Source organism: Pagrus pagrus, assembly GCF_965226575.1.
Source record: "Pagrus pagrus genome assembly, chromosome: 4".
Classification (NCBI taxonomy): domain Eukaryota; kingdom Metazoa; phylum Chordata; class Actinopteri; order Spariformes; family Sparidae; genus Pagrus; species Pagrus pagrus.
The window spans coordinates 28,385,390-28,652,384 of NC_140188.1; the positions used below are offsets into that span (position 1 = coordinate 28,385,390).

Sequence of the window (266,995 nt, forward strand, 5' to 3'; positions counted from 1 at the left end):
GAAAATCTGGAGGAAAAGGTCGGCTGTGTAAATATGGTGTATTGGTCAGAGGGCACACATGAGCCACAGACTGGAAGAGTCCTGGTGTTCAAAACCAAATTCAGCCAGAGAGCTGGGTTATGTATGTGATCACACCCCACAGTCCAACACTCCACTTGTTTGTTTCAAACATCTAGAACATTACTACAAAGTAAGTCTGCACATTCAAGCTCACAGTGAGTTTCTCCTCAAGAATAAATGGGTGAATGTTAGCAGCAGTGGCTCTGACAACAGCCAAACACTTGCCCCGAGCTGCTGATCAAGATCAAGATAATTGGACTGACGTGAGGCTTTACTCTGAGGCAAAATGAGATCTCACGCCTGTCACCACTCATCTCCTCTACCTCTGTCTGCACACACGCGTAGTTGAATTACTAAGCCTATGGAGGCCCATTATCCCCAAGCTCTCACTCAGATTTATTGACTCAAGACGGTGGTGGCATGGTATAGCTGGAGTACAAACAACATATGCATCAGTAGGCTAAAACTAACCTGTGTTACAACGCCTGTCTTCACAATGATTGGAAAAACCAACACAGAAGAATCAACCCAACTGGTCGAGGCTAGGGACTTAAAACTCCTGGTACGACAATATCACGATAAATAGTCCATGATATGATATTTATCACTATATTAAAACAACAAGGAAAAAGATGACTTGAACAATGTCCTTTGATGAAACTGTAAATCTGATGTGTGCAGCACTTAGTGTTTGTATACAATTTGTTTTTTCTTTTTACTCGAGGTACGTCAGCTTTCCTTCTATTGTAAAATAAAATAAGTATTGAATTCAGTCTTGACCCACTAACACGGCTCTAGGTTGACAATGATTAACCAAGACAGATTTTAACTTTACACCAATGTTGGAACAAAGTTGGTCCACTAGATACAGCTTCAGTTATTATATACAGATAAACTGAAGGACTGTATTGACCTAACAATAGTATTTTATAGGAACATAATTGTTAAGTTATGCACACTAAAGGCTAGTTCTGCTTAGAATAATTCATTGTATGTACTGAATAGTTAATCCATACGACTTAAACCCCAGAGAAGAAGTTATTTATGTGAACTAAATATTTGAAATATTCTGAGTAAAGCCAACTAATATATATTTAATACATGTCTACTATATCCAGCTATGTTTCTAGGTTTATACAACGAGACATGTTTAGTTTCAGCTTGTGTAAAAACTGAAGTGGTTTAAGACGACAGGTTTCCACACAATTTTCTAGTAAAGTTGATTGAATGTTGAAATTGATCGATTGAGTGGTCAACAATTTATATGTTGAGTAAGATGTTGTCTTAGCCAATAGCAATGAATGACAAACCGACAAAAAACAAGGCAATTTTCCTTTAATCCAAAACTTGCTTTGCTTTCCTAATATTATTCTCACTGGATTTTTAAACCCTTAAAACCAAGCCACCACTCCTAACTGATGCTTAGTGATAGGTCTCCTCATTTATTCTTAATCCTTAACATTATCACACTGTACTCATAGATCAAATATTAATCTATTGAAGATGCAATGTGAAAGATAGATGATTGTTGAGTCTCATTCACAGGTTATCAAATACCAACAAACTGTAACAAACAATCAATTGTCTGTCTCCAGACTCACTTAACGCAGCTTTAGATCTACATTCAGACTGATAGCAAAATCTACTCAGTATATTTTTTTGACATTTTTCCATTCTTGTTAAGAGATATGGCATTGATGAAGACACATGCACCCATACAGACAGAGAATAGACTGCGGCTGTCTCTGACAGAGCCCTGTCTGCACCTCTTACCAGCCATTACATCAATCAGTCTCCAAGTGCGACAAGCACTTCCTACACTGTAGCAGTTACTGGGAGGCAGGGAGACTTTTTCTAGTGACACCTTTATTTAATATTCATCAGAAACGAGGGCGGTGTCAGCAAGGACAGATGGCGCTCTGCTCAACAAGGCTAAACGCTGCTCAAGTGTTTCTAACCTCATTCATCGCAAAACAGATGAGCGACCGCAGCCGTGCTTGTTACAACTTAATCTCGTCTTCGGTGTCTCAGTCTATGAGAATTTGCTCACATTCAGATAGGCACATGGTCATTCACACACATGTTCATAGCCTTGTTGTATAAAGGATATCAAAGTGTCACATTATTACCTGGCACTTAGAGTGGATTATAGATTGTATGGGAGGTACGAACCACAATAGACACTTAAAAATAGTGCTTAATGATCTCTGCAACACACACGTAGGCACACATGCCCACAAACAGAAGGAGGCACAACTCATTCTGTCTCTCTAGAGAAAGTCTCGTGCCCCCACCTGACACTCACTGAGTGACAGAGCTGCAGCCTACTTAACGAAAGAACTCATTTAGATCATTAAGCTTTTACCATTGCAGTCTCAGCCCATTACAGCCCAGATGCTCTCCTCACAGTCACACACAGCAAAACAACAGAATGGAGTGTGTGTGTGTGTTGTGAACAGGGACATACCATAAGGAGGGGACAGAAAAACACTGACAGAAACAACTGCATAGTCACAAAGTGTGGTGGTTGCAGTTCATTACAGTGCCAACTGTTGCGGTTAACACTCCCAGTGGGAAAGCAGTTGAGTTGAATACAGTACTCTGTTACTGGAGCTGACTGGACAGACTTCCGCAGCTTCCACTACTTAATCAACTTTATCAAGTTTACAACATTCTGGATGACTCAAATGAGACCAGACCCTTCAGCTGGAAGTGCTAATTAATGGGTGGATCCTCTTAAAGATATAATATGTAAGATTTCTGCCCTTTGTTACATAGTTTGTTGAACTAAGTGAGGAAGGAAGTCAAGTTTGACTGCCGGATCATTTGTGTCTATTAGCGTCATTTGCTTTAGTGTTTATTTGCACCAAACAGCCACATCACGTTACTGTACATTAGCTGTACGCTAGCGAGCAATGGCATGTACCAAGGGCGTGTGTGTGTGTGTGTGTGTGTGTGTGTGTGTGTTTGAATTCAATCACTGAACTCAGCACTCAGCAGAGACTCTGGTTCTCTCTCTTCTTCTCCCCTCTCCTCTCTGTAACATTACATTCATGCGGTAAAGTACATTTCTCCTTTAATCAGCAGTCAACATTACAGAACACAAACACCCGACAATGGAGGTCCCCTCCGCGGATTGCTGCTGCAGTCAGGTTGATAAATGGGAGGGATCCATTTTTTAATCCCAAAAGTTTAAAAGTAATCCCTGAGCTCTCCTCTCATTGGTAGGTGGCTCCGGATCAGAGCAGACTCTAATGTGACTGTTTATTCCTCCAGAAGCTCAGCAGCGCCCCCCTTCCTGAACAACTCTTATCAGACACAATATCACTTCCAATCGCGTTTTATCATTGACCTTGTGTATAATCTAGTCATACAAATAATTTGTGTGCGTTTGGTCTGAACACAGCATAAGGCCTGTGCAGGCACTGTGTTTCATCATCAGCTCTGCTGGTGTTTCTGCAAACATTGCCATGCTGTGGCCTTGGCTGTGGGTGGTGACTGTATAGTTATAGTCATCACAAATTTATGGAAGTCCTGGTGGCTCGTTTGAAGGCAGTTTCTAAATTTAGACTGTGCATTTCTCTGTGGATTGAGTCTATTGATACTTTTAGTATTAATGCAACCTTCTTTATAATCAAAGAGGTATGGAAGTCTCACCTTATACAACATTTAAAAACAATTTTTCTCACAATAAATACAAATATTTCTTTGTGCACGCATTACTATAGCTACAACTGCAACTCATTGTGAAGCTTGAACCTACTGTACCTCTTGTCACATGTAATACAAAGTGACACGTACAGTACCCAAATCAACAATTTCTAAAGAAATGTCAAGATACTCTCATCTGTTGAACAACAATTTGCTTGGGTCTCGATTAAAAGCTGTTTTGTGTATTTTCCCTTCAAAAATCTTGACTGGTGCAAAGAAATACATTTTGACAATAAATGAGTTCTTGGGTAGTATAAACTACACAATTAAAAGCCTAATTCTGTGTTCAGTGAGTTGGATCTAAGGCAGAATTAATTATAGGGCATAAAAAATAAATGTTGCAGGAGTGACTTTAGTCACTTTTAAATGCAAGTCTACATTTTTCTAATGCTATTTTAACTTATATTTAACTTATCTGTTTATGAATATAAACATGTATTTCTAACAACAAATGCCCATTTTTTCTGGTTAAGTATCTTTTTGTTGTTTTTATTTCACACTTGCTTTAGCAAAGCAAATGTGTTCCCCGTGCCAGTAAAGCCTGATTGAATTTGAAAAACTTTGAACATTTAAAGAGGATTTCTCATCCATTTAAAATGCAAGGGTAGGAGCAAATATTGTAAAATGCCTTTGACTCACTGTGCTACAAAAAGATTTGGGACATAATGAACTAATTGGAACATTATTATGGCATTAATGTGTTTGCTTCTCCACTGGGAGTGTCAGCGGATGACAAAAACAACACCTCAGGTGTTTAACAGCTGTTACTGAAGGGAAAGAAGAGGAAACACAGGAAAGGATCACAGCTGCAGAATAACACACGTCCAAGGAGATAAAAAACAGTCATGTTCAACAGAAGACCTGTTTGTTAAAATCTCATTTATTCATCCCTGATATACAAAACAATGTTTCATTTTTCTGTGTGAAAAATAGCTCTGGATTTTGTTCAGCTCCATCTGGTTTGGCCTGGGTTAGTGGAGGCCTCCAGTATGTACAATGTACAGTCCCTAAGAGCCCTAAGGAGTGGATAAAAGATAACCCTCAACAGCTGATGCAAGGATCTGGTCTTATCAAAGCCCCTCAGACTGAAGGAGAGGATAGAGAGGGGTATGATAAAACTGACTTAGCGTCAGTGCTTAAGGGGGGTTTGTATGAGAGTGCCAGCTACAGTCCATGCAGCAGGTTTCACCGCAGAGCCTTTTATGACCAGACGGGGAAGGTTTCCCAAAGCCAAAATTGAGGAGTGTAAGCTATTCCTCTTGAACAAAGGCTAGACAACACCTAAAAAGGTACAAACAGTGTCCTTAAATACGTTAATGCTGATTCTAGTGCCATTCTGATAGCTTTCATTAAAGCTTTTGGGAAACCTTCCCCCTTAAGCCGTCATCACATCACTTTATCACACATAAGCTCCCGTGTGAGCGTCAGTTCCTCGTATACATACATCTTTTTACACTTTTCAGGTTTCTTTACAAAAATAAGGTTATCTTGCATTCATGTCATTAATCAAAACTGGGTTACAAAGTGAGATGAACAACTGTTATTGCACAAATTGATTACCTACAAGTTGATCATTCATAAAAAGAATCAGAAACAAAAAAACATATATATATATTTTTTTTTACAACTTCTACTTTGATTAATACAGACTAATAAATATGCATCTACCTCAGTCTATATCTGTCTGGTAGCAAATGAGATGAAAAATTCTGAAATGTGTGCTGAGGGGAAGGCTCTGGCAGAAGGCAGAATAATGAAAATCGATGAAAAGCACAAAGAAATGAACAGAACCAAATCAGAGTGGATCTCAGTCAGTCCCCGGGGCGAGCAGATGGGAGGGTTGCGACGATGACGACAGGTTACCATGGTGATAACAGCACACTGTTATATATAAATGACACATCATCCACCCCACTTACATATTTGTGTACGCGTGTGTGAAAAGTGCCTCGTCTACATGCATATGACCAGTAAACCAGATTCAAACACTTCGGTGTCGATTGCTTATTGATAAAGGAGAGGAGTCGATGCAGGCACTTGTGGAATGAACATGTCACCAACAGACCTCATGCTGGTCCCTTCAACATTAACTTTACTTAGCTTCACAATTACATTTCTCTTTTGCTTTCCTATCAAGCGAACCTTCACGAGCCTTCACCCCGTTAGTGTTATTTGCACTTTACAAATACACGTCTTAGTTGAAATATATCAGACATGTCAAAAGATTTTTTTAAAAACATAAAGGACAGCATAAAACGGTAAAATCATCAAATGTGAAACAAATACAACAAATATCATAAAACAAGCCCCCAAACTTTCAAAAAGAGAATAGTCATCAATTTAAGATGGGTTAAGACATTAAATTATGATTTTACATTACAGGAATGATGTTAAATATATTAATCTGTACGCCCCCCCATCCCCAGCTCAAAATCAGGCAGTGAATAAAGCTCATTGGATGAAATGAAGATGCCAATCAAAGTGAAATAATCGAACACTAGAAATATAAAATAATAAAAAGTAAAGACACATAACATACAGGCACAGGATGGCGAACACACTAAAGACACAAACTCAGTCACTCGCACCATATTAATATCCATCAAGTTTTTGTTTTTGGTACATTTTCATTATATAAAACAAATATTACGTGCACTCGGTCATGCAAAGCCATGCTGTTTAGCTTTTACTTTTAGTGGTGTGCAGCAAGACAAGACACCACCAAAAATAAAATCCATGCGATGCATCAAATGCAGAAAAACACAATGGAGTTAGGTATGAGTGCATACTTAAGGCATCCAAACAGTAGAGCTAATTCTGTAGGTAGTAGTGGACATCTGTTCCCCCCCAAAAAAGTAAAAAATAAAACTCAAACAAGAAACAAACTTAAAGGATAGAAACAAAATAAAGGAGAGTGTTTTAAATGACGTGTTTGGGATCAGCAGCCCATTATAGTGGAAGTGGAAGGACTGGAGAGGGTAAAACAAATCAATGTTCTTCTGGCAATGAGCAGAGAGCGCACTGACGAGCCTCAAGCATTATGGCAGACATTAATTATTAAATACACAGTACATATACATTATCTTTCACATCACTCTGCTTGCTGAGTCAGAAACTATTCTGTCAGTAAAGGTCCAGTGTGCTGGATTTCGGGGGATCTATTGGCAGGAATGGAATATAATATTTATAATTATTTTGTCATTATTGTAAAACCACCTGAAACTAACAACTGTTGTGTTTTTGTTCCCTTAGAATTGATAATTCAGTTGATTTTTATATGTGGAATGAGCCTTTTTTATATCTACAGAGGGAGTGGGTCCTCCTCCAGCCCAGTAGCCACAATAAAATGGCAGTTCACGTTTCTGCACAGCATGGATACGTTCAAATGTGTCCGTGTAATATGCAACAAAACCAGGTATTTTAAGCCAAAACATGATCTTTTCCTTACCAAGTGGATTTTGTTCCTAAATCTGACCATATCATGAGCATAGCGCTGTCACAACATGAAATTACAAATTTAACCTTAAAGAATATAAATTTGCAGAAACGTACACAGCCAACATTTACTCTGACAATTGGGCTGCCTCTTCCACGGAGTCCGCCATGTTGCTCTGCCACGTTTCCACAGTAGCAGAGGTCTTTTGTGTTTCTCATGTTTTTAGCGGCTACTGTAGGTGAGGGTGAGACGAGTTCAGCTGGTTGCAATCTGCCATGCCACCACTAGACGGCACCAAATCCTACACACTGAACCTTTAAACTTTAATGCCAAAAGTTTGAGGTTTAATCGGTCAACTACGTTGGAAGAGTAGCTGCAGTAATAATTTAGTGATGACTTGGACTTTTATTGGTAAATGAAGTAAATCAGAAATGGTTGGGCTACAGCTTGGACCACTCGTTATTGTTATGGATTTCCTTTAGTGTTTTTAGATCAAATTTTACTTCAGTTCAGTCTGCTGTTCACATGTTGTCATATGATAACATATATACCGTATGTTGACAACATGTTTGCCTCAGCCCTGGACCATTGCATCATATAGCTGGTGGGGGGGCTAGTGTGTCTCTGATAGTAATGGAGGTAAGCTAACATGGAAATCAAAGGCAGATTGATGAGAGGGCCCAGAGCAGCTGGTTAGGTAATGATGTCTTCATTCTTTCAGCCATCCATTTGCTCCCTGTTCTTCATCTCTCCCTCGCTTCCTGCCCTGTCCATCCGCCCCCAACCTTCTCTGGAACGGTTATTAAGGGCTATATTTAGATAAGTAGAAAACCGTGACTCTCGGAGTGCATCGCTGCCGTCTTATTTGTGTGTATTTCTACGTGTCTTTGTCATGTAAGACTATAGTATGAAAGGAGTGTACATTATGAAAAGGGCTACAGGTGCTTCCACCACTGCCGACAGGCATGTCTGCTTGCATAGATGGTACTCTCGACCTGACCATTAAGACTGAAGAGATGAGAAGACCAAGGAAGAGAGGAAAAATGGAAGCAAGAAAAACATAGAAAAACTAAGGCATCTGTCCCCGTAGTCCAGTGCTCGTCAAGGGGACAAACTGCAGAGAAATGGTGCTATGGCACATTCCAGTTAAACACAGACAACCTGATCAGTCAGAAATAAAATTATTCAAGCAGGAAAACAAAGACTGAAATGTGTTCTAAAGGCAATAAAAAAACAAAATCCTATAAGACATAGTCGTTTTGCTACCTCCATCTTCACGCACACTCACATTTTCTCATTAGATACACTCACTCTTACAAACATACGTTATTCTTCCTCGACATCATCAAGTGGAAGACTTGTTCAAAAAGGTCCGAACTTTGATCCCAACTCTAAAGATACACAAGCTAAACATAGTCTGCAAAAAAAAATATCCCTTTTTTTAAGATTGCAACCAATTCCCAGACCCTTGTTGGATTCAACCAACATGAGTCCTTTTTTTTTTTCTTTCCCCATAATCCACATTCACTCTGCTGTGGGTTCCCGAGGGTAAATGGAGAGCAGGGCACAGGTTGAGTTGTGTTCCACTCTTCTGTGGAGTGTCTGGCTTGGTCAGTGTAAGACCCCTGGGGAAAGCACTGGTGGGTCCATGAAGAAAAAGTGGAGGATGGAGGAGAAAAAGAGGAGTAGATGAGGAGAGAAATGAGGAGTGACGAAGAGGCTGGCGGAGCACTAGAACTCTTTTCAGAATTAAATATTGATCCTAAGCCCTGAGGATTTTTGCATTTCTTTTGTGGCTTTGGGGGATTAAAGATCTCAATGCCTCCTCCTCCTCCTCCTCTCCCTTCACCTGTTCTTCTTCTTCCCCCTCCTCTATTTTCTCTCACTGGGATTTCTCGTCGGACTCAGAGGGGGTGTGTTCGCGGGGCAGCGACATGCTCTTGTGGCGATCCCACAGCTTGTGGAGCTCGGTGGCTTCATTCTCACTGCTGCTGGTACCGCTGTCCCTGAAGCTGGCCAGAGGAGGACGCACCTTCACACCTTTTACCGTCACAGAACCCTCAATGGCCTTACGAAGCTGGATGGAGAAAGACAAGTTAGAGATGACACCACAAAGAGTGTCTAAACACGCATGCAGGAAACAATGAAGCTACATTGATTTTTATGGTTCAATGGGTAACTCCAATTGTGTGTCCACAGGTCTTGGGGAGTACTACTGCACTTGTAAAATATATATAACCTGATGAATTTCCTCCAGTGATGCCGCTCAGTGGTTAAGTTGCATTGTGGGTAATGTGGGCGCTAGGTTTTAAACAGGAAGAAGAATGCGTGGAATAAAAGGTGATTTCTCTGGTTCTGTTTTATCGATTTTGATCATTTGTTTTTAAACTGTCCATAATGAGTCCAACAGTGTTAGGAGTGCAATGCTAGACCACTGGACGGCTTATTTGGGGGGGATGGTAAAAAAAGAAAATGTAACTATCAAGGACCCTACCTGCCAAAAACAATATATGATATATGGTCACCATGGATATCAGCTATGTCAAAAACAAAGAGATAGAGCCTAAATTGTGCTATTTCATACTGGGTTTTATTCACAGTCCCTTATTATGCTGTGCTGCATACAGTTTTGGCCCCAGTGGAAATAGAACTGCTAACCCTGATGCTGTACTGGCCTTGCTCTACAGTACGAGATCATGTCCGTAGTTTACAATCCGATACACAGGCACACAAGCCATTTTCTATTTTCAACTGGAACCCCCTTTCAAAATGCAATGGAGGGAGAGCTCATGGTCAGAGGGCAGCGTGCATTGAAAGTGAGGTCAGAGTGACTTTAGCTGCTGTTTGCTGAATCCTTTCACAGTATAAGAGAAGAGGAGAAAGGAGAGGTGGAAAAGACTACACGTTTATTAATCTCTGTGGCTCTCCTTGCCACCTACACACAGCAGAATTGGAAGTAGATCAAAAAAAGTGCACTCACAGGGTCAGACCTGCCTCTGCCACAATACATACTGCAGTCTGCCTTCAAGAAATGTTTATAAAAACAATAGAACAATATAAAAATTCAAAGTGGCAGAGACAATGATTCTTGGTGAAGAATTAGGCTTGGTCTTGCCGGACAAAATGACACCATATATTGCTTGATAGCACATTTGTCATACACTGTACACAACCAATGTACACCAGTATATACTGTATATCAGCAACATGTGTATTATGTCAGCAAAGACTTAACTGGGATCAAAAACATTTAAGATTTTTCCTCAGATGTTAACAGAATCAAAAGATTCAGAAAATGACAGCTTGTGTTGAAGAAGTGTCTTTTGGGCCTTGTCTACAAAAACTTCTTGAAAGACCTTTGTAATTTGGTATCAACTTTGGGGAAAAGAAGGACTGAAACTAGCTATGTTAGCTGTCTATTTCAACTGTTTATCCATAAATTCTAGTCATTTATTTCAACCTTTTTTATCTTAGTTTAAGCCAACCTGAACTGTTTATTAATGACACTCAGCAGTCTATTTCAATCATTACCCTAAAGGTCCTGTGTGTAGGATTTAGGGGGGACATGGGATTATATTCATAATTATGTTTTGATTAGTGCAGAATCACCTGACAACTAAGAACTGTTGTGTTTTAGTTCTCTTCGAATTAGCGTTTTATATCAAAGCTGCATGTTGCACCCTCATGTTTCTACAGTAGCTCAGAATGGACAAACTGAACACTACTCCTCCAGTATTTTATATAGGTTTTTGTGCATGTAAAAAGGTCTTAAAGCCCAAAGTCCCCACCGACAGAGGCTGTTCTCTCCCACAGAAAACACTGCACCTGAACTACCTGGAACGCCTCATCACTTGTCCCTCCCTTTAATTCTGTGACTTTGTGACATCACACTATGTTACCATGTCAAACATTTGCATTTATGCCTAGCGGCTAGTTTGCCACGTAAGCATTAATTTAGGACAGCTGTCCTGTTGTTGTTAGCGGTGCTGGCTCAGGCGTGTGTGAGCTGACCAATCAGAGCAGACCGAGTATTTGGGAGGGAGGGCCTTAAAGAGTCATCTTCCTCACTGCCAACAAACTGTTGCACAAGAGGCACAACATTTTGTATTATAGTACATATCAAAAACAAAAGATTCACGTGCTCCCTGTTTTAGCCCACAGAGCAAAACATGTGATTTCTCAAATGTATTTACATTGACCATCTTGTGCTTTAATTAATCACAACACATTGGGTTTATATGTTTTCCATGCATTCGAAAGAAACACATTGGAGCTGTGTGAAAGTTTGTTGTGATTCTCTAAGGTCTCTTTCATCCCATCTCTCTCTGCTCTCAGTGTGAGAAAGTATTATTGAATTTTCTGTTTGGCCGGCCAAAGTTTGTCATTTGGCTGATAAGGTGAAGGATTTTGGGGGCAACAGATCCAGTGGCAGCCCTGAAAAGAATAGTGTCTGCACGCTGTAGGGTGGAAATAATGCACTATAATCACGCACACAAACATCCCTGTGAATCTCCTCTTTCATACGGACCAATGAGGCTGTGATATAACAGCATGTCTGTGTGACAGACAGGCAGACTGGGAGAGGCTGGGCTTTATCTGCCTTGGCTGGGTTTTTGTCTGCTGGTGGAACGCAGAACAAAAAAGCCTAAATGTCAGGGACAGGCAAGCAGAACTGCACTTAGCAACAATCCTCTCACCACTTCCTGGCCAATTCACAAAGAGCAAGAGGTTTTCAGTTGTTTGTGAGGCAGGCGAGATGAAAAGAAAGGGAGGGTGCAGAGAACAGACACAGAGACAATAGATAGAGACAGCAATATTAAGCAGCCTTTTGTCTGTCACAGTACATAACAGGCGAGGGGAGGAGGAATCATTAATGCTGACTGAAATGTCTTTGAGTGAGTGAGTGAGTGAGTGAGTGTGTGTGTGTGTGTGTGTGTGTGTGTGTGTGTGTGTGTGTGCGTACAGCAGGGTGACAGCACTCCTGATGGTATTGACAGTGATTATACAGTTATGAAAGCAGTGAATATGCTCCTGTATAAATGATGACAGTCATGTCTTTTTACATTAGTGTAGGTGTCGAACAAATTGCCAAATTGAATTGTGAGATTAAAGCGGTATGAAACTATTCAAATACGCACAATAACCATATGAATATGCTAGAGAATACACTCCCCCCCAAAAAGACTCTTACCTCTTTCAGGGAAACCACCCCAATGAGGCGTCCTATACTGGTAACGTAGGCGTGGTCAAGGCCCAGCAGCGAGAAGATGGTGTGGGTCTGCAAAAACACAAGCAGAGGTGGTTGAAATACAATCAGTGAAACACTAACAGTATAAACAGAGATAATACCCTGCTGGGTTCCTACTTTAATTAGAAAATGAGGTTCAGTTAGGGAAATGCACCACTGACTTCAATTATCCTACACGGACAACTTCATTCACAATGGATTCATTCAACTAGTCGAATGTTCCTTTTAAAAGGGATACGATCGCTTTGGGAAATACCACAGAGACATTCAGACTGGTCTTACTGCTAATTTTAAAACAGGAACAGTGAGAAGGGAATCAGACAAATCAATATCATTTCCCCTTACTGATTGATCAGCAACTGAAAATATGGAGCGACAAAAGGCCATTTTCAAGATACAATAAAATATTCGATAACCAATTAGCTTCTGTTAGCATTCAACCACTTCCTAGTTAACAGTTAACAGAATGATAACATCTAGTTCGTTTCACTTTATGGCTTGAAAAATGAAGTAATTTCTACCTTCTATCATGTAATACTATCAACGGTAATGTTAGCTGGAAGTGGTTGAATGCTAATGTTACCTGTTGACTCATGGAAGCTAATGGCTTATGAAATATGTTGTTTTCCCTTGATATTTGGCCAATGTCCCTCCACATTTTCACTCACCCATTAGCTTCTGTTAGACAACAGCTAATGTTAGCATTCAACCACGTCCTAGCTAACATGATTGTTTGGTAGTGTTACACAATACAAGGTTTAAATTATTTCTAAAATATCAGCACACCTCTTGGACACATTCATTGAAGCTAGGAAGTGAAACGCACTGGATGTAATCAAACTGTAATGTTAGCTAGGAGTGGTTGAATGCGGAAACTAATTGGCTATCAAATCTGTTGTTTTATTTTGAAAATGGCTCGATGTCCCTCTACATTGTCACTATAAATCAATCGGGAAATGGTAAACTGATAGCAGGTTGGCAGATTCCCTAAGTTTATACAACTTCTAGCATGGATCATAGCAGAATAACATTATCCCAGCATTTGAACTTCCCACCCTTAGCATGATGTCAGAAGAAAATGACCACCATGTGTCTATGAAGAGCCATGTTTCAAGCACAAGTTGTTCAACAGGCCAAGAAATGAGTTGACAAAGACTACACACTATCTGGAGATTTAACAGCCAGTCAGATACTGGGACATCACATCAGGGTCAACATTTGGAGATAGTGTAATAGTGTATCAGTTAGGTGACCTGTGTCGGTGGGGAAACACCAAATAATCAAGACAAAATTCAGACACATTCAAACACAGGCTTAAAGGGGAATGCTGGTATTCTTAAACTTAGGTCCAATATTACTCCATATTATATTATCATAAAACGCAATACGCTGGAGTTTGCTTGCAGTCATTATCTGGTGCCGTCATATTGACATCAGCTGTTCACATCAGCCTGTCACATCTGTCCAAAAGCACAGTGACACAACCACAATCTGAGTCTATCATCTTGCTGCATCTTTTTAAATGTGATTTTCTCTCTCCCTTTACTTCAGTCATGCTGCCGTTTTGTTTGCCCTCTCCACCTCCCCATCAACGCCCACTCTTCACATATTCACCAGCTTAATTTCATCATTCTCAGCGGAGTCATCAGCCACCTCCACCAGTGCTCAGGGACACCCCTCAATCGCAAAAATCTCCCTGTAGAGTCTAAGCACCAGACTTTCTGACAAGACTCAATTATCAGATATCATCTGCTGCAGTAAACATCTTATTTACTTCATATACTGTCTCCTGATTGAAATAACGGTTAGATGCAGCCCTATCTTCAATAGAGTGGCCATATCAGGGCCAGTGAAGTAATATAGCTTTACTGTGGTTATAACTTATTATGCTAACATTGGCTAGTAGACCTACATATTTTCTGTTTATTCTTTTATTTTGCAATATTCAGTTCACTGTTTAGTGTTAGGTTTAATAAAATCTAAAACAAGCATGGTGAAGTAATTTTGCTACTATCTGAACTCTACTACTACTACTATGAAAGAAGTATTTAAAAGAGACATTATTTTACTTTGGGGTTACTACAAGAATATGTTTATATGCTTTAATGCTCAAAAAGCACATCAGTTTTCTCAAACTGTCCAGTGCTGCAGCTCTGTATTCCCCCTCTGTCTGAAACACTCTGTTTTAGCTACAGTCTCCTTAAGAAGGCCCCTCCTGAATACCCAGTCTCCTTTGATTGGTCGGCTCACACACACCTGAGCCAGCACTGCTAAGTCAAATTTTAAATGCTGAACTAGCCACTAGGCTTAAGTTATGTAAATGTGTGACTCTGTGAGGTAGTGTGATGTCACAAAGTCAGAGAAATAAAGGTGAGACTTCTGACGAGTGTTTCAGGAGCAGTGTTTTCTGTGGGAGAGAGGAGCCTCTGTTGGTCTGGCCTCTGATCCTTTTAACTTTTAAGATATTTTACATGTACAAGAACCTATATAACACCCTGAAGGAAAAGAAAACAATGAAAAAAAAACACAACAAGTGTCCTTTAAGGAATGTTTGCTGAATGTTACGCAGGATATTTTTGTTCACAATAAACTCATGTTTAAACCGTTTTAACATTTTACTGACTACCTGGCTGATTAACTGCTGCATGTCTTTATTTGGAACTAATTTGTAATTATATGTTATCATAAGGTTTAGCAGTGATGTGTGTGGAACTCTGCCTGCAGACTTGAGACTCTACTAATGGTGATGACCACACATTAACCTGGGACAGCTGTCTCATGATCGCAGTCAAATGCAGGGTGAAGATGTTAAAGCGTGCCGAGTCTTGTGTATAAAAGGGTAAAAATGTCAAGACCAATTTCTAATAATAGTGTTGAAGTTAATTTCATCATTTACATTAGTTACCTGAAAGGCCTTGACTGGCAAAGTCAGAGATTTTCCCTGTTAAATAACCTTTTGAGCCAGTCCATATTTATATATTTATTTGCCTTTTAAAAAACAGTATGACTCATTTCTATGCAGTCCAAATAACAAAAGGAACACTGCTAAAATGTTCTGTGAATACTGAAGTTGTCATTATGTGCCATTAGTGTCATACATGTCTTTATTTCAACTTTTATAATGTTAGGTTTTGCATGTTTCTATGACCCTGTTTTTGCTCTATTTATACTCTCTGCCCTATTAGTCCTGTATTTGCTGATGACTCAGTTTCCCCATGGGGATCATTAAACTTTCATTTAATCTCATTTCCACTGTTAAGAGTTACCATGGAGGAGTGTGGCTGTGTGGAGCTAAAAGCAAAAAAAGCAGTGAGAGGTCAAAAACTTCAGTGGCGGATCAGAAAGGTTGCAGGACTCATGCCAGCTGGACTTTTTGTTCTAGACCATTTTAGTGTTTAATGGGACTTCCTACTTAGCCAGAATGGGCATTTGGGACATCTGAAATTGATCCCACTGTGCCAAGCAAACGCAAGCTGTGCCAAGAAAAAGATTGTTAAGTGTTTTTAGGCCAGGGCCAGTCGTAATGTAATCTGTCGAAGAGTTTCCCCACTGGAGGATATAGTAGCTTCGCTGGGGTTAGTCAGCTCACCTCAGATTCAGCCCATTCACATCTATTTAAACTGCAATTCACTGATTAGAGGTGCTGCTAATATCATCGTAGGAACAATTGATCATCAGCACAGTGAGGGGAGACATTAGAGGCTCTAAACAAACTCTAGTTGGACCAGCACACCAAAGCTTCTACATTCTGTTTTGCACTGAATTATTGGGTCATATTTGGTGTTTGCCCTCTTCAATCTTCCTGTAAAGTCAAAAACAATGTTTTTATCACATCTGTCTTGCTCTATATCTCACTTACGCTAGTAAGTAGCCAGTATCAGACCCAACAATGGCAAAACAGTTGTTTTATAGATATAGATATTTATAGATCCACCATGGAGGCATAAAAAGGGCACCACCAGAGCGGAGTGGTTCTGGGTACCAGGCCTCGCAGATAAGTGTACATAAACTCAATTTTATACCTTTATTCACTGATTTGGTTGACACTGGATGATATTTTATTGGGCAAGTATTTTCTGATGTTCTCCGACTCTGACACAACTCTGAACAGATAGCTTTCCTTGTTCACTAAGTAACTACTAACTACTGCTAACCAGCAACCTTTCAATGAACACCTCCTGACCGGGGCCGTACGCCGCCGTTAAGAACAATGTGACCGAGTAGAATAATGGCGTTTCCTGATGGACAGATAACCAATAGTTCTATTGCAAGAGTAATCGATAACTCTAATGCAGCTGCTGTTCATTAGTTAGCTCATAGTCGTGCAGTTAGCGATTTTAATTTCTGACTCATCCCTGGGGTGATTTAGCCATTTCTTGTCGTTAAACTGGTCTCCGTCTTCCTAGAGGCTGTGTTGTTCCGTCCAATTCTGGCTGTGCTTATTGGGATCTGCCAATCCGGGCAACATCAGCCGATAGCTCCATGGGGGGTGTAACACATATTCAGCCTATTGGCTCCTCTAAACGTCAATCAATATTCGTAACAAGTCTACTAACTGTATGCAGAAGCAAATAACACTCCACTAGCTGCTGCATGGGAACTTTAAAATGAAAACCTTGTTGAGAAGCACTGCCACTATCAGAGGCTACAAATAACCTCCAATGTGGTATGTTTGTGGTGCTTATATTGAGGTATTACATTTGATGTGGCAAAGTATATACTGAAATTTAAAAATAATACTGTCCCACCTTTAAAAGTCGGTTTACCAAAATAAATTTAAAACATATTTTCTCACTTTCTCTTTCTTGCCTAGGTTTTGAGATATCCCTCTCCAAATAAGGATATTGCCCAAAATGTCAAGCTATTCCTTAAAAAATAAATAAATCAATAAACCACTTCAAAATCCAGAAATTTAAAGGAACTACCCAAATAAAGAAAAGTGCTGATGGCGAGTTTTAAGGATTATACAGAGTATCTGGGAAACAGTTTGTGAAAAGACAAGTTGTTGAAACTTTGAATAAATAATATATATATATATAAAATAAAATATAAATCTACATGGAATATCTCTGAAAATGTGTGCACATAATCTCAATACTACCTGTGTGGCTGGCTAGGTACTGATGGGTAAGAAACGAACATCCTGAGTAAAAGCTGGGCACAAGGGCTCACTGAATGTTTTGCTGACTATAAAAATGATTAGAACATATGCTGTGGACATTACAGTCACCAGATCAACCTCACTGAACACATACAGGAGATTTTAGATTTCACCACCATCATCCAAACACCAAATGAGTGATCTTGGACAATCTATGACAGGGAGCACTGAAGCTATCCTGAAGGTGTGTAGTACACCAACACCTTACATGTGGTTTTACTTAAATTTGTCACCTACTGTATGCTTTCTTGTTATTTGGGAGGTCTTTTCATGATGTTATTTGGTACATATCATTTTGCAATGTATTTCTTTGATGAAAATCTACACAGTGACATGAGTGAAGTTTGGGTTGCTTTTAATACTTAGTCACTATCCTAAATGAACTGAGAGTGGCTCTGGAACAAAACCCAGAACACAGTGACTGTAGAAACATATTGTCATGTAAATATTCTAATAAACAGAGTAGTCCATTACAAAAGGGCCAACAGACAAACACAGAAAAACAACAGCAGTAAACTGTATGGGATATATGGTAGCAAAATCCAGAGAGGCCGAGCAGGGCAAGAGTGATGTAGAGTGAATAACTTCACAGACACAAACACACACACACGCCTGAATACAGCAGCGGCAGTGGCGGCGGGCGGTGTTTAATATGCTGAGGGAGATTGCGCGTGGTATTGGCTTTTGGCAGGGTGCAGTGGAGGGAGGGGAGCGAGATGGATTGGTGCAGGATCCCTCTCTTAAATGTTTAAAGAATATTCACACAGAGCCCAGAGGATGGACGAGAGAGAGAGAGAGAGAGGAGAGAGAGACAAAGAGAGAGCAAGAGGAGAGAGAGAAAGAGAGAGAGAGCGAGAGAGAGAAGGTAGAGCATTATGAATGGTGAACATTAGGTGCTGCCACAGCCGCTGGCAAGTCAGTGTGTGTGTTTGTGTGTGAGTGCTTGGTTGGAAGTGAGGGTTTCAACAGTGAAATGTATGTGTGTTTGTGTGTGTGTGTGTGTGTGTATGTGTGTGTGTGCTGGAGACAGCTTCTTTCACGATGTACAACTGTGCTGCAGTAAGAAAACCAAATCAACATGAGCTCCAAAGAGCAAAAGCTCCTTTCTTTGCCCTGCACTTTCGCTTTCTCTTACTAACAGTGGGGGATAATTTGTCTCGAGTGCCTCTGTGTGTTCTTTTGGTTTGTTTGCATGCTCCTTTAATGCCACTACACACCACAGGAGCACAAGGACTATCCAGAGTATTGGAACTGGTGGAAGTTCACTTTCCAAGTGCTTCCGTTCCTGTTGCGAAGTCAAGATGGCCTCACTCCAAGACTTACTTCTGAGATGAAAATGCTTAAGATGTTCATGATAAATTATGATTATAATAAGAAGAAATTACCCAATCATAGTATCTTCTCACCCACTCTTCCAAACACAGGATGCTACTTTCATAGACTATTATTAGTATGGAAAGTTTACACTCAAACCTTAAAAAATAGTGTGTCCCCTTTATAAGAAGTCCAAGAGAACATCAAGTATATCAATAATCTATTCTACTGTATAAAAAACTGCAAAAAAAGGCGTCTACTTGTGTTGATCAGTAATTACATGTTAAAGTAAAAAATGACCTGGAGTTCCCCAAGGCTCAAGTCTCGGACCACTTCTGTTCAAAATTCACATGCTCAGAATATGGAAAATAACTAAATATCTTACCATAATTTTGCAGATGATACACCAGTTAGCATAACAATATCACCAAATGACTACAGCCCCATACATTCACTGAGTAAGTACACTGAACCAATCAGGGCATGTTTCCATGTTCTTATTAAAAACAGAATAGACGGTTCTCCAAGAACTCCAAGAGAGTGGAACACATCACTCCAGTTCTCAGATCTTTACATTGGCTCCCTGTGCATCAAAAAGGAAAAACACCAAACTCCGTTTGAAACTGGAGATTTAAAAGAACTATCAGTTCACCGCTGACTTTTACTTACTGAAATGTAGGAGTAAAATACATGTCTTGCACTGCACTGCTGTTTAATTAGTATTTTTTCAGTTTTAGTTTATTAATTATCTCCATTTGTTTTACCATTTTCCTATACGTTTCATTTTATATCAGCTTGTTTTACGTTTAAATCTTTACTGAATGCCTTTTTATATCTCATGCGAAGCTCTTTTAATTGCCTTGTTGTTGAGAAGTGTGATGCAAACAGTTTTTGATCAGTGTAGATAAACTAAAAAAACAGTACTGAAGACACATTCTTACTGACAAGGATACACATTTGTGCTCCAGTATGACAGACACACACAGAGGTTGAAAAACAGCTGTATTTTCAATCAGACCTTGTGCAGCGACGTGCGCTCCACCAGCTGGAACGGGGCGGGGTCGATCTTGCAGTTGTTGAAGTTGACCTGCTCATCAAGCTGCATCTCCTCCCACTCTGAAATCTGCAAAACACACAGAGGAGGAGGAGGGAGTTTGGGGATGAGAGATAAACATGACACAACATGAATTCAACAACAGAAGGAACAAAAGAACAGTCCCTTGTAGACAGCATTGATCAATTAATAAACAGGTAATCAGATAAACTATATTATATCCAATCCTAGGTTGACTTACAGTGTTACGGCCTGGCATTGTTGGCCAAACATTTTTTTTTTACCTTCTGATGATAAAACTAGGACTGACAGTGTGCTTAATATATGCTGTTAAAAGATGATATCTTTATGCCTGGTGTCAGTCACTAATCAGAAAAGAAAGGCATCAAATCTTTCCATACCACCAGCTGAAAAATCACCTCCCTCTGATAGACAATCAATGGACCAGGCGCCGCACTGAATGACTCTATAAATCATACAAGAGCCAAGACGATGGACGGTGAGGAGGGTGAATTGCAAACAAGGAAGGGAGACGTGGTGGGAAGCAATGACATAGCAGACGTATGGGAGGTGAACGATGAGTGATTCCGAGAGAAAAAAAAGAGGGCATGTAGGGAGAAAGTGTGAGGAATGTGCGGCTGACAGAGAGGAAATGAGAGGTGCTGTTGATGGATGAATTATGAATGATGTCATATCCAAAAATATAAGACTCCAGGGTAATCGGTCCGTCTGGGAATACTGAGGAATCTAAAAAGCCTGGTCTGTCATGGTGTGATGTCATCAAGTGGAAGCTGAGAAGTTGGACAAATATATATTTTTGAAAACTGATCAAGAATCCATGTATTTGATACATTACACTAACAAGTATGGTGTGAGTATCTGAAATGCATGCTTGAGTACCAAATGTGGTCTCCTGCTTGGATAACATTTCTTAAAAACTACAGTTCCCAGTTGTTTGAGCATATAGGAGACTTTAAAACAATGGAACTACATTTTTTGTGACCTGCTTTATGTTTTTAGTAGGAAATTATGGATTGAGCGCAACAGACATCGTAGGAAAGGGCACAGTGACATGAACTGACTAACTGTTGGTATTGGTGTTATCATAGATTAATGTCAGTCTTATCCTTTAAATGCTGAATAATGTGGCCATTTTCAAAGATCCAGTGTTGGCACCAGAATTTTGTTGTTAGGTAGAAACTGCATTGAGACTTTATTGGGTATATAAAGTCTTCATGGTTGAACTCCATTGGCATGCAGCTCTTACAAGTTTAAAAACCACATTTTGGGATTAAAAATGCTTTTAGATAAAATTAAAAAAATAATAAAGGGGCATTACCTAAATAAATGGTCAAAATTGAAGCAGCAAAGACCAAGATGTACTAACGTTTTGTCCCTTGGGTGGATCAAGCTCAATTTAAACACTGGATCTTACATTTCCCAGAATGCAACTCAACAGTTGCAACAGTTGAGTCCTCTGTTCAACTCTCTGCTGTTTAACACCCACATCTGTGAAATTCAATGCACCCAGTTTGTAACAAAGGCTTTCTGTTACATATGTTTATTCTCAGTCCCCAAGCTGAGATAACCTGGATGAAATCACTATGACATAATTTTTCAGGCTCCTCCAGAGACATTTAACAACTGTTTCCGAAGGCTGAGTAATGCTAGTGAAAGTATTGGCTCTTAAAGTAATGCGGGATAATCTAAGCTACTGTATATGTATCAGTATATGATTTGCACTATGTATGTTGTATATTTGTATGTTTTTAATGGTGTGCTGTGCTATGTGTAGTGTATGTACTTGAAGCCAAAAACATATAATAATAATAAGTAACTTAATAATAAAAACTTCCACTGAGGTGGAGGTGGAGTTAATCTTACCTCATCTCTAAAAAAATAAACACATAGTCAAACAAATACGTAAATTACAATGTCAACATTTTGGGTGCAACAGTTCAGACCAACACTGAGCCGTTTTCTTTTATCAGGGCTGTCTCTTCTTCCGTCACAGATCTTTGACAGACTGTGAGGTTTACCTTTTCTGTAGGAGCTGTTTTCTGATTGGCTGAAAGTGTCTTTTACAGCATGTGTGGCCCCATTCTGACAGAATCACGCTGGTCCTCCCATCATTTAAATGAGGGTACAGTGTTTATTTCACTTGTATTTATGGATTTTGGTCTTGTGCCCCAGTTTAAAACCCACTGTTATGTTATGCCATCTGTTGATGTGGACCAACAACCACTAGGATGAGCATGCTAGTAGCAGAGAAACATGGCAGCTTCTCCTCTGTTGCTTGTCGGTTGGCAAACTGCTTTTAGGTGCATTACCACCACCTTCTGGGAGGGTTAAAGTTCACAACATGATGTCACAACACTCCCACACCAGGCACAACCCAGCAGCTCATCATCACAATGCCTGATTCTGTCTGAATGAGGCAGAAGGTGTGTGGTTTTTTATTTTGTTTGACTGGCTGTTTGTCTTACCTCTCTAATAGTCATGTCGTCCTCCACATCTCCATCATCCTGTGGACAAGAAGCGACAGGAGAGGAGTCAGAACACAAGACCAAGATATTCTGTGTGCAAACTAAACACAGTAAAATGAAGTACAAGTCAAATATGTGATGGAAGAGTAAACAAATGGAAGAAAAACAATGGTGACCAGTTGGTTTTCATCTCACTAAACATTTATATGTACTGTTCGACTTCGCCTCCATCACTACAACTGTGCACAGAAGGTAAAATGACATACAGAAAACACATAATCATCCATGCACCACATCAGTGTTATACAGCGCCGCTGTCTCGAGACAGATGGACAGAAATGGAATGAGTGACTAAAGGAGCGACTACAGTACATTTAATGAGTGCGGGGGATGTGATGTATGAGATGTCAGAGCAGATGATCATTATAATGATGGATCTGCGGCGCACTCAGAGCTCACGGCCCATAACTGACAGGCTAACACTGCCAACAGTGTGTGACAAGCTGGAGTCAAACTAGCAACCCTGAGCTTTCGCAGAAGAAGCACTGAGAATACTTGATGGAAATATACAGCTGATTGTGTGAGAGCGTTATTCCACGTGTGTTTGCAGCTCTGTGTGTGTGTGTGATGGGCTGTGAAATACGTTTTCAAAGTGTTTAGTCATGTGCTTGTGTGCAGGTATTTACTTTCTCAGGACTGAAGACAGGAGAACATGTGTGTGTGTGTGTGCGTGTGTGTGTGTGTGTGTGTATGTGTGTGTGTGTGTGTGTGTGAGAGAGAAAAAGGTAGAGTGAGTGTGACCCAGGGGCTGATGGGAGCCCTGAGCTCATTTATCCTCATCGCTGCGGTGGCCGACCTGTCGGTAACCCTAGCAACTGTTGCCGCGGGGTAGAAAGAGGCGCCCTACTGTAGCTCTATGCAAGCAGAGGTCTGATGTGCCTGGAGTTGATGAGACTAAACAAACACACACACTCACTCAGATACACACACCTACAGCACTTTATCTCTGCTGTCTCACTGATCATTCTGCTTGTCACAAGGGCACTCTGAATGTCGCCAAGATACACTGTTGTTCCAGGGGTAAAATGTAAACTAAAGCAGGAGATCTAATCATTTGGTGTGTGTGTGTGTGTGTGTGTGTGTGTGTGTCTGCAGAAAAAGGTGTTTTCGAGAGTGAGAGAGAGAGAGAGAGAGAGAGAGAGAGAGACAGGGAGAGAGAGCTTGGATTGTGCATATAAATGGGTGCTTTCAGAAAGATTAGCTGCTCTATTAAGAGAGCAAATCTCTGCTTCTGGATACATGAGTTAGGCAGAAGTCTGTGTGTGTGTGTGTGTGTGTGTGTGTGTGTGTGCGTGCGTATGCTTGTATGTGTATGGGCAGTGGGAGAGTAAACTTTCTCAGGATGCATGCGACCGACAGTGAAATCAGAGGAACTGTGTGGGCATATTCAAATGAGATTTGAATGAGCATGTGAGCGTGTGTGTGTGTGCGTGTGTGTGTGCGTGCAGAGGCATGTGAAAGGCAGAGCGATTCCAGAGTGCTGACAATAGGCCGATGAAGCCGTACTGCTTGCTTCGCTGTTTCTGTGACCAGACATAGATTAGAAACGTCCGTTGCTCTCCCTTTCCCTCCCTCCTGCTGCGATCCATCTTTGCTTCCATCCAGTGACCCGATAACCCAATCAGTGGCAAGCATCCAAGACTAGGTCAGCAGTGGACACACACAATCTAGCACCAAAGACTGCTGTATCACACACACACACACACACATACACACACACACACACACACACACACACACACACACACACACAAGGCAAGGTAAGGCATTCTTTTTTTATTTTTACTGAAGGTAAGGTTTATGAAGCATCTTTGTCTTCTAATCTAAATTCAAAACAAATAAAATTGGACCTGAAAGACAGGTCAGGGGCACATGGTTTTAATAATTTACGCTCTGGGGATCATGAATGTGTGTTTTGAAGACATGGAAAGGCCAGGTCAAACATTGTTTGGGGCTCATAAATCCTTCCTTCTGTCTTACCGTCGTTTACCACTTTTATTTGTTGTCTTTAATCTATTTATTTATTTATTTATTATTCCTTTTACTGCTCTTAATTCCTCTGATGTGATGTCGTCTTCATATTGTCCCTTGTTTTTGCTCTTTTATTCTATTTTTGCATTTATTTTCAAATGTATTCATTCATTTCTATTTATTGTTTTCTTCTCTCTCTTGCTTCCCTGTGATTTTGCCTGTTTCATCACTTTTTTTCCTTTTACTTGTCATGACTCATTTTGACTTTTTGTGTTTTTACATTTTCTGCCCTCTTGTTTTAACTCACCTTAGACTAGACTTCCTTGTGTTTAGCTTGACTGTTGACTGTTCATTCTGTAATATTGTCTTCCTGAGTTTCCTGCTTTTGCTTGATTGTGAAAGCACTTTGTAAACTCTGTTTTTAAAGGTACTACATAAATAAAGGTTTCTTTGTATTTATTCATAAAAGTCTGCACAAATTGTAGCGCCGATCACTCAATCAGTAAAATTCATGGCAATATGATAGTTACAGGAAACAACAGGGGACCATAAAAGCCGCTTGAATTCATTCACTGGGGCCCTTGAACGTCTTGACCTATTGTTAGCAGTGAAGACATTTTTCTAAAAAGAAAAATTACTTTCCAGTTTTTAACACTTTGAGAGGCATAAACTAAGTTCCATTACTCTAATAAGATGGCGGCGGAAATCTGAGTTCCTTGGGAGTTCTCTGCATGACATATATTACTCTTTGACCATGTTTATACTTGAGACCAACTGATATATTGGGTGGCAAACATAATTGGATTATCACTGCCATACCATCTTATAGAAAAAAACATGTGAATTCACCTAAATATGCACATGCGCATACGTTATTTCTGTTATCAAAATGTGCTCAGTCAACACTGATGATCTCAACACAAACAGAATAACAAACTATTATTGATGAGACTCGGATGCTCTGAAGTGCCTGTTAGAAGCAGTCTGTCTCGATGTGGGTGTCCTCCCTCATCATTATCATTAGGACCTTCCACTCTGCCCTCTGAAGAGCTGTTTCAATTGGTACAGTGATGACAAAAGGCGCTATCAAGCTTGTCTCTCATTTTTAAGCTCCATATAGTCATGTCTGTTGTGTCTTTATCTTCTGCCTGTGCCACACGGTGCAATAGTGCAATAGGGAAATGTTGCGACAATGGTTATTTATCACTAATGTACAGGAAATTAGGTGCTAATTTCCTTGCTGCTGATGCTCACTTTGCTCATTGCTTTAAAATGTTATTACAACCTTATCTGTGAATCTGATTAGATTGCAGAGGCTGTAACACAATTTTGAAAGTCATCATTAATGACTTTGTTCAAACTACAGTGGTGTGAACAATAACAGGAGCTGTGAAGTAGTTGCAAAAGCTGTGAAAAGGTGGGTAGTTAATTTTTAGTTCATGATCCACTATGTCCAGCCTTATTTTTTGGTATAAAACATGAGAATATCTGAATGAAAACCACCAATAGTTTCATTTTGTAAGTCCTGCTATTGATGCTCTCAAACCTGTGACAAATGATTCACCCTGAAAGTATCTGAAATTGAAATTGTCAGTATGCCACACTCATCTTTCTAGATAAGTTCACCCTCTCCCTTGTGTCTCCATCGCTCTGTTGTCTGAAATTATTCAGGAAATGAAAACTTCATCCCGTCCCCGGAATATTTTCCTATCAGATACCTGAAGGACAATTTTAATGGATTCAGTGTCTTTGTTCTACAACTTATAACTTGCTTTCATTGAGCCTATTATGAAAGTGCCAACACTTGACCCTAATGATTTTAATAATGAACAGCCTATTTCAAAATTCCCTTTTCTTGCCGTATGGTTCTCAAAAGAAGTGCCCTCTACTGGATTCTCTTCCAGATCATCATAACACTGAGACCTTTAGACTTCTGTTTCTTTATTAGCCACTTGTTGAAACCCATCATTACTCACTAAGTATTTAATATGTTAAGCATTCTTTCCTTTTTGACTGTAAAAGGCGGGCCTGGAGTCCAATCTCTAGCTATGGATCTTTTGTGTTGGCTTAAAAGACTACAGATTTACTCATTTGGATCAAGTAGCACCAACTATTTGTCAAACTTTCACATCACCACACACACATCAGGTTTGTGTCAGTTTAAATAAACCTGGTTGCACTGTTAAAACTTCAAGACAGTGTTTGCTGGTAAAGACTCATAATCATTTTGATATTACAGAACTTGTAATAGGGTGAATGGTGTCTCTGTGTCAGCCACTCTGCCCCCCTATCACTTGTTTCTGCACTATGTAACTTCAGTGAGAGGATAGGATCACAGCGTTACATACATGTTTACTTCAACATATCTGTTTTCAAGACATAACATTGTTACAGACCTGGGATTTGTATTTACGACAGTGGTGTCACACTTAGAAACTGTGGGGGATGCCAAATTGCATAAAATGCCAATTTTCTAGATAACATTGCTTTTAATGGTGGGCCACAGCCAAAAGCACCAACCGTATTGCTTTTGCAAAATGGTACTCAGATCCAATTTTCTGTTAAATGACGTATAATACATGTTTAATGTTTTTGCACGAAAACATCTGGCAGGTTGAATTTAACTGCCAATTTGTCCTTGTTCCCAGGAATATTCTATTAATATTATTAATTATATTACAATATACTATTATAATATTATAATTTTATATGTAATACAAATCTGAAATATCCAATTATGCTGACCTACTTTGGTAATTTATTCAAGTTGCTGGCATTATGTTTTGTTGTACCAGTATTTCCCACCATTATTAAACAGCATTTTGATCAATTGTCAGGTCACATGTTTTATCTGTTGGATTAGTTAGCTACATAACATTTACACCTGTCGAATATTCGGTGTGAATACACAGTAACAACTTATGGAAGGGACTAGTTTGTGTGGTGAAATCTGCTTTGATTCAGTTATGTGTAAATCATTGTAAACACTTATGCAGCGTGTATTATGCTACAACTAGGCTAAGTTTAAATTTGTGAACGGCTCAAGTCCAAAACATCATCTTTCGTTTTTATGCTGATGACTATGATGTTCAGTATCTGTGTTATGTCCTGAACAATAGAGAAAAGGACACTGCCTTTCCTTCTTTATTGTGCATCAGCCATTTATAACAGAATGTCCCTAAATTCTGTGCAGCTGGATGTCAGAAACACTGTTGTGTTTTTGTGTGTAATTGGCTTCGGCAGTTGGAGGCTTCAGATGTCACAACAACTTAGCTTATTGTCTCCACCATCACGGATAATTGTGAAAATCTGCAATAATTATTTATAATACCGTTGGATAAACACAACAAACAGGTTGTGCAATTCTGCTTTTTTCAGGCTGGGAAAACTGCAAATATCAAATCTTTCCTCTTGAGTCATTTATCCCCTCCTTTAACATTTACATTAACATTCTTTACAAAAATGCAGCCACCAGAGTGATCTTCTTTGATAGCTGTCAAAGATGGACAGTTGAAAATATGCATACTTACAAAGAAAATAGAAGAAAAAAGATTTCAAGCAGCTTCTCCACTTGATTTTGTCCATTGGTCTTGTTCTCTCTCACTCTCTACAATAAGTGATTCTAATGCAGTGAAGTGCGAACGGCAAAACAAGCTACTCAGAATCTAATTTAGGTAGGGAAGCTGAGAAAGAGGGCTCATAACATACAACACAGTCCTCTACCAACAACTTGTCGTTTTTCTTGCTACGTCCATCAAGAAAGAAAGAATGACACATATTCACCGACAATCTAAAGAAACAAAAGAACCTCAAAGAAATAAAGGGAGAGAGGAGTGATGCAAAAAAACAATAAAAAGGCCCACAAGCCATCATAAATAAAGCATGGAGGCATTACGAAGACGCAAGAGTGGGGGAAAAATAATGAGAAAAACAGCCAGGAGAGACTGGGAGGCTGGGCGGCATCATTTCTTTGAAACAGACTACTGATGTCATTTACCCTCCATCAATATTTCACAGCCTTAGATGGACCTAGAAAAAGGGATTGGGGGGTAGGGGAACCACAGATGACAGAGATACTAAAAGGGGGGTAAAAGTGGTAAAAATGGACGAAGAACATGAAGCAGAGCTGCAGAGATTAAACCGGATACAGAAACAAAGAAGAACTGTGTGAGTGGAGCTGAAAGAAAGGGAGGGCAGAAGTAATAACTTGATTTCTCTTCTGCTGCGGGGGTGTAACTCTGAAGTCTTTGGAGAAAAATTGCTAAATTTGTTTGTCCATATTCCTGCTCGGGGGCCCACAGAGCCTCGACTGAATCATAACAACGCTGTAATCAGCACCGCACTCTGCCACGTGCACTTATACACTGTTGAATGTTAATAATAACTCCTGATGACAGGGGAAACAAGCCCACAGGCTTAGTGTACTGTAAATGCGCACACACACACCGAGTGCTACAGGGGTTCGTTACTAATTAGCTCACTGCAAGGCAATAATGACTAACATGCTTCCAGGCCCACTTAACACATCTGAAATTTCATGGCGCTAATAACGCACCATCTGTCTCAGCACTGACCATACAATATGCTGCTTATGGGTGCACTTAACAAATCACTGTTGTTAAATTACAGCCAGCAGTGGCAGCAAAGGGCCACTGGAAACTTGACTGGTTTCCACCAGTTTATGCTAACCACTATAAAAATGTATAGGCAAGGCATAAAGTCAAACACATCCATAAAAAGGGGGTGTAATAAAACGCTGTTATCAAATTTGTTGTAGTAATGGCTAAATTAGGGCTATGACTTTTGTTGCATGTACAGAAGCCCACAGTTACAAACAGCACACATTTATCCTAGGAAATCATTTCTACTGAGGCCGATCTTGATTGTGCAACTGTTTACTTAACGATGAAAAGTAGTGCCAATATATAAAGGGGAGATTTATATCTCCTAATTCAAGAGATAAATTTGTCCCCAGCGTGCTCAGTCTAAAATATGTCATGTGCACGTTGTCTCTTTCTTATCAAAAACAGGTTCGATTACAGACCACTAACTGCTGTTCAATATACTCTTATGTATCTATTTTTGGCTATAGTGACTTGTTGCCATTAGCATGTAGCTCAGCTAGCTGTGGAGTTAAGTGGCCCTATTAGCTGCTGGAGTAAGCAGCTTCACAGTGAACACAGCTGGACACCACACCGAGACTGAACACAGAGACTGAGGCCAACGATGTATCGAGTCAGAGTATTTTCGCCTCTTCCTCCGTGAATTGAGGATTTATTTCAACCAAACCAGAGGTGATTGTGGAGAGACACACCAGGACTGTTTTGGTGAGTTTTATTTTGTTTCTGTTGAGACTGTTGAAACTGTCTCTGGGCTAGAAAAAGCAGTCTGGCTGGGTGTCCGAAGGGTGGGCTGCACCTCCGCCGGCAGCCAGGTCGCAAAACCCACCTTGCCAAAACATAGTAACGTAGTTTCCTGCATTTCAATTATTAGCCTGATAGTAGACAACTACATAGATGAAAAGCACAGCAGTACATGAAAAGTCAGCCCCAGGTACAGGTGAGTGAAACAAAGCACAGTATACATCTCCCTACATTATGGTTTGGCTCCAGCTAATTCAGAGCCAGTCTTTTGGCTTAAAATGGTCCATGATTCAATTCAGGTCTGCACCTTTAGTGCTCGTCACATCCCATTTCCTCTCTTCTCGTGTTTCCAGTCTGCATGTCTACCGTCACAAAATGGCAAAATGCCAAAATAAGCTGTCAGTATTCCAGTAAATTATATTTCAATTACACAGAGCTGTTCATAGCCACACACCTTAGTTGAATAAAAGAAAACTATTAGGAAAACCCCATTCCAATGTTTTATGTGCGATATTCAAACTCAATAAATGTCTGTTTTTCCTCAGATTTACTGACAAAATCTCCTAGTATCTCAGAAGACTACTTAAAGGTTACATTAACATAGATCAGCAGTAAGTAGTGCTGTTGTCCCAGGAAGTTTGGATTGAGCCTGTTCAAAGACAGAAATGCCATGGATGGGACCGCATCTCTCTATCGTCTCAGAATCTTTCTCTGGATTTCATTTCACTTCCTGACTACATTTGCTCTCATACAGTAGCTCTCATTTATTATGTCCACTGCAGCTGAAATAGTCAACCTACAGTATATGAGGAAGGAAAAGTTGCAGAGAACAAAAAAACAAGTAATCCCTCAGATGGATACTTTTAGATGAACTCTCTGTTTGTTGGAACATCTGAAGCAGCACATGGGACTGGTGGATTTCAGGGTTCAGAGCTCAAACGATCACTACAATTGCTACACATGAGCTCCCCATGTAATATTAGTCCTGTGTTAATAGGGCTTTATTTTGCTGGAGGTATCAAGACACCCCACAACGCAACTTTTCAGTGTCCTTGAAGCCCCACTGTAGGGTACCTAGTGATTAATAGGCCTAATAATACATGTTATATTGCAGGAATGGTGCCTCATGCTGTGGGGAATCAATCGATAATGAGATATTATCCATTTTGAATTTCATTCAAATGGAAACTATGGTGTAACAGTTACGGATTTTGAAAGTTTTTAATATTCTGACCTTTAATGCGGCACCCCGTCAGGACAATCAATGAGATTCTGAACTGACAAGTGCAAACATGCTGCGTTATTGCTCAGACACCACCTCAAAAACAGACGGACCATGTAATAAGCAGTACTCCTGCTGTAAATGTGTGAAACTAGTACCATTTTTGATTAATCTTTTTCATTACCACAGCTGAAGAAATGTGTTTCGTCAATCACCTCAAAGTAAAGTTCCTCCGGTTTAACTCAGTCTCCGCGGTCTTTTGCTGCCACACAACTCAACATGAGCGCTGTGTTGTCATGGTGTGAAATACACTCCTGAGGGTTCACATTTTACGCCACCAAATGATAAAACACTCCCAGCGCGCCTCCTCTGTTCCTAATTTTGTACTTTTCATTGAGTCGCTCAAGGCAAGTCTGACTTCTGCTGGGTAACTGCGCAGCATGGATTGTATTATGGAACCAAAGTGCTGAAGTTTGGGAGCATTTTTTAACATTTTTTATGGCATTTCATAGCCGAGACTGGTCAGTTCAATAAATAAAATAATAATGCTGGATGTGGCGCTGGGGTTTAGAGCCCTTTGAGATCCACTGGACACATTTGACGGGAGCAGTGTGTGATTTCAGAACAATCTCATCAGTCTTTTTCTTTATTAATCAATAAAATGTAGACTTCATAGTGTAATTTATCAGCTGTATACCAGGAGTTTACAGACAGGCCTTGGAGCATAATTGAAGAATGATCTAGCACTACTAGCAAAATGTGTACAGACTAAAATTATTGTCATTGACATGTGAAACTAATGGAGCTGCGTAAGTATAAGTCATCAATAGTGCTATTAGAGTTACACTGACACAATAATGACTGAGCATTAAAAGGGAGTATGTGTTCTTGTATTATATTTACATTCAAGTGATATTGGGGGCAAATTGTACGTTTCCATTAAGTTCTGTGGTTCACATGAGGACCGAGCAGTTTAGCTTTGGTATATAGATCAGTGAAGGTCATCTCACTGGCCACTAACTCGTTTAGATCACCATCATTGAATTACCTGACTTCTCAACCTCGTCTGTTTCTGTTCTTCTGGAAACCAATATGAGGATTTCGACTGTCAGCTGATTAAATCTGGTAAATGCACCATTTGTATGAAAAATACATTTAATTTGCTGAAGCCTTTCCTTTATAAAGAGTGCCCTGTCTGAGACTATACACTTAACAAAGATTCCCGTACCATGCTGAGGACCAAGATGTTAGCCAGAAGTGGATCAAGAATATTATAATTATAATCCATAACTTAAAGCTGCTGTAAGTGTAATAATAACTGTGCTAGCTAGCTCGGTGCAGTAACGTTAGTATATCACACAGTACTTTATCACCTAAATTGTGGCGGATGGTTCAATTCTTTCCTTATTTCTCCTTTATTAATTCATGCTATTGTCATAACACTTATTCAAAATGTGAAATCTGAATAATGTTAGGATTATCATCCATATAAGGTACCTAAATCAGTAACTCGGGGTCACTGTCACATCAGAACATCTTTAATCCAACCACCTATGCTGCTCCCACTGTCAGCAGACGGCAGCAGACACTGAGTTGCGATGCTACATGGCGGAACACATAAATCGGTCGCATGATTTGTCTAAAGGGTCGTTCCATGCCAACTCACTTAGGCTCCCTCCTAGGTCATGTCATGATTTTCTCGAAAAAAAAATCATGTTGAAACTTGTATTCAATTCATGGCACTTTGAAAAATCCTATAGCTGTACTACAGATGATTAAAACAAAAGTTCCACTGTGTGTGTTAGTAAGCACGTTATAAATCGTATCTGTCCTTGAGTCTTCGTACTGGATCGAAATAAAGGTGAATGTTAAGAAGAAATGTGGATAACATGCTCACCGCAAAGTAGCTCTTTAAGATGGGTGGTGGCTCCTAGTGAATGGAATGACATTATATGTGATGAGAGAAAAAAATCTCATGATGATTTGACTTAATAGATTAGGAATGAATCACTGATGCTGATAAATGGACAAAGATCAAATGTGTGAATGTACTTTGTCTGAAGGCATGATTATGTTATACTTAATAGTGTTTGATTTTCAGAAATCAATGTCTGATAATTTGTCATGCAACGCTGGATGTTCTTGTATCGTGGAATCATTTTTCTCAATTTACAATCAGACACTTGTTTCATTGATTGACATGCATCGCTGCTGGAGCGTGTGTGCTCACTGGTAATTGGACAGCAGGCTACATCCCAGTTTGTGGTGATATTTTCCAATACCTCCCGGGACTTCTCATGCATCATCATTTCATCCGAGCTGTTGCTGGAATGCTGTCATTCAAATACCAGCCTGCGCCTAATGAAGAGATATGATGCTCCTATCTGGATATTTAACGCTGCATGCACGGAGGAGCTCGCCCCAACACGCCCCCCCCCCCCCCCCCCCCCGCCCAACCCTCCTGCACATTAAACACATGGAACACCACAGTTTCTTTCATCGATTACGACAAATGCGATGGGATTCTGGTCACTCCAGGAACAAGCTGAGGCCTGCCCTGGGAGGCTGTCACTGATTGGACGTCTCGGGTGATACAGCTGATGATGGACAGCACAGCATGCTTGGTTGAACAGCCTCTTCCTTGTATTCCACTTGACCACAACTCAACCACATCTTCTTTTTAACATGAGAGTAATTTGACCATAGTTTACCAGAAGACAGAAAAAAAACTGTATTTTACAGGGCATCCTGATGTTTGAGAGAAGCTTTAATAGGACTCCATAACCCAATTTGAAATTCATGAACAATCAAATTGAGAGTACGATGGCTCGGAAATAACAGCTTCAAAAAGTTAAACTATTAAAAGGGCTATATTGAAAAAAAAAAAGAATATCAACTTTTAGGTTAAACTTAAACCTGTTAAGTAATTTCACAATGGTGCTCAACCACTTTATGAAGTCTACTTTAAGTAGAATGAACATTTCAGTTCAGTAATACACTTTAAGTTGAGTTTAACAGTTTATACAATTACCATTTACAAGTGCTGTTGTGACATTAATATAGACTATAACAGACTGAAAAAAGGACATTGGAGATACAAAATGTTAGAAATTATATAATCGTAATTTTTGTTTTTTTTATTCATTATAAAAATGAACGGGATGATATAAATAACCATATAAATTTAATAACCAATAAAAATTAGCTGTGTTTTAGAAAATAAAACATACAAATTTAACAATGAAGCGGTTACATTGTATATTTTTATGTCCATAAGAATAGGTATTTCATGATTTACTACTGATTTATTAACGAATGAATTAAAGGTGCTCGATGTAACAATTTGTACTTATATCATCCCATGTATTAATCACTTTTTTATTGGCCATATGTGAGTGGACTGTAACGTAACGTTAAAATGAGACCTGGAATACATTTACAAGGTGAAAAATTGATACACTAAGGGCCAACAAAAATATGATTTTTATGGGGTGCTACATTACTCTTTAAATTCTGAACACTTTGTTTTACTCCATAAATAGTTACCAATTAGGTCACGTATAAGTTTGAGGTTTTATCATTTGCATAAATGTTTTAATTCTGCCTCTTCTAATTGTAAGAGGTTGCACATACTGTCAAGTAGATGTTGGCACACTAATAAAATAGACTTAAATATAATTTAAACACTACACAAAAAAAAAAAAGTCCTCTAGCAAGAGTTAAGAGTTAGAGTATGTTTGAGACAATTTCTTTGTAGGAAATTGAGAAAATCCCATTGAAGATGTGATCGTCTGGTAGTGCTGTGCTTTACTTTCTCCTACAGCGTCTCTATATATCACTAAGAGAAGCAGGATTAAGGAATCTTTCATTTCAACCCATCTATAAAAGCATATGATGCACCTTTGGCATTGCCAATTGGCAGTAGTGGTATTTTAGTTGTCAAGTGTTCTTATAACCCCGACTGACCATCGGACCTATGAGAACAGGTTAAACTGAATGGATCCTAGCTTTAGCTGATCACATAAGCAACTACAGGAGTGACAGGTCAGAAGGCGGGGTTATAGGTTGTACAAGAAGGAGGGTGTTCAACACTTTTTAGCACGATGACACAGACGGGCTTTAGGCTGAGCCTGACCCAGATCACAGTCCATCGGCAGTTCGGGATTAGCCCTGGAATGGAATGACGGGGTGACAATCAGTTGATTGGCTGATGAACCTGTTGCCGGGCGGATTCCACGCATTTGGGTAGCCCAAATCGGTGGCTCTTACCACAACGGATATCCGGACTCGTTTGGACGGCCTCCTGAGCTCAGGAGACGTGGGGCTCTCCACGTTGTTGTTTTTCTTCCAGGTAACCAGAGACAAGCAAACAACGTTATCAACAACCTCAACCTCAGCCTGACTTTGCGAAAAAACTTGCAACGCCACTTTGTTATGACTTCACTGCAATGCTGAAAAGAAAATTATAATTGGAAACTTATTTATGCGAAACAAACCATTTGCAGGAGTGAAGATTTTTTTTTTAGAACTTTGCAGGATGCAAAGCCGAGACAGAGCGAAAAATGTTTTATGTTGAGGCTGAGATGCTGTGTGTGTGTGTGCGTGTGTTCTGTATGTGTGTATCTGTATATGTCTATTTGTGTGGGAGGTACTGTACTGGAGAGCGTGAAGGACTGTATGTGAGAGATAGCATAAGACTTTGTGGGTGTACAGAACGTGTGAACAACAGGATGTGAAGGTGTGTGTGTGTGTGTGTGTGTGTGTGTGTGAGATAGTGGTGTAATTATTGGGTGTATACGAGGACACGGCTGTCTCACCTCCAGGCCTTCTGTTTCTGGACTGGCGCAGAACAGGTTCTTTAAAGCAATGCCCGAATTGTCTTGTGGGCCTGAAAGAGAGAGAGAGAGAGAGAGATTCAAAAACAATAAAACGAGCAGATATCTTTGGTCTCCGTCTGTTAGATACTCTAATTATGTGCCTTCTGTTTGCAGACCTTATCCTACTGGTTGCATCTAAAGAAACATTGCAACAACTGCTGCACCATCTGCAAAAAATCTGTCACACATGGGCCTTGTGGATGAATCTAGAGAAAACCAAGATAGGATTTGATAGGGACCGACCAAGTAAGAGGTAATGAACATATTTCTTAACCAAGGGACATCTGTACCCTTTAATCAAGGCTGAACAGACAGATTATCTGGATACTGAGTAACCATAAACTGAAAAATACAAAAATAAAAGGCAGATCAAGTGACGACCTGGCCTTTGAGGCTAATGGACACAAACATAACAAACCAGTGAAAACAGACAGTATCTGCTCTGCCAACAAGCAGAGGCAGGTCAACATGTCCTGTTGTACAGTGCAGCCAGAGGAAGGACACAAGAATCTTCACCAAAAGAAAACTCACATACCAAGTGTTTGACACAGACCAAATAAAATTCAATACTTACTTGGAGAAGAAACTGTCATTGCTACACAGCAAAACCTCAGTCACAGCCCAGAAAACAACACAAGGAACTCTACTAACCGTCCCGGTGTTATGTGGGTTGCAGTGACATTTTGTGCAGACATTCATGGTCCCCAGAGGATGAAATCCTTTGATTTTGGTGGCTTTTTAACTGGATACAACTATTCACAACTATTGGATGGATTGTCATAAAATCTGCTTAAGACATCCATAGTGGTCCATGAATGTCGTCATCAGGTCAAAATACTAATTTCACCAGTATTTTGATTTATGAATAACCACTTATAAAACCAATGATATTCCCGTGTGTTCAGTGCTAATTAGCACTTGTTAGCATAATAACAAGCTAAACTAAGATGGTGAACATGCTTGGATCAGCATGTTAGCAATTTTATTGTGAGCGTGTTAGTATAGTGACATTGTCAGTTAGATCAAGGCAGCCCTGTGCCTAAAGCAATTATTTTGCACATCAAGATTTCATACAAATTCAGTGCAAAGATGTGAATAGATGATAGACTAGACAAATGACGCAAATATGTGAAAGTCACCTAATTTGTGTGAGATGAAAATGCAATGCCGGCCAGCTCTAAACACACGTGCAGGTGACGCAAATAAACACAAATAATCCCGCGATTAAACTCACATGATTAACATGAGGTGAAAATTTGCTTCACACTCATTGCAAACAAATTGTAAGTGCAGCGTCACTGAGCTGACAGCGTAGAATTATGATGAATGACTAATCATTAATGCACTAAATGATTAATTATAGTGTAGTTATTAGTGAATTACACAAAATGACACAAATTTAAATTTAAGTGTAAGGTGTACACTGTGTTGAGAAGAAGCAGAGCGAGGTAAAATTATTTCTTGGGTTTTGTTTCAATTAAGACAGTCGTCAGTGAGGCATAAATAGTTCTTTCTTCATTTAAGAGACAAATAGAGAGATAGGAGAGAGAGAGAGAGAGAGAGAGAGTGAGAGAGAGAGAGCAGGTGAGAGAGAGAGAGAGAGAGAGAGAGAGGGAGAGAGGGGCTATTAGTGTTCTGCAAGTTGTTTGGAGACAGAGAGGTCATTATAGACACTCCTTCCGGATCTATTAAATCTCCTATTCTTTTCCTTTTTGATTGCCTCATCTGTCTAGTTGCTCACTTGTGTGAGTGTGTGTGTGTGTGTGTGTGTGTGTGTGTGTGAGTATGCTGCTGTAATGGTGTGTTTCTTACTGGTAGGGATCTCGGTGGGTCGCTCTACCACAGAGGGTCTCTTCAGTGCTGGTTTGAGGGGCTTGGGAGCAACTGGACGAACTGGACTGAAGGTCGACTCCTCAGTCGAGATCTGCACACACACACACACACACACACACACACACACACACACACACACACACACACACACACACACACACACACACACACACACACACACACACACACACACACACACACACACACACACGGATAAGAAACAGTGTTCAAAAACTGCAGAGCCCCAATCCTGCTTAACAGCTCATCCCCTCTCTCTCTCTTCTGTAGACTCATTAGACAAATGGATGTAGTTCTTCGGAGTGATGAGATGGAGGCAAATCAATAGGGGGAAACAGCAGAAGAGAAAACCCTCAGAAAGAGAAGAAACCAGCGGGAGCCTTGATGTAAAATGACTTGGATTCAATGACTTTCCATGCTGGTATTTCTATGACCTAAAAAATATTTTTGCCGGGTTATGCTAATGTCTGTCTGAAGTGGGAGAACACTTTGGTTTTAGTCATAAAAGGTTTCACAGATCTAATGCTTGTGTGAAACTAGTTTCATATGTTCAGCTGTAATTCAGTGAAGCTGTTGTTCATTAATATTTCTAAAGTACTGGGCTGATACAGTCTTTTAATTTAATATTGGAGTTTCTTTCCCCACGTTAAATTCAGTCAGTCTTTGGTTTTGTCTTTTATATACAGCATTATAACATCCACTCCACACACACACACTCCTTCATCCAATTCACACATCCATGCCTAAAGGCTTTTTACTCAGCCACTCACTGCAAACTGATGAAAGAGTAATGAAGACAAAGAAATAATAGATTTTTTTAAATAATGCTAGATTTTGAGCACTTTAGTGCAGGACCTGGAACCAGTTTAGACATATACCTTAAACTGCAACTGTCTTTGTCTCATACACACAGAAAACTCATACAATCTCCATATTACTGTTACAGTATATATGGCTTAATAACATGTTAATAATGCTTTAAGTCATCCATCTGTCACACAGACACACTAACAAACTCAATGAATGCCACACTGTCACCATCCTTCTCTTTGAGCACAACAGGTAAACGACTCAGAAACAAAAACCCTGAAATGTCCCTCTCACTGACACATTTGTCTCATATGTCCTTGTTTTCCTAAAAGATGTTTCTCAGTATTCACTGTCAAAGTGAACTGTTCACTGTTCAAGTTCAGGTAAACTAATACTGGATTTGTTTCTCTATTGAGACTCTTAGTCTTGCTTAAGTACAGTACATGCATATTTTCTGGAGAGTGCTTTTTATTCTGTCTCATTTGTCAATTAATGGTTTGTGTTTATGGAGGCGGTACTCCTTTCCTTTGAGTCATAGTGACCTTACTGCTCAAGGTAACAATGCAGCTCTGAAACTAAAACATCCAAATTTTAATCATAATATTAATAATGTAGAAAATATACAAAATGGGAACTGGAAAGCTCTGAATGGCTGGAAACGTCTTTGTCAGCTAATGTCAGCCCAGTTTTTTTATTTTCACTTGCCCAGCCAATCTTTCATTTTGCTTTGTAGGCAACTTGTAACAGATAATTAAGTGTTTCCATTCCACCACATTTCCTCTCTCCACCTAGTGACCTCTGACCTGGAAGCGGACCTCCTGACTGACCCGCTGGCTGCCATCATCGCTACCCGGGTTTGACAAGACCGACATGCGTTTCTTCTCTGCGACGGCTCGTTCCCTGATGTACTCCAGCCGCCTGGGGCGACCGAGCTGTTGGGAGAGCAGCGACTGGAGCTGGGCACGCTCGATGGAGCCCAACAGGATCATTGACTCTGGGAGAGGAGAAACAGATAAAGAAAAGAGATGAGAAGAGGAGGAGTAGAAAGGGTGGAGAGCAGTAAACAGGAGAAAGAAGATGAGGAAAGTGAGATAAATGGAACAAGAGAAGGAAACAGAGAAGGAAATGGAGGATGAGAAGAAAAAGCAAAACTTGTTTGGGGAGGGAAGAGTGAGCAGACTGCAGGAGATTCCAAACACATGTTGCAGCACTGCGGAGAGCTCAGCTGAGTTACATAACAAGAGCCCAGAATGCAGTGAATGTAATAACTAGCGGAAGTGTGTGTGTGTGTGTGTGTGTGTGTGTGTGTGTTTGTGTGTGTGTGTGCAGGCGGGTGGGTGGGTGGCAGCTTGCTTGCTTTAAGTAATTGCCTTTGTGACAGTACGTGCTGATTATGTATTTGGTTAAATGCCGCAGCTAATTGTTCCTGCACGATTGCATAATTGAGACAATGCTGGAATACCAAATTTGCACTTCAGTGAGAAGGCAAGTGCAGCACCAGCAGCAAGCTGTACCCTGACAAGTTTGTCAATCAATCAATCACTCTAATGAGCACGCCACCAAGGTCGCTGGAATTTGTTTTTGGTACTGACAGAAAGGGACGCTCAGTCGAACAGCATCAGCACCATCGAACACTGACATCAATATCACATCAAACACACTGATCAAACAACACACTGTATTCACATGTGTGATATACTAGCTTGAAAAACAGATTTTTTTAATTGATTATTGACATTTTGTTGTTTTATCACTGTTTTGGAAGGACTACTGCTGCTGCTAGGAACTGTTAAAGTTTTCGGTCGAGGAATAAGTACTGCCCTTCAAATATCTGATGAGAGTTGATGACTGCTATATAAATGATTAGCTTGATTAGTCTGTTTAAGTATACTCAATACTTTGATTTAATCAAGCAAGGTGACACGAGTCAGCACTATTTGGTTTCCTCCAAATCATTTACATTTACAGTCCATGCAGTGCCAATGATGCTTGAAGGTAAGCACTGGCACAAGTTTAAGAGGTCTGACACAAAGTACCTGCGACCTGTTTTTTTTAACTTTATTTTAGGTTAAAGCTACATTACGTAGAAATTGGCATTTTGTGTGATGCCCCCCACAGTTTCTGAGTGCAGCACAACTGTCATAAATACAAATCCCATGTCTGCTAGAATTTATCAGATGTAATGTAGGTGCGAACTACAAACAACCCCATTAGGTCATAGCAACGTAATGTCTTTAAAACTTGTATCCTGAAGTAAACATGCATATAACGCTGTGATCCTACTCTCTCACTGAAGTTACATAGTGCAGAAACAAGTGATGAGGGGATGTCATTAACATAACTTTGGAGTCATGTTTCTGACCTCCTGGCACAAGTAAGTCCAATATTCAATATTGTTTAGCTGCTTAATGCTCCACTGTGGTCAACAGGTAATCTGCCATTTGGTGCTGGGCAGGCAGTAAACAGTCAGTTAATCAGAGCTCTTTTCAATGGAAACAGCTCTGTGTTGTTGCTGGGGACAATGTCATTGAGAACTAAGTTGTCTGATGGAAAATACAAGGCATCAGTATTAAATTAGGAATTTTTAATAAGCAGTTAAACATTTCTTCAAGTCAATTTAATCCAATTTTTAAAGAATCCATAAAACTGACAAATGATTTGTTGATTCCAATAGTGTTAAAATGTGGAAATACATATTGGGAAGTTTAAAATTATATTACACTCTAAACCTGATTAAACACTTGATACTTGATGATGTAAAGAAAGAAAGAAAGTGTACATAACACATTTTTAACATTTAGAAACACTGGAAAATCAGCTGAAGAACTTATTTTAATCTAGATATAAGTGCATTTATTCTTCCTGCAGGAATACAGACAAATTGCACATCTGAAAAAAAATGGTGATAAGCATCCGTGATGAGTAACATTGTGCATTAGTCAAGATGGAAGTGATGGATGTGTGTATTTACTGTACTGCATATTGTCTATCAGATAACATACTGTGAATAAAATTATATAGTATATAGTATATATAATACAACAAGGAAAAGTTCATGAGTTACTCTGTGTATAAAAAGCTTTCATTGTTAAAGTTATTAGAATTAATTAGTAATGCTTCTCCCTCTGTACAGTATGTGTGTTTGTGTTTGTCTCACCAGCTGATTCCACTAGTGCCAGAGTCTTGAGGTGGCCCGTCAGCAGGACGTTATGCAGATCTCTGTAGCAGCAGTTGAGTGTGATGTACCGCACGTCTCGCACCATGATGTCCTCCACACGAATGTTATACTTCCTGAGAAGAGAAAAGGGGAAAATAATGTATTTTTACATTTTTGGGGGGGGCCTGTTTTTTGGCAGGACATTTCTCTCTCAAAGCTGAGAGAGAAATGGGATGAGAGAGAGGGGGGTGACACGCAAAAAAAGGGCCACAGGTTGGACTTAAACCCTGGGCTGCTGCGGCAAGGGAACGGCCTCTGTACATGGGACGCACACTCTACCAACTGAGCTACTGGGGCAACCCAGAAAGGGGGAAAATAAATGTGACCACGACGAGGAAGACGAGAGGAATTTATCAAGTGCTTACAGAAATAAGGAATAGGGATAAGCTGAAAAAATGGATCCATTACAGAATCAAATAACATTTACCCTTAATAATCTAAACATACATGCTGCTAATGTTTTAATATAATATCATCGATAATTTTTGTAATGAATTATAATGCCACTAAAGTTACTGAACTGTTATTTCAGCTTGTTCAGTGTACGTTTTCATAAAAATGTTGCTCTGCACAGATCTATAACCACTCTCCTTCATATTCCATGCTGACGGCACATCCTTCCTCCAGCTGACCGGTCAATCCAATAACACGGTACACTGTTGACACGTCACGCGGATGTTGGCGGCAGTGACGCTATGGCCATGTGTACAGTAGGGGGAAGTGGGTGACATTGTGTGAGCAGATCTTGCCTCAGCAGAATTGTACGCCCCGGTACACTAGTCATAAACACTCAGCTCTCTCTTCCTGCCCAAGCTTGCCAAAACCTGCAAACATGACAGCAGCCGCTCGATGGTTTCCGCTGCCAAGCCCCATAGCTGTGCCAGGACGCAGAGACCGGCCAAGCCACCGCTCCTTGTTGTGGTGACAAGTCAATACACTGACCTCTCTTGAAATACAAAGTTAATTTGATGACCATCCTCCCCCTTCTCCACTTGAATTAAACAGAGCGCAAAGATCCTCTATAAAAAAATTAAAAAAGGCCTGTATATCGCACCAGGGAATGGTACCAACAGAATACTGCGCTACAACACAGACTGCTGAAAGTCAACTCGCTACACAGCCCTCCACCACCCCAAAGGCTGGGGTACGCTTAGAACAACTAGCTCCAAAGACAAACCACCAGATCGCCTCAATATGCAAAAGTGTTTAGAGTTGTTTTAAATGGCCACACTCGAAGAAGGGTTGAGTGGGACATTAAAATCATCACATATGGGGATAAGGGCACACAATTCAGCATTCATGATGTGTACTTGTTTGTACATGAGAAAAGGAAAAGAGCTGCAAAAAGAAGTTCAGATCACTACATGAAGTGAGCCTTCTTGTCAGTTTGTTGCTATTCGTTACAAAAGTTTTCGGATGCAGCCCCCCCTGATATTAATGTTACAAAGTTGTGTGGTCGGGGGGTTATGCTCTTTACTGATCCGAAAAACTTTTCTTTCCGGCATGATACATAAAGGACAAACTACTTTCTGCATTGGCTCTGCGCTGGACGCAAGTCGAAAAGTGCTGAATTCTACTGCAGCAGGATAATGAAGACCAAAGAAGACCAAGGAGTCCTGAATGTCATGGACTTTCCTCCACAGTCACCTGACCGCAACCCCACTGAACATTTATCCTCAGACTTCTGGACCCTACTATACCTGTGATGACTGTGTTGGGTATCAAGCCATGCAAACAGTTTTTATCTACCTAGGTTTTGACATATTTGCTTCCAACCCAATGCAGTGGAGTTGATTAGAAATGTGTTTGTGGCCCTTGGGGCAGTGGAAATGATCTTGCAGTCAACAGCTTTTATTTTTTCCACTTTTGACAGAAGAAATAGTCCCAGTTAAAAGTCTTCAGTGAGATCTGTGGGTTTTCCAGAGTAATGGGGACACGGTTTCAGGACAAATATCTTGCAGCTGTGAACACCATTAATTAAATTCCATTTACCTTGAATGTAAAGGGAATGTAAGAAATCTCAGAGGATATGGCAAACAAAACCAAAGCTATCTACATAGCTAGTCACAACTACAGGTAAGAGGGTAAACCAAACCCTTAATGTGGTAACGTGCAAAGACCCATTTTGAATTTGGTCAAAAAGGTTCACTGCTGCTCTACTTAACATAGATGGATATCGGCTGTCAGTCAAACAGTGCAGGCCAAACTCTTTTTTATTGGATTTTTGATGATCAAGATTGAACTTTGTCTTTGTAGCCATGGTGACTATCATTTTATCTAAATAAGCCCCTAATGGAAAATATATTACTTCCTGGGCATCAGAAGGTATTTTCCTCTGTGATAGATCGACTGGACACCTACTGTTATCAAATGGAGCTGAAATGGATAAAGATTGAATATCTCCTTTTTATATATCAGTCTGTGATAAAAAGTACAGAAAAATACCCTTTAAAAAAAACATCACCCTTGAAGAAAGCTCCCTTACTCTGATGCATTGGCAGCCGTGTTTAATTTGCTAGTGGATCTGAAAGAATAAAGTAATGCCTGCCTCTGAACTGGCCACAACCGCTGCCAAGACTAATTTCCCTCGGGATATCAAAGCCAGTTGATGAAATCTGATTGGTTTCCTGCTTAATTGAACCTTCCTCCCAGCAAGGCTCTGCAATACATCTGATCAGTTTGAGCTATCTTGCTTTAAGCCCGAGCTTATAGATTTGAGCCAAGATAAACAGACTTATAGAGTTATAATTCCAGGCTTAAAGATCATCCATATTGTCCAGAGAAGAGCGGAGAGGCTCGGGGTGTTGATATGTGTGTGTGTGTGTGTGTGTGTGTGAGGGGAAGGTGTGGAAGCCAATAAAAGGACACTTGTAATGATCCGGAGGAAATATGATCATCTCCTGCAGCTCTCTGTCAGACAAGTACCGACAACAGTGGACCGAGGACGATCAGCAAACAACAATTGGCCATTATGAAATGCTACAAAACGCAAGAGTGACAGAGAGAAAACACATAGCACACACACACACATTCACACAGTGATGTTATGTAATTGTCCCCACACTTTTTTTAAACACCACTCCACTGCTGAAGATAGATCCGTCAAGAAAGAAGACAAGAGACTGATCTGAAAAGGGAGAGAAGAGGTGGAAAAGGCTTCATGGGTGTTACTGGGTACGTTTAGAGAGAAGGAGGGGGTAACGGCACGCCTGCAGTGGAAATATATATGTAATCAGTGTGTGTGTGCATATACACAGAAGCTATACGCGAATATAAGATAAGAAATCCAATTCTCTCCATGTCCATGTGGGTGTGTGAGCACATGTACATGCCATCATGTGTGTGCATTGCGGCAGGCGTTACACAAGTGTTCCTGTGTGTGTGTGTGTGTGTGTGTGTGTGTGTGTGTAGGTGGACTGTTGCGTGGGTGTGAGATGGATAATTTCCAGTTTGAGTGAAAAACACATTCAGCTTGGAGGGGGCCACGCTACCTACAGCCTCTCATTCCCCCATCTCCGCTCTCGTATGCTGCAGTAACACACACACGTACACACAAAGACTTGAAAAAAAATAAGTGAATGAATGAGTGAGGGAAGTAGAGGCTGTCTTCACAGCGACTGAAGTTCATAGTGTGTGTGTTATTAAATATAGATGATTCGAGGAGAGGAGATTACATTTTTGTGTGGGTGCTCCTGACAGTTTCTCAATCATCTTTACGCCTCGGCAACTTTTAACATTTCGAAACGTATGTCATTATGTCTCCATAATTTGATATTTTTTGATGATAGATGGTGGTGTCATGATTTATTTGCACTTTGCATGCATGCACACACATTCACACACACACTCACACGCTGACGGAAGGCTTCCTGACAGTTTCTCAATCATATTTATGCCCGGGCAACTTTGAACATTTGTAGATTTTGTGTTTATCATTAAGTCCAAATGATCTGATTGTGCGTTTGATGATTGATGATGTCTGATGATGTAATGACGCACTTACACAGACCAACAACACTGAAGATTTTCCACGTTTCCTGACTACTTTTCTAATTCAGTTCACTTGCGTTTTTTAAGGCTTAATTCTTCAATATTTTACAAAGTTTAAGATCATTTTCAACAGTTATATTCACATTGAACTGTCAACAGCCTGACGATCTGAACGACTCTCTTGGAAGGTAAACCAAAAGTGAATACACCTACTTTGTCCCTAATTATTCCTAATTACACAAGACAACTGTATTCTACAGTAAGTATGGTACTGCTGGGCCAGTGTTACCTTACGGGTCCCGAGCTAAAACAAAGCACCAGCTACACATTACAAGTAGCACCACACTGCACAAGTATTCATCCTTTATGCGGGGAAAAATAATAAAGACTCAGGAAAACATTTCATGACAAGTTTCACTCCACGGTGCCTATACTGCCCATAATACAACTTGATTGCCAACAGTATGGACTGAGATATGGATACATTATGCTGGTAGCAGCTAAGGCCAGAGATATACTTGCTTTTACCAATGTGTTTATGTACACATGAAGGCTGCCTCGTGTATCCAGCATCTGTTTGGACCATCACTTGTGCACATCCTTAGAAACTAATGCTACTTGTCCATAAGATGCAATACACACATGAATAGTAGGGTCAGTGTAGGACTAGTACAGGGGTGTGAGGGGTCAGGTGTCAGTAAGTATGTCAGCAGTGGCAGGGACAATAATGATTAGTTTCAAAGGAGAAGTAAAGGTAGGTATGCTATTCAGTGGTAACCTCCAGAAACACATGTAGTATAGAGGCAAATGTGTGAACAACTACTTTCATGACAGAGCCCCTTAAACTTGTTCTTTCTAACTCTGATTGTTTATTTTAAAACTAGTAGTCTTAAACCCATGAGTGACTTTACTTTAAATAATGTATTTGTGTAGCTTCCCCTGGAGACACCAGAGAATTTAAAGCACTAGTAGCACTCCTCAACACCTGTAAATGCACTTTTTATTCTCCTGACCTGACATTTTGCCAATTCATACCTGCCCTGAACAGCTCAGTGTCAGAAAGCAGTCTGCTAATCTAATTATCTCTAAATCAATTCCAGACCTCACCTGAACTGAGACCTGTGACCACACCCACATTCAAATATACTCAGAGCTGGCTGTTGAGCAGTACAGGGGCAAACAAGAGCCGGGGAAATAAATAAATACAAACACAGCAATGTGCGGATTTGCTCAGGAAAGGCATGTTTTTCAGTTCAGTTCACTGTCACTATCTGTTTCTGTCTGCCCAGACAAACTTGTTGGCAGAGGCGCACACCCAGACCTATCCAAAAATGTGTATGTACACACCAGAGATATCTTCATTAATTCAGTAAATATGAAGACATGGATCCAAGATGTGACAGTCATTCTGCTTGTGTGCTTTTCTGGTGGAGTATACAGTAGCAGCTGACTGGCAGATATACATTAGTTGCTTGATCACTGTCAGTCTCAATATGTCTGCTGCTGTTCAACAGTTGGCATTTAAACATGCAAATAAACTTCACTATAAATGTTGCTGATGGATTTTGAGCTTTTGCAGGTGGTCCTAGGTGTTAATCTGTTCAACCTGAGACCACCATATTTTGCACACTGCATACAGAGGTGGTCCTGTCTGCTCGTGAACACACAGACAGCAAGATCCTCCTGTTTGATACTGTGTCCAGCGATTACCGCTGCGCTTTCACGTGGTGACATAGAGAGGAGGGAGGGGATTGCTAACTGCTAAACGGACAGGAAGTTAGCTAAGAGGACGAGACAGTTAACAGAAGCTTTAACTTAGGACTACTAACTAGCTAAATTCCCATCCTAAGATTCCTAAATGTGGATAAGAAAGTTCTGTGATATTAAAAATCCTAAATGTCAACCTAAACTGACTTCCTGTTATGACACCATGTAATACATAAATATTCTACGGTACAGTGTGACAAACAAGAGTTTGTTGCATTATAATATCAGTAAGAAGAGAAAGAACTGTGAAAACATAGCTCGCGTTTCACACAGCTTTCTGTCTTCTCTTCATTCTTTCAGACACAGATGGGACATGAGAGTGAGGAGGGGGTGGAGAGGCCAAAAGGTTGCAGCTGATAATAAGAAGAGACAGAGGAAAAGAGAGCAGCAGAGATAGAGTGACAGAGGAATAGATAACGAAGAGATGGATAGTGCGGTTCAACTGAGGTGCTGATGCAGAAAGTGAAGGACTCAGGAAACAGACAGAGACAAAAGTCTTCAGGGGATGGCCACAGAAAATGATGAACAGATGGAGGATGCAATAACATTTTTCCTCATTACTCCCAACTTGTGGATGATGCATCCAAACTATTATCTCCACCGAATGATTGGCAAACATCCATAACAATAATCATCTCCAAATAAATAACAACATAATATGAAATAAATGGAATAAATGTGTGGACAACAAGCAGCTATTGTGCAGGTATTGGCAATTAAAAGCCACGTATCACTGAACCATTGAGCCAGGCACCTCCACCCTTGTGTGTCTTTTTGTAAAGCAGATTCCTCTCTGTGATGCAAAGTGTACCCTGAAGGTGTGTAGGTGTGCTATTTGGAGCTCAAACCACTAAATTAAAAGCGTTTTTTAAAACCATTAAGAATCACTGTGGAACTTTACCTATTAATGCATTAGATTAAGACTGGCAACATTTACACAGTATCTAAGCCATTATGTGACTAATTAAAACTTCCTCCACGAGAGAAAAACCCCTGCAGAACAAAAAGACTTCCGACAACAAAATTGGCAGAGCTTTAGTCAGCCATTATACTGTAGTTAAGATGTTAGCATGCTTAAGTTTGGTGACAGGTGACCAATTTTGTTTTACATGTTATTGTTCTAACAGCATCATGCTAATAGGCCAAGTTAAATGTTAAAAGCTTGCTAACATTTGAAACTGTGGTACTTATTAAAAAAGTGTACAGAAAGACAGACAGGCACACAATGTCTTACAGTGGAGCAAGTGAAGAAATTGCAAGTGAAGAAATTGTCATCATACATTTTCTTAAATCACTTGTCAATGGTTGACAGATATTTTGCAGTTTCTCATTACTTTGTGCTGAAACAACCTATGTAATGTAATGCAATGTAACATTGTGTGTGATGGTGATGGTTTGCAAGAGTTCCACTTTACGTACTCGTGGTGTCCCCAGCCCAGCTCCGGGAGGTAGGGCAGCTTCTTGATCCTGATGATAGAGTCGTAGAGGGAGGGCTGCAGGGACTGGGCCACAGCGTTCGCAAGGATCACCGCTATCATCACTGGCAGGATGTGGGAGATCTGGCCAGTCAGCTCGAAAACGATGACCGCGGTGGAAACTGTGTGGGTGACCGCTCCGGACAAGGCCGCTGCACCTTTGGGTGGGAGAGAGGACAGTTGTATGAGCAAGCTCTGTAGACAAGCAATTGTTCAGTTCAATGGTTTTCAAGGCGTGGTCTGGTGCTAAGTAAAGGGGGTCCTTGGGGGTTTTCGGAGGCATCATCCATCGAAATGATAAAATTGTTTAATATTACTATGATTTCAAAAGGCAATGTGTTATAGTTTTACTATCCCATAGCAGATAAAAGAGAGGATGTGGAGAATACCAATAACTCAAGATACCACTGCTTATATTTCTCACTTTCAAACCTCATTTTCCACCAGGCCTGCTCATATCTGAAAACAAATAGTCTCAGAAAGGGACAACAACGCCAAGAATGACTATAATCCAAACACATTTTGTTGTCAAGTTCGAAAAAAATTGCATTTTGATATACTGTAAAGAGATTGTGGTATACCACAATCTCTTTACAGTAAAATTAATCTACTGTACTACTCTACTAAATAAATCTACTGTAAAATATTTTAAAATTTTACAGTAAAATAAATCTACTGGGTACATTTACCGAGTACATTTACCTACACTACCTGGATCATTAAAATCAGTAGCCTACTCATAATAATCAAATGTTAAAATGCTGAAAAGGGGCATTCTAATGGGTTTACGTTAGCCAGTATATGCCAGCTTTAAGCCGGTATCGCATTTAATTGTCAAGCATATGAAAACATCAATGGCAAAAATGTCCGGTGGGAATATGCAAAATAAACTGAATAATTAAAGGAATGCAATATAAACTAATATTGTGTGACCTATATGATATTTTGCAAAGAAAACAACTGTGAAGAGATTGAGTGATTGAGTGTTAAATCATGTGCAACATCATTTTTTCTCTCAGTGCACAAGCAGATTTCAGCCTGAAAAAATATAGCCAATATGGACACAGACTCGGCGCGTCACATTTTTCTAGCAGTGTTCCTTCTAGAATTAAAATATTCTCAACTCTTCATCGCAAGTCATGGAGCTGCACTGCTCTGCATTTGCCCCAGCAACTTCAGCACTGACCCCCCACTCTACTCTTTTCTAATCATACATAGAGCTGATCTTCAAAATAACCTCATGAATTTCTAACATATATCAGTGTTTTGTTTTGTTTTTCGTGCAGAGACTTTTGCATTTGTGTTGTCGCATTTGCATTGGATTCAACGCTTCTGGGCCACCATAGGGACGTTGCTTCTTTTGCAATAATGAGGTTAAAAGGATCATAGACTTGTGTGATGATCTGTGGGGAGGGGTTTCTCTGCTGCCTGCAGCCTGTATGTCTGCTCAGCTCTGAGGAATAAATAGCCCAAGTAAAAAACCCAATTACCAACAAGCAGCGGATCATTGTGTTTGTGTGTTTTGTGTTTTATAGCCGGAACCTTGAAACACTACTCTGATTTCAACTAACTTTTCTCTAATTTCAAGCTTATATTGTTTTTGTAACCTTTAGCATTTACAACAATTAATGCAATTACTTACCTATCAATGTAAACTGTCCCTGCTAAATAAAACATCAAATGATTAAATAAAAACATATTTTGGTCAGAATTCTTTTGAAGATTTCTGTACTATAAACTTGGAACAAGGGACTTTACATTATGCTATTGCTATTTTGAGATAAACAAGCAATAGAGAACTTTTTTTACTTCAACTTATTCTGAAGTGAATACTGATTGAACAGTGTAATGGCTGTAGATTGGCCCTGTTTTCCCCTGTTAGTATCCCTAGGTAACAATAAACAACTGGAATAACTGTGGAAACTACATTGCTAATGAAAAAGAACCCCACTAATGGAGAATGTGAAGATGGAGTGAAAGAAACAGAGGCAAACAAGAGTGAACGGATGGGCAGTCACTTGATGAAATGCGCTGGTGTTGTGTCAAAGTCTGTTCTCTCGCTGATATGTGTTTCCTCTCACCACTGGGACATGACATGTTTCAAAACAGACACTCTTTCTACCAGATCAGTAAGTAACACAACCTGCCGCCTTATTAATACAACCAAGTGTTTTACTCTGCCAACGCTGTGTTTGCCACGGCGGCTGCAACAGCAATACACAGGGGAATTGTAGCAGGGGGGAAAAGTATTTTTCCACTGGAAAAAAAACAACTGCCTCTTCACAACACTAATCTCTCAGTGTACTTCTCACTGTGGTGAGTAAGTGACTTTATGGCTTTTGTTTCTTAGAGGCGACTGTGAGATGTACGACGACGAGTGGTCGCTAATAGGCCATTACATGTCACATATATTTAACATACCTATGCTGTTCAAGAAACATACACAGATCAGGCATAACATTATGACCACCTGCCTAATGTTGTGAAGGTTCCCCTTGTGCAGCCAAAACAGCTCTGACCTGTCAAGACATGGACTTCAGACCTCTGAGGGTGTACTGTGGCGTCTGGCACCAGGGCGTTTATAGTGGACCCTCTGGGTCCTATATGTTGGGGGGTAGGGCCTCCATGGATCAGACCTGCTCCAGCACGTCTTACAGATGCTCGATCAGATTGGGATCTGGGGAATTTGGAGGCCCGGTCAACACCTTGGGCCCTTTATTGTGTTCCTCGAGCTGTTCCTGAGCAGTGTTTGTGGTGTGTCAGGGCACATGGTCCTGCTGGGGGGCCACTGCCATTGGGTAGTGTTGTTGGGATGAGGGGGTGTACTTGGTCCACAACAGTGTTTGGATGGGTGGTGCGTGTCAAGTGGCATTCACATGAATGCCAGCACCCACGGTTTCCCAGCAGAACATCGCAGTGTGATGAGATGATCAATGTTATTCACATCACCTGTCAGTGGTTTTAATGTTGTGGCTGATCGGTGTATAAAAACATAAATGAATGGATTAGGTTAGAAGGCCCAACCTAATCATATGTTATGCTTTCATCATTAGGTGGTTATATGGTTCAGTTCAACGGTTCCCAACATAAAATGGTAAAATATCAATATTTCATTCACACTCCTGATTCAATTATATAGACACAATATTGTAAATTCAGCATTATTGATCCACAAAACCTACTTAAACTTCTGAAAATTGATTTACTCTGACTCAGTGACTCAAAAGTCATCATCCTGTTATCAATCAGTGGAGCAATTCCTCTCACTAACAAAACAAATTCATATTTCTCTCCACACAATCTCCTTTCATGTGCCCCTAAGGCAGAAATCGACTTATTCAGCTAATTCAATACAAGAGGGAACCTCAATATTTCCAAATCTTTTTTTCCCCAATAAAGTGTTGTGAAAGCAATATGAAAGCTGCATCAAAGCCGACAGAGCAGCATGGGGCAAAGTGAGCCTTCAGTGCTTGGAAAATGGATGAGTCCAGTCCAAAGAATGAGATGAACACTGGGGGAAAAACAGTATGAAGAATGAAAGCATAAAAAAAAAAGTGAAAAGGAAAGAAACAGATGGTGGGGGAGAGAGACTACAAAGGAAGGTTTCATTGTTCTTTCTTGTAACTTAATTAAGGCCATGTATGTCCGTCTATCCCTTTCAGATAAATGCTACTGCTCCCTCTGTGCGTCCTAACATTTAGTCCTTAAAGCGAGCTTGGCTGCGAGATGAAAGAGGCTCATCAGAGTGTCAGGCCAGTAAAAGGCTGAGTCATCAGCTACAGTGCACCACAACAACAACATCAGCGGCAGCTCAGAAAAACAGCCGCCGTTAACCTGCAACAATGGCATAATCAGCACGGCTGTCAACAAGTAGCACAGTGGAGGGAATCACAACACTGCATCTCATTAGACACGCAACTTCAGAAGGGATGGAAGTGATGTGGCGACGAAGGGACAGCTGGTGTTTGCAAGACATGAAGCACATTAAGGATATTTTCTGTAATAGTTCAAAGTTTTTATCGTTCTTACAAAATGAAGAAGAGGAATAACAACTGCTGATTGTTTGCATTTTCCACTCATTACATAGAACAACAATTTCATCTGAACTACTTTAATGGCATTTTTTTTAAATAAAAGGTATATGTGTAATATTTACGTTAACACTCAATATTAATTCCAATGTGTATCACTCACTTCACCACTGGTGCAGATCCTTCTCTAGAGTGAGTTAATAAGGAAAAGTCTGATAACCAGCTGACAGTAGCTTATTGCGAATATACTGGTATCAGCATATGTATGTTGATTACATACCGATAGACTCAAATGTTCACCTCGTGCTGTGTTGCGGCACATTGTCACAATAATAAGGCAAAAAGCATCTGTCATCCTTCATTATAATTCAAATTATTTTTTCATGATTTTGTTTTTGAACTTGTTTTTCTAATTGCTTTAGTCTTCAGAGAAACACATTCTCTTTGTCAGTCATTTGATTATTAAAAGGACATGTTTACACTGCCTGAGGGTGAAGATTGTTTAAAACCTCTATTGTTTTGCTTGATTTTCATATACATGTAAATTAAACTGGCAATAGTAAATAGTAGATAAAGTGTTTTATTTTAACATATAATTGTGAAGACTGAATTCTTCGAGACTGAATTTATAAATATATTTTTATGATCCGTCAAGTATCCAAGAAGGGCCCTCCTCATTATTTCAATACAGACAAAGAAAAAATCAAATGTTGAGTGTGGACAAAAGAAATACATGAATGCATAACCACACTAAGACTGAGAAAAAAGAAACAACGAGAAGTTTGAAAGTTGTTGGGATCCACAGATGAAGTTGTATCGTTGTGGATTTCAAAATGGACTCTGAACTGAACTCAGTTCCCAAGAATTCCCCAAGGCTCCTTCCTTTGTTGTCTCTGTTCTCCACCTCTTCCCCCACAGGGCTGCCTGCCCTCTTTGCTCTCCAGAGCTCTTCTCCAGCTCTACTCCCACTGGGCCTTGCCCCCAGCTCTTCTCCTGAGAGCTGCCAGCTGCAGTTCCAGCTGGCCCAAAGAACTGCGACGCAAGTTCCTGCTAATACCCCAGCTCAGTTAGCACCAGCAGCTGTGGCACAAAGCTCGCTAACTCCACAATCCGAGGAACACGAAGCAAGTTAGCGCCGAGCTGCTATCCCTGCATAGGAAAGGAGCGACCAGTTTCATCCATCCACCTTCTTTCATCAGACATTGCACAGCAAGGACAGCACTGTTCAATTGGGATTACAATGTTCTCCTACTGGGCTTGTCAGCTAAGGACCCACCAGCACCTTTTCTACAAAGACTGGTAACATTGAACTGGGCCTAAATAGCTCACAGCATAGCATAGCACGGCTAAGCACAGGACTGTTTAACTCTGGTTGATGTAGCGAACGTGTTCAATCTATGTGTTTGTTCACTGCTTTGGTGTTATTGTGATCTCTGTGTAGTCAGGTTATTGGTAGTTTGCTTTGCTACACTGCTAATTTGATGTTGGTTGAATTATGCTTCACACAGACTCAGGCTCTTTGCATACAACTAACCATCTTCTCTAACCTGGCACCATGTCACACACACACTCCCTCAGCCTGCACCATATCACACCTACGTATGGTATCAGTGAGCACATGAGCCCTTTTCACACAGATACTCTGCATTACTGCCTTTACGCCGCCTTTCTTTGTTCACACTGAACCAAGCAGGGTGTCATTTCATACAGCACAGCTGTGCTGCAGAACCAAAAGAGGCGTGATGGTACACATCATGACGTTGACATCCATGTGTTTTTTTCCAAAGTGTTTCCCCCGGTGTCCACCTGTTGATCTAAACATGTATCTGCCGGCTGTTTAGAATCATATGGATGCAGTTATAATGTGTTGTGATTGAGATCCTGACCCACCATGCATCGTGGAAAGTGACAAAGTTATATTTTCTGCTCTAAATTACATCATTACATAATCGCCATCAGTGAAAAGAGGACTCTGTCTGACTCGCGGGGAGGGGTGCTGTTTTCTGGGCGAAAGTTCACTGAAGTCTCGGTCAGGAGGTCTGACCGTCGCTGTGAATTTTTTATATACAAGTTGCCAGAGACAGTAACTACAACAACCCAATTGTAGAAGGTGACAAAAACGTGCGAGTTAAAGAGTTCTTGGTCTGAATCACATCCCATAATCACTGCTATTCATACTGCAGGAGCCACCTGGCTCTGCTGCCGGGGAGAGACGCTGTTTTTCGGGCAGAAATGTGACAAAGAGTCGGTAGGACAGACAGGATGACAGACACTTTTCCACGTATGGATGTGGCATTTCTTTTCTCATATAAGCTGCCAGAGACACTACCAGTTACTACATTACTGTTGTTTGGTCCTGTAACGTTGCTTTGTGGGTTGAAGTGTGTGACATTTCTCTTTTATTTGATGAGTGAAGGATCTATTTAGTCTGTTCCGCCCTGCTGGCTTTTCCATTCATGGAGTTATTGAGTTAATTTTTAATCAGAGTAACAAACCGACAGTTTAGTACCTTTTTATGAGACTGAATTATTGAATTGGCTATCTTTTCCCTTCTTTAAGACTGGTGCTCCCGAGGCGATCTAATGTAAATTGGATCTTATTATTATTGATAGACAAATTTAACCCAAATTCCCTAGTAATGTTGCATAAAAGCACTCCAAAGTGAAAGAAGGAGTCAATCACTGAATTTGACTAATGTATTATATAACATTGACTTTTTGGAGATAAAGGAAATGATCCAGACTTTTATGGCTCTGTGCCACTTGATTTTATTCCCTGAAGCAAGAGCCAACAAAAACTACTTTGGCACAATGTCTGTCTACTCTGAAGTTTTGAATTACACAAGTTGCATTTTCAACTTCCAAACTTTTAGGATATGAGCTGTTGACAGCAGCACTAAAGTTGTTGTTTGTTGTTTTGTCAGATGGTGTCTGTGCTGTTTTGTAGCCAATATTTTTTTATTAGGACTCGTCCGCTGATCTTGTAAATGTAATTCGATTCTGTCTCGGGTGTTTGAGTCTGATCATATCGCACGTCTCCTTTGATCTGGGTCCATTTACAGTTTTAAATTGAAGCTGCGGGAAATATTCATCTTGACTCATTTTCTATGAGTGCTGGCATGAGGAGTAAAATATTTTACTCAAGTGGAAGCACTGATGCCTCCCAGAAACCTAATGAGAAGCAGAAAAAGTGTGCGTGCACAGTTACCATCTTTAAGAGACTGAATCACTTAAAAGCAGTCGAGCTGGATAAGAAAGAAATATTTTTGTGAAGATCTGCTACGACCCCCATAACTAATGATTTGAATCTGAGAAAATGTTTTGGATAACAGAGAAAAAAATATAAATGGCTTTTAAGAAAACAGCAAACGAACAACAAAACAAAAAACACATTAGAAAGTACTTATAGTAAAAGTGAGAATATAGAGTGTGATGAATCACAGCATTATGATTGTGTCTTACACTTACCCACGACAGCATAGCCTCCTGGCACTATGGGGTAGATGGTGCCATCCGTGTGAATGCCATCTGGGAACCAGGCTGCCATGCTCTCTCCAACCAGACGACCAAAGGCTGCCCCTGAAATATATACACACACACACGCACAAAAAGAAGAAGAAACACATACTACAATCAATACTGAGGAGCAGTATTTATTAATTGTACTGCGTTACTGCTAAAAAGTGGCAGCTGTATAAAAAACCAAAACCAAATTGTATTAGTCTAATGTTTAGAATGACTTTTGCTGAGGTGTGCATAGTTTTTGACTCAGGTAAGTCAAAATCATTTGATCCTCACCCAATTGCTTGATGCCTGATCATGATAAATATTCTATAAATATTTTTCTTGCATTACTTGTGAGGACCCTTATTGATGTGATGCATTCCCTCAAACCTTGCCCAAACCTAACCCAATTCTAGCGTTAAACTACAACCAAGCCAACCAACCCTCTAATAGCCCCATGCCAAAATGTCCTCACAAAGCAGAAATGTCCTCATAACGATGGTTTAAAGAAAAATACAAAAAGAATTGCACACAAACACAGAAATAGTACACACACAAGGAGACACACAGACGCATAGACACACACACACACACAGGGCCAGTCACTTCTTACCAATGACAAAAACTGGCATGAAGGCTCCGCAGGGCACTGGTATGGTGGTGGCCAGGGCAGACATCCAGAACTAAGAGAGGAAACAGAGGGAGATGAAAAAAGAGAAGACATCAAAAGAAAGAACAGGGTGGCATTTCAATTAGCCTCAGAGTACCATCCTGTGTGCCCCTAGATGATAGCCAAGCTGAATCCTCTACCAGCAGTGAGGAGGCGACCATGCGGAGCCTATTGCTGAGGTTAGATTGAGCTGTCACTTTCACTCCTCATTTGACAAAGACCCTGAAATGAACCCTTGGTAATGAGCGGGCTCCGCCGATTGGCCGACACTGTGCCTGGCAAGTGGAAGAGACTGCTAATTAGGAAAGACAAACAAAAAGGGAAATGTCACCACTGACAATGTGTGAGCATGAACGTCAGGTGTGTGTTCCTTTGTGTGTGTGCGTGTGTGAACCTCAGTTGAAGCAGAAAATTATTTTTTGGAAAGAAAAAGCTGAACTGACTTTTAACAGTATTACAGCTGTGATGATCAAAAATAACATCCATGCATACTAGTGCCGACTCAAACTGAATTGTGATAAGATAGTTAGTCTAAGTACAATGTAGCCAGCGTAATATTTATCAGTTCTACAGTAAATATATGATCAATCATCAATCCTCTAACAGTGGAGGTGGACAACACAGACTAAGCCAATTTTTAGTACATGATCAGTGTCTCACGGTGTGTTCAGACAAAACCTAATTTAAAAGGCAGCTCAACTGCATATAAGTACAACACAGTAACACTAGTGACTGACAACTCAATCTCCTCATTTTCTTGTCCTGCCCCATGATGCAACCAGCAGAGACTCCAGGTTTGCTGTTTTCCCCTGCTTCCGCCCTTTATGCCAAGCCAAGCTAACCTAACCAGCTCTTCTCATCTAAGGCTGCATCCAAGTCTCCACCCTCTGGACCTGTGGACTGAGCCCTGGTGGACTTCGGTAGTACGTACCGTGACGTGCTCACTGTCATATTTTTTTTCCCCCTCTGTTAAAAGTTTTTTTTTTCTCAATATGGCACGTTTTTCCTCACTCAAATCGAGGGTCTAAGGACAGAGGATGTTGTTCAGTGTACAGATTGTAAAGCCCACTGAGGCAATGTGGTTGTGATTTTGGGCTATACAAATAAAATTGATTTTGTTTGATCAAGTCAAGTCTGCAAGTGCGTGAGACCTTGAAATTGAAAACAGGACATTTTGATGCAGTCTAACTCTCTGCAAGAAAGAAAGTCAATAAGCATGATCCCAAAAGGTTTTTGTAAAACTATTCCTCCAACACACAGATATGTGCACATACAGAACACACACCCTAACAAACGCAAAAAAATGAAAATGAGTTAAGAATGTGTGATCAATGTTGGCATGTATAAAACAAGAAGTATGAATTAGAGTATTGTACAAGCAATTACACAAACTTCATCGCTGTAATAATCTCATGGTTTCAAATAGAGTTTTTAATTACACTCATTGCTCCGTCTTTCTCCATCCCTCCATCCCTCCATCTCTCTCTTTCTTCCGCTCCCTCTGCTCTGTCTATAGTTAGCTGTAATTAAGGCTGGCTGCCATGGTGAAGTAATGGATCTCCTCCTGTAACCCTGCACTGCCGCCGCTTTCACACCCTGCGCTACACACATACGTGCGTAGGTGTTCACACACGCCCACGCACACACCATGACACAGACTCAGTGACGAGAATCAAGGCTGAATGCGGCCAGGAGCCAGAGAGTAACAGACACACAACGAGTTGAATAGAAGAGGCCTCGTGGGAGAATGAGACAGTCATGGGAACAATTCTTTAGACTCCTCTCGGACTGACTTCCTTTTCCTTCTCTCCTTCTTTTCTTCCAGCCAGTAAAACCTTAATAAGAGCTGAAAGGTTTAAAGGATCTGGGAACTCATAACATAGGCTTTACCTGATTACAGAGGCCATGAACTGTGAGGAGTGTGCGAGTGTACTTGTGTGTGAGTCAGTCACATGTTTTTAAAAACCATATTGAGGGAGAACAATGCAATTTAAACCAGGTATAAATGTACAGTTATTGAAAGCAGCGGTCATCTAAACCGTTCACTAAAGCCGCTATAGCTCAACAGTGTGAAGTACAACAGGTCTGAACAGGTAATAAAAATGTGTACAAAAATAATTATAGTTGTTGAAACGCTATGTGACAACTGATGAATTATATAACAAATACAAACAAATACAGTGGATTTGTTTAAATTGTTGCTAATATCTAAACTAGACAACAGTCCTCTTTAATTCAGTCGAGCCTAATGCAATATCAAACTCGATAGCCTTCTGTCGCTCTAAATTTTAAATCGTGCATAACTGCTAAAGCATCATTTAATGACCTGGGATCTGCATCAAATCATACCCTCTCATAGATACCATAGATTTCAACAAGATTCATGCATTATTACCTGAGAAAAAAGAAATGTTGAAAAACGCCTCATGCCACAATGTTATAAAAGGTGAAAAAAAAAAATCCTGGATCGGTCCCTTTTTCCGAATCTGCACCATAAAAAAATCAATAAGGTCTGCTCTGGGCCGCGACCCATCCTCCATCCAAGTTTCATGGATACCTGTTCGGTAGTTTTTGTGTAATCCTGCTGTAAAAACCAACCAATCAACCAAGGGTGAAAACATAACCTCTTCGGTGGAGGTAACAAGAACAACCTTCACAAGGAAAGATAAGATGTTGCGACATCCATTTTGTCTCATTTAAAATGACAAAAAGACATTTTGTTAAATTGTGTGTCACTGTCCAGCAGTTATTACTCTAATATCTGAGGCTGTTAAAATTCAATAAATACAAAAGACCTACAGGCACCAAATATAGAAAATTAGTCACAAAACAAACTGCCAAGTAATTCAGAACAAAAGAAGCTTCTCGAATGAGAGATGCAACATCGGAAACACGTCCAGTTGCCTACGATACAGCACTTAGAATAAACCTTTAAACATTTCCTCATCTGTGAACATTATGCCTGAGTCATGTTGATAGATTTTGATCATCAGTGGTTGTTGTTTACCATTGAAGACTCCCATGATCCCACACTACTTATGTGTTTTGTTTTGACTGAGAGAACCCTCGCAGCAGACTGTGCTTTTAAGAGTTATGTTTTATATTGTTTAAGTGTAATGCCACCAACATTTCACATCAAAGTGAATGACAGTTCTGAAGTTTTTATGTTCTTGTAGATCTCTTGTGTTAGTGTGGAGCATAAGGAAAATAATAAGGAATAATTTTCTTGAAAAAAAAGGTAGTATTGTAGCTGTTATAATGTACAAGCTGGCATACAGCATACACTGCACAACCATGCTGTGCATCATATCACATTTCTGTGCAGTCTCTCCTTTGAATGCTGATGCTCTGCCCCGGGAGCCTTGGTGGCCCTCGTTGTGAAGTCACATTGACCTCATGCTTTTACTCTGCAGAAACACGCGTTTCCATTAGCAATATATTAGTACCATCATTATCGACAAAAAGCCTTTGCACCACACAAATGTGCAGTTCGATCCACTTTTATACATTATGCTGTAGTGAGTAATTGTATCTTGATTCTGCTCCTTCCTGCATCCTCATAAAACCTGTTTTACATACTATGTAAGTAACAGTACATAACAACTATGTTTTTGTGTGTCAGACTTGAGCCCAAAGAGAAAACTCAGAAGAAATTGCAACCGCCTCACTTCATCTAAACCTGCCTAACACAATCAGCATGATCTGGTATCTAACTCAATGGGTGTGAGTGTTAACAAGGTTATAACCCTGTCCTGCTGAAAGCCCTCCAGGAGTTTACAGGGCCTTTGGGTCGGAGCCTGCATCACATTTACCATAAAGGGATAAAATTGACTGGATATCTTTCATGGTTGACTCCTTGAGCACTTTTCAAACTGGCATAGTGTGACAGCATAATTGAGAGTTGACCGTTTTCGACGAGAGACATTAGCATTTCCTGACATATTTCTATATGCCCTTTATTTGCTCTATTACTATTTATGTCCTCCTAGCTATTGCTACATCCAATTCTTTGCAGCAGCAATGACTCACTTTCCCCCAGAGGAATCATTAATGTTTCATCTAACCTGATCTAATGTAATCTACTAAGTGTACATTTCACTGAGGTAGTGCACGACCATCAAAATTTATGAGGATCTCCGAACTCAAACTGGCTTCAATAAACCGTCAGAGGAAGCAGATAGGGGGAGAAGAGCAAGCCACGACTACTGTATACAGGGTTGTTGGTTTCAATCCCTGGAAGTGCTAAAAAAACAAGTAAAAGAAATGAAGAAGAAAACCTCATACCTCAACCTTCTACATTAAAATCCAATTAAAAATTACTTAATGAACCACATGAATTGTGACGGTGGCTTTAATGGGAACTATAATTTATAGCACTGCTTCAGGGCTAAACTATTTTCGAAGAAAAATGTATTAAACTCAGTCAATATATGGGAGTCAGACGTAAGTAGTCATTATCAGTAATTTGTTTTCTTGACAAATACACAGCTGCCTTTTTATAATTCTACTTGGATTTAAATGTGACTTGAGCCTACGTTCTGTTGAGGTGGAAACTGATGTACACAAAATCATTTTCTCTCACACCTGCATATTTGAGAAGTTTGTGGCTCACAGTACTTATTACAAGTTAATGATAATGTGCTATTTAGCATTTCATAAGGCTGTAATTTCCTTTAAGTGAGATTATGAAACAAATCAGATGCCTAATGTTCAGTGTAATGAGTTCAGATCCTCACATATAGAAATAATCTAACCATGTGATTATATACAATTTTTCTTTTTAGTGGATTCTAATGTTTTGTATCTTTGCTGAAATGAGCAGCCATTACAAATATACAAATGTTTTCTCCATTTGAGGACAAGTTACATTCACAAAAATGTCACCGAAGAGTAAAAGTAAAGAAAAAAACAACTGCATGAAACAGAGCTTTATGCACTGCTGTCAGAAAACCATCAGACAGACACATCATACATTCAACAGTGTTATTGGTTGTATTAGAACCCAAAAATGGGGAACTATTACTACAGCTATCAACTCTGTCACATCGCAGAAATGTATTCTGACAGGAAACAAAGAGTTATTAGCGAGGAGAAATTAGCATTTTGTGCAATTTGGCACACATCAGTTTCAGAGTGAAACACCACTGTTGTAAAAACAAATCCCAGGTCTGCCACAATTTGTCAGATGTAATGTAGGTGCTACTCACAAACAAAACTCAATATGTCATACAAATGTTATTATATGTCTTGAAAATGTGTATCATGAAGTAAACGTGTATGTAATGCTATGATCCTACCCTCTCACTGAAGTTACATAGTGTGGAAATGAGTGACAGGGGGGCAGAATGGCTGAGACAGACACCGTTCACCCTATTACAAGACACTGTACCATCAAAATGACTTTGAAGCTGTTAATTTAAGGTAAATAACGTTACATAATGTTGTTTCAATAAAGCAAAGCAATCCACAACTTCAATGGTAGATGGTCAAGTCAAGGTGAAAATCACAGAGAGAGTACATTCCATTATAAATGTTGTAACAGAGGATGTTCCCCTGGGTGCCAACTTATGGAAAGACCTTCAGGCAGCTGCTGGAGCAAGTTCTCACGCAAATGAAATTACAATAAGAAAAATATCATTGTTGTTCCAATATTCACATCACACTGATTGGGTGAACAGAATATTAATATTGTTAGTTTTATTCTGGGTCAATTATATTTTGTTAAATGGAAACTCCAAATGTATTCAGTATAAGGCATTATAATTCTGTCAGATGGTCAGTAAATGACTCATGCAACAGACTTGACCTCTCATGGATTTCATTTGGGGAAAATTGTGAATGCGAGAATATTGTTGAAAGAGACTACTACTCTTAAATCAAGTCACGTGTATGAACCACAATCTGCTTTTTCTAAGAGATTTTTGCATGAGGCTCATTGTCTCCAATGGGGGCAAATTATTGCTAATGTTAAGTGGTCCAGGATGGAAAAGAAGATTTATAACTTATTTCCTTACAAATTAGTCAGGACTTTTGTACAACCTTAAACACCTGGATATTATGACTTAAATCCGTAAAAGTCTTGATTTTCATTTCCCCACAGCTAGTGGCAGACCAGGGATCACCAATCAAGGCTGAGTTTGTGAGCTGGGAAAATCATTCATGTTCGCTTGGTTGCTTTATAAGAATGTAAGACTGCAGTGTCGAGGCTCAGGTACACTGTGATCCCATCAAAATAGCATAGTTCATCTTCAACAGTCTGGTCAATCTGGCAGTTTGTCTTCAATGAATAATGTTCAAGGTTTTCTGCTGAGCAACAATTTGGAGTCAAATTTTGGAGTAAAAAGTAGCATGATGTGAAGGTCATAGGGAAACATGGTTCATTTCTGTCTCAAACTTCTTTTTACCAATGAACCATGACCATAACCCTCATCCAAAATAAGATAAGATGACAAATCACAAAATCCTTGCATGACCCAAGTCATTGGAATCTTTTTGACACGCCAAGATAGATGACTGACAATTAAAACTGCTTCTCTGAGTTTCAAACCATCCACTCATGGAACCAAATACAAAAACATGAAATCATCATATACAAAGACAAGTATACCTCTGCTACTTCTCAGATGTTAAGAATGTGCTTCTGCTGACTCTTGAGCAGAGTGCTTCGATCTCAAAGAACAGAGTCATAAACTGATTAAACCTCCATGAAGGACCGGATGATACTATTAAACATAACCCTGGCATTTTCATATTCTGTATAATTTGTTCTGAATAAATGTCAATCTGTCAAAGCATTTTTTGCAAAGCTGTACACTCGAGGTTATAATTTTAATATGTAAAGACATGAGCTACTGAACTACTTAACCAGAGCACCTGGTCCAGCTCTAACACTTGAGGACCAAACATAGCGGCAGACCTGGAGCTGCAGGTTTAGTTCAGGTGCACATTTCATTAAAGCAAACAGATAGCTAATAGATATGGTGCAGTTAGATTAATTGCAAATTTATCATATAATTGATCAATACTACACTGATTACCTATGGGAAATCCTTAACTTGAATTTCATCAGATTTTACTGAAGAATGCATGAACATTTTAACATCTGCTCAGTTCTTTTCTAATCATGTCTCTGAGTAGAGAATATCAGGCCAGAGGCTTGAAGACAAAGAATAACATTTTGAATAGTAATATATTTCTTTAATTTTCCATTTCCTAAGCCCCACTTGCTTTATGACTGCTGCTACACCTTTCTGTTGTCGCATGGCACACATGCAGTTTACACTAATAATGGTGGCAGATTCACCATCATAATTGATAGCAATCTTTGAACAGTAGGTCCTTGATTTCAGATAAAGGCAGCCAAAACTGAATATTGGAAAGGCCACCTTAACTCTTCAAATACTGTGTCAACACTCTAAATACAGCCCCATGGTTTAATGGTTTAGAAATCTATTAGTGATTTCCAAACAAATATACACATGAACATTAGACTTCCTTAGCTTACTTGGGCTACTCTTCAGCCAGTGCAGCGCAGACATTATAACACATCTTGCCCCTTGGGCCTCAATTCCATCTTGATTTATTGTTGTTTATATTGTTGTTCAGAAATAGCCTTAAAATTGTGGTGCTAAGGTGAACGTGAGGAGAAAGAGAGCTAACAGAGAGAAAACAAAAACAGGAGAACATAAGTGAGGTAACAGGGAGACGTGAAGGATACTCAGGTCAAGGGTATCAGTTATGACGCAGTATCCAGGACATTTATACTCTATTTAATTTGTCAGTCATCTGGGAGCACCTCTATGCTTGTGTGTGTGTCACATTCAGAGGACAGTCTATCGCCTGGGGGCCTCAGGGGACCCCTCAGGGGCCCTTCTTCTATTCCCACTCCAATTACAGTCCCGCCAGCTCTCTGTCACTTTGATGCGCGCACACACACACACACACACACACACACACACACACACACACACACACACACACACACACACACACACTCTGACAGTTAACAGAGGACTCATCTAGGCTGTAGGACACACACAGAAACACACCTGTATTAATAAACGCATTTCTCACTGAGAGCTGTTGATGTGCATAATTGCACACCACTAAAAATAGCATTTAACCACAAATCATGCCAAATTAGTTTGCAGGTGTGTGTGTGTGTGTGTGTGTGTGTGTGTGTGTGTGTGTGTGTGTGTGTGTGTGTGTGTTTTCAGGTGTGCAAAAAAACTTTCTCAGCCAACATTCATCTTATTCAGAACAGGTGCAGTGAACTTTGCACAGAGCAACATTTCAGCCTTCTCAGTAAGGTTCCGGTTTCATACTGTTTCAAAAAAACACATAATTAAAGCATTTACAGCACCTTCATTTGTTGACCTGCCGACAAGGACTTCCTGACACGAGACACTTTCCACGCACCTTTTCTTTCAAAAGTTTAGCAGCTGGAATGAGAACCTTGCCGAAGTTTCAGCATGAAAAGGAGCAACAAGACAAGATGGCTGCCAAGTCGAATAAAAGAACCATTCATTACCAAGAAGGAGAAGGAGAGAGCAATCTCCTCTTTGAAAATCACCAGGCTGAATCCAGGAAAAACCAAACGCTGTAATTAGACAGAGCCATTACAGCCGCACTTTGAATGCTGTGTGCGTGTCTATATGTGTGTGTGTAAGTGAGAGAGCGGACGTGAGTCAGTGCATGCCCACAGATACATGTTGAGAGCAGCTTGATGAGATTTGTGCAGGTGGGTGATTAAAGTTAGAAAAGTGTGTAAATGTGTGTGTTTTTATCCTTTTAGTGTACACGTCTTGCCTCTATCTCACATATGGGAAAAACTGCATTTGTCTTTGGTAACCCGATACATGCATAAAAACACGCACGCACGCACACAGGTTAGACGTCACACTGAAAGGAATGACGCTGAAAGCCATCACAGCATTTGGCTAAAGGACGGCAGGAGGACGGGACTGAGACACACACGTACAGAGGAATGAACTGATAGACTGCTAGCTATCAACAATAAAAATGTAATCAGAGAAAATGGCTTCATCAAGTAATCAAAATTGTTTACTAGTCTAGTTTTTTTAATATGGAGGGACAATAAGGCTGAGACAAAGGTTCTCTGTTGTACTGTTCAGAAACAATGACAAAGAGACAGTGAGTCAGTTTCTGCTGTTACTGCAGTACAGACTGTCACACCATCAGTTCTGTGCTTACATAACTTTGACACAGGAGCTTCTGGCTGGTGGTGGATACTCGTTTCACTGTGTGTTTTTTTTTTTTAAACCACATTTTGCAGGGAAGGTTGCTCTGCTGCTTGAGCTGACTTTGTAGTCAATCAATCAATCTTCATTTGTATAGCGCCAGTTAACAACAAAAGTCATCTCATGACACTTTCCAAATTGAACAGGTCTAGGCCATACTCCTCGATTGTTCATTTACAGAGAGAGAGAGAGAGAGGGAGAGAGAGGGGGAGGGAGAGAGAGGGGGAGGGAGAGAGAGAGGGGGAGGGAGAGAGAGAGAGGGAGAGAGAGAAAGAGAAAGAGAGAAAGAGAAGGACAGAGAGGGGAGGAGAGGGAGGGGGGAGAAGCTGTAGCTGCTGAAGCTGCAGTAATAACAGCTTTACTGATTGAGATATGAATATGAATAATACTAAAAGTGTAATAATAATAATAATAATAATAATAATAATAATAATAGTAGTTAACAACGTATCTAACAAATCTACTTTCTAGATCTACTTTCTACTGCATGTCTGTATTAACTGAGTGTATTTGGTTTGAGTTTAAAGGACTAATAGGTTGGATTTGACATGTCTGGCACAAGCAATGTCTAGAAGTAGACACGCAGAAGTAGGCACATGCACAAGTTTTCACTGGGGTTATCTAATTTTTCTTTAAACAAAAACTTACCCCGTTAGAATAAAAAAGCTATAATCATATAATCTATGTAAGCAGCTTTAAAGTGTGAAAGTATAACTTTGGCTTTGCAGCTAAAACACATAAATGTAAAAGCAGATATGGTATGGCTCAATCCCATTTGCAATTTTTACCCCTACCCCTTGTTTTCGTTGCCCCTCAGAACGGAGTTACAAGGGGTTGTAGTTGAAATCTCCCCATATGAAATGTAACAACACCTCAAGGCCCTCGTACATCACCAGTAGTCGCTGATGGAATTTACGTAAACAGACTCAACAGGATGTTTTCAATATTCAGCTGCGGTGATTTCTTGTTATCGTGGTGATCCTGGTATTATCACAATGCCATTTGCCATTTATCTGATGAAGCTAGAAAAGCATGGACACTCGCAATACATTTACAATCTTATGCTATCAATTAAGTCGTCAAATAAAAAGAAGAGTGCTTCACTACCCAGCAGTGCTTTATAGACTTACATTAGCAACCCGTGCTCCTCCCCTGCCAGTCTGCACTGATATTAGAGGTGCGGTACTAAGTGCAGCAACTTCACTGATGGACTTAAATTTTAAGCATAATATTTTCATGACAAAAAAGGCCAAATTTAAGTCCTAAAAATTATGGCAAAGATTACAAAGTATATGCCATGTTGGCCAAATATTCCCCTTTACTTTAGAACCACAAGCTGTCACTGTCAGTGTCTGTTAAGATGCAGAATAAAGTGAACGTGGGAGTTGTGGATGGCGGCATATGACAAGCTCTCAGCAGAGATAAAGTTCTCTCCATGGTCACAGCAGATTGTGCAGGCTGTAGCAGCAGACAGGGTAATATTTTATTCCTTATGAATGTGACTTTTCATTTGTAAGAGGAAGAAAGTTCGTGTCGGATCTAAAGTTACATACTAATAAAGGAAATACTCTTTGAACTGAGAGGGGGGATGTCTGATTCTTTCCTTAACACGTTTTGTGTTTCTTTCATTGATTTACTGTACAGGAGTTTGAACACACTGAATTATTTATTTTTGCCTAAATTGTTTAATGCAAAACTAATCCTGCAGATGATCTATAACTGCATCTATTAATTGGAAAACACAATGGGTCCACATAATATAATCTTCTATGATCCAAGTTCAATTATAATAACAAAATCACTGAAAAAATGCCATTTTATGACCTTTATGAATGCCTTAAAATGTATGTAAACTTGCATAATTTCCAATCTTAGGGCATAAACCCCATTTAAATTATATATTCATGGATTGGCTACATGAAGCATCAGTCATCCAGAGACTGGCAGTAAGTGACTCTGGGGATCTCCCATCTATGACATCGCTTGTTGGTTGTTGTAGGCCACATGGTGGGCATAGAAGCTCCTAACTGGTCAAATGAGGTGCTAATCAATAGGTCAGTGGTTGGCAGCCATCTTAGGTATTGCAGTTTAATGGCATTTTGCTTGACAATAGTCAAGTTTTTTGACAGAAAAAAGGAATAACAAAGGATCCACAATTGCAGTTTATCACTACTTGATTGCCATTCATACACATCATCGCTGAGGTGTTAGTTTGTCAATTGTACCTGGTCTTGAAATGGTTTGCATAAACTGAATCACAAGAATCTTAGCTTTCTAACCATGTATGGCATGACTAAACACTTTTGCTTAGCTGTGTTTATATTGTTTGGCCAACTAGCCAAAAGGTAATAGTTATTTTTTTTGCCTTTATTGAATAGCAACAGGTGGAGAGACAGACAGGAAACATGGAGTGAGAGAGTGAGGGGTAAGACTTTCAGCACAGGCTGTAACCATACGGCTACCATGTCACCCCTTTAAACGTATTTTAATGTTAAGTACAGTAACAGCTATAGGTTAGAAAACCACACACACAATCACATAACCCAGTTCCACTCTATTCTGCACCTACTCACACTTCTCTGCAGGGCTCTCTTTGTGTGCTTAACTTGCCTTGCTGTATGAAGTTCCCAGCACAGCACAGAAAACAGAACACACTCTCACACACACACAAGCTCTTGACGCAGTGAGTGGAGATTTATAACCTCCTGTTTTTTTGTATTCGTAAAGGACATTTCGTTTCAGCTGAACAGAGTAACCCAAATAAATAAAGGTGACATAAAAAAGCCAATGTAATCAGAACACAGGCAGCGCTCTCCTCCAGCAGCCCTTAACTGCAGCACTCAAGCTGGCAGGGCAAAGAGTTCATCTTGGCACCCAAACTTCTGTTCAGCCTCTTCTTGTTATTGAGACCAAAAGAGTAACAGAAGGATGGGTTACGAGACTTTCCCTTTCACACAATCATGGCTGGCAACAGCCAGTGAGTAGACAACACTGATGTGAACATTAGTGACAGTGCAACCAATCATTACTCTCATTGCTGCCCTCAGTGTGGTTTCAAAATGGCATTTATCTGCCATTAAAGGGATTCTCTGGTCTTACATCAAGTATATCAGATTTAATTCATAAAAGACCAGGGAACTCCTGCCACTTTTAAAGAAAAAGCTTACTTTAATTTATAATGGAAAATAAATGACCACACAAAACAAATGTTAAGAACTATATTAGATTGTAAAGTACCTCATCGAAGTGCACTGAATTGCAGTGAATCATACAGAATCATCCTGTATTAAAAATGTATTTTCTCTGAGCCCCTGTATCTAGAGCATATTTTTGCCTTATAAGGGAGAGGTGCACACGCCTAGTTTACATGCATTAATGCTGAAAAAACGCACCAGTTTTCTCATACTGTCCTGTGCAGCAGCACCGTATTCCCCCTCTGTCTGAGATGCTGTGTTTTAGCTTCTGTCTCTTTAAGGCCCCCTAATGAATACCCAGTCTGCTCTGATTGGTCAGCTCACACATGCCTGAGCCAGCACCACTCGCTGTGTCACCGATCAGCGCTGTCGTGTTTTCAGCTTCCAGCTAGCTTCAATTTTACTGTGAATATAAGTATAAATCATGCAAATGTGTGACACAGACATAGTGTGATGTCAAGAATTCACAGATGTTAAGATGGGGCTACTGACCAGGCAAAAGGGTTTTAAACTTAAAAGACCTGATCCAGAGGAGTACTGACTATCGCAAGCCAAACTCAGCCTTACTAAGGACACATAGGTGAGTTTCAGTACTTACTGTAAATCACATCATAGTGTCCTCATAAACGCATACTGTCTGGGAGCCTTTTATTGAACACCTTTCATTTCATCTGACCTTTATTATCAAACAGGACAAGCTGAGCCCCAATCATTCACAATGGTCTAGGCAGCATAAAGTGTACCACAGGGGTATGTAGATGTGCTCTGCTCCTGTATTTTTTTGTACATGGATCCCATCAGCTCTTTCATTCAGCGATATAACATCAAAGTGGAGCGAAACTTTAAATGGCCTCCCGGGAACATAACTTTGTAACGTAGTGAGAGGGAGATAGGCCACTTTCCAACACTTTTTTTTAACATGCTCTCTCTTTGTTCTTTACCGGTGACAAGAGGAGATGGGCCCGATTCCAATAGTTTCCCATTAGCCAAGGTCCAGTATTGAATAGAAAGGGCAGGACCCTCCCATTTATTATACCTTCATGTTCAATTCACTCTCTCCTCATGACCTTGCTTAATCCTCAATGCCACTACAGCCACCACTAGCATACTGTATGTGCGGATTTAACATACTGAAAGGAGGTGAGGGAAATACCAAATAATATACATGTATATGATGTATGTATAGAACCAGAGAGAAGACAGTTGATGAGAAAGATGATGATTAAAATGACTGCAGGCCAAGGTGATATATTGATTTTCACAGTGAGAGCTACAGTATCAAAATGATTTGTATGCATTTATTGACATGAGTTAACATGTTTTCTCCTACCTTCATGACAATGAACAGGACCAGGGTGACAAAAACGTTGACCTGTGGGTGTTTCCAGGCTTGAGAGTGTCCGATGTAGTCAAACTCCTCAGCTATGCCCTGTTTGGCCCACGTCCGGTTGTCCAGTAAGGTCACCAGAGACTCCTTCTGGGTAAGCTAAAGGTCACAGGAAGCAACATCATCAACAAGTGCAAACACAGGTGTGCTCGAGTTGTAGCATTTTTCTTTCTTTTTCTTGCTTTACTTGAATTAACATGACTGAAAAAAATGTATTTACTCAAAGCAACATTACATAGAAATTGGCATTCAGTGCAATTTGGCGCCGCACACAGTCTCTGGCTGCAACACCACTGTAGTAAATACAAATCCCAGGTCTGTAACAATTTGTCAGATTTAATCGAGGTGCTGACTACAAACAAAACTCATTACATCAGAACAATGTTATGTCTTGAAAATTTGTATCTTGAAGTAAACGTGTATGTGATGCTGTGATCCTACCCTCTCACTGAAGTCACACCGGGCAGAAAAGAGCAATTACAAACAAGCTATTACAAGACACTGTACCATCAAGATGATGGTAAAAAAACAACAACAAAAAAACATAAAGTTGCTTTAATGTAATTATTTCAGGATAATTTACCTACTGAAATCTCTCTGAATATTGTCTTCTGACTGTCCAGTCACCATGGGCCATATGATAGAGGACAGAAACTGACAAATATTCATCAGACATCCGAGTCACCTTCAATTATTACTATTTGTTTACTGTAAAACTGTTGCTATTTATTGAATGTCTGTTATAGGAGTGTATGTTTAATGACTGTAGCCATCTGTTTTTTAGGTGATCAATATATAATCAAAATCACAGTATGGCCGAGTGAATATCAGAATGACAAGAAGCTGCAATTTTTTTTAATGGAATGTGAAAAAAAAAAGTGAAATGTCTGACACAACAGCATTATAATGTACTGTAGTGGAGTGCTGCAGAGATGTCCCAGCCCTCCAAATGTCACATCATCATGATTTTAATGGTTTTTTGTTCAGTGAAGATGAAAATTGTGATGCAAAAAAGATTATTCCCACTTATCGAGAATCATGTCACACTCTATCTGTCAAAATAATTGTAACATGAATTTTTTTGGTTTTTTTGTTTGCAGCCCTATGTGTGATTGTAACACAGTGCAGTGTGAGGTTTGGCGTCTGGCATGACAATCAACTTTGTTGTCAATGCAGAGCTGAAAAAGTAAACTGATGCAGTCCCAATCCCAACGTAGGATCTACTGCAGTCTAAAGTCAGACTCATTATCTATACTTATACTGTAATAACACAGTTTATATTCAAAAAATAAAATGGAAGTTTTCCAAAGTGATTCACATTTTACATTATTACAGATGTTTTCACTATATATGGCATTTTGTTTTAAGAGTTTTCTGAACTTCTGTTGTGAAAACTGATGCAAACCTATTGTAAAATATCATCATAAAACAGACATTAGAGCCGCCTATTTGCCCACTATTCCAAATTCACATGCAAATACTACATAAAATGCATAAAAGAGACCCTCTACTCCTCTCTATCAAAACCTTCTGTGCCTCCAGCTCCAGGCGTAAATGTAAACACTACTGGTTAGACATAAAAATACCTCAAAGTGAATACAGCATGACACAACAGGTAGATGATGTGCTGAAAGAGTCTTGAAAGATGTCACTAAAGATTTAAGATACCTGACGGGGCGAGTAAGGTGACAAATTCATCTGTCGCTGTTTTAAAGCCAGGATAACTGGAGACATTGGTGGTGATAATGTCAAAGAAATGATGAGTGAGGATTAGGAGAGCAAGATAGAAGGATTTAAGATACAGAACTCTGAGTGAGCTCTCCAGAGCTGGGCTTTAAAAGGAGGGGGTCAGTGTAGGCAGCTTCAGAGCCCTGACTCACCCTCTCATTAGGTACCAAGACTGAGACAGAGTGTGTGTGTGTGTGTGTGTGTGTGTGTGTGTAACGCTTGAGGATGCACAGAATATTCCATTTCTAATTCTGATAATTAGAGAGATGAAGGGGGTGAAATTGGAGGGAAGAGACACACACACACACACACACACACACACTTATGAGTCATCCCAGGAGCGAAAGGACAGTATGCTCCTCTGGTCTCCAGTGTACACAGATGATACACAAACACAAAAACACTTTTTAACCAGTGCTGTGTGTATTAAAAAACAATCACACACACACATGAATGGTAATCAGGCTGTTATGAAACAATATAATGATCTAAAATGGTTCATTAGACAGCTGCTCTGTTTGGTTGCATAAAACCACAACAAAAACAACATACTGTATCATGCAGGAAATATAAATTATGTTTAGAGGTGCTGAGAGAGTTTTGATAACAAGCGAGAAAAACGTTCACTCGATGTCTTAAACTCAGAGTCTGAGACATTTTGTGTTGCTGCAGACTGAATACATAACAGATATATTTTGTTGACAGGTAAAAGGCCAGAATGCCACAGGCTTTCTCCCACATTTTTGATTTACAGTAATGGCTGCAGTGCAGTGTGTACAGAAACTAAAAGCATGTGTTGAGTGGGTATGCAGAACCTACCTTGCCAGCCATGAACTGTCCAAAGCCAGGGGGAAATGTGAGTGTGGAAACAAGTAAAGTGACCAGTGCAGGATACAGCAGACGCCTTAAAGAGAGAGAGAAAGAATAAAAAATAGGGAGAGTGTAGACTGAGAATCAATTAAAAATTAGAAAAGCAAAACAAAAGATCAATATCGGACACAACTAATTGACTTATTGGCAAACACATGTTGTCCTTCATCAGTACACCACGGTGTGAAATACTGCAGATTTAGCTCAAATCGATAAATTAAATCAACAACGTGTTCACATTAACACTGTTCAGAGTGTGTAAGTGAGCAAGTTAACACACCAGTTGTGAATGCTTTCATTATCAATGTCACTGCAGTAAGGTTCAAGACTACTGGAAAAACACTGGTGTTATATTCACACTTTAAGTTACGCAGTACTGTATGTTAGAGTCTGTGCATCAATCACCTCAAAATGTACCATGTTAATGTATGTGTCATGACTTGCTATAAGTGCTCTTTTATAGCAATGCCCTCATGGACACACTTATTGAACTGTAAGTGTGTGTGATCATCTTCGCACCAACAAATGCAAATAGAAATGAAAGAAGGAATAAATCACATTGTTTTACACACAGATCAGAAGAAAAGAGAGAATGCCATCATGAATGTAAACAACAAATGTATGAACTTGGACTCCATGTGGCTTAAAGATAGACATAAAAACACTTCAAGGGTCAAGTTTCTTCTGAGAAGCTGGAAACAGAGAAAGTTTGACATTGTTTCACTATTTTTGCCTGAAAAATGCCTCAAACGATTACTTGATGATCAAAATAGTTGTTGATCATTTTTCTGTCAATTTTATAATGTATCCATCATTTCTGTTCTAGTTTTTTAGAGCTCAACACCTAGTGTGGACAGCTATATAACAGACCATTGAAGCAACCATGAACATCCTGATATACAGTATGACTCCCTGTCACATTCCTTTCAAAGGAAGGGGAAGTGGTCCAAATGTGCCTTAGTGCGTTGATCTCTGAAATCCTGTATTTTCTTAAAATATGCTGGAAAAGTAAAGCTGCAGCTGTCTTAAACTGAGTGGTGGTAAATGTATTTAGATGTTTTGAAGTAAAAGTACCAATACTTTAACTTGTAACAGGGTTGAGGGGGGCTGGAACTGATCCCAGCTAACATTGGGTGAGTGGTGGCGTAAACCATGGACGAGTTGCCAGGTCATCACAGGGCCAAGTCTCATTCCCAAATCATCAAATATCAACGCTGAGGATCATGGCTTGGGTCTGAAACCCACAGCATCAGTATTGGACAACTTGAGATTGAGATTCAACTATCATCAACTACCTTTTTCTTCAGAATCCATTTAAAAGTTACATAGTGTTATTTTAAGTAAAAAAGGGGAAAACGATAATGTACTTAAAAATGTAAAAGTAAGAGTATTCTTAAGAAAGGAATACAGCCCTCTCTGTGTATTATTATATTTTTCTGAATGAACGTTATTCATGCTTAACTGTGTAGCAGTTTTACATTTTTACTCTGGTCATGCTTTGAGCTAATTATAACTTCATCTAGTAAAGTTTGGTAGTTAAATTTATAACAATGCCTCATATTTTATATCTTCATTTGAAAAGGTCCTATAGCATTCAATTCCCAAAGAAATGGACCTTAATTACCTCAAAGGTGCATGTAAGTATAGTACCTGAGTAAATATACAGTACTTAGTTATTTTCCATAACAGGCTACTGTAGCTTACTTCTTCATGAGGAATCTGTTGATGGCCTTCTGTTTCCTGATGAACTGGACAATCAGTCGGTTCAGGTAGACAAACAGAGCCCCACCAAAACCACTGGCAATACTGCAGAGACACAAATCAAGAGGTTAAAATGCATTCTGGGTAATCAAAATGAAAGTGGATGGAATAGATGAGTCTAGGCTTGTTCAAACCAAAGCATCAATCATTACAGTTTCTCTCTCAAACCACCTCCATACGTTGTCTCCAGTGCACTCGGCCACAATAAAAACAATGTAAATGTAATGAATCTCCACTAAACTGAAGGCGGATGTCAGATGCAAATGAAATGCAGTTAAATCATATTTACAGTAAATACAATCCACACACTGTATGAGGTGTGTGTAAAAATCTGAAGAGAGGGGAGACAAAGGGAAAGTCAATGAAACACGTAGGAGGGATATACTCTAGATACGGACGAGGATAAAAGAGAAACAGAAAAACAAAAAGGACCTGGATTTAAAAGAGAAACATACTAGAAAAGAAAACTGAACAGGGAGTTACAGCTATGAGACAGAGGAGGAGGTTGAGCGGGAGCACACAGTCAAATGGAGATGTGTGGGGGAGTCAAAGCAGAAAAAGAGGTTTACATAAGCGTGCATTTGAAAGCTCAGTGGGAGTCCTCTTTATGACAGTGAGAGGGAAGGATGGGAGAGAGAGAAAGAATAGACTCCGATGGCTCTGCAGACATCCTAATGCTTATAAATTTATCTTGATGCATTATTAATTCTGTCAAATATCTCTGAATAAATAATGAACAGGATGATGAGGGCGTCTTTGCCCCCGTTGTGCAGCCGAGGAAAACACTGCATGTGTGCTGCTATGTGTTCTTTGTAGTTGTACACATAAAAGGAGCAAATGTCGTCTTTGTTTGGGGTGGTTCAGGGTCAGGGTTTGGCTTCAGGGTTTAGAGATTAAAGATTGGGGGTGAGAGTACTATTACAGGTAACAGGGTCAGGGTATAGTCATGTCTCAGCCACACTGGACACTGCAGAACTGCGTGGTGTGATACAACAAATTATCTAAAAATAAATATAAGAGCTGTAACTGATGCTTATTTTTTGTATACATTTTTCCATCTATAAAATGTCGGAAATTGGGGGGAAAAAAACAACTAAAAAATCACTATTTCCCAGAGCCCTTTGTGGCGTCATTAAATTGTTTGTTTTGTCCGACCACCAGTCCAACCCCAAAAATTTTCCGTTTCTATTAAATCAAACAGCAAAAAGCAGCAAATAAATGCAATTGCGAGGCTTGAAATAGAGTGTGTTTGACATTTTTGAAAAAGGAATGACTATAAATGAAATAATAAATTAATATCTACAATAATCATTTATCCAATTTGTTGTTAATAACATATCTGTTGGTTGACACAACAATTAACTGACTTATTGTTTCATGAATCATCTGAACGGATAAATGAAAGACATAAAAACAGATCCGACATAATCTGCTGTTGAGTGCAGCTCAATAATCAACACTCACTATCGCACTGATCATTCATCTGTTCCTCTTGTACTAACTGTGTTCCTGAATCGTTCCACATGGCTTTATTAGTCACTTTTTAATCCTGTATGAGTAACGATGGCCAAAAAACAACAATGATCAGCTATTGTAAGAAATTTCACCTTATTGTCACCCAGGGGATATTTGTCTCACAGTCACATAAACCATGAAGACAAATGATAAAAACCCCCCACTAAGTCTCATAAAACAATGTCCATTAGTGACAGCATAACATAAAACCTGGAGGACATCCAGCCATTATCATAACACCCAATCAGCCATGATTAAAACAAGATCACCATCATCAGCCAACAATGTCACATTGACAACGGATCATCCACTGAGTCATCTTGAGCATTTAACACTTTGACTGCGTGAGAGACCGAATCATTTTTTTAAGATTTATCTCTTCAGTGGGCTCAGGACTGAGAGCCACAGACAGGGCAGGAAAGGAGGAGGGTATTGGGAGATGCACTAACACACTTGGTTTTGGTTTTTATGACTAACAAAACCGACTATTGTCAGCATTATTCTTTAAATTGTGATGTTTCTGACAAATAGTGGCACTACAGCATATTCTCTCATGAGTAGGTTCCCATTTCGTTTCTTACTACTACTCTTAATACTCTACTACCATGTGCACAAGGACAAATGTATACACATAAAAAGCACAAAAAGTGCCAAGATACATATTCCTGCTAATGGTTTCACACGATTCCTCTGATCGACAGCTGGTGTTTTAGCATTGTGCCAGCAGAAGAAGGCTGTTAGCTGATGGAAACATAGATGGAAAAAATGCAGGCTTTGAAATATTTAAAAGAAATGTTTTTTTGAAGTAGGAAGTGTCTTCTACATGTGTGTTAGACCTTGAGGACATACTCAATTAATAACACTCCATGGAGCACCTTCAAGTTCAGTGCTCTCCAGACAAAAAAATGCATCTGTTTCAACCACGACACAAAAGACAACACAGTACAATAAAACTATTGCAACAAAGCCCTATTGGGTGTGAGGTGAAGGCTTTTTACATACACTCCCACTACTTAAGCTTCCTTGTGTCCCCACGATCGTCACACCTACAGCCTGAACCAGGGGTGCACAATAATTATCAATAATAATCATGCCGCTAAAAGGTTGGTTTGCTATCCGCCACTAACTAGGAAAAGACGAAGAAGAGAGAGAGGGGACTGGACTTGCGCTAATCAAATATTCTCTGGCTGTGTCTCTGTTGTTGTGGCGGCTGGTTCGTATTGCCATCAGCCAGCGGTGGTGGTGATGCAGCAGATTGCCAACTGTACTTTCCCCAGAAAACCCACCGTCCACTTTGGCTAGCCAATTGAACTCAGAGCTGTGTCTCTGGGCTAGGCAGAGCGGAGAAGCCAGGTGTACGCATGGCAGACTACCCCTCACACGCAACGAGCTTGGATGCAGGAAATGTTACTTGGTGTCAGGCAGGCTTTGACTGCTCGTGCAGGGGCAGCCCGGATTTCGGACACCCAGCCCGTTTGCTCACTCTAGCCTAGAGACACTCTGGTAATGAAGAGCAGCTCCAGAGGAGGAGTGTAACCCAAGAAGAGCAACAGGCCAGTCAGGAGGAACCACGACAGCAGTAGCAGCTAGCTTTTCCACACTAAAAAAGATGAGCGCTCCACTGGCTACACTAGTTGTAGAAATAGTAGTTAATGTTTGATAGACTTATGTTCTATGAAAGCTAAAGTTTTATAAAAACCTACCTCATCTTCATGCACTTAAAAGTAGTATAACTGTTCCCTAACCCTTTTCCATGTATTATTGTTTTATCTGCAGACTAAGCAGCCATGGGCTTCCTGTTCTACAAAAGTCTCTATTTTTGTATTGAATATTTGATACAGTAAACTACACGCTTGGAACTTTTCAAATTACAAAAATGTAAACATAAAAATCCCAATTTTTATAGGTTATCGGTTGCAAGAGGCATTGATTATCAGTTATCAGTACAGTTTGAAAAAAATCTATATCGTGCATCTCTAGTGTAAATGGTAAGTTGAATAGTGTGCGACTCTTTAAACATGAGTCCTTCGTAGCATGTAGCACAGGACAAACTCTTTCTGGCCTAGTTAACTGAGACACTGACCGACTTTCCCCGCTTGAGAGCTATTGGCAGGGGAAGATGGAAACTACACGGATGCACACAAACACAGACATGTCAGTGCACATGTACTCACTGTAGCACAGTGTAAACTGGGGCCAAGTGCTGTCTCTCTCTTGAGTTACAGTAAATGTACTGTATGTGCAAGTCACAGATACAGCAGTGAGTGTTCACATCTCTGGACAATTAAACCAAAAAATAGCCAAAGGATGAAGAACCAAAGACGAGAGACAAAAGAGGAGAGGGGTTTTCTTCTCTTGGGGAGTCTACACAGAGTTGCGCACAGGCATGTACTTTCATCTGAGAGAAGGGGGGGGGGAGAGCACCTCTCCCATCTCATCACCAACTTCCTTCCAGGAGCCCGTGGTCTCATTCACAGCCATGCAGAAGCCCTCAGGCGAAGGCAGGATAAAATAAGAAATGCCTCAGTGCGCTAGCAACTGTTGCGGGCTGAATTATCCATGCTAGGTGACTCACGCAGGCTACCCTGAAGTAACACCTTCACAAGCTACAGTGAGCTCAGCTCCTGAATAATGTCTGAATTTGTGCTGCAGTCACAGCAAAATGGGAATACCTGTCAGAACAACCAGATGGACAAAAACAATGAGTCACTGTTTGAATTCACTGGGACTTTTTTTGGACTTTTGTGGAAAATCAGCCTACGTTCATCTTTGTGCCAGTACTTTATCACTTTCTCATAATTATTTATAAAGTGCATGGAAGTTGTTAGAACAAAGTTATCTGCATTTACTGTCGATGTGAACTGAGTTACCACCAGAGTACGTCCAGTCTCAAATACCACTTGCTGGCCAAGCACACAGCTGATGCAGAGAGCCCTCCTCCCCCCTCGCCAACGGGTGGCTACAGCTTGCAGGCCAATTAACAGTGTACATTGTGTTAGTATTAATAAGGAATGTTACATTCAGGTCAGTGTGTCCATCTGTTGTTGCTTGTTGGACTTGAGTTTGCCATGTTATGCTTTCAGTATATGTTTTGAGCGTGCAGTACCTCTGAGGTTATTGTGGAGAATATTCTGGACAGTCTTTGTCATTGTGTTGGATTGTTGCATAATAATTAACATACATTTGCACAAAGTAAGCATATGTGTCCACTGCCATGTTGATAAGAGTATTAAAAACTTAAAAAATATCCCTTTAAGGTTCATGTGGAACAGATAAAAAATGTGCGATTAATCGCGATTAAATATTTTAATATATATAATATATTATATAACATATTCCCAAGCCCTGCTCATATGTATTTGTGAAATTAGAAATCGACCAATTAAGACTTACCCAATGACGGCAAAGGCAGGAAGCTCCTGGAGATCAAAGGGAAAGTCTAGCCGGAAACGGGTTTTAAAAAGGGCTGTGATGGTCTCTGGAGAAAAACAATGCACGACGAGAGTGAGAAACAAGAACAAGCCTTGAAATCCTAACCTAACACAGCCAGAGCACGGTTTGAAAACACAACAAAACTTTGAAACACACACACACATCTTTTCTTTCCAGGTGGTGAGTTAAAAAATATATGCCTCTGTTCTTAATATATCTGCACTTGCAATCAACATTCATTTTTCCGAACAGAAGTCGGCCTCACCTTCGTCTCTGTTCCAGACAGCCAGCACTCTGAAGATGAAGGCACTGAAGGTAGCAGCAAAGAAACCTCTCCAATAGTTCCTCACCGCAAAGAAGGTCGATGTTACTTCAATACTGAACAACACACCTGGAAAACACACATACACACATAGTGTATACCATTTAATTGTTAAAATTAATTGGTCACATTTTTACCATTATGTACTACACAAGACAAAATACTCACAAAAGCCTGAGTCACACATGATTTTAAGCACAGCACAAAAAGACTCTTGTTATGTAGTGATGATGGTGTTCTCACCCAGGAAATGCCAGGTATACACAAATGACATTCAAAATATGAATACATGCAGGTCGTTCAAGAAGTTAAGAAGGCCTGGCTACACAACTGTGTTTGCCAACATCAGCACTCAGACATGTTCTCGTGTGTTTTTGCTTCAACAGCCATGATTAATTAAATTAACTACAGTATACTGTCTTGAGTGCCTCAGACTTTTGTAGTGAACTAAATGATGTCACTAACACAAACTCATATTATGAGACCTGTACTAGCATGTACTAAGCCCCTAAATTTCAGATGATATTAGGTGTACAGAAAGAGATATTGCCCTCACTATACACTACCCTACAGAGTGAGATAAAGCTCACTATTTGTTATTGTACAATGTTCAGTTGATACTACATATGAAAATCACACACCTCCAGACTTACAGTATGCTACTACAGATTTGTCTCTGAAGACTCACCTCCTATGGGGGCAGCAAAACAGCAGCCCACTCCCACAGCACAGGCTGCAGCCAGCATCTCGATGTTTCTTGACTCATTCTGAAACAAACACACACACACACACACACACACACACACACACACACACACACGGTTAGATTTAAGTCAGCAGAACACTAAAAGATCTAACATGTGGAGCATGCAATAACTTCACTGACAAATCTGACTGTCACACCATGACAGTTCAGAACGGAGCTACTTAATCACATTAAAAAAGTCAGTGAAGCTACAGAAAGAAAGACAGAGAAAGACAGAGAGAGAGAAAAAGAGAGAGAGAGAAAGAAAGAAAGAAAGAGTTGGACTGTAAGACGGACAGAAGAATACATTAAAAGTTTGAGTTGCATTGTACACTTGCACATTTTTCTGACATGCCTGATCTTCCCTACCTTCATTCCTATGAGACTGATTTCCTTCAAGCAGCATGGCAGTGATAAAGAGAAGTTAGTGTGTGTGTGTGTGTGTGTGTGTGTGTGTGTGTGTGTGTGTGTGTGTGTGTGTGTGTGTGTCTGTGTGTGTGTGTGTGTGTGTGTGTGTGTGTGTGTGTGTGTGTGTGTGTGTGTGTGTGTGTCTGTGCGCTTCTCCTTTTGACACCCAGTGGCTTATCCTGGACTTACAAACTTACAGTGTGGAACTCTGATTAGCATGCTGCACTTCTGCTTACACACACTTAGACATACACACACACACACACACACACACACACACACACACACAGAAAGATGGTCACAGTGTAATATAAAGTGGTGGTCTAGAAAGATATTGCAAGTACAGCTTACGCTGCAAAACATATTAATCTTGAATGAATATTTCAAAAAATGCCTGTAGGCTGGAATATTTCCACTTCTTCACTTGTGTTGAACATTTTATGAGTGAACAAGGACGGCGTATATTCCGGCCCTGTTCAGACCTGGTATTAACATCTGCCCTCAGTGTTCACAGGTTTGAATGCCCCCAAGATGCATCGAGCACACGTTTCAGATCTGAACGTTCAGACCACATAAATGACTGACTTGAGAATGCTTTCATGCTTGTTCTTGCTTAAGGCCCAAAGATTCCAAAGATATGAACTATATCAGGCTGATGTGTCTGAAATGATGCACAACACATGTAGAACATCTGCACTTCATGCTGGGAAGTGTGGAATTGAATTACCTGAGTCCCCGGCTCCTTCAGGAAGTATGGGAATAAGAGACAGAGTTAAGGTACTCAGGAACCATGAACAACACTTACTACGCTCTTATAAAATGAACTCTGTGAGAATTATAGTAAAAATAACCAAATATAGATTTTTGATTTCCATACAATTTTTTCCAATTTAATTGACAAAGTCTCCTGTGTTTTAGCACCAACATTTACACTCAACCGACTGACACTCAACTGACAAGAAATGTTTTTCAATTATATCTGATGCGTGTCAGCCTTTTCAAACAGTGGTATTCTCCACGTGTGTATGAAGTACACACGTGGAGTTTTTAGAGTGCAGCAGGCTTTCTAAAAGCACGCTGAAACAAAAAGCTGCTTTTTACAGCCCACAGGCCACATTAGCATACAGTACTTCAAACTCTGAAGAGGATGAGATACTGCTGCAGAAGGACACTATACACACACATACACTCACGCACACACACTCGCACACAGCATTAATATGCAATAAAATGCAGCACAACACTCAAGAGGGAGTGGAGAGCGGGAAAAAGAGTAAAATGGGGGCGGAACCCCCTGGAGGGGTGTAGCGCCACTGCGGGGGGTGTGTGAATGACCGAGGCGGGAAGATATGGAGTGAAAATAATTTGCTTAAATATGATTTATGTAGCTAAAATCAACAGGAGTTAGTTACTTCCCCATCATTATTATAAATACAAATTACAGGGTGAGGGGGCATAACGTTTTTTCAGCTTCTGAAGGGGGATAGTAGTAGTCCGACGACGCTACAATTGCAAACTGGTGTCTACTCCGTGCAGTGGCAGGGCCAGCAGCGCAGTAACAGGAGTCTAATTTCAGTTTTGGCAGTGAGAGGGTTAGGAGAGCCGACTGACAAGATGATGATGGAGGATTTGCTGTCGAAGGGAAAAGCAAAAGCGCCTATTCAGCAATACGTTGGATCTTAACTTGGGAACCGGACAACATTAATGAGGGAAAAGGAGTTTTTCCTCACTGAGAAGTTGGAGGTGTGCAGCCTTTAGCCTGCAGCTCTACATCTAATGGCCCCTTGTTGTTTAATACTCCCACAGACTGAATGAAACTACTCCCTGATAAATTCAAAATTGATCCGCTGTCAACAAATGCCGAAAATGGCTGCTGCTTTGCTCTGTAGACTAATTTGTTGATCAACGACAGCGGTGCTAACTGAACACATTGCTTTTCCGCTGACAAGTCTACTTCAAAATTAAAGTCAACTCACTTTTTTTAAATTGCATGTAAAGGTTTAGTTTAAATTGGGGTGAAACAACCAGAACATGCTGGATTATATTGTATTTTTGGTCTGTGGGCCAGAGGGAGGGGGCCTGGTTTGGACTGTTTACCCTATTCACTTTCACTGTTCTATTTACTCTGTTCCCTCTCTGAACATGGATCGCCAATCCAGCTGGTCCTCCAAATCACCTCTGACTCGAGATATCAGTTTTACCAATGCAGTTACAGTTTGTTCTGTTAGTTTAAGGCCATACTGTGGATGCAGTGTGGGGACTTGGCACCATCCAGCCTGTCTGTCTCAGTGGCCTCTGTACACTCTTGAAACCCCCCCATCTTCCCACCATTTCATCCCCCAAGAGAGCTGCTCAAATCTTCACAAAGATGAGAGTCAAGATTTTCTCTGCCTTCCTGAACAAGCTCCTGGACTCCTGTACCAATGGGCAGAGACGACGGGAACTCTTTCCCCTACTCAATCTGAATCTTTTCTATCTTTCTCTTCCTTTCCCTCCACTTCATGTCGCTGAAAATCTCTCTGGGCAGAGTTGGTTTTGAAGATGAAAAAGATCCAATTTGCTGACAAATAACAGACTGATTAAACATTTATAAAATGGGTTATTGCCGGTTGTTGACTTTACATGGGATGAACGAAATGGATTCCTGAGGAAAAAAACAAACATATTTTGTCTCTATGTGTATAGCTATAACTTCTGTTTTTTTGTTTTTTTTTTTTCCAGAACAGACAATAGGGAAATAAAAGGGGGATTAACTAAAAAATGTCTGCCCTTAGACATCAACAGACCAGATCTAAACAGAAATGTACAGTTTAAACTTCAATAAAGAATCATCAGGCTGCAGCCCTCAACTTTCCCAAGAAAATAAACATGAGACCATGAAGAGACATGAACGTGTGCTTTAGCAACATATACAGTACGCAAGTAAAGCGTATTGAATTGAATCGAAAAAAGATCATTGTTGGAAATCTTTTCTTCTATATCTTACATTTGTTCAGGCCTTTTCCTCTCTCAATCTCCCTCAAACACATGGACATTTTTCCCCCATTTCTCATTTCCTTCTCTCCTCCTTGGTGAGCACTGCCTGAAGACAAAATTTGCTTCTGTTCTGATCCATTTCTTATGATCAAGAAACTGATCCAAAATCACTTGAGCTGCTCTGAATTAAAGCTTCAACTGACTCGTTCACAATCTGCTAATTCCGTTGTAAAGCAGGAAGCCATTTTCAGCTACATAGCACTTAAGCTGGTCCTATTTGTGGACGCTGCCAGGACTAGAAGCTCACAACTGGTGAGTGTTGGTGTTGTTAGTACAGCAGGAACTTGAGGGTGCCAGGAGGAGGAGGTTTTCAAGGCTGGGACAGGGGAACCCAGCGAGGCATGCTGGGGGGAAACGGCACCAGAGTAGGCACCCCAACCAGAACTGGGCAAACGAACTCGGCTTGGCAAGAAACAAAATTCTTAAATATTGTACCTTTAAGTTTTAGCGGACAGCTAGCACTATCAGCCTGGTAATGTCTTTTTACTTTCTTGCAAGAGGTGGCACCAAACTGGCAATCATACTAGATTTTATTATTCACCATTTTCTATGGAAACTTTACTACAAAGAGTAATGTGATTTACAACCATGTCTGTTTAGGACAGCATTAACAGTCCATGAAAATATTAAATGAACTACAAACTAGTCTGTGTCTTTTTCATCCCTGAGTAGTGTCTGCAGGTATGCCCTTCAGGTGTCATATAGCCCCAACAACCTTCAGCAAGACAGGGCACTCTTATACAGCTTGTGAGGCTGTGTGTAGAGGAGTAGGTGGTTGAACTGGACAGTAACTTGAGTTGGAGGCTGAAATTGTTTCTCATATTGTGCATGAAGATGTAAGATGTATATGTAAACTAAGGGAAATAAAAAAGAATTAAAAAAAAGCATAGAAGCCGGTTTTGCAAGTAAAACCAGCAAAACGCAGTTACATTAATTGAGCAGATGGGGTAAATGTAGAAAGAGTGTTGAGGAGAGGAAGGGCTGTGACATAAAAAAAAAGATTAAGACTGACCTCATAGATTCCTCCAAACAGAGACATGAACTTGCTGAGGAGAGCAGCACACAGACTGGCGATGTGTACGAACGGACCCTGACAGGAAGAAGAGAAAACGTCATAAAACAGGCGCAAAGTTAAAAACGCACTCCAGCCTACTGCTTGTTGTGCGTCACACGCGATAGTGCATACATACTCTCTGAAAACACATCAATAACAACAAACTCTGCAGTGAATATTAAAATTCTGGGGATGAAGTTCAGAGTGGAACCAACAGGATTAAAAGTGAGGGAATCACATCAGAAAAGTGATGCGCAAGTTAAAGAAAATCAGAGGCCTGCGCTGAATCCAAACTGGATGTTGCTGCAGTGGGACGCAAAAAAAAAAAAAAAGAGCCTGAGGCTTCTGTGTGTGTGTGTGTGTTTGTGTGTGTGCGAGAGAGAGAAGAAAATCTATTTTCCTGCAAGTTATGTCTTCAGGCTAGGCAGTCTTTTGGGGGATGCCATTCTTACCTGAAACCGTTTTTGTGCATCACTGTGTACTGTATAATGTAGTTTAGATAGGGATCTCTCAACACATACACACAAATGATTCCAGAGGACGTAAACAACATCTGCATGGGTAGGTTGGGGATCCTAAAATATCCAGAAAAACATCCTTCTCCCTCCCTGTGGGTTTGGTCTCAGGTCAACCCGACTCTTTCCTTCCTTATTTCCTTCCATATGTCTTTCCATTTTTTTTTTCCTTTTCCAGATTTCACACACATTGCTCTCGACCTGGACCTGAGCACATCGGCCCATCATGTGCCATTTATGAATCATTTTGTAATTCATGCTGCAGGGATGTAGGGAGCTGTAATATAAATGAGCTGGAGAGGGTTGTGTTTCCCTGGGATGTTCATATATCGTAACATGTTTAACATGAGTTTAACAACCTGCTCTACTGCCAGTCAGTGTCCCTGCACTTCACTTTGACCTACATGGGCTTTTCATGACTGATAATGATTTGAATTGCAGACAGCTGGTATTATGTGCCAATACTGACGGTATATTTTTTGGATGTTGTGTAAGCTGGCATTCAAAGCTGATGGCAGCTTGGTGCCAGACTGGATTCTGTATTTTATCACAGATAAAGACTGAATGCTGTGAATCACTCAAACTGTGTCACAACGTAACTGCTGAATGTGGGTCAGCATTTGAGTTTTGAAACAAACTCAAATTTGTCAGCCATTACGTGATGGCCCTGCGATATGTGTCGGTAGCAGGGTCAAGCACAGCACTTTCAGTCAGGAGAACCAGAACGGTGAGTTCTTTTAACTCACTCATGTAGTTAAGTAATGTCACATACCTAACTGAAGTTACTTAGGCCATGTAGGTACGTTTCTAACTGAAGTCACAACATGAATGTAATTATTTTATGCTAAACCATAATGTTCTAACCAAGTAGTTTGGTGGTCTAAACCTAACCAAACTGCAACCATACAACAAAGGTCCGGTTCACCTGCTGCTGTTATGCTACAACGGTCATGTTGTTTCGGGAACAATCATGTATGTTGTTTTGGGAGTCGCTGGCAATCAATCATTCAGTCATTTAGGTCATAAACTACATGCACACACATGGAAGCATACAGTAGATACAGGCTTGTGTGTGTGTGCGTGTGTGTTACCTCCTTGCCAAGTGGCATGCCACTGCCAAGAGCGCATGTAAGGCCGATGACTTTGGCCACAAACGTTTTAAAGGTGAGGTATTCTTTCAGCACAACTCCTCTGAGGATGGTCTTCATCTCTGGAATACCAGAACCTGCAGGGGAGCACATCAGGCGCTTAGGGCACACAGTACAACACACTGAGCACCTGACCAGTCGACACATGCCGACTTCACCAACAAAACAAGTACTCATCAATCTTAAAGCTACACTTACTTGCTTAGAATTACACGAGAAGATCGATATCACCCCCGTATATGTATAGTAAATATAAAGCTACCACCAGCAGCTGTTAGCTTAGCCTGGCATAAAGAGTGGAAAAAGCCAGGCTTTCTTTGTCTAAAGCTAACAAAATCTGTCTACCGGCACCTCTAAGAATCAATAATTAACACAATATCTTAATTTTTCGACTGTAAGATAGTGTGAGAAATGTTGAGGTTTGATGGGTTAGTGTGCAGGACTATGTCTTGGCCAGGAGCGGTAACTTCCTGGAGTCACTGCTGGTTGCCTTCCTCTTTCACACCCAGTCCTAACTGCATGTGAGCGTCAGCAACAAAATCAGCCTGATGTCATTGTTTCCAATTGCGATGTCCTAACTGGCTGCAAGTGATGGAGCGCTATTTCATTCCTCTCGCTCTCGAGTTGAAAAGGGCGACATGGAAAGGTTGATTCATATAAATGAAATGAGGACTTATCTATACAACTTATCTATACAATACTGTCTTCCTTTGTAATTAAAACGTAAACCAGCTGGTATCGCCAGGGAGCTGAAAGTTTCTGATAAGAAAACACACCATCTCTACCTGCTCTGTGTGTGTGTGTGTGTGTGTGTGTGTGTGCGTCTGCTTGTGTGTGTTCTGATGTGTGTGTGCTGGTCATACCAACAGCCTGAGGTGCGAGAATCTGGGTGAATCCGGCAGAGAAGGTGATGAGGACTACAGGGTAGGTGACCCAGGCCAGATACTGCAGAAACACGTTACTGTCCAGACCACCATACATCCACTTCTGTGCTGTGGACACACACAAACGAAAACAGAAACAGGGAAGACATGTAAACTACAGCTGCAACACAGATACACACAGAATACTCACAGTAAGAACATGTGTGTATGTATGTCAAGTGTAGATATTAAGTATACTGTACAAAAAACAGCTTTACACATCTAGCAAGAGGTACACTTACAGTAACGTTGAAGCCACACACACACACACACACACACACACACACACACACACACTCACACTCACACTCACACTCACACTCACACTCACACTCACACTCACACTCAGAGGGACAAATGTACATCCCCCTACATACATTAGTCATGTTCTGGATCCAATTAAAAGAACACAGCCTGAGAAATCCATTTGAATTTGAGCTGGTCCCTGAAGGTTTCAGATCAGCTCTCACAACTTCCTTCAATCGTTTTCAGATGTCTGCTTTCCTCTTCCTGGAACTTAGACTTACTGATGAATGTCTTGTTCATATCATCTCCCCCTTCCAGTTTCCTGCATCCACCTGCAGGTACATGATTGATGCCATCCACCTTAAGATCCACCTCGATTCCTTCTTTCTGTCTTCAATATCAAATCTATTGCGAAGGTATCATGCAAATTATGCAATGGTTTGTTTTTGTTTGGCCTGCCTCTCATTGTGATGTGTTTCATGTTGTAATGTATTTTTTCTTTGCACTTAGTAAGTTTTAAAAAGTGCTATATACATAAAGCTTTACTTGCTTGCTTTCTGCTTCCTGTTCCTCCCTCTCTTACCCCAGTCCTCCATCCTTTAATCTCCATTTTCTCTTGCAAACACACACTTCTGTCTGCTCTTTGTGCCAACTTTCCCTTCTTGAAATTACCCCTTTAAGAACCCTTTTCAGTCCCAACACAGTCCAGTCTTTCTCTATTCATAGGCTCCTGTTGGACCAGATCATTTGTAAAAATCCCATTTAATTTAATGTAAATAATGTTATGCAGATGTCTTGATAAAGCCCAGTTAACAGAGTTAAACTATCTTCAGGAACTCATTGCAAATAAAAGATGTTGGATATCAACGTATTCCTCAGGTAAACTAAATAAATAAGAGAAAGCTGCAGCCCCTTAATTCTACTCACATCAGAAGTCAAGAACTGTCACTAACCCAGTTAGGCAGACCTATTCAACTGATGGACCGAGGCTCAAATGTGGCCCTTAAAGAACCCAAACTCAAACCCGCCCCAACATAATTCTCAACATAGTATTTTGTGCCCATTCATAAGTGATGAAGTGATGAAGTGTCTCTTAAAATACTTATTATTACTTAATTATTAAGGGTGGAGGTCAAAAACCTTTTTTCATTGTTCAGACTACATACACTTTAGGAGCATTTGGAAGAACACATCTCATGTGTAATACATAATCAACCGGTTGAAGACACGATGCCTTTGCTGGGTATACTGCATGTTCCCACCATTCACCATTGGGGCCAAACATAATACCACCCTTTATACTTTTCCACATATTTTGGATAAGCTGTATCATGTACATGTGACTAAAATGGTTAAATATTAAGTATATCTAAGCCTTAATTGTTTTTCTTTTCTGAATTCTCCTTTCCTGGTTTTACTACATTATCTGTAAAGCATTTTTAAAAGAAACCCATTTCCTCTTAAAGCATAAGATGTCCCTTATATTTTTTTCTCCCGTCCTATTCTCCAACCTTTAATCCCTTCCTCCCTATCTGGATCCATCCCACCTGTGCATCATATCTTAAAACACACCTCCTCTCTTGTTTGCTAACAATTTATCCTTTACCTCTGACATAACCTCTCTTTGTCTCCTCCATGTTTGTTGACACTGTTCATGCCCCAACCTGTAGGTATGAAACTAATCCAATACTCCCCTCCCTCCCTCACCTTGTAGACAGATGGCGATGCAGAAGTCCACCACCCAGCTGACCAGGGCCATGAGGAGTCCCAGCAGGATGAGGAAGATCCAGTCCTCCCCGACCCGCGAGATCAGGAACTTCTGACAGCGAACCGTGCAGACTACAGAGATGGCAGGAACACAAACATGACATGTTAGGGACTACAAAAACACAATAAAACTACATCCCCTAGTAAGTGGCAGTGAGGCTTGGAATATGCATTTAATGCATTAACCAATCTTGGCAACATCGGCCAATAGCAGCTGCTCTGTCCCCATCCAACAGCTTTTTGAAATACTGAGCAACAGTAAACATGTTGTCTGCCCAATAAACCACTCAATCAAATACTGTTGACTTTGTTTGGGTGAGTAGAAGCAGTAACTCTCCACAGGTAAGTCAAGGCAATTTGGAAAATGGTTAAATCTATAATTTCTCCAAAAATATAATCAGCAGTGTCTGATACGTGATGTATGAATAAACAGAGAGATCGATCTGAAGAGCATACACAAAGACACTGACAACAAATTTGTCAGTCTGGGTATGTTTTATTTTATGGATAATCATTTTCTAATAATTTCGTGGAAGGTTCCTTGAAAGAACTTCATTTGATACCAATTACAAGGAAAAAAGAGAAAAACCTCTGACGTTGTTATTTGACTGTTATTTTTCAGAGGAATTTCCTTTAATGTAATAATTGCCAACAGACACGTGGGACATTTTTTATGTTCAGCTGACCAGAAGTGTCAGCTGAACATAAAAAATACGAAAGACCAGGTAAAAGTGACAATTAATTGAAAGTGTACCAATTAAAGCCCACGTCCATTGGGCCTTTAATTTGTACCACAGTACTGTCGTTTCTCAGAAAGGTACTATGCATACAAGTTCCTTTCAAAGAAATTGTAGCAAATAATGAGACCTGTAAGCTTTGAAGATTATGGTTTCATAACTTTAGTTAACAGGTTAATTGACTAAAATCCTACAACAAAGATGACAAAAAAACATATTCTTCACTTACCTCTAGTTATATGTATCAATGCAACATGTTTTTGTTGTTTTATGCAGCTAGGTGGCACACAGTCGATGGATTTCATTAATATTTATTAAATTTTTTAAAATCATATCTCAATAGAATGTACAGTAAGCTGTGGCTTATTCAGAGTAATTCGAACACTGTTACTAAGGACGTATGATGCTCTAGTTGCATTCTTTATTGACATTTTAAGGGCTGTAAGGGTTTAACACAAGGCTCTTGTGTTAAACTGAAACTCTAGCCATATCTTACAACTTGCCCCTTTAAGGAAATGAATATTTATCAAAATATAAGCTTACATTAACAAAAAGTCCAGAAGATGTTCATATTGTTGTAGCATGAACAAAATCTCTAGTTTTGATGAAAGCCAGGATGGAAAGCAGCTACCTTAGATGAAGACTGTTATATGACCTACTGTAGGACCAGCTATGACCAACTACTGTATGTCCAGAGGCGATGACAAAACACTTTTGTTATGACAGACACTGACAGACTGCTGTCACCTTGTGTTAAGAATATATTACCTATGATGTAGTGGGGCAAAAGGCAGCGGACAAAACGGACTACAGCGATGGCCGTATATCAAATGCACAGCACAAAAGTCAAAGCGAATGGAAGCACTACAAAGCAAAACACAAAACATACACACACACACATATACTCATACGAACAAACAGTGCATGAAGCACAATCAGATCTACTATACTCACCTGCAAGTAACAGCAAGCTCTCGGCTAATGTATTGTATAACACTGTGCGAGACGTGCATACACAGTTACTAATTGTGACTAATCACTGGAACAAAACATGAGTTTGATGGTGACTCATTAAGATGTGCACGCACACACACCATAATTTATAAAGCCTCTTGTTCACACCAGATTTCTTTCCTCTCCTCCCCTCTTCCAGGCCTGTCCTCGTTTCCCTTCTCTCCTCTGCAGGGAAATCAGTGGGGTGCCCCTCACGCTAATGACACTCACAACACACACACATGCACTCTTTTTGTTTCTTGCTCCCCGTTTCTCCTCTAATCTCCAGCATACAGAACCAATGTTTATGTAACACCTTTCTTGATAATATTTATTTCCAGTACTCAAGAATACCCCTCCACTCATTTTTTAGAACATCCCAAGTTTTTTCTTTAGGCAGAACAACATGATTATGTTTATACCTGCTATCCTAGATGCTTTTGAGGAATCCTGTTGCTTTAGGGCCGTGTCCACATAGTGTTTTTTTGGGGCTGGTTTGTGCGCTGAGAGAAAAAAACGCTGCAAGTGCATCTTATCTCTATGAAAACAACACTTTGACAATAGCCGCTGTAGGATCGACACTGCACCTTTGCGGTGACGATAACTGGAAGCTGAAAACACAACAGAGTTGACTGGAGACATGGGTATTTGGGAGAGCACTTAAAGATACATGAGGTAAAACGGAGCATCTCAGACAGAGAGGGAATATACAGTACTGCTGCTGGGCAGTATGTGAACACTGATGCGTTTTTTGAGCACTGAAGAATGTAAACCTAGTCTAGGCTAACAATTAGTCAAACACTGAAGTGAACGTGTACCACCATACTTTGACACCACCACCAAAGTAGTTATACATGAGCTTTACTATTACATAAAGCTTTTTATCATGTTTGATCCATTCTGAAATCTGGCTAAAGTGAGTGCCTAACCATTCTGGCTCAGTTCATTTAGACAGATGTGCTGTTAATGGTGGTGGTGTGAAAACAAAGCATACCAAACACAAAATCTTGTGACATTAGATATGATTACAGCAATAATTAAAATAATTAACTATTATTAATTCAATGTGCTGATTATAGGTGCAATCTATTATATATGAGCAATATATATAACAACACACAACCAAATGGTAACCATGGTGACACGAATGAGCGTTAGCACACTAGTGCTTAGATTTTGTGTTTTGCTTGTGCCTTACTGTATTTGGCAGTTTCTCATTAAAATTAATGAGTTATCTGTCAGTTCATGTGACTAAAACGAGACATATTATGCTCATTTTTCAGGTTCATAATTTTATCTTGGGTTACTTCTAGAAAAGGTTTACATGCTATGATGCTTAAAAAAAACATATCAGATTTCTCATTCTGTTCAGTGCTGAAGCACCTGAGCCAGCACCGCTAACAGCAGCAGAGCAGCTGTGCTAAATTAGTTCTTACGTGCCAAACTAGCCGCTAGGGATAAATTATGCAAATGTTTCACTTGTGATGCAGTGTGATGTCACAAAGTCATGGAGTTAAAGATGGGACTCCTGACGAGGCATTTCAGGCACTTCAGGAGCAGTGTTTTCTGTGGGAGAGAGGAGCTCCTGTTGGTGCGGACTTTGGGATTTTTTAACTTTCAAGACCTTTTACATACACAAGGACCTACTGTATATAACACACTGATGGAAAGGAAAAAAATGAAAAAGCATTTCAGGTCTCCTTTAATGTTAAAGCTACTACAAGCAACTTTCACTTTTTGTCCACTCTGGCAGCCGTTCTAGACAAAAGATGACGCGATGAAACAAAGTAAACTTTGTTTTGGTGCCATACCACCAGACTACAAAGCAGCTTCTTTCCTCAGGCTGTGAGATCCCTCAATGCATCCTCAGCTCTCCTCTATAAAAAAAAGACTTGGATCCTGGATCAGTCAGAATCCAACCGGCATTGAGAATAACTATAAATACATAACCGATCTTGTCTTGTTTGCTTATGTCGGCTATGTAGAGCATTCAGTATTACGTAGAGACTATTTATAACTATTAGAAGTTCCTTGTAGTGTAATAAAAACTTCTTGCTGTATAAACAATGTGTTTGTTTCCTTTTAGTTGTGGTCTGTTTAATGGTCAAAGTATCTTTCCTTCAGTGTGTTATATACGTAGGTTCTTGTGCATGTAAAAGGTCTTGAAAGTTAGAAAGGTATATTTCTTCACCAACAAAAGATCCCCTCCCATATCTTACCTTAAGAAACGCCGCTCCTGAAATGCCTGAAATGTGTCGTCAGTAGTCCTTTCTTTAATTCTGTGGCTTTGTGACATCACACTATGTTACCATGTCACACATTTGTATAATTTATGCTTAGTGGCTAGTTTGGGACTTAAGAATTAATTCAGCACAGCTGCTATGTTGTTGTTAGCGGTGCCAGGTCAGTCGTTTGTGAGCTGACCAATCAGGGCAGACTGAGTATTCAGGAGGCAGGGGCTTACAGAGACGGGAGCTAAAACAGAGCGTTTCTGACAGAGGGGGAATTACAGTGCTGCAACACTGGACAGCATGAGGACACTGATGTGTTTTTTAAGCACTAAAGCATGTACACCTATTCTAGGATTTATGAACCTGAAAATGAGCACAATATATCTCCTTTAGAATAGAAAACATTTTGGAACCAAAATCATCCCTAAAACATAAAAACAAAAACATTTTCAAAGTCAGGACAAGACTGACACCTCTGTTTGAGTGACAGAGGGAGGGCAGGAGGTGACTGACAACTGCTGCAGGGTTAGAAAGAATAATGCAGATACACACACTTCCACGCCTACACACATACGTGCACACATTCTCCAATCAACACCTTCAGGAGAGGTCTAACACGCATGCTGGCAAAGACAGACACATCCATGAGCACATCATTGATTCGCCTTTGCTTTCTATAGCTCCACAGACAGTTATGTGACAATTCTGAGAAACAGAATTTGTACATGTGTATATTTAGATTTCTTTGTGTGTGTGTGTGTGTGTGTGTGTGTGTGTGTGTGTGTGTATGCTTGTGCGTCATCTCACCCACGGCCCGTCTGTGTTCTCGGACCCCTTCTGTCATCCAGACACTAGTCAATGTAAATGAGTGTTATTGTGTGTGTTTGTGTCCGAGAGCATGCATGTGTGCAGACCTTTTTTTTGTACTGCTAAACATGGTCTGCGTGTGTGTGTGTGTGTGTGTGTGTGTGTGTGTGTGTGTGTGCACAGTGTGTCTAGCAGCAAGTGTAATCTTGTCTTTTTGGAGATGTAATTTAGTTAGCTCTGTCTGCGCTGTTATTGCTTAATAGCTTTTTCTGCAGTGCATACACACATACACACACACACACACACACACTGCAGACTGGTTGCTGACTTTATTCTTCGTGGCATGCAATAAGCAGCATGCTAGTTCCCAATCACTCTCATTGCCTTCTGACTCACCCTCTGCACCACTCTCCCCCTTTCATCCCTCCTCTCTCTGATCCAATCATCCCTCGCTCCCTCTCTCCTCCTTCTTCTTCTGCCGCTTCCTGCTAATCACATTCAACCTCTGACTTTACCTCTCATCTTCTCCTCTCCCTCACAGGCCTTATCTGCTGCCCTCCACTCCTCCTTTACACACTTGCTTCTTTCTTTGCACTCTCACCTCTCTCTCCTCGCTCTCTCCGTTCTTCTCATTCTTGGTCGCCCGCTTGCTCACTCTCTCCTCAGCAAGAGACATAATGCCCACACACCTGCTGAGACTAATTTAGGTTGCCTTGGATACACAGCACATCTATTGCCTTGGCCAGGCGTTAAGAAACTGTGTGAGTGTGTGCACATGTGTGGTTGTGTTTATTTTGGTTCAGCGAAAACAAGTTTAAGGACTATTTTTGGACTCAAATTTGATATTTAATGCTGATATATATTTAAAAGGGGCAAGAACACTAAGATTAGAGTTTAAGCTGGGCTACTTGCGAGAGACATTAAATATATTTTTTATCGTGAAGCAGAATTTTTTTTTCATCCAGGCAGTTCAGTGATCGATAGCTGATAACAATTTTTTCTGTTTTTGTTGTTTTTTATTCTCCCCTTCTTGTCAAGGAAACAAAGAAATTCTCCTTAAAAAAGAGTCATTTAGCCCTTTATTAGTGTGAATGAGCACAAAGTCAGCCATACATACACATTTACATAACAACCTTTCATATAACCTTCTTTCCCATAAAAAAGATGATTTTTGAAAAATAGCTTTAAAGGCCCTTTTAGCCTGCTATACAGCTGTCTACTCAGTAAGTTAATCTGACAAAAAAATATTTTTGTGAAACAAATTAATGTTATCAAATGTAAATTTAAATGCAATACAATATATTAGAAACCCTGAGCTGTTGTGTAGGATGAACTCCTGCTTGGCCTTTCTGGTAGGTTTTCCTCAAAAAGTTCCTAAATACATGTCATGCAGAGTGCGCCGCCCTCTCGCTCTGGTTATTTTTTATAATATGTTTGTTGGTTTATTTGTTTGAAAATCGATTGCTTTACTCTTTGACCAAAATATAATGGCAATACATGACAGGCACAAACTGTTTGTTTCAATATTAATTTCCAAACGGGTGATCAAGATCAAGCTATAATCATTTCTGCTGGTAGTTTAATTATACAAAGGATAGACACCATTTCTGCATAAAAAGGCAGCGCACACCTCCTGTGAAAGATATAAATAAGATCTGTCTATTTCAAAGCTTGTACAGTGGATCTCAATGCTCCAATTAAGCAACAATTACGCGCTGCTCTCACGTTTGGTGTAGCCAGTTCAATGAATACAGTTAAAGTGTAGTGTTGCATCATCAGGCGTTTAATCTAGTTGTTACAGCGACTCCAATAGGACAAACTACCTCACATACAGAAACACGTAGTAAACACAGGACAGTCTGTTACAGTCAACCTCTGCCCTCTAGTGACTCTCCTTTTTCTTTTCGTTTGCTCAACTTACGAATTGATTGGTGAAATAAGTTATCCCATTCTTAAAAAATCATTTTTTAAAAATGTCAGTTCGCACTGAATGAAACACGTTTTGTTTCACGTTTCATATTATGTCACACTTAATGGGATGTAGCCTGTCTTTTTAAAGAAGAATTTAAAACAAGTGTAAATGACTTTGAATTTTGAGAATCATGACCCCCCTGCTAGTTTGACTGCCGGATGTTAATACAATTCTACTCCCGACACGTGCTGGGCTCCTTAGAAAATTACATTCCAACAAACTTGCCCTAATTTGTAGTAAGAATAGACCTTTTTCATGGAAGACATTTTGACATGTCACAGCAGGGAAATGGCCTCTGGTAATGAGTCAAACTGCACCATATCAATCATCTCAGAGGTGGAGCTGAGAAATGGGAAATTTTTAAATAAAGGAACAGAATCAGAAAACCCACATATCAGTAATATTATGCTGGAAATTAAGATGGGAGGGAGGCAGTGAACACACGCACACACGCACACACATACACACACACCTACCTACCTTATAAGAAATTCACTACCGGTGCAGATTCTCTGCCACCGCTCTCACATAAAACCCAATTATTCAAATCACCTCTTTATTTGTTATGCAAGGTGACAGCTATATATGGGTGTAAAGGGTAAAAGAGCCTACCATTAATGCCTCAATTTTGCACAGTCATGCCAATGAGGCCTTTCCCCATTTAGTGTGTATGTGCTCCCACATTCATTATGTGGCTTCATGCGTTAGGGAGAGATTCAATTAGAAATGCCTGGCTGTGTTTGAAACCACCGTGTTAATTAGTGTAGAATTCATATAGATAGGCAAATCTGACCATTCAGCTCTTTCTTCTGCTTTTTAAATGGCAATTTTAAACAACAGAGGGAGGGCCGAGATAGTCTGTATGGCGTGGCACCTACTGTATGAACTGTACAAAACCAGGGGATAAGTGAAAGGTTTTTAAAGGTTGATGGCTGACGGATGATTTTGATAACTACACAAGTAGTGCTTTTCATGGCCATAATAATCTGCACTGGCTGAAGTTCACTCTTTGTCGTTTTGCAAAGTGGAAGTTTATAGTTGCAGTTAAGTTGGTGTCGACTTAAAACTCAAAATGCTGTATGCATTGTTTAGAGACTTAGAAGACATTCATATGTGGTAGATAACATTCAGTAGGGCTTTAACTGCATTTTTCTCATTGGGTTGGTTCTTCACTCGCTTGAATAGTGAGCTAAAGGAGAGCGATAACTAGAGAAATAAAAGGTGTGGTCAGATCACAGCTTCCATCATCATACTTTAGATGAACTGACTGTGGAAGTGATACATTGGCTCCCTTCAGACCAAAAAGTGGCACAGCTAGCTACTCTAGCTAGTGTGTAACATACTGGCACTTACAGCAGCTGCCAGAATAGCTTACAAAGGTAGCAAGCTTGGTCACTGAATGAAAAAAAAAACACATTTTATTCAGGAGATGTATTTCTATTAAGTTTCCTGTCTGCAAACTGTGCTTCTTTTGAGGAGAAGTTTAAACTGTGACAGCACAGGTTTATATATACTGATCAGCCACAACATTAAACAGACTAACAGGTAATGAGATCATGCTGTCACAAAAGAAAGGTCGAGCATCCGAAGGAAGTGCCGGAAACAAATCCAACCCATGGAGGCCTCCTGAACTTCGCTCTAACATGTCGAAGCATGGACACAGGACCTCTGGGTGAGTCCTTTGGTTTCTGGCACCCAAGCGTTGGTGGCAGATCCTTTGAGTCCTGTGGGGGTATACTTACTCTTCAACTGTATTGGAGTCCCACATGAATGCCAGGATGCTGGCTCTCAACTGACTCAAGGATCAGCATTTTAAAGATGGGTTTTGATTGGTCAACGAAAAAATGTGCTTATCAAAGTTGACTAAAGTTGATACAAACACGAAAGCTCTGTGAATCGCCCTGTGAATGAACTGATCACTGCAATTCCAAATTAGATGAACTGAATTTGAAACTGAGCAGCTTGTGCAGTTGCAGATAAAGAGAACAGACAAACGTGGCACAGGAGAGAATGGATTTAAGTACAAGAACAAAAAGGCAACAACTAACAAGACAAATTGGCCTCTAAAGACAAAAAAGAAACATTGTTGGACTAATAAAACCAACAACGTATCTGTAAATGTCTCCTCTGGTACTTAATACGGCTATCGTCGTTCCCTCAGTGCACTATAACTGTAGCTTCTCTGCTTGCTCTCCCCTCCCATCTCCCCATTCTTCCATTCATTAATCCATCCATCTATCCCTCCTCCGTTCCTTCCTTCTTGTTGATGTGTTCTCAATGCTAATGAGATGTAAAAGGCGGTTATGTTTATGTAAATGTGCTGTATCGGCGACGGTCCCGGGCGAGCAGGCAAAGCGCCTCGCCTCGTACTCAATCACCGCGTTCGCTCGTCGAGCAACGGCGGTTTGCGACACCCGTCTTATGGTTGCAGTACAATGTCTGCTTAATGAGGTGTAATGGTGTAAACACACAGGCACACATCCACACACACAAACAGGCCAGCACAATCACCAACGGTATTATGCGAAAACAGCCTGAGCATCCCTCTTAAATTGCTTCTGGAGAGTGTTAGATGTATGTTTAACTTTTCTTAAGGGAGTAACACTAAAACCCACACACTCAAGTGGAATTTGATGCTGCATTTAAGTCAGTGCAGGGAAGAAGGAGGAGAAATGCGTCAAATATCATCAAGTGGACTATAAATGTTACATAGCAAGAACCAATTGAGGTTTCTGTTTTGCGCAGAGCTTTTAAGGAGAAGGGATGTTAATCTGCTCAACGTTTAGGGCTCAAGTCCGTCACTTTTTTAATCTCTTATTTTCACTTTTTTTGTAGCATACTTTACTTTAATGCTCTTTCATCAGGCACATCTGGTTTAACCTATCAGAAACGAGAATAGTGTATATTTAAATCATGTATAATAAATGGACTTTACCGCATATAGAGGATGTCACAGATCTCTGCCTTCAGTGTAAGAAATATCCTCCTTGTAACACAAAGACTTTCAATATCCTATGAAAGCCACAGAGTACTTTGTCCTGATACAACATCCATTGAATTAGATACTTGCATCACAATGCGGACCACAAGCGTTAATTGATCCTACCTCTGCTTCTGCCTGCATGAAACACCACTGCACACTGGCTAGTGAAAGCTACGAGCCTAACATATCAGAATGTAACAGACTTTTTCTGTTCCTGCTTAATTGCCTAGAGCAGTCTCACCACTGTATCTCACTTTTTAACTCAGAGTCTGAGCACTGAACTTTTTCTGACAATTAACTTTTTGATCAATACAACTTTTCATCTTCAACCACACGCACACACACATACACACACTATTTGAGACCAATACTATACTTTGTGGTGGTTGGCCAACTCAGATGAACCTCACTCCCAGTTTCAGAGATTGTGACTTAATTTATTTACTTTATTTGCTTGAGCTAATGCAGGAACCGACAGGAATCACCTTCAGGGGAGGCTGGTCCATAGTGGCTGAGGAGGTTGTTCCTGCTGTATTTTTGAAAGGTAAGAGGGATAAAATGGTAATTGGTTGAAATAAAACATTACTAAATCTCAGTATCACTTATGAAAAAAAATGATACTGTCAAAACCTGCTGTCTACATGACCCAGAACCACCTCAACCGCAAACAGTTCAGTGTTTAAGTTGAATTTAATGTAACCTTAAGGCTCTAACCTTGAGCAGAGATGAGGAGCAGGCTACAGAGGTAGCTCTCTCAGCTCAGCTCTCAACTTTTTTTCCTCACATACTCCCAAACACTCAACAAAGAGTTCACCTTTAAAAGACCCAATGAAATGACTTTTTACTTTCTTGAATGTGACGAATTCCTGTTGAAATAGGATGTTGGAGTATCTGAGTAACTGAAAACCTATTTAAAACCATGTAAGGTAGGACAGGTTGGAGGTGTGAAAGGGAAAGATTCAGATTTCATTTTTAAAACTACTTGTGCAGGCTGAGGGCACGATTGAGAATTCACCTTTTTTCAGAAAGAAGAGGCATCTTGCACAAGGCTAAAGTCTTCATTTCATTGGGTATCTAAGGAAGAACCATGCGAACAGTAAAGTAGTTTGTCACACATAGCCTATGAATGGAATTAGCCAATAGGTCATAAGATGATGAAGGTTCTGGGGATGACATGTGGCAAAGGGCCACAGGTCAGATTTGAACCCTGGGCCACTGTGGTACCCAAACCATGCCAATACCTATACTAATAAACATTTGCAGGTTTAAAAATCAGGCAGCTATATATTGGTCAACATTAATCTTTTTTAGATAAAAAGAGTGAATTCTTACCATAATATGTATTTGATGGGAAATATGCAGCTGAAAATCAATCTTCAGAGTGCTCTCTGGACAAAATATGTAAATACGACGCTGCCTCAGCAAATATGTGTTATTTGCTGACATACATGTATATGTATACGGGGCAGCTATAAGTCAGGAGGTAGAGTGGGTCATCCAGTAATTGGGAGGTTGCTGATTCGATTCCCCGGCTCCCCTGGCTGCACATCAAAGTATCCTTAAGCAAGACACTGAACCCCAAATTGCTCCTGAAGAGCTCGGCATGCAGGTCAGCACTCTGCATTCAGTGTATGAAAGTGTGTGTGAACTTTACCATTGACATGTATATGCAAATAAAATATATGCGTGATATCATCCGGGCCATTTCGTTCCAATAAAAATTTATTAGAATGCTAAATAAAATGTAAGATTTTCATCAAATTTAATGTGAGACTTTTTTCTATGGGCTAAGACACGTGTTTACTGAGAGGTTTGAAAGATTCTTCAGTTTTATGATTCTCAATTGAGCAACACTCAAACACTTGACACGTGATGAGGGCAATGATGATGAACAAAATTAGTTCTGCATCAACACTGAGGCTGGGATGATGTGACTGAGAAAGCAGCGGCATGATTTCTCCAGTGGCAACACGCACACGCACGCACACACACACACACACACACAATGGAGACGCGGACATGCAGAGTCAAGAAAGGCAGATGGTGGCCCTGATGATGACAATAACAGTCCATCAACGTAAGTGTGGGCGAGCAAGTCTGTGTGCACATGGTTTGAATACACTGGGGGAAATGCGTTTCCCTCCCTTCGTTTGTGTGCGAGTGCTTGTACATTTATATATATGTGTGTGTGTGTGTGTGTGTGTGTGTGTGTTTAGCCCAATCACACAGGGGAGAGGTAAGTCGTTTCATTTCCTGGATGAAAGCCTGGTGAGCCAAAAGCCAAGGGACCTGCTGCTGGCTCTCTGCACTGCTTCTCTCTTTCTCTCTCATTCCATCTCAATTGATTTTATCCATCCAGTCCCCAGACCTTTGCCATCAACTCCCCCTTTATCTCTTTCTTTTATTTCTTTCTCTCCCTCCTCTCCCTTTACTTCTTTCTCCTCCTGCTCCACTCCCACGTGAAGATTTCCACCTCCATCGCCTTTAAATCATACTTCCATTTCTGCTCTGCATCCTTTCATTTCTCTTTCTCTCTCTCTCTCTTTATTTCGTCCACCCACCCTCCCCTCACCCACCTCTCCAACCACCCATCTCTGCTGTTGCAGAGTCAGCACTTCCGTTCTGCAGTCCTCTGCAGACACACAAGTGCACTGATTTCCACTTTTATATCCTGGCGTAACCACTTTCAGAGCATTTCCATTGCACATACATTGGCTATTCTTTAAACTGACAGCATCACACACATACATACAGTATATACATACATATAGTGTACATATAAGGTTACATGCAGGGTGCGTATGTCTGCATTCATGCATATGGAAGCGGAGAAATGAGGCATACAGGCCATCAATCTTGGGGGAAGCAAAAAGTATTAGAAGTTGCTGGCAAATGCTCACTGAACAAAAGAAACACACTGAAACACACACCTTACACAGTTGATAAAAAAAGGTTACATACAGTGTGTGCGTGTGTGTGTGTGTGTGGCCACGGCACATTTGTCTGTTCTCGTGCAGCAGGGAGAGGGGAGACATTGATCACCATGCTTGTCTGCAGCTTGCACCGACTAATCAGAACCATTCATCTCCTCTATCACACACACACACACACACACACACACACACACACACACACACACACACACACACACACACACACACACACACACACACACACACACACACACACACACACACACACACACACACACCTAAACTAAGACGTTCACAGCTCTTTATTACTTTCCATTAGAGCTCGAGGCTAGCTTTAATAAGGCCGGGCTGGGAGAGTTAGTCTTTTTTGGCGCGCAGACACACAGCGGAATGGGAATAATATGCACACATATTTTTTAGAGATATTTCTCATGTTGGCTGTTGATTAATATGGAGCCACAAGGTGAGCGCGTGCGTGTGTGTGTGTACAGTATGTGTGGGCGTGTGTGTGTTTGCGGGTGCCACTTGGCAAACTGCAGGATCATCAGACCTCGGCTTGTGCTTTTATTTTTCCTCCTGCTTTGCCCTCAGACACACACACTCATGGTTGGAATCTGCGGACACCAACCATGGGATTTTTTTAATTGATGGCAGCATTAATATGTCGTTCTCAAGCGCCTAATAAAGTTGGAGCAACACTTATTGGCCACTTATTAAAGATTAATGATGGACCAGTGAAGCAGCAGTATTAGCGGTAGCAGAGTTAAGTGTGAGGATTGACTTTAGTTGGTAGTTGAAGGGGCAGACTGGGAATGATCGACGTTTTTTTGCTTGTTTACCAGAGATAAAGTCGTGGGCCGGGGCTTCCAGAACATACGGGTACCCTGACCCTGGAGGACAAATAGACCACATGATAATAGTTAAACACTAACAGTGTCCTCCCCCATTTGTGTGTGTGTGTGTGTGTGTGTGTGGGTGCGTTTAGGGGTGTGTGTGTGTGTGTATTCATTTCATGGACAATCCATCCTTCATTTTAAACAGGTTTCCTTTCCTTCACTGTGAAGAGGAAAAGAATAATCTCTCTCTTTATCCATTTTTCTATACAACATTATTAGTTTGTGATTGATATCAGCCCTGTGCAAACTCAGCAGCACGACAAATGAATGAGCAGCGGAGGAGAGAGGGGGACGAAAGAGCGATGGGAGAGCGCAAACCCTCCGACAGAGAAGGATTGGAAGTGTTGGAAGAGTCGTGATGAGAAGAAGAGGGTGGAAAGAGGGTGAAAATGTAAATGTAGAAGAGGAACTACAAGATGTGCAGTTTATAAAATATGTGTAGGTAATTAATGATTAAATTAATGATTTATTTTCTTAAATAAAGCATCTACTAAACCGCGCCCAAGCACAGTGATTGTCCAATCGCAGCTCAGCAACTGTAGCTAGACACAGCAGGCCTGTCAAGCCTTGGAATTCACAACAAGTTGAAACAGTGTGCATGAGGCTCTGATAACAACAATATTCAGTATGTAAAAGAGTAACATTAGAACAGAACATACTTTGTCTACCTTTTCCATGCAAAAAGGCAGAAATTGGTCTTGCTTGCATGTGCAAAGAAGGTACATTAAATACACAACATATCACATTCAAAACAGGACACATCAAGACACACTAAAATAGACCTATTATGCCTTTTGTTTTTTTCCTCTCCTTCACTGTCTTATATAGGCTCTTGTGCATGTAAAAGAAGCTCCTCACTCCTACAGAAAACCCTGCTCCTGAAGTGCCTGAAACACCTCGTCAGTAGTCTTCGTGACATCACACTCACCACACATTTGCATGATTTATGCTTCATGGCTAGTTTGATATGTAAGAATTGATTAAGCACAGCTGCTCGATTGTTGTTAGAGATGCTGGGTCAGGTGTGTGAGCTGACCAATCAGAGCAGACTGGGTATTCGGGAGGGGCCTTAAAGAGACAGAAGCTAAAACAGAGCATCTCAGACAGAGGGGGAATACGGTGCTGGAGTACTGGACAGTATAAGAAGATAGCCCAATAACATGTATGTTGCCTTTAAATTAATATTTAAGACCCTTTTTCGGAGTTTCTTTTTTAAAACGAGCCAAGTGCAGATTGAGTTTTCACCCAGCTCAATGGGGCTGATAAAAAGCGGGTGACGGTTGTAGCAACTGTGACTAAAGGAGAAGGTGTCTGGTCAAGTTATATGGTTTTATGCTAAAATATGTTGCACTTCCTTCCAAGTTAAGAATGTCAATATAAATATGTTTTATATGAAAAAACAGTAGGCATAGCCCCTGAAACATGTCATGGTGATTTGTAACCTAATCAAAATTCAAATGAGAGTCATTTCAGGCTGAGGTCTTTCAACAGCCTGCCAGTGCACTATTGATCAGTATATTAAATGTCATCAGTCAAACAGTATCACATCCATCATATCAGGTGACAAACAAAACTGGATGATAAAAGTCCACTAAGGACAAACTAATATATCTGCATATTAAACACACCAATATAGTCAAAAACTCATAGGATCATCAAAATGTGGCGACCCCGTTTTTTTAAGAGGATGATGAAAAGATAAAAAAGTTTTTTGACTCACATCCAAGTTTGAGTACACACCTGCAAAGTATGGAAAATATCCGTGTGCAACTCCTGTGGATTGGCCCTGGGCTCACTGATGATTAGAGAGTAATAACTCAGAACATGGGGCTCAGATGGATGAAGAGAGAGAGAGAGAGACGGGGATACACCAACACACACACAGACCAGATTATACCCAGTGGAAAAGAGGGGGTGGAGGAGGTGATGGATTGCAGACGGAGAGGAAAGTGAAGAGGGCTGAGTGGTAAGAAGGGAAGGAGAGGAAAAGGAAGAGAAGACTGCAGCGGGGGAGGAAGGAGAGGAAAAGGGAAAGAAGAATAAGAGAAGAGTTAGGAGTAAGGCATTTAGAGAAAGAAGATGAGAGCTGGAGGAAAATGAGAAGAAAGTGGATGAAAAGATCGAAACACGGAGGAGTTGGATGATAAGGAAGAGAAGAAATACAGGATCAGAGGATGAAATAAAAGGAGGAAATATGGGGGGGAAAGGAAAGTAAAGGAGGACATGTTAGAATATGTATATAGTAGATGGAAGTAAGGGAGGAGGAGGAGGGGAAGGGAAGGAGGGATCGAAAGAAGGATAAAACACCAGGAACTTGAAACCAGAGAGCAGAAAAAAAATCAAGAAAGATCAAAATACAGTATTATAAAAAGCTGCAAATTAACCAAGAAAGTAGGACGCTGACTTCACCACAGCCTTCAGTGTTTAATTACCATCGATTTTAAAATGAGAGGAGCCGGCTATAAAGTCCACATGCTGATACCACAATCCAAAACACATAAAACTCAACAATGGCATTAATATAACTTTAACCTGCATGATCTGTCTAGAACTCATACAGCGTATTGATATATATATTTGTACCTCTGGATGAATTCACCAGAAACTGCAGTTAATTAGGAAATAACCCTAAACTCTGCTCTTACGCACGGACACAGTGTTCACCGTCTGGGGATCAAACTGCACTGTTCTCATTTTCATGGTGACCATTACAAAACTATTGTAAACGAGGGTTTGTTTCAGGGGAACAAACCAATGATCTTTCTCGTTAAAAAATAGCCTATTATAATAGATTTGCATTATTTAATTGCTACTTACCCTTCAATTAGTATAGGACGTAGACTTTAATGGTAACTGTATTTTAGTTCCTCCCCTGTCTTTACCAGTGTTATACTGCTAGAAGAATGACACACCCAATTCCTCTTGAATTCCCCCTGTTCTCCTCTGTTCTTCAACCTTTACCGTCTACTCCCCATTAGGTGAAGAGAAACTCAATCTAGGTGCAACATTACTCTTTAAAAGTGCTCCCTGCGGATTTAGAAACTTGATGACTTTGGCAACCCTGTGAGTCCCTCAGTGACAGTATCTCTGCTGGAAAAGTCAGCCTGCCAGTTCCCTCCTGCCTGGCGAGAGAAGACAAGTGTGTGTCCAGAGAAGAGGTGACGTGAAACTGTCATCATGGAAACTGAATAATGTACCTGGAATAATGTATCCTTGAGTCAAACTACACCCTCTCTGTGCAGAAAAAGAGACACTCCACCTATCAGTGTGCCATTTAGCTAAGTTTTCTTACAGGGACTTATTGCTGCATAATTTTGCTCTTTTTTTTTAAGCAAATTAAAACAAAATTGACAAAGTTATAAAAACAAATGCAGAGTTTTTTTTTATGATTTTCAGCATGATCCTCTGTCTCTTTGTGTTGAGTTATGCTTTGCTGACCTGTGTCAGTACGCACAATGTCTTAAAAATACAGTTCATAAGTAGCACACATAACATGATGACATGTTACTTTCAAACATAAATGTGAGAATACATGTTTACAATTTGAGATTAATATTCTATGTGAGGTGACTTAAAAGCCTTTAAATCCTGGCTTGAAAACCTAATTTGTGTATAACCTTACATGTCCATTACTAAATAAGCAATAATTAAAATTTAAGTTCAAAAATGAATTTATTCATTATTCATTATAAGAGTTTAACAATCAAAAACTCAGTTGATCTGATTCTACAGCACTGTATGAGAAAATTCAGATCAGATAATATTAGCAAACAACCACACAACTGTTATCAGACTGATTGGTGCATGGAAGTAGGTGACATCACCTTTTTCCAGCTAAGCCCCACCCACTTTAATCCATTGATATGAGATTAAAACCATTACTTACCCTGCTACCTTTAAAAGTAAGTTGAACTCGGGTTGAATGATTCATTTGAAGTCATGTTATGAGTTTTGAGAATTTAAAGCCTTCTGAGTTCAGTTAACTGACTAAGTTCAGTAATTAGAGCTTGAGAGTCTGCTCCCAACTAACTCAATTGTAAGTGTAGAGAGGTTGGGACAATGTATATTACCCTTCATCATGTTTCACATTGTTTTCATTATCATGAAAGTAAAAGAAACAACCATGATGTATCAACCACACAGTTCATGTGTGTTTTGTTCAAACTTCACAAAACAGGGGATTTCTGTAGAATTTTGAATCTCAAGTTTCTAAATATGCTGATAATATTTTAGTATACTTAAAAGCAACAGTATGTAACTTTTTTAACCTAAAATAGTGTCTTGTAATAGGGTGAATGGTGGTGTCTCTGTCAGAGCCATCCTTCAGCTGTCTAAAGCCCGTCTCACACAGCGCAACTGCTGGAACTGATTGTCTGTGTTTGGCAGTGTTTCCGCTCTGGCTGAACGTTGGAATAACCACATAGACCCTAATTTAACAACTGGCACCCTGGGACAGGTGTATGGATATCAAATATGATGTCACCATCTTAATTGTCCCAGCTAATGTTGTTATGGGTGCCATCTTGGCTCAACTTGCTGTCCCTGAGATGACAAAATCGATGTAAGGTAACACTGTGGCTGGTGACCACTCTCTCTGCTGACACACACATTGGACCAGAGCCACAACCTCTATAGTAAAAGCAATGGACAACAGAAGTCCAAGATCAACACACACACACACACACACACACACACACACACACACACACACACACACACACACACACACACACACACACACACACACACACACACACACACACACACACACACACACACACACACACACACACAGCCCCAAATGGCACTGAATCAAATATTGATCAGCAGGCCAAGTCTCCTTGGTTACTTGATATATTAAAGTGAAAGTTCCCTCACTCTTTCTCTCTCTCTCTCTCTCTCTCTCTCTCTCTCTCTCACACACACACACACACACACACACACACACAAACACACACACAGACACACACACACAGACACACACACCATCAACCAAACCACACAAGCAGCAGTGTGTATATGTGTGTTGGTTGTGTTACTTCCTGGACTTGGCTGGCAGCTAAATGTGAATGACGTCTGAACACCCCCACAGTGCGTCAGCGTGGTGCCCTACACACACACACACACACACACACACACACACACATGGGCAGATCACACACTCACGTGGCTCAAATACATATTTTCAAAAAGCATGTGTGTTTGTGTTGGTGAGTGCATGTAAATGGTGAGTGTGTTCTTCAATCATTTGGCAGGTTGATGTTGCCCATTCACTGCTGATTTGGTAAATGCAGTCCATGCTGAAGTGAAGTGTGTCATAAACCATACCCCATCACGCTCAGGTACATTACCTTGATCACAGCTATAATCTAAGTGTTTCAGGTGGCCATAAGTAGAAGATATGAGAAAAAAAAACACGAGTTCACTAAATTACACTGAATGAGAATTTTTGCATTGGGCAATATATAATGTCAGTAGGTGCATAAATGTTGTGCGTGGGTAGTTCATGTGAAAGGCCTACATGATGAAGCGCGTGTAAAAATGCATGATGCATGTATATGCTGTTCAAACATTTACCTTATCAATTGCCAGAAAATTGTCAATCCTGATAATCATCATTTATAGTCATTTATAAAGCAAAACTGCAAACCATTAAAGGAGGCCTATTTTGCCATTTTTAATTTTTTCCTGTCCTTCGTAGTGTTCTATAGCTTCTTGTGCATGTAAAGATCTTAAAAGTGAAAAAGGTCAAAGTCTGCACCAACAGAAGCTCCTCTCTCCCACAGAAAACACTGCTCCTGAAAAGCCATGTCAGTAGTCCTTCCTGCATCACCATGTCACACATATGCATAATTAATGCCTTGCAGCTAGTTTGGCATGTATGAATAGATTTAGCACAGCTGCTCTGTTGTTGTTAACAGTGCTGGGTCAAGTGTATGTGAACTGGCCATTCAGAGGAGATTGGGTATTTGGGCCCTAAAGAGACGGGAGCTAAAACTGAAGGGTTCATACAGAGCTCTGCACTGGACACTATGAGAAAACGGATGTGTTTTTGGAATATAATTATGAAGCTGAAAATTAGCGTAATATGTTTCCATTAACTGGTTGAAGCTGCTTGAATGTGAAGATTTGCTGTTTTATTTACTTCGGGACATATGGTTGAAAGAAACAAACCATTAGAAGAATTCACCACTTTGTATAGATTTCATCTTTAAATGATACGTTAGAACTGGTTACTTTGATACTAAAGCTGTGTGGATGATTGGTTGCATCACAGAGACGTACGGTTCATCTCAACTACTCTGGCGTGAAGTCCAAAATAACCAAAATATTGGTGCAGGAAATTACATTTATTATTGGTTGTGTGCCCGAGGTCTTTCAACACTTTGCCAATCAATAGTGAAGACACTAACGGCAAAAAAACGATAATGTCAAATCACCAGACAACAACAGGTATGTAAAGTAGGAAGAAGCATTATGATTTGGTGATAACAGTTATATAACTTTCATCTACAGCTAGTGAAAAATAACAATAGTGACATACAGTAGAGAGGTAAAACGATCAACTACAACATAGGGTCATATAATTAAACTCTATGCTATTATTAGGCAGATGAAGTTATAATGTTGTAAGAAACACATAAAGAAAAAAAAAAGTTGTCTCTGTCTCTGAAAGTTATCTAACCCAATATATATTTGTTTGCCAGCACTATAACATTGGTGCCTCTTGTCAGGTCACCAGTGAAGTAGAGAATTTACCAGCTTTGCTAGCCTCACAATGCTATACTTATGTTAGGCTGTATACTTTTAGAGGAATCTGGCCATGTCTGTCTGTAGACCAAGAACAAATTCCTCAAGCTATCCAATCTTCTATAATGAGGCTCTATGCCAACCGCAATTTTACAGAGGATATAAGTTGTAACTTATGCCTACATTTGAACTATATCAGTGGGTGCAACCTCTACGTTAACAGTGCGTAAACTCCGTACTTAGTTCTAAATAAGCTTGTGACAACACCATTAATCCCCGGTGCAATGGCTTTTACAAGAAAAGATGCTCACTATCTGTACAGTGCTCTGCTAATTTACTGCTAATCAGACCAAACATTTCCCACAGCTTTTAAAGTCTGATGATGTGCCCCTGTGTCTTTGCTCTGTGCCTCTCAAACATCCCCCCATTTTGCTTGTCCTCTTATCATTCTTTGCTGGGTCAATTTGACCTGGGCAAAGGAATTTTATGCCTTATTAGATAGCTCCAGATGGCAAGAAGAGAGAGAGTCCCCAGCCACAAGTGGTGCTCCACCACACAAGGTTGAACTAATAATATCAATAATCTTTGGATGCAGCCCTAAACATAGCATACTCTCAAACCCAGTAGAAACAGTGGAACATTAGCATTTATTTAGATTCCTGGCCACATGAAGAATTCCATCAAGAAGTCCAATAGTCCAGAAAATGTATTTTTAGTCTGGTCTTTAGCTGCCAGATAAATAGTACAACTTTCTTTCAACTGCAGATGTGAGTGATAACTCTCTGTGGGGTTGTCTCTATAAGCAAAACAGTTATTTCATTTATTGTTAATACAAAAATATAGATTTGTGCCACTTTAATATTTTTTGGTTTGTGCCTTGAGCAGTGTGTGCCTCAATACGTGTAAGTTGAAAAGTCATTATTGCTATATTCCTGTGAAGAACCTGGCTATAAATTCATAGCACACACTTGGTCCTTATAAATACAGGCAACACCATGGCTCCATCTGCGTGTTTATTCCCGTCTATGGAAAAAGATAAAACAAGCAGAGCAGTGCTGTGTGTGTGACCAGTATAACTATTGATGAAGAGGCAGACAGCAAGGACAGAAGTGAATCTTTTAACTGTCAGCCATCACCTGAAACACAACACCTGACAGCTGAGACTGACTGACTGATTTTAAAAGGCAGCTAAAAAGAAAGAAGACAAAATGTTGTCACTCATCAATCTTTTTATCCTCCTCTTAAATTATTCTTCTCATTATCAATTCTACCTTTTTCTGCTGGTTTTTTAATTGCTGGTGTTTTATTTATCATTCTTGTTTACTCGAGAGGTGAAATGTAGAGGGATATTCATTTGGCAGTGTTGTGTTCAATAGAAGGTGATTATAAATTTAAATTCCAAACGCGTTTTGCCAATCTTTTCTAAACTGCTGCGACAACATGTCAAAAGGAAGTAAAAGCCTGGACACACACAGGCGTGTGCACTCACAAGCTCACACACTCCAACAAATGAGAGCACAGAGGTGTGCACAAAATGGCAACATGGAAGGTATAATTGGTTAACGAATATTAAAGAGTGCATATGTGTCAATGAGCGTTTATGCTCATGTGTGAGCACATGTGTGTGTCCCGTGACAAATGTGTTCATTCCCAACCTTGAGCTGCCAGCAGCCATCAGGTGCTTTTCTGCTCTGCCATTTCAATCCAGCGCTTACACCGCCAATGGACAGGTGAGTAGGGGGGGGAGAAATGGCTGAGAAGTGAAGGGAAGGGTTAAAATGGGGACATGAAAATAGAGGAGAGGAGAGGAGAGGAGAGGAGACGAGACGAGACGAGACGAGAGGAGAGGAGACGAGGAGAGACGAGGAGAGACGAGGAGAGGAGACGAGAGGAGGGGAGAAAGAAATGAAGGAAAGATGATAAGAGCATGTGAGCAACTGTTGGTCGCTAGGCGCCCGCCGGTCACCATAGCAACATGCGGCGCCATGCTGAGCTCCTGCTGACATCACACCTGTTGAAGCAAAACGCTGTGTGTGTGTGTGTGTGTGTGTGTGTGTGTGTGTGTGTGTGTGTGTGTGTGTGTGTGTGTGTGTGTGTGTGTGTCTTGGAACCAATTAAATGGCATAGTGGTGCAGGTGGACTGAGGGAGACAGAAGGGGGGAAGAAAGAAGGAAGACAGCTGTGTATGTTTCATCACCTCTTGGACACAGCCGCTTCTTACACTGTGTGTGTGTGTGTGTATGTGTGTGTATGTGTGTGTGTGTGTGTGTGTGTGTGTGTGTGTGTGTGTGTGTGTGTGTGTGTGTGTGTGTGTGTGTGTGTGTGTGTGTGTGTGTGTGTGTGCGTGCGCATGTGTGTGTGCACAAGGAGTCAGGCTTGAGGCTGCTGTCATTCACTCTCACTGCTGATGTCATAGGCTCCCAGCATCACAGAAGGGACACACACACACACACGCACACACACACACACACACACACACACACACACACACACACACACACACACACACACACACACACACACAGAAAGAAAGAAAGAAAGAAAGAGTGATTGAGATGGAGAGATAAAAATAGATATTTCATGATGTTAGGTTTTTTTTCTGTTTCTATTTTGTTACAAGACACGAAAATTATCTTTGACTTTACTTTTTCAACAAATTAATGAAAAAAGGATGTTGAAAAACATGTTCAGAGGAAAAGACAGAGAAAAAAGAGGGAAAAAAGAGGGATTGATGTAAATTTGCTTTGGCATCAGATCATCAGATCGCTAAGTCATGTGTTGATGAATAAAGCTTGACTGGGATTTGAATTGGTGCACTACCGAGTTACCTTCTACTGCTGCAGTGTGTGTGTGTGTGTGTGTGTGTGTGTGTGTGTGTGTGTGTGTGTGTGTGTGTTGGGTAAAGTTCCTCTTGTCAGCTGAATATTTCATGTCCGTTCTCATGGCTGAGCTCTTTTAACAGAATTTGTTACTCTGCAAGCACACATGCACAAATGCGCACACACACACACGCACACACACAGTAATGTAATCACACTGCTTGTGTAATCTTTACCTTTTAACCCTGTCTGCTGCAGGGATTCAATTTAAAATAAGACGCAGTATCTTTATGCCATCAACCTTTAGAGCACTATAACACACACAGGAAAATTCAATTGTTTCACCTGTGATGACCAAAAACAATGAAATTACTTTGGTGGCTACATAAGGATATGATATTAAGGTTAACCTCAGCCCGATATTCACATTACATATGAAATGTTAGAAAATACTAGATATTAGATGTGTAAGGGGAAAATATACAAATATTCGTGTGTCCAGTTGTTGCACCGTGAAGAGGTAGGCTGACTGAGACTGAGGAGATGCTCCCTGACATCCAGAGATTACACACCTGAGCACACACACGCGCACGCACACACACACACACACACACACACATGCAGACACACACACACAGACGCACGCACGCACACTCACAACAGTTTAAGCGACTACTGCCTTTCTGAGGTCCCCGTCTTATTTCTACCCACACTCTTCTAACGACTGTATAGCGTCCTTCTGAATGTGCTGCTGTGAAGCCCAATGCTGCAGCCTGCTGGCCAGCAGACACAATAACAAGCCCTCCCAAAGGACTACACTGGCTGGTTGAACAGCCAACAGTCAGTGAAAACACCGTCTGTCCATCCTTGTGGCACTTGTTTTGCAGTTTATGGTCTCCAAATGGAGGCGCTGCCGGCATGCAAACCCATCCGGCTTTGCAGCTTTAAGTTGCCAGTTTCCCTTCTTATGTTTTACATATAAGAGTCTTTTTAGTAAATCACTTGTATATATCTAGGTTTTGAACAGTTTCCATGACTGCTCATACATACAGGGTATAAACCAAATTATAAAACTGTGATAATTCCAACTTTCACTGGCACTAATTGGGCAGTGGTGGAAAGTCACTAATTACCTTTATTCAAGTACTGCATTTCAATTTTGGGGTACTAGATTATTAACTTCACTTTCTGTTTTTGATTCCTCTACAATTCAGAAGGAAATATCATACATTTTGCCCCCTTGAATTTATTTGACAGCTTTAGTTACTTCACAGATTAAAATGTTAGATGTTGAGATTTAAAAAATAAACATGCTATGTTCAAAAAACAGTGGTTCCCAACCCTTTTGGCTCGCACAAAAAAGCAGGGTGTGCTCTTGTTATGTTTGAGATGTCTACGAGTTGTTGGCAATTTCACTGGAGACATCTACCCTCCAAACATCTCACATGGTTTCATTTGAATTACAGTTAGAGGCCTAAAGAGGTCACCTGGCAGATGGATTTGCGAGTTACACTCAGCTCACTCAAGAGGTGAGTGTAGCAAAATAACTACATAATAATATCTCAATCCGGCCAACGACGTCTTCAAATGAAATAAAACAATTTCCAAAAAAAATCAGTAAGAGGAAGTTAGCTAATAAATCGCGAGGCGAACGACTACATTGCTATTTAGCTTGATTCCAACAGAGGGTGCCGTCTACATTTCGATTGTTCAACAGGCCTCATGTTGACTTTTGCTCACTCACCTTAAGCGACAAGTTACAATAGCTGTTGTCAAGATGGAGACATGAGTGGAATTCAACTAGCCACTACAGATCATGACTGACTGATAAACATCTGTCCTCTGGGCAATTGAATCTTAACATTAAACACATAGTGCTGAATAGCGCAATTTGTGGCCCTTAACTTACATCTTGGAAGGCAGTATGGCCCTCTGGAAAAAAAATGTTGCCCACCCCCGGTATAGCTGCTGTAGAATCAGTTATAGCAGAACTAGAGAGTATATTTCATTGAAAGACGAGCAAAGAATGACCCTGAAGGCCTTTTATTTCTTTTTGGAAGAGATGTTTCCACTCCTCTCTCTAATGGCTTCATTAAGAGTTTGATCTACCAACGGGCTCTGCTGGTGGTAGCACTCTCCTACCGTTGATCTGATTGGTTGAAGCTGGCCAGAGATAGAAGGTAATCCAATCTCCTACCAAGAACTTTGGAAAAGGGCAGACCTTTTCACAAACAGTTTCTAGCTGAACTTATCCAGATGGTTTTGTGTATTGACATGTTACTAAAGCGGTTAAAATGTCCAATATAAAAAATGGCAGATTTGTTTTTTTCTTTGTCTCCTACCCCATTCATTTTCTCACGTCCCCTCAGATTTAACGTGAACCTTGAAACGAGGTCTAACCCCTTGGTTGGGAACCAGCAGACTAAACTATATCACTGTATATTAAGTGCTCACACATTGATGCATCAGCATTAGTAATCTAATGATGTCACACAGCCATTTTTCTTCAGAGTAAGTATTTTTAGTTTTAATTCTTTGACTACATCTAGCTCACAATACTTCCACCACTGAAGACAGGTGACCTGACCCAGCCGTCCCCAGCAGTTCTGCCCATCTGACATTTTGTGATAGAGGTACCCCCTGAAGAGTGGACATATTTACTACTGAAAATAGTTGGCAACCCTTGTTAAATTTAGATATTTTTAGCAGACACACAGCTCTACAAAAAAGCAATGTCAACTGGTCACTCACTATGTTCATCTGTTCAAACCACTTTGTTCCAGCAGGGTGAAAGCAGCATCTTTGTAGATGCCAACACAGATAAAATGAAGTTTCATCATGGCCGGTCACAGCAGGGAGTCCTGTATAAAAAGCAATGCACTTCATATAACTAAGTGAGGAAAAAGCAAGTACAGCAGTCAGCTCCCTGTGGCATTTGTATCCCTAAGGTTGCCTGCATCACCATTCTCCAATTAATCATCTACATCCAGTTTTCCAATGACAGCTGGAGAACATGAGCAATGGCAACTAAACATCAACTCTTTTCTATTTAACACTCAGAAAATTTCAACAAAAATGGATGAACAATTGGATGTCATTACTTTATAATAATTACTGAACCATTATGTCCTGAAGCCACACGTTTTCACTCCCAACTCTTCAAAATCGGCAGCTTGGTCAATGGCCCTAACAGCACGTAGGTGACATCACTCAGGTCATTTATGTATGTTCACTTAGTTACATAACATGAAATAAAAACTGTTGACTGCCACCAAACCACCCATTCTGTCTCCTGACTCAGACTTTCTTGCTCTTTATACTACTGCACTACAGTGGCTCTTCAAGAAGGGACACTAGGGGTAACTACAGCGTCAAACTTCCATGCCTAGGGCTATTGACCAGGCTGCTGTATTTGATGCGCCTGGAGAGAGAATGGGCGACACCTGAATGGCTAATCTTGGTTTCAAAGTGAACAAGCCAACACACCAGACCTCCCCAAATTTTCAAAACAGACATTCGGAGCCAATTATTACTTATCATTACTTCAGCAAATCTACTCTTCCTTAGAAAAAAGCGCCAGTCAGCCTTTTCATAGGCAAAGGTAAAGGTGGCCTGTCTGATGATGCATAACTGGGCTCTGTCTCATAAGTAAATGATAGATGTGAAGTATAGCTGTAGGGGCAGAACCAGTCAAGCCTTAAAAGTCACCAGTTTAAAGCTAGAAATTGAATGTATAAATCCTAAAAGATGTTATATTAGGCTCCAGGTCCAGGGGCAGCACTTTTGAGGTAGAAAATAAAGTTATAACCAGTAAAAACTGACTTTTACAAGTGGTACAGTTTACAAATAGTTGAAACGGATACAAGCCTTTATTGACTTTTGCATTTTGGTAACACTACAGTTCATCCACAGGACTGATATAGGCCCTCAAGAGTCTGCCTTTGTTTTGTTTTTTAATCTGTGCTACACATGTACTTTCATTTTAATATGTAAGAATTTATACATTTGCATTAATATTATACTATTTTAATCAAGGTTTGGTTACACTGTCATTGTACACCTGTTGTTTTTCCCAGAAGTCCTTTCATCAAGGGTTCCTGAAACTTCAGTGGCATTGATCCTTTTTTTTTTCCCAGCTTTTTTTTAGTGCAGCCATCTAAGACATTTTCAATGTTGAAAGACTTTTTTTTTAATACATCTACATTCCTCTTGGTTCACTCAAATGTTGTGCAGCTTATGGGGCAGATTTTAGATAGCTGAGGGCAATAGAAAGTTTAAATTACAAACACTGTTAGTTCTTTGGTACCAGTAAAACTGAGACACAGATTAAGTTGAGAAAAAATATTTGATGGGTTTAGGCTGACTGGGTGAACTGTGTAACAGAGGCCTTCATTTCATGTCTTTTTAGACTGATAGATGAAACTTACAAACTGTGCCTTTGGTAAAACTTTAAGAAATAAAGAGGGGAAAACACAACAATAGGCTACCAACAAACAAAATATATTCTTTCAGCCGTCTTTCAATGATTTCTTTGGTGTTAAGGTCAAGCTATTTGCAAGCCACATATTTAAATGTAGTCTATATGTAAATGTTTATGTTAATTCCTTTATTTAATTGATTTCAAATTAAACAGGGCCTATTCCTCCAGAGTCAAAGGCTGAGATGGCGGTACTACTACCAGGCTAGAAGCACTAGTTTACCTAGCTTAGGTGCAGCTAGTGATTTTTTGTTTTCTTTATGGCTGCACTTAACTACTTTCTTATTTATGTTGAGTAAAAAAACTAAATCACAAAGGTGGTAGTCCATCAAAATGAATATTTTTCAATTACAGGAAACAAACGGGGGATGTAAAATCTGCATTAGCCGAGGCTGTGAGTTGTTATCTCACAAGCTAGCATTCGTTTGGTTCGTTTTAGGCTCTGTTTTGTAGGAACTACTTTTTTATGTGGGAGGCTACTTCACTTTAGAACAGTTTATTTTATCAACAAAAATAACGAAAGGCGTGTTCTGTGTCATATGAACATCCAAATGTAACTGATTGTTCTCCGCCAGTTCCAGTTGGGTCAATGTTCACATCTAGTCCCAAAAACCTAATAAGAATTTTTTTTAAATCTGAAAAAATCCCATATATTTATTATACAATTGTATACCTACTGGCATTACAATACACTGAACTGCCAGCAGCATCCTGTGACTGAAACGTACCTGTCTGCTACACCGTTGGCCGTAATTACTGAGATGCTACCTGTTGTTTGAGCTGCTCTCCTGTCATTACATTTTGCTGTGAACAATGCCTGGAGCTGCTGGGACTGCCTGACTGCTGAGGAGTCGTACCAGCATATATCGTGCATGCACGCACGCACGCACACACGCACACACAGTTTAAATGATGACAGCTCCTTCTGGGCTGGGCTGTACAGATGATAGGCTGGAGATTCCGCTGCTGGCTGCAACATTTAGCATCATTTAACACCAGCAAATGAAAAGGAAGATGTGGGTTTGTTCCTTTGTGTGTGTGTGTGTGTGTGTGTGTGTGTGTGTGTGTGTGTGTGTGTGTGTGTGTGTGTGTGCGTGCGTGCGCGTAAAATACAAATAACAAAACAGTATGCGTGAGCATTAATAAAGAGAGATTGTGCCGATCTAAGCAAGGGAATACTGTGTGTGTGCGTGTGTGTGTGTGCATGTGTGTGTATGAGAGTGAGAATGCCTCCCTGTCTCTCACAGCAGCCGCAGTCATAACCCACAGCAGCGATGAAGGAAAGTGTGTGTGAGTGTGTTTGTGTGTGTGACTTTATATTTACGTATATTTTCAGCCTATCGCCTCTTGTTTTACGCCTTTACCTCACTGCGGGTGTGTTTATATTTGCCGTTTTCTTATGCAGGTAAGAGTGTGTGTGTGACTGAGCAGTGCAATCCAGATCAAATCTCCATTTCTTGAAGCTACCTGCTGAGGGACAAATCAATTCAATTGCTGGCATTTGGTGTCCCGATCTAACAAAGAGGATGAGACGAGGAGGAAGGCAAGGCAAGGCAAGGCAAGGCAAGTTTATTTGTATAGCACAATTCAGACACAGGGCAACTCAAAGTGCTTTACAGGCGCATACAATTACAGTAAAACATTTAAGATACATTAAAACAAAACATTAAAACAAGTTGAGAAATAGACATTTAAACAAAACATTAAAACAAGTTAAGAAATAGACATTAAAACAAAACATTAAAACAAGTTAAGAAATAGGAAAACAAAAGTCACAGAGAAAAAAAATAAAAGTCACAGTGCAGTTCAAAGACTTAAAATTGCTTCAGTGAAAGGCAGTGGCAAACAGAAAGGTCTTCAGCCTTGATTTAAAAGAGGTGAGAGTCGGAGCAGACCTGCAGTTTTCTGGGAGTTTGTTCCAGATGTGTGGCGCATAGTAACTGAACGCTGCTTCTCCATGTCTAGTTTTGACTCTAGGGACTGAAAGCAGACCTGAGCCTGATGACCTCAGAGGTCTGGATGGTTCATAACGTGGCAGCAGATCAGAAATGTATTTTGGCCCGAAACCATTCAGTGCTTTATAAACCAACAACAGGATTTTGAAATCTATTCTTTGACTGACAGGAAGCCAGTGTAAAGATCTGAGAACTGGAGTGATGTGATCTACTTTTTTGGTTCTTGTTAGGACTCGAGCAGCAGCGTTCTGAATCAGCTGCAGCTGTCTGATGGATTTTTTAGAGAGTCCTGTAAAGACACCGTTACAGTAGTCGAGTCTGCTGAAGATAAATGCATGGATAAGTTTTTCTAAATCCTGCTGAGACATAAGTCCTTTTATCCTGGATATATTTTTAAGATGATAGTAGGCTGATTTTGTAATTGACTTAATGTGGTTGCTGAAGTTCAGGTCTGAGTCCATTATTACACCGAGGTTTCTGGCTTGGTTTGCAGTTTTCAACATTATAGATTGAAGCTGAGCAGAGACTGTGAGTCGTTCTTCCTTGGCTCCAAAAACAATTATTTCAGTCTTATCTTTGTTTAACTGAAGAAAACTCTGACACATCCAATCATTGATTTGTTCAATGCATCTACTTAGCGTTTGTATGGGATTGTAGTCCCCTGGTGAGATGGTTATGTAAATTTGTGTGTCATCTGCATAACTATGGTAACATATTTTGTTGTTTTCCATTATCTGAGCTAGAGGAAGCATGTAAATGTTGAATAGTAGAGGCCCCAGAATGGAGCCCTGGGGTACTCCGCTTGTCATTTTCATCCTTTCAGATGTGTAATTACCAATAGACACAAAGTAGTCTCTATCATTTAGATAGGATTTAAACCAGTTTAGTGCTGTACCAGAGAGTCCCACCCAGTTTTCTAGTCGGTCTAGTAGTATGTTGTGGTCGACTGTGTCAAACGCAGCACTGAGATCCAGTAATACTAAGACTGAAATTTTGCCATTGTCTGTGTTTAAATGAATGTCATTGAGGACCTTGACTAGAGCAGTCTCAGTGCTATGATGTGGTCGAAATCCTGATTGGAAGACATCAAAACAGCCATTTACTATTAAGTAATTGTTCAGCTGTTGAAAAACAGCTTTTTCAATGATTTTACTTAAAATTGGGAGGTTCGATATGGGCCTGTAATTATTCATTACTGATGTGTCTAGATTGTTCTTCTTCAGGAGTGGTTTAATAACTGCAGTTTTCATGGCTTGGGGGAAGACGCCTGAAAGTAGAGACATGTTGACAATCTGTAGCAGATCTGAAGTCATGCAGTCTGAAACTTTTTTGAAGAACCCTGCTGGTAAAATATCAAGGCAGCATGAGGAAGATTTCAAATGTTGTATTATCTCTTGCAGGTTTTTGTCATTGATTTGGTCAAATTGTGTCATGGTGTTAGAGTTGGTTTTCGGTGGACACATGGATAACACGCCTCCTGTACTAGGTACGGTGGCACAGACCGCTTGTCTAATTTTCTGAATTTTGTCAGTGAAGAAGGATGCAAATTCATTACAGGCCCTGGTAGATAGATGTTCAGAGGCTACTGGCACAGGAGGGTTTGTTAGCCTGTCGACAGTAGCAAACAGGGCACGTGCATTATTATTGTTTTTGGTGATAATGTCTGAAAAGAAGGACTGCCTTGACTTTTTCAGTTCTAAATTAAAAATGTAAAGTCTCTCTTTATAAATGTCAAAATGAACTTGGAGCTTAGTTTTGCGCCACCTGCGCTCTGCCTTTCGGCATTCCTTTTTTTCCATTTTGACAAGCGTGGCATTTCTCCAAGGAGATTTTTTCTTACCAGAGACCACCTTCATTTTAGTGGGTGCAATGGCATCAATAACATTTGTAACTTTAGAACTGAAGTGATCTACAAGGTCATTGACGGAGAACCTGGAGAGGGGAGGTGTGGAGGAGAAAGCCTCAATGAATATGTCACTGGTGTTTTCAGTGATGTAACGCTTTGAGACGACCTCAGTTTGAACATTTGTGTACACACATATATCACTCTCAAAGAGAACACAGTAATGATCAGAGAGAGCAACATCAGATACCAGAACCTTAGGAATGTTCAGACCCTTGGAGATAACCAAGTCTAGGATGTGGCCCCTGTTGTGTGTGGGCTGCATCACATGCTGAGTGAGTCCAAAGTTATCAAGGACACGACACAGTTCTTTAGTCCATCTGTCCTCAGGTTTGTCGACATGGATGTTAAAGTCACCAACAATTAACACACAATCAAAGTCAGTGCAGATAAGAGACAGTAACTCAACAAGGTCATCAAAAAAATCTGTACAGTATTTAGGTGGCCTGTAGATGTTTAGAAATATAGCCCGAGAAGATGAGTTTAACTGAAGAGCCACATATTCAAAAGAAGTAAAATTTCCATAAAACATTCGCTTGCATTTGAGTAACTCATTAAACAGAATACTAACACCTCCTCCTTTTTTATGCTTTCTAGTCTCACTTATGAAAGAGAAGTTTGGAGGGCTTGATTCAATGTGAACAGCTGCACTGTTGTCTTGGTCTAACCAGGTTTCAGTTAAAAACATAAAATTAAGATTGTGTTTGATGATAAAATCATGTATTAAAAAAGATTTTCCTGCCAGAGACCTGATGTTTAATAAAGCTAAATTAAAAGAGTCAAAACCAGCTGTGCAATCTTTTGTGACAGTTTGTGGCTGACGAGGAATGGGAGCTAAATTTAATAGATTGGCAGATTTATTAAGGCACTTCCTGTGTCTCAGCAAATTCACCATTTTTCTATTACCTGTAAACACAGGAATCGAGGAGACTACCTGAACTCCAAGGGGCCCCGGCTTTTCTGGGGGGAAGACATTAAAGATATCAACTTCGTAGCCTGGACCCGGAATGAATGTTAAATTTGACATTACCCTCTTTCTTGGCAATTTAAACATTCTTTTTCTATTACCGATCATAACATGAACTGAAGAAGCTTCCAGTACACTGGGCCCCGACTTTCGCTGGGAATAGTCAGGAGTGACATCTTTAGAGCCTGGACCCATAAAACATCAGCAGTAAGAGACAGAAAGATCTAAGTGTGCTGAGCTCTTATCAGCTTGGGGAGGATGATGCCTGTGTGAAAGGGGTGGGGGTGGTGTGTGTCTTAGCTTCACCGAAGGCTGAGGGTGTTTCAGGGGAATGAGAGGAGAGAAAATTGCAGTAGGGCGGGGGGTAAACTGTGTCCCAGCGATGACCAGCTTGTTCATTTGGTCGGTGAACTCCATGAGGGGGGACGAAGGCGACAACATGCCCACAGTAGATGGTGAACTGGGTGGGGTTTGGGGTGGTGTAGACAGTTGAACCTCACAGAGAGAATCCTCTTCCTGTTTGTCCTGACATCTCTCATGAGTGGAGCTCACTTCAGCTGGGGGTTGTGCTCGGTTTCCTTTGTGATTATCTCCTGTTTGTTTCGGCCTGTCTTGCCTCTTGTCCTTGGTGGAGGGAACAGATTGGTGACGCAGGCAGAAAGATATGTTGGACATAAACAGTTTGACTCCTGACCTATTTAGGAAGAGTCCATCTTGCTTAAAAAGATGTCTGCGGTCCCAAAAGAAATTGAAGTTGTCCAAAAAATACATAGAATGGACATTACATGCTTTGGAAAGCCATGTGTTCAGTGCCATCAATCTGCTGAATCTCTCAGCACCTCTTCTGACTGGTGGAAGGGGGCCACTGATTAAAACCTCAACATCCAGGGAGCTGACTGTGTTCAACAGATCAGTAAAATCTTGTTTGAGCATTTCAGACTGCTGCTTCACAATGTCATTCATCCCCGTATGCAAAATGATCTTTTTGACAGTTGGATTTGCTGCAACAATACCAGGGATTCTCGCTGTCATGTCAGGAACCATATCCTTTGGAAAACAGAGAACCTTCATGTTTTCACTGCACATGAATCTCACATCTTTAACAGTGGCATCTCCCACAATCAGAGTTTGGGGCCCAGTCGTTAGCTTTGCCTGCGGCCTGTTAGCTTCTGATTTACGTTCAGCCCTTACCCTTCTCTGTGGCGATGAGTGGTACAGGTCATCAGATGGAGATGCGGAATCTCGGCGTAGTGGAGCAAATCTGTTTTGCATTTTGATAGTTTGTTGTATGGGATGTTTGCTGTTGGTCTTTCCTTTAGCAGCTGACCACGGCTGTGTCCTGCTCTGCATTGGAGTAGAGGAGGAGGAGGATGGTAGTGCTGGCCAGCCGGTAGCATCAGAGATCTCCGGGTGGACGGTTCTTCCTGTTATTCTTCCATCCATGTTCCAAGGAGCAGAGTTCTTCTTTGGCTTTGCCCCAAGAGTGTTCCAGGGAGGACTTCCATGTGAAGATTTACTGCGGAGATCACGGCTCTCCCGTTTCTTATCAGTGCTAGGTAGCTGTGTGTTAGCGTTCTCTTTTCCGCTGAAAGGAAGAGTGGTTTCATTTCCACACAGTCCGTTAACCTCCACATTAACTTCTAATCTGTGGATTTTAGTTTCCAACAAAGTGATCTTCTGCATGAGTTTGTGGAAATCGTCAGTGGTGAAGGGTGGCATCCTGTTGCTGGTTAGCTTGCTAGTTAGCTGCTAACAGGCTTGTGCTACCTCTTAGGCCTCGTTCAGAAAGTGTTGAAGAGTTCGGTAAAAAAAAAAATTTGAAATGAGCCAGCAATGTACTTTATCTCCAATAAATTATGCTCCCAGTGGTTTCTAAATATCCAGGAGTCACTGCCTGTAATCTCTGTGAAGAAAAAAAAGAATAATAGTGGAAAAAAGGCAAGCAGAAGCGAGAGCAAGCGGAAAAGCGTCTGCACCCAAGCAGATACAAGCAGAGAAGATGGATAGCTGACTCATCAGCCGCCAGTGAAACAACAGCAAAACTCATCACCGAGATGAGAGCAGAGGACACACACACACACACACACACACACACACACACACACACACACACACACACACACACACACACACACACACACACACACACACACACACACACACACACACACACACACACACACACACACACACACACACAGTTCTGCAGGAGTTAGACTGAAGGAGTGAAGAGATTAGTGCTGGGTGCATTGAGCACATCACAGCAGCAGAGGGCGCTCCATGTACACAGAACAGGCGGCAGCACAGGGAAAACTGTTACTGACATGCTGACAACACTTCAGCAGTAACTTGATTCAGTCACTGTGAGCTCTCATCATTCACAAAAACACCAAATGAGCAAAAAATCACCCAGGGACCAAAGAAAAATGGGACAAGGGCGAACCTAACTCGTGCTATCTGGTCATGTCTTGTCCTATGCTTCTTGGTGAAGATTTTAAAGGCTTTACTGATATCCTTAAAATCAATTTGCAACTTGTTCTTCCTTTTTGTAGCTATACTTGGCAATCATAAATTAGAACTGAACAGTGCCTTTTCGTCAATGCTTGCGTGGGAAAATCCCCCTACTGCCCCATTGGCTGGAGCCTGGTCACAGGATGTTATGTTATTCCTTAAAGCATAAATTCACAATTTTTCAAGTCTGTCCTAATCCAGTAGTCAGGTGCCTATACTGTATGCATTCCCCCTCTGTCTTAAACACTCTGTTTTAGCTCCTGTCTCTTTAAGGCCTCCCCTCCTGAAGGTCCAGTCTGCTGATTGGTCAGCTCACACACACCTGAGCCAGTACCGCTAATAACAACAGAGCAGCTGTCCTAAATGAATTATTACATGCCAAACTAGCCACTAGCCATTAAATTATGCAAATGTGTGACTCCAGGACTGGATTGAAAACCAGGGAAAAAGAAGAGGTGTGATAGAGAGACACAGAGGCAGACTGGAAAATGAGAGAGGGAGAGAGACAGAGAGACAGAGCCACTATAGTCACATACATGTACTTAAGTATTATTACCACCAGCAACTGCAGACAAAGGTAGGGAGCATGTTCACAGGATTGTTGTTTTGTATCCCAGTGTTCAACATGATTAATACTCCTAAAGCAAAGTGCAGTAAGGCAGGAAGTCCAATTCAGCAAAGCAGCAATGTGCCTTTAATAATACATTTCCAACACTAAGGCAATATTCAAATGATGTCCACCTTTAGAGCAGTCATGCTTCAGATTGTTCAGGCTGATATATGGAGTGTACACTGTTACTATTTATTTTATAATCCAATCTTGAAAGTGGCCACTGTTGTTGTGATGTAAAATGACATGACTTTTTCAACTGCAGTCATCACTGAAGACCATTAATGAGGTGATTCCTTTCAGTATTCTTTGTCTTTTTAGTTCAGGAAGTTATTTCTTCTTTTCTGAACTTCAATATTCCTTTAAATCTGTTCGGAAAGGTCACAGAGTTGAGCAGACTTTGCTGAATTTAATAAACACACCACCTTTCACTTATCTGAGATACTTTTCTGCAAAAGCCCCAATGATCAGAGTTAACTCTCTTAAAAACACCATTGTTTCATACCAGAGTTAGCAAGCCTTTTAGTCCCTTTCACATTACTCCAGAGCAGTATAACAAGCAGCTGGCTGGTGCTCAGACTACAAAATATGACATTAACACACACGTGAAAGGCTCAGTGAAACACTGTTCCTGACCTTTTTAGTACGCAGTGCACTCTGTTCCAAGGCACAGCTCATTATAGACTGCCGTGGAAATATCACAGACAAATCCAGTATATCGACATGTAAAGAAACAGATAGAGATGCTGGCCGGGAAGAAAAATGTACTACAAATGAAAGGGTGAAAACTGCAACTGTAGGCTGATATTATTTCATGGTAATGAAGATAGACTGATGTTGCTTGGTTCTAAATTGCCAGAATAGGCTTGTCTATCCAACATTTTCTTTTCAATTTCAGGCCATTTATTTATTGCCACATGTAAAGTGACATGGTGAGCACAATGTCTTCTGGTGCCCAGGTACTGAACTCAGATAGTGTGTGAGTGCTTGTGATGTGGAACAGTATGTGAGGAATTTGAAACATAATAGAAAAGTTCTTGAAATCAGGGTTTTTTTGTTTAGGCAGTAAAAATATGACCTACATTTCTTCACTTCTTTAAACACAGACTGGTTGGGAAAAGTTTAATCTTGCTGATTTGAAGGATTTCCTTACAGTACCTTAATCTTATGGTTCATTAAGAACCTCAGGGATTTGTGCAGAAGAAAATGGTTCTTGGAAGCACTAAAATATGCTTTTGCCCACCAGGACAGAGCAATGTTTGACTATTCTTTAATCAATTATGTGACTGACCTGTTAGGATTACATCAATATTCATTCCACACTAGCTGCAACACATATTCTGAGAATTGATATCCTTAAGCATCAAAACATTGTAAAAACTGTATGACATAATGGGATCATTATACCATGAAAAAGCCACAGAATATCAGAAACAGTAGGCTTAACATTGATAAATAGCATTTTATCCATTCTGGACTTATATTGTACAAGAAGTCATGCAGTGTATCCAAGTTTTAGCACTGCAAACCTCCTCTTGCTGAAGATCCATACACACGCATTTACTTAGTTACCATTTCCAGCAGTGGTATGGATGTGGTATGAAACTTACTTCGACACTTGGCACAGCGTCCCTTGTCGTACTCCAGCAGGTCGAGGGTCCGGCTTCGGTCGCTGACCGATCGCCTCTGCCCACTCTCCCTAAGCCTGGCGGCCTCCTCTTTGGCATACACCCCGAGCTCCTGGGTGTAGCGCCCATACATCTGGAAACCAACACAGTAAGAGCATTAGCTTAAAATCCCCTTCACACATGTATTAAGGCCTACATGAAAATTTGCTACTGTGTATTTTACATGGTTTTTGCACAAAAAAAAGGATAATTACCACAAATCCTGGAAATAGCACCTACTCCTTCTGTCTCATTAAACATTCCAGAATACATGAATATGCAATTCTGGTTCATTTGAAAAATGTAATTGCCGGACACAATATGTCTCCTGACACGTGCCAATGTCTGTTTGTATATCAGCATTTTTAGTGAGCACAGAGAAAAATGTACAGTGAGCAATAAATGTAAAAACTTCTGGTGTCCAGCTCAGATTTAAGGCTGCCCCTGGTTAATTTCTGGTCGCAGGAAAATTAAATGGACAAATGGGGCTGGCCAAGCAACAGGAATTCAGTAACTGTTGTGACTACTCCTCTGCAAAGACGTGTCTCCACCAAAGCATCCCGGATCAAGCTGTTGCACTTGACAAGCGGACCATGTTCCAGGTGGACGGAGCGCAGAACTACAGCAGGACTCTGTGTTTTTACATCACTGATGCTTGGTGCTCAGACACAGGCAAAGATGCTGGACAGCGTTTAACAGATATTGTTGCTGCTGTTTACATCCACCCTGACGTAAAGTGCACAATGTGTTTACATTTATATAAATAAGCGTATATATGTTCTATGTTTAAGCAGCATGAAGGAAAACAAACTTTAATTTCATTATGCAACCCCATGTTGTTTTATGACAAATAAATCGCCTTGAGCCTACAGTAGGACAAGGTTCAAGGTGATCCCTTTGAAACATCCCTCTGAAAAAGACAAAACTTGTCTTTTTACTTGAAGGAAACACACACTCATCTGACATGAGCACAATAACTTCTCACTGGCTCCAAACTGGTCAAGCTTCAACCTTAACTGTGACCCCAGCATAATAACCCGCACACACCAACATACTCATCCCAAAACAACAGACATACTCTTAAACACACACAATACACACATACAAAAGAAGTCAAGTCAGCAGTACAAGAGACAGGAAGCGCCATGTTTTGTACACCGCCCAGAGACCAGCTCTCCCTTCCATAATGCCCCTGGGTGGTGCACAGAAACAGGGGCACTAATGACTTCCCCTTGGCCAACCGTCACAACACAGCAAACTATTTCAACCCACATCAGCAGGTCAGTCAAGGTTATCAAGGCTGATTTCAACAGCATGTGAGTTGCTGATGGGCAAAAGTTTAATTTACAACAATCCAAAATCTCCATTTTGGATCAATCCAGCATGATTGTTCTGCACTTATCTTCCTGCCTCCTCCTCAGATGAAAGACATTAGAGACAGGCCAGATGGTGGCCCTACAGGAAGCAACATTATGCAGTGTCTTTATCCAGCAGGTTATGAATCAGTCTACAGATACAATTCTTTCCTGGAAATACAGGAGACAAAGCATATTTAAAAAGAATATGATTTGTGCCAGAACATATGTGAGCCATTCAGAATTAATGCAAAACCTACTATCTAATCAGTGCTGCAAAAGTGATCCAGTGACAAAATGCTGCACGCAGCATATTTGAACTTCACAGATTACAGGCATTACTCTTCAAAGTCTAAACCCTGTGGTGCACAGATTAAGTCCACAGTGAAGGGGGAAACAAGGAATGGAATCCTTGCTGTATCCTCATTCCTAAATATATAGTGCTAGAGCATCCAACTTCATAAGAGTCTATCTGCTTGTGGAGGGGCCCAAAGACTGTGCCAGGCTATATTAACTTAACAGAACCAGCACTGGAACAAATCTGCACTTTTTCAAATGGAATACAGTCTTTCAGGCACATTTTCAGCTGTATTTGCAAGATTTTAGTTGCAGCATACTCTCATTTTGAAATCCTAACGCACAAGCTTTTTGTTTGCTTTGTGTTTTTTGATGGCAATATGACCTAAATACGTTTTGTTAGCTAGTTAACCACCTTTTTCTGGGATGTAGATCTGATGTTGATCAGTCAGAACAGACTTTATGAAACAAAAACTAAATAAATCCTTATATAATATCTTTGACGAAAAAGTCACACAAAACGTTATTTGAAAATCAAAAGATATAGGTATACTTTCATTGGAAAAAAAACTCAAAGCTATGTATTCCTGCATTACTTGGATCATCTGGCAGTAGACTGCCTGCAGGTTACCTGGAGCTAACCACACACCTTATAGCCTCAAAGTTGAGCCTCAAAGTGAGAAGGTGACAGGAACATACTTTATAATACATTCACAAAAAAAGCCTAGGTTGCATTTTGGCGAGAGTTACACTTTAAGTCTCTTGGTGTCACTGGCCGCGATGATACTAGACAGCTGCAAAGTTGCAAAGATTTCACTGGCAACAACAGACTGATAAAAGATGTGCACAATATTGCTGCACACATTACAAGATCTGAGCTTCGTCTGGAAGTAGTCTACTTTTTCCTCTCCTGTATACAGTCCAGTCTGTTGTCAAGATGAACACTAAGGTATTTGTAACTCTCCTACATCTCCTAATGACTGTGCAGGTTAACATTTTTGGTTGGATGGGTTACCATGCAATTTGTCGGAGACAGCCATGGTCTTTCTTAACTTTGTTGATCCACTCTCCTCCATGTGACGCCGCACTCAGGGATCGACGCATCTCGACTGGCAGGATGGTGGCGAGCGGAGCAAGCGACTGCCAACGTGAGTTGTTCAAAATTCTTTAGTAAACTCTGTGTACACAAACAATGTTCTCAATGCTCGTGTTCATGTGTAGAGACCCTGGTGATACTACGAGCAATGTTTCATGTTGTGTTGAGTCTTCTTAGTGTTTTAAAAATAGCGATTTTGATGCTACCATACAGTTGCCCCTAGCATGCAATTAAAAATGATTTTGACCCGAAAACTAAAATAGGGTGAAGCTTAAAAGTGGCTTTTTCATCGTAATTATGCTTTTACAAGAAGGTTTGACTCAGGTACATTCATAAAAAAGCCTAGGTTGCATTTTGGCGAGAGTTACACTTTAACAAAGACATTAGGAAGGCTGGCTCTGTACTGGCGATTGCTCTGGAGCCCCTCAAGGTGGTTGTGAGGAGAGGGATGCTGCACAAACTGCTGACCATCATGGACAACAAATTGGGAAATTGTGTTCTTTTTACTCTATTTTAGTCCCTTTTAAATCTCACAGTATGGTAGGTGTATGTATGTATATATTTGTAAATATTGTGTTATTTTTTACCGTTCTTGTGTCTGATGTGTGATTTTATGTGAATTGCTACTGTGACAGTAAAATTTTTCGCTCTCTTTCTTCCTTTCTTTCTTTCTTTCTTTCTTTCTTTCTCCCTTCTTTCAATAATCTATATAATTGTTGAGATATTTCAGTCTGGACTAAAGTGGTCGTCCAACAGACCCATGCTGCTAGCATGGCTAAAAATATAAATTAAATCAAATCAAATAAATAGAAATCAATACTTATATTTGAACCCACTATTGGCAGAGGGGTAAAATTATGTTTCTTTGAGCACATACAATTCAAAATTACCATGATCAAACATTACATTACCAATATGATATCCGATTTTCTTTTTCAGTTAAATATTTAAAGATTCAGAAAATGTGTTGTGCAAGGTTAATTTTTTATTTTATTATTTTTTTTTTTTTAAAGGGTTTGTGTAACACAACAGATTTTGAAGCAAGTTTGACTGGACTGCTCATACTTGGTTGTGACTGAACCAGACTAAAACTAAAAACTGACAAAAAATAAATAAATAAAAATAAGGATGAAGGTGCCTAGTATGACTTACACTCATATGGATTTGTGACCTCAGAATTAAGACAAAGGTTAAATCTAAAAATAGCTGACACATTCTGGGTATCATCTTATAAACAATCTGAGACTTTCTTCCTGCCTTTGGATAGGGGCACAGAAACTGTAAAATATCTAGTATTTGTCACATAACAATGTTCACAACGTGCATAAACATTGCATACTGTTATGACCTTGAAAAAAATGCATACTCCTTCCTTGTCACAATAATGGTACTTCCCTTTTTTGAGGCTCATATGTTTACACAGCAAAGCAAAAGATATGGTGCATAGATATTTCTGTTTTAATAATCAAATGTGCAGATTCATAAAATTTCCATGCATGTCAAGATAAAACAGACACTGGATGCGTGCTTGCATTTCTTGGAACAGGGCCCCTATGGCCTGATGGAGAGAAGTGTTTAGATATTATACACAAGGGCACAAGCACACACACACACACACACACACACACACACACACACACACACACACACACACACACACACACACACACACACACACACACACACACACACACACACACACACACACACACACACACACACACACACACACACACACACACACACACACACACACACACAAACAGAAGGTCCTGCTGGCTATTTTTAGCCACACATACATACCAAGTTCATGTGGAACATAAAGCTCATCGTGATCGTTGACCCCAATAAAACGGCAACTAGAGTTTTATTGGGGTCAACGATCACAGCAGGTTGACCGACAGCGGTACATTTTAAATTGTAGAAATGTCGAGGACATTTAACTCAGGGCTCAATTGTCAGAGTTCATGTTTGACAGGCCTCATCACAGCCATGCTTTAAAAAGGTTGATCATGGCTGTTTCCGGGCACTGTAGCCCTGTGTTGTGTAAGACCCGTACATATCAAACATGATTGGTATTTGTAAAGCTTTGCCAGTTGAGTCACTAGGTTCACTAAAAGTCCTGCTGTCTGTCACTGGTATGAGCATCAGTATTGACTTTATGAAATGGATCAGGTATTGGCCATACGTGACTGATCTACACTGTTTCTCAGTGTCATTACAAAATTGTCTAACACAATGTTCTTAAAAATTTCACAAGCTTGACTGCAATATTGCTGTAAATGTCTTTACCCAAAGCCTCAGTATGCTCCAAATGAAGGGCTCGTTGCATGGTCTCAAAGTGCCCTTTCGGACAGCAAATCCGGGGGTATGGCATCCCACAATCTTAGGAACTTCCCAAAATAGACAAACAACAATGCCCCCTTCACGCTGCAATTGGCCAGATTTGTTGATGCCTCAAAGGAGAGACTCAACGAAATTGTGCATCATTATCTCAATTTCCACAAATCATTTTCGGTCTTCAAAACCTTTCCCCTCTCTGTGACAGCAAGCTTTTCACCCTGCCTTCCAGCATGCACATTCACACCAAATATAAGCTATTGTGCCCACAGACATGGTCGGACAACTCCTGTGTGAACCAACCTGACATCAAAGAACTAAAGGTGACGTAGTCCAACTGCGTCACTCCACATCGCCTGCATCTTGGCCAAAAAGCTGCACTTGAACCCAATGCATAGAATACAGCAGAAAGTTAACTAGCTCTAATGTTCTGCGTCAGTGTGACAAGAAAAAACACTTAATACAACTGGGTGGTATGTCTGATAAAATTTGTCAAATGGCACTGGTGAAGCTGAAGAATAAGAAGACATTGCAATAAATGGGTGGATCGTCGGCATGGTATGTCAGGGCCCTTACAGTTAACAAGTGATGTGTGTAGTAGTCCTGTGTTACCTTGCAAGACACTTCTGATCAGTTCAGCACAGTTGGGCAGACATATCTTAAATTAGGAAGGAGAAGAAAATTGGAAATAGAACATGGGAACAGTAGGTGTTCATGCCAAAGCCAGGTAAATGACCATCTGCCTCTCATAAGTTGGCCACAAGAAGGCTTTCTGAGGACAGTCACTGAACTTGAAATGCATCGCCTATATCTCTTTTTATTATGAGCACTTTAGTTCATCAATTGCTGTGAAGGTGTGTGCTTTGTTAATTATGATATGAGAAGCAAGCAGCAAGCCTCCAACATTGTTTATGTTCAAGTTCATTAATGAAATCTGTGTGTATTCATGCCACGTAAGGGACCACCTGCCTGTCCTAAAATTACCATTTGACTCAAGTGAAGTACAGCTCTGCTGAGCCAATGAAAATACCTCTGTTCATCACATATTTACAGACTCTTATCAAGGGATCTGTGTTTGAAATAGGTGGCTTAGCTGAACCAGGTAAGAAAAAAGTCCCAGGTAAGGACTTTTCTGGGGGGCAACACCGCAAAGCAAGGAGGGGTGTCACAGTGTCAGTCAGGTAATTACGAGTTGGTACAAAGCTCTGAGTTGAAATCCCAAAGTGAGCAGCAGCCATTCCTCAGCAGTATTGGAAATTATTTAGATATTTTCAACCAAAATTCACTCACTTGTACTGTCTGCATTGTCTGTGTTTTATACTTTGGTTGAACCATTGCCATTAGATGATTCTAAGACAATTCAAGTAGAACTAAGGACGTTGAACATTCTGTGATGATTTTGCAGGAAATCGTGTTCAGACCTGCATCAGCCTTGTTTGAACCCAGGACCATCTTGTTGTGAAGCAACAGTTCTGACTACTGCTCCAACACCATGCACATGTGTTGCCACTTTCCTAACCAGTGATATAGACCGAAACGCAGTAGGACCAGGGAATCATTTAAGAAACAGATGAGCAGGATCAAAAACCTTAGAAAAGAATTGAAACATTTCTTCAGGAATCCCTGATCTTAAAAAAGAAGAACTGGTTCCAATACACAGCCATATTCGGTAGAGAGGATCAATTGACTGACAAGCCTCAAAATACCTCGCCGGATCCATGTAAAAGTCCAAAATGGGAGCAGGGAAGGAATGAACACAAACAGTGGGAAACAGAGGAAAAATCGAGAAGGGAAACATTTGGGGAGCGATTTGGGGTTTCTGACATCAAATGTCAACCGCTGTTCTACCCAAGATGCCATTCTGCATGGCATTCTCGCCCACATTCATGATCGCCAGCCCTACGTTTTAATTAAGTAAGGAGGCTTCAAACGCAACGGAAACTCAAAAGACCCGAAAACAAGAGGGCAGAAATAGACCTTCTCAGATGCACCCCCTTGAAACTCGAATCTGAGTAGAGGAAGAAAACAAACAGACCCATCTAGAACAAAGGCATTACTGGTTGAAAGCCTATCATTATGTTGAGTGTAGTCAGAAACGGGCACTCTGCTGAGCCTGCCTGCCTGGGTTAATTGATCCCAGATGAATGGGTTGTCCTGGACTCATTGTCCTGGCTGCTGGGGCAAGGGAGAGGGCAAGGGTGATGAATGATTCCTGCATTGATATGAAAGATATCAGTCACTGGGAGAACCAGGACAGACTATGAAGTAACATACTTACTTCTTTTGCGAAGCTGTTGAACATTTCCGACCAAGAAATTCAGCATTTAACATGGAGGAAACAACAAAGTTCAAAGACTAACTGACAAACCTGCAGTTAACAGGTGACAGATTCAGGTGACAACAAAAACCCTACACCTCAAGGGTCAAGTGATCTTGTTTAATCACACTAAAAGTAAGAGAGATAACAAGCAAGCTAGAGATAAGTTCCTAATCTGTCCTTGACCTATTTTTTCAGATGCAATAGAGTCCAGAAATTCTACAAAGGGAAAAACTTATCACCATTTTGAGACATCATCTAAATATTCTGGGTGTCTGAGATGACATGCTTTACTTGAATGACACAAGTAATAATAGGTGACTAAGATAAACTTTGCGGTAATGTGGCACTTTCAGGAAATCAAAGACACGTTTTATCCACTAGCATGCATTTGTAAAACTCTCACAGATGCCTGGGCCGAAAGAATTTCATCTATACAGAGGGGACCATAATATCTTTGTGCGCACATCCGAACTTAGGTCATGAATTTCAACGCAACATCAACCGTTTAATATTCTGGGCTCAGTATAGGTGTAGCATAAAAACAAGGGCAGGGGATAAAAAAAGAAAATCATGTTTTATTGATAAGAAAAGTCAACAGAGTGAAAACAAGTCCAGGAAACAAGGTCAGAGAAAGACTGTACGCAAAAATGTTGTGATTGTCTCCAGGAGCCAATCAAACAACTCAGTTGGAGTCACACCTTCCCCTGGTTGAGCCACTCAGAATGGTCAGTGAGGGAACCTGCCCAGCTGGAGTTTAATCAGCCCAGCATGCTTATAAAAGACATGCACAGTCAAAGACACTCAGACAGATACATATTCCTTTGGTTGATTGTACTCAAAAGCATGTTAAAAAATGTTGTTTAAATTGAAACAGAAATAAAAATCTGTGTTTTGCAAAGAAATCAGTGTTTATCAACCATTTATACACCGATCAGCCACAACATTAAAACCACTGACAGGTGATGTGAATAACATTGATCATCTCATCACACTGTGATGTTCTGCTGGGAAACCGTGGGTGCTGGCATTCATGTGAATGCCACTTGACACGCACCACCCATCCAAACACTGTTGTGGACCAAGTACACCCCCTCATCACAAAAACACTACCCGATGGCAGTGGCCCCCCAGCAGGACAATGTGCCCTTACACACCACAAACACTGCTCAGGAACAGCTCGAGGAACACAATAAAGGGCCCAAGGTGTTGACCGGGCCTCCAAATTCCCCAGATCCCAATCTGATCGAGCATCTGTAAGACGTGCTGGAGCAGGTCTGATCCATGAAGGCCCCACCCCCAAACATACAGGACCCAGAGGATCCACTATAAAACGCCCTGGTGCCAGACACCACAGGACGCCCTCAGAGGTCTGAAGTCCATGTCTTGACAGGTCAGAAGTGTTTTGGCTGCACAAGGGGAACCTTCACAATATTAGGCAGGTGGTCATAATGTTATGCCTGATCGATGTAGATCCTTGGTCCTTGTTTTTGACTTGGCCTACAAATTGTTATAACCAAAAGAAGACATTCAACTTTGTTATTCTGCGCATTAAGTTTTGGTTCTGACTGACAATTATGGATTGGAGCATTATCCTTGTGGACCGACACAAAAAATGGTTTGTTATCTCTTCAATTCAAACAGCCACAATTTAAGTTTCACTTTTCTATGCTATTTCTTCTTTTTTTTCCAATTAAATGTACTGATAAAAACACACAGGGGAAGAAACAACTAAAGGGATAAAGTATTACAAAGGTTGGTGAAGTCGTTTCCTTCACAAAGGTAATATTGGGCCACTGGGAAAAGACAAGAGCTTTTGTGTGTGTTCGCCCGCTACCCTGTGTGGCCTTGCGTGTGGTTCAATGCCAAGTACACACAAGTCAGGCATAGCCATACTGGAGACCCCAAATGAGGGAATGAGAGCCTAAAATATACGAGAACAGGACTAGAGACACGCACACTAATTCACACACAGCTGGCTACAGTCCAAGCAGTCAACCCAAATGACCAGGAGCCTCACCAGTTGAGCCCCACATGCCACTTCTCACTTCAGCTAATGAGCTCCCTGACAGTGTGTGTGTGCACGTTTGTCCATTTCTTAGTGTGTGTGTGTGTGTGTATGTGTGTGTATGTGTGTGTGTGTGTGTGTGTGTAAAGAAAATGGAAAAGGGCATTGATTCTGATCAGTCAAAGATTCAGAGCGGTGCAGCGAAAAGAGAGCACAAGCAGATAAGATTTGTCCGTCTACCTTCCTTTTGAAAACATTCATCCACACAATAACAGATAGAGGAGGGAGTTCAACACACATCTTTTCCTGCTGTTTTTTATGTGAGTGCAAGTGTGTCAGCACACTGGTGTGGGAAGGAAGGAAGAAGAGAATTTGAAAGGATCATTGTGCAATTAATCTAGAGGAAGGACTGTGTGAGCGGACTGAAGGAAGAAAGGGTGAAGAGTGAGACTGTGTGGGACAGAGGAAGGAATTCGATGGTGTAAAGACTTTTTCACCCAAATGACAATAAAATAGTGAGGTTCACAGAATGTCATTGAACACAGCAGCACCTTTGTCTTATTGTGAAGGCTGTTTTTTCTATTTTAAATGGAATGGTGAGTTTAACTCTTCTAAACTCCAATTTCATGTTCACCTACAGCCTCACTTCAAAACAAAAAGATGTAGAGCCATGGTGATATTTTGGACTTAAGATAAGATAAGACTTTATTAATCCCTCAGTAAGGAAATTCACGTGTTACAAGAGCTTGAGAGTCATGGGCAGAGGGAAAAGAACAACATTTATTGAGTTATAGATAAAAATGTAAAACAGAACAAGCAAGAACACGTGCTATATGAAGCCCAGAGGGCACTCCAGGACAGAGCTGGGTCTCTAACTGACTTATTGAGTCTTTTCTTGTCCCTCTCAGTGCTTCTAGCTCCCCAGCAGACCACTGCGTAGAAGACTGCAGATGCCACCACAGTGTCATAAAATGTAAAAATAATAAAAAGTCGGACTATTGTGTTGGTCCGACTAGAACCAGACTTTTAATCCATTATTATTATTATTATTATTATTATTATTATTATTATTATCATCATCATCATCATCATCATCATCATCATCATCATCATCATTATCATCATCAATACAATAAATATTATGTAATGTACAGTGCGCCAAAAAGTCATCCATGTTTTCGCTGTGCAGCCTGTTTGCCGCTTCTTAACTTGTTTGGTATGTGACGTAATAGGTGAACCGGATGAAGGTCCAGTAGCAATGAGCTGAAACAGTGCATAACACCACCTACCGTGGTGAAGTCGGACATATATTCCATCAATAAATTGATTCTCCCCTGGCGCTTGTATACTGGGACAATGGCAGTAGTCCAATTAAATGGCCTAATCAAGCTATGATCATAGCTCAACTTGAGTGTGCATGGAAACGTACTGACTGTTACAATCACATACGTTATCGCAAAAAAACTATACCGACACGATACGATTGTCCAAATCCACAATTTGATTTGACTTTTGATTTAAAGTCATGATTTGATTCCATTTTTTTTTTTATTCAGCACTGACAGCTATGGCATTGTTAGACCATGACATCTGGATTCTTAAGATCAACAGATCATTGGTTTACACTTTAAAAGATGGTGGTATTTTACAGCAACAGCTTCATTTTATTCTGGTGTCTATGTACCATGTGTTCCCCATTCTCTCACCCACTGGGCAGGTTAAGTAAGAAATAATAAACGGGACAATGGAAACGTAACATTACTGCACTGAGCAGCAACAAACTTTTTTCATTTTCTCTCCCACACGTCACAAACGCCAACAGCTCCTGCCTTACGTCAACTCTGAGGGGATTCACAACCTTTTTGTGCTTTCTGTGGGGGCCCTTTAAAAATCACAATGTTACAATGGTACAGGGCTCAGTAGTTGACTGTTAGCCATGGGTGAGAGACGCTTGGGGGGGATGGGGTTGTTGAGGTTTTGCCAATACAGACTTTGAATTTGACGATTGAAATTCAAAGCTAATTTCAAACGATTTTTGATTAGAAATCTTTACATTTTACTCAGTAGTTGGGGTGTCATGATTTGGATTTTTTAAGGAATAAACAACTTGGCAGAGTAAGGAACATTTTAAATTGAGCAATGAACTTCAATATGATTGCATTGTTGGACTCATGTTTATGCCAAAAGGTATCAAAAGATATTAAAAAGTCTCAAAACTGATGCAGTGGAATCAGAGATACTGTCTTTCCATGTGTTCGCCAACACATGTAAACACACTTGGAGCTGCCCTCCACTTCATGGCTGTCAGTGGTTGTTTGACAAATGTGTCAAACTACACATAACCAACAGCTCTCTTACATTTCGTAGGTGTATTTTTTATTAGTTTGATCCCAAATTTACCCCATGAACAGCAGAATTGTACTTATAAAGTAATTCAAAAAAAGCATCAAAGAGTCCTCAGAGAAGAAAGGCTCAAGGAGTGAGATGTGGAAGGATGTACAGTAAATAAAGGTTTCCCAATCCCCCTGTCAGCCACCCTGGGGGGCTAATAGGGAGTCTTGTGTGCTTGTGCCAGGCTGCCATGCCAACCCTCCGGGCCTCTCTTACACTGACCCAGAGCTGAACAAACAGATGGAAGAAAAGCGGGCAGGATGGATGGAGGGATGATAGAAAAAAAGAGGCAGGAAAAACTGCAGGAGGTGTTTCAGAAAAGCAGGGGAGCAGTGATGGACAGATGGCGAAGAAAGGTAAAGAAAGGAAAAGTAGGATGGGTTAATGTGTGGGGGCGTTAAGTTTGGCACTATGTACAGAATCCATCCTGCAATGTGAGCTGAATTTAGATTTTAACTGTAGCATTCGGGAGGGGGAAGGACTTGGGGAAAGAAAAAAAGATGGGGAGGAAGGATGAAAAAGTGCAGCTGTGAACGTCGGAGGATAGGCTGGTGATTAATGATAGAGCCTTCACACCTGTCCAGTGTTGGCTCTATAGGGAGAGCAAAGAAATGCAATGAATTACAGCGCACACACACACACACACACACACACACACACACACACACACACACACACACACACACACACACACACACACACACACACACACACACACACACACACACACACACACACACACACACACACACACACACACACACACACACACACACACACCTTTTTAAAAAAAAAAAAGATCTACTACTCCAAGTTGTGCAATATACATATTCATTCTGTTCCAGAGTTCCAGTTAAACTAATAAAATGTTTCAGTACAATAAGCAACAAGCGCAAAGGACAAATTAAGCATGCACATACACACACACACACACACACACACACACACACACACACACACTCTCTCTCTAACTACTTCCTCTCATCCCTCTCCTCTCTGTATCAGTTGTGTGTATACAGAGCACCACTGATGTCGCACTACAGTGTCAGCATGAATCTCTCTCCCTCTCTCTCTCTCTGTTCATTGCTGCCTCGTTCTCTCGCTCCAGTAATCAGTTCCAATGGCAGCCTGGCAGCTGCACATTGATATTAGTGCCACGTCTTGACCACTGCCACAAGAAAAGCCACAGCCCCTGCAAAGCACTGATATTCACCTGCGGACAGTGTGTGTGTGTGCGCGTGTGTGTGTGTGTGTGTGTGTGTGTGTGTAAGCAGCAGGTGCACTCTCCTGTTGCCTCATTAAGAAAACCCATATTTACTTGGGCACATTCAGCTCTGCTGGCAAACTGCACTAATGCTCTTTCCAAATTCTTCACTTCCATTACTCTTTGTCCTTCCTCCCAAGGTTTAAAGCCACATGCGGTTTTGAAGGCCAATACTGATATCGACTTGTTTTTCAAACTGCCTTTAGCCAATTAATTGTACCAATGCTGCATAACTCTAAGGCTGCTACAGTATAATCAAAATGTTTATATTAACAATGGATCAAATTGCTGTGGGTTTTGAAAAAAGGTGTCACTTGTATGAATAAAACCACAGCTTTACGTTTTGGCATCTTTGAGCTTATTGTTTTGGTTTTCCCATCTGCCACTTTACTGTTCTGGTTCAGTCTCATCGCTCTCTTTAGTTTTGTTTCCAGACACAACACACAGCTCTAAAAACCTACTGTGTGTTCCCTGGGCGATATGGCTGAAAAGTCTTTCACCATAGAGAAGTTTCATATCAGTCGATATTGATAATTATTGATCATTTGTAATAACCTGTCTTTTTTTTTATAATTAAGACCAGGCTAAAAAGGTTGAATTTAACCACTTTATCAAGGCAGAGGTATAAAATTTTATGTTAACACAAAAAAGAAAAACACACAAATACAGGCCGGGTGGCAGAGCAGCCAGGTGGCAGCCTGCAGGCCTGTCCGCTCTGCCTAATGAGCCCAGACAAGGACAGAGGCTGAAAAGGTTGATGTGTTTACCAGCAAAACTACATCTCACGAAACCTCCATATCAGACCAAAGGAAAAGCAAAAGCAGACATTACCAGAGCTAGAGTGTGAGTTAACTGTTTTACAGTTGGAGTGAAGCCAGTCTTGTGAGAACTGTGGTGGGATCCACATCAGGCCTCACTCCACGCTCTTCTATTATTGTCAGTCACATGGATGTGGTGGAGGAGAACTACACACCTGTTAAAGACTGGCCTTTTGCTTGTCACTCGTAGCACGCTCCACTATCAAGGGATATGACAGGCTGTTTAGCAGTTAGGTCGGAAACCCTTTTTACTGCTCTGTAGAGATGATTGATAATGATTTATGATACTGTTCCTAAACTCGACAGTTCATACCCTACATCTCACATTAAAAAACTTTTTCTTCTCATGACAAATATGATGCACCACATGATCAGAGGTGAAAAAAGACCCTTCTTAACCTGATAAGACCAAATAAGGGCCTGCCAAACGTTGGTCCTGACTCCAGTCGCAGTTATTAGGATCTGATTGGGACTGATCTACATCAGGTACGCATCAATCCTACATGTGTTTGTTTCAAGTAATATAACGAGGAGAAGAGCTCATTAGTGATGAACAAACACCAATAGTTTGCATGATTTACACAAATGTAAAGGTAAGAATGCTGAGTTTCTTTGAGGTGCTCTTTGAATACGGATACACGCAGACATAAAAATCACAAGAAAACTCCAAGTCACTGTCTAGTAAACTATTAAATTGCCTTTATTGTCAAGACATCTTACTACCAAACTGACATTTCTACATCAAGCCATTGTCAGGGAGTTAACTCCTTTTAAATAATTTAAAAGAGAGTGATTCATGATTTAAAAGATTAACATAAAACTTAAAGAAACATGGTTGACACAAAATCATGTTAAAAAAGATATCAAAGAAGAGAAAGGAATCCACTGTTCACGACAATGACTGCTGAGCACCACAGAGACTTCTAAATCTAATCTTTATGGTAATCTTACTCAGCACTTGGACATAAAAATGTGACATTTCATTTTGATCATGAACTCAGTCATCATGTCAGAGTGGTAAAGCCTTTAAAATGATGTATAGACTGAGAAAAGCTTCACAGACGGTTTTTAGACTGCAGAGAAGAACTTTGTCACACCACACTAGGATCTCTGCTCAGACATCCGATATGAAAAAACACATTTAACAGCATATATTGCAATAATTATTTTCTGCCCAGTACGTTTTCTTTCCTTCATGGCATCCCTCTCTTCAGCATCCATCCAACACTGTACACGCGCATTCATGCAGGGAGTCAGGATGAGGACACTGCAGCCGGCGGTGAGGGTGTCATGTTAGTAGAGAAGCAGCTCCGGTGGACAGATTCCCATTAGGGGAATTGTTGCGGTGACATGGCTGACAGCAGTGTACTGTGACTCAAACCACGGTGTGCTCAACAAGTAAAAATAAATGGGAGGAAAAAAATCATTCCCTCATGCACTGTGGCCTGATATGGCCCATCTGTGTCAGTCTCACTTTCTGAATCGTAACAGCCCTAATGTTTATTAAAAGGAAAAATCCAGTCAGTTAACAGGATCATGCTTTGTACTCCATTTGATGCTGTGAGACTTCAGAGTTAACAATTTAAACAACATGTTGATGAAGGTTCTCAGTCATCCAGGTCATGGCAATTCTTGGGCTAGGGCTAGGGCTAGGTGAGCCCCAGGTACTGGGCCCGGGCAACTCACATGAAGGCCGATATATATCGGTTGGGCTCTACCTTGTACACTCGACAAATCCATATACTTACTCTTTGAGTCGCTGCAAAAATGGCAGTGTAAAAATCAGGACCAAAAGTGGAAAACTGTGAATACAGTACAAGAAGAATCACATAACTTATGTCCCCATAAAGTCTCTAAGTTCTCTCTTATGAAGGTCTAGGTAATTTAAATGCTGGGTTTTAAGCTACATGAATCAGCCCATTATACAGGGAGGATGGCAAAGGAGTAAAGGCAATTTATCAGAGGAGATGTTCCAAGATGAGATGAACACATCATAATCAGCCAGCCATGGAGCCAGAGAGCCAAAACAACATCTTTATATATGGATAACAAAGTGCTTAATAATTTCATCTTCCTCCTCATTCTCAAACGATGGTAGATGAAGTGAGGCAACAGTAACAGAGCAGACAATGGAGTCCCAGTGTGAAAAGGGGAGAAACTGAGGGAGGAAAAGAGGGAGAGAAGACATTTGTGCACAATGACTCCCAGTGTTTCTCTCTCTCTCGTCCTTTTTGTCTCTCACACGTGCTTGTTGGGATGTGGGAAGGCACCGGCATGGCACTGCCCTGTACCGGCCATGAAGCACACACACGCACACACACGCACGCACGCACGCACGCACACACACACACACACACACACACACACACACACACACACACACACACACACACACACACACACACACACACACACACACACACACACACACACACACACACACACACACACACACACACACACACACACACACACACACACACACACACACACACACACACACACACACACACACACACACACACACAGAAGGGCTGAGGACGTACTGTCCGGCAAAATCATCACGGACATCTGACTGAGACAACACAGCTGTGACAATAACTGGCCTGAGAAAGTGAGGGGCCAAAGACAGAAAAAACTCACAGGGAAGGAGAGAAAGACAAAAAGTCAGGAAGAAAGACAGAAAGACAGGAAACACGGTGAGAAGAAAGAAAGAGACACCAAAGTGATTAAAGAAAGGACATGATGTACAATCTGTGTGAACCATCAACAGGTGGGAGCAAGCATGAGAAAACATTTTACAGGGAGGGGGGAGGGGGAGAGAGAGAGACAGAGAGAGAGAGAGAAAGCGAGAGAGAGGAGACAGAGAGAGAGAGCGAGCCAGAGCCAGAGCCAGAGCCAGAGCCAGAGCGCGAGAGAGAGAGAGAGAGAGAGAGAGAGAGAGAGAGAGAGACAGAGATAGGGAGACACAGAGAGAGAGCGAGAGAGACAGAGAGAGAGACACAGAGAGAGAGCGAGAGAGACAGAGAGAGAGACACAGAGATAGCGAGACAGAGAGAGAGAGAGATAGCGATAGAGACACACAGAGAGACAGAGAGAGAGAGAGAGCGCAAGAGAAATATGAGAGTCATAACATCAACGGATCTCCACAGGGTATGAGAGAGAAAGAAAAAAAACAGCACATGAGAAAGTAAGATACAGACCCAGGTGAGAGAGTGAATAACACACACACACACACACACACACACAACTTCAGGCAGAAAAGGAGAGGATGAAGAGCAGGAGGAGGGACACAGCTTATTGCTAGGCAGGACAGTTTTGTGTCAATATCTGTAATGGAATAAAGGGTGCCTGAGACAGTATCCAATCAATCTGTGTGTGTGTGTGTGTGTGTGTGTGTGTGTGTGTGTGTGTGTGTGTGTGTGTGTGTGTGTGTGTGTCTGAGTCTGTGTGTGTGAGTGAGTGTGTGTGTGTGTGTGTGTGAGTCTGTGTGTGTGAGTGAGTGAGTGAGTGAGTGAGTGAGTGAGTGAGTGAGTGAGTGTGTGTGTGTGTGTGTGTGTGTGTGTGTATATTCAATAAAATCTGAAACAGCAAATATTTTGGGACAATATAGTGATTAGTTTGATGTTTAACTTATTAAATTGAATTGCTACTACTGCTATTTTCTATTGAATTACCAGCTGTTTATTACACTCAGGTATTCATATTTGGAGTATATTGTATAATTTTAACCCTAGGGCTGCAAAGCATGGTAAAAAAAAATAATATTGCGATTGTTATGACAGATATTACAATTGCGATATGATTCACAATCAGAAACAATGATCATTATTGCATCACAGTATTTTTGCCATGGCAACGGCAGCACATGAAGATGCAGCAGCCGGTAGCTCCTCTAAATTATGCTACATCTATGTTTTTTTTTTTGAATGTCATTTTGTTCAGCTTTATTGCTGAAACACGTATTGCCTATTGCAGAAATACTGGCATCATCATTGGAGAGGCAAGCTGGTGTTTTGGATTAAGAGCAGCAGACTTTGAGACCATCACGGCCCACAGCGTCTTTCGACCATCCAACCTGAACCACCCCGGGCAGGAAGAGAGTTGGAATAAGAGCCACGCTAATCCAGCTTGGTTTAAGGCCGTCCAGGCTAATGTCCGGTCACAGGGCAAGGAAATGGACAAAATGGGACTCAGGCTGGCCAAACAACATGAAATCAGAGACTGTGGTGCCAACAGAGACCAGTCTCCACCACAACATCTCGGATCAAACTGTTGATCATCATCATCATCATCATCATCATCATCATCGTCATCGTCATCGTCATCGTCAACAACAACAACAACAACTAACTAATACTGTGGGATATGAGGTCATTTGAAAAATGTATATCTTATATATATATTCTGTGGTGATCGTCTTGAAATACCAATCTGGAATAAAACCAGAAACTTTTGTACTTTTAATGAAAAAAAAAATATTGCTCAAAGAATGACAGGAAATACTGCATAAAAAGAGTGTTAATTGTAATGACAAAGAAATGATCATCTTTAGTCAGACTGTCAGTACACAAACACAAGGTTGAATGAGGTTCAGTGTTGTTGTTGCAACACACACACACACACACACACACACACACACACACACACACACACACACACACACACACACACACACACACACACACACACACACACACACACACACACACACACACACACACACACACACACACACACACGACTTTTACCCCGTTTTACTGGATTAACTTCCTTAGCTTTGTCACATGTGGGGAGATTAGTTCAATTAAGTTTTCTTTACATGCACACACACACACACACACACACACACACATACACACATATACACGCACACACAGAACAATTGAAAGCATTTAGCAAAACCGCAGTAAAATAAAGACAATAGAGAAGAAGTGGAGAGGGACAAAGTATACGGATGGAGAGGAGGGAGAGCACTGAAATGATTAAACTAGCTGATATATTTGGCTTGTGTGTGTGTGCGTATGTGTGTGCGAGTGTGTGTGCGAGTGTGTGTGCGAGTGTGTGTGCGTGTGTGTGTGTGTGTGTGTGTGTGTGTGTGTGTGTGTGTGTGTGTGTGTGTGTGTGTGTGTGTGTGTGTGTGTGTGCGTGTGTGCGTGCGTGTACATGGTAAATAAAGCAGAGCAGGCAATAAGAGTAGCTTGTGTGGTGTAACATCCACTAAAGTCAGAAGCAGGTCAATATAATCCCTTTTTCATAACCAAGCCAATCTGCACAGTGTATTGATGTGGCATCTGTGTTGTATGGTCTTGTGAAAATAATTTTGAGGGAAGCCTTCAATCTCGCAGATAATCACTAAGCTGAAGCACTTGGACAGGTGACAGTGAAAATGCTCCACTCTGGTGCCTCAGTAAATCCACTTAACTGACCGGTTGCGTCAGTGCATTCTGAGATGACTTGAGGATATTAAACGGAAGAAAAAAAAGCACAAGTGCATCGGAGCATCTTCTTTATTAAGTTATTATATGACGCATTTTCACTCTGAGAGAAGGCAAACAGCAGAACGCTCTCTTTGCTGAGTTTTCTGTAAACATCATGATTCTGAATTGTGCCAATGAAACAAGAACTTGACTGATAGAATTTGTTTGAGACTGGAATGTTTGGATTAAACTTGCCAGATGTTTTGAACTGAGAAAACTGTCAACTACAGGAAAATAAAGCTATCCATTAGATAGGGTGATTATAAATGCAATAACAAAATACCCAGTGAAGATGTCCAATACGTTTTATGCTGAGCTCTTGGAGAAGTGATGAATCAGATTTAGTTTAATCTTTTGACTCAAAAGATTAAACTAAATCTGATTCATCACTTCTCCAATAGCTAAAATGCACTGACTATATATTTGGTCAAAGTTGAACCAGAATGTGACTTTTTCAACCTGTTAATTTCCTTATTCACATTGTTGGTGTGCTCCCAGCAGCACAAGCAATCATTGGGATTTCCCACGGACATCAATGGCAAGCTATAACAGCTATAATGGCCAGTCCGACTATGTTGTACTGTGTGTGTACAGTTCCTGCTATGGCAAGTCTAAATGTCTGCTGTCAAATACATAATCAAACATGACTAAACATCTACAGGCTATGCAGCAATGCTTTGAGCTAAATGCTTATGTTAACTTGTAAACATGCTCATAGTGACAATGCCTCAGTTTCGTAGTATTAGCCAAACTGAAATTGACCTGATTATAGCAATGAAAAGTCAGGGAATCATGAAACATGATCATCATGAAGTCGATTACATTTCAAAGACATACATAAAATATTTGAGATATTTAACTCTAACAACAAATGTGCGCTTCATTGTGGCACTAGAGAAAGAGTCGAGGGATCACTTAAGTCAGGGAGATTCATCCTCTGGTAACCATGAATGATTGTGAAGCATGTTTGTGCTTATCCAACAAGTAGATGATGAGATAAGTAAAAACTTTGACCTGCTGGTGATGCTAGAGGGAAATTAAGGGGGTTCACCTAAGAGCGGTTTGTCCCATTGGGAACATTAATGTCTGTGCCAAATTTCATGGTAAGCCAACCAAGAGCTATTTACTGTAGATATTTGTTGTTGACTGACCAATTGATATTACTAAAGGGCTAAAAAGCAATAGGACTGTGTTCATGATGCACAAACAGTTAGGGACTGTATTCATCGTGGTGCATGACACTGATAAGCAAATAGATACTGAGCACTTTCAAGTTAGCTGCAATGTTAATGCTAAATGTAAAAAACAACAGGTTAGGAATGACGTACCTTAAAAAGTGAAATGTCAGTCTGGTCACATCAAGGGCAACAATCAGATATGCTGATGTAAAGATCAAACTGCCTGAGGCAAGAGTTCAGTGAGAGTTATCACCAAATAGTTCTAAAAACACAAAATGGGTGATCCCACTGATGTGTCCTCATCTTTGGTAAAAGTCAGCTTTCTCACATTATCACTGAAGAGGTTCATCCCTTCAGGGGGTGAATTGTGTCAGAGTCAAATCAGCAGCTGAGGTGGAATATGTGACTGTGCTGGTCCCAGATCAGAGTCTGAGGTCATCAACAGTGTGGCCAGAGGTCAGAGCTACAGTTTCCTTTTGTCATGGAGTATGGCAGGACAGTAACATGACTGGTTTACTCACATAGTGGTTATGTAACAGAGATAGAGAGGGACTGACACTGCATTAATGTAATATGGCTTCAAGAAAACACCATTCAAGTCACCAAACTGATGATAAATGGAACAAATGTGTACACATATATTTTCAGGTAGTGAAGACTTTCACTTCACACTTCACTTGTTTATAGTTTCCAATACATCAGAGATGCGTGTACATCAATGTGCGGGCCCTGCATCGATATAAATGTACTATGAATCTGTACAACAGCGATTAAATTCACCTGTAGCACGATGGTAACACTCACCAGAGAGACGGGATGATGAAACGTATGCAAGCAACGAGGAGTAATTATGTGGATGCTAGTACAGCTTGCACGAGCAAAAGAACGCAACACAAAGACAAGGATATCAGACAGTTTCTCCTGCTATCAGTTTGCAAGGTCTAAGGTAATCATTTCATATATTTCTTCTCCCTAACTCCCAAAGTGAGGCACCTGGCTATGGCTGTGTGAGACAGTTTATATTCATTATGTCAAAATGTTGGTTCATGCAGTAAGTCTTTTTTTGCCTGTGTCTACTGCAAAAGTCATAATCACAATGATGTTTGGCAACAGCCAGTAGAGTAGAAGACAATACTGATGTGGACATTACTACCCTCAGTGTGGTTTCAAAATGATATTTGTCTTCCATTTTACCCCAAAATAAAATACTTGGGGTTTGCTGGTCTTTCATGAAGTATTTCTGATATACTTGATAGACAAGGGAACCCAAAGTACTGCCATTTTTATAGAAATAGCCTATTTTAATTTATAATGGAAAATAAACCACTACATTAAACAAATGTTAAGAACTGTATTAGATTTCAACCGACCATATTAAATTGCACCAAATCGTTCGGAATCGTCCTGTATTAAAAATGTATCATCTCTGAACTGTATAAGAGCCCCGGTATCTAGCTGCTCATTGAATCGTCTTATAAGGGAGTGATACAAACCCTTAGTTTCCAACCCCAAGCCCTAGGGATGGGCAATCTGACAATTCTAGTTTACGATCAATCTTGAGGGTGTCCATATTCTACTTTTCAGGCAAATCGTAGAGACTGCAGTATTTAATGTCCTCTTACATCCGTTTCCAAATTTTACATAACCCCATTGACTAGAAGATCTGCACTACACCAACATACCAATAGAGTAGTGTAGCCAACTGGCTAAGATAATTGGAAGAATTACTTCATGTGGCTCTTCCTTGGTTCATGTATTGTAAAAAATGCAATGTCAGTTATAGCTACAGCATGATGCATGCAGAGCTGTAGCCAAAAAGAATTGGGATCAACAAAGTCAGCAGTATTTCTGTAGGGACCATAAATGTCTTTACAAACCACAGGATCGAACAACACAAAACTGTCACCCCAATGACCAAATTGCAGGTAAAAATGTTTTCATGGCCGATGCGGCATCAGTGATTACAAGAGGTATCCAGAGATTTTGAAAGTTTCATTCATGGATGTTTATTCTTTACTACGAGATCTGTCCAGACATGGTGCCAATTTACTCAGAAGGATCAAGGCTGATTTCACTCGACGCACAGGATGAAGGACCTCATCTACAAAACATTTCATGTTTTCAGGGTCCAGTGAGGTGACTATGTCCAGGGTCTGCTCTGTGTGACCCCAGGTACTTTCACTCCTGCTGATCTTACTGGAACACGCACACTCACAAATTGGCAGACAAACACACTGAGATCCCGGTCAAAATCCCTAAAGCTAGTCCACTGATCCAAGTGAGTAATACTTGTCCAAAGTGCTTCACACACACTCTGAGCCCCTACATGCTGAGGCTCAGTCCTTCATAAAATGTTAAACTTGAGATAGGAAAGTTGTTTTTCTTCACTAGAAGATTTACTGTAAACTGAAGTTATCTTGAGACAAGTTAGCTTCACGTGTCTGCCTGTTTCCATAAGCATGCAGTTAAGCTATTAAGCATTAAGTGTACATACCATGATCCTATCTACATAGTTACACAAGAAGGTACAGTGTGCGTCTATACATGTCCTTGACATATATACAGGACGCACAGACTTTTAAGAGCATTATTATGCTACATGGGGCCTTACTAAAGACGTATACATCTACCAAAGACACAAAAAGCAAGAAAAAGTAACTCATCTTTACTCTTTCTGATTGACATTAAAGTTAATTCTGCAACTAAAAACAAGTACTGAAATGATAAGACATTAACTCAGTCTGCGGTTAGTCTAACAGGTGAGACATATATGGTCCTGCTCACCATGTGTCATAATGTCATGAAGTAAAGCTGCACACTTTTCACAAGGTTTCAATAACTTAAAAAAGTAATAGTAATATAACAGATCTGTTAGCTAACGGGGCTTTTTTAGCTGTGTTGTACCATCCACGTTTTATCATTTTTTTTCTGATGATGTACAAAGTGCTCCAAAAAAGTTGTATGGTCTTTATTCAAAATATGTATTTGTACCATCAGCTCCTGTCCAATACCCCTAAATGTCTAAATTGTTTGACGTTATTGCCCTGTAAGTAACTGAGCCAACGAGCTTGCCGTAAGCATGGTTGTTAGCTCTTTATTTCATGAAGCGAGATACGATCCTAAGAATAAAATGCTAGGGTGGAGTAAATGGCCTAGTATAGAGGAAGGTTAGATAAGCAGTGTAGTTATTTAACCCAAGCCATAATGTTTTCCTACACCTAACCGAGTAGTTTTGTTGCCTAAACCTAACCAAACTGTGAGAGTACAGCGAAGTTCCTGTGCGCTTGTCGCTGGTACGCTGCAACATGTCATGTTATTTTGGGAACAGTGATATATGTCGTTTTGGGAGACATTTACCTATTCAGTCTATTAGGACTGAGGATGTGTTGAATTTTCAAGTCGATTGGGAGCTCTGTTTTTCTATCATACAACAACCAAACTTGCCATCGCTGCCATCAGGAGCTAAGAAGCTTTCCGGCCTCTTATCTACTGAGTCGTGTCCTTCCCTTTCCTGCTATCGGAGCTGAGATGATTAACTTTTGGATTAAAAACAACCTTCTGTGCCAGTTTGATTGTACTCTCCCTGTATTATACATGTCCCCCTGCATCACTCTTGTCTGTCACTGCGCTACTTTCTTACTGCAGGGATTCCTTTTGAACACATTTGAACTAGAAAAGACACAAAGGAGTGAGTGAGAGGGAGGGAGTGAAAGGTGTGTGTGTGTGTGTGTGTGTGTTATAATTAATTTAAGGTTAATGATGCTCATCTATCTTAAAGCAAGTGGGTGTCACTGGTAAAAGTGTGCACACGCACACATGCACACAGCTGACTGATTTAATCAATCCCCTTTGATTTAGCCGGCCCCTCACAGAGGCCATAGCTACTTGCACTACTGATTGTTGCTGATACTTCTGAGGAGTGTGTGTGTGTTTTGTGTGTGAAACAGAGTGTGTGTGTTGCTGCATGGGGCAGAATTTAAATAAGCGATTACTGGCTGTTCTGACAGCGCAGCCACATATGCATACATAATATTATGCTTAGTGAAAGAAAAATTCATTGTATGCAGTGACTGAATATGTGATGAGTTTACCTTCATTTGTGTTTGTGTGTAGGGATGGGGTCAGTGGGGACCTTGTATACAGGCTTAGCAGAGACGTCTTGTGCTAACAGGTACAAGAGGAGATCAATGAAGTTCACGAACAACTGCCACCAACAACCTGACGAACACTTACATATACCCTTGGCCCAGTGAGAATACTGTGGCTGTGGCTGTGGCTAGTACTGATTATTAAAGCAACAGAGAGGCACTATAGGAACATGACACTGAGTCAAATTGATCGCTAGGACGTTGGCAAAGGAGGAGAACTGGTGTAGTTTTATTGGGTTCAAAGGGCATGTGCGCGAGTTTGCATGTGAACCAGCTCACTCCCAACTGAGACTCAAGATTACATTGTTTACCTCAATCTCATTCCGAACTTGTAAATCTAATCAGTTTTCTGTCTCCAAATCTCTCCTTCCACCCCTGCTCAGTTTAGTGTACTCACCTATGTGTTCATACTGCGTGTGCGAGATACGAGTAGGGTTGGGTATCAAGAACCGGTTCCAAGTTGGAATCGATTCCAAATTTCCAAGAACGGTGGATTCGATAAGACATGTGCATTTCGATTCTGCTTGTCGGTTCCTAACTTATGCATATTTAAGTCGCGCTCCTGAGTGAACCACAATGAGCATTTTATAGTCCCTAAAATTGATACTTATCTGCCAGAACCTGTTACACGGACCTAACGTGGCGTCATTACGCAGTACACCAACAAGGCATGTTTACATCCCGGACCATGGCTGACCACTGCAAACGCTTGGAAGTTTGGCCTAGCTACACTTGAAAAGATAAGGACACAGCAAAATGCAACACCTGCAGTAAATATATTTTGTGCAAGGGAGGAAGCATCTCCAATACGACAAAGCATTTAATTCAACACAGCATGAATCTGAAGGAATGCACCGTGTTCCGCTCAGGTACAAAACACAGAGGAGCTGACATTCGCTTTTTATATTGACGGTAAATTAATGATGTCTACAAATAATTCTAATATTTTTTCATAGATACGAATTCAGAGAGCACCCCTCCAACTCCGGTTCATCATCCCCAGAGACCCCCCTCTAGTCCAGAAACTCCTTTCACTTTAGCCATGAAGGGGAAGATGAGCCAGGAGGAAGTTGATGAATGTCACAGAGCGGTGACAGGATGTGGTGAAGGGATTACATCCATTTGCTACGATTGAGTCTCCTCCGTTTAGGTATGCAAAATGCATTATTTTAATCTAGTTATTCACAGCAATATCCATGGACATTGTTGCTGCTTCCATAACAACTGTCTGTAAAATATTTTGTTATATTCTAATATTTTTTTCATATATCTTTCCATTATTTATTTAAGCAGTTTTGGTTTGTTATGGAGCATGTTTTATTTACTGTAACATAACTTTATCCGTCACATAGGACTGAAACCAATGATTATTTTCATTATCAATTAATCTACCAAAATGAGAGGTTAGCCGAGTTCGTGCTCTAAAATTGGATACCATCCATGTGGAATAAGGACAGTTTCAAAAGGTACCAAACAAAGTCAAAAATGAATGCATAGTTGAATAGACAGTAAATTCACCAAAATAAACCAGGACTCCATATTTTGCAGTTTTCAGAGCAATGGACTTTTCTATTCTTTTCTGCCTAACTCTTTTTTGGTGAAATTTCTAAAGCTACAGGCTAATTTGTATTAAACAAGCATGTCATTTATAATTTCACCTCACATATTCATCAATCCAGCTGTAAGTTTCGCCCACTAGCTCAGTTGGTAGAGTGGGCGTCTGACCTGTTGCCCTTTGCTGCATGTCACCCCCCCTCCTCATCCTGTTTCCTGTCATCTCCGAGCTGTCCTATCAATAAGCCATAAAAAGGCCAAAAAAATACTTTCCAAAAAAAAAAAAAAACTTCTTTGATGATTGAGATGTTTGGATCTTTTCTAAACTAACATAACGGATTTCCCCCACTGCTTTATGTCCTGCCTGCACAACTAACACAACCTGCAGATAGCCTGCAAGGCACCTGGGTTACTACTTAACCTGCATGTGTCAATGTTAAATTCAGTCTTCAACAGCTGTCTGACTGATGAAGGACTGTGCCACAGAAATTACTAAAGATGTAGGAAAACTTTAGATGGAGTCTGTCTGCTCTTAGATTGACTGTGTGTGACAGTAGCATGACAGTTGACAGGGCTGCTGCCTGGTCAGTAGGGCTGATTAAACTCTGAAGGTGGCGGTGCAGTGATAGGACAGCCAGTGCAGGTTCAGTGACTGGATATAGATCTGTTGGTGGTGCAGGGCAGCCACCACAGTATACAGCCTCTGCTTATCAAAGGATATTGATGAGCTCAGAAGTCTGAAGACTGCAGCAAATAACTTCCAATGATAGTCAACATACAATATGTTACAGAGCAATTCATTTTAGAAGAGACCTATTATGAGTTTTCAGTTTTTTCCTTCAATGTTTTATATAGGTTCTTGTGCATGTAAAAGATCTTGAAAGTTTAAAAGGTCTAAGTCTGTCAGTAGGGTTGGGCGATGTGCCAAAGTGGCAAATGACGATGTCCACAATGAAACATCATGATGGACGATCACATCGATGTTTACGAATTTGAAGCAGCCTGTCCCCTCAGTGTTTGCTTTTAAGCTCACCACTGTAGCCGCCGCTGTTTCCCACCGTTGCTCTGACATGAATCTCCAACTGTCTCAACCCGCAGAGGAAACTATCTCCCGTTACGACCGACATACATCCCTGTGCCAGGTTTGAGAGCGTCCTCATCCCCACACCACATGTCCGTAACTTTGCTTTGTTCGTCTTCATATGCATAAAACAACATGTCTGACTAGCCAAGGAAGCTAAGCTAAGAAAGCTTAATAAAAACGGCACGACTGAGCGAAACAGCAGCCCGTGGTGAAAAGAAACACTGCTGCCACAAATTGTCAAACAACTCTTGCCCTACAGCAACTCTGAGGGTCACACCACTTCATTGTGCTCTCTGGTGGGGATCCTTTAGAATCCCAGTGTTACGATGGTCAGGGATTAGTAGTCGATTGCTGACAGGCGATGGCGTTGTTCATCGGCTCAACCCCATTGGTCAGGATTACCAACTCGGAAATATCAACTTGCAATGCAACTGAATACAGCATAATTCTGTGACTTTGTGACATCACACTACATCACCATGTCACTCATTTGCACAATTTATGTCTAGCAGCTTATTTGGCTACAGCAGTTGCCCACAGGATTGAATATGTGTTCCCCATTTTTACTCTCAGCAGTAGAATCTATTCTGAAGACGTACACTAGGAAATACAGAAGTGACAGGGAAATCAGGATATCACATGACAGCAGCTCTGTGGCACAATCCCTCTTGTGTCTTGTTTTTGTTGCATAACTCTGAACACTTTCTATAAGCAGATTACAACATCCTCTAAATGCTACAGTTATTTTGTCAAAAGCTAGTGTCCAACATAGGGTTAATTCATCCATGCATATGAATGTATTAGGTTTGGCATGAAAAAATCCACATTATGGCATAACTGGACCCCTAGAATCTATGTTAAGATCCCATTTGATAAGCTATTCATGGTTAGCTATAGAACTGCAATGATGGATTGATTTATCGATTAGTCAGCTGTTAAATGAATCACCAACTATTTTGATAATCTATTAGGTGGTTTGAGTAATTTTTCAAGAAATACAATTCTAAATTCTCTGATTCCAGCTTCTTAATTGTGAGTATTTTCTGGGTGTCTTTACTCCTCTTTGACAGTAAACTGAATATCTTTAGGTTGTAGACAAAACCAGACATTTGAGGTCATCTTGGGCTTTGGGAATCACTGATTGTCATTGTTCACCATTCTCTGACATTTTACAGACCAAACAACTAATGGATTAATCAAGAAAATAAACCAACAGATTAATCAACAATGACAATATTAGTAGTTGCAGCCCTAGGTAATGTGACATTTCGGAAACGTCACTTTACAAAAGCTTGCCTGGTGCTTTCACTAATCATCTATATATTACCAATATTTCACCAAAACCTGCATGTTTCACGTGATTTCATTTCGAAATATTTTCAATGCTACCTACAACTGAAAACAGATTTAAAAGCACAATGAAGAACAAAGAAAAACACCCAACCTCAACCTTATTGCAATTTAACGTGGCTAATGAAATGGGAAAACAGCAAAAGAACTACTTTTTACAAAGGCATATGAAGCCGCGTGTGTTTACTGGAGCAGATAATATGCACTTATTTTCCATTTATCAGTGTCTCTATGGACAATGCAGTTTCTCAGGATCTTTGCTTTACTCTTTTTTATTACATACACTCACACACCTGGAGGCTGCTCTTTACACAGAGTCTGGTTTGTACAGCAGTGTGGGATAAAGGGTCCTGCTAAGGAGCACCTGGGCAGTGGTTATATACAAGTTACAATAGTGTGTATTGTGTGTGTCCATGATTAAAAACACTGTTGACTGCCAGGTTAACCTCTGTGTGCGTGTTGAACTGAAATTGCTATGCAGGCACAAACAGTGAGATATTAACACTGGCTAATCTCTATCAGTCGATGCACCGACATCACAGAATGTGATACAGTGACCAATGTCCACATTTATATCAGTGTGTGTGTGTGTGTGTGTGTGTGTGTGTGTGTGTGTGTGTGTGTGCGTGCGTGCGTGCGTGCGTGCGTGCGTGCGTGCGTGTGTGTGTGTGTCACATTGAATATAGAAACATTGCATCATCAGCAAGGTGTTCCCAAGGTTGTTGGAGTTGGGAATGTATGTGTGTGTGTGTGTGTGTGTGAGATGATGCCTCAAATCACTGTCTGGCTGGACTGTGCTGCAGCTTCACCGACACAAGCAATGCATCAGACAGTTGCTGCATTTGAAAATGTTTATGCAATGTGTTTGTGTGTGTGTGCACGCAGATCCCACGCAGCTGTCTGTGAGTATCAGTCACAGCTCTCACACGCCTGAGCCTAGTGCACTGCACCATAGTTTGGCCCTGCGGCACTTTGTGGGAGCTAAACCCCAACAGGTTCTCCTCCCTCTCCCTCTTTTTCTCCACCTCCCAGGGTGAGGGGGGAGGGGGGTGGGGGGCAGAATCGCTGAGGCTTGGACCAACTTATTAGAGAGGGGTCGATGTGTCTGAGCTCCCAACACTGGCAGCGGGATGTGGGAGGATGAGCCAGAGCACGCACTTTAGAGAGTGGATGGGAGGGATGAAGGGATGAATGGAGGGGAGAGATGGAGGGAAAGAAGCAAGAGGAGGTGACAGGAAAGAATGGGGGGGTGAGAAGAGCTAAAAATAACAGATATCGATCCAGCTTTAACATGAATATAGTGGCGCAAAGGAGAAAAAAATACAGCAGCCGTCCTTAATTCAATCAAGCATCCCAAACGCCCAGTCGGCATTTTACAAGTAATATATCACCGACACTATATAAACTGAGGAACACACACGTTCACACACACTGACACACACAGACTGAACTGCTGCTAATTGCCAAGTCCGACACAAATTGGAGTAATTTTGATGCATATGCACAAACTCTTTCTGTCTGCATGGGCTGGAAGCAAGAGATCTGTGTTCGTTCCTCGTCATACACACACCGATTCACACACACACACACACACCGAAAACAAACAAAGGGACCCAAAGCTAAATGGAAAGCTTCATATTAGCTATTTGGACACAGTGTCTCACCTGGACGGACAGAAAACAGATTGACGGGAAGACAAAGACAGACAAAATGCAATTTGAGATGCCTCCTACACTCTCATATCTGTCCTACCTCAGATATTGGGAACCACACACACACACACACACACACACACACACACACACACAGGGAATAGGACTGGCTATGGGAGAGTGAGCACAGCCGTAGGTGCCATACACACTTAAAAAAAACCAAACACCCACCTGCAGTAAAAATAAAATATAAGAGTGATATTCCTGCTTCAGTGTGAACATGGAGAGAGGGGAACAAGAAGTACAGAGTGGAGCTGGTTGGACGTGGCGATGCTTCTTCACAGTCTAATATTTTCACTGGCCTTTGTATAGTCCATAAATTATTTGGACTACCTCTTCTAATTCTGTCAGGTACTCAAGCCGTTTAACCATGTCAGTCATTAAACCCTGCAGTGAATTGGCAGAGACAACTCTGAGAGAAGAAAAATATCAAGTAGTTATGTTTGAGAAAAAAATAATATGTTGAGAATAAGGTTGTGATTTAGAGGAAAACAAATCATCTTGTTATAAGAGAAAAGTGATCATATGTTTTGCCACAAAACATCTCGGTTTCATCATCAATGCAATTTAAACCTTTTTTCTAAAACCACAACTGAAATCTTATAGCATTCAGACTTTTTTCTCAAAATGTTATCATGAAAAATACTTTAATTAATTTCACTCTCCTAAGAAAGTCTCGCATGGTTGTGAGAGTTTTTAGTCTTCTGTGACAAGATTTTGTCATTTTAATGATCTGATTTAACTGTAATGAATCTCATCTGATGTTGGCTCTTCATAGCTGCATTGTATCACATTCTGTATGTTTGCATAGGGCTCCACATTAGTCGGAACATTATCAAAATGAAAATATGGCTAAGTGCAATATCCAAAATGTTTGATAAAATAAATAAAATGTGTGACAACCAGCACTTGAATGAAGCACTGCAGAGATGCAGAGACGTCCGGGCCTATAAATCTTGTACTCTAGTTCTCCAGTAAGAAAACATAATAAAAACATAAACCAACAAATGTCACATCATCAGGATCATGCCATGATCGTGAATCATATCGCCATATCTGTCAAAATAACTGAATTATGATTATATGAAGAAAGACCTAGTTTTTCACCTTTGTTATTAGATGTATTTTGCATTGTTATTGTTAATAATTGATACTGGCTGAAACTGTTTTTCATCTTCAGCGTTAACTTTCATCTTTGATTCTAAACTGTAGGCTGCCTCAAGACATACAGTACTGTATCTGTCACCACTTCACTAAATTTAATTAGATAGTTGGCAAAAACATTTACGCACAGCGTCTGTGTAATTATAATATTGACCATTATATTCATCATTATTTCAACTAACGTTATCTATTTATTTTACTGTTAAATATTAAATACATGGATTATTTAGTATTATTAAGTATGGATAGGGTATGTATGTTATATTATTGTATACATCCTTTATCTGACTTTTAAACTCTTACAACAACTGTGCATGTTTTATTACTTTGTGCACCTATGACTTTATGTTTCTATCTTCTGTTTTTGTGAAGCACTTTGAGCTGTAGTTTATATATAAAAGGTGCTATATAAAAAATGTTTTTTATATTGCTCTCTCTCCCTCCATTTTGTATCTCCAAGAAAAAAATATGGAGTATAGATGGAAGAATGGAGAAGTATCAGTCTACAAAAGCAGACATCATTCAACTAGAGTCATCATTTTGTCACTCTTCTCCTCTTTTTGTCCCTACATCCACCTGTCACTCACCCTCACCTTTTCAATGTCTGTCTTTTGTTTATGTCTTAGCCGGGTCACCCTAGGGTGGCATCAGGTGGCACTATGGTTTAATCAGCACAATGGTCCTCATTCTCCCATAATGCACCCTCTCCCGTGTGAAAGTGAGCAGAGAGCGCATTACACCAACATGCCTGCAGCTGTGCAGGCATCACTGTAACACCATTGGGTGCCCACTGACAGACTGACTGGTCCTCCTACAGAGAAGGGAAGGAGAGGCGAAGAATGGATGAATGACTTCACTTCAGGTGTTGAGAGAAGAGGAGAAGCTGCTGATTGAAACCATCAGTCCATCAGCCCACACACATAACAGACATGCATTGTGTTGGTTTTTTTTATTTGCCTAAATCCAGATTACGAGTTGAGTGAGTCCTTGTAACTTTACTCTTTAGCAGTAATACATTACGAAGTTCTGTTAATTTATGTTCTTGACTTACAGGAAACCAAATGTAGTTTCTTTTATTGGTTACGCAATGAGAGGTCTCATAATCAGTCATATCCCATCATAAAACGGGATGTTTTCTTCAGAAGTGTTGTGTGTCACCCTGCTGATCAGGGCGTGTTATCATGTGTCCTACTAGAGGACAGTTACACAAAACTTAATTTGATGTTTAATTTGTGATTCTCAATGTGTAGAGGTCTAGTCCTTGAAAAATAATAAGACCCACACGTTTAAAGATGTCATTTCTCCAACAGAAAGATCATCTTATAATTGAGTCAATGTAGTTTCACTGATTTAAGAAACTGAACTCGTGAAGGAACAACCTAACACACCATTATGAATAAGGAAACTGATTTGGAAACCAAACCAGCAAAGGGCTGCAACTAATGATTACTATTCTGTCAATTTCCCAGTTGTTTTCTCCATCACATCATATTTAGTTTTTTTCCTAACAAAAAGCCCAAGTGTTCAATTTAAGACTTTCACATCAGGAGGTGGAGAGGACGGCTGTGGCTCCATTACAGCAAGCAAGCCAAATGGCCGACCGCAGTTTGAGTCACACTACTGGATCATTTTGGGGAGACCTGGGGACATTTCCACCTGTTTTTGTGGAGACCAGAACCAGCTATTTTTGATGGGCAGTCGGACCACCTCAATCCGTTCTCGTGGCGACCAAAACAGCTATTATAAGCCAAATCATGCCACTTTCCTAACCCTTACCAAGCGTTTTTTGTGCCAAAACATAAGCAGAGCATAAGCACCGTGTTGTGACAAGAGAGGAACAGAAAGTTAAACCTAAACAAACAGAAAAATGCAACATTCAGTTTCTAACCTGACCAGCATACAAAGGTTTAAAAATACTTGTGGTTTGAAGACACCACCACTTTATGTTAGGAGATTGGGTTGTGAAAACTCCAAGCAAAAATTTAAATTATGTTTTACTTTTCTCAATTTTTTCCTTTGTTTACAGTACAGACATCAACAGAATACACACAAGTATTGCCACAGAAAATAAATAAATGTCCCTTATCATCTGAGCAAGAAGCTGTCAGACGAGTTGGATAATTGCCATGAAAAAAAACCACTCAGCTTTAAGGAGAAGACGCCATTGTATTCATGACGAATTAGATTTGTTTTGTCACCTTGGGATCTCTGTTTTCTAAAAAGGTGATATAAGGCGGTTTGGGATTCGTGGCGGTAGATGATGTCGGCCAGAAGAAGATTCTGGAGATGCAGCAGTTAATATTCTGCCAGAGGTTTCACACTCTTTCAGTATGCTGTCCGTAAGGCTGGGCTGTGTGAAGCACTCCCCATCAGATGAAATAAATAGGTCGGAGGCCTGGGCTATCTGGGTTTAAGTATTTGAATAATGCCTCATGAGATAGTGTTTGATGGGTGATATAAGAGAGGTCTGGGAGTGAAAGCGAGAGGCAGACATGAGCCGCTGTGAGCCTTTGAGGACACACACGCACACACACACACAGTTTCAATACAGATTTGAATGCCAAATGTGCTCTCACCCTCCTGAACTCCTCGATTCTGATCCTCGTAGAAAAATCTATCGAGGGGGCTGACATCACAATACACAAGCACACACATACATACACCCACTTGTGAGCTTGAGCCAGACAGGCCAAAGATGGGTTCATGATAACACACCGAATCAGGAGGCTTAGTGTTGATGTCTTCTCCTACTGTGCCCGCTGCAGTTATCTGCTTGCTGATTCTAGACCTTTAATTCAAGTCAGATATCGTGACTGTAACATCTAATACTTTTCTTCCTGAATAGTGCCAGGAACAGCTCTATGAGGAAAACCAATGTTTTGGGGTTTTTTTTACAAGCACAAGGTTCATCCAAATGAATATATTACCTCAGGAAATGCTACATAGGTTATTTGCATTCTCAGAGAATATTGAGATGCAGAGAGAGTTGATCTTCTGGGAAATCAACAACACACCTGTATATGTGCTGCCTGCACTTGAACACTTCCTCCCCATGAGAACTGTACACATTGATTCCTGCTGCTTCATCAGAGCTCTCTTACAAAAGGCAAGTGCACTAAAGAAAAACTACAGTCACCTCAGAGGGCTTTCCAAGCTGATAAATTGAAACTCTGGAGGAATGACTGAAAATGTGTGATTTGTTTGGATATGTTAAAGGTCGACTGTATTGCAAACACTGGTTTATTGTATTACCAACACTGACCTTCACGCATCCATATCAGAGGGATCCTATAGAGCAGGGGTATTCAATTAAAATCCAAAAAGGGGTTCAGTTAGAGAAAATTTCCTCAAGCGAGGTCCGAAACACCATAATGTCCATCTCACATTACGATTCAGTGCCTTGTAGTTGTACCTCTGTTGTATGTCTGTATGTAGTCTGACTGACTGTCAAATTAAATAAAGTGCAATTCTACAATTCAGCAATATTATCAGTTTTTCCATTGAAGGGATATTAAATAACTTTATTGTAAATAAATGTTCTTACTCATTTAAAGTAAAATAAGGGCTGAATTATTAAAATAAAAATACATGAGAGAAAGCTTTGGAAAAATGTGCCACTTAAAATAAAAATATATATTTTTCAAAATGATCTACTTTACAAAACTTAAATACAGAGTACTTTGATTTTCCCTTTTTCTTCATTTTAACTCCTTTTCAAGTTCACCAACTTTAAAATAAACAACTTTCCCTCTGATGTCCCACTGCCCCACTTTCTCATGTTCAGTGAGAGAAGTGAAGTTTTTCCCATCAGGACTTTAGATCTGGACCAGGGTCAGGTCAGTCAGCCTCATACACACGTGTAGCTGGGACGATATTTTGTGAAAATAATGCTGAAAGTGGAGGAAGCTGCCTTTATTTTTCCATTCTTATTTGAGTGGGTATGTTTGCTGCTTCGTATCGTAGTGGTACTTGCTTCGCCATGTTCTCAGAACATACCAAACATACTGGTTTTGAACTGCCTGTTGGAAAAATGGACATGCAAGAGTCCATTCTTGATTAGAAGCTCTATTTTAGTTGTCCACTTTTCTGTATTTTAGTGCTTGCCATGTGAAACTTCTCTTTTCTGGCTCGTGTACTCAGACAGTTATATCTTGTGTGTATTTTTTCACTCACTCCAGTCGACCAGCTTGTCCAAATGCGCCGATTTGATTGGCTGAGTAATGTCATGTGAGATGGTTTACAATGCATGCAATTGGTCTGTTAGTTTGCAGGGGCTGCTTAAGCAGGGCCGTATAGGCTGGAAAAGCTGCACCGGTGGAACTAGAAATGCTCCGTCATAATGTATTAAATTATTTTTCAATATCTTATCAATTATAGGCGACTGAAAATTGGTGAATTAGAAGAAAAAGGAAGAAGAGATGGAGGAAAGAGAAAAAGAGGGAGGGAGAAGGCGATTGATGGGTGAGAGGTGGATCAACTCCAGAACAAACCAGTTAACAATCCAGTCACACACTCACATTGCAACTGGGACCCAATGGGCAGACCTTCAAACAAAGTGGAGGAGTGTGTGTGTGTGTGTGTGTGTGTGTGTGTGTGTGTGTGTGTGTGTGTGTGCATGCGCTTAATGTCTATGTTTGATGCTGTATGTTGCACTGTTTCTGCATGTGTGTGTCGGTGTGCATGCATGCCTCTGGGTGCAGTTAGTGTGTATGTCCCATGTTTTGTGTGTAGGAAGACTAATCGTATGTTGTGGCGAGAGTGCAGAGGGGCGTTCAAAGGCACGCAGTCATTCTCCCAGGGGGATAGGAATGTTGCTGAATCTGTTGGCAGAAACAAAACAGCAGCAGCAAGGAGACAAATGCACAAACACCATAGTAGAGGAGGGAAAAAAAGGGGAAAATTACATTGGAAGCAGAGAGTAAAGAAGTCGCGCCCACATCCAGAAACAGTGCGAGTAGGTGCCAGAGCGAGTTGCAAAGCACAAAAAAGATAGTTTTAGACCACAGCAAAGTTATGCCCCATTGTAATGTGATGCTAAATTAAACAGGGGCATCACAGTGGCAGCTTTTCTTTTTACACATGCTAGAAAAATAAAGAAATTAGGTGGAAAGCCTTCTTAAAATCCAGTTATCTGAAACACACATAACTTCCACGTATTGGCAGCCAACACGTCTTGGCACAACCACAAGCTACGAGCATGACTACATAACATAAACACTGATAACGCTGTACGTTTGGACACAAGACAGCTTTGTCTGGGAATAAAGAGACAGAAGACGTGTGTGTTTTTCTAATCATTCGTCGATGTATGTGAGAAGAGGTCTTCAATAGCTGGGCCATTAAAGTGAGGAGGCCAACTCTTGAACTTAATCTCTCCTTTTCCTCCCTGTTGTCACATCACATTTCACCATCTATCCATTCAACACACACATACAGTATAGTCTTAAACACACACTCTTGCCAATACTGCAGCTCTCCTGGAAGCTCAGAGTTGGACACATTGTGGGTCTGGCTCCTGGAATGACTGTGAAGAGCTGAAGAGGGAAATTGAGGAGAACGGCGATGGGATTGGACAATACATTGTTAAGGCACACACACACACACACACACGGACACACACACACACACACAATGAGAGGGGGACTTTGTGAGTCCCACAGTACTGCCGGATTATAAAACACTGGCATTCAACACATTTGTATCAAATGTTCCTTTTCTAAATCAGTGAAATATGTTACAGTTAGAGTGCCAATGTGTGCCACACCATCTATCAAATAAAAACATCTCTTCCATCCTAAGATCTCTCTCCACTTGACTTGAGCAGAGTGCATTTGTATAGTATAAGGAGTATAAGGATTCACTGCAATGATGCTACTTAATGTCTCAATATGAGACTGTTAATAAAACAGCACCATCACAAAGTGTATATCTTGAACTCAGTTTTAGATTAAAAGTCGAAGAGTGATATTCAAATATCTAAGGGCACATTGTTTTCCTTGATCAGAAAGTGAAAGGATGTTAGCACACACTTGTGTCCCGATTCATTGACCTGCAAGATTCACGTACGTGACTATCTGAAATGTCCCTGCTGCCGTCTTTTCTCCGGTTTCGCTCATCTCAATTCTCATTTTATTTATTATTTTGATGTTAAACTTTAGAATAAGAATAGTTAAGTTGAATTGTTGTGAGAAATAAAAACATGATGTGTCACAGTTTCCCTGATGGACTGTAGTGTAGCTGTCTTTAATGGGCTATCATTAGGATCCTCTTGGGTGCAGCTGAGTCACATGTGACAGCTAGTGGTGAAATTCAGTATTACCAGTCTGGGCAGGTATTCAGCTTCATATCAAACCAGTTTGAACATTTTTAAATCGGCCCAACCCAAGTAACTTGTGCATTATTAAGCTAACATGTCGATGTTTTGAAAATACACTGTTTATTTTAATATCACCATTATCTCGTTAGCGTTATCTGAAGTGACATATATATTTATATATTTGCCGGATATATGCTACAAAGAACAATAAACACTAACAAGCTGTGTATATATGTAAACAAGTCATTTTATCATTCAGATGCAATTCAGACATCCAGCAGTCGATACTGAAGGTGAACTTGTCTGGCCTGGGCCGGACATGACAAGGCAAGGTTGTAAAGTCTAGTGGCATGTCAGCTAATCTGTGAGACAGAGTGTGTGAGTGGATGGGAAAAGAGACAAACAACAAGGGAGGTGAGAAAAGAGAGGACTTAAAACATAACATTTTATTACATAAAAAAGAGAGAGAGGGATGGAAATAAAAGAAGAAGGCGGAGAGGATATTTGTAAGTAATCTGCCATGCTCTGATTCAATGCTCAGGGCCAGGCTTCATTAGCACCAGTTCAACTCTCTTTATCAAGGCCACATGACGGATAGCATTGGCAGAGCGGAGTGAGGGCACAAAGGAACAGGTGGGACCTGCATGTCTACATGTGTTGTGAGTGAACCTCACACCTGCCTGCGTATGCTCACTCAAGAGCTGCATGTAAGAAAAAGGCCAAGTGCCTATTAGTGAAAAATGTGGTATACAAGGGGGTGTGTGTGCTAGCTTGTGTAGTGACAGAGTGCTGTAAAGTCTGTTGCTAACCAGTGTAAGGTGCATCAAAGCACCTTCCATCTTGCTTTCCAATCTGTCAGCGCGGGGACCGTTGTGCCTGGGCTGCCAAGAGCAGCAACTATCAGTGGCGAAATACTGCCAAGCGCCTGTTTAATTACACTCCATCAACAGCAAACTAACAGCAATTAGAAGGCACGCAGGCAATGGGGGGGAGCTACTGTAACTCTGGGTTGATGAACAGAGGACGAAGCTGGAGATGAATCTTGTACAGTACTATGATTTCACAAGAACAGGTGAAAGTAGAGATGCACCAGTCGACCAGCCATGGACCAGAATCGGCCAGTTTTCAGCATGAAGGCGACCGGAAGATCAGTGTCAGATATAGCCAAATATGTGCTGGTCGCATAAACACTCGTGTTACCTGCCCCCCAGCAGACCTCTGGCCCCAACAGAAAGAAAGAAACGATTTTATATTTAGTTTCTTTCTTTCCGTTCGGGCTGGCGAATAAACTAATTTATGTGGACTCATTTCATTGTCAACTCAGTGTGAGAGTGTTTATTGCATTTTGCCGTCATTTACATTCACACTTTTTAACGCTTTTTCTCCTTTCTGCAGTGGAGGAGGGACAGGGATGTTATTCGAGCTAACTCTGTTGTGATCTGTTGCCCTGTTGTCTTTTAGGAAAATAAAATCATTGTAGCCAAGCCTGACGAATTGTGCATTTACTTTAAGGGTAAGGATCCGTTGTCTGAGCCAAAGCAGCAAACTTTTCATTCTGCTCACGTCAGTTGGAGCACATTACAGACTGACAGACTCCTTCCATCTTTACCTTTCACAATAAGAGTCCCGGATATACCAGTACACACTGCGTAAATGCATATAAGATGGAGCTAAAATTCACCTGTATGTAACAGGTCATTAAAATATCTTACAATGTTTTATTTTTAATAATTATTTAATAATCACGACCAAAAAAATGTAATGTTCAATTTTAAAAAACATTGTGTATGCTTTTGTACACTACTAATTATAGTTGAATGAAAGAAAATTGCAATTGGTGCATCTCTAGGTGGAGGAACTGTGTATTTGCAATATCAATGGTAAAACACATATTAGTGACCGGTGTGGACTGTCGAGTGCGACTGAGGATGAACCCATTAGAAATAACCTTCGAGGGCTGCGCCTATTCTCATAGATGGATAGATCATAGATTCTCTACAGTATCATTCCCGCCGATCCATTTTGAGAGAACAAAGGCCTATGAGGTAACTCCAACACTACACTTCCTCACTTCCTCAATTAGTAAGTTACAGACTTTCGTTCAGGGCTGGTCCTCACATTGTTGCAGTCCAGCCAAAATTAAATGTTAAATGTCTGAGAATGCCATAATGTTGACCTCCTGACACTCATGTTTGAACAGAGGCCTCCTGGTGAATAATCATCGTGGACATTCAACAGTGGAAAATGTGCTGATGACACAGTATGGGTGCAGAAACACTGAGGCAGTCAGCCACAATGTGGAAGATCTGTAGTGACAGCAGATAAGGACTGACTACACCAGAGATCATCCTGTCAAACCACAACATGACGATGATACAGACAGCTGTACTGAGCTGGCCTGAAGAGGAAGGGATCCACATCACACCATGTCACCTTTTTGCTGTGACAAACAATTGCATGAGCAACAGTCACCCAGTTTATTCCTTCAGTCACCCAATACTAACTGAGTCACTGAACTGTATGTTAAGTAAAGTTATACAAATAAGGGTGAAAAAATCATGAGATTTCATTGAATTTTTCAGAAATGTGTATTTATCAGGATGGAATAGCTTCTGAAAAGCATTGAAACTCTACAGGGGAACGGTCATTTCATACCAACTCACCCAGGATTCACTTTCTCAGTTAGTGTTATGGATTTTCTCAAAAATATTCATGTAAAAACTTATATTAAATTCATGGGACCTTGCAAAATCCTAAAGCTGTACTCCAAATACTTTAGCTCTAAGCCTCACAAATCACATATTTTTTCACTGTATTGGTTGGAAATTTGTCCTGAACATCCAAGAAACCCTGGATAAGGATATACCCTGGAAGGATATTTGGCCACATGTATTCATTTAAATGGTATTCACAGAATGTTTATAGTAATACAATTAATAACAATAAATATTTTTTAATTGAACAAAGAAACTTTCATTTTCAAAAATCCATATCTCCACTAGCTTTTCTGTCTTTCTTGCCACCACATTTTGATTGTGCTGTATTAATATAGTTCTACCACATCTAGAAGTTATTTGGTCCTGCATTAAAAAAATGAGTGCCACAGATATTGCTAAATACAGCTCTGGAGCTGAAAAACCCACTTGTAGATGGCATTAATATTCATGGCTTATATATAAAACATTTTTTTAAAAGATGTTACATTACTCCATCATTTGCAATTTTTAGAAAATAGCTCATTCTTCCTACTTTTTCACTTGCTGTAATATCACATTCATTGGTTTTATTTAATAGGTGCATATTTGTACTGTTTTGACCTGAAGGCTTTTTATCTTTGTGTGATACCTATTGAGCCTGCTTTTCATTGGGTTCAGGAAATTTGCAAGTTACAGCTTGTAGTGGATCGGTTTGCTGTATATTGGTGATGTCATCTTGTTCTGTGCATCTGGACAAAATATATATATCTTAGAAATCGTAAAAAATAATGTTCACACTGAGCTAAGAAACTAACCTTTCAGAACACACTTTTGACATGAATTTGGCATGATTTTTTTTAGGTGAGTTGGTATGGAATGACCATTATTAAAATTGTTTTATGAAAAATGCTAAAAAACCATTTGGACTAACAGTCAGAGCTCCAGACCAATATTTAATATTGTTAAAATAAATAACTTAAATAAAAAAGATTATTATTAAGATTTTTAATCATCAGGTCCAAAATGATTGTTTCATATTTGTCACTGTGTAAGCTCCAGCTTCTAACAAGGCTTGTGAGCCAGTATTATAACACCCTAGGTATCACGTGGTATCTGTGTTTCGTCAGCAATTGAGACTCTTGGTATTTGCCAGTTTGTCGAAAATGTTGTAATGTTAATGTTAGCTAGTGTTGGCAACGTTATCTAGTACAACAAATGCCACATGCCCAGATGGAATGGCACATTTAATGCTGAATGTTATTAATAACACCCTTAGGATAACATTCTCCTTCTATGAAAGAAATTCAATGATAAAAGAAAAAACAAATGGCACAACATAGAAAAAAGGGGCTTTAATATGATAGGATATACTACAATAGAAAATAACCAGGTACAGTATACTGAGTCTTTAGTTTTGCTGCCACTGGCCCTCTGTCTGCAGCACCACATTATTGATTACTAAGCTTTCTACTTATTAAAGGGCAGAGAAAGACACGCACACAAAGCCTTGTAAACAATTAGACAGAGACACTTGAACAGCTCTTTAAGCATCATCAGCATTATGCAGGCACATCATCCATACAAGGTGAAGGGCATTCAAACATAAGACAGCTGCACAGTGGAAGCTTTACAACAGCTCAGGTAAAGGTGACTGCGTATTTATTCATGCGTCTAGATCTTCTTAAATGACATGTAGTTGATACATCAACAAGATCACTTATCAGAAAGGTGTTTCTGGTAATAGCAGCTAAACATGGAAAATCTCCCCAGCTGATAGTGAACTGTACATCCGCTGATGTGTCAACTCTGACTTTGTAGGTCATGGCTACTCAAGGTGACTTAGCTGTTTTGGTCCAGACTGTCCATTTGTTTGAACCAGCTGAGCTCATACAGAAAGAGGAACAGTGAACTCACACACACGGTGACAAGAGAAAAGTGACTTATAGTCATTTATTTCACTATGATTGCTATAAGACAAGCAGCGAGGAAGGCAGGGGGAAAGATTTCAGCGGCTTGTGAGTAGAAAAAATGTCTGAGCAGGATTCAGTCAGATAAGTGGTTATACCGTGTAGTGATAGCCACTTGAAGGGCTGCCATGTTCAGCTTTTATTACCCTTTTCTGTACATATGTCCATATCCATTGCAAAAAGTAAGAAAAGCTTATCGTTCAGCCGCCTCTGTACATTTTATGCATTGAAAGTATGAAATAACAAAAGACAGGGATGTTCACAGAGTAGCCAATATAAATGGAAATGCTGTTGCATCTCAGACCTTCTTTCCTTTCAAGAAAGAATGTGGATGGGAAGACAGAAAGTCAAAAGTGAAGTGTGGATGTGGGTGGCAACAGCAAACACTTGGCACACTACTGTATTTGTAAAATTCATGATTTATTCCTTGTTTAAAAACTGGAAGAAATGTCATATGTCATGTCATAAGTGAAAGTTTTAAATTCTCGTTGCCAACAGTGATCCAAGGTGTTAATACAATGAAAATATTCATTTGGTTTATTAATTTCATTCTCAGCTCTGTGACAGCACCATACATTCTGCTGTGTGGGTGTCTTTAGATTGTGACTGGCAGCCGAGTCATGCATTGAAACGTTCGTCAACATGTTTTTGAAAAGATAGCCAGCACAGGAAAAGCTGGAAAATATTTGCCGATGTGAATAAAATTTTCTCTTGATGTTATTTACATCACTGTTATAACAACGTGTGTGTGTGTGTGTGTGTGTGTGTGTGTGTGTGTGGCTATGGGGGAGTTTCATTATATAGAAGGAGCCCTCATGTTAACATTGAGGGCCAAAATATCTTGTTCAGCTCTGAATGTAGCACAGTTATCGGTGTTGCGTTGATGGCCAGAGCAGAGGAATACATGTCATCGTGTTCAATGTCGTTTTTTATCATATGACAACAATAATCTGTGTGATTGTGTGTATACTACAGTGGGGGAAAACATCATTTAGTGTGGAGTTCCTCTTTGAAAGAAAAATGTGTGACTCTTAATGGAAGGAGAACTTTCATCCTCTAATGGAGAGTTAACGGAGGATAATTTCTCTAAACTATAGCACTATATGATATTACAGTAACTTAAGACAGAAGTCTCCATCTGCATTGTGAATTACTCCATCATCCTGCTTATAAGTTTGGTATTGGAAATCAAACACATGTTCATGTCTTTCAAACATGGAAAAGAAAAGCAGCTAAGTCAAATTAAAAATTCATATGTTTTACAGTAAAAAGCAGTCAAAAATCACCTCATCTTTTCTGCATCATTTACATTGGTTTATTTTTCAACAAATCAGTATGCAAATGTGTTGCTGTTTTCACTTGACTTGGAAGTGATGGATGTGTGAGATTTCCCATCAGTATGTAGATGAAGAATAGAGCTGAAACAATTAATCATCTGTCAACTAATGAATTAAAAAAGCCACAATATGTAAGAAGTGGCCCCCTATGACCCGCCTCCCTCTCTCTGGTTGTACTGCGGACGACCAGGTCACCTTGGGGGTGTGGACACAGGAGGACAGCCAAGAACATGCATTCTGCCGTGGCTACGACACCCCTGGTTAGCAAGCAAGCTCAGTTAACCGTGCAGCTAACAGAGCTCTGCCTGGGATGGGAGCTCGGACCATGGGAGGAGTGTTGGTGTTGTTTACCACTTATCCATACCATCACCTCTTGAAAATGGCTAGGGGCTATTAATTGAATAACTACTAACTAACTACTGATTAATCACTGCAGCTCTACAGTTCGGTGGGTTTTTCATTTTGGCTTGACAGAATAAGATGAATCTACACACTTCATTTACTTCACTACTTTCGTGTTTTTCATGTTTTATCCAAGGTACTCTCTTATTTAAACCCCTTATTGACATAGCATGGCTGAATAGTGATCAACCACTGTCTCGCTTTAGATCTCCATTTTCCATCTGATCTCTAATCCATATATGTTAAGAACACAAGAGGGGGAAGAAATAATTGAATGGCACTAATCAAGAGCTACGCCTCAACACTTGAATCCAGCTCAACTGTTGATTCTCTCCTTCCCTTCTTCCCTCTCTCAGAGGTTAATCATCAACACCGCACAAGCCTGTTTGATCAATGCATCTTAGAACAAAGAGCTGGTCACACAAACACATTCCTCCTTTGGTTTTACCTACAGACAACTTTTGTTCCGTCTTGTGGAGTGTTTGCCAAATTCACAGTTATTACAAACAGTTCCTCATTTAGAGGCTTAATTCTTTTGCTTTTGTGCAAATGTTTGTGTTTACAACTCAAGCTCCAAGTCCTGACTGAGGAGATCCATCATTGCTGTTTGTCCAGAGAGTAAATAAAGGTGATTAGGTCATTTTGGCTTGGCTTTTTGGCATAAAACAAAGGTTGATCTTTTTCACAGCAGAGACAAAAAATGTTGAAGGCTTTTGATCCTTATCTTCAGCAAAAGCCAGTCACATCTCAGCTCTGACTCAGCTCTGACCAAATGTTATGCAAGCACCCCTTTCTCCACACACTAAAAGACGGAGTCAAGGAGCTGTTGACCTGTCTTGCAAAAACAAGTAAATAAAAAAAGAAAGACTTTATCCACAAAGCGTGATGGAGTGATGGTGAAAGAAAGAAGTGGAGAGGGCAAGTAAAAGGAAATTTCCACTACGGCTGCAAACAAGCAGACATCAAACGGACACGGGTGCGACTACATAAAGCCTAATTACCACAGCACGGCGAATAACATGGGCTTACAAATTACCCTGTGTCACAGCAAGACAGATGGCTGCAACACACACACACACACACACACACACACACAAATTATTAAGTTTCCATGCTTCTCTAACTGACACTTTCACTTCCCTGTTGCTTTGTTCAAAAAGTCAGTAGTTATTATTTGAATATTAACACATTCCTGGTCATAAAACAGAAATCCTGCAAAAAGAGAAACATGCCTGACCAGAACGCCTTTCAAATAAAAAAGCCTGTACCGACCAGTGAACACTTCTCTCATGTAAAGGCTTCTAATACAGCTTCTTATACAGCCACTGAGGAAGTCAACATGGATATTAAATGTTTTTACAGCTTCTAAGTGTCACAATGGGAAACAAATATAGACACATTCAGATCAGTGGTTATCCTTTGACTAAGTGTTTGCTGGTCACCTTATCTTTCACCTTGTGCCTCTTATCGGAGCAGTGAAACATCTATGCACTATAAACATAAAACAAGCAAGTATGGGACACAGGCAATGTTGCCAAACAATCACAAGCTCTGGGACAGCTGGACACAATCCCTTCAGACAGATCATCTCACCTTATACACATACACACCATTACCCAGCACATTCATATGATCTGGTAATAACAATAACAAGTCAGGGTGAGACAAAAAGGCGAGGCGTGACAATCAGCGGTCTGTCCACCAGGGATAGGATGAAGAGGAGGAACATAAAAGGTAACGAATCAAGACTCCGAGGAATGACGGGGCATCATGGGCGCAATGACACGAGCATAACGATGCCATCCAAGAGTCAGAACAATACCCCTGGCTCCCACACACATTCAGGACATACTGTACATCCACAATCACCAATTTTCAAAATGTCTCATAATCTCAGAGACGATTAGCTCAAGCTGATGTTGGGGCCATGCGTTTCCACATAAATCAGGAAAATACACCATCCTGGCCTGCATCACCTCAGGTTCAGGCATCACTGCCAATACAAGCCACCAAATGATCAACAGAATCCTCTTCCACTTTATAGCACAGGACATTTGTTTCTGTGTGCAGTTTGTATTGGTTTGGTTTTCGTCTAATTGTGCCATTACTTCCTACATATTGGCATGCACACACATCTTATTGTAATGTATGTGCTCCACCCAGAGAGCTTTGGAAGGGTGTTATTGTTGTCAGCTAAACCATGCTAATCAGGTTAGCCCAGCTCACATGAGAATGAGAAACAAGAAATAAAATGCCAAAGCTTTAAGAACGGACACTTCAGTGATTAAGCATTGGACTTCTACATAGAGCTGCAACGATTAATAGTCCATTAATCAACAAGTCAATCAAAACAAAATTAGTTGCCAACTATTTTACTAAACAATTAATGGTTTACGTCATTGTTCATGCAAAAAATGTCAAACATTTGATGGTTCAACATTTTGTAAAACTTTTAATCATGAAAATTATCAGTAGATTATTCGATAATGTACACAATAGTTAGCCGCAGCCCTACTGAGGCCGTACTGTGGGGGGCTCACTAAACTGTATCAAGAGAAGAATGGCAACAAAGGATAGATAATGTGATACAAAAAAAGAAAAAAAAACAGGAAACTTAATTTGATAAGATAAATTTGATAGATAATTTGAATAGCTCTATTTGGAGAGAGTTAATCACTCTAGAATGATCAGGATGGTTTTGTAGGGGAGTGCATTATATCAAACAACCAAAGCAGGCCCTGCTTTCTTTGAAAACATTATCAAGAATGGCTGGGGTTCACTGTGCATGTTACTCACAACAAACAAACTCCCATGCATCCAAGAACCCTTAAATCAGACTAAATCATGTGATTAGACTTCTCTTATAGATTAGATTATGGACAATGAGAACTTGTATCAAGCAGCAAAAAAGCTGTAGCATGAAGTGTTTGAGTTCTTTTGCTGACATTGCATATCCTGCGATGAGACTATTGTGCATGTGCATGTTGCAATGTCATTGCTGAAATGATACATTGCGCAGCCCTACTTTTAATCATGTACGGGTCATGGATCATACGTCGATTGACAGACAAATTCATCAGCAACAATTTTAATCAACAACTTTAAATGTAAATATGTGCTGGTTTTCTTAGTCTTCTGCAATAGTTAAATTGAATACTGTTAGATTTTAAAATGTTAGTAACTGATGATGTCATCAGGCACACTTGGGACAGCTCCTTCTAGAGCCACAGAAGACACTATACACCTGTTTTTGCAGGCTGAGTAGCACCCACCATGATCTTAAACACACAATATGTAATTTCTGCCACTAGGGGTCTCTCTCTATCAGAGTGTTATGTGGGGAGGGCTGGGCTGCCAGCTCTGGACAGAGAATAGGGTGTAGAGCCACATCATCTAGAGGAATAAACAACTGGAGTCAAATTGGATTGTATACTGATCCAAACTCGTTTACAAACTGGAGGAGAGCTCAGAGGTTATTTTTTAGGTTCGTGGATTAAAAGTGCATCTATCTTCACTCCTGCTTATCAGCCTGACTACAGCTGCAATCCGCAGATGTGACCTCCATTGTTGGGTGTTATTGAACTGTTATTGAACTGTAATGCAATAATGTAAGTACACAACTCAACAAAATCACAGGTCTAGTTGTTATAGACATTTTAATGCAGAATTCTCACATATTACATCTTTACTTGCTGCAGTGCCATTTTAAGAGCAGCAAGACGTCGCAGGCTTGTGTGGCAGTGTAGTTATAAGAATAAGTCCAAGTCAGAAACAAGTCCACCAAGTTCCAAATGTGGGTGTGTTTTCTGTTTGGTGAGTAAATGTCATAAGGCTCTCTGTCACACTGACGGTATGTACCGAAAGTCCACTTTATAAAAAACCATCATTCATCTCCATGAATTAATCTCTGCGTCTTTCCTCTCCTGATGGAGTTTGACACACTCAGAGGGCCTTCGTGGTGCATTCAGGAGCACATCTTAAACTGTGAAATCTACATTGCTTCATACGCCAAAAGGTGTGCCAACCAGGAAGTCATGGTGTGCTTTATAAACTCAGAAATCTGTTCTCAAATGGCCATGAAGGATGTTTAAAATGTTTTTTCATTTTCCTTAGTTGAAACACATCGGCCTACATCTGTTAGAACTTTCTTCTTTCATTACAGCACCTTTAATAATCAGACTAATAATAATAATAATAATAATAATAACAACAACAATAATAATAATTATATCCCATTTATTTCAGATAGGTTTTAAAAATTCTATCAAAAAAAATCCCAGCAAATTGTTAAAACTCAAGTAGCCTGTGATGTTCAGGTTGTTTTACTGCAGCGTTTTAAAATAATTAATTACTAAAGACAAAAGATGCAACATTAATTCATTGAAAATTAAATGTTATTTTGTTATTGCCAATTGTTCCGGACCCGTGACCTTAAATGAAAATCAGATGCGGACCTTTGACCTTTGAGTTTGAGAACTCCTGCACTACACTGTGGTTCTACTCATTCATGCTCCTGGTCTGATCGCCAGCTTATGTGATTGGCCACCGCACCATGACGTCAATCCAGCCTTAATGAATAACGTAACGTTAACATCCCCATCCTTTACTCTTCTGCAACAAATGCATGTCACTCTTACTGATCATAGTTTCACTCTGCCATGTAACGTTAACCTTATGAGTGAGCACATTAAGGCTATTATTCCCGTTTGTTTTTCTTGTTTTTTTTAACATTGGATTAATTTACATTACGTTGAGAGAGTTTCCCCTGCAACCAATAGTTGGAGGAATTGGTCATCTCTTGACTGTCTGTGACCATCATACACTAAAAAAGAAATATTGCAAAAGATGACAGGATAACGTTAAGCAAGAAAAGGTGTTTCTGGTCGGAGTTTGGTTCATAATGACTTAGTGGTTCAGAATGAGAGTAGAGAAAATGTGAAGTTTAAAGGGCATCAGACTATAAAGCCTGTATATTGCTGCAGAAAAAAACAATATTCAAGCAAATGTGCTCTAAATGATGTTGCTCTGTTTCATCATAAATTCATCTGAAATAAGCTAGTGTTGTGAAACCATGCACATGTGCATGAGAAGTATAACCTGTGGTGATATGGGGTTTTAAACCTTATTTTGGGGCAAAGTCACCAAACGTTTATAGCGTTTTTTTAATCAGACTTGAGGATCGGTGATTCTATACATGCAGTTTTTATTTCTTGGTGACCACTGAAAGTGAAGTGTGTCTCTCTTCCCATTCATTTAGATAAACGCCCAGTCTTGTGAGCCCGAAATAACTACCTGGGGATGTTGCAAAGATGGCATGACTTCCCTTTCAGGACTTTGCTTACAGCATTGGGTTTCATTGCTTAGGGAAAACTACCACGCAACATAAAATGTCATAAATATTAGCCTCTAACCGGCATCAGTCACAAGTACCTTTATTGTCCACCATCTAATAAAACTTTACCTTTGATCACCAGACGATCCATTTATTATTTAATGACATGAGGACAGAATGTTAAATAAAACATAACCCCAACGTGTCAGTCTGCATGACGCTGAGTTCATGACCTTAAATCACCACTAAAACTGATGCCTACAGTTGTCAAAAAATATATTATCAATTTCGATGTTTTGGACAATTTTTCTTTCAGCAGTCACATGTAATCATTTGTTCACACACTTATCGTCTGCAAGGGACTATGGTCTGTGGTGACCGTGAACAGTGTTTTAAGGTCTGAATGGTACCTTTTAAGACTCTTCAGGGTTATTACTGAACTGCACAGGCTAGGACATTCATTGTTGAAAGGCAATATTAATATTTTTTGAATGTGGTTGCTGTTTGCTGATATTTTGGGCCCTTAAAATCAAACCGTTTCAATGCCAAAAAATCTGATTCCGAAATTATTTGATCTTTTAATCTTGAAAAAGCCTCTGAAACGGCTTTTAGATGATCATGGGACACTGAAACCCAGGAAAATTATTATAAAAAAACATGTGACTTCTGTAGCCTCTAATAAACTTTGCAGTGCAGCATAGAGGTATAAAGGCACATTTTATATATATTTTATGTAATTCATCATAAATTCTCAAACAGCATCGTGTTCATTATATCCTACTTTAACAGGCACAAATGTGACTTCAGATTCAAGCATAAACCAACTAAAAAGCTTTACACAAACACAAACGGATGCATCAGTCTGATGTTAACGGACAATATGTTGAGGCTGGTTTTATCTTGCGAGTGCTCCTTACTCATGGCCCTGCCAACATTTCTGTAGCCAGCCTTTCAGCTGCTCTCACAGCCAAACTACACTGGCCTCTTTGAGCATCCACTGCCCACAACAAACCCACACAACCACCATGACTGCCAATATCACACAAAGACACCATGTTACTACAACCCACGGCGAGGAGATGGGGGGCAGAGAGAACTCATTTATGTTAAAAGAGGTTATTCTCACACTGGAGCTATTTTTATTTCATTCTATTTCAATGCTCTCCCAATTTTGTTCATATAACAATCATCCAAGCACAGCAGGGAGAGCTGAGATTAACAGAAAAGGTGGTGCGAGTGGATTTTTTGCCGGCACGTTCCTGTCAGAGAGCCGGGGGGGCAAGCACGAGACCCCGCCAGGGTGATAGAGCGTCCAGCGCTGAATCAGCGGGTCGCACGTTGTGTAATCTCTCACACAAACACACACACACACACAGATTAACAGCACACAGAGAGGCAGGGAAGGGAGGCGGGGGGGGGAGCTCTCTTTACAAAGAAACTTTTTCAAGAAAAGGAAACAGAGGCCCAAAGTAGTGTTACAGTTGTGGCTCTTCTTAATTTAAAGCCTCGCTGCCACTGAATGGGTCCAGTTGGCCTATAAAACTAGTCTCTTCAAATAGCAGATTCTTTAGGCTTGACAGAAGTTTGTCAGGAAAAGTTCAACTAGACACTTACACACACAGCACTTGGCCTCTTACACACCAAACTTGACCATCCCATGGGGCACACTTAAGATCCATGCTCCTCAAAGTGGTATTTACAATACCTCAGGGGGTACTTTAGGAGGAGCAAAATGATGAATAGTGTAATGTCTTTAAACAATGTCTTTTTTCTTTCTACCTCACTACTGTTATCTCTCAAACAATTTATTGCTGACTATCAATTTAAACCAGTCCTTGCAGATCCCAATGACAACAGTGACAAAACTGTTTGAGGGCCTGCCCCGTGCAAATGTTTGAGAGCCCCCTGCTGTATGCAACAGGTCTAATATCAAACCACTCACTCAGCGGACTCATCTTCTGAACTGTGTGCACACCACCTAGAAATCCCAACAACTACTTGCTTGTTATGCAAGCTAAAAAGTCAACTACCTTATGTCATGGATATGAGGCGTACAGTAACTCATAAAGTCTAAGCTCAAATTTAATCACTGTTCACACTTAGAGACCCTCTATAAAGGTTAACCGGCATAGCAGTGAGCCTGCACAACTGTTAGATGTATCTCATGTTACTACACATTGTGCATGTGCACGTAAACAGAAGCATTTCCAAGCATTCAGGCTGATGAATAACAATGAATTGATCTATTGTTGGATGGTACTGACTGATATCAATGCAGCCTAGACATACTGAGCCCCTCACACATAGAGTAATGCCCATGACTACTGTGCTGTTTGTGTAAAGATGACATCATCCTCTTGCATATAATATGGGTTGCATTTACGATGGCAGACAGATCAGAATCATTTACCAAATCATGGTTCTGGATATATAATGAAGCAAAATCCCATTCAAAAATCTGTGAGGGGAGTAAATTTGCTTGAAGACAAAAATGCATATCTCACAAAACATTAATCCAGCCATGTATTAATCATTATGAGTTGTTTGTGGATTTGGCTAATCTTTCAAGCACCAGGCACTTTGTTTGATAAAATTCCAACCTTCAAAACCACACTCTGCTCGCTGCCGCCCACCACACTGTCCTTTGGTTAGACCAAGACGCTGTGTTATAAAGCTGATATTTCACATATATGAATGAATGCTTGATTAAATAATTCCCATGCCGAATTATAGGGAACATTTTTTAAATTCAAAATAGGCATTAAGCCAATTTCTAATATGCACTTCCGACAATAAACGCGACTTTCTTTAAGCGCATTGAATTTTGCAAAGGTAGTTTGGACATGCAGGAGAGAAGACTACCTGGACCGGGACAGGCACGTCAGATGTTTTGTCAGTAAGCCCCTTTACTAGCTCCCCTGTTGTAAAGCTAACTAGTAGCTAAAGACACTCAGTGTGTGATGTTTAGACATTTAGAAAACGTGTCCTTAGTTATGTCGCTTGACAAGTACACAAGCGGACAGTTAAGGACTTAAACACACATAAGCCATACACGGCGGCTTCCGACACCACAAACCTCTGTCACTTTCACGTGAGTGTACAGGAACTCCGTTTAAAATCTGACAACTTTTATACGACCCGTGGTTGTCTGCTCACACAGACACTCCGGCAGAAACTTCCCGAATCACAGAGACACACTGCTTTATTCGGCACACACATATTGCACCAGAATGCATTTATTTCATTTAAATGATCACTTTTGACCACGGTTCGCTCTCCCTGCTTGCTATCATGTAGCTAGGACCAGATGCAGACAGCAAAGCAGACAGCTGTAAGTTGAAAGGTTTGTCAGTGGAGTCTGGCTTGCCTCTAAATGCAAGAGGACTGCACGTACTGTGTCCAGTGAACAAAGTTCAGAGCGGCAACAAGTCAAACTTACCAGAGTTTGCTCATACTGCAGCGCCCGCTGGTCTGAGCCGTCCCCTGCCATGGCTCGGCTCCGTCTCTACCCGGCGACTTGATGAAATCTTTTCAGCTTGGAAGTGAGAGGGAACCGACAGCGATATCTCTCTGTGTGCGCACTGATTAAAGCATTGGGTTGACTTTAGTCTCTGTATGGGAGTTCACAAAGGGAACTCCAGCTACAGAATGCGTCCTGGTTACAGTAAGTTCCTTCATTTTATAGCCTGTAGTCCCCAGCAAGACTCACGATGTGAGGCGGGACTTGAGTGGTTTGAAGTGGAATCGACCCTCCCATCTGGAAGTGCTGTCAATCAAACCACAGGGATTCACGCTCTGTGCGTTGGTTTGAATGGCTTTTCATGAGAAGACGTTTCTTACATTTTAGCATCGTTTCATTTTTGTTTTTGAACAGTTTTTTAAGAAACAAGGTGGGAAAAAAGACAAAATATCTGTCAGTATGAAATCTGTGGTGAGTTACCTGAGGCCAGGTGGATTAAACCACTACTACACCTCTGGATGTTGATGATTAACTTCTTATAGTCTTTTTTTATTAGAGTGGATAATTTAATGGTTCATGTATTAATTTTTGTTGGCTGTATTTTTTGGGGTGGATTTAAAAACCGTTCCCATGACATGACTGAATTCATTATAGGCTAAATAATATACATGTGAAGAACACTTCTGGGCCGGCCCAGGTGTCTTCTGGGCCCCACGAAACAGAGGCTGTTAATTGAGTCAATAAAACTTAACCAAAGTCCTTAAGGTCCCCCAGACACACTCCAATTCCCTGACCAAACTGTTGGCGTTTGAGTTGCATTGTGGGTAATGTTCTTGGAAGAAGCATGCATGGAATTAAAAGGAAAGTATCTTTGGTTTGGTTTGTTTCCTCTAGTTTTAAGAACTGAGGTATTTAAGTTCATATTGTGCTCACATTGTGAATAATTGCAGATAAAGTTGTATTTAATCAAATTAACACAAACCAACACAAATTATTATCTCAGCGTAGGAGTGGCCTTTTCACTTGATTTAATACAAGTTTGGAGGTGACTTCCTTCATAAACAAATAACAGACTTTTCAGAACCTGACTGTTAGTTAGTTCTTCCTCACATATGTCACTCTTCAGAAAAGAGTGTTGTACATTAGTTGTAAACATCCATCTGAGAGGCTGCTTGGTGCTCAGTGGACTCAGCTCTTTCCCTTCCTCTTTTTATGACACGAAGTGAAAAGCTCCTCCCATTGCAGCAGGAAGTCCTCGTCCTGGCAGAGGATTGCCATCTACGCCCTTCAAGTATCTTTTGGAGAGCCTCCACAATCTCAGTGGCCTCCAGCACGTACAGTAGTTGGATTGATTCCTCAAAACCTATTCTTTATCCAGAATCTGAGTGAGCTTTGTGATGTCTCCAAGAGCTTCACGCATCTTTTCCTCCCTTTTCAGCTTGTCAGCCAGCCTCTGGCTTTCAGCTGAAAGCTTCTCTGTGAGCATGCAGGCCTCCTCCAATCTCTGGAAGTGCCTCCCTGTTTCTAACAGCCTTCAGTTTGCTCCTCTCTGCCTCCGTCCTCATTTTCTCTCTCTTTCTAGAGCTGCAGGTCAAACTCTTTATGAAAGGCCTCTGATATCAAAATTCTTGAGGTTTTCAGCCTCTGGTTCCTCAGGTTCTGTTCTGCCTGAGGTGTTTGCTGCAGCTCCAGGATCTCATGATGGAGTTGAGTCTGTCTGGTTTTCTCAGATTTGAGCTTAACTGAAAGCAGGCAGCTCTCAGCTGAAGACTCATCTGAGACCTTCTGCATGACTTCCAGTTTGTGGAAGAAAGTCACAGCAATCTCCACAGCCTCCCGTTTTTCTGTCTCTGCCCAGACCTGCAGGGATTTCTCTGCCTGGATGTTCTTTGTTAAGTTCCTCCAGCTCCCATTTTGCCTCCTCTATCTGTTGAAGTAATTCCTCCACTCTGGAGGGACAGGCCTACTTCTCTCTGCTCACCTCAGCATGTATTCAGCTCTCTGAAGCTCATTCTACAGCTCCTTGATTTCTCCTAAATGTTGTGCTATGAGTTTTGCCCTCCCTATGGTATTACTGTTGGTGCCACTGTCACAAAGACAGCATTAGCAACATGGCTACTCACAGCCTGGCTACTGTCCAAAGCAAAAAAACAACCATCAGAATTCCAATTTGATCTAGAAATCCCAATCTGAAAGAGTAAAGGGCTGAACACATATGAGCGGAGCATGTACATGGTCAAACGTCTAGAACGTGCTTTTCATTTCATGTACATGTAAACAGGTTAGGGCAGCCGTGCGTGTCACACAAGGCTAGAGATTCGGAGTCTTGGCAATTTTTTCCACGACACGCATGCGGTTATCTGAAAAAATAGACCTGGTCAGTGGACAGTCATATCGGCATCATGCAGCACATGTGTTTCACTACAGTTTTAATGTCTATACGCTGTAGAATATGTCAGAGAGATGAAGAGAATATACAGTCGAACAGTTGAAGGGCAGTCTTTTTCCAACGCCCTCTTTTTGTCTCTCTCTCTGCTCTCTCTATCTTTCAAAGAAGGTATGACACAGCACCAGCGCTCTCCATCAAGTCAGTGCCCGCCTGTTCACTCTTGTTTTACCTCGGTTTCAATCACTCTCCCTTTTCACCTTCTTTGCCTCCTCCATCAGCGGGGTTCTTTTTCTTTTGCCATGTAGTTTCCACAGTTATTCAGGTTGTTCCACCATTACCTGAAGATAGTGACCGGGGAAAACAATACCTCTTCCTGTTTTGGTTCGGCAATGGCGGACGTGCTTTCTTTGTGCCAAAATTCGTCCTTTGTTTTTGCGGGAACATTTCAGCCCCCTTGGGCAGACCACATAGCATTATGAAATCAAGCTGTATAGAGAACCAATGAATACACAGATGGTGTAATATATATATATTACACCATCTGTGTATTCATTGGTATACATGTCATATACTTGTCATTTTGTAATATGATACAATAACATTTGAAAAATTATGCCTTGAAACAAAAGTCAGAAAAGCAACATTGACATGAGGTGGAACCACAGTGGATTAGTGGCACAGAGCTGCTGCTGCACTGCTGGGGAAAACTTCGAGCTCTTAAGATATTAAATGCTGGCCCCGAGCAAAGATTATCTCCTCCTGAGGTCAAACACACGCTTGATTCAATCTGTCTTCAGAAACTTGACACTGAGAAACTGAAGTGTTTGATGTTCTTTTGCAGTGAAGTGAAACAAATACAGGGAACCTATACATAGCCGTCATGAGGGAGTTCAACCTGAGATGGAATTCTTCAAAAATACACACTTGAGCCAGCACAGATCTTTTTCACTTCAGCAGAATATGTGTGTGTGTGTTGGATAGAGTGGGTTAATCATTAGAATAGCACTGCTTTGTGTGAATCTGTTTGAAAGTGCCTTTGTAGTTTAACCCCAGGTGTTACTGAACTGTTCTCTTCAAGGTTATGCAAGGGCTCACATTCTTGTAGCTCATAATAGCTTTACTATCTCTCAATGGAAAATGACTGGAGTTGCGCAATTCACAGAGACACTGATGATTATTGCATTCATCCAATTTACACCCCCTTACACCATTTTTACATATAGCCCTACTACTTAGCCCTACCCCTCTGTTTGACGCATTCACATTTAGGGATATGGCTGAGTGGTAAAGGTAAGGGGTGTATTGGGATTTGGCCTTAGAGCCTGTTCAGACCTTCGCATGCATCTTGGTTGACCCAGTCACAAGTGGACAGCTGTAAACAACCACCAAGATGCACCATGATCCAATCACTCAAACCACTTGTTGAGGTGGTCTGGGATGCACGCGACTACATATCTTTTGTAGTGTAAACACTGATGTATCCCTGACAAGGATGTAATCAGTGCAGAATGTGCTGGTTGTTACAGTAACAGGATGCTAACATGAGTCCAGTGCCACATTGACGCATCGCCAACTCAACTGACGTCCTCTTTGAGACAGGAAAAAGTCAATGACACACACGCTGTGTGATTCACACGCAGTTCACTGTAATGCAGATGATGACTTTTTTAACCTGCTTATATTTACAGCAAATGTTTGTCTGTCTGTTTCAACTGATTTCAGTCAGTCAGTCAGTTTGGAGAGGAGAAACTTATACCCTACTGCTTTGGCAAATTCTAAATCATTTGTGCTTTCTAGTAAATTTGGCATTACATACAATACATTAAGATGTTTCTTTTCATGTAAAAAGTGTAAGTTTGTCATTGCATCATTGTACTCGCCTGTCTGCTTCCATGTCTAAATGTCTTACCTCCAGACATTTTTTTATTTCTCCATTTACACTAATTTTATGAAAGAAGACAATTTTATTGACTAATTTAACAAATACAGCCAACAGTAACCAATATTGGCTACTTCACCTGTAGAGAGGTCTTAGGGCGCACTCACACTTGGCCCAGTGGCTCCGTACCATGCTGAAGCACAGTTGTTCCTCCTCCCCAATCCCCTGCTGCCCTGCACTCACATAACAGGAGAATAACAGAGAGAACATGACTAACTTCACTGATTTTTTGGTGGCTTATTTTGTGTCGTTTTGGTCACAGAAGGCCCTCTCACGTTCCTGGATTTCTTGATTATGCAAGGCGGCCTAATACACATGATTATACTTCATGTCCACGTTGCACAACCGTGCTCATGCTCTTGCAAGAGCAACCGTACTGTGCCAAAGCACACCTCTTCCAGCCGTGCCAGGGCCAAGGAAGTGTACCATGCTTGAGCACAGTACAGAGGGCTCACACTTGTCAAACAAACTGGACTTTGGGAGTCAAACTTGCTTGGTCACGGTACGGATGGCCTAGTGTGAGTGCGCCCTTATACCTCTATAAAACATCATTTAAGTTTGTGAGTTGTTGTGTTGGAAGAAGCTTTATTAACTTTGTGAAGCGCTGTCTATGAAAAATTATTTGTATTTCTTGTGATTTCAGTTAATGTTATATATAAAGTTCTTTCTTTCTGTGTGTGAAAATTGTTTCCCAGTGTCCCACTGATGTACATGATTATTTGCATATAGAGTGGAAAAATGAGATCTGATCACAAGCGGTCACTCAAGATGCACTATAATGCCAGGTGTGAACTGACGGCCTGAGAGCTGTCCATTTGTGATCAGATCATCCGAGACGGATGTTAATATCGGGTATGAAGAGGCTCTTAAATACAACACCCACACCTGTTAAGGTCTATTCACCCTGCTGCCAACTGGGGTGCCAAATCGCACAAAATATCAAATTCAACATAATGTTGCTTTAAGAATTGTGAACCTTTTCCTTTCCAATAGACTTAAAAGATTAAAATCCAGCTTCACTTGTGAACTAAAACCTAAGACTGTGTTTGAGGCCCTATTGCACCCTCAGCCTTGTTGTTGACGCTCACCCTGAACACATCACAGTCAGATCTAAAGCACCCGCTGCATGCCGGAAGACTAATGGAAACAGCAGGACTACATCATTACATTACATGACATCATCACCAAGATTCCTAGTCTCATCTTGACAAATGAAGGTTTAGATGAAGCTCAAACAATTTCAGTTCATACATTTATATCCAAACGTGAAGCTAATGCTTGAGGAAACACAGAGGTGCTTGCAGAAGCTCTGACCATTAGTCTTTAACTAATCAGTGTTGGAGGGCTGCTCCGCAAAGACATAATCTCATGAAGTGTTCAAGGTATTAAACTATGGTGGTGTAGGGAGAGCAGTGACTAAGTCAACAGTGACTAAGAAGAGTACAAGTTGAAATATGAGAGATGGAAAAGTACAAGACAAGTGTTGTTGACAGTTTCGAGTACTACAGCCTTCAGATATACCGACATAAACCACATATTTCTCTTCCTCCACTCTCTCTTCTGTTTAATGCACAAAACCATGTTTGTCACATCCATATTAAGGCTAATGCAATCCATCAGCAGCCCTAATACAAAAGTTAATGGCTTTGGTTTGACTGTGCAACAGCTTGCTTGCTTGAGGCCTTCAAGTGTGATGGATAGGCCCACCATGCAGGACAAAGCACACCTGCAGAATGTCAAGTCAGACAGCTGAGAACAAAGTGTCGGGACGGACTGATGCTCATTTCTCTTTTATAAGTTGTTTAAATGTGTCAAGTATGTGCGTCTACAACAAATATTTATAAATAGTAAATTCACATTCAGAGCCACTAACGCTAAGCAAACGTACCATAATATGATAAGGGACACTCAGCTTTCTAGAGTCAATAAACTATTAGCTCATTCAAACACAAAGTGATGGAGCGTGTTGCACAACAGAACGGGCACATTCCTGGAGTGGTAACTGGAGAATGGAGGTCAATGAGAGGGAGAGTCCGGAGCAGTGACGCTGCCACAATCCATTCAGCCCTACATCTGTGTGTGTGTGTGTGTGTGTGTGTGTGTGTGTGTAGGCCTGCACCTTTTTGACAGGAGCTGCTCAGCTGTGACTGTCGAGCTCTGGGCCCAGATTACTCCTTTTCACATGGTCTGTGTTGACAAGGCAGATCAGTCCAGCTGGATGAAAAGGCCCCCACAGTTCACTATTTCTAATCCTCTTTTGATTTCTATGGAAGATCCATCTGACATCCTCCAGCACGTCTGTCTGCTCTCCAGTAGTCAGGGACAGAGGCTTTTTTTTTTTTTTTTCCTACCCTGCTGGCTCTCCAGTGGGGGAAAGTAACTAAGTGCATCTACTCAAGCTACTTACTAGTTATTCTATTACTAAACACGCAGTTTATTTAGTTTTTAAATTACGAGCCTCTACTTAATGGTGGAGATGTCGATTTACAGTAAAAATGCACTTTAAAGGAGACCTATAATGCTTTTTTTTGTCATTTTTTTCTGTAAAAGGTCTTGAAAGTTAAAAAGCTCAGACCAACAGAAGCTCCTCTCTCCCACAGAAAACACTGATCCTGAAACTTCTCGTCAGTAGTCCCCCGTTTAATTCCATGACTTCTTATCATCACATTAAGTCACACATTTGCATAATTTATTAACATGAAACAGAGGGGGGAATACAGTGCCGCAGCTTGGGACAGTATGAGAAAACTGATCTGTTTTTGAGCATTAAAGCATGTAAGCTTATTCTGATAGTGACCCAAAATAAAATAATGAACCTGAAAATGGGCATAAGATGTCTTGTTTAAACAATTTGCATCTGTTTTTACAGACGACAGAAGAAACGTGTAAACCCAGATGTGACGACCACTGAGCTGGCCTCTCCCTTCTAGAGCCTGGTGGGCAGAGTAGGGCCATCGGCTGGATTCAGCTCACCTGTTCTGTCTGCCAGAGTATACAAGCTGGCTGTCAGCCCTTCACTCTCTCCTTCCTACAGCTGGCATCCACTCTACAAATGTATCTTTTGGGTTGTCTTAATATTTGTTTTTGACCTCTGTTTAATAAATGACTCTTAAGTAAATCTCTTGCATGTGTGCCCTGCTTGACACAACCCTAGGCCAGTTTGAGACAGACACAAAACATTACGTAAAACTTTTCTTTTGTAAAGACGAATACTGTAAGTAAAATGATCAGAATAAGATGGTCAGTGCTCCACATGAAACATTATTTTACTCAACTATTGCTCAACATTACATATGCATATGGATAAAAATGGAGCCTTTTTTTGTCTGTACTCTGCATTTCATCTGTATTTCTGCACGTTTTCTGAAATCTAACAGATATGGACCAACAGAGTAGTACCTCCAGTAGTCGTGGGGAGCAGTGTAGCAGTGTGGCCAATGGTTCAAGCGAGACACGACCACAGGACAAGAGGAAGAAGATTTAAAAATGGCAGAACTTTTTGAGGATAGTTTATGTGAGTTGGTGAGAAGTCTGAAGATGTTACTTCACCCAAACACAGAGACAAACAGTTACTACAGAAAAGCTGGGAGGGAATTAAATGTGAGCTGGGAAAGTGGAGGTCCGTGTGGGTCACAAGACTGGGGTCAGACAAGACTTGAGTCAGTTGACAACAACACGTCATGAGAGTCACCAGCACAGTCTGACAGTGTTTATACAGAGGACAGATAGGACAAATGAATCATAACTCTACACTTCCCAGGAATTATGTCAGCTTTTTTTCTTTTACTGTCACAACAGCTGTAACACAACCATGACAGTAGATTATCTTTGCCCCAGTGGAATGGACATCATTCTTTAAATGGCCATACAGAGGAAGTAAAGGGCATAATATTAGCAGAGTTTAAACTGACTATTTGCTACATCCCTCTGTCAAACACTGACCAATCATAGCTTAGCTCCCAGAACAGCAAGCCTGTCAAGCTTTTTACAGCAGTTTGGGTGCCTTTTTTCTCTCTTAGCCTTTCCAAAACCCCAAATATATCATAAAATGTTTAAGGAATGTTAGCATACACAGCTTACCAGATGACTTACTACAGCAGTAACCTAACCAGCTGTTAAGGCATGAGCATGCACCCTCAGAGGTCTGATGGCTGAAAGTTTCGGAACATTCACACAGGTTCATTTTGCCTCCTTGAGCAGGCATATTTACGTTTGTTGTCAGGTGGCAACCTCTAGTGGCCACATCAATAGTTATGGCAGCAACGGAGGAAGTCAGGTGATGGAGCATGAAGAGCAATGAAGTCTGCATAAGGAAGATGGATGGAAGGATGGGCCAAACATGACTTTTACCCAGAAGACCAATGATCCTGTTCTGTGAAACTAAAAGTTACTGCTATTTAAACTTCATAACATAGTAACATAGTGCATACATAGTGTACATAGTGTAACTTAAGTTACGTATGTAACGTATATATGTACGGTAGTTTGGCTACTGTACTATCCTACTTATTTGAAAACAATTCACTGTTTTTTCCTAAACCTATCCAGTTTTGTTGGATAAATCTAGCCAAACTGCGACCATATGATGAAAGTCCGTCGTTGACCTGTCGTTGGTACACTACAACTGCTGAAAACACTAAAATCACTGGTAGAGACGGTGCTTTCAACCAGCTCATGGAGATCATTTTTGTAGTCAGCTAGCCGTCCTACAATCCCCCAATTTTTTGACCAGTTGGAAATGAGACTCAAAAATCAACTTTTCATACAAACAGCACCTTTAAATATTAGGAGAAAAGCACCAATCTCTTCTCACTATAGGAAATAGCAAACAAACAGTTACTAACATGTTTATGCAAAAACTATTGAAGCTAACCCATTTTTCTACCAACTGTGTAAGTTTATCAACGTGTGACATAGTCAAACTTTCTTCCGGGCATTAGTGTCCCTCAGGCTTTGTTCCCGTCTCACTCATGTGTGGCAAACCGATTAAAAAGCCTTTAACTCTCACCGCGTCTCACAACTGAGTTGTTTTTAGCAACTTTTATTTATAATTACACTTCTTTCTATACAATAGGTTTTGTTTTCATAGTTCTTCTGCTCCTGCGTTATCCCTCAATACACCTGCACACACACAACAACACACACCAGTCATTTTTGCTGCAACTAATATAATATTTCCTCTCCACTGCTTTTCTCGGTCTACTTTTGACCTTTAAAGGGTCTTAATCCCTCATCCTCCTCTTAATTGGTTTATTCATGGTTTTTCAGTGTGTTTGTGCATGCACATATTGTTTAAGCGAAAGTGTAGTCTTTTTGAAAAATCTCCTCTGTGCTAAAGCATGTGATGCTGTTTGTTTCAGCCTCGGCACTTTCATTTTTTTTCTGTGTATGATTTGATATGCTTGCTGCAAATTAGACTTGCCATCTCGGAGGCTTCCACCTCCTCCTCCTTCTACCCAAATACCCTGAAACCATATGTGGTTTTTGATGTGATGTTCACAAAGCTGTTCAAGTGTCTGACAAATAAATCTTTTGCATTAGTGCAGTATAACCAGTGGTGTTCTGCAATGCTAACAATCAGGCTCATTCATACAGTGGCAACTCAATTTTTGGCAACAGAGCCACCCTGACCCCTTTTATTGGAAATACACCGGATATAGCACATACATACACACAAACACACACATACACACACCCTGTGGGCTTTAGACATTGAACCATCCCAGTGAGCAAAGAGTGGTCTAGATCACATCTTTTAGACATCATTTATGGACATCCAAGACGTCTGAAAGACGTTCTCTGGGGAGCCAGAATGAAAGTTTTTTATGCGTCTTTTCTGGACGTTGTATAGACTCTGAAGGACGTTTCTACCAGCCAATTCTGTGCAAAGCTAACTGAACCTGAGCCATTATTACTACACGCCTCTTCTCCAGGGTCGAGTCTGTTTCCGTCTTGTTACGTCTTTTATGTTGTTTTGTCTTGATGCGTCTGCCATGTGTGATATGTGCAGATAGGTTGAAACCTTGTAATGTCTGTGAATGTTGGGGAGGCTGTGTTCGATGACGCAAAATAAAAATAATCAATATTTCCCCTCAAATGCATTACAACTAAAGTAACAAGCCTGTTTTGAAAATGTAAGGTGTAGAAAATACTGATATTTGTTTTCAAATGCAGGGAGTAAAAGTAAAAAGGTGCCAGAAAAATAAATGTGTGAAGTATTTGTACTTTGTTTCTTCCCACCTCATAGAAAATAACTGAAATAAAAGGCTCCTTACAACTCGTCCGGCATAATTATTCACACCCTGTTTTTAAGCTGAAACCTTCCCTGTAGCTGCCAAGATAAAAACATTAGCGCACAACCCGTTTCTACATTTTGGCTTCTCCTCCGGTGCGTAGCGGCGGTGCTAATAATGTGGATTGAGACCTGTAGTTTCCCCAATAAACACACTGAGCTTATCCGCTGTTGCAGTCCCTCCTGTCCGGCCTGCTGCTGCTAGTCATGGACCATACTTATCCTCCGGAGCCTCTCTTCGCTCCCAGAGAGTCTCTTGGCGAGACAGAGTGGACACGCTGAATGTTTGAAGGGCAGCTGCCTGGTGGCAAACGCAGACATGGCGAAACCAAGTCGTCCAAGCACAACATTATAAAACACTGTCAGGAAAGATCATAGAAATACCAAAACACGCTGGAGTGGGGCTTCAAAAAATGCCCAGATGAAACTGTAGACAGGAGCACTGTTTTGTACAGTTCATGCCGCAAGGAATTTTCCATTGAACTACTTTAAACTTAAAATATCACCTCCTGTTAAAGTTTAGAATGTCTAAATATTCATTTATTCACTCATTTGCAAAAACACATTTGCACTAAAATATTTTTTAAATGCTTACAGCAAATTCTGGTATATGCGATTAATTTCAATTAATTAATCACAAAGCTTGTATATAATTAGATTCATTATTTATTAGCTTGACAGCCACAGTTTTAAAACAAGTCCCCATCTACCAGCAACTTGACAGCATTTATCATTACCCAACACAACTCTATCATTTACTCCAGTTATTGTTCTACACTTACATGTCAAATGTTTGTAAAAAAGGTAGCTGAAGAGAAGTAATAAATATATTGTGTATACATTATATTGTTGACCTGATACATTACATTACTGATATATTATAGCTATATTGTATTTCTTCTATTGCTTCTTACTCCTTGTTTGTTGATCACAGCTACTGTACAATTTTAAGAACATTAAAACTTCCTGACTCTTGGTGGTGCTATCAGTTGTTGCCGTGAGAGCAACAACCATTTTTTACCAGCGCCGTCTCATTTCTCTACAAACAAAAAATGATTCTGTCAGAAGAATTTCTAATATTCTGTACTCACACTGAAAAGGTATAAATAGCACAGGGGCTGTAGATTTGTGGATACAAGAAAAGTGAATGTAGAGACTCAACAGTGCACTGGCATGGAGGTCTGGATGAGGAATGTGTACTGGCAGCCTGAGTCTGCAGGGTAAACTCGGATGAAGGATAGTGCGAGTCAGGCCAGCGTCAGTAGACATAGATCTAACCCATGGTATTATACACTGAGGCCATACATTAACAGCATTATCATCAATTATTGATTACACCATCCTAAAGCTCACATATCTTCCTCTGAGCTGCCTGTGCGTCCTTATGCTGCTGTTATAGAGATTTATTTATATGAATGAGCCTGCCTTTTTACTGTATGTGTGCATTTTTCAAATAGATATGTGTGTTGTTTCTGTGTGCATATCATCATGTATTTTTGCTTATGTGTCTTTTAGTGTGTGTGTGGGTATGTGTGTGTCTGTGTGTGCGTACATGGATTCCATTTCCATCCACACAGTGATGGAAGCTGAAATAAAAGAATAAAAGGTTTTCTCAGGGGGGATCAGGATCTGATTGGTGAATCCCATCTGACATCGGGCTGCAGCGTTGAGGTCAGCCAATGGAACGTGTGGAAGGAGAGGTGAAGGACCATGACGCACACACACACACACACTCTTTTTTTTTTTTTTTCATTTTACAGTGGTGATCTGCTGCTGGGTAATAGTTACAGCTGTGGTCATGCCTGAAAATAGTAATAACTCCCTGACATGTTTCAAGCACCAACATGTACTGTAGGTTCTGTCCTAATGATAACATAACAATACCCAAAACTCTCATGTGTCACACGTATATATATATGGCCCACCCACCTTTTAACATAACTACATATTACTACATACTACATATTAAGTGATAGCATATATGATGCTTCAAAAGATGTCACAGCTCTCCTAAAGGGACAGTTCACCCCAAATTCCAAGGTACATATGATTCCTCTTACCTGTAGGGATATTTATCCATGTCAATTGGATAATTGGTCAATTGGCTTATTATAGGCCACAAGACTGCCATGTAGGCGACCACAGTTCTGCTCTGTGGGAAGATTTCCAGCAGTTTTATTGCAACCAAAACAGGTAGACTACTTTAAGCCAAACCATGATGTTTTCCTCCCCCAAAAACATTTATTTTTCCTTTATGCTTCTGCGATGAATTGATGCCGTACCTATGGCGTAGCCTTTGCTTAGGTGCATGCCCTACGCTGTAGCTCCCCAGAAATGTAACTTGTGATCGCGACCTGTTGTTTCCCCAATAAACACAGCGTTCTTCGGCTGTTGCAGTCCCTCCTGACTGGTTGGCCACTGCTCTTCTTGTATTACACTCCTACTCCTGAACTGCTCTTTGCTGCTAGAGTGTCTCTGTGCGAGAGAGACGACAGGCTGAGTGTCCGAAGGGCAGTGTGCCCCTCAACAAGCAGCCGGCGGGAAAACGGCGCCTTGCCAAAATCAAGTTGTTCCCTGCAGACACTCTGCCTGTCCACTCTGCGTAGCCCAGAGACACAGCTGTGAGCTGAAGGGTCCTGTGTTTAAAGCGGAAAGTATGGCCGGCAATCCACTCAGCACCGCCAGCAACACAGACACACCAGCACATGTTTAAATGCCCACTACAGCATAGGCCACCTGTTATGGTGGGGTGAAAACAAAAACAGCACTTTGCCTCGAGTTCAAGAACGTAGAATTATATAACCTCAGTTGTTTCTAAAAAAGATACATTGTGCACCTTTTAAGGAGACATGCATATTTTCAGGTTATAATTTTATATAGGGTTACTGCTGGAATAGGACTACATGCTTTAATGCTCAAAGAGCACATCAGATTTCTTGTAATGCTGTACTGTATACCCCCTCTGTCGGAAATGCTCTGTTTCAGCTCCTGTCTCTCTAACTGATTGGTTCTTTCACAAAATATTAACACAATGTTAGTAATAATAAATAATTACCAGTAATGTCGATATAATGACTAAGTGAGTAAAGACAAGTATTAGAACGAGTAGAACAGTCTGGTAAGTTCAGAAAATGACATCACCTTTACTGTAATGTAGCCTTTAAAACCAGGAAAAAAAACACCATTTATGCATTATCACGATTTAACAACATCCAAAATCTAAGACGACATATAGTCTCATATTATGATAACGATATAATATCTTTATATGGCCCAGCCCTAAAATGTGGGACATAGTGACATAATGATGTCGAGAAATCACAGAATTAAGGGAGGTACTACTGATGAGGCGTTTCAGGCACTCCAGGAGCAGTTTTTTCTTTGGAAGAGAGGAGCTTCTGTTGCCACGCACCAGGAGTACATACAGAATAGAACAATATATATATATAATGATATATATATAAATATATATAAAAAATCTACCAAAGCTTCCCATTTGTAGATCATGACTGTAATCAAAGCGGTTCCGAGTGTAATCATTTTATTTTGGACATCACTTTGAATCACCTTTCTTTTTTTTATATCCAACAAACGAGTACTAGACAAGACTTATGTTAAAGTTATTTTTAAGACTTTTTGTGTAACAGGACCCATGGGAGCCACAGGAGTCCCTCCATACTGGAGAAAATGAATAATTCAGACCATGATCAGGCAAGGAAGCAGCAGCAGACTGACCATCTGGATGCTCTTGAGAACCACAGATTGACTACAAGCTCCAGGAAATCTTTGCTCATTCAGCAATAAAAATTGCAAGAATCTAAAACCAGAAACCAGTGATATTTTTTTATAACAGATTGCATTTTGTTCCACTCAAACCAAGAAGACATTTTTCAGGCGCAGAATGTAAAAGAAATATCAATAAAACATTGAACTAGCTTCATTCGTTTTGAGTCAGTTCATAAATCCTGAGAGCAGTTAAAACAAAAATATACTGAGCAGGTGGACAAGAGTGCAGACAAGGCTTTAAAGTGGTTTTTAATAACTGTCAACACATTTTAAAAGGCCTGTCATGTTATTAAAATAGGATGATAAACACTGACTTTATAAGGTTTGCTGTGAATAAGAGTTTATGTAAATGTTGGGGGAAGAAAAAGACACATCAGTTCTGAAGGACAAGTCCACAGTCTTACAAGTCTGTCTATAAATAATAGCCAGGAACACATACGAGCATAGAAACAGTTACAAGAGATCCCACCCTAGTGTGCCTGCAATGGAAGTGATGCGGGACAAAATCTAAAGTCCTTGATTTATGCAAAAAGGTATTCCTTTTTATCTGAAGCCAACACAGGGCTTCATCAGTCCAAGTTTGATGTATCAAGTGGGTATCCATGAATGAATGACAATTACTTCAGACATGTGAAAACAAAACAAAACAAAATGAAAAAAATGACTATAGGCTCTTATTGCCTAATTCCACTGGATGCACGTGTGTTGCGGAACAGCTCTGGTACGGTTTGCTCCGTGCTCCGTCGTCCGGCAACCCCAACGGCTCCGTTTTGAGTGCAGCACAGCACAGCACTGCCGGACAGACCGAGGAGTTCCGGCGATAATTACATAATCACACGCGACCGCAGTTATAGTTATGTGTTATAAACACAAGAACAAGAAGCGTTTCCAACCGAAGGATAAGAAGAAGTGCTTGTATTAGTCTCTGTTTTTAGATTTTTGCGTTTTATTATGAAAATTAACCGGATGTTATGTTGTTGTTTTGGTGTGTGACGTCCTGTCTGCTCTGTGCTGAATTCGGCTGAATAGATGTGCCTCGCTCCAGCATCCAGCAGAAATAGAAGCCCTGCGTATCTGCTCCGGCAGAACGTATTCAGAGTGTGTGTGTTTTCAGTCTTTGCTTTTGGACAGGAAGAAAGTGAGATTTTGCGAAAAGGATGAGGCAGACACCCATGCTCGCTTCCGCATTGGGTCCTATGAGCAGTGGTGGAAATGGGGGAGGAAAGCCAGTCCAGGATCAGAAGTCAAAAATAGATTTAGAAAATGTTTTCAATGTTTTCATAGTACTGGAGAAATTAAGATGTATTATGTATTTTTGCTGCTCTTAAGCCAGAAGAGAGATCTCTCTTTTTCATGCACCTGACATCTATTCTGTGCGATGTGCGAGGGGCGGGTCAGATCTGTCAGCTGGAACACAGACAGAAAAACCCTGCTCTGATGACAATGCACTTAAAAGTCTGGCTAACTTTACTAGAGTTGATGCTGGCGCTGCTCGTTGCTGCTTGTGCAGCAAGTGTTTTGCAGGTGAGGGTGGAAAAACAAGCAAACTTTCCAAACATCCAGTGAGAGTGCATCACATTCATACAGTCGGAGAAATGCACAGACTGCAAAGCTCATGGTTCATCTCTCCCTTCCACAGCCACCCCAGGTGTGTTACACAGTGAACTAAACATATGTTAATGATTCAAACGAACCATTAGTCTGCTGATTGTTTGCTCTGAATATGGGTGTGCTCATAAATTCAGTCAGAAATGGTTGTTCAGAAATTCACAGTTCCAGTTTCAGAGCACACTGTAAAGAGGATCATTTTGGTCATAATTAAAATCAAAAGGCAGAATAGAAAATTAGAAATATTCAATTAAAAGATTATTTTATAAGCTATGACCTCCAGTTACTGTGAAAAACAGAAAACCATCTCCACACTCATCCAGACTCATTTAATCTTCTGCGTTTGTTTTTCTTCTCAATCCGACTCGTTACTACAGCAAACTGTTAGCCACGCTAATCTCCATTTTGTGCAATGAGATTGCGTGAGCGGGATTGCGTGTGTGTGCGTGTGTGTATGTGCAGTGCCATAAAGCCAGACTAAAGCTGTGTTCGCTGTTTATTCAAAATGGCCCGTATATAAATTGCACTAAATAGGACACTGCACTTCTTTGGGACCTCACCAACAAACCTGCTAAGTGTTGAGTAGATCATAATATCATAGTAACAGACAGACAGACAGACAAAGGCTCCTTGCGTTAAAGTTAGATAACAAGTCCAACTCCTTCAGCACGATCCAGTTCCACCAGGTAAAATACTGCAGTACTATGACTCATGAATTTGTACTGAAGTGTCTGACTCAGTCCACAAAGTACACAATTCAGAGAGATGTCTATAAATAATGTCCCAAAACAATATAGCTTCTGGTCCAGCGTTTTGTTATTGCTAGTTATAGCTACATGTCTATAGGAAAGTGTTTCTAAATGATAACCTCTCTTCATGTCAATGTACATAATATATGTAATGTGACCACAAGGAAAAATCAAGGTGTTTTTTGGAGCAAGAGCCTTAATGTCACAGCGTACCTACAGGGGACAGCAAACACGAGTACACTAGAGAAAGATTTGAAACAGAGCTTCATTTTGTCAAATAGATATTTTAGGCTTCACCCAATCACCAAAAATAGACCCCTCCTAACTGATTATTCCACACATAATCCATGAACATCGCAGTGATTTACTGAATCTCCTCAAAACATGGTATTCATCTCAGGACACTGGCCCTCATTCATCGCAGCATTGTAGAAAAAGAGCTGGATGTATATTGGACGGGATCCTAAGATCCTGTCACATCAGATGAATGGAGGCAACTCAAATAAGCACAAATAAATCAGAGGTGACTCATTATTCATGTGTGATCGACGCTAATTATGTGAGTCTTGATCTCATTAAAAAAAGTCCGGGCGCTGCAAAATATGAACACTTACAAGTGCTGTCACCAAGCGTGGAGGTAATCTCATTGTTTAATTGCAGTAGTCTATGTGCAGTAAAGACACTGTTTGAAATGAGCAGAGAGATGTTCTCTGCAGATACAAGTCAGATCTTTGTTTATGGCTCCAACTGAGATTGAAGTGATAAAAACAGAGTTTGGCAGTGTAACAAAGCAGAGTCCTATGAATGAGGACCACTGTCTTTCCAAGAACCTTGAAAATCAATTGCAGACTGCTTCCAGATAAAACAATGAAGACGCCGTCTCCATCATCTGTCTCTGTTTCCTTCTTCTATCATCACGTCTGAAGCTACACGGCTTCATTAACTTCTTCCACTGCTGCTTTTACATACGTTTCTCTGTCATACGCTTATACTTATTTCATCTTACAGTCACTGGAGAGCTATCCTAACCTTAACCACACATTACATACGACATGCCCAACCCTTATCCTTAACCTAATGCTCTGGCCAGACGACATGACTTTTACCGCCATTTGCTTGTCTTGTACTCTACTCTCAAGTTTAAGCAGTTTACACGGAGCGACTTCTTACGTTTTCATTGAAGTCCAGCAGTGACGGCAGGATCTCTGCTGCACTGTTAGCTCCGGGGGGGTCCATTGTTGGACAAGATGTTGAGCGATAGCAAGGTTTTTGATGTAAAACACAATAAGGAGAGTTTTTTCTTCACCACGGAGTTTGTTTAACATGTTGAATGCTGCGGTGTGTGTTTGTTAGCTCGTTAGCAGATGACAGCTGGTCTTGTTTGTCACTGCTGACCGCTGCTCCGCTCCGTTGACTTCACGTCGTAACGTCTCGTGACGGCCTAATGTTCATCTTGCAAAGGTCTTATTCAGTCATTAAATGAAAGAAACGCTTACAACTCCTGCCTTGTTTGAAGATGACCTTCTAGCGAGTGCACAGTGTAAAGTGTCCCAGTTTAGTTCTGCCTTTTTTGTTGTGTCAACTTTACTCTAATAATTAACATTTAGAAGATCGTTTTTGACGTTTGTGTTAGATTCTGAATTGTGGGAGACAAGAATCGTGATTTTTATGTTAATCGATTATTTTACCCTTCCCTGTTATCTAGCCTCACCTGAATCAAGCACTTTTCTAGGAAAAAAATCTGTAAGCACACAAGGAAGGTCCAGTATGTGTTTCACTGTTACGCTGCAACGACCATGTGGCCGTGTCGCTATAGGAGATGCTCACATCAACCTGTTCAGTTGTTTGGGTATGATGATATGTTGATGGGGTGGATAGATTCACCCAGGAGACAGGTATTTGTGTCCTGTGTGAAACCAAAAGTCAACATTAACTTATTTGATCTTCTCACCCCCATGTGGATGGAAAGTTGAGTGTTTTTTTTTAACAAAACATTTCTGGAGCTTCACAGCAAATGACTCCACACAGCTCATCTGGCACAATCCAAGTCTCCAGAAGCCCAAAGTTCTAAAAATGATTGGAAAGATGTTATTTACACCCTTTTGTTATGTCAAAATCTTCACTGTAGCTGCCAAGCTAAAAGCATTAGCATGCATCCCGTCTGAAGTGGATCGGGGCTCGACTGTGTGTTTAGGGCGTAAATAACATCTTTTCAAATCCATTTGGGATCTCGGGGCTTCAGGAGACATGGATTGTGCCGAAGGAGCTGTATGGAAATATTTTAATGGGTATTTTTTGGTTGTTTTTTGTCCCCAGCTTGTTTAGGAGAATGCTGCAACACTGTTTTGTTGTGAAGCTCCAGAAATGTTTGTGGACAACAATACTTCACCTGACTTTCCATCAGCATGAAGGTGAGTAGATAATGACTGAATCTTCAATTTTTTGGGCGACCTTTTTCTTTAACTTAGGTTTGTAAGTGAACTACCATCACACATACATTACCCAAACCATAATACTTTCCCAAACCTAACCAGGTAGTTTTGATTCTGTTTAAATTATTGTTACCATAAAAATGAAGGTCACCTGACTTCCTTTCCTGCGTGTCTAAAACTCATATAATGCAGATTCTGCTCAACGACATGCGAAAAAGCTTAAGATGCGAAGACATGAGAGGCAAAATGCCCTGTTTAAACATGATTATGTTACGGTTATGCATACTTGCAAAGAAAGAAAATAAAGGAGAAGAGCAGCTTTCCTCATTTTAGCAGGATTTCTCCAAAAACAAGCTTATTTAAATGTTTCAGGTGCATCTTCCATATTCACCATATTGATTTCTGTTATGATCGTTGGCGCAGTTCCCAGTAAAAATGACAATTGAAAACAAAATGAAACAAACTTTCCATATCATGCAGACAACACATCGGAACACGTGCTTTTCTTCTTCAAGACTGACATACTGCTCAGTTTCAAAAGTCTGGTGAGAGGCCAGATCTCATTGGGCACACACATCTTTGCTCTCAGATGATTTCCCACCTCATAATTCTCAGTATTAATATCTTATCACCCTATATGTTTGCACTGTATGTAATTAAAAGCCAGTTGTTAATTTGCAGGTCTCTGACTCAAACCTCCACCTTCTGTATGGAAGTCAGACACTCACACACACTTCCACCATCCCGATCTCCACACACCACTTTCCCCCTCAAAACATAAATTATGCGCTACGTCCTCAACTGGCACTGATCACTAGCATTGAGAGTAATTTGTGAGGCGTGGACTCCTCCAATATGAAAGATTTTTCAAATGTGTGAGAACCATGAACCCCGTGAAAAAAACACAGAAAATGAATGTGATACATTGTGGGAACCATCTCTGTGCTCCCGAATGGGTGAGAGTCATTGTACTGTAACTCTGTGCACACATTTTTGTGCCCACAATTTGATTACGTACACACACACACAAACAGCATTACATGGTGCAGGTAGCTGTGCATCTGCAGTAATATATGACACGCATTGCCAATCGATCTGTGTCTTACTCTGCCAGTCATGCACAACAGCCTGAGGACATAAACACACACATGCACATGTGTTGACACACACACACATGCATACACACACTACGAGAAACAGCTCTAAGTAACAGTTTGCAGTGGATATATTTGCTGCTTGATGTTGTTTTCTTTGGTGGGACTGAGGTCGGCCATCACTACATACTCCACAACATTCCACGTTTTTTTTTGTTTTTTTACATGTGCAGCCACATTTTCAAGGCTCTCATTAGTTACAATGTCTTGGAATAGACATGAGTACACCAGTTTCCTCTCAACAACCCATCACAATTCTACATTATTCCTTATTTCATTCCATTTATCATTACCAGTGCTCCTATCCAGCTGTTAAACCAAATTTAAAACCAAATAAAATTGAGCTGTGTTTCCATCAGCTGGTGGTCCGTACTGAATAAATCATCCTGAGAATCCCCTGGGCCGGGCAGGTGCACTGTCGAGGTTCACAAAGCGCTCTCTACCCTCGTGTCACCAGCTTTGAGGGAAATGTACAATGACACATGTAGAGGAGAGCGAGCCTATTTCAGATTCACTGTATATCGTTACAACACTGGTTATTTTTGAGATAATAAGCAAAGCTCCATTGCACCCTGCTACCATATCTTTTCACAGAACACTTCGCATCGTATCAGTGCCTGACAACCTTTGGATGTAGTTTGGAGGATGAAGAAACTTCATCAGCAGAAACATAAGGAGACATCACATTATCTGTTTATGGTAAAGTCAATATTCTGGGGTTTATGGGCGAGGCTTCCTTTTCTGTGCACTGGTCATTTTGACTAATCTCTATAAAAGCAAAAAAAACAAACATACAAACTAGAGGATAGCCAGGGGGTTCTGAGATTGCATTTCTGCCTCTGTTGCTCTCCACATGGACTGTGTACCTGCATACAATCAAACAGTCCTACATGATTGTCTAATACTATGGATTGCAAATGAAATCCATAATGTTTCTGATGCCATGTCTTGTTCCTTTCTTACAGATTATGCATTCATGTGCTGAAATCTGTTCCAGTTAATGATGATGGATTGATTTGTATTGTAATTTATAGTGACCCTCCTGCTCTCCTTCATCTGTTCTAGTGGCACAAGTTAGGATAATCTGATGTTGTCGTTTTGCTAGCCACGTGTCATAGGAGTAACTACAGCATCTTGCAGACTATTCTACTTTTTTTCCTCCTGTCTACATATTAACTGTGTATTTATTATAATATCCATACAGCCATATGTTCTGATAGGGTAGCTGATTTGACCTTTGACTTGATCTGATGTTGGATAGTATTCCGGCCCTGTTCACATTTGGCATCAACGTCCATCCTACGTACCGATCACAAGTGGACAGCTCTTAGTACAGGTGTGAACACTCCCAAGACGCATTGAGGACACATTTAAGATCTGATCACCACATTCAGAGATAGTGTTGGCCACACGTGATCACATTCTTTTAGTAGTATGAACGCACATGGGTCCTGGGCCACGTTAAAGGACTGCCTGCTCAACTGATGTCCTCTGAGAAACAAGAAGAAGAACAACAATCATAATGGATTGAACGCTGTCTGATTTCCACGTAGTTCATTGTAATGTAAATGATGTGTTCGGGCTCCCTTAACCTGCCTGTTAGCAGCAGATGTTTGTGAACTCACTGTGTGTTTCAACTAGTAACAGCAATATCTCCGATCTCTTACAAACTGGGTTGCTGCCTGAGGAGAAACGTAACTTTGTGAAATGGCAACAGCATATTCCAAATCATTTGTACCTTCTAGGTCGTTTCTCTCCTTGTAAAAAGTCTCATTGTGTCGAGGCATTTTGTTTTTCATGCTTTAAATGCATCCTGTTTCGGTATCTTAACTCCCAAAAGCTGTTTGAACACACTGTTTCAACTGATTTCATCATTTACACTAAATGTATTAAAGAATACAAGATATTCTCGGCAAACACGTAAAATTTTACAAATACAGTAAACAGTAACCCTTACAGGCTACCTCTTAGTTGCCTGTGGAGAAAGTCGTCACCCCCCCTTAAAAAAATGCTCAGTTCTGAGACCTGTTGCATTAGAAGAAACTTATTACACTGACACAAGTTCTTAAATATTTGGGCCTACTTGTTAATTTGTCAAACGTTACACAAGATATTTCTTTCTTTTTGTGGAAAAACATGTCCATTTGTTTCAGGGACGTAGGTGTAGGCTATGTTTTGTTTATAATCAGGGTCTTAGGTAAGTGGCATCTGCACTGCAGAGTTGTGGCTCTGATGACGGTCAAAAAAGTGGTTGGTTGAAAACTTCTTGACATTGAGCTTCTCCTGTCCTCATTAAGGGGCCCATTAATCTTGAATTTAAATCACATTAGAGGAAACTCCACCTCACGTTTCCAATTCAGTCGTTCCTCCCTCTGTAAACCTGCAGCAGGATGTCCTCTCTCTGAAGCACTTCTGTTTGTTTGGGGTGTGATTCTACTGAAGCCATTTAATCAGTTAAACAGTCAAAAAATGTGTGTCAGCAAATTCTGGGTTTAAGTCATTTGCAAAGACAGCGGCTGGATCAAAGACTTCAATCTGCTGTGACTTAGTGCAAAGAATACGTCTAGTCATTCTCAGCAGCACCGTCAGTGTGTGTACCGCGCTGGCATGTGTTTCCAGGAGATGCTTTCAGTGTATTTTTGAGCATTTGCGCGCGCGTGTGTGCGTGCATCTGATACTGACCTTGTGGGTACATGCTGACTGGTCTCTGCTGGGATTAAAAGCCTTGAGATGATTCAATTACAAGAAATGACGATTCTCTGATCTGTCAGAAAGTGTGCGTACGTGTGTGGAGATGCAAGAATGAGCCAACCTGCCAGTGTGTTCAGGTATGACTGCATTGTGTGTGTAATGTCTGAATAATGCGCACATCCACCTGCAAGTCCTCTGCTTATGAAACAACAAAAAGCATAATTTCACTGCGACACCTGCGCTGATGCTTGCAAGAAAGTCATCCACATGCCGGGAGGTGAATTATTTGTGTTACCCGTAAATTCTTGCACCCCTTCTGAGTAAAGACTGTTCCACCTGAGGACTCTGCCTTTCTTACAGTCTGGAATGATTGAAGAACAGACAAAAACAACCTGCTGCAAACACACTATGCTTTTTTTTAATTAAACATGCTCTGTAAAATGTGTCAGCTCACAGTTTTTTTTCAAGTCTCAGTTCTCATTTTTTCCTCTGCCTCCCATTCTTCCTTTTTTCCAGCAGCCGTCTCAGTGCTGAGTCGGTGTAGGCACCTCTTTTTCAATTTCTGTCTCAAGGCAGAAAGAGAATGAGGAGAAAAAAAGGAGACGCCAATGCCAATGGCACTGGATCATTTTTTAAACAATGGATGGGTTTGGGCTGCCACCGAGCCACAGGTCTGAACATGCCTAAGGTGATGGGTAACAGATTCTGGTACAATAAAATGTCATAATAAGTCTGTCTCCTGGCTTTTTAGGTTGTCTGCGTTTTCTCTCCTGGTTCACTTTGGCAGCTGTCTAAATAATGACTCCAACTGCGTGGGATTTTTGGGAGACTTATTATGCTTTTCTGGTATTTTCTTTCCTTCAGTTTTTTAGATTTAGGTTGTGTGAATGTAAAAGATCATAAAAGTTAAAAAGCGCAAAGTCTGCGCCAACAGGATCTCCTCTCTTCCACAGAAAGCACTGCTCCTGAAATGCCTCGTCAGTAGCCCGCCCTCAATTCTGTGACTTCTTGACATCACACTACATCACCATGTCACACATTTGCATAATATATGCCTATTTTCAGGGTAGAAGTGAAGTGAAAACTGAAAACAGGACAGAGCCGACCAGAGACAAGGTGAGCAGAGTTGGCTCAGGCTTGTGAGAGCTGACCAATCAGAGCAGACTCGATATTTGGGAGGGGGGGCCTTAAAGAGACAGGAGCTAAAACAGAACGTACACGTCAAAAAGATACAGTATCTGGAGTACGCCCAGCTGCTAGCTGTTAAATCTTAACAAAACTAAAACTTCACTTGGAGATTCAGAGCACTTGGAGAATGTACATCTAGGATTCACTCTCCTTTGAGCTCTGTTTTGGTCTCTACCAACTCCTGAGGGAGACATCTGGCTCTTTAGCTGCTAAACGCTCCACTATGTTCACCAGCTAGTTGCTAAATCTAACTCTGTCTGTCTGTTATTTGAAGCACTTAATGTACATTTATTACACGGGTCTATTGAATGCTGCTCTCTGATTGGTCCATCGCTGAGTTCTACGGTCTGTTATTTCTGTATAATGACCATCGTCCATCGTCAAGTATAACAGACCGTTGCTAGGGACGGTGCTCTGATCCGCCCCAGCAACATAAGCAAGACAGCTGGACTTTCAACGCGTTACACCAACCACAGCATAAGAAGCACTGCTGTCCAGCTCCTCTCTAAGCCCGCCTTGAAAGTTAAAGTGAAAGTGAAAACTTTACGAGCAATCCTTGTTGCTGTTGAATCATTGTGGGTGATTATTTATTATTTATTTCACTCGTAAGCCGTGTAATAAGCGGGATAATGTATAGTTAGTCAGTTGTTATGTAGAAATAAACCCCTTCAGGTTGTATTAAACAACCTGTCGGGGTTTATTTCTCCATAACAACCCCCGAACTATACATTATCCCTTACTTATATTTATAAATTACTCTGTGCCAACTTCCGTTGCCTGCTATGATCGAAACCAAGATAATGAGAACTTTATTAAACCAAACATTAAAGTGAGCCGTAAAACCAAAACAATGAGCTAAAATCTACCATTAAGCTGAGGAGACTGCTGAGTCAGGTGTTAATTTACTGTGGGTTCATCACTCTGAGAGACCCCTTTCACATGACAGTACCCAGTGCCCATCATACTGGATACGAGTGATGACATCCAGTGTTTAGTAAGTCAAGTTAAGTTCAGTTCAATTATACATTCGTACACTATGACTGTGAAAAATTACAGAGGCCAAAGCCAGAATAACACCAGAATTTATCAGATATGATAGTTAATAGCAATATCATAATTATAATTCCTATCCTAACCCTCCTGTCCTTCAGTGTGTGACGTAAACTCACATTTTGCTCAGCCAACACCTTGTGTTTAGTAGCATTTGTTGTTTTATTACTGTTGCCAACCTTGTCTGGCCGAGGTATTTAACTAGTCTGTTATTTTGATATTTATCACATTTTAACGTTTTAAGTGCCATTATGTCTTTCTGTAACAATGTCACCCTTCCTCTATTTATTAGCAAGGACTTCTTGCAGTGTCCTTCCTTGCTGGCCAGACTATGGACACTGTCTGGATGTGGTCAGGATCTGTCTGGATGTCTTACACTGAAGAGATATCCTGCTAAGTTGCTTCAGCAATATAATGTTGATATGTCTGCCTGCCTCAACCCAGTATAATGTCTGGTCTTCAATTCAGTCTCACCTGTAAATTCACTCGGTCTTGATTTGGCAGCCCAGTCGCCAGGATGTCAACTAAAACAGGTCGGCTACTTGAAGCCAAACCATGATGTTTTCCTAACCCTAACCCAGTGGTTTTGTTGTGTAAACCTAACCATAGCATAAGCAAAGTGTTGTGAGAAGAGGGAAATAGAAAATTCAACCTAAACAATGTTAAAGTTGCAGCATGAAGAAACGTTCAGTGTACATCTATACTCCTATGGGCCAAAGTCATGACACAAATCATCGAAGTTGTCAAACTAGACAAGAGAGGGCAAAAAAAAAAAATCATTGCATACGAGTCTTTCAGCAGAACATCTGAAGACTTTTCCACCAAGCCTTACTATATTACATAAAATGAGCAATGGTTGCTTTCAACGTTATTTCCACCATACCAGACATCTTGTTGGACCATTGTTGGGCTGAGATCATGTAGTCTTGTAGTCTGAAGTTGGTATGGGAGTGTGTTCAATGCCACTGTGCAAGAGCTTAGATGAGTTTTAGATGGTCCAACATGTAACAGAACATGTGTGTTCCAGGTTGCAAGTCATATAAATGTAGGGAATATGACAAAAATCTTTTCACCATTACCTGATTGATCAGCAATCAAAAAGATGATGAAAAATTTAAATCCGGGGGGATATCGGGCCATATTCAAGGTAAACCAACATATTTGATAACCATTTAGCTAAGATTAGCTTTCAACCACTTCAATACTATCATTGCCATTCAACTACATCCAGTGTGTTTCACTTACAGCATTAAAATAAATGTGTCCAAGATGTGTGTTGAAATTTTATAATTAATTTATGCCTTTCCAATCATATTGCGTAACACTGTCAAACAGTAATGGTAGCTTGGAAGTGGTTGAATGCTAACGTTAGCTGTTGTCACATTGAAGTTGTCAAGTATCTTGTTTTTACCTGAAAAATGGCCCGATGTCCTCCAGATTTTCACTTTCCATTATCTTTCCAGTTGCTGATCAATCAGAAAGCAGTGAAATGATAACAATTTGTCAGATTTATACGATTTGCAAGAACAGAGCAGAATTGACCTTCCCACCCTTTGTGGTGTAATGTCAGAGGAAAATGGCCGCTGTGTGAATATTGTCTCACGACCATGGGTGTTTTTGTTTTTATTGCTAAACAACCACCACCGCTGTTGAAGATCTATCTATGTGACTCATAGATGCTCACTGAGGAGGTTATGTTTTAAAGTTTTTGATCATGTTACACTTAGTCAGGTTCAATTTAGTCTTAGTTGTGGACATTTTAATGCACAATAATATTACATTATATCTTTAACATGAATTCCTTTACTCTTGTTTTGGCTGATGGTTAACCCCACGCATGCTCGCCTTGATGGACCACACTCAGTCACCATTCTCTCTGTGTCTCTGCTGCTGTCATTACTTTACCATCAGCAGAATAAACTGTAATTTTCTCCGCATTGCAACGCATCCAAGTTGTGCCCCAGTGAGTACACAATCAAGGGAAATGATTATCCAGCTCAAATTGAACAAGAATTTTAGTAGCATTGCACAACACCCCCACACACACACACACAAACACACACACACACATAAACCCGGCTGACTGAGCTCTTCAGATAGCAACGTGGAATGAAGGCAATCTCAATTAAGGCCCTAATTTCTCGAACTCCACCTACATACTGAAATGGATGCACGTCATTAAAAAATGCTCTCCAGTTAGCAAAAGTCGTTTCATTTGAACAAGATCTGAAAACAAAACAGGCCATCTGATCTGCTCCTCGCTTCGTGCCTTGGAACACTTCATCCAGCAGCACACTCCGGCTCACTCTCAGACCATCAAAGAGGCGGTAAGACTCAAAAGGATCAATATTAAATACTGGGAGCAATCCAACTGCTCCCTGGTACTCCATCCCCCACCTGCCTCCATTTGCCTCCACCCCCTACCTCACGTCCTCCTCTGTTTCTGCCTCAACAGGTCTGATACTGTCCCTCGAGCGGTGAACTTTGGAGAAAAATCTATCACATGCCTTGGGCAGCACGTCCGCTGATACACTTGGCGTTTATTTGGTGGTAGACAATTCTATTAGTCCCCTGGATGTGTTGGACTGATTCATTCTCCGGCCTGCAGGCCTGCAGCTCCTCGCCAACTCGATTGCTGCTTCACCTAATTGTTTCACACTTATACGTCAACTTCAGCGTTAATGGAATGTGTCTAAAGAGCCCGAGAGTGGAGATAACTAACGCAGTAGTTTTACAATGGAGCGTAGAAAATCTCTCTTGAGCACACAGTGCAAGAGTAATGTATTCCCAATGTGAAGCTAGTCTCAGCCAGGAGATGAAGTACAAAACAGGACTAAGTCCTCATTATCTCAAGCCATTGTTATTGATATGGCCCAAAATCACGAATCACATTGATGACCTCAATGAGCTTTACAATCTGTACAATGAACCACACCGTCTGTCCTGAGACCCATGTGAGTAAGGATAACCCTAACTCTGTGCTTACGGTCTCTTGCCCACTGAAATGGCCTACCCATGGCCCCTCAAGAAGAACATTTAACAATTGATAATAATTAGCTATAAATAAAATGACCCGGACAGTAGTAGGCCACTGACATTTCACCTCGTAGTCGTGTGACCTACCCTCCTATGAAGCACGTGAAATTATGTGCGCATTGATCTGTGTATTTCACAAGAAGTGAATGATCACGTACACATCGTGCCATCGGCTAGCAGTGACATTTCGTGGCACCTCCCTTTCAGTGTTTGACTATTATATTCCTGGATTAATGTCAGCCTACTGTTTCATAACTGTGTATGTTGCATCTTTGTGCTAATTTGAATACTGTCATAAATTGAATCTGCAACAATGCCTTACTATCTATAAGATCATCATATGTTTGCGGTCTCACTGTTCTGTGAGAACCACAAATCTGTAAAAATTCTAAACTTTTTCATGCTGTCAGAAAAACAAACCATCTTAACATGAAAAGCTCTCCATAAATAATTCCTGGAGGGGCTGACTAACCAGACAGTTGCAGCACAGCACAGCACGTGCGGGAAAAAGTTTCTTACTTTTTGTCATGGGCGACCCGACTATTGTTGACTTCATGGCATGTAATTATGGCACTCACACAATTAAGGACGGAGCCTGCACTCTGTGTCAGCAGTCAGCAGCACTATGGAGCGTGTGGTGTTCTGTATGTTACAACATTTTTTTATATCTCCTTGATCACAGTATTGCAACGTATCATAAAATATTGAATTGTAAAACCAGTATCATCACCTACACTGTGGCTATACACAGCCCTAACGCCACGATGTTTTAAAATCAGGTCACATATGGCCCTTTTTAACTCAGCACCTGCCCCTTCAGAGGTCTCTGCAAGGCCCTGCCATAGAGACGGACAGATGTATTCTTCATATGGCTGCATGCACTGGACTGTGACGTCCGTACCGTGGCGGTACGGGACAAATATATGTACTGTTACGTCCCTAATGCCAAATGTTCCTGAGGTGTAGCCCCTCTAGTGTCAGGGCACGCCGTCCCTGTCACATGTTGTGAATTACTTGTTGTTATATGACAGCTACAGACATAAACAGACTTTTATGTCAGTTCATTTTTTAAAAAATTGTTTACATTGAATCATAGATGGAGCTGAATCACGGATGCATCATTTTTTACAGCAACTATATTGCGGCTGCTGGGAAAACTGATGGTTAACAAATTCAACTGATGACGACCAGACACAGTAAAACAACACATTCTAGATTTAATATATCCCGTGTGGACAGAGCTAAGCGGCACATTTCTTTTTCTTGTGTAAGACAACTCTCACTGCTCTGCTGAAAATCTCAAGCTCTCAGCGCCACACAGTTCTCATTATCGTCACACCTCACCATACATGTACGACTCAGCTGGTGAGCTCACTGAGAGGCTCGCTGGGGAAACACAGGATAGGAAACTAAGAATTCAGCAGGCAGATGATGATACATTAAGGGGAAAGTGGAAAAAGACACCTACTGTAAGCTTAATTCAATCAGTGCTACTGGAGCACAGGGCTGGAAGATGGAAATGTTAATCTTGTAAACACAGAGGAGGCAACACAACATGGTGTCTCTGGGCCCCCTAGTGGGACAATGAGGCAGGTGGGTGCTCATGTAGACGCCCAACATACCAACATACCTGTGGAGTGTCCCTGCTCTGCTGCAGCTCACTGCTCCACCTCTGAGTCTGCAACTGGTGCCTCAGTTCAGCATTGTGCTCACTGTGTGTGTGTGTGTGTGTGTGTGTGTGTGTTTGAGTGTGCGCGGAGGCGTGACCGAAGACGCCTGCCTCCCAAATTAAAGGAGTTTTGCCGTTTCCTGACAGAATGAAGCACATGATCACTCCCCCCACTAAAACGCAGATAATGTGCGTGACGCGCGCAGCCACTCAAAGGGCCCGTCTTGTGATTTGAGAGCCCGCAGCTGATGTGCAGATATAGTGTCTGTCTTGTGACAAGCAGAACCGTGACCACCCGCGCCAAAACCGGAACATGTTTGAACGTTGTAGGGGTGAACGCGTGTGCGTGAGGGACGCGGAGGTGAGGACGGGGTGAGGAAGTTGACTGAGGGGTGACGTGAAGCCGTTTCAAGGGAAGATGAAGGTGAAAGGCACTTAGCACACACACACACACACACACACACACACACATTAATCAGCCATGCGGACGCGCAGTGCGCAGCCTACCCACCGTCCTGCCCGGGGCACCTGGGTATTCCCAGGATGTCCAGCAAGTCCCCAGTAGGCGTCCTGAAGCGGCGGTGAGCGGTCAGTCACCTGCAGCTCTCCATGTCTCACCCTCCGAGCGCTGAGGGCGGAGGAGGGGGCTGGGTGTCGGGAGGGGGACGCGGACAGGTCAAAATCCCGCAAGTTCAAAGACAAAGTTTGATTCAATGCAACAGTTTATCCTCCAGTAGAACTTGTCTGCTGCTGCACAGATCTCTGATGGCTGAGCAGGATCCCAGTCAGAGTCCTGTTGTTCAGGCTGCCACTGGAACCAGGATGGATAGAAATCCTATTGGTTGCAACAGCCCAACTTCCAAGGCGCATTTAAAATCCAGAAAACAGCCTCTCTGTAATCCTCTGTGGATACATTTTACAGATGACACCAGTGGATGAGCTGACAGCGCACGACCAGTGTGTGTGTGTGTCTGTCCACTGCTGCTGGTGATAAAACAAAAATATGGAACAATGTACAGAGGCAAGAAATGCTCCTCATACATTCAACAGCCGCTCCTCAGCATCGTCCCTGTGTTGCAATGCGGGTGCTGCCGCGGCAAAAAAACTGCTTGATCTCATCCCCCGGTTCCCCGTCGATGCTCCAGATGTGCAGAGCTGAGCCGGACTCCCACTGCTTGGAGCGGACTGGACAGACTGGGATGCGGTGGAGAGGGAGTGAAGTGCGCACTGCTGGGGGAGGCAGCTCCGCTGCCGGGATTCGGATGGGGGAGAGAGCAAGGTAGCCTACCTGTGGGAGGTTAAGTGAATTTAGTTAAGATGCCGACTCCAGAAAATAACAAAGCTCGCAGATGTGAAGCACATCTGTCTGTATCCGTGCGCAAGGTGCGGCACCGCTTTTCTTTCTGAATTTATAGAGTGAATCCAAGAAACAAATGAATTTGACTCAAAATCCCGTTTACTTCTGGCCATTAGTCTTCTCGCCACCAGCCTGTTAACTGTAGTGTAGTGATAGAAGAAGTTCTGGTGTTTAATACAGCCCGATATGAAAGTAACCTGACACCTACTGCGTGTTACATGACTTGAGGCTCGGAGCTGAATGGAAGTGAGCCCTGCTGTACCACTGACTTCTGCTAATATCAGATTCAATAAAAACAACAGCAACAACAGGAAATTCTGTAAATACAATCTGTTTTGCTGTTTAATTTTACAGATTTTCCCCATATTTTTGATATACACTGAAATATCCATAAATGACAAAAATAGACTGAATTTACATCTAATGTAAAATATTATGAAATATCTGTAAATAAACATCAAAACAGATTTCATTTACATAATTTCCTGTTCCTGTTGTTGTTGTTTTGTCCTTCTTTTTTTTACAGAAATGTATTTTATTTATTATATATTTATTTTTATTATATGTATTTTTGATTTTATTATCTTCCGTTAAGCTTTTTTAAAGTTGTTTAATCATGGCCGTAGCAGACATCACTTTTTTAAAATGATCAGATTCTTCCTCCCAACTTTTACCCGTTGAACATGCACTGCAGAGCCCTGTGCCTGTGCCTCATTAGCTATTAAGTTCAGAGATTTCCCAAATGAATCAAACTCCATGCCTCGTTTCTACCGCTGCCTTGCTCAAGGCAGGTTGACAGCAGACTGACACAGAGGCACATATACAAGGTTGGAAGAAGGGAAACATGACAGGAAAGAGGAAAGTAAGAAATGAAGAGGAAATAAGTGTAAAAAGGGAACAAGTGAACTAAACAAACAGGGCTGAAGGACAGAGAGGAGCTCCAGCAGTAAGCTTTTCATTTTTATTATTATCTGTAAATCTTTTAACTGTTGCTGCAGTGCTACCATGACATTAGGAGATACAACTGGGCACTTTATAACGGAGTGAGGTTGTGGAATTTATGAAATAGAAAACAGCAAAGGTCATAATAAATACGTGGTAATAATGATAACAAAAATGTTTTGCTTCTATGTTTTGACTTTGAAGTTATTTTCTATTTGAAATATTAGCACAAATTTATTTTTAACCACAAAAAGTATACATAAGCCCGTGCCACAAAGCTATGATAAATGAGTCCTGAATCACTTTACATACGCTCGTATCTCTAAATCTGCAGTTCTTTCTTTGGATGATCTGACAAAAAAAAGGCCTAGTGATAATTTGTCTTATGCTATTATCTATATATTCTGTATACAGAATACATGAAATGACATCTACTCTATTAACAGGTTTTAAAGGGGAGAACAAATATAAATTGTCCCAGCCACATTTTAGATGCTTCCTGTGCTTAATCCAGTAATTACATTAATTAAATTAGACAAAATGAATACTGGTTGTGTACAGTAGTTCTGGAGTATTGTGTAGCTGCACAGATTTGTTTATTAAATGACAGATATCATTTATCAAGTTTGCTTTTTTATGTGCCATAATGCAAATGGTAATTTATGTTAGTTGTAATGTGTATGTTCAGATCTCATAGCTCATATTGGTAACTGTCATTTTTGTGCTGGTTTGTAGTTTTTACCATTAGTGAGCTGTTGTTGGACTTCTTGACTCCAGTTGTAAGTCAGCAGTGTATAAATGAATACATGTCCCCGTGTTAAATATGTGCAACATTTGTCAAAGCTGAAAGTTGCTACATTTATAAGCAGTATAATCTACTGTATAACAGGGACACTGATACTGATGTATTAGTGACAAGCTAAAGGCTATGATCTGTGTGATGTTGATTAAAAATATTAAGGGTACAATACGTACAATACATGTTGATGTTACAATATATATAACATTGATTACACATACAAGATTGATACACATTTTTAACTTTGATTATTTGTATTTTAACAGTGTTTGACCATGTTTAAATGTAATTTCATTGTTTTTACATGTGAAAACGTCCTTAATAAAACTTTAAAAGGCCAAAAAACGATCTCATGTAAATGTATTTTTGTTGTAACAGTGTTTTTACATTGTATATCTTCAGGGTTTTGGTTTTTTTGGCAGCCCTACTGCCAGAATATTACTGTTTTTTAATGTTCCTTCTTTACAGTGTTAAATCAATTATATCGCATGAATTTTGTCAGTGTTTTTTTTATGTTGTTTTTCTCCTGATTTAGTAGGACACGAAAAGAAAAAAAGGTAAAAGTCACTATTTATACAAGAGTGTTAAGTTGTACCTTACAGCTTCATTAATTACTGTATGATTCACTAATGCTTTAATATGTGTTATGGTGGTCATTCCTGTGGTGCTTTAGTTTTGTGTTTTTTTGCTTGGACTCATTTTCTTACACAGGCTCCATCAAGTTTTCCACTTTGTATTTTTGCTGCACCCATTTCACCCTCGTACCCTCAAAAAGCCTTGCAGGGACTTCTGTAGAGAAGCATAACAACAGCGTGATGCTGCCGGCCCACGTGATTTGTTTATGATCCAGTTTAAAAATGATCAAATAAAGGTTAATATCACATACACAATGATACACATCTGTTCTCTGCATTTACCCCATCCTAAGCATTAGTACCAGTGGGTGCCCAGGGACCAGCTCCAGTGCTAAGACAGTGCCTTGGGGAAACCGAAGTCTTCATTTTGGTCTTGGTCAGAGCAAACTTGCAAACTCCACACAGTGAGGCCTGCCCTCTCAATTTTGCTCTCAGCACACTATAAAACCATTTTTCCAGCTGACTTCAGGGTCTCCTCAGATGTCATGTGAGTGTCTCTCTCTTCGCTCTTCAATAAAGCTGCCACTGGTGAAGCAGCAAGCTGTCGTAGTCTGAATGGTAGGACTACTTAATGGTGACATGTTGGTCTTTATGAGTTGAAATAAATGGGGAGTTGTAAGAAACATTCACTTTGTCTATAACTGACCACTCCACTCGTTCTCAGTGAGAACGCCATGTTCATTAAAATCAGATTATCCATATTTATCATATTTATGATTTTTGAAGGTGTATTTTTGCAGTTTTTTGATAGATGGACAGATTAGAGATAGATGCTCCTGGTTAGAACTGACCCCTCCTAAGCCCCGCCCATTTGCTCCACTTACAGCTGAGCAAGCTTTGTACTCACGTCAACCTTCCCATTTCCTGTTAAACGTATATGTTGCTGCGGAACCTGTACCTGCACCTTGACACCATGACCGTGTGGAAGGCATCGTGTATTTACCACCACTGTGGTAAATACAAATCTCAGGTTTCTGTAACCATTTATGAGACGTAATGTAGGTGCTACCTGTGAACAAAACTCATTACATCTTAACTATGTTATGTGCTGAAAACTTGTAATGTCATGTAACGCTGTGATCCTCCCCTCTCACTGAAGCCACATAGTGCAGAAACAAGTGACAGTGAGGTGGAGTGGCTGAGACAGAGACACCATTCAGCCTATTACAAAACACTATCATCAGAATGATTTTGAAGCTGTTATTTTAAGATACAAAGTTACATAACGATTCTTTTATGGCTCTCTAGTATTTGCAACATTTCTTCAGTGTAATTGGACATTAAAAAGCTTATGATAGCCAAGTTCAAAATCAGCACACTAGAGTTGGTTTGTATTTCTAAATGTGACACTCTGGTATAGGCAGTCTGGTCAAAAGTAACACCTCGGCAGAGTGTTAGGGACTGGAAGAAAAGAAGATGAATGTGACAGTGGCCTAAAGAGGATATAATACTCAAAGGGCTGCAGGCTGCGCTGCTTCTCCTGTTGCCACAGAGGGACAAGGCTCAAAATGCAGGGGGCTGACTTTTGATTTTGGCAATACATGTCACGGCATTTTTTTCTTATTACAAAAGCACTACATTTTATGATAGGGTGAAATAATCCTTTTTTAATCCCTGAGAGTTGCCAAACATTCAAGGGATTACAAACAAGACAGAAGATTGTTTGTGAAACCCTGCGCCAGTGACTGTCCAGTCATAAATGTACCATGTTAGCCTGCTTTTTAAAAATTACTTTAACTGCATTGCTTTTTTGCACTTAAAGCACTTTGATTAAAGTGCATGCATCTACACAGAGGCTATGCTGTAGAAGCGGCGTAGATTCAACGCATAAGCATAAATGAATACAACTTTAAACTAAGTAGTATGGGCACCTCTAGTGCAAACATCTCACAAGTATATTAACATATTGAATACATTTCCAGCCCAAAATCATGTGAAGCTAGGGTTATAATTGTTTCTAGACCCCTTGCATTGTGATACCATACTCTTCTTCTGCAACCATTCTTCACACATGAAACAGAGAACATAGAGAAGTCAATAAAGTAATTTGCACCTCTGTGCTGCCCCTTTGCAATCAGACTCAATAAGCACATGGATCAGTGAGGCGATTCCAAGGTTGGTTCATCTGTGCACTTTAAAAGTCAGAGAAATGCTATGTTGCGAAATTTATCAGGGCACAGGGATGTTTTTGGAATCTAGGATCTATAAGCACTAATTAGAGCCTGAATGTCCCAGACCGGTCAGAGGTTAAAAGGTTAAGAAAAATTGAACAGCAAGCTAGTTCTTCTCTTGGCTGCTCATGTCTCATTTAAAGAACCAGCGTCTGCTTGAGATTCTCTTTGACTTTGTCTCACCTGACTATTCCTTAGTCTCTTGACACCATATTTTATAGGCTTATTTGCATTTAATTTCAAGCTTTGATGAGTAATATTAACATATTCAACAGCGCTGGGGGGTGATGACTGTACACTCTTCTCTAAGCAATGCAAATAAAATATACATATTCAATGTCTTTAATTTACTTTAAAGTCACCTCCTGGCACATTTTCCATTGCCACCTCTCACAACACCAAAATCAGCTCTCCACCTGTAGCTCTCAGACTGTTAACTGTACCCATACAACTCTGCATTAATAAAATAGTATAGAAGGTTGAAACTTATTTGACCTCTTTCTTGCTGTTTTCCTCTGCCACAGGGAGATATGACCTCATTTTCACTGTCTGCATGGTTCGATAAGCACAGTGGAAGTGGCTTGGAAGTCAGTCCCCCTCCAACAATGCAAGTGCGAGTGCAATACTTTTGGAACTGATCGGGTTGAATTGGTCTGTTATATGGTATTACTGTGCCTGGAGATGAATATGAGTCTATGGATCTCTTGGACTGATGCTGCAGATGAAGAACCTTTATACATGATGAAGATGGTTCAGAGTTATAGCAGGGGTATAGCAGAATAGTCAGTATAATACAGCAGCAGCAACGCACCCACCCCCCACCTCCAGGGGGTCTGCCTAGATTCTACTGTAAACACGCCCATTCATTCAATTGCAGGGTTTCGCCATGAGATGGCGCTTCTCTCACAAAAAACATATACTGGATATACACCATGTGAACGTACAGTAAGCATTATGCTTCTGCTCCATTACAGCTCGAAGCAAATTTTACACCCTTATTCCACTACATTTATTTTAAAGCTTTAAGTAATTTAGTTAGCATTAGATATACTGGTTACTTAGTTTATTTATATTTTTTATCAATAATGTAAATTTGTAGCTAGGTTATATTATTATAGGTTAAGTCATGTTACCTGCTGCAGCCCTTATGTTACAATCACATTAATGCATCAATAATAATAATAATCTAAGAATATGATATAAATTATTCTGATTGGACGACTCTGTCATAAGCTTGTGTCTGTCACAGAGCTTATTTCCCTGTTAGCCTACAAAAATACATCTGACCAGCTACGCCACTCATTTGCCTCTTGGAGCTCAGGCTACACTGACTGGCTTTGTAATAATGGCCAGAGAACACGGACTGATAAATGAGTAAGTGAAGCTGATATCTAATGAAGGCCATAATGAACAGTCCCCAACTGGACAGCCCTCTCTCCTTGTATGTTAAATATGTTGTTCGGATGAGGCTCAAAGGGTATAATGAAATCATTTACTTACAACACATGTTTCAGTCCCCTTAAGCTTCCTGAAAGACGAGACAGACTTCCTGTGATTAATTCACATAAAACACACTTGTGTTTTTTGATGTGACATATGGCACAATACAGCACATGTGAAATGTGAGTCCTAGTATTCGGCAGGGGAAGCACTAGCCCTTTATCTTTGGCACAATGATGAGTCACTCTCAGTTTAATTAAACATTCAAAGCCATGGGTTTCAGGATGTTTCTCCAGTTGTCTGGTTTGACAGCTTGATATCAGTATCTTTTCAGAATAGAAACAGCTGTTTTTTCTGGCTTACAAGCTTTTCTTTCAGAAAACATTTGGGAGTTACTGATGACTGATTAGGAAACATTAAGTAGAATGAAAACGCATCTCTAATCTCCTTGTCTACACCATTCTTGCCGTGAATTCCCCCCTCCCTCCGTCTCAGCAGATGTTAGCAGTGTGTCGGTGTGATGATAGGGTAAGACGATCCTAGCTGTCCAGCCTCTGGCCTTTTCCAGCCTCTGCAGATAATGACCACGTCAGTAACAGCGGTAGTAGGAGTAATGATGGTCTGACATTTCATATCTGGCCCTGCTGCTACTGATGAGGGCGCAGCACAGTTACAAGCTGCTACAACCCCTGCAGGAAATGATGAATGATGCCATATGTAGCTGGCAGAGGAAACATGTAGGGAGGTTGCACCATCATGTCCAATAACTGCTCTTCTTACTCATGAACAATCATCTTCCATCAGTACATTGAATAGTGATCCCACAAGTGAGTTCAGTTAAAGTGAAACTTCCTGTCCTAAGCTTTACAACACCACGACAGAAGGTCCATTTAGGATTAAACTGAGACATAAGACGTTTCATTTTCACGTTTTTTACATGGGTTTGGTTCTACTTATCATGATATATGTACAGTAAATCTGCCTCACAAGGTGTGCTCAGATTCCACTGCAGTCCTGGTTTGGGGCCACCAGCAGACACACATGGACTTTAGGGTAAGTTGAGACCACTTGTGCCTCAGTCTGTCCCACTTGCGTGACAAGTTCTGCCTCCTCCACGTAACAAATGGTGACAGTTACTCTACCGATCTGTAAATCCTGTGCTCTGGCTGCATATATGTATCCACAGCTGTCAAAAAGCAAAGTTAATAAGCACAGCCTGAGTGGAGCAGGGAAGATTGAGCAACGAACGGAGGGATATTTTTGCTCCCTGTAGCGTCCAAAGCTGATGACCTGTGAGAGTGGAACATGACTGAGTTTGAGGTGGGAGAAGAGCTCACGAAGGCTTCATCTGCTCGGCAAAGTAGACCTCTCATCAGGTGCGAACCAGAACACAGTCATCTGCGTTACCATATGACATAACATGATGGGACATGACAGTGCTGACTATACATAGCATGACATAACATAACCTAACTAAGCATGATGCAGTATAACATGACATGATATGAACTCACATACACTAATGCAACATACTGACATGAGATAATATAACGTAACACAATGTAACACGGTGTAACACAACATGGTATGACATGACACAACATAACATTAAATTATAAGATGACACTAGTTCACATGGCATAAAATAACATGGCATGTTATGATATGACATAACACAATATAACACAGCATAACATGACAAGAAAGTTGGAATAACACTACAATATGACACAAAAACACAACACAGCTCATAAAATAAGATTCTCGGGACATACTGTAGGTGCTGGATATTAAACCTTTCAACGCTTCAGTGTTTAAATGGAATTATCTCCATCATTCACTGATTAAAGAATGAAAGATGAAAGGTTCATCTACTCACTGATAAACTTCAGTTAATGATTTTTTTCCTACTTTGCATAAAAAATGTAGGAGGTGAACTCTTTTGGGGGTTTATAGCACAGACAGGGGGAAGTGATGCAGAAAAGGTGAAGAGGATGGTATGAACTGAACCGAAACCGTCTACAGGAACCAAAATCTGCGAGAAAATATCATTTGAAAAGATTCAAACTGAAGCGGGTTTTTGCTGCTAACACAATAAGAACTGCACAGTTTTCACATGTGAGCTTCTTTTTGTTGATGACCTTTAATCTCAGCTGGAAATCATCTGTGGCGAAAGAAAAATAAAGATTCCTGCAACGTGCATCAGGAGGTGTACTTTCATCTTTGATGGTCAAGATGAAGAAATCTTAACAGGTACGTCTGACAGGCTGGATGATGTAACCGAGGACAACATCGCAGGACGTGTGGAGCATAAATCTCACTCAGTGACACCTGAAAGGTGACTCAAGCAACCAATTACCCGTGAGTGGAAAGTCTGAGACTTTATCCCCCAACACTCCAATTGTCTGCTGCCTGCCGTAAGTGTCCTTAAGTTAGATACTGGACTTAACTTCAGCTTTTCCAGAGTCCATTGCTGTGGGTCTGAAACTTGGAATAAGAGGGCTGCTTGGAAAACAGTTCAGTGACATTTTAAGGTGCTATTTGTAAGAACAGTTGATTTTTGATTCTCATTCCCAACTCGTCAAATACTGTCGCACTGGGATTGTAGGTCAAAAATCAACTTTCCTTACAATTAGCACCTTTTAAACTGCAAACCTGTGAGGTGAGAGAGAATTAGGAACCTATGAGAAACTGAATTTTGGAAAGTGCAGTTTACTGATGTCGTGTACACGATTTCTGGGTCGTTCAAGCGTTACCTCTTGCTGCCACGTGGAGCTGATGAAGTGCAAAGTTTCCTGTGCAAAGAGTTATCACAGTATTTAATTTAATTGTCTTATATTTTTTGTTAGAGGTTGGAAGACTTTTAAACAGTTGTTAAAAACACCTGCTTTAAAGTGATACAGCAGAACACATTCTTGACCCTAAAAAAATGGTGTTGTGTTTTGTTGCAGGTGCTAAACACATAAACCTTTACTTTCTGCCAGTCCTTGTTTTCCAAAGTCATTTTCAAGAAACTTTCCATCCATATGGTATTGATACGAAATAGTAAAGAGACACAACCTTGTAAAATTCCAAATATCAGAGAAGATCTGCCGACACAAAGATGAGGGAAGTGTCCTCTTTATGAATAGAAGTTTGAACTTGGCTGCTGTTGGTATAAACACTTTCATGTCTAACCCCAGAAGGTGAATCACTGCTGCAGGCGCAGGCTAAACAGAAAGTTCTCCAAGAAAATTACAGTCAGAATCATTTGACGTGACAAAACTGGTTTTGTGCACGCACACCTGTCTGTGTTTATCTGTGTTTGCCTGAAGCCTAGACAGCACGTCAGGCACTACAAGATTTTTGTTTTTTTCCTTTCAGCAGCTGCTACCACAGTGCCATTAAGCAAGGTATTTACCCTTGCAACTGCACCAGTGGAGCGAGTAAACTGTGTGAAAATTCATTGGCTGAGGTGCAGCTTGAGCCGTCTCAGAACCGTAGAGAGAAAGTTCTTTATGGAGCCATAAATGCGGCTGCAGCAGCAGTAGTACAAGCCTAAAGAAGCGTTTTATGATGCTATACAGGGCTCATGTGTATATATGGTCGGTTAAACGCTGTAAATCCTCATTTTAATGCTGTGATTTAAGATGTCAGTTCAGTCGTTCACAGCAGAGGGCAGCAGTGGTAAAATATTGATGAGCCTTCCCTCTCTCCTTCTCTGGTGTGTTTAAAGGAATCCCTGCACACAGACTGTGATGTCTGTGAAGTAGAATATGAGAAGTCAAAAAATATTATGATATTCACCAAAGCAGTAGAGTGGATTATATTCCTGATCCTGTAATTAAGTAGAATTTTGAGCTACTTGTGCTTTACTTTAGTAATTCTAGTTCATGTCCCTTTATACTTCTCCTCTACTTCAGAATGAAAATACTCCACTACATTTGGAATTTAGTTACTAGTTACTTTACACATCCAGATTAGACAACACTTTATTTTATCCATCATTAATAAATGGTTAATTTATTCACTCTTGACAAGCAATGAAACGCTTTATAAACTATTTATTGTTAAGTAATAACTGATGTTTATAATACTTTGTTAATGGTCCTTCATCTTGATGGCCATTATAAAGTTGCAACTGATGTTTATAAACCTTTACATCAGCTTAATAAATGGTTTAATAAGCCTTTCATTGTTTGTTCAAGGTGAAATAACTATTAACTAAAGTTTAATTAAGTATAGATTAGCCCTTTATTAATGATGGTTATTACAAAGCAGTTACCCAGATCCACTGCTCTATATAAAGTAACTGAAATCACTCCAACTTTAGTAACCTATCACAGATGACACTGATGCCTCTATATGACCTACATAGCAAACAGGACCATCAGCGAGAAGACTGGCTTTCTCTGTATAGTTACTTTAATCATCCTTCATGCTAAGAAGTGTTAAGAATGAATTGAGGAGGCTTACAGTCTTAAGAGAGAAGCTGCTCTGCACTGGTGGTACGGCATCACAACAAAGTCTATGTTTTTGTCCACAGGGGCCGCCATAATCAACAAAAACATTAGTAAAGTAACGTTAAGTAAATCATCTGAGTGCTTCTTCCACAGCTGCTGATCAGCAGATTGTGTTGAATAGAACTTGAAAAGAAAAAAAAAAGAATCATAGAAACAGAGAAACGCAAAACACTCACTGAGGCTTTTAAATGTAAGAGGTATAAACAGTGTGTGTGTGTGTGTGTGTGTGTGTGTGTGACAGATGAGGCCTGATGACTGAAACACCTGTTTTCACACTACACCTCTACTGTCAATACATAACAAATGTGTCTGTGTTGCCTGTGCGATGTATCTGTGCTGACAGTGTGTTGTTGCTGTGATGTCCTCTCAGTGTATTTCCAAACGTGCTGAGTTTTGATTTTGCTAACATGTGCTATTGTTGGTGCTTTGGTTTATAGAAAATGAAAAATGGCAGCAAGACTTGCAGAAGTTGCTGAATTCGTCAGGAACCTCACTTACTCTTCTCTTTCACACACACACACACACACACACACACACACATACACACACACACACACACACACACACACACACACACACACACACACACACACACACAGTTAATTCCCCCTGTTTCTCACTGCAGTGTGAAATATAAATAAAGAATAAATAACCCGGGTCACACTAACACGACAGACCAGCCTCCTCTCCTCCTTCTCGTCTCATTACGTTATTCCCTCGTCTGCTAAACCAACGTTTTCCCTTCAAATGAACTTCTATCTTTTCTCTTAACCATCCTCCTCTCACTTCTGCAGGATTGCTCTCATGACACCATCTGCATTATTATTACTTTGTTTTTCTGAATTCATTTGCATAAGTTTTCCCTCTGATGAACTGAGGAGTCATTATTTCACTGAACTACACAAGCTTTAGCCGTGCATCTGTTATCATCAACACCTTTAACTTAAACCCTCCCCAGTCAGCCCCTCTGAACAGCTTACTTTATATGAGATCATATCTGTGGTTCCATCCCACAGGCACAAGGTTGCTTTAACTGTATTTGAAATTTTGAACATAAAGTTTTGTCGAAAACTATATCTCCATCTCCATATTTTTTTAATGCAGAGTCGTGCCCACAAATACTTTATGAGAGGGACTATTTCTTGGTGGGTCACAGTGAATCCTCCTCCTCCATGTCACTGTCTTGGGGGATCTGTGAGGAGCTTTGCATCCAAAAAGTATTATTAAGCGACTATCTCATAACCTGCTGCAATCAAAAAGATCTATAGATAATGAACTAATAAAATTCTTGGACAAAGAACAGAGAGCTAAACATCAAATGGGAATTAAAGAAATTGAAGACAGTATGACACCCGCGTTAAATGTGACAGTGTGCTGTTTTTCCTTGACCAGAAGATATGGGACTGGAGTCCAGTTCATTACATTGCATATATCTCTCAAAGCTGTGGTCAGATGTTTCACATCAGTAACAGACTGAACGGAGATCTGAGGAGGTGTGTCAGGATATATGAAGATATGTTGGCTAACAAAAACAAGTTCCTACAACACACAGAAACTTTCATCCAGATTGTTTGCATGTGTCAAATGTTTGATACTATTCAAGTAACCTACGCACACACACACACACACACACACACACACACACACACACACACACACACACAGGCTGGTACATGTATCATGCTCATTCACAAGCCGCAATGGACCGTAGCTCAAAATGCTTAACCTTTGACCTCCAGTACTACACACACACACACACACACACACACACACACAGATACACACACCTCCCTGCTGGATTGATAATGACTTTCCAACATGCCTTTAATGTGTATACACACACACACACACACAGTTCTCTGTGCCTCGGGGAGGTCAACAGGTGCTGTCAGGCAGCTGGTCTTTAGGTGTAATGCTGTATTTTGGCCAGCAGAGTGCAGTAGCAGATGTGTGTGTCTGTGTATGGGTGTATTGGAAAGAATTGCCCTTTGGCAATGTGTGTGTTCCTGATTCAGGAGTTTGTACATGTGTACATCTGTGAATATGTGTTTATGTTTCAGTCTATCTCCACTCTGCGTGTGTGTGTGTGTGTGTGTACATGAGGAGGTATGTCAGGGACAAATCATCGCTGAGCACATGTGGTAAGAGGGGGAAAGGGAAGGAGAGGAAAATAAGGGAAGGAAGAAAGGGAAAGAAAGGAAAGGAAAGGAGAGCAAATGAAAGAAGAAAAAAAGGAAAGAAAAAAGAAAAGCAAGGAAAGGATATATGGTGTAAACAGACAGGAAATGAAGAGATTGGAGGCAGAGGATATAAAGAAGGGAATCACTGAGTGTGAAGAGGCTGAGACAAAACAAAGGAGAAAGAGAAACCAAAAGCAAAGAATTAAGTCGGGTCGATCTGGCTTGTCATCGTTCTGTAATCACAGCTCCATGTGAAAAAAAGAAATAGAGAGACAAAGAAAGTGGAAAAGTAAAAAAAAAAAACAAGAAGCGAGATGAAAAATGAAGATATAAACGCAAAGAGGAAAACAGCTGGTTAGTGTCGGCATCCAAAACAAAACCACAGGCATCCCTCGCTTTACCAACATCTTTTTTTATTTTGATCCACACCATTCAATAAATACAAAATACAAACCAGCTTCATAACAATGATAAAAAACTTCATAAAATATTACTTAATTTGAAACAGAAATAGGAACAACCAAAGCAGAGAAGTCATGAGATCAACAGAGGTGGAGGCAAAGCTCATGTTTGTTTAAGAAATAACAACCAGCCTCTCTACCAATGACAGCGCTGATCCTGATGCCTACATGACTGAAACCAAGTGGAAATATCATCTTACAGCCATTAAGCATTGCAGACTGGCTGAATAGGTGGAAAAACAACACTTTGTTCCAGCTTTTGAACAGTTTTCGATGCTGCCTTGCCACCCAGGAAGTTTACTGTGATTCTGTATTGCTAATTAGTTTTACTTCACTGGTAAAAAAACACACACATTCGCACACATACACATTCACACAGATTTTAAACAACACTTTCCTCTCTATCCAGTGAGAGTGGTGAGAGCTGCAGTAGCTATGGCTGCACTTCAAAGAGAAGCCCTGTCAATGAAACACAACCTGCACAATCTGCTGGTCCAGTTTGGTTCTGCCTCTCAAAACAACACTGGACCAACAGAAGAATTATCCCATTGAACGGCTGTGTTACATATATGTACATCTACACATTTTCTCTTTAAAAAAAATAGCAAAAAGACCTTTCCAGGAGAAAATGGAAGGAAAGAAGCAGAATGCAGCAGGTTTGTAAAGTCTGGTTGGTCCTCTTCATAGCTTTATCCCCTCACTTAACGAGTCTTTGGAAAAAAATTCTGTTTTTAGTATTTCTCCGTCTCTGCTCTTCACTGTTCATTACAATCCTGAAGCTGATAACAGGGTGGGTGTGAGGTGAGGGGGGAGTGGGGAGACCCAGTGTGCAGCTCTGGGTTTGGGTCCATCAGGGACAGGGTGGGTTCAGCGGGTAGAGGAGAGTTTGGTGTTATTTGTGTGGCTCCACGCAGATCAGTGTCTCAAGGTTCGCCTTTTGTCTGGAGCCTTTAGGTCGTCTTCCTCTTTGGAATCTGTGAACATAAACATCTATTTAGGACCACAGCAGGAGGATCATTGTACTACGTTAGACTGAAAAAGCTTGAGGTTTGACACTTGAACATTGTGCCTATACTTAATGGCTTTAAATCAAAGCTTCAAATGACAATAACAATATTTCACTGCATATTTTACACATTACTGGCCTGGCAAAGACATCCACCACCAACGCAGAGGAAAAATATGTTGCCTTGTAAAATGTTCAGATGTATCAGTCTAGCCCCCAGTGGAGTTGTGTGTGTGTGTGTGTGTGTGTGTGTGTGTGTGTGTGTGTGTGTGTGTGTGTGTGCGTGCGTGTGTTTGTGTCCATTGCTCACCAAGGCATTCAGGACAGCACGCACCCTCTATGCGGGTGATGTTGGTGCAGGTCAGTATTGGACACTGCTTCCTCTGACACTTAGTCACACCATGCTGTGGAGAGTAAGAGAGGAAGATGGAGGGTTGGTGAAAAGACGCAAAAAATGTAGAGGCACAGGTGAAAGAGGCAAGAAGGAGGTACAACGGGAATGTACACCACAGTGCGAGATGGGGAGGGATACTCATCTCATGCATAGTAGCGCCAGATCACAGCGCTAATTCCATCATGACAGGAATGTTAGGATGTGAGGAAGCACAGACTACGGTTTTGTTAGAGTCTGCATACTAAATCAGAAACTGTTCAAACAGGCCAGCTGTGCACCAATTCCTGAAGAAAAAGCTCCTCAGCTGCTGAGTGCTCCACTATGTTTACAAGCTAGTGTGCGGCTCAGGTTGCATTTTTCCTGTTTGAACCCGACTGAGTCTGAGAGAGTAGTAACCAAGGCTATTTCAAACAATGTTTAATGAGCTCTAATGAGCTATCTTTGAGTCAATTTCATAATCAAATATTAGCTGCCACAATACTTACATCACACCAGCAATTGATGCACTTCATCTCCCCGACCAGCGGTACCCAGGGATGCCAGTTGTCACTGTTCTGGTAATAGTTCTTGCCAAACTTGCAGTGCCTCGGGCCATCTGCCTGCATCATGTCAGTGTGCTCCAGGCCTGCAGGAGTCTTCTCCTCCTCTGGACACTCCTTACAGCAGTCGGAGGGATTGCGTCTGACAGGATGACTGCAGGTCAACACCGGACACGTCACTTTCTCGCAGTGAACCTCCCCCGAAGATCCCTGTGGATATAATGTAGCATCAGCAGCAGGTTAGCAGCAGTTACTTCTTTTCTAGCACAAAATGCAGCTGACTTATTACTTTTTTCCACATAAATAGCTTAATAGTCCGAATTTTCCCCAAGATTGAACTGATGAGAAATGTATTCATGCCTCAGTTTCTTTGGAGTCCAATAGGAGATAAATGATCCATTAAGAGCTTTTGGGAAAGTAAACCCAGCCAGATGTGAGTGGGTTTATACATGTTTGTTTTACCTTGCAAGTGCAGACAGCGCATTTAATGTAGCCAAAGGGAGGTACAAAGGGATGCCACGTGGTTCCTGGGGCATGCATCTTCTGGTCTCCTTCAAAGTAGCAACCTAAGAGAAAGGAAACAGAACAAACAGCGTTACTGAGGACAGTCAGCAAGAAAATGTCTGAAAAATGGAAATTCAGTTGAAGCAACAGTATGTAGCAAGAAAAGACACAGTACAAAAGAAAAAGCCTTCAAAGAAAAATCGGAAAAGGAAAAAAAACAAAAACAAAGAGAAGAAGAGCAAAGCTCAGTGAGAGACAGGAGAAGTAGTGCCTACCTTCAAGATGTTCATCCACCCTCTCTGGAGCTTTCATGTCCTTGGGCTCCTTCCTCTCTGAGCAGGAAAAAGGAAATGGAGACATAAAAACAGAATTAGTTTCCAACTTTATGATTGTTCTGGGGAGCACTTTGGGAATGCACTCAAAATAATAAAAATCTGCACACAAACAGGGTCTCAAAGCAGCATAACCGCAAAGAAAAAAACACCAAAACATTCATTATTCTCATGTACAAGAAAGAAAATGTTTTCATCTCACCATCACAGATCGGGCAGCACTTGTCCTCAGGCTGAATAGTTCTCGAGCAGGTCAACACCGGACAGATGACTGGGTCGCAGATCACAGTTCGCTTCTACAGAAAGCAACCAGAGAGATGACAAGGAGTAAGGATTATTTATCACATCCTTACATGCACTTACATGAAATATTTACTTCCCAGCTCTCATATTTCAATGCCAAAAAATGCCCCCGTTGATGAAACCTTCAAAGAGCTCTTTAACAAACACATTTAATTACTGCCTCTGTGTTTCTAGTCTCTACCTGGCAGCTGCAGGAGAAACATTTGTCATAGTTGGGGGTCCAGCGGGAGCCATGAGCGTGGTGCTGGTTCTCAAAGAAGCAGGTATGGGGGTCATTCTTCAGCTCCTCGGGGTCCTTCACAAAGAGGTCATCAAACTCAGCCTCCTCCACGCCATCCCTGGTCCCAAATTCACAGTTGTTTGGCACATGGACCTGGAGAGAGGAAATGTGTGGGAAACAAAAAGAAGGGATAGATGGAGGAGGAGGTAGATGAAGGGTTGGGTGAAATGTGTTGAGATGAAAAAGAGAAAAAAGAGAAAAGGGTGGTTAGGACATTAGAGAACTGTTGGCCAAACCTGACTCAAGCTAACTTGTTAATTGTTCCTTAATGGAGCGTTTCTGTGCTCCAAAGCAGATGGCTGTTTATGTGTTGGACCTGTTTGCTATTAAAACAGCTGAAACCTGTTGTTGTGTGTGTGTGTGTGTGTGTGTGTGTGTGTGTGTTTGTGTGTGTGTGTGTGTGTCATCACTTTCTCTGTTAGTACCTGGCAGCCTAAAGGCGCTATCAACATCTACACCTGCAAGGCCGCAAATAGGTTTGTGGGCCACTGTGGTCTTTCTGAACCGCAATAAAACTTTTACTTTTTTAACACAGTCACTTCAGGCAGACAGCACCTGCCTGTGAAAGTGTGTGTTTGTGTGGGCTGCTGAGTGCTAAGTGAGCAATCACACAGACACATGACCACTCAGATCCTGAAAGGAGGCCCCAAGGGCTCTACTACACACTCCTCTACTTCTTTTCTATTATCTAATCACTTATACTTCTTTGTCTATTCTTTTTTCAATGTTATTAGTTTATCTTACTTGCATGCATGTTAGGTTGGGGGCTACAAAGTGATTTTTGTGACATGGTCCTTATTTCTTGAGGCATTTTCTGACTGGAGAAAACATCGAGCAGAAAACAGCAGAGGGATTCTTCAAAGATGTTTTTCAGTGTAACAATTAATTCAAGGTTGGAAATATCTAATATGGTTTATGCCCTCAAAACTGTCTTTGCTTTATAATAATTTTGTTTATAGAAGGCAACGTTTGAGCTCAAACTGATTCAATCCTTGCCTTTTCATACTGACGGACTAGCTTGTGCTGTCAGTATTTTATTGTGTAACGGTTGTCTTGTAATAAAAAAACAGCTATGTGGATAGGACCATTGTGCTTTGGCTGTAAAATGGTTATGTCACGCTTATCCAAAGGCGGTGGGGTGAATGTAGATATGGGTTCTACATTCCATTCCTAATTTTCTATATTTAAGCTGCTAATATTCATCATTTTCTGACAAAATTCAACTTCATTTAACAATTTTAACGCCGAAAATAAATAAACATTGTTTCCTGAGACTGTTTTAGAAAACTCTCAGGAAACTGCTTCAAATTGAACAGTGTACTTAAAACAATCTGAGTCTCAAATGAGTGTAAAGTTGTTGCATTTCTTTACATACCCGTCCTCGTATTTCTCCTCTGGGGTTCGTCTTGGTGCTGACCTGGATGAAGGCTGTTCCTTGGTCCAGGTGTTGCAGTAATTCAACACTGATGTCTTTTAACACTCCCTGAGCCTGCAGGAGAGGAAAGAGTGTGTTGTATGAGTGTGTGTGTTTGTGTTTTGCTTGAATTTGTACGTGTGTGTTTACACTGATGTACCTGAGAGCCGTAGAAGCCGGTCAGCAGCCTCTTGTGAGCGGTGCTGCTATCGTCTATTTCTCCAATCTCAGCCAGTCCGTGGAGGTGGGTGTTCACAGTGAGGTCGTCGGCCTTGCTGAGGCCCGCGACAACGATCTCGTAATGCAGGTGACACTGTTTGTTGACTGACACCCAGGCATGGCCGGAGGCACCAGTTCTTACTGCTGGAGACACAAAGTGGCCAGCTAGAGGAACTGGCAATTCTAAAAGGAGGGAAAATGGGTGAATGAAGTGTTCATCCTGGGCTTGTAAACAGTATACAGTACATTTAGAAAGCAATTCTAGATATTTCCTTGTGTATTATGATTTCTATCACCTCCCTCCCGTCACTGCCACCCCTACCCTTCACCTCCCCTCCCCTGCTTTCATTTGACCATACCATATCTGGGTGCCTCCAGGCCGTTGTAAAGCAGGGCTTTAATCTGCCCCCTCAGCTCCCCCTCTTGGTTGTGTGCCGTCGCCACATTGATGAACAGCTCGTTCTGCAGCAGCATGTGGATGTGTCGAGCCTCCAGGCGACTCCAGCTGCCCTGCGCCTGGCCCGTGGCCTTGTTGTACTCCGGCGTCAGGTCATACAGGACGGAGCGCTTGTTTCGCCGTCGAGGCTTCAACTCAATAGTGAGGCCAAGGAAGTCACTGGTGAGACCTGCGACCTGAACCTGAAAGAAGGGCACATGGGATAAAGGTTAAAGTCCACCTGTATTGTTATTTCACTGGGATGTTCGAGCTCCACTGTGCAGAATGACGTATGTCAAAAGTTTGAGGCTAGAAGGCTTTTTGGAAGTTCATCTTATGAAGGGGGAAAGTTTCTCTGTGGTCACCTCAGGAGACTGACAGGAGAACATGTGCACATGATTTAATGACATTATAGCTTCTTTGGAAGAAGAGCTGCAAATACTAGTTGACTAATCAATTCCAAGAAAAATAAATCCTAACTATTTTCATGATTTATGCACTGTCTTAGTCATTTTTCAAGAAAGACGTCAAACATTTCCTGGTTCCAGCTTGTTGAATGGAAGGAATTTGCTGCCTTTCTTTGTCATTTATGAAAGCCAATAAAAAGTCTTTGGGTTAAGGACTGTTGGCTGGATGAAAGAAGAAATTTCAAGATGTCACTTTATGCTCTATGAAATTGTGAATAATTTTTTTTTCGCAATTTTAATGACATTTAATAGACAAAAAGACAAATTGTGAAAATAATCGGTAGATTAATCAATAATGACAAAAGTTGTTTATTGCAGCCCTATTTGGAAGGCAATCGCGGTCCAGTACGCAACTTAGAGAAGTGTGATGTGAAAACTTTTCAGTGAAGGAGACATATTGTGTCCAGCACTTACATCTTTGTGTTGCAACATTTGCTCACTCATAATTACTGTAATGCAACTTATTTGTGGAAAAGTCATATCAGACGAATTACTCTTTTTTTTAAATATGTCTTTAAACATGTCTGGAAGGGATCTTTAATTAAAGGTTAGTTGTTTGTACTGAGGTTTTGTTTGATCTGAGATCAGCTTGATTTGATGCCAATGAAAAGGGAAAAGTGAACTGATACAGAGGTGTTCTGGTCTGGTTTATTTTCTTTAGTGACTTTAATCCCATTTTTTTTTTACCTCCGTAAAAGTTCCACTTATAGTGTTTAACTACAATCAACCATATAAACGAGACATGAGAACAAAATGTTTTTTTGGCTTAACTGTGTAACGCTGTAACTGTGACATGTATCATTAAAAAGTCTAACTATCTGTGCCTTACCTGGTAGTCCAGTGTGCCATTATCATGGAGGTAGAAGACAGCAGATCCCACACCTCCTGTCTTCCCTGGGGTCAGTGCATCACCACTGGACATCACACTTTGAATAGCTGTGCCAGACAAAGACAAATTCATATCAAAAATCCACTTTAGAGCACATTCCTGCTCAGATGACTTATCTAAAGCCATCACTTCTCCCCTCTGAGCTTCCCTCCCTTAACCATAGTAGAGCCTGACAGCATGCAAGATGAGGCAATGATTTCTGTCATGTTAAAATTTGCTGGTTGGCTGAGGAAGGGGGCTACATTACATTCCTTCACGTGCTGTAACCACACACACATAGAAGCCACATACCCATAATGTCATCCCTTTCCCAAGAGAGTCATTTAGGGGACAGATTCAATTGAACCACTAATCAGGAGTGTGTGTCGTGTAATTGTCCACTTGACCAGGGGCCAAAAACATACACGTTGCTGCACTGTCTGGCACACACTCACACACACGCACACTCACACACACACAAATCCACCCAAGGTTAAGCCTTAGAATGAGGTAACCCTTGTTGAATGCAGCAGGCTTAGAAAGATTGAGCTGAGAGAGGACAGGAGGGAATGAGTAACAGAGATGGATGAGAAAAGTGAAGAGACATTTGAAAATGACAAGGAGGCGGAGAAAAAACCAGAGAGGAAGAATGACAGCAAAGATGGGACAAGGTTGAGGAGTGAAGGGAGAGACTGACAGAACGAGAGGAGAGCAGGAGAGAGAGGGGGGAGAAAGGAGAGAGAGAGAGAGGGAAAGGAGCGTGTTGGGTTTGAATTCTTCACACATAACGTCAAGCTGTTAATCACAGTGCTGGAACACCAGCATGGAGAGTCAGGTCCAGCAGACTGTGACCTTGGCAGAACCACTGTGTGTTGGTGTGTAAGAACATCATTATGTATATTTGTGTCTGTTTCTGTGCATATATAAGTGTCTTTCAAAGTGTCTTAAAGTGCCTGACACCATGGTGTTCGATGACCATGCATGTGTCCCATGAAAAGACCATGTGTGCATGCTTTAACGGTTTCAGGGCTGTCCACAACATTCCTTAAAACTCTTTCTTTGTGTCTCTCACAAACACACACAGGCAGACATGCATACACAGTCTTGGTGGGCCACCAAGGCCAATAAACATGGTTTTCCCCCAGCGATAAGACTTGAAAGGATGGAAGCAAAAAGAAAGAGAACAAGTATTTATAGAGGAGAATGACAAAAACAGCCACAGATGGACGAGCACAAACCAGCGACAACAAAAAACACATTCTTAGCAACCTCAGTGTTTGTTGCCTCTGCAGTGTTTCACCTCACTGGGATAATGTGAGGAGAGACATGAAGAAAAGATGATTTCATCTCATCTGTGTAAAGGTGTTTGACTGTCGGGGGAATACTTACTGTCACAAGATTTCCTGCCGGTGATGAAGCCAGAGATTTGCTGGGGATCCTGATCCTCAGTCGCCACGGCGATCTCCAGCTGACCACGGGATAACCAAAACAGTTCGCGGCTGTTCAGGTCTGTCAGCACCTCAGCAAAGTCTGGATCCTACAGGGATTCAATAGTTTGGTCAAATAAGTGGATAAATATAAAATTCCATTGTAAATGAAAAGGCCATGTTATGCCATAAAGATCTTGTTTACATGATGATAAAAACAACACTGACAGGCTACCAAAGCAACCAAACCCCAACTTCTTTAGACGACAGACAGACTGGTGACATGTTTCCAACTAAAATTAACTTATCCCTTCAGTTTACACTGAACAAAGATGAAATGAGCACAGAAAGCAAAACAGATCCCAAGATAAGATCAATTCAGTAATCACAAAGGCACCACAAAGTCAGGAGTCATTAAGGACACAAACCGTTATGTTACCTAAAAACACATGATTTTAAATCAGCCGACTCAGAAGTGCATACTTACACCCTGGGCAAAAAATATGGCTTGCATTGCCTTAACACGTTTCATATTGATCGAAGTTTAATGTCAAACAGGCAGCGTGGACTCCAAGAAAGCAGGGGGAGTCGTTCAGGACGTTGAGAAATGTGGGATTAATAGGACAGATGTACGAGCGTGTTGAAGAAATGTTACTTTTATGACCCCAGGGCCTCAGTTCAATATAAATATACATGTACCATAAATCCACACAGTGAGGAGCCAAAACAGAGTGGGAAAAGAAAGGAGGCTGGACCGAGGAAAGGTGGTTTATGTTCGGGAGATTGAATGGATAGAATAATGAGAGGGAAGTAGGGTGCAAAGGGATATATTGGGGTGTTGTGTAAATCAAGCAGAGCAATAACATTGTCAGGATTACTGGTCCAATAAAAAATGACTCCGCACACATTTAAAAATCAGATGTGTTTGCTTGAGTGTGTTTAGAAATGAATAAAAGCTAAAAATCATTGTCTGTTTGTTGGTCTGTTGCTCAGCTAATTTGAAATGAGTCAGAGATTTGGGTTTCAGTATCCAGCCCAAGGACACTCTGAGGGGTCATGTGGCAGTTGCTGAGCTCAAACATTTCACATATTTTTCACGAATGGTCTCTCTCACCACTCGGCACAGAGAGGCGCATTGGACCCTTCACGCAACTCCTGGCAGAATTCAAACCAGACCCGCCTTTCATCACTCCTCTTCCTCCCTCCATCCATCTCAGCCCACAGACCACTAACCACTGACATGTGTGAGGAGTGTGTACGAGCTCCATCCTCTCTACCCTCCCCTCTTTCCTTTGTGTCTCTCATCCCTCGCTCACATCTGTCTCCTACGAGAGCTCCTCTTGCAGACTTTCTCTCTGCTCTTGTTTTCCCCTAACTCTTCTTCTCCATCCATTTTTCTTGTCATGTCTCAGAGTAGTTAGCTGTGATCACAGTGGCGGCAACAACAGCGTTAGGATGTGGTGACCAAACCACATCCGTCTCCGAGAGGAGGGGTGGGGTTGGGGACCAGGAGTGTGAGTGTGTGGCTGTGTCATATGTTCCTAACACTGCTGCTGCTCCTCCAGTCAACACTTAATTTACCTACTTTCCCAGATAACACTTTTCCCTAAAATGTCCCACTAATTTCTTGTTGAACATTTTTGTGGGAAAAACTAAATATGTTAATTAAAAGGTAATGAAATTTTCAAAATAATAAAAAAAATTGGGTACAAAATGTTGGCTATCAAATGTTTGGCATCAGCCTTTATAATCCAACGCTAAACCGCAGACCACATTTATTGTGTGTTATTACTCACGTGAGATGTGACATTAGCTCGGATCTCTCTCAGGACGTGCTGCCGGTACACAAGCTGGACTCGGATGGGAACCACAACAGGCTCTGAGGAGAATGAGGGAGAGTTTTCGCATCAATGTCTGTCATAAATCTTAGGCCTTCAACAGTGGTCCCACTGTTTAGGAACCCTGAAGCATTAAGATGAAATTTGCAGAAAGTGAAATGGAAACAGAGATCCTGAAAAAGGATTCTTGCTCCAGCGGTTTGGTTTAACCTGAGGTTTTAGAGAGGAAATTAGTTATCAAGGAAGTTATGAGGGAGATGGCAAGCAAACTCAGTTTGTAGTTTTAAAATACTTCTACATCTCAGTGCTGAGCCTCTCCTCCTTCTTTTTCTTGCTTCTCACCTTTGTCTTTGTGTTTGATGAGGCCTTGAAGAATAAGGATGAAGTGGAGGTTGTTCTCCGTGTCACTCAGCGTCAACATGGCGATGCCTCCCATGCCTGAATTCTCCTCCTCCGATGTCAGTGTTGAACTGAATGTCTCTGTACACGAGACACAAGCACAATACCATATTGAGTGTCTGCATTCTCTTACAGAACTTCTACACAAATGCTTTTCTGTAAACAAAGCCCATACTTTGTAGTTCCATTAATCCAGACAGGGCTTTTTAAGATTACATGAGAACGTATACAATTCCACTTCTTTGTAAATATTAAGTTTATTGTGTACTATAACACAAAAACAAAGGAATACACATGTCTATAGGAAAATAACAAAATATAATAATGAATGATCAGAATGCTGTAATATCCCACACTTACCAGCAAACAGGGCCCTGTGTTTGATGATCTTCCCCTCCACTTCCTCTTGTCTGCTCGTCGATGTTGTCATGCTGATGCGCATCTGCTCAGACTGCAGCTGTCGCATGAGAGGCTTCGCCAGGTTCTTCCATACTCCGCAGATCTACACAGACACACACACACATGCAGGTAAGCTACGGTATTGACTCAGTGACTGTACCTGGATATCAAACCATACTCGATCAATGATCTAAAAGTTTTCATATATATATATGTGTACACACATATATATATATATATATATATATACATATATATATATACACACACACACACACACACATACAGATAACACATGTACATCTGCTAAATACATTAAACCGTGTGATTGCACTCTCATTCCCAGGCTGCAAACCTTCAACATAAAACCACTACTTCTCCCTGAGACTGGAGGGAAGAAATGTGGCAGTGTGCCGACATCTCATAACTTTCAGTTCAGGGGTAATCTCCATTTTAATTAGTGATGCTCTCTGTCTCCCTGCTAAGCAGTGATGTAACATGTGAAAAATTCTCTTTCCAAAAGTTTTGGTCCAGCAAACTCCCCCCTCCTTCCTTTCTTGCACTGGTGTGTTTTCTCTAAGGTCCTCTGGTGCTTGACACTGACATTTGTCTAAAAATAATAACAGGCCAATTTCTGTGACCTGTATTTAGGGGGCTCCTGCCTCGCTGAACACAGTGTTCGAGTGTTCGGCTCTGAAATGGAACGAGGAGATGTGTGTATCTTGGCAAGAAATGATGTGTAGTGATAAAGCCAGACCTTTGGGAGTATGTGGACATGCATGCACAGGTACATATCAGTTTACTGATTAATCAGGATAATATCTTGTACACCTCTGACCTGATGGTGGAAGTTTCTCCCTGATGTTTTTGAGTGTGTGCTGATGTTTACTGCAATCAGACTGAGTTTGTCATGTTTACAAAGAGCCAATGAAGCAAAAAGGAAGTGTCACTGTGTATGTATGTGTGTGTCTGTGAGTGTGTTTATTGTTTATTACAGCAGAATGAGTTATGGGAGACCATCCATATCAGTGCTTAATTTCTCCCTCTCTCAGGAAACACACAGACACATATGTTCACATAATGAAAACAACACTAACGGAAGGAAGAGGAGATGATTTTCTATTTATGGGATGTCTTACCATGTCTGACTGTCCCGCGGGGACTCTGTACTCAAAAGCAGTGGTCCCATCTGAATCCAGGAAGGTTATTTTACTGGGGCGGCTCATTCTGAAAAGTAAGATAGTTCATGCATACGGATTACTCTCTGTATTTTCATTTACATAACTATTTTTTTTCTGTTTGTTTCTTAATGCTGATGGCACAACAAAAAGGTTGAAAGAGCAGACAGATATTAATGTATTTTATATTTGACACTGTAAACACTTGGAGTTTGTTACATATACAGGAGAACAGCTGCAAAGGAGGGAAGGCGAGCAGTGATCAGAAAAAGACTACTAGAGCTACAAATTATTCAAGGGAGTAGCTGTTTTAGCTGTCACCCTCTGTGTGTTTTACCTCAGGTATGTGATGGAGAAGGCCAGACTGGTTCTGGTCAGAGAGAAGCGAGCTCTGGCAACACCATTGGAGCTGGGCAGCCATGAGTCTGTCACTCCTGTCATCACTGCCACAAAGTCTGCAGGAGAGTGTCAGATAGGTACTTAATAACATGTGTCAAGCGTTCCTGTTTACAGTGCTTTTATTATCCTTTGATTTGTGTGGGTGTATTTCCCCGTATATGTGAGTGATCATGAATGTGAGCCCTGCATTAATGTGCTCTCTGAGGCAGGTATAATTATATTTTGAAAGTTTTATTAGTTATGTATAGCTGTGTGTGCTGGCCTAACAAATATCAGTCAAATTTGTTTTAAGCATGTTGGTGGTCGGTCCATCTGTCTATGGGTGCTCCTACTCACCAGTGCGGCTCTCCCCGGGGCCCACTTCCTCAGAGCTCAGGTAGGATCTGTCATTGTAAGATTTGTGGAGGTCATCCTCTTTCTCTTTGCCCTTCTCGTGGAAATACTCAAAACTGTCCAGCACAGAGTCTGTCTGTTTCTTGTCATCCACACCTGTAGAAGGACAAACAGTTACTTGTACTACTACTACAGAACTTGATACTTCATGACCACCTGTAGGATGGCTTATAATTACACATGCTGAAAAGTACTATAAATAGTATAGTTAGATTTACTGAAGAAATGTACAGAGTTATGTTATAGTGTTATATGTACACAGTTTGTCAGTATACATAGCTAATGTTAGCCTTCATGACAGTAATATTTGTTGGGGTCTGTATCAAACAAAAATGTTTTTCTTACATCTGGAGAACAAGAGCTGTAGCACCTCTGCAGCACTATGGTACTTCAATATAATGCTGTTGTGACCCACATTTTACTTTGATATAAAAAAAAATTGCAGCTTCTGACTTAACGATTAATTGTTAAAATAACTGGCAGATTAATCGGTAATGAAAATGAAAATAATCGTTAGTTCCAGCTCGAGGAAGACTATTAGCAGTAGCAGTATTCTGGTTACTAATAAAACAGACTTTTAGTGTCTGCCTTTCATTATCTGGCAAGATACACCAAGTGAACCCAAGCATTTCAAAACACATTCTGCTACATCGTTCCTTAAAGTCTGGTGCACAGATGCGACTAAACCGTTGGCTGCCCTACCTTTTTTCATTTGATTATTTTTCTTGAGTACGGAGGAAGAGTGTGACACATAAGCAACCAGAGAAACTGTGACAAATCCAGATTGTGCAAGACAGGTTGAAATTACAGAAGAAAGCGCAAAGATGAGAAAAAGGTAACAATTTGGAGGACATCAGTGATCAGTTTCAATCTAATGCTCTCTGTCTTCCTCACTTGCTCTCCCTCTCACGGCTAGGGGTAACTAACCAGGGTAGTCTCTTGCTGTTGAAGAGCTTAGGAGAATTGGGAGCGACACTGGCGTGCGATCTCAACAATGACCCGCTGTTTCACAAACTGCTGTGCATCTTGATGTAATGAGGAGACCTCACTGCTTCACTCACACACACACACACACACACACACACACACACAAACACGCACAGTGACACATGCAGCTTGCTTGTTCAGCCAAATACAGCCCTACTGACATGATCTTGAGAAAGAAAACCACAAACTGGCTCTTAGTCACCTAAACTCTATTTCTCCAGGGCAGTTTTCCGGGGAGATCGACTGGACTGTCTGCTTTTTCTTTCTTGGTGTCTGCTTCACACTCACACACACACACACACACACACACACACACACACACACACACACACACACACACACACACACACACAAATCTAAAAAACTCATCATTCTTCTCTCACTCCCTCCCTCTTCTGCTCCACTGGGCACACTCAAAGACTTCTGGGTAGTGTCACTCTCAGCTCTCCTCACTTATACTGTATCCTCAGGTGCACCACATTACAAACACACACACACACATACACAAACACACACCATTTTCCATCACTTATACAAACATACTAGCTGCCTCTGGTGCCAAAGCTAAGACAAACACACTCAACCTTTTCCTTAAAACTTGACCACAACACACACACACACACACACACACACACACTATCCACACAGTGCTTTACCTTTACTTTCCATTCCATTACCAGACACACAGCGTAGAAAAACACCCAACACTGCTCAATAACAGTGCAGCATGAAGACCCACCCTGTGTGTGTGTGTGTGTGTGTGTGTGTGTGTGTGTGTGTGTGTGCGTGAGCATGCAGAGGGGAGCTCTAATTCTCTAATAAGGTGGAACTGTGTGCCCAGCAATGTGTAGAGAAGTGGCAATGTGTGAACGAGGCTAAATTGCTGGGTGGTACTTTCAGTTGAGGCTGGTTAGAGAAAATGTCCATCTGATGCAGCTGAATGGAAAATCAATTGACCTGCTCATTGGATCTAACAGCTGCAGTGAAGACTAACTAGTTGACCCACGGGGGCCGGAGCAAAGAAACTGGGAGTGGAAACAGGGGAAAGACAGAGATGATGAGGGAGGAGAGGAAGAAAAATAGAGGGATGAATCAAGCAAAGAATAAACAAAGAAACTGTGGAAGGGAAGCCACTGAGAGCAAATCATTTTTGCAGCAATTTTAGCTCTGCTGCCCTGTTTTCTCAGCTGACTATTCCATCCATTTAGGACAGCTAGAATTTGAATCACAAGAAAAAAAGAGACAACTTCAGACTGAAAAGCTTTGAGCAGCAGGGGGTGAGATGGGGTCAGCAGATGATTACCTTTGGGGCAGGTTTTACAGCAGTGTCCTGGGAGCAGGATGGGATCATCACAGTCCAGGTCTGGGCAGTCCTGTTTGATATTCTTACAGTTGACTTTCCCAAACACCTTGCCACGACGACTCTTTTGCTGCCAGAGGCAAACCAGAGAAACAGACACGTCAGTCGCTCACCAAATCTCATCGGAAAACACACAGTGAAGAATTTTGCCTTTCTGTGGCTGATTAAAAATTCATCTGGAGTTAGAGCGAGTTCAGATACTGAAAAGCTGAAACGTGAGAAATCTTACAGGTTCGCAGTGGCACTGGACACAGTGCATGACACCGAAGGGCTCGCCCAGATCTGGGTGCCATGTGTCCTCCAGAGAATAGAACCGGCCTCCGAATGAGCATCCTGGAACACAAACACTGCTGATTATACATGGCTGTCATCAGGGTCAAACATCAGGTAGTTAGCATCACAATTATTTGGCTTTTTTCAAACCAGATGCAGTCTCAATAAGAAACTCTGAGAAATTATGGGATAATTAAAAATATTGCTTGAGTTAAAGTTAAAATTATTATTTTGTTGACTGGCAGATTCCTCAAACAAAAGCGGTATGAGCAAACATCACCACGTGTCACCAAGATCTGTCTTGATCTGTCTTTGTTCTGAAAGTGATGCAACCTATTTTTACCCTCTGTCCGCAGGATTACACAAAAATTACTGAACAGATTTCCACAAAGCGTTGATGGAGGATGGGTCTCAGCCCAGAATAGACGCCATCATCAATATCATCATCTATTCTTTTCTCACTTACTTTAACATTGTGAGATATGTAGTTTTCCCACTTTTTTGTTCAGCATCTCAGGGGATAAATGGATCTTGATGAAAAAAATCTGCTATGATGATGGCTAAAGAAAGTAAACTTTGTTTGGAGCCGTACCACGAGACTACAGGGCAGCTTCTCCTGAGCATCCTCAGTTCACCCTCATTAATTTGACATAAAAAACAGTTTTAATTTTATGAGTAATCCGGCCTGAATAAGTCTAAATCTGTTGACAGACATTGCAGTAAGAATAACCATATGAACTGCACAGACATAGCCAAGTGTCTATCAGATGGTCTTGTTGGCTTATGTAGGTTATAAAGAGGGATCAGTTATTAATTGATATGTTCTAAAACCAGTTAAAAACACCTTGTAGCATGTTTAATTATGGGGAGCACGTAAGAATGTAGTTGAGGCATTTGAAGACATTAGCTGACATAAAGTTCTTGATATTTAGTGAAAGTGCAACTGCAAGGATTTTATTAAATGTCAGACATACCGAATGAGGAATGATGCAGACCCATTTTCAGATTTAACAAACATTACAAATAAATCTTGTACAGCTCACTGCCCAGGCATGTTCAAGGTGACCGAAACTCCCTGCATGTCTCATGAGTTTTGGGATTCAACCTTATCTCATCTCATCTTATCTCAACCGGTTCATGAGCAGTCATGGGAGACATTCAATTTCCCAGAAAAACAGTCTGACTGATAGATTGATTGAAAGATTGATATTGAGGTATTTGGTCAGAATATTGTAATATTTGATTTTGTCACCCAATTCTAGCATTTATAAAGTGCTTTAGGGGAGATTTCAGAATATCAAGATATAAATCATGTATTTTGGTATAGCCTTGAAATATTACAATATTATTTTATGGCCATAATGCCCAGCCTTAAAGCAAAATAAGCAATAGGAGGTAAGTGCATCCAGTTTACTATAAACTGTGTGTATAGTTAGGATTATTACAGTGGAAATCATACAAAGTAGGACGGTTGTGTTATTTTGGTCTGTACTCTAGCATATCAGAATTGAAATTAAGCCCTTTTTTCAAAAGTACCTTCAAATATAAAAATACTGTTCTAATCAAAGGGATTGCACTGTGTATTGATGTTACTGGAGATACAGAATAGCCCTCTGCGTTATTATTACTATGCTAGAATCATAATTGAGTGTTAGTCACGTGTGTTACTTCAGGAATATTTCTGGGATTTTTGGTGGGGATAAATGCCTGCATCTCAGCAGTGTGTGTGTGTGTGTGTGTGTGTGTGTGTGGTAGGGCTGCCACGATTAGTCGACTAGTCACGATTACGTCGACTATTAAAATCGTCGACAACTAATTTAGTAGTCGACGCATCGTTTTTTGTTTTTTTTTAACTTTGTTTTCTCTCTCAAAACTGCTGCGGCACCTTCCACTGCCGCGTCTGCCTTTCTGTCCTTGACACACATGCGCAGTAGTGGTGTTCTGGGTCAGCCGTGGTGTCACCTGAAGTTATACCAGACGGGCTCACTGGTGTCATGGCTACCCGGCGGCAACGGAGCTCAAAAGTGTGGGAGCATTTTAAGAAAACAAAAGAGAAAAGTGTGCGATGCAATATCTGCAAGACAGAACTTGCCTTTCACGGCAGCACAAGTGTGATGCACGAGCTCCTGAAAAGGAAGCACGTTGTTGCTGACAACGACGATGAAGAGGGACCGTCGTCTCGTTAAGCTAACTGGCTAGTTAGCTGCTAACATTAGCGCAAACAGAGAGCTAACTTACTACTTACTCATATTGATAGCTGTAAACGTTAACATTAGCGATGACGATTTGATTCATTAGCCTTAGGAACAAGAGCCTTGTGCAGTTTGGGATTATATAGAGTCAGAGTGTAGTAGGCAGTCAGGCAGGTGTTTCCCACGGAGCTCTGCCCCGTTTCAAAGGTGAAGGAAGCCCTAAGTGGAGAGACGTTGCCTCCGCGATGTAGAATGTGTTTTATAGAAGAGAAACACACATTTCAGGAGCTGACTTGTATCATCAAAACAGACACATGTAAACACAGAAAGCTGAAAATCACTGGACATGTCTGTTGGGATTATACAAATCAACAGTGTAAAGTGGAGCTGTCAAGATGTATGCAACTTCAATAATTCCTTAGGTCAGCTAGTGCCTTATTCGTTTACTCAGCTGTTTGCACTTTCCGCTACAATTGTTTGTTGCTACAAGCATATTTCATTAAAGGTTTAATGAACTATCATCTTAATTGTCTTCATTTTTAGTTAGCATATATCGTAAACACTTCAAGCTGAAAGCTAATGATTGTTATATAAGAGCAGCTGCATGCTGGTGCGATAAACTGTTATACATTCAATTTACGTATGATCCGATTAGTCGACTAATCGAAAAAATAGTCGGTGATTAGTCGACTATCAAAATAATCGTTTGTGGCAGCCCTAGTGTGTGGTGACTGCTCTCTCTCTCTCTCTCACGCACACACACACAAACACAAACACACACACACACACACACACACACACACACACACACACACACACACCAAACGTGATGTCACCGCTCGCCAGCTTCACTCAGGCTGATGCCTTTGCCTTGTTCGCTGTTACCAACCTGGTTCACATTATTCTTTCATTAAAGTGACTTACTCCGCACTTTAAGCAGTCCGGTCCAGTTAAAGGGAGCCAAACTGTGCGCCTGCCACTTCTGTCTCTGCTGAAATAAATCATCTCAGAGGAGCCAATGCTTGTAATGGAAAGTCTATTGATTACAGTTTCCAACAGTAGAATTACACGTTAAGGCAGGCTGCGGTTAACGTGGAGTTCCCACAGTTTTGAACTCCAGAGCAGTTACCTTGTAAAAACCGCAGTGAGCTTTGTACGCAGGGGCTTTCACACATGAATCAAATGGCATCCACTGCGGTTATGACTCAGACGTTTGCCGCTGGTTTACACTTTTAGCAGTCCAGGGAGTGAGGAGCCATTTCAGGGGGAATATGGAAATTCACGAAAATTGGGAATGCATGCCATTGCAGAGGGAGAAGTTGAGAAGAGGGCAGTTCTTTTGGGCTAACTCAACTTTAAGTGTTGTGAGTTCATATTTTTAAAACTTTAGCTAGTCGGGCTATTGGGAGATTTACTGGGCTGAACTGATTTGGCATGCAGCACAACAACCCAAAAGTCGTGGAAAAATCTGGCAATTTCCAGGTTTCTTGTTTGTTCCAGTGATACAGACAGGTCGTACCTACACTTCAGCTGGTGGCCCTAATAATAATAATGTGCACTGTTCGGCATAGTAGTAATACCAAGTAACAGCACGAATTTGGACTTTTAATTCTTGTTTGCTAGCTTGACGTTACTTGGTGCTATGTGCGGCCCCCCTTGTGAACAGAAGGGGTGACTAGTTTTGAAAATTGTTAATAAAATGGTTACATTTAATGTTAGCCGTATCGACAGGCTCCTCTTAATTTATCCCAAACTGTATGGCCACTTTAAAGTCATGTGGAAACAACATGCCCGGAGGTGCTCACATTTAAAATGACAGATTTTGAAACGGAGTTTTGCTACTGTGTGACTGTACCAACACTACTGTACACAGCCACACAACACAGAAGGTTCGGAACTGTAGGAAACAAGTAGCACATATGAGATAAAGGTGTGAATAATGTGTTGGTTTCTTACCTGACAGGCCTTTGGAGGGCAGCGGCTCCCTCTCTGACTGGATGGGCAGAGCGGGAGACTTGAGCCGCGAGGCCGCTCCGGCGTGCAGCCACGCGCAGCTCACGACGCACAGCAAGGAACGGAGCGCGCGGAGGACCAGCATCCCAATCCTCCCTCTCGTCTGTCCGCAAAATGATCCCTGCAAACTCCGGATGTCGCCAACTTTATGAGCCCCGCTGTCGACTCAAAGCGACCGACTTGCACACCCTTACAAAAATGCAAGATTCCTCCTACATCCAAGTGTCCGTTGTCTCAAAGCCTTGCGGTTTAAGTCATCCAAGTTTTGAGTCAGCCAGAGGTTTACCGTGCGTGTTTCCTCAGTACCAGCAGCCTCACTCTGAGTGCCGTCCCTTTCTGTTTTATAGCCTGCTTCCCTGACAGCTCGAAGCAGCCACCGGCCGGGGAGGAGGAGGGGGAGAGATGATGGGTGGGATGGGTTGATGGGTGGGGGCTGGGGTGAGTGATGGAAAGGGAAATTGACGCCCCCATCAATTCACAAAGAGCTTAAGATATGGAAATAGCTTGTGTCTGATTCTTTTTGAACCAAAACTTCCATAAAACTGTTTTAGAAAGGTGCTTCAGAGTGAAGCTGGACAAAGGACCATAATATGAATGAAAGAGAGGGACTGGGGGAAGGTCCTCTCAATGATCAGCTTGCAAATGTTATTTTATCCAAAAAAATATGGCTGCCTATAGTATTTTCTCTTTTGCCATATTAGTGATTAGTAAGTAGCCTGTGGGCTGAGTTCTAGAGGCAAACAGAATGATATATGATTATTATTATTTTGGTAATGCTCCTATGCTTATTGTTTTTCCTTGTTTTGTTTGTCACATGGCTTCCACATAGATTTAAGGTCCTCGTGCTCTATTTTTCCACACTGTAGCAGTGATACAACCTACCAAGAATCTGCTCACCATGCTGAGTGCCACACTCCAGTCAGTCTACACCCATGAGGTGAAACTACACTGAGTGTGAATCTCCAGATCATGTACAGTAAGGAATGTGTAAGTGTGTGTGTGGCTGGCTGCACTGTCTATTTTTTCAAGTGGGTTTGGAGCAGAGACCTAAGTGACTTAACAGAAACAAATGAAAATAGTTGGAATACCTCAATACAACCCGTTTCAATTTGTCCTGGCCCTCTGCAAGCCTCTGTCCTCTCTTAGACCCCAAACTGTTTCTTTTGGCTTCTGTCAAAGCCTACCTGGACGTGTCCACTTAAAATCCCATTTATTACGACATAGTTACATTTCTATGGATACAGGTGCCAAAACTGTTAATCTGAAGTCTTATAAGACTCACCGTGGCCAATGTGGAGCTTCACAACAGCAACAAGTAAAATTTATTAGGACCTATTTAGATCTGGGAACTGTTCCCATCTAACAAAACAGCAGTTGAGCAACAATCCAGCCCCTCATAGCAGTCCCTTAGGGGCCAGAACAAACGCTCTACGGTTCAAGTTTACATTACTGTAGTGGTGCTCATGGGCAAGCCAATTTATTTCAGAGAGTTCAGCAAAGGTCAGGCTTATTATATGGCTGAGATGTTTGGAATAAAGATGATTGACTGGGGATTTTTCATAAAATAATATAGAATTATTACAGTCAGGGTCTATGGTTTGTTACAAAGCCTTGTGCAGAAAACTCTTGTTGCTTCTTTGTTCCCATTAAAGTCTATAAAGTCAGACTCCACTTTGTTCAACCACTAAAGCATGGAAACACTTCTGTGCTTCATTTTCTTTCATTGAAATTTCTCAATGGCCTACTTAGTGACATACTGGCTTCTAATCACACCCAAGAGCTCCTGAGCTGTGTCTTTATACTAAGAGAAGCAACAACAAAATAGTGCTTAAAGGAATCGGCTTTGTGGCAAAAGTCCAGGCCAAGGTGCGAGCGCAAGGTGTTATTTTAATGCATGTGTCACATTATGTGGGCCTGTGGGAGCCACTTCCATCCGGGTGTGGAGATTGACGCGCAACCCTCCCCCACCCCCACCCTCACACCCACCTCCAGCAGCAATGGGAGTCGATGATGGCCTGTTTACACTTCATCATAGGGTGATAAACGACACTATTCTTCTGCGCTGCACACGGTGATTCATTAAGCAGACTGGATGGTAAATTGTCTATTGGAGCTAACAAAAACCCAGTCCACCTATAACCCCTCTGGGGATAATGACGGCAGCGTGTTTTTGTGTATTGGAGACGTCCAGCGCATGTTAAGAAACTCTGGGAGGGCTCCAGAACCCTATTTCTTTGTAAGACGGTGCATTTAAATAGTCTATGATACCCGCACACACAGTCGTTATACAATCGCAACCCATACCTTTCAGTTAAGGAATCCACTGAGTTCCAGGAATGCCGCTGTTTCTGGTGAAATCTGACTGGAATCAATGCCAATATGCAATTATTTAAGGTGTATATCCACGCCGAATTCAAGATGATTCCTTAATGATTTTGGGGTGGGGGATGTAAGTTGTGAGGTCATAATAATTTACCCTTATACATAAGCAAACGACATTTTATTGCCAGATTTCCTAAGGACTTTTGAGTTACAAAAAAAAAAAGCAAACGATGGAATGTGGCACAGTGTGCGCACATCAAGCCACAGATGAATGGAGCGAAATCCTTATGAATCTCGCTGTTACTGTTATGCCTGGAGAGGTTGGAGGATAAACATGAGTGAGAATAAATCCTCAAGTCATCTTTAATAAGCCAGAAACAACACAGCCCACCCCAAAATATCGATTGAGCGCGGACGAAGACTCTGGGCAAAAAGTAAGAAGCCGACCAGGACTCAATTAGAAGCAGACGCAATGTTTTTTCCCCCTCCTTTTTTTTTGTTTTTTTTAATAATATCGCTTCTCAGTCCAGGAAACTCTCCGGGGAGAACGCAATGATAGATATGAAACACTGCTGGCATGCATGGAAGAAACATGCAGCAACAGATTTACAAAGACCCAAATGTAACATAATTAAAAGGACATTATCGAAATTTGCTCTGGTGTGTGTGTGTGTGTGTGTGTGTGTGTGTGTGTGTGTGTTGTGGTCAAGCTGCAAATCATCCATAATGGTGTAATGGCTGGATGGATACACACATGGAGACTCCACTCTCCATCACCGCGCTGTGTATTTGCTCTTGTTTGTCAGACGCCCCCCCCCCCCTTTCAGTCTCTCTCTGTCTATCTGACTACACACACACACACACACACACACACACACACACACACACACACACACACACAGGGGACTCGCTTCCTGTTTGCTGGTCGGACTGGGAGGTGTGAATATTCAGCCAGTGAGCTATGATAGCCTGGCAGATGTGTGTGACGCTCTCTCTGTCTCTCTCTGTCTCTCTCTCTCACGCACACACACACACACACACACACACACACCACCTGTTCCTCATCACATGGGTGCTTGCTGCAGTAACAAGCATGACAAAGCGGCATAGCCTACGTATGATTTGCTAAAAAAAATCAAATAGAAAAACTGTTTTTCAAGCACACATAAGACTCACTTTCTAAGAGCATTTAAGGACTCACTTGGCCATTGGAAACCAACCCTGTTACTGGAAATGTACCCAATTAATTCTGACTAATGTTTAGACAAACAATGATACACACACACACACACACACACACACACACACACACTGAAATGGAGCGTTTCCCGTTGCATTCCTAACTTATGTGCGCACGTCACGTTATTCTATCATAGACAGACATCTGAAGGTGGTCACTCATTCAGAGATGTTGTTAAAGAACTCCGACGCCAAAAAAACAATCAGATCCAGAGAAGTGAGCTGCATCCAACTGTACCACTGCGCATCGGTAAAACGCAGGATGTAGCCTACCTCAGAGCGAGGGGTAAGAGCTGACAGAGACACAGAACAGGAGTCGCACGATGCTTTAACAGCCACTGTTATGCTGATGCCGATAATGATGGTAATAAGAGGCTGCCCCGCTCAGTTGTAAAGCTAATTTTGCGCTCCTGCCGCCAACGGAAAAAGGGCGAATGGGCCTTTTTCTTCACTCACTATGCAAATGGCAGAAGTCTTGCAGCGTTGATGTTTATTCATACAAAAGGAATCAATTTGCAGACACAGTCGAAACTTCAGAGAGAATCTTCTCGCCATCACTATTTCCGAAGTTGGGATCCATGATGGAGAGTGTGTGACAGTAATTACTGGAGGCAATTAGCGGGCAGAAGTCATCTCCAAATGTTCTGGGCATGGTTGTTGCCGGGGTGTTTGGTTTATTTTGACACCTCGGGGAGAAGATCTCTGCTGCAAGGGTGAGGCCTCCATCATTTGCTTCCAATAAATAGAAAAAGATGGAGAAGAGGTCAACATATTCAATAGCAAAAGAGAAGTATAAAAAGTACTGTGTTATGACTAAAAATCCTGCATTTAATTCTTTTAAAACTAAATACAAGTAAGTCTGCGTTTACTCGCAATAAAATGGTTCCATACCAGTGTTATAATAGGCCTAATATAACTAACTACTTATTTAGGCTGTTATTGCCGTTGCATCATCATGTCAGAGTATATTGTGGATGTTCAATCGATGGTAGAAGAAGACTTCAGATCCTTTACTCAGTAAAAGTAGCAATACTCCATTACATAACCCCACCTAAGTAGAAGCCATTATCAGCCAAATGTTTTTAGAGTATGAAAAGAGGTACTAATTATTAAGTAGAGTGGCTCCTGCCAGTGTTTTATTATTGTATCTTATATCATTTGAGAGTTACTACTGATGCATTAAAGTGTAAGCAGCATTTAACTGTTGTCCTTGACCAAGGTGGGCTAATCTCAACTACCTTACTGTTGTGTGCAGTACGATTGGTAAGCTCCTCATCATTTCTGTAGGTAATCTATAAGTAGAACATAAATATAGTGAAACAAAATGATAAATAAAAATACAGTGCTTAAGTATATGTACTTAGTTACATTTCACCATTGTGTATATGAATCTGCAAAGTGACGAGTAACCATAACTGTAAAAAAAAATGTAGAGCACTAAAAAGTACAATACTTCCCTTTGAACTGTAGTGTGAGGTAGAATAAAACAGGAAATGCCAGATTATTTGTAAGACCTTTCAACAATTTAAAGTACTTTACATAAGACATAAAAAGGCATTAAGACACAACATGAAATAAACAAATGTCGAATGGCGTGTACACTGCTTTCTTTTTACAATCCAACAATGCAATATGTCACATGGCCAATAGCCTTTTTCACAGAAGATATTTGGATGTAGGAAAAGTGCAGGTGTTACCATGTTGTTCAAATTCACACTTCGTGAGTGCTAGCTCAGAGTTCAGTTCACACAGATTTACACAACTTTAAAATAAGTTCACATATATTCAATAGCCTGTAGACACACAAGATTAACATGTAAAGATAAAAACATGCTAAAATAGAATAAAGTGGATTAAAGGTCCAGTGTGTAGGATTTAGGGTACATTCAGATGAAATCAGGTGGTGTGGAGAAATGTGGGAGTGTCACTCCGTGGTCTGTGTGTGTGAGGTGCTGGGAACCCCCACTGATCAGTTTGCAGAAAGTTGAAGCCGCTATGTTGTGATGCTACTAACATGCTGGTCCTATTAGTGATCGTTTGTCCTCATCAACAGATTAAAAATAACAGTAAACAACCAGGATGAGGAAGATCATTACGGTGTGTTTTAAATTGGGGCACAAAACCAAACCGAGTGATCACAAGTGAAATTTCATGCTACACAGAGAAATGTTCGCTGTGTTCAATCTGTAGCATTTAGCCATGAGAAATAACATGCCCCGCTACTGACCCGTTCTACTCTCCCTTTGATCTGCCTTCATGCCTCTGCCACAGTAGGTAAAGCATGCCGGTCCTACAGTGATCGTCGGCATCCACAGAAGTGTTTCAAACTGGTGCACAATGCCAAACTGAGTGAATACACATGACACACTATGTTACAATCCACTGTGGTTTCACCCATTCATGCTATGAGTCTGATCACCAGCTTATGTGATTAGCCACCGCACATGACGTCGGGCTGCCTTTCTCCAAAAGTTTCAGTGTCTGTGTTGTTTTTTAAGCCGGTTGCATTTCCTTCCGGAGCTCCCTGAAGCCAGCACCGCCGCAGCCAAAACGGACTACCTTCATTAAAATGAATGGGAAAACCTGCATTATCGCTGCACCGCATGATTTGATGTGAATCGAGCCTTAGTGGCATTTTGCTATGAGGTTGCAACCGACGGATAACCCCTCATCTCACCCTCCCCTATGGAAGCCACTAAATACATGCAAGTCCCTCATTACAGTCAGTGTTTGGTTTGTCCCTTCTGAGCTACTGTAGAATCATGGGGGTGTGACATGGTGAACTCTGTGGAAGAGGACCCACTCCCTCTGTAGTTATAAAAGGCTCAGTTTTAAGGTCACAAAAACACGATTCTTAGTTTCAGGCGATTAGACACTAATTAAAACGTAATTTTGAATATTAAATTCAGTTTCTGCCAATACAGTCTCCTAAATCCTACACACCTGACCTTAAAGCTGGGCAATAAAAATATGGTGCAGGGCAATATATGAATAAATATCTTTAAGATGAATAACATGTAAATAGTTTTACTGAAGTATAGTACTTGAGTAAATGTACTGAGTTACATTCCACCACTGCACCTTGCTATACAGTTTATGCACAGAAAGCCAGACTACATACAGTAGACACTGTCAAATACTCACACATGGCACAACGCATTTCAAGTCTTATCCATCCTTCCTGGCAAACTCCCCCTCTCTCTTCTCCCGGCCCTTTGAAATCTGCATCACGCCTCTCTCATTTCTGTTTACAAGAGTCAAATTGCTTCCACACACTTTGTTCGTAATAGATCTGCAGAGAGAGCTGTGCCAAGAGCGGTCACGGCACACGCATTTTTTACCCGCGCGGTAAATACCCCGACCGTTAAACATCAACACACAGTCATCCTGATGAGTGGTCTGAGAGGCGACAGTCTAACAAGCCTCTCTTTGACTCATCGCCTATTACCGAGTCTGACCTGCTGCTTAACTGATTTCATGCATACATGAAATGAATGATGCTCAATGGAAAATTGGACCAGCTCCACTGCTACTCGTCCTCTAAAGTGCCCCTTCAGTGCAACTACTGATTGATGCTTGTTTTAATTGCAAGGATGTTTTTTAGTTCTCACAATAGCATTTTCAGTTTGGGTGGTCTGACTAAATACTTGAAGATTACACCTCCCAACAGGAAAATACAGTCATTGAAAAACAGACAGGAAAGAAGGTGGGACAGGAGGGAATTCTTCAATAGGGCCTGCATTACTTAATCATAAGTCCAGTGGTCACAGGGAGAATATGGCAAGAACATCAGACATGCCAAGTATAAATAGTCCTCGGCACCAGTGGTTCTTCAAATGGGGCTTGGAGCCATGGGGATTGAGGAAAAAATGAGGAAAAGTTTTCTTTTGCCAAAATCGCTCAGATTGAATCTGGGCCTAAAATACAAAACCAGGGGTTTGGAGCCAATAAAGAAGAAACACAGGGGAAGGTCCTAGTTGTAGAGAAAACAACAAGCAAACAGAGGTAATAAAACTTACATTTGTGTTCAACCTCTGACCAATAAAACTGCACCTCTGTGTATGTTCAAAGACCACTATTGTGTCTCTATCACTTGACTGTAATCTCATAATTTTAAATGTAAAGTAGTGGTTCTGCAACTCAATACTACCTTAAAACAAGTTCTCTGATGGTGTGACCTGAGCCAGTTGATCTATTCAGAGCTTCTTGGCATGAAAGCTGATGGGAATCCCTCTCTCAGCTCATTTCTTTTTTTACCAGGTCATCACCTGCTGTCTTTAATTCATGCATGCTGTTTTCTCTTTCTCCCTCTCTGTTCTCCCGGTCTCTGTCGCCCCCTTTGAAGTCTTTGGGAGTCCTGTGGTTTTCAAAGGGTCAGAAAAGGGCAGCCCTACTGTCCTATCGAAGGCAGGCCGCGGGATAACCGTATGTTACCACCTGTCCTTACTGCTCTGAGTCAACACGGCTGGTGTGACTGTACTCACACCTCGTACTCTCACCCCCTGTCGCTTGTACATTGTTCCCTCTTGCTCACACGCTCAACGAAATGCGGCTGTGCAAACGCACATACTCGGGGTAGTGCTCATGCCCACATACACACATACAGGAACATGTGCACTACTACTGTAGGACCCCTACTGTCTGACAACCGTTTCACAGAGACAAATCAAGCCGCCCTGCTGTTGAAAGCCTTTCCTCCACCCTTTCCTCACACTTCACATTACAGAGGACTCTTTCTGGTCCGATCCCAAACCAGCGGGGGTTGTTTGGTTGAGAGAAAGGGCTGTGTCCTGTGGAGAGAGTCAATTGCAGGTCCAGGGTCACACAGAGAGTGGAAAGTGGCAGCCAAAAGTCCTCCAAGATGAAAAATTAGCCTTTCAAATGACAGCCAAAGATCAAACCACTCTGAGGAGCATTAGGTGTGTTTCAGTAGCTCTTCTTATTCAGCCCCAGTTTCCTGTCCTGCTTGCCCAGAGGGAACCATCCCAGGAATTCCCAGATCTGGAAGGGAAGCCAAGGTCGAGCAGGATGATCCAAAACTGGACACTAGGCCTGAATCTGAGTCTGACACAGCCAGCTCCTCAAACTTCTGTATCACTTTCCTCACCGACTGGAAGGTAATCTCCCTGCGCCACCCACCTCCACCACTGTCACAAGAGACCCTGTAGGCCGAGTCCTTACTAAGGAACACATGGGGAGGAGGGGGAAGGCCACAGCGCAGCCTCAGTTGGCCCTGGCCCAGGCCCAGGGCTGGGAGGACTCCAGCAGCTTCGAAGCGGGTTGGCAGCGTGGCGAGATGCTCCTGGGTCAGAGGGTTGTGGAAGCTCAGTGTGCCCCCACCAATATTAAGGAAGACCCCAAGGGTTTTGATCTGTGGCGGGACACTCCAGAGCGGCTCCTGGCTCCCATCATACACTGCAAAAAAGGCCAGGCCATGCCTACCAAGCCACCAACCGTCTGGACCATCCAACGATCTCACACCTGAAAGAGACAGAAAAGTGGTGTTTCATATTCACTGCGCACATCTATGGATTTGCATTCTTTACAAAACAACTTTGTCTGTCCACATATTTCAAACACTGATGGCAGAGCTGCTATGCAAGGTGCCAATCAGTAGCAGCACATCGTTTCCATTTGAAATCTTCTCACACACCAATGGAACAGCCATTGGGAAAAATTGGGGGTGTGGTATCTTGGTCACGGTATCAGTGGGATCCAACTGTCTATTAAGCCAACAAGTTGATCGCAGGCAGATTATTGTTTTTAGCCATGCATGCGGCATAGCTCTAGGGATAGAAACATCTGTCGATTGGTTGGTCGACCACTATGCTTCAGACTGAAATATCTCAGCTGTGGCGTACCATTACATTCTTCATCCTCTGGAATCACTTTGGTGATCCCAGAGGATCACCATAGAGGTCAAAATTGTAATTTGTCCAAATATCTGCACAACTGATGACATTCCCTCCAGCTGCTTTTTTTGTTTTGTTCCAATTACTAGATGGCAGCATGCTAACACCCTAGACTAAGAGTAAACATACTAATAATCATCGCGTGACATATTGTTATTGTGAGCATGTTAGCATACTGACATTAGTTTTTCTATTGTTTTGCTCCAAAATGTTGAAACTGTGATTAGAGACCCAAGGTATGAAAGACTTGCATTTCTTTTTCACTATTTGCAGGTCATAGCTGCGAATGTTGTCTTTTCCTTACTGATTATAGGAATTAACAGTCAAAAGAACTTTCTCTGTGTTAGCTTACTGTTGCAGTAACCTGGCGGTGCAGCGCCAGGGTTTCAGGTTCCCTGCACTTTACTTTGATGTTAGAGGGTTTTGATGACAGCAGCTCCACGTGTCAGAGGCAGCTGGTGATGTTGATTATAATTTTGTGCGACAGAACACATAAAGGCATATGGCAATGCCAATATGGACAGGCACAACATCAGTACTTCATTTATTAAAATCAGTTAATATCAACATGTTTATGTCAATCTGTTGATGCTCAATATCATTTTTAAATGTGATTTGGGTGAAGATATACAAATGAGAAAATCAGTGCTATTATTTTTGAACCTTTATAGGGAATGTACAGGCATCCAGGTTCTTTAAAGTATTACATTGATCAAAGATGGCTTTTTAGTTCTTAACAATTGCTTTTCAAAGCATTAGAGTGCTGATTCTTCATGTCCAACACAAATAAAAACATGTCTCTAGTAATGCCTAACTTTAAGATTCAAAGTTGAACATTAGTTGCAGATATAAGGAAAACTTGTTTCAGTAATTTGACCAAACACTATGCAAATCACTTTGTCAGTGCTGCTTAACCAATCATCAATGGTCTGTCAATGGTCTAACCACTTGGTGGCACTGTGACCGTTGTGTCTGGTGACGTGTGCATTTAAATTTGAGTGTGGGCTCGAACAAGTACAGTCTTGCTGACTAACACTGAGGGTTTCTGGAAGCAATACGCTTGCTGGCATGGAACCAACCCAAGCAAACTCAAGAGAGTTCTTACCGATCTTGTAGACAGAGCTGTTGCAGACATCCACCTCCCAGTAATACTGTCCTCGTGCGATGACAACATCAGCACAGATCTCAGGGAGGGCCAGCGTAACCCCAGGGTCAGAGGTTAACGATCTCCTGAGCTTGTTGTCTGGAGGTGGGACAGGAGGACTCTCTCCTTCGTAGGTGATGGTGAGGGAGGAGTTGGAAAGATGGAGGGATGGAGGGACAGTTGAAGGGTCCAGAACAAAACGTAGTCCTAAGACAGACCAGAAATGAACAGAGGCTTTTTTTAATTATTTTTTTATTATAAACAAAAATATCACTCATGTTTTACTCATAAACCTATATTAAATGATTTTATTCATGCATTTAAACCATCAAATAGAACTTCTGACCGAAGACGGACTGCTCCATCTCCTCCTCTTGCAGGTCTACAATGCCATCTGCTGGGGCTTTTGAGGAACTGGCAGCAATGGAGCCTGGGTCTATTAGGGAAAGTGTACACAATTCTGTAGGTTCACAGGTTTACAATATCATACATGTACATATTTATAAATGTATTTCTAGAAACTGGCTGGGCCTATTAAAACATAACCATACTCACCATGCAAACAGATCTGTGCTGTCATGTCACCTACATCCCGGCAGTATGTGTCCCCCTAAATATAGTCACAGTATGGGATGGAATTTACATAGAATGACATTAAAATTAAAATGATAATAAATGTATCTGCATTTTCATTTGCACAATAATTAGATAATGATAATAATTAATAATCATTCATATCATACACATTAAAATTATGGGGACTTCAGACAAATTTGTGTACAAAGAGAATTTATTTTGGTTGCAGTGGTGATGATGATCCAGACATTTTGGGATAGACATTATTTGCTTCAGTTCACTCTCATATCTGTCCACGAAGTATGAGGCTACAGTCCAGTGGCGATGAGCTTAGCTTAGCATAAAGACTGAAAACAGGGGAAAACGTTAGCTTGGCCTAGTCCGAAGGTACCAAACAGCCAACTAGCAGCACAACACACTGTACTGAGATAATTGTTGTTATTACTGTTGCTTGTTGATATTTGTTACAGTCAAAACAACAAACACACATACAAAACAAACAAGCAGTTATCTTTTTCATTAATTTATTTCCCCTAAAGTATGTATACATTTGCCTTGCAATTGTCACATATGTAGGGGAGACCGGGGCTTGTTGTCACACTTTTTGCACTCTTATATATTTCTTGGAATCAATACATCATATATATATAAAACAAGTGTACCGGATGAAAGACCAAAGTCTCAGGTATATATTTTGTATTCATGCCATTTTCATATCTTGTGTCAGTGCAGAGTTATAGGCAATCAAATGGAGCGTGTGAACATGTGACATGTTGCCCCACCATCGGGTAAGTTGTCTCACTATATGGGGTAAGATGTCACACTGGATTTTGCAACTAGTAAAACAAGAACAAAATTATTGTTGTTCTTTTTTTTTGTTAGGATTTTTACATGAAAGAAGCTTATTTTGAAATATTTACTTTTTTTTTTACTTCGGGTTGTGCAAAATGGTTAATTGGTGCTCATCTCAGCTCACAATGTGCTATTCTCTTCTCAGACAGGACGTGACACCTGACCATGTAAAGGAAGAAAACTAGTATTCCACTTTTTAGTTGCGCCCTCTGGTGGAGAAGATAATTGCAAATGTGACAATTTACCCGTGTGACAACAAGCCCCGGTCTCCCCTACATTTCTTTTGACACGTACCAGCCTTGTAATACCTTTATTAGATACATCTATCATCTCCCAATGTATTTATTATATTTAATGATCTAATTCTTACTTTTAAACAAAATGATTGATTTTATTTATTTAAAAAAAACAAAATCTTGAAATTTAAAGCTTGAATCTTTCGGTCACACTTGAATCTTTTCACTTCTCGCTCTCTTTAGATTGGATCTCTCACCTGCACATGTTGGAGGTGATCCTCAGATGCTCCCTCCTTGCTGCCTGTCTCCCTGCTGATGTATGCTGGACCCAGGGTAGGATGTTTTGGGAGACAGGAGGTGGCAGATGACCAGTTCCAGCATGGCAGCTCTACAGGATGTCGACAGCCTGGGCACAGCACAGAGCAGACAGGTAGACCAGCACTACGGTGATGTGGCTGACCTGAACTTGTTCTCTCTCCAGCTGCAATGCAGTGACTACACATGGTGTGAGAGCACGGCAGGATCAGGACTATGCCATACTCCTGGTTGCAAGCTGGGCAGTGAGAGAGCTGCGGCACACAATCTTTTTCCTCGTCTTGCTTTCTGCTAGACTTTCTTGTTTCAACATCCGGAAGCTTCTGCTTTCTCCGAGGATAAAAAGTCCTTCCTGACATTTCTGACAATCAAATAAGTTCTTTAAATGCCATTGCTTCCTTTTCTGTTCCTGTCTAAGTCAGTGAAGGAAATCTGTCCATACGTGTCCTTAAAAGTCCAGTTTTGCTTCACAATTAAGGCCCAACAACATGAAAAAAAATCCACAGTTTCATTTACTCAGTAATATGGATAGTACTTAACTCCAGTTATCATTCTGAGGAAGCCCGGCCTCGGTCAGCATAAAGCAGCATCAACAATCCATCCACCAACAAAAGAAGAAGCATCAAAAAGATGTTCTAGCTGGTGGAGATGTCCCACCATGGCAAAAATGACAAAGTTGACTCTTCTCTGACACAACAAATTGGGCAGACGGCGGGATATAAAGAGCACTGCTGATCAAATATCAAGAAATTCTCCAGTTGTGCCATTCTCTCTGTCACGCAGCTGACTGCTGTGGGTGATAGAGGTAGAATGGCCCGAGAGCAGATAAAAGAGAGAGTGGTAAAGAGAGAGGAACCCAGCCTTTTAAGAGGTACTCAGTGCTTGGTGTTACCATGGTGACGGCTCTTCCCGTAGAGACGCACAGCCGCAAGATAATGTGCAGCATGGAGCCCTTGTGCACACACACATGCACATCTAAATGTTAACAAAGTGCTCATTAATGCCACGTCCATGAGCCAAACCACTTAGACAAAACCAGTATAGACAAAATAACATAACACATCTGAGGTCAGTGTTGACAGCGTAGGGTTGTTAATAGCCTACTATGAATGACTGAAAAAAATTAATTTATTTTGTAGCTGTCTGGGTATCAGCTATCAAAGCAACATTCAAAGCCGACAGCTTATTGGAAAAAGGACAAGTGTGGCTCAATCTTGCACAATCCTGGTTCCTCGTCATTAGAATTCCCAGGAAATACAAGTATGTCTTCACAGCATTTCGCAACAGGATACCGTGGAAGTTTGTCTTGGCCTGTCATCTCAGAGCTGGTTTCATTACACTTTGATATTAACATAAACAAAACGAAGCATTGCACTCTAAAGATGTTACAGTAGGCAAAGTTCAACTTTAAATATTAATTAATGAATCCAGTCTTAAAGCCGCACTAATCAGTATTTTTACTCAAGATACCATCGTGCATGAGTACTCAGCAGTAATTACAACCTTGTTACATGAGACCACACCCAGACAGATACACAGCTCCCAATGAATGATTAACTATGTTGCTCAGTGGCGGAGGTGTAAAATTAACTAATTGTTCATCAAACAGTCAAGGTGATAAAATGTCAATTTTATGTTTTCAGTTTGTTCTGCTGCCCCTAGTGGCCAAATGTACAAGTAGTGCAGTTTTCAATATATAACATTAAAGCTGTATTTACCCTTTTCCTCCATAGTGTATTTTTCTTACTGGTCTGTCCTCCAGTTTTTTTTGTTTAATTTTTCTCAGTGCGTAGGGCTTTTCTGGACCCAGATCATGGAGCTAGAAGGTGTTGTGCTTTGTAGGCAACAGACAATAAAGACACGTGTGATTCGGGGCTGTACATATGAAATTGCCATGGCTTTTAATAACTTTCCTGGTTGACCAGGTCATTCACCACAGGTTCTGCTGATGTTAGTTATAACTAACTGTTGAATTGCCAAATCAAACTTGCTTCCTGTGGTGAGGAACAAACACTGTTTGAAGTGGAGCTGATAGCATCAGTGTGTTGTTCTACACTTCTGTCTTGCCAAGTGCTGGAAAATACACAGACCCCTCTTCTTTATGTATCCGTGATTGTTATTATTATTTGTAATATTATTTGTCACAGTCGTAATAATAGTAATGTGGTATATATGTCCAATATGTCCAAATATATGATATCCAACAGATATATACTACACTAACTCAACAAAAACATTATGACAGTGAGTCGTGCATGTCTGTATCATCATGTTCTAACTGGGGTAGTACTGTCTGGGTCTACATGGTGCCTCTCTTGTCTTGTTTGCGTTGAAGATTCAGTCAAACATTAACTTTGGGCTAAATCAAATATAAAGCCTGCAAGCTCAAAAAGTCACAGTTTCCTGCGAACACACGTCTCTCTTGCCACACCAGTTTATTAATCCGCTGTCGTACTTAGCAGCTCAATAGCGTTCTCACCAGACCTGGGACCTGTGACTCAGTTCACCTGAGATTGATGTACGGAAAATGCCATTTCTAGTGGATACCGCATGTTTTTTGAGTGTGTTCTGAGCTCATTTTTATGAAGTGGAATGGAAGAAGGATGCAGGTTGACAGACCACAGCTGAGGGACACCATGCACCCAGGGACGGGTTATGGCTTATAGCAGTAAGTCGACTGCTTGGACTCATGTCCTGTATTACAACTCCTATTTACAACGTGGTAGATCTGGTGTCACTGTGGTTTCTGCATGCTTACATTGGTGTAAATATGTCACTTGATGTCAAACAAGATGTTACATACAGTTGATTATGTTTATACTGAGATTAAGGCTGTTATTTTGTTTAAGACTCGCTCAGTAGGAGGCTCACACTCTTTATTTCTGCCCCAAATGTAAACTTCTCATACCCAAAAAATGCTAAATGCTGACACTTGACACTCTATGACGTGAAACGTTTCATTCATTCAGTTCCAACTTGCATAACCAAGGGAGCCTGTACAAATCAGAGGTTTAAGTGGGCAGAGGAGGTACTTGTCAGGGCAAAACACGTGGGTGGGATTTTGGCAAGAATAACAGGACTACTTTGGAAGAAGTAACAGGTGAGATGGAAAGTTGTTAACTCCATTGAGTGGAGGGGGATATAAACTCCTCTTTGCTGCTTCTACTGCAGCAGAAGGGAGCTAGATGGCAGCTCGTCAGTCATCTCCGCTGTGTGCTCCTCCAGGGCTCCTGCTGCTGCTGATAGGAGTGATTTCCTCCCATCTACCTGAAGTCCAGGCAGCACCCATTGACTTTTGGTGTAACCCTCAAGCCAGGAAAAGTATGGAAAACATGATTGAGGAGCCGGAGGAAGGCATGGTGAGAAATTGCATTGATTCATTAATATCAATTAGTATAAAGTCAGTATTAAAACAATCTTTAGCTTAAAAAAAACTTTTTTTCTCCCTTGTTGACTTGACGTGCATGCATGCGTGTGACAAAACTTTGCTTCTGTACTCAGGCAGGTTCCGTGTGTTCGGATACGCTGTCCTCTCCGATACAGCTACCATGGGTTGGGCTGAGGGAAGCAGAATGGGCAAATAAAACTGTGAGTAATACCACACCTGACTGAAGCATGCACTCACACATTCTGTCACACAAATTAACGGCGCCAAAATGCATAAAATGACGTGAGGAATTTTGCCTTTCCTCTTCTTCCTGGTCCTACTTATCAATGAATACAGAAAACTGTGCATTAAGAGGATGGGCTTTTTTATGAAGTTGTTTTATAGTGTAACAATATGCTGCTTTGGATGATATTTTACTATGACAACATGTAGTTTAGGAAAGCAAAACATGTCACTTATCTTCTATTAAAAAGATTCTTTTGGTAATGATGGAACAATTGCAAGTAGAAAGGTGCTTAGGATCAATCAACAATCTCTTCGTCAAAATACGTTTGAAAGAACAAGACAACCGTGGAATCATGCTCAAAGCGTTGATTTAATCACACCGGTGAATTATGCTGAGCCAAAAATAATAAATCAATCAATATGGAAATGAAAGTTTTGGCAACATCTGCAAACACTTTCAGAGACGTTCTGGTCTGCCTTCTTTGCTTGCCAACTTGCAGTTGTTGTGACAGTGCACTTGTAGTCATGTGGCGTGAAGTGTGTGGAAATTTTAAACTGATGTAGTTTAGGAGGCGATTCCCATACTTTTGAGTTAAACTTAATTCAGTCGAGGAGGCATGTTTTCAGTGCAAAAATAATCCTTGTTGGCCGTCGTCCATCCGCTCACATATCAGTTTTGAATACATGAGACTGTTTGAACTGTGGCATTCCCATGTCTCATCTCGTGTGTGATCTCGTAATGTGCGACACCTTGTTGCCAAGTCTGAACGAAAACAGCGATCTGAAGACTTTGAAGGCATAAGACACAGCAGTTCTTTGAGCTTAATGCTAATTTCAGCACGCTAACATGCCTGCAGTGACAATGCTAAAATGCTGATTGCACGTATTTACAATGTTCACCATTTGAGAATGAATGTTATTAGTTTTGGTTCATAAAACAAAATATGATGACTAATGATATATGATAGTTGAAAAGTAAGGGCAACACAAAAATGATTACAATTCATCCTGAGGGGAACGTGAATGTCTGAACCAAATTTCATCACAACTAATCCAGAAGACACTTAAAACCATAACCACCGTGGTGGATCACCAAAGTCATTATGATTAATCATCTGGGGACTTGGCTAAAAATCCATAAAATGTACTAACAGTTAAGGTTACAAAGACCAGCATCCTTGTGCCAACAGCTACATGCCAGATCATAATAAATATTAAGCCCTTTCGTTTTCACTCCACAAACATTTTTGTCCCATTCATCTACAACCAGATAAAACCCTGCAGGATCATGGGTGACTGGAGCCTATCCCACTTTATGCTGACAGGGAAGCAAAACACTACTCGATGAAAGGATTTCACTGGAATTTATGCCTTTGCCAGCTCAAGTTTGAGAAACCATAACACTACTCACTGAATGAAATATAGTAGAAATGGACAACATCCAAGATTCACGTCACTCGAACAGAATGTAAACAGGCAAAAGTTGATGTAGAGGACACTCAAACGAGTTCACTGTAAGAGTTAGAGCAAGTCATTAATACATATCACCCCAGTCCTCGCCTCCCTTCATTGGCTTCCAGTAAAACACAGAATCAATTTCAAATTGGTATTAATCACATAAAAGGCTCTGCATGGTCTGACACCTGCATACATGACAGAATTACTGGGTTTTGACTCATGCACTTTATTGTTTATGTAAAGCACTTTGTAACTCTGTGTTTAAAAAAGTTATTTTTATTTATTATTATTATTATTGTTATTATTAATAATAATAGACCATCATATCAGTGCATTGAAAATTGAATGAGGTTTGTAAAATTTGGATTAGCAACAAATTGCATTTTAACATAAATGAAATCATTGTTGAAATAAAATCATTATTTTGTCTTTGCTTATTATCACAACATGGTGACTCAAACCTGAAATCATTTCTCAATTTGCAATATGGCTCACGTTTTAAAGCCATGAAAGCACCATGGCTCTATTGTCAGTCAGTTGGTTGACCGGTCCTCACTTTGGTCGGGACGGTAATATCTCGCCAACTATCAGATAAGCTGATGTGTACGGACGTGTAAAGTTCGATAAATCCTGATAATTATTGTGATTCCCTGACTTCACCTCTGACGCCTCGGGGGATTTTACATTTGAGGTTCAGAGAGAAGTATTTCAACAACTAGTAGATGAATTGCCATGAAATATAAAACAGATGTTCAGTGTCCCTCCAGGATATGACTTTGGTGATCGTCTGACTTGTCCTCTAGTGCCAGCTACAATTTTTTTTGTTTTCAAATCAATTTCAAATTAGTTTTATTTATATAGCCCACAATCACATTGCCTGGGGGCTTTACAATCTGTACAGTGAATGACATCCTCTGTCCTTAGACCCTCCATTCGAGTGAAGAAGAACTTGGCATATTGAGAAGAACATTTTTTTTAATGAAAGTTGTCAATGAAAGTTTACAAGTTCCATTGACAGAATATCTGATAAAAGTAAATTATATAAAATATGTGAAGAGTGTGGATCCAGGAGGAAGACTGAGCGGGCTGAAGTTTCAGTTATATTATTATATACTAAAACAATTTCTCCCTGTGGATTAATAAAGTATTCTGATTCTGATTCTGATTCTGATATAATGCATGTCAACATCTATATACATTGACACAAACTGGTACAGACAAAAAGCCCCACCACCTTGGTAATCCTCTGACTTTTCCTCCAGCAGCACCCTGAGGTTACCTTTTGAGTCCTTTATTGAAATATCACGATAATTAATGGATGGATTTCTGTGAAGTTTGGTACACATTTTCATGGCCCATGGAGGATGAATTGGAATATCTTTCATCCCCTGACTTTTCATCTAGCGCCATCATCCAGTCAAAAGTTTACGAATGACATTCTCATTAGCCTCAGCTGTACTTTATGTTTAGTGCTCATGAGCACATGTTTGCATGCTAACACAGTGAACCAACATAGTGGTATACAATGGTTATACCTACTTAACATCAATAAAATAGCTATCATTGCGAGCGTGTTAACATTTAGCACAAGCACAGCCTCACAGAGACATGGCTGAACTGAACTGCCACATGACACTAATCATTTCTATATGTGCTGAAATGCTTTGTTTTAGCTGTTTAACAGGTCCATTTCATTTCACAGCAACATTGTGACAGTTTGTGTGTGCATTTGTACAGCTTCAGCAGAAGCGTGCGGAGGTGATTGGGGCCCTCAAGATGTTTCGAGACGGAGTGCAGGGGGCGAGTGATCAGACCACAGTGAAATGTCAAACTGACATGTTGAAGAACCTGGGTTGGCACGTCGCAAATTATCTGGCTATCGTCGAACGGCTTCAGATACAGGTGATGCACGTGAACATTAATATTTTACATCACCAAACATATTATGCATTACATACAATAAATGATCCATGAAAAAACTGTAGAATTATACTCAACTTTGCAGTATATGGTGAACGTGAAGTAAACAAATAATGATTAGAAAATAAGAGAGAAGGAAATGCATTTTGGCTAAACAATGAGACATTTGTTATATTCACGTAAACACATTTCATGATAGAAATCATCAAGGGTTTGGCAATTCATCTCCTGCTATCTACTTATTGTCACTGCAATTATACTCATTAAAGTGACTACCAGGAACTTTTAAGTGTTTATGAACTGCTATTTTTATATAGTCATTATTAATGTTTGTGCTCAGGTCCAACCACAGATACCACATATTAAATCAAATATAAATCCTTACCTCATCGTGACCCATCCTTTCTCTGTCACCCTAGAATCAACAAAACTGAAAGTTCCCTGTAGTCACTTTAAGCATAAGCCAAATTAGGCACCTCTGAGCCTTCAACACATTTTGTGTCCTATAATGGGAACAAATGTTGCAAAGAATGAAAGTAAACTAACAACATAGACATGCTATTAGTACGGTTCTGGAAAAATTCTGGAAAAATAGTTTGTCAAACCCTGTCTAATACCCTAGTTTATATTAAATTGATTCTGCTTACCTTTCAGGATGACACAGGGACGACATCTCATCCTGCAGTCCAGAACGGCAGCCAAACCAGCCTGAAAAGAGTGGTTAAAGAGTACAAACGGTTACTCAAGGGAAAACTGGAGTACCTTGCTATTGACCTCAAAGACAGTATGTGCAGCGTGGAGCGTGGGACAACATAAATACTCAAGGAGCTTCTGGCTAACAAATGAATAAGTAGCTCCGCTGCTGCTGCTGTGCTGCTGCTGCTGTGTTGTTGAGCTGTGTTCGCTCAGAACTGATCCAAGATGCAACCGGATATCAGGGGAGGAACAGCACAGAGTGGACTGACAGGGAACTTCACGCTGATGAAGGTTCAAGAAGAAAGGACTGGAGGAGGATTTGCAGATAGAACAGGATGATGGACGAAATGATCTGTGGCTTCTTGTCATCTGGAAACGCGGATGGATGAAGCCAACAATCAGTGAAAGTTTTGAGGCCAAAGGAGGTAGCAATAGCTTTGAGTTAATTCTCATTCAAAACCTATCCAGGAGGATTAAGTGTTGCAAGGCTTGTAAAATGGTAGTAAGGCCATTAAAAACTAAAAGTCTACACTGAAATAAGCTGTGAGGAGTTTTTTTCAGTGTGTTAGTGTCTTCTTAAGCAGCTTCACCAACTTAAAAGATCAGTTTCCTCTGCTCAAACATAACTGCCTTAAAGCTAAAGCATATTGAATCGTCCAACAAGACTAAAGGTCTACAGTAAGACTGGTAGCTTTGTGAGACTGTGCTGCTCAGTGTTGATTTGAGCAAGACGTTAATGTCAGTCTGCCAGCATGCTCATGTTCAGTAGGTACGATGTTTATTGTATTAACCGTCTTTCAACTGACAGACCCAAGTCCTTACAGCCATGCCAATACTGTGGTTAAAGGAGATATGACATGAAATATGATATGAATTTTTGTTATTTTTGGCACTAAAGTAGTAGTACTAGTAGTACTGTGGCGAGCCCACTAGCTCAGTTGGTAAGTGATTCAAAATAAACAGTATAATCACATGAGAAAGGGATGAATGAAGTCAGCAACTGTCTTTATAAAGAAATATTGACCAACCGACCGAAAGAAAAGTTCACAGATATGAGTTTAGGATCTTTGAGGTTAATAATAATAATAATAACAATAATAATAATGATAATCTGACTGGAATGCTGTTGTGTTATCTCGGTTTTATTTGATGCCCCCCTGCATTTATTTGTTTCCATGCAAGTAAATGTAATTGTGTTATGATCACCACTTTGTAATCCACACTCCTTAGACCAGTGCTGAAATGAGCACAGTGTGGCAGTGCACTTTGTTGGTCCCTTGCAACGTGTAATCAAAACTGTAACTGTGGCGCCCTCTGTGGGCGCTGGATCAGAGGTGCTCTATGTTGGGTTCAGTCATTTACCCTCATGTAACTAGGAAAACATGAATCTCGTCTCTCCTCTGTGTCACACTGTGGAAGGACTGTCAAATGTGACTCTGTACATTTTCAAGCCCAGGCCGACAAGAAAACTTTGATAATGACACTATTTAGATTTCCAACAAGGGGAACTGTTGTGTGCTGCAACAAAGTCAGTCAGTATATTTTTCAGTTGATCATATCTTCCTTGAGATCTTAGGAAATATCTGTTTGAAATCCGAAGATGTGTTAATGTATGTATTTATGTTGTATGTGCACATAGGTTATTGCACTTATATGCATTATACTTTTGTAGATATTGTAGATATGAATGCACTTATTTTTTTATATAATATATAAGTATTAATGCTGCTGTATTTCTTCAACAGTATGTAATTCTT

At 40.7% G+C, this 266,995-nt stretch overlaps 3 protein-coding genes across 13 annotated transcripts; all 3 read right to left on the minus strand.

Annotated features, from left to right (window-relative positions):
• Positions 1-4,633: 4,633 nt before the first annotated feature.
• Positions 4,634-211,452, minus strand: LOC311256394 (chloride channel protein 2-like). Of its 11 annotated transcripts, none has more exons than XM_084351429.1 (28): positions 211,360-211,452; positions 127,743-127,893; positions 104,084-104,134; positions 90,529-90,660; positions 88,516-88,644; positions 87,596-87,729; positions 85,948-86,025; positions 82,627-82,641; positions 81,861-81,884; positions 81,435-81,513; positions 80,690-80,815; positions 80,386-80,470; positions 75,421-75,522; positions 73,666-73,750; positions 71,062-71,217; positions 57,221-57,290; positions 56,572-56,682; positions 49,018-49,231; positions 41,782-41,915; positions 39,428-39,618; positions 37,776-37,887; positions 35,904-35,974; positions 35,356-35,430; positions 32,984-33,016; positions 22,471-22,509; positions 19,949-20,053; positions 12,399-12,485; positions 4,634-9,284 (listed from the first exon to the last, which is right to left on the minus strand). In XM_084351429.1, the coding sequence occupies exons 2-28, from the start codon at positions 127,891-127,893 to the stop codon at positions 9,090-9,092; spliced, it is 2,784 nt and encodes a 927-aa protein (XP_084207555.1). In that variant the 5' UTR covers positions 211,360-211,452; the 3' UTR covers positions 4,634-9,089. The 11 variants fall into 11 exon arrangements, with proteins under 11 accessions (XP_084207555.1, XP_084207549.1, XP_084207554.1 ...); XM_084351423.1 differs by lacking the exon at positions 211,360-211,452 and adding an exon at positions 180,845-181,098; XM_084351428.1 differs by lacking the exons at positions 104,084-104,134; positions 211,360-211,452 and adding an exon at positions 180,845-181,098.
• A 13,820-nt stretch (positions 211,453-225,272) lies between these two features.
• chrd (chordin) lies at positions 225,273-245,306 on the minus strand. Its single transcript, XM_084350943.1, has 21 exons — positions 244,899-245,306; positions 240,707-240,810; positions 240,421-240,547; positions 238,074-238,226; positions 237,676-237,793; positions 237,300-237,387; positions 236,122-236,263; positions 235,705-235,842; positions 235,321-235,403; positions 233,487-233,634; positions 232,059-232,165; positions 230,686-230,965; positions 230,268-230,509; positions 230,069-230,182; positions 228,595-228,786; positions 228,313-228,406; positions 228,054-228,110; positions 227,737-227,840; positions 227,221-227,484; positions 226,652-226,745; positions 225,273-226,309 (listed from the first exon to the last, which is right to left on the minus strand). The coding sequence occupies exons 1-21, from the start codon at positions 245,038-245,040 to the stop codon at positions 226,251-226,253; spliced, it is 2,850 nt and encodes a 949-aa protein (XP_084207069.1). The 5' UTR covers positions 245,041-245,306; the 3' UTR covers positions 225,273-226,250.
• Positions 245,307-250,037: 4,731 nt separating this feature from the next.
• LOC311256048 (uncharacterized protein) lies at positions 250,038-258,313 on the minus strand. Its single transcript, XM_084350798.1, has 5 exons — positions 257,494-258,313; positions 256,128-256,182; positions 255,919-256,008; positions 255,534-255,779; positions 250,038-253,997 (listed from the first exon to the last, which is right to left on the minus strand). Exons 1-5 carry the CDS (start codon positions 257,908-257,910, stop codon positions 253,456-253,458), a joined length of 1,350 nt encoding a protein of 449 aa, XP_084206924.1. The 5' UTR covers positions 257,911-258,313; the 3' UTR covers positions 250,038-253,455.
• Between the last annotated feature and the right edge of the window lie 8,682 nt (positions 258,314-266,995).

What these genes read in the sequence shown, in the direction of transcription:
- LOC311256394 (XM_084351423.1), bottom strand. Translation starts at nt 180,895, where the DNA reads ATGGCAGGGGACGGCTCAGACCAGCGGGCGCTGCAGTATGAGCAAACT. An exon ending in TGCAGTATGAGCAAACTCTG is followed by an intron (nt 127,894 to 180,844) that starts GTAAGTTTGACT and finishes GTTGGTTTCCAG; the next exon opens with ATGTATGGGCGCTACACCCA. An exon ending in AACAGATTCCTCATGAAGAA is followed by an intron (nt 73,751 to 75,420) that starts GTAAGCTACAGT and finishes TCTCTCTTTAAG; the next exon opens with GCGTCTGCTGTATCCTGCAC.
- chrd (XM_084350943.1), bottom strand. Translation starts at nt 245,040, where the DNA reads ATGCTGGTCCTCCGCGCGCTCCGTTCCTTGCTGTGCGTCGTGAGCTGC. An exon ending in ATGGCACACTGGACTACCAG is followed by an intron (nt 230,966 to 232,058) that starts GTAAGGCACAGA and finishes CCCTTCTTTCAG; the next exon opens with GTTCAGGTCGCAGGTCTCAC. An exon ending in GAGGAGAAATACGAGGACGG is followed by an intron (nt 228,787 to 230,068) that starts GTATGTAAAGAA and finishes TCCTCTCTCCAG; the next exon opens with GTCCATGTGCCAAACAACTG.
- LOC311256048 (XM_084350798.1), bottom strand. Translation starts at nt 257,910, where the DNA reads ATGTCAGGAAGGACTTTTTATCCTCGGAGAAAGCAGAAGCTTCCGGAT. An exon ending in ATCACCTCCAACATGTGCAG is followed by an intron (nt 256,183 to 257,493) that starts GTGAGAGATCCA and finishes GACTATATTTAG; the next exon opens with GGGGACACATACTGCCGGGA. An exon ending in GATGGAGCAGTCCGTCTTCG is followed by an intron (nt 255,780 to 255,918) that starts GTCAGAAGTTCT and finishes GGTCTGTCTTAG; the next exon opens with GACTACGTTTTGTTCTGGAC.